The following is a 236,207-nucleotide window of genomic DNA, read 5'->3' on the forward strand; positions in this document are numbered from 1 at the left end:
TTCTGTTTAATTTAAACTGTAGCTAAATGTAAAAATTTAATGTCATCAACATATAATTACATGCGAACCAAAAAACATTTGAATAATTGATTAATTATAGTATGTTACATTACAGTAAAAGGAAATATGTATTTATTCTTCCTGTATTATCATTTCTTGTCCACCAAATTGCTTGACAAAAAAAATACTTATTTACCAACCGAGCGATTCTAACTGTAGTTTCCACATTGGTTACAATTGTGACTATGAATAAAACATGGTGTTCCTCAGCCAGACCTCGGGATAAAGAGAGTAGCCTACCTCTAGTTTGATGTGAGTGTGTTAGAGGTGTGGCTCCAGTGAATGGTTGGAGGAGGGTCGAGTTTCAGTCTCAGCGGTAGATCCATGAGCGAAGAAATCAGCGGCTGAATTGTATACAGTTAACCGGGATTGAGGGGAACCATGCTGGAATAAAAACATAAAAGCTCAATTACGATTCGCATCAGCTGGCAGTCTCTTCGGAAAGCTGTGTAATGGCTTTAAGCGCTTTAGTGGTAAGTTGCGTAGCCTATATAAACAATAAGTTAAAGGGGCAGTGGGATGACCAGGAGGTGCGATCGAGGAATCCGTATTGTTTGTAGAAGATGTAGGACTGACCACGTTTATCTGTTGAATGCTGTGTGCGTAAAGTCACCTGTTGCAAAACATCACTTTTTAATACAAGTAAATTATTCATTTTCGTTTTAACATAAGTGCTTTGGTACTAAAGGCGTCGCCTACTTGGATCCAGACTGTATATATGGGGTGTTTGTAGTGGTAGTAGAGGGTGGGTAGGTGGGTGGAAATGGGCTCAAATAAACAAGGTGGTGCTGGATTGTGCGTATGCGCGCTCACACATTCACTGCAAAGTAAAACTCGACATCTACAAGCATGTGTGAGGGAAGAATAAACGTTGGAAGTAGGGCGAACTGTGAAAAAATAGAGCACTGATAAAAGACTTATTTTTGTGTGGTGCTAACACACTCTTAACTGTAAATGAAACGTATCATAATTTTTATTGCGTTCATGTTAGGTCTTTGTCATGGACGTTGCTTTTAATTTGAACTGGAGATTCATATCAAGTGAGGTAGATCATCAGTAAAACGAGGACAGTGGAAGTGTACAGTAAACGTGACCACTATATGTAAAGTAAAACAATTTTATAGATAACAACGTTTTGTCAAATTAGGTCTTTGTTACTTTACTTAGCATATTCAGTTAAAGGGTCTTAAAACAGACCCTCATGAAAAATGAAATGGAGTTATCATTTTTGATACCGAAGCTTGATCACAGCTACTATGATGATGTCACGCAAATGAAAGCATCTACAGAATGAAAAATAAATTATATTTGATTGGCTACTGATATTTGAAACATTTGATCGTGAAATGTATTTATTCCACTTTGTAGAACTAATTCTGTAAAATGTTTCATTTTTCAGACTCGATACTTTAATCAGGAGTAGTGCATTCGTTAACAGTACTGGCTGATATTAATCCTTTTAATTTTGAGTGTTATCTGAAAAACGATAATATCCTCCTTAATTGTGTCGGCTAGACTTTTTGTTTTTGCTTCAGACCATGTGACCTTGGAGTGTAGTATAAGGGAGGATTGATAATGATTAACACTTGAGATAACAATTCTATTGAAAATAGTGATCAAAACATTTTTTTTTTCTACAAAAGATGATTTTAGTTACTGATTTATAACAAAGTAATAAACACTGAGGAAATCTTTCTTATATTTCCAATCAAAGACTGAAGACATACTAGTGTTTCTATAAAAAAAAAAAAAAAACGGGGGCAAACTGTAGTTCGTCTCTGGTTGGGTGAGTGAAGAGAGCACATGAAAGCAGTCCTTTATTGTTTACTTAAACTCTGCTCTGTTTAAAACTGCATCAGCCTTTTGGATAAAAGGCTATGAGGCCTAGACAATGAATACCTTGTATGTCCTATCACAGAACCGTTTGATGTTTATATTGTTTAGTAAAGATAGTGTGAGTTTTTCTTCTGTTTTGAGTCAGCAAATGAAAACCTCTCTCCATCTGGGTTATTACTTTGTCAGAGGAAGACTGTTCTTCTCACCATGTCACTCCTCAGGACAGGAAAAGATACTTTGCTTTTAACAGCAGTGTTGCTACTTGTGCCAGTGCGAGATTTTTGTTGTTTGTACTTGTAGATGACCTTCAGGATTTTCAGTAAAACTTATTGATTTAGGTGCCTTTATTGAACTTTTTGCCCTAGGGACTTGCCATTCAAATGGAAGTAGTAAAAGAAACCAGAACAATGTTGTACTTCCTTTTTCCAGTTAGTATAATAAAAGTGTTTCAGGGGAAATATGCTAGACAGCTTGTAAATTATATTGCATATATCAGAGATCTTTTTGAAGTGAAAGATAACAAGTTTGACCTCTGTATCTAGACGGCCTAGAACTTTACAATGCAATGCATCACATTTGTGGTGATAATGAATGAGAAGAGTCTGCTGAGAAAGATTTACTTTAGATTTGTTCACACTGCATAATGTTTAACTCTGTTAAAAAGAATTACATCACATTTTGAATTCATTGTAATCTTGTGTATAACCTACAAAATCCTCAGGTTGAGAGGTCATAATATTAATCACCATTTGATGTCATCATCTTTTGATATTATGCACTAAATCAGGTGATTTCAACATAAATGGAGGATTAATTGGCATGTCAACAACATTTTAGTAATTGGCAAAAATGAGATATTATTTAGGGGACGTTTTGGTGCATGTGATTGGATGGCTGTAGCTGTACTTCATGTAAGTGTGAGCAACATGTTTTATTTTTACCTCAGTCTTTAATCATTTAGAAGTGTCTGACTTCCAGTTCTGACTCTTGAGACTTAACAGGAGCACAGGACAGTTCTGTCTGCAGGCTGCATGTGTGTTTATGTACAACTTGTACTTATAGTTGAAACATCTATTCGTCATTTTGTCTATACTGTAGATGAATACATCTATATTTGCATTTGTTTTCATTCACTTTGACTGTTTAATTATCTAAATTGTATATTTGTTTTTTTATGGTTTGCTCACGACAAAATAGTCACCTGATCCATCTAACAGTTTATTTTATGTCAGTCTATTTGGAATTAGATTTGAATGCTGATCTAATTTTCTCCAAAAGGAAAGGAAAATAAATAAATAATACAAATATTACACATAAATAGAAATTGAGAACATGAGCGTCGTCAGTATGACATTTTGTAATTTTATGTGTGTGTTGTGTTTGAGGCTACAGAGATTACACAGCCTTCCTGTTTTCAGGACATACCACCCTTAAAAGCTGATCAGGCCAAAAGGGAGGAGTTGTTGCATTTCCAAATTCTGTTTGGATAATGTCATGCAGAAGAGGACATGAGATTCAGCCTCTTTCCCAGAAAAACACTGAAGCATGTGTTGTGGATGTAGAGATCAGTCTCTTATGATCTGAGAAACAGCCATTTATTTTCTTTTGCATCAGCTGTGAGTGTCTGTAACTCAAGGTTTCTGTGAAATTAAATTCTCGTATCATTCCTTCGAAGGGAAGCTGCATCATTCAGTGTGTTAGTTTCTGTCTGATCAAGTGACTGTGTTTCTCCCTCTGCAGATTCCAGGCCATCTAATTGGAGTTTGCTAAGCAGATAGTCCCTAAAAGGAGGAATGTGTGTGTTTGCCCACAAGCATCTGAGATCTCTTTACCTTTGACTTCTTTGAGGACATAACTGAAATATGGAAAGGTCTCAGTGACCTTAAGAATCCCAGTAAGAATCAATCGACAGGGTGTAAACATCGTATTTGAATACCAAAGATACTTCGAATATAACCATCTTCAACTGCAAAGCAGAAACCATGGCAACCAAATGTAAAGACCAATGGAAAGTGTCCATGGAAACCACAAACTCTGCCTGGCTCTTGTTTTGGACCATATGGATTTTTTTGGCTGGAGTCTTACAAGCAACTGTGGCGAGTGAAGATGATGTCACAGCACGCATCAGTTTCACATACAGTGAGTGAAAGAATCGAATACTCATTATTTTACAGATGCTTTTTTTTTTTTTTACTTTTCACAATTCACTTAGTAATATAATAGTCGCAAAAATATTAAATATTACAATTCAATATAAAATGTAATTTATTCCTGTGATGGTAAGGCTGAATTTCAGCAGCCGCTATACTTCAGTCCTCAGTGTCACATGATGCTTCAGAAATAAATATAAAAACATATTATGTGCCATTATGATCTCAAAAGCACTAGTGAGCACTGCACTCTGTAGAAGAAGCTCTGCTGGCCCAGATTCCCTGAGACTCCCACTCATCTGAAATAATTTAGCTCAATTTTAGGGCTACTTGAACTGCCATGATGTTTCTTATTCCCGAAAGACCCATTACGGGACCGTTCCAAATGTTTCATTCCCTCATCTTAGCCAAACACACAGGAGAGTTTAATCCTTGATTGTAAACATTTACAAGAGCTATTAGAACCATTTGCAAACCCTGGCTGGTGTGCTGTATCAAAGTAACAGCCATGCTCATTAATCATTTGAGCTTGAAAACGCAAATGTAATGGTTGTACTTAGAACAAAACGGCTTGTAAAGGGTTTTATACGAGTAAACACGGATGTTAGTGACCTCTGTGCCCTGCCAGGAAAATCTCTGGACATGCAAACCAACGTCATTTTCAATAGGTTGGTTTTTGTAGTTTTGAAGGTGCATTCCATGTGAGGAATGCAGTATAAATTTTGAATGTACTGTACAAATTTAGCCTGTAAGTTGAGTATATATGGGTGAAATCTAAAGCTTTGTCAGATAACAAGCTTTTTTTGTTCTTTTTATGAAGTGAATTTAAGCTGTGTATTTGAAGTAATATTTTTGCGTTGTGTGTGTTCAGATGCAGAAGGACGATCAGTGAGAGAGTTCTCTGTGGATGGCGTAAATAACTATTCAACCCTTCTGCTGAGCCCGGATGAAAACAAGGTTTACGTGGGAGCCAGGGAGAACATATTCTCTCTCAGCCTGGATAACATTAGCGGGACTTATCTGCAGAAAACTGTAGGTGCATGCGAGAATGTTTGTAGTAGTGTGTAGGAGTGCATTTTGATGTTACTCATCATTGTTTTGTATCTTCTGCAGCTCACATGGAGCACTCCTGAAAATAAGAGGAAAGAGTGTATTTTCAAGGGAAAGGACCCCCAGGTTTGTGGAGATTGTTAATGTAAATGTGAAACAATATATTAACAACAAACGAAAAAAGAATCTGTCTGTTATGTTGTTTCAGAGTGATTGTTTCAACTACATCAAGATTTTACTGCGTCTGAACAGCACACACCTGTATTGTTGTGGAACGTATGCCTTCAGTCCCATCTGTGCTTACATTGTGAGACCATTTTTTCTTCATGATGTTATGATGCTTTTTATTTTTAATCTAGTGTAATAATTAAGTTCTTAGAAGGTTAGTCGTCGTATTCATGTTGGCTTGTCATTTTGCAATGTAACTAAGTAAAAATAATAACATAAAGGTCAAATCAAAACAAATTATCCAATATTTTCAAGACTTTTTGACCTTTACGCACAGTCATGAAGGTCTGTCGAAATTTTTTTAATATAATTGATATTTTTATCCACCCCCCCCCCCTTATATTTTGGTTAGAAGATATTACTTTTATTTAGAATTTTTCATAAAATTTTATTAAGCTGTTTTTTTTTTCTAAATAAGAATAGCTACAAAGATTGACGATAAATAGATTGTCTAGATAAAATATGACAATCTACTTAATAATAAATTAATTAGATTTATTCAAGTCATTGTATATTTAAATAAAGACAAACAAAATACTATTATATCACTGACTCATTTGTGTAAATGTATCTGGTGTCATTTGTTCTAACTGTTCCTCCATGTTTTTTTCTGGAAATTCTGTAGAACATTTCAAGTTTCTCTCTGGAAAGAGATGAAGAGGGGGAACACGTTATGGAGGACGGACGTGGACGCTGTCCATTTAATCCAGAATACAGATCTACAGCTATTACAGTGGGTGAGTATACTCATGCTAAAACAATGCAATCATTTCGTTTGAACCTCATATATAAACATCATTAAGTTGGATGAAAATGGTGATTTTAGTGTTAATAAGCACTTGTATTTTTTGTTGTGTTACAGATGGGGAACTGTACACTGCTACTGTCAGTAACTTCCAGGGAAATGAACCCACCATATATAGGAGTCTAGGGTCTGGCACCCCTCTCAAAACGGAGAACTCTCTCAACTGGCTCCAGGGTAAATATATACAAACACACACACTTCCTCACAAGGGACTTCTTAGGAGATAAATATCTAAAAATAAATGCCCACATTAGTGATTACAGAACCCTGCTTTCTCACGCATGTTGAAAACAAATGATTGCTGACTGATGCTGTGGTTAAATAAACAGTTATACAATTTTGTTTTCTGGAATATGTTTTTTGAAAGTGTTTTTATTTCTCTGTGTGTGTGTGTGTGTGTGTGTGTTTGGTGCGGTTCGTTAGAACCAGCGTTTGTAGGTTCTGCTCATATAACAGGTTCAGACAGCGAGAGAAGTGATGATCAGATCTACTTTTTCTTCAGCGAAATGGGGAAAGAGTTCGACTTCTTTGATAACACCATAGTGTCCAGGATCGCACGTGTGTGTAAGGTAAGATGGATTGTTTAAGCAGTTCACACACTGTTGATAAAGTCAGCATAAACCTGAGAAAGAACACGTACTGACACGCACATGCACAAATGCCAATATCACCATCACCATGCACTTAGCATATTCTTATCTTCTAAAGATTCCTCAACTCATTCTGCTTTACCTCTAGAGGTCAACATAAAATCAAAATGATTTCTGGTGTTATTATGCAAAATTCATTTGTGCACATTATATTATAAAGCCTTAATAGTCTTTTATTAAAGTGTAAAGACTTGCTCTGGCTCTGAAATAACTTCTAAAAAAAAAAACTCTGTTTTTAGAAAACTGTGGCTCTAGCTCTGAAATAACTTCTAAAAACAAAAACTCTGTTTTTAGAAAACAGACAGACTTTAGGTGACAAGTAAACATTAATTTACATATAATACAGACATTGTAAGAATTCAAAGCTGGTTGGAACTCTTCTAACTTGTCCTTGTCACTATAGTTTCATGTTAACTTAAAAAGCTGATGAACAAGGTGAATCACAGGAGAATGTGAACTCTAAAAACCTCTCAAAACCATGGAAGTACCATGATAATACCATGTTTTACTATGTACTATGGTATTACAATATTATTCTTTGAGATGCCTTGGAGAATTATATAAATACTATGGTATGTAATTATAAGAATAGTTTAGTACTATGTTATGACTATCTGATATTGTACTATGGTAGCAACAAGGTTTTTTTGGTCCAGATGCTCTGAAACCAGGGCTGGAGTTATGATGCCCCCTAGCGGTCTTTCTGAGTATTTTGAATTATTGAGACTATGTTGGTTTGGTTTGAAAGTGTTTATCATTTGTTTGTGTGTGTATGACCTCAGGAGGATCAAGGTGGGGAGAGAGTCCTGCAGAAGAAATGGACCACATTTCTGAAAGCTCAACTCTTATGTTCGCTACCGGACGATGGCTTTCCTTTCAACATCATACAGGATGTGTATGTGCTGCCAGCCCAACGCAAGAAAAGCACACACCTCTATGCAGTCTTCACTTCTCAGTGGTGAGCAAAACATGTTAGAGTGGCAAAGGAAGATAAGCTTAAAGGGAGAGGATGTTATTAATTAATCATACTAGAAACTGAATGTAATATTGCTCATTTGTTGCTATATGTTTTGTAGGAGTAAAGGTCTGGCAGGCAGTTCAGCAGTGTGTGTGTTCAGCATGGATCAGGTAGAAAAAGCATTTAATGGCCGTTACAAAGAAGTGAACCGAGAGACACAGCAATGGTACACACACACTCACTCTGTACCTGAACCACGACCTGGAATGGTAAGATGACACAAACTCCTACATATACACTTTATCAGTTCTATGTAAGTGGAGGATCTTTGAGTTTCCATGAAGCTCTTTGTGAAGATCTTTTTTGTTCTTTCTGCAGTGTATTACTAATGCTTCAAGGCATCTGGGAATAGACTCATCCCTTGATATGCCAGATAAGGTACTAAACTTTGTGAAAGACCACTTCCTGATGGACAGTCCTGTCAAAAGTCAGCCTGTGCTCTTTACACACTCTGTGCACTACACACAAATTGCTGTGCACCACGTGCAAGGCCTCCATGAAGCTTACGATGTGATGTTCATTGGCACAGGTATGTGTTTTTTTTTTTGTTTGTTTGAGTGTCTGGGTTTCTGTGATTTCATTTTTTTTCTAAACGGCTGTTGGTGTTATGCTCTGTGATTTGTCAGATGATGGACGTTTGCAAAAGGCTGTGAATGTAGTCGGTAGGATGCACATCATTGAGGAGGTCCAACTGTTCCCAGAGCAACAACCTATACAAAACATAGAACTGGATTCAACTAAGGTGTGTGTGTGTTTATGCGGTAATGCTTTACAATTCAAAACACTTTATGCGCCTACAATTTTTGTTAGAATTGGCTAATGCATTAAATATCATGAACTAACAATGAACGGTACTTTTACAGCTTTTTAACTTTTTTGTGACATTGTAAGATGTCAGTTTCTATAATTTTAATGTTTCCTTGCTGAATAAAAGGATGAATTTCTTCTTTGAAAAATATTGTATTGACCCCAAACCTTTGAATGGTATATTTGAACAAACATTTACACATTTTACTTGCCTTTGTGCTCCACAATGCATTCATTTCACTCTCTTACTTTGAACCCTCTCTTTCAACAAACAGGGTTTGTTATTTGTGTCGTCAAACTCTGGTATTGTGCAACTGCCAGTAGCAAACTGCAGTTTCCATAACAACTGTGGTGAGTGTGTTTTGGCCAGAGACCCATACTGTGCCTGGACAGGCACACACTGTACTGACGTCACTCGTATCCCACCACAAGAGTAAGTCTTCTTTCCTTCCATTTTTTAGATCATCTTTTGAAGTAATCATTTTCTGTACAAATACCAATTTCTACTTTCTTTTGCATATTTCAGCCAATGGCAGCAGGATATCGAGAAGGCAGACACTTTAAAATGTAACAGCAAAATGTTGTACACTGAGAGCTCAGGTAATCCTTCAAATCCCATCATATACAAGCATCTATCATCCATCTGAATATCTCATAAAACCCATCTCTCTTCCTCTCTTTCTAGTGTTACCACGTTCCTTCCCAAGTTCCCAAGAATCTGATTGTGAGCTCATTATCATCCCAGCTAATACTCTTCGCCTGCTGCCCTGCAATCTTCGCTCAAACCATGCACAAAGGAAATGGTCATACAAGCCAGATGTCGGACACTTCCTGTTCCCAAGCCCGGATGGTGGGTTAGTTGTCAGCAGCCGTGCAGGCAGCGATGAGGTCTTCTCGTGTTGGTCAGAAGAACATGGCTTCAGGCAACTCTTGGCCAATTACTGTGTGAAGGCAGAGCCTTTATCCGAGACTACAATCAATACGGGGCAGATGGATGCACATCTTATAATCCAAAGCATATCGTCGGATGTCTTGTCCAGTGAATCAGAGCACTCCACTCAACTGCGCATAAAGACGTATGGGACAGAGCTGGCAGTAGTGTGTGTGCTGTTAGCTGTTTGTGTGCTTTCGTTCGGGCTGTCGGTAGTATATAGACACAGGGGCCGGATGAAGGAGGTACTGAGAGGAGGAGAGCAAACTGGAGGAGCCCAAAAGAGCACAGTCAGGCCGGGGGAGAGTTTACCCCTCAATGCTGGTGCGCTTCCAACCTCCCCATCTGACCACAAAAGCTACCAGACACTGGAGGATAACTGTGGTTACATAATCGCTCAATCAGAGTCGAGTATGCAGAACAACTCCAAGGAAGCACAGACACTTGCCCAAAAGCCACAGAATGGCTTTAAAGAGACTCATGTGGAAGTCAGTGACATTAGCCCTCGGCCACGAGTACGACTGGGCTCTGAGATCAGAGACTCTGTGGTGTAAAATACTGACGTTTCCCATGAATTTCGATTATTTACGCATAAACAATTTAACACTCTAATTTAACAAATTAAGGTACATTTAATGGGCAGCTTTCTTGAAGACTAAGCGTACTGAGCCCTGAGCACAAGAGAATAGATGGGACATGCTCAGTGTGTGTATTGCCAAATTGTAGTTGTTTAAGACAATGCCCTCCAATCTACTCCCACATCTCCTTCACTCTTTCATGTAAAACAGTAAAATATGATGCAGTTTGTGTTAATATGAGAGTGTGCTGATACATTAGAGATCAGAAACAGCAATCTAAGGAATGGTGGACCAGATGGATGAACAGGAGAGAGATGGGCAATGAGCCGTGTGTTGTATGACTGGTACTGGTGCTATTATCACTGCCAAGATGAAGAGTAATGATGCCTAACTAAAGGTGAGAAGACGGTTCTATATGTCTGTTTGTATTACTTTGCTATTTTTGGTGCAAAGTTTCAATGCATAAATGTTTAATGGGGTACTTTAAATTTAAGATTTGACTATGAAACCCATAGCCCACACTCTGCAGATTCTCATTATATCAGCATTGAACACCAGGCAGTTCAGGCCAGGTTGCTTGTTAGTGTTATAGAACATGGTTACTTTCTTAACATTTTAGAAATCTGCTTTTAATTTTATTTATTCCCTTTTTTTTTCCATTTTATCATTTAATTTCTTAGTCCTTTTTGGGAAGTAGTCTCTTGCTGTTTTCTATTCTGTTATTCAAATGTGTTAAGTGCCTGGTGTTAAATAATGGTATGATGTGTATTGAACTATTAAATGTGTAATTATGGAAAAAATAATATCTGCTTTTAGATCAAATGTAGCAAGCGTGTATGAGCATTAAGATACTTTGTTTCTTAATACCCTTGAATGTACATCTGAAGAGTTATATGGGAATGTAAAGCACAAAAACTTGAGATTCTGTTTTGCCTCATAGGTTGGTGGTTATTGTGTTTGGTACAGAATATAGATGGAATCTAAACAGGCAGAAACGAGGTAATGATACTACCATAATACAATATTATAATTCAATATGAATGGTATGCTTGGCATATGGAGAAGTGGTTAATACAGTGGGAAAAGGCTGAAAATGTCTGTAAATTTGCAATCTGTTTAAGGGTAAAAGAAAAAAATGTAGAAGAACATTGCAGGTTATGTTAATTTATGGGTAGACCAGACTTCCAACACACCCTCCTCTCACACAAACACACCCATGCACTAACATTGCTATTATAGACATCCGTTCCACTTGGAAAAGTCTTTTTAATCCACATTAACCATGACAGGTTTGATGTTGTTTAATCATGTGTTACATTCCATTGTGTTTTCAGCTTGTTTGTTTTGAATGGAAAATGTAAAGTAGATTGTGGACTTTTATACTTTGACACTGTTTTACATTGTACATTCACGCACTTTATTTTTTCTACCAGTATTTGTAAGCTGTAAATGAGGTAGGCCACTGTCAACATCCCGGTTTCATATTGTAGCCAAGGTTTGTACATTAATGAAGAGATGAAAAGAGGTCTGAAAGAGTGTCTCCACTGTCTTGACATGCAAAATAAAATTTTGCATAAACTCAAACTGTCTGAGTCTGGGTATGTAATTTCAGAAGCACAGTTGGGAAGAGTCAAAAATGTTTATGATGAATGATTTTTCTTCTTGAAATAAGATCAATACATTCATGACAATTATTACACGTAGAGGTCCAAAATATGACATAAAAAAAACAATTCAACATGGAAATAAACTTTTTTTCCTATTTCAACATTCAAAATAGTTGTGAATAGTAAAATTTATCATTAACTTTTTATAAAAAGTTAACAAATAAAATTTGTTTTCAAAAAAAAAATTTGCATTTTTTTTTTTTTTAATTTTACAAGAATTTATATGATTTCACAACCTGTGGAGTGGTTTTTACAGAGGTTTATAATATGTGACCCTAGACCACAAAACCAGTCTTAAGTGTAAATTTTTATATTTACTCCATTGATGTATGGTTTATTAGAATAGGACAATATTTGGCCGAGATACTATTTGAACTATTTGAAATCTGGAATCTGAGGGTGCAAAAAAATCTAAATCCTGAGAAAATCGACTTTTGTCTAAATTTGTCCTGATGAATTCTTAGCAATGCATATTACTAATCAAAAAATTAAGTTTTGATATATTTACAGTAGGAAATTTACAAAATATCTTCATGGAACATGATCTTTACTTAATATCCTAATGATTTTTGCCTTCTTTCTTGGCTATTGCTAAAAAATATACCCCAAGAGAGTTAAGACTGGTTTTGTGGTCCAGGGTCACATATGAAATATGTTTGTCTTAACATGAAAGGCAGTTAAGGAATATGTGTAAACATGTGGGTCATTTTGCTTTAACTCAATGCTTAGTGAAATATTCTGCTGTGATTGCATCTCTGACAGCTCTGCCAGATGGACGGTCCTCTGTGAAAGGCTCAATATCATCAGGTGGGAGTTGATATTCATTTGGCACCCGCTCCTTCCTTATAGTGGCTATGTTGTGGAGGATAACACAGGCACCTATCATCTGAGATGCCCGCTCTGGTGATACTCTTAGGTCACAAAGACAGTTGAACCGTGCCTTTAAAATGGCCAAAGTCATGTCTATCTTGAGCCTGGTTTGACTGAGGGCCATGTTAAAGTCATGTTGTGATTTTGTATCAGGGTCAGGATGGGGAGTCATTAAAAAACTTTGACAAGCGTAAGTTCTGTCTCCAACCAGCAGGCCATCAAACAGCCCTGTCAATGAACAGAAAAGAGAAAAGTGTCATAACGTCACAGTTCATTCAAGTGTTGTCCACAGTTCTCATTTTATCATACCTTCTTGAAAGCGCTGGCATAACAACGATTCCTCAAAAATCTTGGTGTCCAGCATAGAGCCAGGCCATCTGGCATCCAGATTTGTGATCATACACTGATGGTCACAAGTCATCTGTAATTAACACACAATAGGTGAGTCCCATGGGTTAGTGATACATTATCATGACAATATATGCATATTAGTCAAATGAAATATACCTACCTGAACGTTGAGGCTATGAGTAGCGTTTCTGTTGAGATAATCAGCCTCAATTTGTTTTGTTGGTGTAGAGATTGGAATGTGCGTGCAATCTATTGCTCCAATAACTCTAGGGAATCCTTTCAAAAGATCAAAACATATGTTTAACAACTTTTATCGATCATTTCTGATGACGTATTAGTGTATAAATCAATTTTTACCAGCTATTTTAGAGAAGCCCTCTTTTATGGTCACGGTGGGTAAATGTCCAGGGAACACAATGAAAGTGTTTATGTATCTCTGGAGTGCGATAACCACCCTACGAATAGTTCGGCAAACTGTGTTTTTGCTGAGCTTTTCGGCATCGCCCACCTCATATAGATATGTGCCACTTGCAAAGAAACGCAAAGCAATACAAATCATTTGAGGGACAGTGGTCGCGTGGCTTCGTCGCGTCGGGTTTTTAATATGGTGCTCAAGAAGCCGACATAGATATAATATTCCCTCCGCCGAAAACCTGTATCTCTCGTATAAGTGCTCATCAGAGAATGCCAGTGGGTTTTGTTTATCTCTTAAAACTCTTTCCCTGCGTAAAGCCCTTTGTATAATTTGGGCTCCGATGTCTACAGGATTCTCCAAGTACGGTGAAGCCATTTTGCTACTACCAGACATGCTATGAGAAAGGATTCTGTTACGTACTTTGCTCACAGCTGATTGGTCCATTTGTGGATTATGAACGATAGAGGGGTGTTGAACAGCTAGGGATGGGTGATACCTCTTATTTTATTTCGATACCGATATTTTCAAGCCCAGTATCGTTGACGTCGATACCGATATCTCTAAACTAAGCTGATCTTTAAAATTATTAAATAACGTAATCAGTAATTATACTAATTTAATATTAGCTTTTAAAGACAAGTTTTTTTTTTACATTTCATACACCTTTTTTGTTTTACACTGTCAGAAAAAAATGCTATATTATTGTATTTTAACCCTTTACCGGGTCAGTACCTCAAAGGTGCATATTTGTACCATACAAGTATGCATGCTTTAAGGGTAGATAAGTTACAAAGTTGCACCTTTGAGGGTACCAAGTAGCTTCGGGGGAACCTATTTCAGTGGTATCGATCATGCAATAAGTAGAAACATTTTTGATGTTTGCAGCATAACCACACATTCCTGCTTCTGTGACATAGATCATAACAAATATCACAACTTTTTTCTTCTTCTTTCATATCAGTAGTAGAATACAAATAAACAAATAAAGGTAAACTAGTAAAAATTTATTCACGATATACAACATGTGATGTCATTATAATAGCCTTTGTGTTCACCATTGCTTTTCAAATTGGCAAATATTTATTTACCGGACATATTATTAAAAAGTGCACTGAATGATTTGAATACTGCAAATCACACTGTAACTGCTTTAGCAATTATATGGTAAATAGGTTATAGTTTTTAGAAATCTGTCCTCAGACCACATCGGAACACTACAGCCTTTTCTGTATAAAAAAAAGCAAAGAAATCAAAGTAATAAAACAACGGTTAATGGTTAAAAACAGTGAATCATAATACACACACGTTATAGGGATAACCGTTTAATTGCTATGTGTGAATTAAAATGTACATTTTATTAAGAAGGGCACTTCATACAAAAATACAAGATTACAATGCCAGTCCAGACATTTTTGAGACTCCCATTTTTTGGGCTTGCTCCGATTATTTGAACATAAAAAACTCTCTCCTCCATAGCCGAAGACAAATCATTATGGATTGTATAGTTGATATGCCCTTTCAAGCACATTATGAAGTTTGGGTTGAAACATTAGAGAATCAAAGTCTTCACATCTACACAATGACAGATAGTCTCTCTTGACAAAAGAAAAAAAATCTGGATGCCATGTCGGTCAATGCCCCATTCACTGGTTATTTGCTTTTAGGGTCCCCCTTCTCATTGGCCTTTTTTTGCTTCTGCTGCATGATTTCAGCATCTCTGAAACACACAAAAAATTATATTCACATTCAGTGTGACACTTTGCAATTCAGTGTATCTGTTAGTTGTTATTATCGTTAGGTGTTGTACCTTTGCTTACGGGCAGATGCTGAGAGGCCATCCTCATTTCTCTTCCCTTTGGACTGATCAGTTTGCTTCTTAGCATTCTTCTGGCGGGCAAGTTCACGCTGATTTCCCCCTGCATGACGAGACACTCTTAATGGCATTTTCATACTTTACTGCCTTAAATTTTACAGATATTGCAGACAGGTTGGAACAAGAATGAACAACATGACACTTTAAAATAAATTTTAAATCTCCAGTCTGCAGCTGGCAAATCTATTCAGTACCAGGAAGTGTATTTTTAAAGTAAGGAATGTTGATACTGTACAGTTTAACATGTAAACATTAATCTGTGTACAGTATGATCAACACAGACATGTGTAGCAGTGAGGCGACGTGGCAATGAGGGCGCCAGAGAGCTTCCTAACAATAACAACATCCGCACAAAACACTGACAAAAACTGTCGACAGCATCACAAAATACACAAAATAATTCCTGATCTTCGAAAACATTTCGTCCACTCCTCCGAAAACAATTTCGCCCCGTGGAATTACTATTGAAGTTTACTAATGTCAAACGTCTGTCAACTTTACACACATAAAATAACTTTAACACAACATCTAGAAAACGTTTTCCGTACCGTAGTGTATATAATAAATAATTAATAAACACTAATGTCACCACAGGCCAGCATTAGCCTTATTTAGAGGGTTAATCCTGTGATTTCTTTTCGTGGACTCTAGACAGAATTAGCTAGCTTGCAGCTAGCTAGTTAGCCTTGTATCGTACCGCTGCTGTACTTGCCCTTTTCTAATAAAGTACTTTCATTAATAATAGTAGAAGCTGAGATCATGTCAAAAAAATGAATAAAAATCAAACTCACTAGTCATGATTGCTCTTTTGTTGTCGCCGGAGCGCAAAGCTCGACCAGGCGTTACCCCCTGTAACGATACTTATAATGGCTGGCCTCCTGGCAGACCCGAGTTTGTCCGAGTCGATTCGCAAGCTTTACGACAACACTGTATCGGAATACAGCAGCGCTTTTCCAAGGAAACGCACCTCGTGATCGTGTACGTCATAAAGAAATGCAGAATCTCTATGTGCAGAATGGAGAAATTATTTGAAAGAGATTATGGTGTCCACTAATAAGAAAGCTATAAAGACTGTTAGAATTCGCTCTGCATTTAAGGGTTATGTATAAGGAATCGTATACAATATAATGGCCCTCTTTTATATTTATTTATTTTTATATTATTTATATTTTTATTTATTATTTACACTGTTTTACTTTTGTTGTTGCCTTTTCAAACATGTCTGTTGGTATTTTGTATTTTGTTTTGTTCTGTATGTTCTTGTTTTCAGAAATAAAAAAACAGGTGTTTTTGTACATTGTTATATTTACTTTTTTATATGTGTAATGTAATGCTGCTAATGATCTAACAGTTAAAAAAAATATTTTACAAGATATTTTATATCATCCTCATTTCATTTATAAATATATTTTTGTATTCCAGCTTCATTTGAATATTTTTGTATTCTGAGAATATTCTTTTTAAATGCAAAACTGTACAATTCCCATTCCAAGCGTTATTGTGATCCTTCACAGTGGATAGCGAGCATGTGCCTGACCAGCAGATGACGCCAGTGCTATGGATGGCGGGCCTTTCTTTTTTGTGAAAAACACTTGTTACAGTTCTTTCAAAGCTTTTGAATTCACACAGCCTCAGTAACTAGACAATTTCAAGAAAAGATTGCTCTTTCGCACTCTGCCTCGTACTCCGACTGACGTTTTTTTGCTTTAGGTCTTTTATTTTGTAATGGATGTGACATAACTGGTGTGGTATTGTCGTCGCTTACTTCATAGCCATTGCTTATTTTGACACATGGCGGTATAAGTGAATTTCTGACGACCTGTATGAAGATCTGAAAATCTAGAGTGAACGTGCTAGTGTGAGATTTGACTGTTTTATTTTTCACAGATTTGATCATGTCTGGGTGGACAGCGCGCCAAGGGGATGTGGGTGATCTGAGCAGCAAGAGGAAAGATCAGCTCTTGGAGATACTGTCACGACAACAACAGTTACTGTCTAATAAGTAAGTGCTTTTTTATACTTTTCATTTAATTTGTTTTGTATATAATTCGTGATGTGTGTGTGTGTGTGTGTATATATATAGCTAAATTAGAATTTAAGATTTCTGACTGGATTTTATGCTGATTAAATTTTCTGGACCTTTCCAAACACTTTGGCGCCCTCCCTTCTTATTAGACTATTAAATAACATAGTTCAGTGCATCCTGCCAGTGTCACACAGTTGGGACAGTTTATAATTAAACTTAAAAAAAAAACCAATTATATGTAGAACAAATGAATGAATTTGATACTTTGTTTAATCAATAGTGTGCAACATGGACACTGTTATTTTCACGTTTATTACTATGAAGCTGCTTTAAAACATTCTGTTGTGCCGTGTAAATAAATATGATTAAATGTGATTTGTACTTTTTATGTTTTCTTCAGGAGATTTCTTCAGGGCCTTCCAGATAAGGGAAAGAAGATTGCTGACTTTGTGGAGAAAGTACACCTTGCACTGGGACATCTGGAGGAGGAGGAGAGAAAACAAGCAAATTTAATCTCTGTCCGGACAGAGTTTCAGGCTAAATATCAGCATGCCCTTGCCAAGCGAAGCACAGATAAGCATTTAGAATCCAATTTGGACATGGTCATCCCATCCCATGACAGAAACCAAGCCAATGTCAATATCGATGCGGCTAACATACAGGAAAATGGTGGTCTGTTGGGCCAAGAGGAGTCTTTGACATCCCAGCCTGAGCATGCTGAAACACTAGAAACAGCGGATGGGAATGCAGCAGCCTCACAGGTGAAAGACACAGAGCTTGTGGAGGTGTTTGGACGAGTAGCTCTTGATGAAAGTAACAATGACTCCTACCAAGACACCATAAAGGCTCTGTCTCCTAGTAAGCCCTTTCAGGGTAATCCGCAACAGAAGAAACCACATTACATAGAAGTTCTGGAGAAGACAGAGAAAAGTGTGAATACGAGGAAGCCCAGATTCAAACCAAACCAGTGAGTCGAACTATGCTGCCATTGCATAGCTTTGTGTTTTCTTTGAAATTAAGCTCAATTATAATACATTAAAGGGACCGTTCACTAAAAAAATGGTTTAATTCAAGGCTTGTGAAAAGATGAGATTCCCTCATATGATGAGCTTTAATTTAAGCTTTTATTTACATCTAAACAACAAGGTCTCCGTGGGTCCTTTAAAAAGTCTCAAATTTAGTTGCATTAAATTTAAGGCTATATAAAACTTGTCATAGACATCAATCCATCCTGCTTATATGGTGTTAATTTTATTTGTGCAGGTCTTAAAAAGTCTTAGATTAGATTTTTCATATCCTGCAGATACTCTGAAACATTGATTGATACTTGTGATAGAGCACATTATATACAGGTATGGGAAACATGGAAGTTCAAAAGTGCATGCATGATGCACAAGAACCAATTAGATTTGTTCTGCCTTTCATATGTGATTATTTATATTTCTTCACAGCTCTTAATTTTTCAAATTCAAAAATACAAATTCAATTGACCTTTTTTTTGATCTGGTAAGCTCTGGTTACCTGGACTGGGTCAGAAACCTTTCAGGAGTCGTTAATTTGTGTTTTGAAGATGAACCAAAGTTAGGTTTGGGATCAAAAGTCACAGTAAATACATTAAAATTAACTTTTGATAAAAGTGTCTGTGTTTTATTTAGGTTGGCTGTAAAATCCGAGTCTTCATCACCTAGTCAGGCCTCAGGCAGCACCACACCACTAACTGCAGAGGCCAGAAGACAACGAGACCGGAAACACCTGGATGACATCACTGCGGCCCAGCTTCCACCCCTGCACCACAGTCCTGCCCAGCTGCTGTCATTAGAGCAGTCGACTGCCCTTCTGCAAGAGCAGTCCAGAAAACACCTGGTAGGTTGAAGATGTCTTGCTGAAAGCTGAGATTTGAATGATCAAAGTGATAAATGACATTTCAAAGCATCTGAGGCCTCAAAAACGTTCTATCCCACAAAATCTATTTTGATATGTTGAGAGGAAGTAGTACTACTTGAATACACCCAGCAGAGAGTATAAAAACAAATGTGTGTGTGTGTTTCTGCCTTGTTCTGTATTCAAGAAGTAGTACGTTTGTTATTGTGTATACTGTTCATTTCAGGAGTTGCAGGCCAAACAAGCTGCACAGAAGCTGGCAGATGATCTGAGTTTTAAGATGGAGAGTTACAACCCAGAAGGAGGCCCACTGGCAGCCTACAGAGAGGTGCATGATGATGGGGCCCAGCTTTTTTCAGATGAGGACTGATCGTGGGGCCCTAGAGGGAGGGCACTGGCTTGTTGATATGTTTGGCCCCTTGCCCTGGACCAGCTCTAGGCCTAGAGCCCATGCTTCAGGACCCTGGAGAGAGGCTTTCAGCCCGAGGACAAGAGAAGGGCTCTTCATGAACTGCATGGACAATGTCTTAGATTCTGCCATTGAAGATAAATAACAGCAGGTTGAATCAAGTTAAGAGTAACTGTGTGAAAACCGACCGTTTTTGCATGTGAAAATGTCACTGTCCAACAGTAACAGATTATCTTGGCAAGCTACTGCCAAAAAACCTGATACCTCGGCAGGTCCACACCTGTTGTCTTGTATAGAATAATATAATTCAAAGCGCTTATCAGTCATAACTTTATGGGTGTGTTATTCTGAAGATGGTAATAGAATATTTTTGTATGACCTTGCTTAGTGTTTATTTAAAAAACCCTTTGAATTGACCTCTAAAGCTTGTGATTCGTTCTTTGAATCGGGTAACAGAAACCACAGTTTTATAAACTAAAGGTGGAAGCACTTAATGTTTTGTCACTTGAGTGCAACAGCCCGGCAAATGTCTGTCTCCCTCCCTTTTCACAGCATTGTTTTGATAAGCGCCCCACTGGTTTGATTGGAATGAGTCCGCTGTCGTTTGAAGGGAGGGATGTTGTTATCAGTGCAGAAATCTGTGACATGCCTCAGATGATTAATATATGTAATGTGAAATATCGAGGCTTGAAGGAATTAGACCAATTGGTGGAGTACATCTGGATTTTATTTAGATCATGTTACTGCATGAAGTGGCAATGCATTCTGGGATGGCAACAGATAGACAGACATGACATATGGTACATGCAATTTCCAAAGCCATGAGTGCTATAAAAATTCTTAAAATTCACTCTTTTAACCTCTCAGGGTGTAAACAACGTATTTTCTTTACATATTATTCAGGAATCTGTATGTTTAAATGGAGAAAAGGGAGCTTGAAGATGGAGGAAATCCAAATCTGCGCCGCTCTGCAGTTGATGACCTGTGATAACCTCTAGTAATTGCTTCTGCCCGTTGATGGGAACTGCTGCCTCAGAAAAAAGATCTTAACACATCTGGCAGGTTAGTGTTTAGACACAGTCTGTGACGAACTCCAGAGTGCCTTATCCAGACGTCTCGTGATAAAAATGTCAGACTTGTCCAGAAAGAATCTCCTCTCTATGTGGTATTAATTAAGTCTACCTTGCATACAGAGGAAAAAAGACTGTTATCAATTACACATTAGATTCCTGTGCTGATCTGATCCGCTCGTGAGTACATTGATGTGCTTGAGTTGGTTTCAAGCATGCGTCCCAACAGTGTCTATAAGTTGTTTTTCGCTGCAGTTTTTGCTTTCCACATGCCCCCACACCCATCGTCTCGGATCAATAAACGTCTGGTGGAGTCATCTGCAAGTGGTTTTCATCTACCACAAGTGTGAAATCATGCCCTCAGAGAATGGGCAAAATCTTTGAGCTGTGAAGAGGATGAAAGGAGACTGTTTTTGCCAAAGAAAACACATTTTAATGCAGCAGAGAATATAAACTAATTATGCGGTTTAGAATAAAATGGGAATAACGCATTTCTCTTGCTACTTTATCTTATTTTTAAGGCATTTTGATTCACCACTGCTTTGAGGCATAAATCTGTCTTTGTTTCTTCTCCCTAGCCTTTTCTCTGTCTACTCTAGATCTAATTTCACAGTATATCTGAGCTCTAATGAGACTCAGAGCAGGTCACATACCCTAATGCATAGCTTTTTGGCTCCAAGGCCCCCCTTTCTCAAAGACATTTGATCTAATCACATATGTAGCTCTTGTTCTTCTATTTTAATAAATCAAACATACTTTTTTAGTTTAATGTTGTATATCTTTATTTTTAATGTCTTTGGTTTAGAATATTTTAAGTCATGGATTGCTTTTAAAGGGATAGTTGACCCAAAAATGAAAATTCTGTCACAAATTACCCTCATGTCGTTCTAAACCTGTTAGACCTCAGATTTTTGATTGAATTCTGAGAGCTCTCTGACTCTGATTACATAACTGTCTATGGAAGGGTCAGAGAGCTCTCAGAACTCATCAAAAATATCTTAATTTGTGTTCTGAAGATGAACGGAGGTCTCACAGGTTTAGAACAACATATGAGGGTGCGGAATTAATGACAGAACTTACATTTTTGGTTGAAACTGTCCCTTTTAGTTTAAACTGAAAGTTTGTCGAGGACGTCCTGGTTGAGAACCGCTGCTCTAATGTTTTAATTTAGGTTACATTACATTCAACCATGTCATTGTGTAGTTCTGTGGTTCAAATCTGTCTGGTTTTGATAGAAATAACTATACAGAGCTTAGTTGTAAACGAATGAACTTCCCAAGAAGTCATCCTGTTTTTGCTGCTGGAGATAGGGTAATTAAGACAATGACAATGATTCTGTTTTTTAATCAATACATTTGCTTTCAAATCTTTGATTCGAGTGTGGTTCTGATACAGTGGTTGCTAATGCAGGAAGGAGAAGGTGTGTCAGTGTTCGAATGAGAAACCTCAATATTGACTGTTGGCTGTAGAGATGTCTAGATTAAATGGAAATGTTGTAAATGAGGGTGCTGTAGAAGAAACACTTCATATTATTCCTGATGTTTTCATTAGTGTGTTCCTATAATCAGGAAAGACATGACTACCCCACAAGTACATGGGAATATGACGGGAATATTTAAGGGCACAAAAAAGGAGTGAGAATGCTTATCTCTGCTCTCTTTCTTGCTTGAATTTACTAACAACCCTGACAAAAACATCCTGGATTTCAGTGATTACCGTATGGTCATACTTAATTTTTTTACATAGCACTCTAAGATCGTTATCGATTGAAGATTAAACACCATGATTCTGCTATCCTACCACGTTCAATAAGAATTGAATACAGCATACAGAGACAGCTTCCACTGTCATACATCCACTTATCTTAGTTTCTGGTTATTTAGACACCTTGTGTTCTGTGTGTCCTGTCATTAAAGGATTAAGCCAAAATAGTTTCCTTGAACAGACAGCAGATGGCAGCAGTGCTTCTGTGTTTCACATGCTGAACAAAACCCTCTATTTCAGTCATTTAGACTGAGAGGGTTCATATTTATTTATTTATTTATTTTTTGTCTGAAAAGCTTTTTAATGCAATTATTCTCAACCATCAGATATTTCTTATATTGGTATTTAGTGCAATTTACTGATGTGAGCTCACTGAGATGATTCAGCATCATTTTGTAGCCATTAGTGCCTTCAGCTTTTTGCCATTCATTTCACTAGCTAAAGCATCTTAAATGTGTAATGGATAATTTGATACACATGTATGCTGAAACTGTAGTTGGATGTTTAGCTCTAATCACTATATAATATCTGCCAGAGTTGGGTTTACACCTGCAGAAGATAATGTTTGTTCTCTAGACGATCCTCCAGAAATCTACTAGATCTTGGGGAAAATTGTATCATTTCAAATAATAGTCCACATGTGCTTAAACAAACTGTTGCTCTAAGAAGTTTGCATAACAATTATGTGATAGCTGGTCCAGCTCAAACGCACGGAGCAAGAGAGATGGGGAGATTAATAACCGCCAAAAAACTGCCAGCATTCTCCTCAGCCACTGTCTGGCCTGGCACGGCTGTAAAGCCTGTCAAAAACTCATCACGGTGAGGAAGCCGCCTCAGCAGGGATGCTTCGAGCTGCCAGGGCACGGTGGGGGAAGAAAATGGAGCCGCTTGCCCAGCAGCGTGTGATCATAATGAGGAGGAAAATTCCCATTCTTGTATCCAGATTAATGTAACAACAGTAATGTGCTTTTGTCCAACTTGATTTTCTTCCCCCGCCTGTATTACTCAAAGCCTGCGTTCCCTTTTCCATCCATCAGCAGTACTGCGAGCGTCGAGTTACTCGGTACAGTTTCTTCGGCGGTTTAATGCATCTCTTGGGTGGGATTTTGCATAGATGTACTTGCATATTGTGTGAGTTTCTGCTTCTTTAGCCAGCCGAGGAAAATCAGTTTGGGTTACCAGGCATCCGAGTACCAAGCAATGAGCCTCTCTATCTGTGTACATGTGTACATGAGGTCAGTCTCAAGCTGTCTGCCGATGAATGCGGTGTAATGCTGTTTTTAATTATTTCCATGCTATTCAAGTGAAATCATGCTTTCTCATTTCTGAATGCACCAATTGACAAGCACCAGGAGTGTGAATTAGCAGCTACTCGGGGAATACTGCCAGACTTTACAAATGGAGAGTGCTAACTTCATTTAAAGGGTCATGAAATACAATCGGCGACATGTCAAATATTGTCATTGCCTACTTTACAGTTTTGCAGGTGCGAAAGAGGCGAACCGTTGAGAGTGAAAACATACTTTGGACTTTACTAGATCTGGGTTGTGTCATTTTGTTCTAGATTTATTTATTTATTTCCCAATGGTCAGATTCTCTTATATTATACAACTTGTAATGATTTGCTCACCGGCCCTTTGGTCGTACAACAGAAGTAAAAAGCGTGCAGTAAAAACAAGGCATTTCTTCTCAGCCCAGCTCATAACAATTACAGGGCCTTGATATGGATCCATAGCCTTGTTTATGTGCTGTAATGTTGTCTGCCTGCCAAGACAACCTTGAGTGCTAGGAGCCCTGGTGTTTCTGATTGGAGCTACATGTTGACTTTGCTAGTCTGCAGCCTGGCTTTATAGACTACAATTTTGTGTGTGTGTGTGTGCGTGCGTCTGTTTGTGCACCTCCTAATTTGTTTATTTACATAAGCATTCTCCCCACAATCCCTCTGTCATGAAAACCGGAGCTTCATCTCCTCAAAATGCAAACATATTTTTCTAACGAGGAAGGAGATGCTGTCCAAGCCCATAATGATCTTAAGCTGTGGAAAACTATTAAAATGCAATAATTAGATTGAATTTGCTTTTAATTGACTTCTTCCACTGTGTTGTACTTCGTTTTAGTCAGTATCATAACCTTTGACCTCAAGTGGCCTGTTTCTACTATAACCACACTATAATATTTATCGGGCACTTTAACTGCATTTCAATTGGATGTTGGTCTTCCTGTGCTTTTCTGTTGTGTGCTAGTGTTAAACGAAACATAATTGAGCACAGGACCATGACAATTGTTAAAATGTATCACGAATTGGCAATCGCTCATAGCCTCGAGTTGGTAATGTTGTCTTTTACAGGTGTCACAGTTTAGAGTAATAAAAAGCAGAGCAAGAGACGGAAGAAACTTTCCTTATCCTCCTTTTTGCTTTACATTGAAAATGTATTTTACCCTTAGTTATTTTTTTGTACCTCTCATCAGATTTCACATGCAGCATGGGACCTCTTCACAGACAGATGGTGTCGCTCACATGAACGGTGCCCTGTTCAATGTCAAATTCGTTCTGTGTGGATCTTCGGGAGAGGTAGGGACCCTGTGAAAGTTACCAGTCATTTGACGTCCCCTGCTGATCTCATGTCTCATCATGCTTTGATAAGCATTGTGAATTTTAGAGGCAAGAAGAGAGATGACACACAAAGTGACTTGATCTGCGGGACTTAAAGGGTGGAGTTTTTTTTCTTTTTTCTTTAAGTAAGTCACCACAGACAGTTCTTGAAGTACCTGTAATGGCCAAACATAATCCTGGACATTCATTAGTTACAAGGCATTCTTTGAACATCAATAATGCTTTGTTCCCTCGAGAGCATCTTTTTCAAAAGTTCTCGCATGGTGCCCTACTCATATTTTGACAGGCTTGCGTGCAGTAAATTTCCGCAGATAGTCATTTCACAAAGATGATACAGTTCCCATTGATGTTATATTCATCATCTGCTTAAAATACTCCCTCTCTCATATTCTCTCCCCTTTTTTCCCTCATTACTTCCCGAAAATAATCACAAACATGTGATACCCAGACAGACATAAAAGCACCTCACATCTAAGGCTCTTCTCCGTGTCAGAACTGTCTTTGCTTGTCTTGTGCTTACAGCTCCAGCTTGTTCTCCCACTTAGTTTCCTCCTGGTTTCTTCAGTATAACCACGTCTAATTCCTTAAAGAAAACAAATAAAGAAGCATTTTAGAATAAATCGTTAGACTTGACAATAAGGTTCAGTTCACTAACCCTCATTCATTAGATATCGTGAACTTAAAATGCATAATATTTTTACACATTTAATAATCTAGGTTAAATTTCAGTATTAGTGCTACTGGAACATTGCAGTGTTTGTTTTATTTTGTGCATTGTAATGAATATTCATACATCTAGGCCTATATATTTGTGTGTTTGTATTACATTTATATATAACTAACTCTTTCTGGACTTTATTCTGCAGTAACGATGGCTGACTGTTCATCATTCCTTATAAATGAACAATTATCAATAATGTATTTATGAATCCACATTAACCTTGATTAATAAATGCTGTAAAAATAAATGAATGCTTCTGAATTTAACCCTACTGTAAATTGTTACTGAGAAATTATACTGCACACCATGGCATTTATTTTTACGTTATGACACAAATCTGTCATACATTTGACTTGTAATGACATTCTGCACAGTACAACATGATTTATCTCTCTCTTCTCATCTCTATAGCAAACCATATTGATTACAGAGACATACATTAGACCATTATTGGCTCAGCTTGAGCTCATGGAGCTGATGATGAAATACATTATAACGGTTAAACACTTCAGACTCTCAACAGGTCATCTGGTTTCCCACTCTCATAGAGCTCCTGCCCTCTTGCTTACCATGGTATTAACGTATACACAGAAACTTACATATAGGAAAAAGTGAATGATGGGGTTAGGACAATCTCTTAAAAGCTAAGCAGGAACTGGCCAAAGGAAGTAAGCAGCTGTGATTGAACTTGAGGTCCTATGTGACCATTAGTGCTGACACCTGCAACCCATTTGAGCTCAGTTTTGTGATTATAGAGACAATAAGGACCAAAGTTTATCCTGGGGAGTAGTTATGTTTAATATATTTGTTGAATTATGCATGCTGACCTCAGGAGGGCTATTCCAGCATTTTCATGCACAGATATGCTCTGATTGTAATTGATATACTGTTAATGTAATCCCTACTTCAATAAGTTAAAATAATTATATTTAAATTGATACATTTTCATTTCAATGCGATTGACATGCAGTTAAGTGTCTGAAAACATTACATTCACTTTGAACTTAAGTGTGTTTGTTTAAAGTATTTTATTTCCATCATAAAATTCTTTTTAAAGAACACAAAAGTGAAACTGCTTTTTCATAAGGGTAAAGTGTTTACATGACATTGAAAAACAAAATTACTTTAGTCTGACTAAAATCAAACTTTTCGAGGTCCAGGTAAACATGCTCGATGTGTTATACAAAGGGCTAAAATAAAGGCACAAATAGAAATGGAGAACCAGAGCAAACTATATATGCATTTAAAATAATAGCTCTGAGGTCCTGAGACAGGAAATGATGCCATTAGAAAGATCTCAGCAGAGCAAATCGGCATCTTAAACATCTGCACTCTACCCATACTCATCTGATGTATGGAACAGTTTAAGCCTTAAACACATCTTTACTTAATCACCGTTTGAGTCATTACTGGTATTTTTGGCTTTAATTGAAATGATCCATTCGGCTGTTGAGAGTGGCGGCGTGGCGGCTTGAGCACATTGAACCAAAGTGATGAAACCTTTGGATTAACTGTCCAGGCACATGGCTATGTCGACGGAGGAGTCATTTGTCCGCCCATTAAGCTAATGTGCTGTCCCTGTTCAGCCACATATCACTGAGGGTGCATAGGGGAGCTCTCGAAGGAGGTGGCTCTGCTGAATTGTGGCCAAGCTTATTCTTTTACCCTAACCTTGCTAGACCATATGAAAGAACATCTGAAGAGCTTCACGCCCGAACAAAATGCTTTGGCTTCTCACTGAGGCAACAAAGCAATTGTTTGGTCACCATAGCTTAAACGAGGCCCCCTGAAATGGCCTTTTCTCTTGGCTTGAGTTTCTCTCTACCTAACTTTGCCTTGTCTCTCTATCTCTCCCCAAATATTGTTACTCAACATGATTTTTAAATGCTCTGTGTCATTGTTAACTATAACCTCACCCCTCGCTCTCTCCTCCCTTGGGTGTGGTAGTGGATGCCATTTTGTAAACATAGGCATTGCTCAATATGATTATTCCTTGATATTTTCCATTGCATACACATACTGACTCCTGTGATATGATGTGTGAATAACTCAGCGCTGTCTGTCTATGTGTGCCTAGTGCTTTTGAGATTGGGGACAATGCACATACACAATATTGAATGGTCTTAACACCTTTCTCTCTCAGGATTGTGTATATATATATATATATATATATGCGTTGGTGAGGAGTGTGTGTCCAGTGCAGAGCTTTATTAAATAATAATCACCCACTATTAAAGCGACTCAGTCTGCCCAGAAAAACATCCTGCAGTGAGAGAAAGGCTTTCCTGAGCAACCATGGCCGGTACACCCAGCTCTGGGTCACAGAGGTCTGAGTGACATCAGCAGAACTAGACAACTCCGTGCCAAAAGCTGAGCACAACTTCTTCGCTGAATGAAGCACTTTAGAGAGAAAGTTAACTCTTGCTGGAATGGACTGATCGTTCTAATTTAGTCAAACAGTTATGTATGATATGTTAATTAGCTACTTTTTGGGAATTTTATTCTGATATTCTCTTTGTTATTTGGCAGTTTTATATTCTGCTGTTAGGCCTATCCACCTTTTTAGTAATACTAAATTACTTCGAGGAATAGTTAATACAAAAATAAGAGTTAGTGGGGTCTAAAATAACATCGTACCCCACTGAGTTGCTGGACAATCTTCTTGTAGGTTTGGAACATGAAGGTAAATTATGACAGACTTTTCATTTTGAGTGAACTATCCATTTAAAGTAACATTTAAAAAAGGACTAGAAGAAAGGATGATGAGTCATTATTCCTTTTGGAATAACTGAAGCACTTTATATCAAACCATGTGATACTCTCAGCGGCTCTTTCGATGTTTTAGGCATCTTTTCTGAATCATTGGACTAATAGATTTTAACCCTTGGAGCAAAATGGTTTTTTTTCTGTATCCTGCAAGGAAGAAAAAGACAGTTGTGTTAAGGTGACCGTATCATCAGTCATTATAAATGTTCCTAAACTTGAAGTGTGTTCTATAATCTTGTTTGTCAAGTGCACGTATACAACTTTTTCTTCATTGTCTCATCACAAAAGGAAAATTACCTTCACAAACCTCAAGTTAAACGCTCTTTTCCTCTCCTGCTGGCCCAATTTCACTGTTTTCTGCTCTTTTTCACCCTCTTCATAACCACAGCATTCCTCTTCTCTGGTAAAACAAGACTTGATTCACTTGTTTGCATATCAATAAATAGCTTCCATCTGCTTGGCTGCAAATACATCATTCCGAGATCATTTTCAGTGTGTTGCATAGTAGTTTTTTTTTCTGAATTTCTCAAGTTTTGTACATCATTGGCTCCTGTTTGTCACTATGAACAGTTGCTGAATGATGTAGTCTCTTAAAACAGTTTACACATATTAGAATAATTTCTGACGAATCATGTGACACTGAAGACTGAAGTATTGGCTGCTATTGTATTGGCTTTCAGAAACATTTTTTTTTTTTTAATCTTACCGACCCCAAACCTCAACATCTGAGTAACTAGAAAAATGTACTTTTAGACAAGAATAGTTAACGTAATTCAAAGCATAACACATTCTCATAATCAGTTGACACGCTTGTCATTTTGTCTTGAAAGTATGTAAATATCCTTTCTTTTAATTTTTTTTTTTCTGTTGTACTACGCTGCATTTCCATCAGATTGAGCAAATGAACCACGAGAGTTAGATTGACCAGAAAGTTATATATAATTTTTGTCTAGTCCAGACTAAGCTCCTCCAGAGCTCATGGTATGCTGTCCTCTAGTGCTCGGAGACCTTTGGTCCAAGTGCTCTTTTAGGTTAAGGCCTGACTGGGCACAACATGTCCTGGACTGAAATGGAGTGTTTGTCTTTTCTCCCCTTATCTCCCATCCTGCTGTCTATGTACTGCGGAGGCATTCATCACTGCAGGGCAGCAGTATTTACGAGCCTTCCCTCTCTTTATTAATCTCTCCCAGCTGCCCGAGCCTCGGCGGTACACGGCTCGCTCGCACTAAACACCTTCAGGGGCGACCAGCATCTCCAACATGTGGGCCGGAAACAGGCCTTTTAATCCAGCAAACCACAAATAAAGCCCATTAAAGAAAGGAAAGGTTTTTTTTTTTTTTTTTTTTTGCTGAAAGATAGATTTACATGGAGAATTTTTTTAATTGTTGTGTTTACTGCGCTCGTTTCAGAGCTTTTATAGTGAAAGGCGACTCCGTCTGTTGGATGAGACTGGGATGGTAAAGGCTGCTAACTAGCCCCTAATGATCAGTCAAAGCAGTTGGATGCCCTGTGGACTGAAATAACAGTTTTCTCATCTCTTTAAGCAGAGCTGTGTATAAGCTGCAGGCGCTTTCATGTGAATTAATCCTTTGTGGCTCTCTTTCAGCGTTTAGTGCGAATGGGCAGAATACCGAATGTTTTACTGAAGTCTGGAGATTCTTCTCATTTCTCTCTCCCTCCATGCACACACGCCCTCCTTCCAGTCTCCTGCTCTCATCGCATGGCAAGAGTCCCACACTCACAATCAGCTCAGACTCTTTGCTTGTTTTACTGAGCTCCCCCCACCTCCTCCTTCTTTCCTTTCCCTCTCTTCCTTCCTTTCCCAGAAATGACACTGTCAGATTTTGAAACATCTCTTTCTCCGTTGGCACTTGCTTTGAGTTTCCTCTGTGTCTATCTGTTTCTCTTTTGAGAGGACCACACAGAGGGATGACATGCGTGAGGTTCGTCCGTACTGGGTGGCCTGAAAGCCTGGAAAACACGGGGTGACAGGATCGGTCTTCAATCAGCACGAGAAGTAATGCGTGTGGACGGTGCAAAACCAGTCTCTTGGAGACCCTGGGAGGAAAAACGAAAACCTGGATAATTGCTGTGCAAAGTAGCAGATATGCTTTAGGTCTTTGGCAGTGTCCAAGCCTGAAGCTCCCCAAACACCCTGTCTGATGCACCTCAAATGCATTAGCCAAGAAAGGAAAGCAAAGAGACTTTATCCTTCACATTAGGCGCTGAAAGCCATTCTGAATTGTCAGACCCCATGTTGATTCAGTCTTATCTCGGGGGACAGGGAGACTATTCTCATTCAAATGAAGCCGTCTTCATCCCCTGGGAGGCTAGTCAGTGCACTAGCTGTTACTTTATAAACCTCGGTTCCTCCAGCACCCAAAACTTGTAAGTAGATGGTTGGTGCACAATGGCTATAGTACGGACACACAACAGCTGGAGGCTGGATGGATCGAGTGCAAAAAAAAGTAAAGTTTCATGCAAAGTAGGGCATACTGTTTTGCTTGGACTTGCTGTCCTTTGTGGAGCTGCCATTGAAAATACACTCAATTTCCTGGTTATTTAGACCTCAGTGTTTTGATTAAGAGATGTGATTCTCCTTTGTTCTACAGTTTCAGGCAATATGAGTGATACTTGGTTGATTATTCTGAGTATCAGTTTCACCTCATTGGCTTGATCAGAGTCTATTAGATCATATACAATTTAGTTTGTATTCCCTCAGTTGTGATTACTTCCTCGTGGAAGCCTGTTTCAGCAATGTTACATTTTTACAAGAATTAAGTTGATTTTTTTACTTTTTTTCTTAAATGTCAATTTTCTCTTTTGATACATTGACTGCAGGGTTGGGCAAAATGTTGAACTGATAAATTGGTTTCCTTTCAACTCATCGTGGGTTAGGATTTGAACTGCAGTAACCATGCCTCCTAGGAAGTTGAATCAGAATTTGAATTTGAGTTAAAGGAAGAGTAATTGAATGAATTAAGAGATATTAATTAGATAATGACATTCTGGGAAAAAATTAAGTGTTCTTCCACCCTGAGCCATAAAATGCATTAAAAATGAAGAAGTATATTTATATACTTTATATTTAAGTACAAATTTCTTTGTGACATTGGAAACAGAAACAAAAAATTCAAGGTTTTACGTTTCTTTAAACTTTTAGACGAGGCTTTGTCAAGCCATCATTCATATATATGTTCTTTACAAACCTTCCTTTTCTATGTAAAAATGTTGGTTCCGTTTCACCTATAAATAAAGGTCCTGAAAAAAATCATTTACTCACCCTCATGTTGGTCCAAGCTTTCTACTGCTAGCTAAACTTTCTACTGCAGTGCACAAAAGAAGGTGTTTTGATCCAAAATAACATGGAACCCCATTAACTATTATTGTACGGTCAATAAACACAGGCATTCTTCAAATAATCTTTTGTGTTCTGAAAGACCATGTCAAGGAGCATGTTTGTTTCTTCACCTAAGTTGCACAATTAGCACTGCCTTGTTAATTTAACAAAATGACTGAATTACACTAAGCCCTTCATGAGTTCTTATACACTTGGTAAATAAATGCTTTTAGGTTCTGCACACTCAAAGTTCTGTATGTTTAAGGGGCTTCAATTATAAGAAGCATCAGACCTCAGTGTTGGCAAAAGCAAGAGATCCGACTCTCAGTCACCAGTCTTTTCCATTAATGGATGAACAGCAAAGATGTTCTATCACTCACTGCTCTACATATCAGCACTTCAACGTTTGTTTTCCTGCTCTATCTCTGCTGTTGGCCCCCTTCTTCAAATGAAGATGCCCTATTGTAAACTTAGCTTTTGCCCTCATCCATTATCATCACATTGTCAGAGACGGGAAATCATGGGTAATGTTATTTTGGGGATGAAAGAATGAAAAACACTGTCAAATCCAATTTCCTCAGCTTTGTCATCCTGCAGCTGTACGTCGAGGCAAATGGTACAGACAGCACAGCTGTGAATCATAAGAGCTGAAAATATAAACTGTTTAGTAGTAGAATCCGATGCTCTTTCTGCCAGGATTGTGCCATAACATTCATATGAAATCATTTCAGCTCAAATCCCAAGGACGATCTGCTGGAAGAGGGGAGGTTTTAATACCACTGTCTTGCTTGCGTAAGTGTGATGGATGTGCGCTTGGCTGTTGAGACATGCAACAGGAGGTTTACATCCTGTGGTGTGTGTGGAACTTCTTCAAGCTTGAGCAAACCATCGCCAGGAGATACTGAGGAACCAAATGGAATTCAGGTCATTTCAGTTTAATGTTTGCAGGAATTTCATGTTGCAGAATACGCAAAAAAAGATTTTTACATTTTCCCCGCCAAACATTTTCCAGCATCATCACAGGAAGTCACCAAGCCACCTATCAGTGAGAGGAACTGGAGAAAGCTGCCAACAGTGAGCTCAGCCTCTCGGTTTGAACATGTATCACAAGATCAGTGATCAAGCTTATAGACAATAAGTCTGTTTATAAGCAGTTGAGCTACAGCCTTCATGTGACTGTCCGAGTGTACAATTTAATATTTGTTTTAAATGCCGCCTTTGTTTTTTAGCAAGCACTCAGTGCAGGTAACTTGACTGACATGTCTAAATGTTAGATGAAGCTATACTACAACTGCATTGTGTGAGTATTTCACAAAAACTGAACTGAACTGGTCGTTTTATTTTCTGGGAAGTAGTGGCCTAGTGGTTAGAGAGTTTGACTCCTAACCCTATAGGGTTGTGGGTTCGAGTCTCGGGCCGGCAATACCACAACTAAGGTGCCCTTGAGCAAGGCACTGAGCCCCCAACTGCTCCCGGGGCGCCACAGCATAAATGGCTGCCCACTGCTTCAAGTGTGTGTTCACAGTGTGTGTGTGTGCACAGTGTGTGTGTGTGCACTTTGGATGGCTTAAATTGCAGAGCACAAATTTTGAGTATGGGTCACCATACTTGGCTGTATGTCACTTTACTTAACTTTTTCACTTTAAAATGACCAAATATCATTTGTGCATGTAAACACACTTATTTTGGAGAACAATGGATGCTATAAACCAGGGTTCCTTAAATTTTGACCTGGAGGGCCAATGTGCTGCAGACTTTAGCTCCAACCCTGATCAAACTCATCTACCTGTGCTTTTCTAACGATCCTTCGTCGTCTTTTGTTTTTTAAACCTTGTCGAACAGGTTTAGATCAACATGAGTATAAGTAAAAATTGGCAGCATTTTAATTTTTATCTGAAATGTCCCCTTATAGATTTAAATGTGTTACAAATGGTTTTTACCAAGAGCAAGGTCTTGTCGGTTTTTAGTGATTTGTTCAGTGCTGTATTTTTTTTTGTTTCACACGTTCTCCTCACTATTTTAACAAGAAGGCTGAATTTATGGTGATCATCTTTGTGACAGGGTGTGGAAATGCTCAAAACAGCTACGGTTGCTATCGTGGGGGGACGGAAAGCACAATTATTGGGCTCTCAGGCAGCTGTGTGAGTTTTCTGCACTCCGCTGGGAGATCCCTTGGCCTGCCGAGCTCCAAACAAACACCACGTTTGTGTCCTTTGCAGGGTGAGTCATGGGGTTTGCTGGGATATGATCAGGAGGAGACGTGCAGGAAACAAGCTGATGCTTTCATGCCCCTGAATGCAAAATTACCAAAGCGCTATCCCTGCCATGTAGGGTGTCTTCAAAGAGTACACAACAGAAAGAAATGATTATACCATCTATGACTCAAAAAACAACATTTGTGTTCTCTTCTAGTAATACCTCCCTATTGTTTTTCATCACACAGCTGTAATATTTAAAGAGCACAGGTGTGAAGAGCTTTGTTTAGGATTTCATGGAGCCCAGCAGTTGACAGCTGGACTGCTCCTGTTCCCCACCCTGATACTTATGCTCAATTATCACAACTTCGTTTAATTGGCCCAATAAAACAATCCAGCTGCATAAACATGTTGCAGAGGGTGTGAGATTTAGAACAGGGATTTCTCCCTCGCCATGGATATACGGCCATCTGCAAGCGCAAATGAATCATTTCACACTGCGACGTGGTGGTTAAAGGTGGCTGAAGTAGAGCGTAGCTCCGCGGCACCTTGCTGGGACAACGTGTTGCTTTCTTATGCATCCATCACCGTGAACGACTCTCTTCCCAAATGGCTGCCACATAGACTTTGTGCTGCCCCATTTGGGGTGCTTTCATGGAGGGTTCTTCACATGTGGGGTGTGAGGCCGGGGGCTTAACGTTAAGGTGATATGGGGGAGGGTCTCTGACAGCCGTGATAGAGTAATTACATGAACTGCACTTTAAGATAATCTAACAAAGATCCTTGCATGAGATTACACTATTAACCTTAAATAGTAAAGTTTTGAGTTACGGCACAATCTGCTGTGACTTCTACAAGTACAACATACTCAGATCATGACAGATCTTGTTCATATACTTAAGTACCCTGTCTCTTGAGTGTTGTAATTGCAGAGTTTGGACATATTTTTCTGTTCTGCTCAATGTCCATCCACACTCAAGGCTTTGACACATGTAGTGGCTCTTTCCTTCATCCCAATAGACCAACTCACCAGCCATATAATCATAGATGATTAGTTTTAAAACTACCCAGAAAGCTTGTTTCCAAATTGGCCAGACTGGAAATGATTCTTCATATTACACATGTGACATGGGTCTCTCTGAGACTGAACTTCTCTGTAGTAGGAGTGTAAAAGCGTTATTTGAAATGAAAGTTTATATTATGTTTGAATATTAACTTTAAATGAATATGAATGTATACACTACAGTACAGAACTTTTGGGTAGGTAAGAAGTTGTAATGCATAAAAACTGGTATTGAGATATGGCATAACAATTTAACTGTTTTCTCATTTATCATTACAGTTTTATTGTAACTTGATCTATTTAATGCCTTGCCAAATGATGGAATGGTAGTTAGTGTGTGTGTGTGTGGGCATGTTTTTGTGACATATCAGGACACAACTCTGTATAATGACATGGGTATGACACAGGTATTACAAGGAGAGGGTGTCTTATGAGGACATAACCCATGTCCCCATTTTTCAAAATGCTTATAAACCATACAGAATGAGTTTTTTTGAGAAAGTAAAAATGCACAAAGTTTCCTGTTAGGGTTAGGGGTAGGGTTGGTGTAGGGCCATAGAATATACAGTTTGTACAGTATAAAAACCATTACACCAATGGGATGTCCTCATAAAATATGGAAACCCAAAATGGGTGTGTGTCCATATGGACCTATAGGATACACATATCGTCTGGACGGTTACACAAAGCCTTGGCAGGATAATTTAAGTCATGTTTTCAAACCAGACCTCCTAAATGTGATAATATTGTCCCTCAAGGACCAGCCAATCATTCAGCCTTAAAGTGAGAATGTGACAAAGAAAGACATGAATGATATGTTTTACTTGACTGATGATCTGATGCTGGGAGCGGACCCTTGGTATGGCAAGTTTATACAACACATAGAGTTGGCTGAGCATAATTCACTTTGAAATCATTTTCTTCATTCAGAGGGAAAAATAATTATTTACGACCCCGATGGTGATACAGGAATAGGTTCAAGCCCCTTTCCATCTGTGTCCAATCCCAGGCTAATGCTATCATCACCTGTTTCCATGTGGCTCAAGAACATCTGGACCACATCAAAACACACACACACAAGGTGCATTTTGTTGATTGTGTGTTTGTGCATGTATTGGCACATGCTTAAGCATTTGGCTCGCATTCGTACATTAAGTTAAAACAACAAATTAAATGATCAAAGAATGGAATGAAAAGTCCTGATTTCAAAAATCAATGCTTTCAATTTTGGAGATGCCAGACTCCTCGGGGAGCTTTGAGCTTGTGCATATTTATTGCATTGTTAAAAAATAAAAACAAACGATCATTCATCTGGCCGTATCTCTAGTGATCACATATCAGACACTTATGATCTAGTTTTAACATTGTGTTCCTAAAGTCTATGTGTATCAAATTCCAAGAATTTGTCTCCTAAAAATCCAGTTTGTTTCTCAAGTAAGATGCTGCTAATAATTAATGTAAAAAAATAAATAAATAAGCTTGTGAATCACTTGTCATTAATACATCTGTTTCCTGATTTTAACTGCACAAGGGGCAGGTGCCCTTATTGACAGTGAACTTTTATTTTTAAAATATGCCTTTGGGACAACAACACAGCTGCATCACATTTTTAACAGTGGTACATGGACTGCCCAGAGATGGGAAGTGCTCTGTTAGGAAACTTTTTCTCCCCAAAACAGACTGGAATCTCTTTATCCAGTTGTGTTCCTCCCATGCAGCAGCTGTGCAGCTGGTTCTAGCTGGGAACTGAGCGCAGTACGTCTGCGGTCAGGAGGGACCTCAGCCCCGGCCCTCCCATGTGCATGTAAGGAAGCTATAATGTCATGCAATTGGGGCCGTATTATTGTTGCATGAGGCTTGAGGAGTGATGTCAGAGGAAAGAGGAAACTAGCTAACTCCCAACTAAGGGAGCAGAGGTCCGACTGAAGCCCAACATACTTCAAGTGTTTTTCTTTTTCACTGCCCCTTCATTTTGTCTTGCTAATTAGTAATGCCACAATGAGAGTACAGGTTTAGAAATAGCAGATGCAGACTGAGGTACCTGCAGTGACGTTTGACTGAAAGAAAATAGAAACAATACATTTTGTGAAACTTTTATTCATGTATTCTGAAAATGTGTTATTGAAAGATGCATCACAACTCTACAGTTCAGATGCGGCATTAATATATTTTAGCTGGTGTCTTTTTTGTTTTTCGTTTTCAGTGCAAAATATATTTAAAAAAAACAACAATTTCTTCTGCTGTTAAGAATATAGAGATGTATAGCAGTTCTCATGAATCTGTATTTGGAAGTTTCTAATGTGAAATGTTTATATTGAAATCTCTTTGATTACATGCATTGTCAAATAAGAATTTTTTATTTAATAAAAAGTTTCAAAGTAAATAAAAGATATGTTTTACAAGAACATATTTCAGTTTTTCTCCTTAAAAATGTCCTGTAATAATATAATATAGTTTAATATAATTGAATTTAATAATTTAAAGAGTTATGAAGTAAAAAACTGAAATAGCATTTATTTTAAATATACTTCAATAATATCTCTCTCTCTCTCTCTCTCTCTCTCTCTCTCTATATATATATATATATATATATTTATTTATTTATTTATTTATTTTTTCGAATGTACATTAGTACTTTGACGGACCACTGACTTTGAGGACTTCTGAAACTCTCAAGGAGATTATTGTGGTCTTTTTATCAAGTGCGAGGTCCCCATTAGGTCTCTAGTTAACTTAATTGATATCTAGGAGAAACGATTGAGAAATTTAAGAGCTCTCATGTGGAATTTGTCTCTCCCGAGGGAATGAGACAAACTGAAGGAGATTTTGAAGCGGTCCAAACACACTACTGTGTGATTCTAACTGATCTCTGAGATATGGCAGAAGGGGAGGAAGTGTCTCCCTCTGGAGGAGGAGCTTGTAAAGGGTTCTGCAGTTCTCCAGTTCCCACCAGCTTAGCTTTCTCCGCTTATCTCTATGAAGACAAATGATCACATTCTGGTGTCTAATGTTGCAATCTCATTTTAGAACATCTGCATTTATAAATGTGCCATGCATTAGTTTTATCAACTTTTTGGCAAAGTGGAGAAAATCCATAGTTATTTAGAGAAGATTAACTGGATTGGAAATGTACGCCAGCGCCTATTTGAGAGATAATACACAAATGTTTCATTCATCCTATGGTTCAGTAGATGGGAAGGAAGGTTATATGGATCTATTTGACCATAAATCCTCTGAAAGAGCATAGGCTAATGATCACTGAATGATACTTATCAGACTCCATAAGTACTTCATCTAATAAATGTATGTCTCAGAGGAGAGATATTGTAATTCCGATCATGATGGATGCCGTCTCGCCATTTAAGCTTGGGCAGAGTCCAAGCTGGTTGAAATCTGGATCCCGAAAGAGAAGCGATCATTGTGATCATTCTCACATTTTGAATTCACTATGCACTACCAGAGTCATACAAATGAACTCACACATAAAGTCTGTAATAACGCCATTTATTGATTTATCATGTTTTTCTTAGTAAAAAGCAGCTATTTTACACTACTGTCATGTAGAAATATCGGCGTGAACTTGGTACACTGTAATCATATGAGACTCCAGAGGATTATAAATCCTATTCAATAGACTCCGAAGGAGGGAAGGGTCGATGACACCATTGTGCAACAACGTCAAATGGATTAAACAATCCTTGTAAGGCCTTTCGCCTGCAACCTTCCAACACTTTCCTGTGTTGATGGGTTCACACTTGAAAACATGCAACACTCTCTTTGAGGTGAAACAAACCACTTTTGTTCTTCGATTGTTGTCACATACTAACTCATTAGGAAATGGTTCAGACTAATTTCCATGCGATCCACAGGAAGGCGAACTATCACTCTAGTGGTCTTTCTTTGGTCTAGTTCAAAGCTCTGTGCTGTCCTTTTCTGCTCTTCCAGATCCAGACCAGTGTTGTGTAACGTAGCCAAGTCTTTTCATCATGCATGTTGGTCTGACTAAAGATATCAGCAGATTGGCTGGGCTGCTGGGAAAATCCTTTGTGACTGTTTCTTTGGGAATGCAACTTCTAAGGTAGTTGCACTACTGGGTGCTTCTTTTATCTGGCTCACGTTGCTCATATCTGAAGATCTCTTACCAAATAATTTCTGACTCAGCCTGTTCTCGCCCTGGTTGACATAAATCGCAATACTCAAAGTCATCTGAAAATGCAACAGCTGAAGCACCAACCCCACCCCCCGTCTTTTACTAATGATTCTTTTTTTCCTCAGTCATAATTTCTCAGTCATTATGCTGCGACAAGACCATTAGAAAATCACCTTCAAGAGAAGCCTTTGAGTAAAACATTTTAATGAAGAAATTACTCTATATCTTAACTTCTATATTCATAGTACATAATTCTTTCAACCTAACAATAAATGGGCATCAATAAGGAATCATTTGTCAAAAATACACACCAAAGATTTTTTTTATATTTTTTTCTTCTTTTTTTTTTGAGGTTTACATTGGTCAAGACATCGACAAAGTTACACATAGTAAAAACAACCGAACAATGAAATGAAAAATAAAAACACAAAGCAATTACACAAATTTTAGAATTAATACTCATTCAAAGAAAACATCTTTTTTTCTGAGATAGAGAGCTTCAGTGGTCTTAGTGAAAACGAAAATGCCTACTAGATTTCTACCCAGTGGAAAGGCAAGTTAATTATGAGGTTTGAGAATGGCACCCTTCAGACACAACAGACCTCCTCCTCACTTGCCGTGGGAGATCATCAGAGAGAGTGGTCGTGGTCTGTTAGTGTCTGCACGTTGCTGGTGCAGTGGTCAGAAGCGTAGCCCTCTTTCACCGGGACTCCGAGTGCTTTAGTATGGTTAGTGGAGCCGGCGAAAGGAGGCCACAGCTGGAATGGGTGGAGGCAGTTAATTGTGGTGTGGATGTGGAGCTGCTAGTGGACGTGGGATGGAGATGAAAGGTAGTTCATGACAACAGCCTACGAAGATGCAGGAGAAGAGGAGCTCCAATGCAGAAGTGATGGGTGGTTACTGTGTGTGGTGTTTTACCACTATAGACAACCAAAGGATAATGGCTAGTGGTTAACCTCAGAGGAAGACTTCCCGCTGCTAGGAACGTAAATAGTTGTGTTTTAGGATTTCTTCCCTGAAATCTTCATTGTAATGGTTTTCACCTCTGTATACTCTTTCATTCCGATCTCACCCCTGGAAAATGAAGAAGAACTGTGTCAGTGGAAACATAATCAAATGTATAGAAAACACAATTGTGATGTTATATTATTTATAAATGCACTTACAGTTCACGACCGTTGCCGGACATTTTGAATCCTCCAAAAGGACACTGGCAGCTCAGGGCATTATAGCAGTTGATCCTGCACAACAAAAAATACATTTCACAATATTACATTCAGTTCTGTGACATATTAGTGCGATTTCAGGTCTTATGGAAATCTTTCATTTTCACACAGAATTGCAGATCATGTGAATTCAAAATGTTCATTAACAGGTCAGGTTTTTTTTTTTTCTTACAGTAAAAAGATCTGATCATTTTTTAATGAATTAAGGTATTAAGTCTTGTTTTCTAAAAAAAATATCAGTTAATATCTGCCAATAGGTGAAAAAAATAAATGAAATGAAATTAAAGGTGAGAAAACATTGAATTTCACTAAAACTACTAGTCAAAAAGAAAAAAGACTCTGTATCTTATGGCATTGTGCATGACATGCATGTGACATATTTGGATATTTTAATACAAAAACAAGACAAAAATACTTTAGAAAATTATTTTTTATTTTTTTTGCAGTGCGCACGTTAAGATATGCATATAACAATGATATTAGGGGCCAAAACAAAACAAGTGGATGGCATTTGATCTGTTGATGTGATTTAACTCTTACCAGACAGTGCCGGCCTGCAGAGCTGCAGAGACACTCATGGCCTTGTTGATGTCTGTGGTGAAGACCGCTGCTGCCAGACCATATTCTGAGTTGTTGGCTCTCTCAATCACTTCTTCAATAGTTTTAAACTTCATAATCTGCTGAACTGGCCCAAATATCTAATTTATATATAAAATATATAATTTATTTATTGTAATACTTTGAACATTTAATATTCCAAGTTAGATTCAGGAGTCAGAGATCAATCAAACTTACCTCCTCCTTGGCAATGCGCATGTGGTCCTGTACATCAGAGAAGACTGTGGGCTCCACAAAGAAGCCTTTAGAAGGAGGAGCTTTGCCGCCACACTCCAGTTTAGCTCCCTCAGTGATGCCGCTCTGAATCAGCTCCAGTACACGACTCTGCTGCTCCACACTCACCTGACACAGTCAACACAGAGATGATCAGCTACTGAATCCTGTCTCTTTATTTTCTCTGACTACTGGAACAGGCACCAGACCTTAATAATAAAATGGGTAGATTATACAGATAATATGTCTTTTTTTGATTATTAATGTTTCATTGTACTGCATTTTTTTATTAAAATTTTTGTTTAATGATAAATGTTATGACATGAATTTTGAAATAATTTTGTAAGATTAAAAATATTATTTAGGTATATATATTTTTATATTATAGCATATCCGTTACATTACCGTGCAAAAGTTTGAGTCGGTAAGGTTTGCCTTAGAAAATGCAGTAAAAACAGTAATATGAAATATTATTACAATATATTATTACATTTTAAAATAAGTGTCTTCTATTTTAATATTATTAAACATTTTGTATTTATTAATGTGATGGCTAAGCTGAATGTTAAGCATCCATTTGCTGCTCAAAAAAACCTCTTGTATTTTCAGCGTTGAAAGCAGTTGCTCCTTAATATTTTTGTGATAAAAGTGATGCATTTTTTACATGATTCTGTGATGAATAGAAAGTTCAACAGAACATTTATTTTAAATAGAAGTCTTTTGTAACATTATATATACCTTTACTGTCTCTTTTGATCAGTTTATTGCTTCCTGGCTGAATAAAAGTACATATAAAAGTACACTCTAGTTTTTTAATTATTTTCTTTCTTTCTTTCTTTGCTGAACCCAAACTTCTGAACGGTGGTATAAGTATAAGTGCCCCTATTATGGATATTTGAAAATGACCTTTCAACACAGCTCTTAGTGAATGAAAACATCCTGCAAAGTTTTAAATCTGAAAGTGCACGTGTATAAAGTTACTGTCTCTCAAAAGAAAGAATCAACTGACGTCAACATGAAACAGTAGCATATTGCTTGCCCACTTGTTGGTCTTTTAGCGTTGGTCCGAATGAAAATGCAATTTCATTCTTTGTCACTAGGTGTCACTTTTAGAGCAGTAAAAATAGCAGTTTCCCTGGTAATGCTGTACACAAAGCAGCACTGTGCTCACAAATGCTGCTTTATCAAGCATTACAGGCATGATGACATGAAAATGAGACCAGTCGGACCAATCACCGCAAGACTGGCGTCACGCAAAGAAGGGGTTTGGAAAAATAAATAATTGAGCGAAAGGTTTGGGAGTCGTTGAGCAAGTAAGGTAAAAATAAATGCATATTATAAGAAAATGAAAATGTTTTTAAACCTTACATGCTTGACAACCTGTTGTTGGGGGTCTTCCAAAACCAAAATATTAAACTTTCTTTGCCTATAATAGGAACACTTTAATTATTTATGATATTTAAGCAATGAACAGGGTGTTACCTGAGGTCCCTGCTCAGTGGTTGGGTCAAAGGGATTTCCAACTGTCCTTATCTGTGCTCTCTCAACACTCCTTCGCACAAACTCCTCATAAATGGGCTCTTCTACAAAGATACGGGATCCAGCGGTGCAGCATTGACCACTATTGAAGAAAACACCCTGATGGGCCTGTTCGACTGCCAGCTCAACTGAGAAAGAGAGAAAACACAATATTAAACATCTGACAGCAATGCACTATTATTTAAATTAAACAAAGAACAGCCCAAACAACAGGTGATAAATGAGCAATGTAGCCCCTACATACCAATAAGTCAATTATTAATGGACTTGGAGCCATACTTTTCCAGTTAAACAGCTGTTACATATCTCTTTCCAGTTTTTTCTGGTGTGTCTGTGTTTATGCACGCATACATGTGAGTATGTGCATCTGTGTGGGATAAGGGACACCTGGGAAAAGGGTAACAGACTGTGGCATTTGAAGGGTTAATGGGAACCGGCAGATTTACGGCTGTGGTGTGATGCGTCTGGGCAGGGTCCATTCAGCTGATTTATGGGGGCCGTGCTCACGGCTGCTGAAAACGTTTAAAAGCTCTGACTTGTGCCTTGGTTTGGTGGGCTATTTAGATACAATAAGGGCCAAGGGTTTAGGAAGTGAGATAAGCTCATTTGAACGAATATGGGCCTCTTGGAAACATAAGACACTCCATTTTTTTGCCCAGCCACAGCTCTAAAAGATCCCCAAAGGTCTTTGATGTGAGAGTCTGTGGAGTAGCACCTGTGCACAAACTGTTGCAGCGGGGCCAGCCGTAAAACAGTGCCTGAATACTTACAATCAGCATCTGCAAAAATGATGTTGGGACTCTTTCCCCCGAGTTCTAGCGTAACTCTCTTCAGATTGCTCTTTCCTGCTGCTTCTTGGATCAGCTTGCCTACCTGTGGAGAGAGAAGAGTCGCTTTAATCACCAGGACGTCACAGAGGAGTCTTACTAAATCTCAAGATCAGTGGGTTGCTGTCATTAATAAATCCTGTCGCATGAGAAGCCCCCCTTCAACAAGGCTACCAGCACCATTATAAGGCCCACAAGATTGGGCTCACATCTTAAATATCTATTAATGCATACGGTGGCAGCCAAAGAGAATGGAATGTCCTACACGCAACAGTATCTGCTGGTTAATCGAAAACAGGAAGAACCGACCGCAGGTTTGTTTAGGATGCTCAACACTGTTTGGAGCTACAAAATAACAGTGAAACAAGACCTTTAAAATGCATTTATTGGCTTGGTTAGTGCATAAATGAAAGCGCATGTAGTAATTATTTGTCTGGTTTTAGTTACTCTGAGATTAAGGAGCACGTTTCTTTTTAACAGGAGTCTACCGTTTCATAATTCCACGTCGTATGCTGCTCTTCCTCGAATCTCTTCTCTTCCAACTGGATTTCACACTTCTTTTCACCTAAAGTTCCACATTAGCAGTGGACTAGCTCTCATCTTACATGCTGTTCAGGCCTGTGTTAGCACTGCAGACATCGCACAGCTGCTGTCCATGGCACTGCTTCACATCACAGAGAACAGTATGCTCACGTCAAACTATTCTCTTCCAACTGCACATGTGTGTGTGTGTGAGAGAGAGAGAGAGAAAGAGAAAACGTCTTACTCTTCACAGCCAATTCGGCGTTTTAGAGGCTGGTGAGCAGCACTCCTAACCATAAACCAACATTTGTACATTTTTCCTTTCCGCAAAACATACTTACTGACAGAGAATATTTTCTCTATCTGTTTTCCATCAGATAGCGGAAAAAGAAAGGAAGAGGGGAGAAGACAAAGGGAAAACAATCCTCCTCAGTTCCCTCTGACATGCTCGCTCAGTGGAAAAAATGCACGAACATAAACGCCTACCTCTCACAGATACTATATGCATATGGGTGTTGCTCTCAGTTTTGGGAAGCTACTTTAGTTTTTAAATATACACTACAGTGCAAAGGTTTGGGGGTCGTTAAAATTTTTTATGTATTTTTGAATGAAGAGTATTATAAATATTACTGTACTGTTACCAAGACTGCGCTTGTTTTAGCAAAAATACAGTTTAAAATAGTAAGATTATTAAAATTTTAAATAACTGGTTTCTATTTTTATATATTTTAAAATGCAATTTATTTTGTATGATGTCAAAGCTGAATTTCCAGCAGCCATTACTCCAGTCTTCAGTGTCACATGATCTTTCAGAAATCATTCTAAAATGCTGATTTGTGATAATTACCACAGTTTAAAACTGCTGTGCTGTTGAATACTATTATGGGAATTGATGAATAGAAGATCAAAGGAACATCCTTTATTTTAAATACAAATCTTTAATGACAGCCTTTAAATGCATTTACTGTCACTTTTGCTCAATTAAATGCATCCTTGCTGAAAAAAAGTATTGATATATTTTATATTTTAAAAGACTTGCTTACTGCTGACTATTTTTGAGCAGTAGTGTATAACTATCCAGTGATAGCCTATTATTCATACATCTGTTTTTGAATGAATGAATAAATGAATGAATATATTAACTTGAACTGATACATTAACATTAAATACAAATATAATATTCACTTATGTATATAAAAAAGGTTATAAAAAGTGAAAGTAAAACAAGAAAAAATCTTAAATTAAATAATAATAATAATACATGTATAAAATGTTTGTAACCATTTAAAATGTGTTTGAATGTGCTTTTTGATTTATGTAAGATAAAAAAGAAATCACATTGCACACTTGTCACAAAGGGGCTAGACTCCACAAATAGCAGAAATAGCACAAATAGCATTGTCATAATACACCAGAATGCCTAACTCCCTTGGAACCCCGCACCCCATCCCAGGCCTAGTCCTCCCTTATACACACGGCTGAAGTGACTCAGAGTCTGTGTATGTACACACATGCACAGCATGAGAGATCTGGGCTGCCTAATCTAGTCCAGAGTAGAGCTCAGCATCACCCACAGCAGCAGTGCTGACGTGAAGAGAAGAAATAAAGTAGTGAAGAGGAAGGGCGAGAGGGTGGGGTGTATAGTGATGAGTTTCCTGTGAAAGTCAGTCAGTGGAAGTGTGGGTGAAAACGGGTGGGTTGGGACCATTTTCAGAGTGACGCTATGATCATATGAGGATTTGTGTGGTCTGTTGATGTTTCTTTCTCAGTCACTGCATTCTTGTTTTATCAATGACATTTTGATTTCGGTAAGAGTTTGGAATATTTTTGAAAAAATTCCCTTATGCTCACCCAGGCTGCATTTATTTGATCCAGATTGCAGTAAAACACTAACATTGTGTGATATTACAATTCAAAATAAGTGTTTTACATGTTAAAATATTTTAAAATTGAATGTATTTCTTTGATGGCAAAGCTGAATTTTCAGCAGCCATAACTTTTAATATCTTCAGTGTCACATGATCCTCATTCTGATTTAGTGCTCAAAAATATTTCTTATTATTATCAATGTTGAAAACAGCTGTGCTGCTTAATATGCTTGTGGAAACAATGAATAGAAAGTTTAATATATATTAAATTTATTTGAAACAGAATTTAATGGCAACATTAACATAGGCCGATATAAAAATGTATTTGCTGTCAGTTAATTAATTTAATACATTCTTGCTAAATACAAGTTTTAATTAGTTTAAATGAATTTATTGACTCCAAACTTTTGAAAGGTAGTGCACATTCAAAGTTTAGTTACAGTTTAGTTTTTGCAAAGCCAGACCAACAGACAGACCCAGATAACGTAATAATGTGCATCATGTGATTTCTTTCAAAGAAGACGGGTAATTCCTGTATGTAATTCTTTAAATATTTACGTATTCTTGGACAGACAGATAAACTGTTGCTCCACTATGTAAAAATCTGCTGTAACTTGATTATAACTAGGCATTTAAACAAACTCACTTTTCCGGTCATCTAATGCTAATGCTAAGCTTTAGCTCTGTCTATTCTGAACATCAAAAAATACACTTCAATTAATAACAAAACACATGCTACAAGTGTAAGAACAGATCAAAACATACACTGAAAAAGTTTGATTTATGAGAGGCTGTAATTGAATTAGGGGCTTAAGGCTTCTTACCAGCGAGGCAAGTGTAGCTAGAGATAATCGCTGTTTAAAATACGCTGTCACAGCAGAATTATGTCGCTGTCAGTGAAGCCTGTTTTCAAACGGTAAATTCTCTGTGCCTAACATGGTGACGTTAACAGTACATATGAAGTGGGGGCATTGTGTCCAATCCTTGTTTCTGTGCCGTGCTTCTGACGGACCACCTGTGGATTAACATCTCGCTGCCATTTCCACCTAAAACCTGTTTATTAGAAATGATTTTGGAAAGCCAGGTGGTCCGGTTTGAGAGCATGTGTAGTATGAGACAGCAGACAGAAACCCTATAAACACAACTTCCTCAGGCTTCTCATTAGTAATGGGGTATAAATGCACTAACCCTTCACTGTCAGAAGAAAAAAAAATACCTATAGGGGTCCAGTAGCTAGTCACAAAGGGCAGTACTCTTAAAAGTACAAGTTTGTACCTTACCTACCCCTAAAAGGTGCATATTAGTACCTTAAATTAGTAATATGTACCCAAAAGGACCCAATATATACTTATCAAGTGGAATTGAAGAATGATGTAATTTAACAATATCAGACCAAAAAGCAGTTTGTTTAAAGAATTTAAAACATCTTGCCAAATCTCGGTCTTGTAAACACCTTTAAATAAAAGGTGCTCCGTTTTAACATGAAAATCTTCTGTACATTTTTTCTGTTCAGTCTGCTAAGGTCAGACAAGAGTAAACAAATCCATATCGCTATGATTACATGCTTTCTTAACTGCTATTTTCTCACTGCTGTCCCTTTTGTTGTGTTCTTCTTTTTATAATTTGGCCTTTAAGGTACTTCTCTGAATCTTTTAGGAGTAAATAAGGTACAAAGTTGTCCTTTTAAGGGTACTTTCCCAGTGACAAGCTGTAGTACCCTTAAAAGTAAAATATTTGCATATCCCAGTGGTTCCAAATGACTCTACAAGTTTGCACTTTGACACATGGACTAAAAAGTTACCTAAAAAGTTTCATGTGACACCCTGCAGTCTTGCGCACTTCACTGATGCCTGAATGAAGACCACAAGATTGCGAGTCCACATCAAAAGTGCCATTTGGGACAGGGCCTATGTCATACCATCGGAAAGGAGGATGAGCGAAGAGGGTGTGATTCTTCCATTTGTCCGATAGGAAAATTACCTCAGTCGATCCTGTGAACGCCACTTTGTCTATGCCCATGTGCGAAGCGATCGCGGCTCCTGCGGTTGGCCCATAGCCTGGCAAAATATTGACGACTCCCGGTGGAAACCCAGCCTGTGAAAACAGTACGAGAGGAAAAAGCTTTAGACGAGAGTTGAGCCAAGAACACCACAGGCTGTGGAGGGGGAATCCAGACCCACCCCGACCTCCCTGCAGGCCCTGTGGAAGAGAGAGGATGGACAGAACTTCAAAAGGAAGAGAAGAAAATAGGCCTCTTAATCCAAGAGAAAGGGAAAGGCAGAACAACAAAGGTCTGGGTGCAGTTGGGAACGAATGACGAAATAGCACTCATTTGCATGAATGTGTGTTGATGTTGCTTTTTTTATCACTTTGATCATTTTATGGCTGTATTATGAATGTAATGTGGTCATTCAAAACAATGTTGTAAAATCATGTTGCTGTACCTCTTTGATCAGAGCACCGATGTAGAGGCAGGTGAGAGGGGTCTGCTCAGCAGGTTTCAGGACAACAGTATTCCCGCAGCTCAGCGCTGGCCCCAATTTCCATGCTGTCATCACCAGGGGGAAGTTCCACTGTACAGATATAGGTCAGAAACTTACTGTGGGAGCTCGTTCAGATAACCTCATACCTCTGCTTCTTGAGAGCATAACTCCTTTACTAATGATTTCAAACTCTTGCAGATTCATTTACAAACTGAATGTTTCTAAAACAGAGTGATACAGTCTTCCAGTAATTTATGCCTGTTAGTCTCCTACAATCCTGAAATACCTGTTAGATAGACCGGATTACAGTGGAATATTTGCACTGTTGGAAAGAAGTAATTTATCGTGTCACGAGGTCTAGAGTAGTAAGCACTTCATTGTCACAAAAAAATTTTTTTTTGCTTCCTCGTTCCTATTTCTGTCCTTCAAGTGTACCTCCCACTCACCCATGCGTTTCTCTTTCATTATTTCTCAGTTCCTTTTTCTGCCTCACTGGCACTGGCCATGACCCCCTCCTGCCAGCCTGTTTGTAGCCAACCATACAGTGACTAATAAGAACCTCAAACACTTCCAGGAACCTGAACAATATATTTTAAAACTACAGCGTAATGGAAGGAGCTGCAGATATTTTTCTTTTGCAGTTTCATGGCGTACATCTGAGTGAAACGAATTACGGTGGGAACTTGGTTAAATCTACCACTCGTTGAATGGATGGATGCAGATCTGAATGTAAGCTTGCAGAGGTTTGTAAAAGGGGAAGGGTTTAAGCAGAATTGGAAAATTCTATCAAATGCCACCAAAAAGAAGTCTGTCGTTTCAACTGAAGATTGAGTTTATTTTTGAGATTAAAAAAATCACAAGGTCAAAATTTATATAGGCATGGATGAATCATTCACAATAAGATCAATACATGAATTTATTAAATAGCCTTATAATTTTAAGCCAACTTTAAATTAAACAGGACTTCCCCAAAAACTAAACCACCATACCCAAAGCTCAACAAGCCCGACATCCCTCACTAGGGGTTCAAATAGCTCCCTATAAGAACTGTGAATTTTTAAGCAAAATATACCATTAAGGAAAATCTAAAATTGGGCCAAAACACTCACAGGAACAATCTGTCCACAAACTCCAATGGGCTCATGTCTGGTTAGAGTGAAATATTCTCCATCTGTGTGATAGAAAAAAAAACAAGAGGGACCATAGTATTAGTCTACACAGGCTAAAATGGTGTCAAATACACTTTATACTTGTGCTTAGAAAATAAATCAAGACTGATACAATTAAATAAAAAGGTGAAAATAAATACATTACACAGAAAAGTTCACATTAGATGACTTTTCAAGCAAAAGAGCTTACGATAATATCACTGTCTACAGAAGACCATGTTTTTGTGTTATTCCTCGCTGTGGAAACATGCAGTTGGCGTAAAGCATCTGGACGAGAGGCATGCCAGTGATTCATCTCACTTGGTGGCCAGATAAGAGAAGGCCGAAAACACACATTCTGTTTGTTTGTGCTGTAATTCTATTATGGATGAGATTGGAAATGAAATAAAGCAAATCACTGTGAGTTCCCACTATGCAAGTTTGGTTTAGCAACACAACAAAGGCCCAGTGCTGAGCTCCAGCGCTGACAGGGGGATTTACAGTTCTTTCCCCCTCCATTCTTCATTTTTATTTCTCCCGCTGTGAAAATCGTATCATAACAGCATGCAGCGGCATGGGTGCTTGTTTGTGTAAGATGAGAGAGTGAATATGAGGGAGATATTATCAAATACAAGAATGACTGCTTTATGTGAAGGACAGTATAGGACAGCATAAGCGCAAATATTAGAGTGTGAGCCAACGTCTGAGAAATGATGACAGACAGTGTTGGAATGCACAATAATTACAGGGACGCCCGATGGCGGACACCTCTCTCGATTCCCTCTAACCCATGTGGCCCATGTGACGGGGGGCCCTGAATGGCGGCTCCACAGTCTTCCCTGCGCACACATACTTGCACACTAATGGCTGCACTGTGACATCAGAGCTGCAAGTCTACTGCTGTCCCGTAGTCTCCAGGCTCCCTGCTGCGTTCCTTTCAAACAACTAAATTAGCCAGAACAGACCCCCAGTGCCCCCCCGTGCCCCGTAGTGCCCCCCGGCCCCGTAGCTGTCACTGTGCTCCACCGATGGCAGCGCTCCACAGGAGGGCAGCCATTAGCACTCAGATTTATAACTGTTACGGGACCTCGTCTGTTTACCCTCAGTGCACCTTCATAACCCCACAACATCTCCTGAAGGCCTCAGAGAAAACACAGCTCTACCTCGGCTTAGAGCTGTGGTCTCTCTGCTCAAGGTCAGACTTCCAGAAATGTCTGGGATGGGCCTGCACCTAAAGGTCTGGTCTGCATTCACAGAATGACAGTTTCCAATCCAGTGCGCTCGTGTCTTCCATGCTCTACAAAACGTCTGTTTTGCATTGCTGTGTCACCATACAGTTTATATCAGTGGCATTATGTGACTTTGTATATATATAATGTACCATCCTCTATGTGTGAAATGTATTAACAAATATACACTTTATGATTCTGACATAAGTTTTTTATGCTCACTAAGATTACATTTATTTGATCAAAAATACAGTGCAAATAGGGAATTGAAATGAGCAAATTAAAATTAAAATAAGTTTTCTATGTTAAAATGTAATTTATTCCTTTCACAGCAAAGCTAAATTTTCAGCACCATTACTCTGTCTCCAGTGTCACAAGATCCTTCAGAAAACCATCTAATATGCTGATTTGGTGCTTAAGAATAATTTCTTATCATTACCAATGTTGAAAACAGTTGATAACAGTGATATATTTATTTTAATTATTCTTTGATAAATATAAAGTTTAAAAAACAACATCAAGTAGAAATCGTATGTAACATTATAAATATCTTTACTATACTTTTTTTAATCAATTTAATACTCTTTAATCAATAAAATCATTAATTTCTTTCAGAAAAATAAAAATTACTGACCACAAACTTTTTAATGATAGTGTACGTATACATATACGCACAATTACACGTAGAAAAAAGTATGTGTAAGGATTTATACAAAGGGTTTTATTTTATTATTTTATAGGAAATAAAAAAACTTTGTTTTTTAATAAAAATGTTATAATTGTTTAATATAAATGTTATAATAAAAAAAAAAAAATATATATATATATAGATAGATAGATAGATAGATAGATAGATAGATAGATAGATAGATAGATAGATAGATATTTCATAATTAAATAAAATTTTCAGAAATCTAAAATGAAACGTGAAATAATTACATTATTTATGTTTCCACTGCTGTCCTTACTCTGTTTATGAGTGTCTGTTCACTGTGAGGTGAAACTTTGCATCCAGGCTAACTTTAGTGGTTACTAAAATGCTAAAAAAAAATTATGTAATCTACATTAAAGACTCCAGACTTTTGTTTTGATATCCTTAGAGTGATGAGACCCCCGACCCCTTCAAACACCTCCATAATTTAAATGCTGTCTAATTCTACAGTGAGAGTTCATGACAGGATGAGCATCATCTTACCAATTGGAATCGTGGAACCGTGGATCTTATCTGCCCATCCAGCAAAATATCGAAAAGTTTTAATGGTTCCCTGGAGGTCCACAAAGAAGGAGGAGAGGAAAGGTTTCCCAGTGTCCAGAGACTCCAGGGTCTGGGAGGAGAGAAGGAAGATGAGAGTGTGGGCGTGTGATGAAAAATCCCTCATAGATATTAAACCTGACACCCCCCCATGATGCATTCATACTAAACATATGGAAAGCACACACTTCCATCTGCTCCCCAAGGAAACCTGATCCTCATATAGCCATCACCAGAGACCTGACTTTGTTATCTCTGTGTCAGCCAGCCATGATTCCTTATCGACGTGGGATTAGATTGATATAAAGAGTGATTGTAACCACATGGACATCGCATTTTTCTTTCAAAGCAATTTGCTCTGACACTTGTTCAGAGCTGGATGGTGAAAATCTTTTGTTTCAGTCCATTTAAGACCAAGTCTAAACTGTAGCATGAAAGATATTTTCTCAAAATGGCAACGGCAGAGAGCTGCATGCACAAAGACAAACATAGCACTTTTGTTTCTGAATCTGTCTCTTTAGACACATCTCTGTGAGTGTGAAGTAAAAGCAGATGTCCAGGGCAGAAGAACGCTGAAGATAAAAGCACATCAAGAAACGGAACAATACCTATCTTTAACATTTCCCTCTTAACCTAAGTGATCGTTAGCGCCCAAAGGTCATGTGTTTCAACTCAGCGTTGTCATCATCATGGGTTTCAGACATTTGCATGACAAATCAAAATTGTTAGAAAAACAACAACTCCTGTGGCTCCTGCCATGAAGCTTGAATAACCCTGAGGCAGACAGACAGGCCCACTCATTCAACACTTGCTTATTGTTGTGAGCGCCTTTGTCTGCTCAGATGGCTCTGTCCTGTTAAATCTGATTCTCACTCACCGAGAACTGGCATTGACTAGAATGAGACATGGTTTAAGTGTGGTCAGATGAACACTGGTTTGTGAGTGAAGGTGATAGTTATGAGAGAGTCAAGACCGATGTCAACAAGAGAGCGTTGGTCAGATATTTTACTTATAATTGAGCAGAAAAAAACAGCATATGCTGGTTAGGTACGTTTTGAAACATGGCTGCTGGTTTGAGCTGGTCCTTAACTGGTCGTGTGATGGTCCTAAGCAACTAGCTCCTGCTCAGGACCAGCTCATGACCATCTTAAACCAGCTTAACCAGCAGCCATGCTTCAAAAAAAAATTTCCCCCAAGTTCCCCCAAAATCATTTAAGTAGAAGTTTAGTTTTTGTGTTGGATGAAGTACTCACAGCCAGGTAGGCACTGTCTCTTTCCACCAGGTCAGCTAGCTTAAACAACAGCCTCCCACGTTCAGATGCATCCATCTTCCTCCATACTGATCCCAGAGAGGAGGCCGAACGCGCAGCCTGCACGGCTTTGTCCACATCAGCCTAACAGAAAGGCAAAGAGAGGGGAACGGACAGAGAGAGAAAGAGATAGAAACAAGAGGAGGAGAGAGACAGGAGAGCACTTAATGATATAACTTTATCCTGTAAACAGGTGTTTGTCCACCTCTGGGACAAATGAAATCCATTCATTCCGGAAGTCTCAATGACTTCCCCAGTTGCATGTTTAGGGGGTCCCTGTTTCCTGTTTCCACACTTTCTGCCTGATTTACAGAGAGGAACTACAGCCTCTAGCTTGCTTAACCACATTAGACTGAACTACAGCCCCCTCCCACCCTCCCTCTCTTTCAATTCTGGATGCTTATTCATGCTGAGTGAAGGCTGAAAGTGAGAAGCACAATAGCGGTGCTGGACGACTAAATGTAGTCCAGCTGAGCAATTGTGCCAAACCTGTTTCTGGCAATGGTTTGACCAATTACCAAATATACACTTTGCTGACAAACACACTAGCATGCTAAAAAAGCAGACACACACACACACCTTATCTGCTTCCTGGACATCACAGATCTTCTCCCCTGTAGCCGGGTTGTATGTGCTGAAGACCTTACCGCTCACAGAATCATGCCATTCGTTATTAATAAAAATCTACAGGGAAAGAAGAGAAATATACAGTTAAGTTTTCACAACAGTGGGGCCATTTTAAAAAATTATAATAATTACTTAAAATCAGTGGTAGACAGTAACAATGTCTTTTTTTAGTTTTGGTGCACACATCAAAAGTTTCTTGGAATAAACATTTAATGAAACAAATATGATAAAAATATGAAATATGAATAAAAAAATGACTAAACAGCGACTGAAATAAAAAATAAAATAAAGAACGCAAAATACAAAATTAAAACAATGATATCAATAATAATAAAACAACTTATATGTGTGTGTGTGTGTGTCTGTGTGTGTGTGTGTGTGTGGGGGGGGGGGGGGGGGGTGGCAGCTGTGGCCTAATGGTGAGAGAGTTGGACTTGTAACCCGAAGGTCACAGGCTTGACTCTCATTGCCGACAGGAGTTGTATGTAGGGGGAATGAATGAACAGTGCTCTCTTCCACCCTTAATACCCATGGATGAAGTGCCCTTGAGCAAGGCATTCAACCCCCAGTTGCTCCCTGGGTGCTGGAAAAAATAGCTTCCCACTGCTCCGAGGGTGTGTTCACTTCTCACTGCTGTGTGTGTGCACTTGGATGGGTTAAATGCAGAGGACCAATTCTGAGTATGGGTTACCATATCTGGCAAATGTCACAACGTTCACTTTATATACATACAGTACAGACCAAAAGTTTGGACACACCTTCTCATTCAAAGAGTTTTCTTTATTTTCATGACTATGAAAATTGTAGATTCACACTGAAGGCATCAAGGGCTATTTGACCAAGAAGGAGAGTGATGGGGTGCTGCGCCAGATGAGCTGGCCTCCACAGTCACCGGACCTGAACCCAATCAAGATGGTTTAGGGGTAAGCTGGACCGCAGACAGAAGGCAAAAGGACCAACAAGTGCTAAGCATCTCTCGAGGAACTCCTTCAAGACTGTTGGAAGACCATTTGAGGTGACTACCTCTTGAAGCTGATCAAGAGAATGCCAAGAGTGTGCAAAGCAGTAATCAAAGCAAAAGGTGGCTACTTTGAAGAACCTAGAATATGACATATTTTCAGTTGTTTCACACTTTATGTAATGTATATAATTCCATGTATAATTCCACATGTGTTAATTCATAGTTTTGATGCCTTCAGTGTAAATCTACAATTTTCATAGTCATGAAAATAAAGAAAACTCTTTGAATGAGAAGGTGTGTCCAAACTTTTGGTCTGTACTGTATATCAGTTTATATATTGAGATAGGATTTTTGAACAAATTATTCTTTTGAGCAATTTCTTTTATGCAGAATCTTACATAAATTGTACTGGTTGGAGCGAGACCCCAGAGTTCAAATCAATAAGCTCTACTCCTGTCTTCTTTTACTCAAGTAAATGATTTAGATACCTTTTCTATCCACCACTACTTAAAATTGCTGTAACAACACAAGACAACTGTTTGCATGAGAATGAAGCATTTTAATGCAGAATATGTCAAACACCATCCATAAAATGTGAACCTTTAGACCCTTGAGGAATTACTGTGAGTTAGTTAGTAACTTCATGATGATGCACAGAATTAAAAAAGACAGTCTTTCTCCCCCTGTGTGTTTCATGGTTGTGGTGTGAGAAGAATCTCTGGGAACCGTGTGCTATTGCAAAGCTGCCCAATATCACTCTCTTGGGAGTGATCCAGCAACCAGACAGAAAGAGGTGGGGGAAAGGAGAGATAAATCCCTATCAGACACACAAGACACACAAATGCGCCCACAGATAGAAGTGCATGGATACACACACAAATGCAGAAATAGACACAAAAATACATTTCACAACATCACTGCTCGTTTACGAGATCATAAAACATGGGCTGCACTCTGGCGCTGGTGATGCGTTAAAAGAAGTGGCCCGTAAAACAACGGCCTCAGATTCCAAAAGATGGATTTTTCAAGCTCGATAAAGTAGAAAAGAAAAATACATCTTTCTCTATGCACACAACAAGCACATAAGGCAAGTGAGATTTCAATATTCAGATGAAAACTTACGCAAACAGATGGCACCTAAAACCGATTTCAACACACCGGTGACAGATAAGGTGTTAAACCATCTGCTGGCAGTGAGCTCTACATTTACTCTTACATTAAACACATTTACTCTTCCTGTCATCTGCATAGAGGAAGACGTCTGGTTCAAAGTGAACCGGGGCCCTGGGCCTCCTCAAGCTCTCCAACATGTTTACTAATGTAAACTTACAGGCTTAAGTACAATTTAACTGGCTGTAAACCAAGAGGCGTGTTTACTTTAGAACAGGTATAAAATGCCAGTAGACTTGGAGGCGGTCCAGGCCCGTGCCTGTGTCTCCCCTAAAACTGGCATGAATAAATCACTCCTGGTCAGGCTAGGTATCAGTCTGTACCGTGCTGATTCCTCTCTGAAACATTTTCATCAGACTCCCTTCTCTCTCTCTCTCTCTCTCACTCTCTCGCTCGCTCCACACAGGCATCTTGCATTAAGGGGGCCACCTTTAATCTGAGTCTCATTTGGAGCACTTCATAGTGTCAGTGGCCTCGTCGAGCCGAGGGCCTGTTACAAAAACAGAAAGCCCCGTAGAGGAGCGAATTAGTTTAAAAATTTATAGAAGCCACTGTAGAGGAATGCCTTAAATCAGGGGCAGACTGTGACAGGCCAGTGGGCCGGGGAAGAATGCAGACGGTGGGTAGCTTTATGCTCTTCGTAACCCCACACTTACGGCACCCCGGAACGGAGGAGAGGGGAATGCTGGGTGAGCCGCGGACTGGGCCACCATCTAAATCATGACTAGAAAAAGGCGACCATTAGAGGCCATTTGGCCCAGTCTTCCCTGAGCTCTGGGGGCTCTCGGACTTTTGTCTCTTCCCATTGAGAATGTTGATAAAGAGCGACAGGCTGCTGCAGTAAATCAACTCTCAAGCTTTCTTTATACTTGGGCTTTGATTAAAGAAAAGGGATAAGAACGCAAGTGCAAAAGTGCAAAAAATCATATTGATCACCGCTTCTTTTCCGAAACCCTGCTGGAGGCTTCAACAGGGCTCTAAAGAACCTGAGTAATCGTACTTCATTACTACACTTAAGCATTATTTCAGGGGAATTGGTATTTTACTATTGAAACTGAATACTTTTAACACAATTACTTAGCAAAAAATACTTTTTACCTGTTAGAAATGTCATTTAAACACTTGAAGTAAAAAACAGGTAACAATGACTTAAATCTCCACATTTTAGTCCATTTTAGGAAATTAGCACACCAAAATAAGCTAAAGCTAAAATTATGCAACATTTTACATGCCAACACCTCCATTTCAGTGTAGACACAGTTATGGTCCATATCTGTCCTTGTAAAATCATAAAACCATTTCAATTATAGCATTGCTAAATAGGGACAAACCTGACTCAAGTGTAAGCATGTTCGACAAACCATGACAAAAAAGTCTATAAACAATTATATTCAGTTGTCAAACAGTAATAATATTTGTTGAATTAAAAGTTTAACAATTACTCTGAACTCTGTTCAGTGTGGCTAAGCTAAAAACATGGAGGAGTTTGTTGAGGCAGAGTGCCTGAAGTACTTTCAAACTTGAGTTGAGTATGAAAGCTAACCGCCAAGCCGTGACAACTAGATTTTGTTTACAACAGCAGGGGGCCAGAAAATGTATTATCTTGTAAACAAAACAGCCACTTGATGCCGTACACAAACAGAAAGAGAAGCGCTGCCAGTTCATCCTACGCTAACACATTGTACTACAGGCTGTTACGAAATCGGACAGAGTACGGAAAGGTTGAGATTTTACGCGCAGGCCACAGCACAAGACAGCTGCAAACATTTAGAATCACTCCATGTTTTTTGATTCAAGCTGTCAGTCTCACGGTGCTGACTGCGCTCGTCTGCAAAGCTAATTAGATGGTGAGATATGCAGTGCCTATCACAAACAGATTGTGAAAGAGGGTCCCACGGCGAACGATGACAGCATCACTAGGCTTATGCTCCTTATTGCTGAGATTTTTATCACCAGCATTACTTCACACAGGAAAGAGGGTTATCGGCCACAAAAGCAGGAGGTCGACTTTGTTCCTCAGGGAGTGCTAGAGCTAGAGAAGGGTCTTTTTGGGGGGTGACTCGAATGACTCTAGCAGTTGTAGAACACTGATCCGTTTCTCATCTGCCCTGGCGAGCTCTCTGGAGGCTTCGCACAACTGCAGGAGGAAGCGGAGCAGGAACGCGGATGGAGGATGCCAAAGCTCATACTACAGCCAGCAAAACATCTGTTTGGCCGCCAGCACCTTCTAATGGCTCAGACACATGAGGGATATTTAATGGCAAACATTTTTTTGGACATTGTAAAATGATTTCTTTTTTATATGTGCGCTTTATCTGTGCTTTCGTGGAACAGGCCAGGATTCCAGAGCCAGAGGGATCCTAACAGGGCACCTGCAGCACGGGGCTCGGTCTGCACAGGAAGTTTCATATCCTTTCCTGAGCAGCTCACTTTCACTCTGTATCTGGACACACTTCAAGATGTTGATAATTACTGATGCTACAGGAGAAGAGGGAGCTTAAGATTACATGTCATGTTCTCACTCTCTCTTTTCTGTAACATAATTCATTGCAATTACCACAAGTGAAACGTCGAACTGTGCAACAAATGTTAGTCTACAGAGCAGGTTGACAGGGACACCCCAACTGTCAATCTTAGTTAGCATTACATAGTAAAAGTGTAAAAATGTAAGTCTAAAGTGATAAAAACTTTTTAGGAACAATTTATTAACATTAGTTCATGAGTTAGATATGAACTAAGAATACACAATATTTTAGTATTTCAATATAATGATCAATAGCATATTTAGTATCAATTTAACATATTTATGTAGTATATGAATTACAATTATGAATTAACATATTATAGATTATTATAGATTAATAATCACGTTATCTAGATTTAAAAAATGTGTTAGGTAGTGATACATAAGTAACATTACCTGTTCAAGTGATAGCTCATCCAAAAATGTTGTCATAATTTTTCTAACTTAAGTCAGTTTTTCTTAAATTTCTCACAGAAGAAGCAAAGTCATGCAGGTTTGGAACAACATGAGGAAAAGTAATGAGTATGTGCACTTTTGGGTGTACTATCCCCTTAACAAATTAAACAACTGAAGATTTCTTTTTTTTTTACGGCGAAAAATGGAAATTATAATATACTTACTTGGTTAATATAATATAATATAATATAATATAATATAATATAATATAATATAATATAATATAATATAATATAATATAATATAATATAATATAATATAATATAATATAATATAATATAATATAATACTTGTTTAGCGTATCTGTGCTAAATTTTAATAAAGTAGCTGGAACAAACATGCTATTGTTAATAATACAAAGAAAAATCAAGCATTTTGTTCCTGAGGGAGAAAAACAGTGCAAAGGCCAAAGATAATCAGTGAGGAAGATGTGAAGAAAAGATCAAGAGTAAGAAAGGGGGGAAATTATAATCAAAGCAAAAGAGGGTGAGAGAAAGAGAGTCCTCACTGTGCCGCTTACAATAAATCAAGCTTCTCAGTGTATGCTCTACTTTGGCCGCTGTTTGATGTGAAGAAATGGTGGGTTTTGAAGTGAAAATCTCCAGAGGTATGGGACAGACTCTCGTAAGTCAGGGCCACTGACCCTAACAGTGAGACACGGCCATATATTACACCGTGCTGGACAGCTTCTAGAGCAGAACCCCCCCCCCCCCCCCCCCCCCCCCGACTCCATCTGTACTATCTCATGCAATGACGGATTGATGGGACCTACCTCATTCACTCAAGCTGTCTCCCAGATTAGTTTACAAAAGTCCTCACCTCAGCGCCATACTACTGTCCTGGCTGGGATATATATAAATATAAAGACAGGTCCAACAAATGGCTATCAAGTGTCTTTTTCTCCATGAAGCTCTCTCAGTATAGGGAAATGAACACATGCACCGACAAATTCGAAAATTCCATCATTTACTCACTCTTATTTTTGAAAAAAAAAAAATCAAGATATTTTGGACTGCATTAAATTTCATTGCATGGACATTTTTTTATAGTGACAACATTCTTCAAAGTATCTTCCACAGAAGAAATGGTTTGGAATGACATAAAGGTGAGTAAATGATGAGAGATTTTTCATTTTTGAGTGAATTATACCTTTTAAACCACATTCATTAGAAAACCCCTAAAATTCTATGCATAGATTATCTGTACATTTTTATTGAATATCACTGATAAATTCCACTGACTGCAAACCACATCTTATCCAAATGTGCAATTATCAGTTGCACGGCACAGGGGAAAGCGAGAGAGTAATCTCCTGTATCTTGTTTCCTATCTTCTTCCAGGTTTTAATCTCAAGAGTCTGCTTCACTTTTGTGTCCTAACTGAATGGAGTGAGCAAATCATCACTCTGCCTGCTGGAATCCAACACCTCTCTTTCAAAAAGACTCCTGGGCCCTAATCAATTACACTGATACACACCTATCAACATAACCTTTCCTTTCTTTTTCTCTCTCCCATCCGCAGAGAAAAAAAGAGGAGAAAACATCCATAACCAGCCATCACCGGAGACAAATTTATGGCTTCCTTAGTGCCATTAGTAGCCCCAGTGGGCCAGCAGACAGAGAAAGAGATAATGAGAACTCCTTCAGCAGACTAGATCTCCCGTGACCAGTCAAACACGCTCTTTATACACTGTGTGGAGTCAAGAGAAGATTCTGATAGACTGTAAAGTGTATTTAGCTCAGGAGTCTGCACCAAACAACAGGACTTTGAGAAATATGGGTGTGATAAGCGGAAGCTCGGTTGTAAATGTTCCATGGAACGGTAGATAAATTCCCTATCAGTGTTTTCAATCTGAAGTCTGTAACAAATGCAGGTGTAGTAACCGTCACATAATAGGCACAAATGTAATTGGTGGGGTAAAAAGTTTACTGGGGAGCACAAAGTTCACGTTATAGCAATTTTACTGTCATTTTACCGTACTAGAAACCATCCTAACTATTCAGGTTATTTAAATTTAGCATGTGAACAAATTAAAAACTAAATAAAAAAAACTGCAGCACTCATTATATCGATTGTTAATCTAATTTTAAATTAGTGCTGTCAAGCGATTAATCACATCCAAAATAAAAGTTTTTGTTTACATAATATATGTGTACTGTGTATATTTATTATGTATATATAAATACACACATACATGATATTTTTTCAAAATATTTACTTGTTTATATATATTTTAAAAAAATTATTAAAAAACGTATTTATAAAATACATTTATATATTTATATTCTTATATTTTATATTATATCTAAATACATTTGACGTATAAACAACATATTTTCTTAAATATATACATGAATGTGTTTGCATTTATGTATACATAATAAATATGCACAGTACACACATAAATTATTACAATGTCTCTTTTTTTGGATGCGATTAATCACGATTAATCATTTGACAGCACTACTTTAAATAAAAAAAGAATAATGAAACTTATAACTATAATATAATAGAAGCGTTATGCACCATAAATGTATTATTGGAATAAAAAAATTAAAAAATATAACTATGACTATGTCTAATAACCATACGCTCACATACAACAAACCATTCATTGCTGTAAAACATGTTTTGTAATGATTATTGTATTAACTAACTGAATTAGCTTTCATTGCTTGATATTAATTATTTTACTTTAAATGATTCAGTATTTACATAAGTGGTTGACTCTGATAGAGGAATAAAATGTTCAGTATGCCCAATAATTATATTTCCATAACTCAGCGTCTTTGGCATAAAGCGCTGCTCATTAACAGCACAGAAAACACAACTTAAGAAGTCTCCAAGGAGTTTCTCTAAAATGGCTTAACCTCAGACTTACACAAATAATAAAAAACGTGGCTCTACATTTGAAAGAATAGTATTGATTGGCCATATTTGGACTGTTACATCAGAGCCTGTGCTGCGCTGCACCAGGCACACAAAATCAAAAGTGAGAGGGAGGTGGGGATAAAGAGAAAGAGACCCAGAAAAAGAGGGAGATGGACAAGGGTGTGAAGGGAGTTCACAACACTAATGCCCAAACAGCAACCCACACACACCCATACAGTCAGCACACAAATTCCTAAGTATGAATCCTTCTCACACTCCCATGTGCTTCTGAGAGCAGATCTGCAATGAGAGCAGGAGATGCAGGGTGTGAAGTCATAGGTGTCTCCAGCTCTTGCTCAGGTTGAACTTCACTCTTTTTACCACGGTGATAATGGCCTGCGCTGCACTTTGACTTATCCTTTCACCTCACGGCAATAAAATAATTACCGTCAAAACTGGCATAATATAAGATGACCTTACCCACAAAAAAAGAGAGATTATATTTAATAATCATTTTATAGAGTGATTCAGCACTTCTTTGTCATTTTCAGAAAGATTAATATAAGATGCCTACATTAAAATGATGTAATAACTAATGCTGAAACCTCATTACATCGGAATAAGCCCAAAAGTATTAAAGTATCTAAAAATTAATGTGAAAGCCCAGACTTTGACAAGTTGGCATACTTCGCCTTCTTGTCATAGTAAGTTATACTTGTTATCAACCCTGCAATTTTAGTGGTGTACAAAGTTTCTGTTTTAAAGGCGTGTCCCTGAACACTTGCATTTAAAACAAGTGGCCATAAATTTCGTACACATGCTGCGGCTTGTAAATATTGCCATTGGGCTTAAGTAAAAGTTGATCACAATAATAAACAAGATCAAGATCACAATAATGAACATATGGCGTGTTTGTCTGTGTGTTTGTGTTTTTTTCCGTCCAGAACATAAAGACATTATGAATAATTTAGAAAGCCTACTAGGCTGAACTATAGACTGTAGCACAGAAGTAAAAGGAGAGATAGAGGCGGGTCTCTAACCCGCACCAAAAATCATGTAAAGTAGCATACAGTCGTAAATAATAACAACCTTTTGAAGGCAAAACTTCTAAATCGGTTTAATGAGATTATTAAAGCTCTATGGACTCTCATTTGTCACTATATCAAGATGGAGAAAACTTTCATGATCGATGCCCTTCTGTAGTATAGATAACGGGCAGCAGATCTGGACTTTCACACTCTTTCTATGGATACAAATAAAGTCAGTTGATTTGATTAGAATAGAATAGAGAATCGATATACTTAGGTTATTGCAAATAGCACATCATTACACTGCGCACCTAAAGAATAATCAATTTAGCCAAAACTTGCTATTTGTTAGCAAATGCATGTGCAGACAAGCTTCCTGATCTACTGTAGCCTACTTAAGAGCCGTGACAACTTAAGACTAAAACTGCTACATTCGGTTTAAATGCGTGAGTATGAGCCTGCTATCTATGCCATGGTTGCAACGCGTTGCGTTTCTTGATCAGTGATTTGTTTGCGCGCAGTCACTAGTCTACAAATCAAACGTGTCACCTAATCGAAGTATGCATTTCCCGTTTAGGCAGCTTTAGGATTCTCACAAGAAGTTGTAAAAAAGTCTCACGAACCTTAGTGTACTTGATTTCAGGGTTGGGTACCGGCGAGGGCACCAGATGAAGAGATGCCATGAGCGCAGCCGGGTCGTTCTTCACCTCTCCTGGCAGTTCAACTTTACTGGAGGTCATTGCGTCTCTTGAAGATGCCGGTTGGGTTTTTTTCTGCCGATTTGCGATTACTACTTTGGAATCCTTCCTGTGTTTATAACCAGGTGTCAGCCCTGGTCCATTTTTATTGGGCAGAGAATGGGGCCGTCCTCCTAATATAATTAAAATGGAGCATTTACATAAACTAGCCTACTCTCTCTCTCTCTCTTTCTGACCATACTGAGTGAGAGAGATACCACCCACTCTCAAGACAACGGTATGTAGGAGTATCAGGATTTATCAGGAAGAAATTCAACTGACAGGCAGTAGTAAACTGCACTGTAAAAATGTTTTGTCAGGTAACCTGAAAATGTGTTTCACGTAAATCTATATGATCAGTATCAAGTCAAAATAATATAGGCTACAATTTTATTGTTTAACACAGTAACACAACTGAATGTTAACACAGACCCTTTTTAAGGTAAAGAACTAGTTTAGAAAATAATTTAATAACATTTATTTCATATTGGCCGTATTAAACACACATTCCATGTGTTTCACAGGAAAAAAAAATATCCTGTTCAAAAATGTTTTCAAATATTTTTTCAGTAACTTTTTAAAAAAGTCGTTCAACATAATACATTTTCCATGCTCTAGCTTAAATGGTAGGTAGGCCTAGCTATGAAACGCCAGTCTGGTTGTCTAAAATTGTACAGTAGACCATTCAATCTTTTTTTTCAAACTAGGCTATAAATAGGCTATCGTGTATTTTGCATACAGCATGTTTGCTATCTGAAATTAACAATAAAAGTAGGCTACTAAATAAAAAAATAAAGGTTATAGCTAGGCTTTCTCTCCGTTGGGGTGCAAACTGTCACGTAAACGTTAGTTTTCTTTGGCAAACCCCGTTTGTCCACATTCTCATGTTATACTATATCTATCTCGTCAGAATGATATTCGTCAAATCTACATCAAGCGATCACATGTTATTTCCTCGTCGTCCCTCCTGCAGCGTCGACTCAGTTAGCATTTACCTCAGAATATCCAATAAACATTAAAGACCATCTAAAAGGGCTTTTAACACTCTCAAAAAGGTTGTGGTTTAAAGGATTAGCCAACACAGACATTCACACTTCCACTGTGTAACTGATGGATAAGGAAGCTCTTCGAAACACCGGATCGCAGCAAAAACATCTACGATTATGTCGCAGATAAATAAAACAAATAATCGCCTTCACACGTCCGAAGCGTTTATAGGCTACCATAACTTGAGTGTAGTTGGAAAAAATCACACTTTAAATAAATTTTTAATTGTAACCATATAATGTCTTGTCATAAAATGTTGTTCTGTTCACTCTGTGTCCAGCTATTAAATAAATAAACATGTCTGAATGAATGAATATTTGAATATTAAACAATTCCTTTGGAAAATAGGAACTTAGAAAAACTGATTTTAGTGATTTGTGTCTGTATGTGCTTTTCTGTATGATGGCCTACAAATGCAAGGCTTGCAATCCAAAAGGTTTTGTGTCATGCACACTTAAATTGACTATAGCTTAAACATTTTAATGAGCAGGCTGCGTGATAGCAGTTATCACGTGTGACGTGCTAGGGGCTGAGGGTTTGTTAAGATGATGAAGGGGATGGGGTGTTATAATTTGTTAGAACCCATTGGGGTGCTTTTTCTCCATCAGCACATCCCCGTCATTTCACAGCACTGACAGTGTCTGCCTCCGATCAAAGACGACACCCCAGAACAAGTGACAGTGATTAATGCAAACAAAACATACCGCTAGCATCCCATCGCTTCTTCTTTTCACAGACTGTGCCGACGGTCACGGGACGCCGCTGTCAAACTCCTTGGTTTTTACTTTGTCAAGTAGTTCCACCCGGTGGACAAATATACGTATTACAACTCTTAGTTGTGCTACAGTGTGTCCATGCTTCTCCGAATGAGAGCTAGAAAATAATACTCAGAAATCCCACTAACAAACAAGTAAGCTAAACATATAAAATATGATGCATTTATATTTAGAGAATAAATAAACCCAGACTTGCTTGTGTATTGTGCATGAGTTTTAAGCTAACATGTAGCCAAGTATACTGACTGATAGCATCCATTTTGGATATGATTTCATAAAAATCGCACATTAACAAATCAGTAAAAAGACTGTAGGCTAATTACTTTTATTCTGCAAAGCAACCTACCAATGAATACAGCCTATATCTTGCATTTTATTCACCGTTTATCTTTTTTATTTTTGAAAAGCGCCACAAAAACAACTTTAATTCATAGGCTAAAGGTCATATTATTGCACTTGATTTTTTTTTTTAAATTTTTGATTAGATCTCGATAAATATGTTTGGCGTTATGTATTGTATAGCCTAAGTGTATCTACAACTGCAGCAAGTCTTCTGTTGATAATCGTAATACTTAGCTAAGTTACGCTTCTTTAGCAATAAAGTTTATGTGAATTGAACTGAGTCTAATATTTCCAACGTCGCTTCTTAATGTTCGCAAACGTAACGATTTTCCACTGGTTGATGGGACTCTCGTCTTTGTCTCAGCGTGATAAGGATGGATGAAGGGAGAGCAAAGAGGAAGCACCATCCTGTCCTGTCAGTGTGTTTAATGACATCTGAGCAGCAGGAGGGGCGGGGAGGTTAAAGCCTTAGACACTTTACTCCAGCGAGATCAGCCTTCAACTGTCTGTCCGGACATCATCTCATCTCATCTCATCTCAGCTGTCGGGGGAAGTATGGAGCTCGAAAACTTTAGAAATCTGAGGGAGAGGTGCACCTTGAGGCGGGACATCATCAGAGAGTTTCTGGCGGAATTACTAGGGACATTCGTACTAATAGTAAGTCTTTTGCCTGTCAGGATTTAAGATCAAAGTAAACTGAGATTAAAAGTTTTGAGATTTCAATTCAGTCAAATATTGCACGTTTTGTGTCATTTTTTCCCAATTATTTAATTCTTGTCATATGGGTAGTGTTGAGTTTTATATTCTTTCATTTAAAAAAAAAAGCATTTAATATTTTATATTATTGTAATAATGGCTATATGTGTGACCTCATAATGATTTAGACTAAATACACTAGATGCAACACCCTCTAGTGATGTAAAGTGTCGTCTTATTTATGCGTCTTATCGATCAGTTCTAATGGCTATTTAATGGCACATGACTTTGATTTATGCTTTAAAGGGCTTTATCGCAGTAACTACAAGGTTTTAGTCTAATTAGTTTTAAGTGCCTGTTTTGTTGTTGTTGTTGTAATTGTCCTCCAAAATACCATTTCAATAATTCCAATCACAACATTTTTGCTATAGCTCTTGTGTAAACAAGTGAACACGCTGACACACATTCAAGCTAAGTTGACTGTAAAATAAAGAATTTGTCCTGTTCTCGGGAAAAAAGGCACTTTTCAAGAATGTCAATTGCTTCCACATGATTTATAAATCTTACACAATTAGACTAATATTACCGTTTAGTGAACTGTTTGTTTTTTATAAATGTTTAAATGTTAGGTTTGACAACTTTTACTACAATTATTAGTACCTGAAGTTGCGAGTAATATTGCAAATCTTCTTAGACTTAAATTAATTTCAATTAGATATTAAAAGATTAAATACACTTAGAATGTTTCTACAGTGTTTTTTACTGGTGTTAATTGCATGAAAAGATTCTGATTGAGCATGACAGATTTTGTTGCTTTGGGTTGCCGCCCTGACCATAATGGCCTGAGCATTTGAACAAACTGTCCTACTAATTAGTTTTGAATAAGTGCTCCACAACAAGAGTGCTTTTCTTATCAAATTTTTTTTTTACTAATTGTCTTCCTAAATTGCCTTCTCTCTGCCCATTTCCTGTTTGCAGCTCTTCGGATGTGGTTCAGTGGCCCAGACTATTCTTAGCAGAGAAAAACAAGGAGAAAATCTTACCATCCACTTTGGCTTTACTCTAGGGGTGATGCTGGCTGTGTACATGGCAGGAGGCGTGTCAGGTAACTGGTCTCACTGGCCAATAGAAAAGACTAAAATACACTTGTACTTATGTAACATGCACATTTGATGCATTTAAATAAATTTACCTGACTGTCAGTTAAATATAGTCTGCAATAGAAATAACACACAAATCTAAAAGGAACTTTTAAGATTCCAAAATGCATGAAAATGCATTTAATAAAGAAAAGGCATTAGTCTGGGACAGTTGAGTTCAAAGCATCTTCTCATTTCAAAGGTCATATTTAGCTGTCCATCAGGGCTGTTTTTCACTGTTGTTTGTGATCTTTCGTCATGTTTAACAAAACATGCAATGTTCAATCTACATGTGACACAAACCACCTACTCGCCATATGCAACACTACAATATCCATGATCGAATCAAAACTACATAAACAGCCCAATTAATTTATTCCTCTATTGTGGTTTATGTGTGTTTATTCTATCAAAAGCTAAATCTGGTCAAAGGAGTAAAAAGGCTAGTGAGGTAGAAAAAGTCTTTCATGCGGTAATAAGCCTTAGACAGCTGGATCAAATATACCCCATAACGAGTATTACAACTAGACCTTTGACCCTAAAGAGAGAGAGAGTGAAGGGTTGTTTTTGGTTCAGTGCAAATATTAGGATTAATGAACGACATAATAGAGGGGGAAGCCTTGTGCTTATTGTATTCAATGCATTTGGTTTTCTAATATTCAAAAATATACTGTAGTGATGGACAGGGGGAGAAGGAAATGATATGAAATGATAGGTCAATTACATGCTCTTAAATCTTAGAAAAGACTTAGTGTCAAGTGGAAGCGTGTGTTGGATTTGATAAACCAGACTGGACATGTATGTTTGGCCTTCATTAAGAGAATTCCTCAAGGATTATGGTGAGGTGAAGCTTTTATTACAATGTATTATAATAATGCAGAAGATTCCTGGAATTTGTTTAAAAGCTTATCAAGTTGCCCTGAAATAACACAGCGGGACATGAGACAGATATAAAACGGACAGTAAGGAGAAGCCTAATGGTTGTAGAAATGAACTCCGATATGTTTGAAAGCAACATACAATTAATTAAATATGGTTCTGCCGTTAAGTGTCTATATTAATTCCCCTCTACATTATGCTCTGACGGACAGCATCATGTAACACTACTGGAGGTGTCATAACATACCATGTCATGTTCTGTCATTGTATGTGGCATAGTCCACAATTTCCACAGTTTCAAAAATGAAAAATCTGTCATTAATTATTCACCCTCATGCTGTTCCCAACCCGTAAGACCTTTATTCATCTTCAGAACACAAACTAAGAGATTTTGGAAGAAATATGAGAGCTTTCTGACCCTGCATGGACAGCCACGCAACTGACACGTTCAATGCCCAGAAAGATAGTAAGGGCATCGTTAAAATAGTCCATGTGACATCAGTGGTCTACTATTATGATGTTAATTTCTTGAGCACAAAGAAAACAAAACTTATACCCTTATACCCTTAAAACTTTGACAGGCATTCCTGAGAGTGCAATGATGCATGCATGAAGACTGACATGGAAGAGAATAATTTATTTTTATCTATTTTTTTTTGCGCACAAATTGTATTCTTGTAGCTTCATAACATTACAGTTGAACCACTGATTTCATTTTTGGGTGAAGTATCCCTTAATGTCACCTCTGGGCACACCATTTTCAACTAAAAGCAGAAAACATTTGATGCATTTTGGCCATTTATGTATGCGAAAACAGCTGTGTAAACTATAAACTACAAATTTGTGTAGAAGCTGATGTTATGTATGTACATATTATGTGTCAATGTATAGGAATCCATATGTGCACATGTGCTTAAGCACATAGTGTTTCTTTATAAAGCAACATTGCCAGCTACTGGCCTGGCATGCATAATACAGTGCTTTTAGTCATTTTCACAGACCTGTGTGTACAGGGTTCACTTTGACAATGTTGTCATCTGTGTGTGACACTTTTTATAAACACAAAGTAAAAATTGTTGTCATGTAAACATCCCCTGAGTGCCTACAGAAAGGACCTCCAGATGTCTACAGGATGCCTTCTCCTGGCCCAGACGACTTACCGAGTTCTCATTAGGGTCACAGTAGTCAGCATCATAACTGTGAGGACACACTTCAGTTCACACAGGAACTGTGCTTTCAAAAATCAGCAAATAGTGAAGCTCTTAGTGCACAGTTTACCAGCACTCTCAAAGTGTGTTCATCCTTAAAAAACAATAATTATATAAAATAATAATACTGAAAGATGATGGTAATAAAAATACATTAATGTGTGTTATTTGTTTGTTTGCACTTTTATTTGTGTTAGCATATTAACATCACAACTGATCTTTTATTTAAAGGGTTAGTTCACCCAAAAATGAAAATTCTGTGATGAATTGTTCCCAGGTCCTGAATAGTAAGTAGTACTGAACGTAAATAGCACTCATTACGTTGATTCTGTTCTGGGGTACTCTCCAAAATGGCGGAAGACTGTAATTCGGGGAGAAGAACTGATGAATAAATTATGTTATTATTGTATTCTTTGCGCACAAAAAATAATTATTGTAGCTCCGTAAAATTATGGTTAAACCCTTGATGTCACATGGATTATTTTAATATTTGTCCTTGCTTTTTTTCTGGACCTGGGAACATTGCAGTTGCATTGCTGTTTATGGAGGGTCAGAGAGCTCTCATACTTGATCAAAAATACCTTAATTTGTGTTCTGAAGATGAACGAATGTCTTATGTGTTTGGGACAACATGAGGGTAAGTAATTAATGACAGAATTTTAATTTTTATTGGTGAACTAACCCTTTACTAATAGTAATAATTAATCATTGCACTTTTTCACATGTTTCCATTTTTTTAAATGATTGTTTTTATAACAATTGCACAATTGGAGGATGACATGCAGAAGAAGTAAAAAAAAATAATCATGAATAAAAGGGCAATGATTGTGGTGTTGCAGGTCAGGTTGTTCAGGGGAAATGTGTGGAGGAGCATGAGACCCTGTGGTTTATCATTCGGTAGTGGTTTTTAGACTTCAAGCACACAATTGTGCATGTGTTATTGTGGTGATGCATGCAACTGAATTATCAGAGGTCATGAGTATTAAGCTGCAGATCTGCTCCTCATGCTGCCAGGAGTTCACTCCTCTCTGTACAGTATGTCACAAGGGGAGACAGAGCCATGTACTGTATACAGTACATATATATGTATGTGATGTTAAATATAGCCAGAGCTCTGCAGTAAAAGTTGCCAAAAGTGTGCATTTGTGCATGAATAAGTTGGTTAGCCCAGCAGCACACATGACTTTGATAATCTTATATGATGTGATGATGACTACAGTATTGAACTAATGAGCTTTTCTGGAGCATATGTCCCAGGTGGAAGTCAGGTGCACTGGCCTGTTATTATTAAAGGGCTAGTTTATCCGAAAATGAAAATTCTCTATTCATTTACTTAACCTCAAGTTGTTCCAAAATTATATGAGCTTCTTTATTCTGTTGAGAAGATATTTTGAATAATGTTGGAAATGGTAGCCATTGACTTCCATAGTATTTTTATCCACATAATGAATATCAATGGCTACTGTTAACTGACTCTACACAAATACCTAATTGAAAATATACTTTCTTTTATAAAAAAAAAATAATAATTTTTATGAATGAACAAAATTCATCTTGGTTTTTAACAAAATGGACAAAAAATATTTTCCCTTAAGCGATCAGTTGTGTTTTAATGTGCAGTATTGTTATTATGCTTTTTAGATTCTCCAAAAGATGCAAACAACATGATTGGATTCCTGTTTAATCATGGGTCAAATTTTTTATTATTTAATCAGCTACCAAATGTTTGAGAAAACAGGTGGGACAGGAAAGGCCAGTGTTTTCCGTCAGAGACAGTTCTGCAGGCCTGAGTGCTCTTATGTCAAAGCTAAGGTACTCCTCTAAGCCATGCAGTGATGTCTGAGGATTTAGGCAGATTATGTCAGACCCAATTCCCATTGACTACCTCAACTAGTTTTTGCAGCCAGTGTTTATAAGGAACACTCTGGATTAAGAGCGGGAAAGTGAGAGTATACTTATACACCTATATAGCATTTAGAGAAAGCACAATTGTGAGTGTGAGATTTATGACACAGCGTGCTCTTTTGAATCTAATAGATGACAATCTATACTACAAAAAACCTCAGCATGCTTTTATGTAAACCTCAATCAATACAAAATCACCACACATTTGCTCTCATCAAAATGTTGCAGTCTCTCAACTGCTGCATCTCATTGCAGGTGGACATGTGAACCCAGCTGTTTCTCTGGCTATGGTTGTCTTGGGGAAACTCCCATTAAAGAAATTTCCTGTCTATGTGGCAGCCCAATTTCTAGGTGCCTTTGCAGGGTCTTGTGCTGTCTTCTGTCTGTACTATGGTAAGTTTTCAGAACACTTCTACACTTTGCTTCCTGTTAATTGATTTGTAAGGCAAACTTCTTATTAGTTTGTTAAAGGTATAGCTGTTTTAGCACTGGTCACACTGATTGGACTGAAAGAGCTCATTCTTATGAATAATGTGGTTTCTAATAAAGCTTAGAAATGAATGACGCAGATGCTTACTTTCCAGTCAGTCACAACTTCAGTCACATTTCATGACGTTGGTTCTGCTTTCCTTTTAAACCGGAAGAACAAAATGGCAAAACATATACATTTTCCCCTTAATAATAAATATAATAAGTGATATTGTTTTCAGTGCAACCTGTACATATCTGTTAACATGAAAAATAAAAAAAGTGTTTTAGGTTTTTCTGACCCTTGGCATGACATTAGGCATGCACACAAAATACACATGCACATCTCAAACAAAATATAAACATTTATGTCTGGTTTGGTTTGATCTTTGTTAGATTAAGATAAAAATAAAAGTAGACTGGTCAAGTTACTCCAAAAAAGGTATGTTACAGAGTAGCCTAGTTTTTCTAGATTGCAATAGTATAAAAAAAAAGAAGTTTTATTTTATGATTTTATTTTTTTAATTATTTTACAATTACACTAAACAGTCAATTACTACCTATGAATTATTTTCTAAAATCGTTCTCTAGTTGAAAAGCTGTTTCTCTTGTCCATAGGTGCCTTCGCGAATTTTGCTGATGGAAAACTAATTGTAGTTGGTGAAAACGCCACAGCAGGTGTCTTTGCCTCATATCCACGTGAAGATCTCTCATTGTTAAATGGATTCATTGATCAGGTGATTGAAACAGCCATTTGTTTTTTTTTAAAGATCAAATAATCTCACTAGTGATTATGCAACGAAATTAAACAGCACTCCAATGTTAATGCATGTGCTTCGTCTTATAAACTGTTGTATTTTAAGAAGGGAATTAAAAGGTGGGAACAAATACATATAAATCATAATCATATAAATCTCAGGTGGAGAACTTTGAAAGCCCATTTCCATCTCAAGAATAAAAATAACTAGTTAGTTATAATTATAACTAACAATAACATTCTCTCTCAATTTTATTTCTTACTACAAGCTTCCAAGAATATTTTGCTCATTAGTCTCTATTTACAGGTGATTGGCACAGGTGCCCTGGTCCTCTGTATTTTAGCCATTGTTGATAAGAAGAATATTGGGGCACCTAAAGGAATGGAGCCACTGGTTATTGGTCTGAGCATCCTGGCTATCGGAGTGTCCATGGCACTGAACTGTGGCTATCCCATCAACCCTGCCAGAGACTTGGGACCTCGGCTCTTCACTGCTATGGCAGGATGGGGACTAGAGGTGTTCAGGTACAGAAAACCCCCTATGCATTAACATATTCTTTTTATTATTGTTTGTTCAGATTCTCTGCCTCTTCCCTTCACTGTATCTTTGCTTATACTGTAACAGGAAATCTTTGGGTGCGTACAATAACACAATGCAGCTAGAACTGTTACTATGTATCAATGTGGCAAAAGAGTCAACCAGCATGTGAGAAACAGGCACACTGCCCACTAACGTACCTTTTAAATCTCCAAATAGATTCTAAGTGCAAAGGCCTATCATCATTCTTCTGACAGAGCAAATGAATTTTTTAATGCACTTGTGTGTCTCCCGCATATTAGAGCAATTTTAAAAATGTACGTGACTCGTGAGGCAGCCTGAATTCCTCTTTCATGAATATACACAACCAAAGACAGGATGCATTTTATTTGTATTCTTACTATAACTCTTTAACTATAAGTCTAATTTTCTCGGTCATTTTTAAAGAGAGATAAATTTAGTTTCTGCTCTTCAACAGCAAGAAGTGTCAGATTTTGTGCACAGTTCTACACCAAAAGGATCGAACGGCTGTGTTTACAATCACACATTTCAGCAGTGAAAACCCTTCAAAACACTGTAGCCTCTAATTTGAAAACCAATTAGGGGTTACCGGAGGCCAAATGGCTCTGGTGTTATCATTGGAACAAACATTATAAACAGTGAGCATGATAATTACTTAAGTTCAGTTCAGCAAAGCGTCTGCATGAGGTGGCAATGCATTTGTTTACAGTTACGTTTGCCAACCTGTTTGTAGAGAAGGTTCAAGGACAGAGAGCACTTGTATTCTCAGTAGCCTATAAAAGGATCAAGGGATTGAGGGATGGAAAGAGTGCTACAGTGCTGGAGCACTGGAGTGACACACTAAGCACAGATTACAGTAATGAAAGCATTAGTGTCTATACAGCTGGACATCAACACTGTTGACATCGTCCACCATTCTGACAGCTGAACAACTCAGGATACACTTGTAATGTCCTGAATTAGATTGAGAATGCCTTTCAATTCTAATTCAGCTCTAAGTTTGAATTGAGGGAGTAAAGAATGCAATTGTAATGGACAATTGATGTAGAAACAAAAATGAAATGAAATTCAAAGAAATGCATGCTTTCAATTAATATTTTGTCCCGAAAATGTTCAAATATAAATTCTTTAGATATTACTTAAGATATAAATTCTCAAAATGCGAAATTCCACCTAGAAAAATTGCATTTATTTAAATATATTTGGACAATATGTCTGAATGTCATTGAATGAAACTGAAAAATATAAAAAAGAGTGGCATCTGGATTTTTGTAAAGAATTAATAAATTGATCAAAAGTGACCGTAACACACATTTATAAAGTTACAAAATATTTATATTTCCAATCTGTGCTGCTGTTCTTCTGAACTTCTGAGATACTGAATATGGGATTTTCTTTAGTTGTCAGTTATAATCATCAAAATTTTAAAAAGACTACAATTTTGTCTCATTTTCTGTTTTGATGTTTAATGTTCATGTACCGCTCATGCTCACTAGAAAAGCAAAGTCCACTCAACGCGCCGGCAGGAAATTTCTATGTAGTAAACTTGTTTCTGTTTGCAATAGCGCCACTGTGTGTAACATGGTGTAGTACAGCTATACTGGGCAACGCATGTAAATGATGCTACCCTCTCATTAACTCATATATGTTTTGCTCACACGCTCTGATAATACTGAATAAAAATAATATGCTGATATTTCATACTAATTTATTTTCTGTCCAATTTTTGTGTCACTTTCATTAAAACACTTACAAAATAACTTTATATTATTTTAAATAATTAATTATTACAAAGCGTTTTTGGTTTCGGTTTTTAGCCAAGTGCATCCAGGTTTTGGCCCAGAATTTGCATCCCTAGTACATTGTGTGCTAGTTTTATCATCCAATAATCTTAGACTTTATATTTTAAGTGAAGGCTACTGTGAAGCAACGGAACATGAATGACACTTCCGTTTAGTGAGTTTATTAGTTAATTAATAATATCACAACACAATAAATGATTTCCATGCCTTAATTGTCCTTACTTTACTGATCTTCCACAAAAGTGCTGCTGCATAACTAAAGGAGTGTCCTGACCTGGAGTAGCACCCAAGCCTAGTGATGTGATATGTGTAGGCTCTGGATCGGTGTCCATCAATGTTCACTTTCAGAATCATAAGGTTGTTTCTGACATCCTTAACATCAAACCGACTTTATCACTGTGTAGATACTGATACACCTCTGAGCTTTTCAAATTGTTCATAGGCTTACCATCACAGGTTAAGTAACTGAATCTACAAAATAGCTAAAAATGCTACCGTACATGATACAAGGCCATCCTCCCAACCATCTACTGCGGAGGGTAAAGGTACTGTTATTTCACCCTTTTAAAGTCCTTTGAAGTTGTGTTCCCACATCGTTAGCAAGTTTGTATCACTAAATCTTGAATTAGTGATTGTCAGCTGTTGAATGAAAGAGTGTACGTGACACTTGACAACCGCTTGTTTACTTCGAACTGGAAGCTCACACTTTTGACGCAATGCCTCATGGGACATAGAAAACTTGTGGATAGGCCATCAGTTGAACAAACTAATATTAATTTCCACTGACAAGGGGCAAGACTGCTTTGTAATTACTGCTAGATTTCAGCACCTCTTTCTTTTTGCACCTCCCTTTCTTCATGTGTTCAATACTTTTTCCCTGTCATTCTACTTTATTACACAGAACTTAATTTCTGAACTTTGTATGTATGGATTACTTGGATTGTTACCATCATCTGGTAAAAATTTAATGTTAACAGCACCTTTAGAAATATATTTAATGAGAAAAATGGTGATGTGTTCAATACTTATTTTACCCGCTGTGTATGCACACTATTGTTGAAAACTTTGGGTCCATTTTATGTATGTACTACATATATACATAAACAAAACAACTTAAACGTGATTTGTTCTTGGCCAATTGGTTGTTGTAATCAACAGCAAATTTTATGAAACTTGTGTGACTGTGATGAATTTTCTTTGAATTTCAGTAAATTGTTCTTCCTGTCAAAAAAGTTTAAACTACTCACTATATGTGTGTGGCCAGTTCTAATATAATTGAAATTTTCCTTGAAAATACATTCAGAATTTTGCCCAGTCCTGATTTGATTCTCATCTGTGTCTTCAGTGCTGGAAATGGCTGGTGGTGGGTTCCAGTGGTCGGGCCGATGGTGGGCGGTGTGGCCGGGGCAGTGATCTACTTCCTGATGATTGAGCTGCATCACCCTGAGCTTGAGAAAAACCCTGAAGATGACAACAGCATCAAAGATAAATATGAATTGAACACCGTAAACTAGAAAGAGATGGAAAGAATGGTCTCTTTTCCTTCACCATAGACCTCAAACAATAAGCACTGGTATTTCTACACAATCTCCTGCTCTGTCTTTTCATCTAGATCTCTTTTCAGAGTCTTTTGCCAAGTCAGTTAATGAAAAACCAAGCAGCTATGAAAAACAGCAAGTGTTAACTCTATAGTAAAGTTCCTTGACAAATTTTAAGTTGGCTTGAAAAAGCCTAGCCAGAAAGTTTGCAAAAGTTTTAATAGCTTGAAATTTGAAGGTTTTTAGTTTGAAATGCTTAATTTTAGTTTTCATTTTAATTTAATTTTAAAGGTTAAAGTTTGAATTTTTTTGAAGGCAATACAGTCAATCAGAAGAACAGACAAAAAAAACAGATCAGTAGAGTACCTGGGGTGGCTTCTAGGGTGGTTGCTAGGATACTCAAGGTGGTTGCTAGGGTGTTCCTGTGGTACCTGGGGTAGTTGCTAAGGTATTGATTTGTGGTTGCTAGAGTAGGTGGGGTGGTTGCTACCTGTTGTTAGGCTACCTGGGTTGGTTGCTAAGGTGTAGCTATGCGGTTGCTAGGGTACTCAGAGTGGTTGCTAGGGGGTTGCTAGGCTACCTTGGGTGGTTGCTATGCAGTTGCTGTGGTACCCTGGGTGGTTATTAAGGTGTTGTTGGGCAGCTGCTAGGCTACCTGGGTTGGTTGCTGAGGTGTTGCTATAGAAACATTAATTCACCTCAACATATTCAGCCAAACCAGAAACAATTTTACCAAGCTCCACTTGTTCCAAACCTGTATGAGTTTCTTTCTTCTGTTGAGCACAAAAGGAGGTATTTTGAAGAATGTTGGTAACCAAACAGTTGACGGTAGCCATTGACTTCCATAATATTTTGATTGTTGACCAACATCCTTTAAAACATCTTCTTTTGTGCTCAACAGAAGAAAGAAACTCATGCGCAGGAAATGATGACAGAATTTCCTCATTCTGACTGCACTGATCTGATTTTTAGACTGTATGAACTATATTTTCAATCCCCTTACCCTAATCCTACCCCCACACAAAACTTTTTGCCTTTTTAGATTTTCAAAGAACTTCATTCTGTATGATTTATAAGCTGTTTATGTGTGCCCACAAGGTCAAGATGGTGTGGTAATTCTATACTTGTGGTGATTTGGTCCATATATTGTAGAGAACACCACAATACCCATAATGTAGGACCATATACAAACACAGGCACAACTCTCTGTCCTGTTTCCTGTTGTAAACAGTAAACATTCTCTTTCTTTCTTTCTTTCTTTCTTTCTTTCTTTCTTTCTTTCTTTCTTTCTTTCTTTCTACCTTTCTTTCTTTCTATTTATCTAAGGTGTTTCTAGTTGCTAGGGTACCCAGAGTGGTTGCTAGGGTGTTGCTATGTGGTTGCTAGGGTACTCAGGGTGTTCCAAGAATGTTGTTAGCATGATTCGCAAGTTACCATCATGTCTCTAGCATGATTAGCATGTTGGTAACATGATTAACAAGTTACTAGCATGTTGTTAGCATGTTTCTATGCAAATTCAGCTAAAACCAGTTGATTCAGTAAAAAAAACAAAAACGCTAAGACCAGCCTGACCTGCTTAAAAAAAGTGGCCAAGACCACTTTAAAACCATCATAAGAGAATCAGCTTAGGCTGGTTTCAGCTTAGGTTTCAGTAGGGAGTTGTTAAGCTTTCCTATAGCAATAGACAGCTGGTTTGATGGTCTGGTTTACAAAAACCATAAGCCTGATCAGTTAGAAAAGATATACAGTAGCAACCCAAGTCAGACCAGTTTGAAAGTCTGACCTGGGTTTGGTGGTTGTAGCTTTAAAAGTCTAGGAGGAGATATACTTTAAAATTTGGTCTCAGAAGGAGAAGAAGAAGTTTAAACAGGATTTCAGTAATTTGGCTTTTTCAAGCCAACTTAATTATCTATAATTCTAGCTTTTTCAAGTTCTTAAAGGAGTAGTTAACTTCCAGAACAAAAAATTACAGCTGATGTACTCACCTCCTTGTCATCCAAAATGTTCATGTCTTTCTTTCTTCGGTCATAAAGAAATTATGTTTTTTGAGCAAAACATTTCAGGATTTCTCTCCAAATAATGGACTTCTATGGTCCCCCGAGTTTGAACTTCTAAAATGCAGTTTAAAAGGGCTCTAAATTAACCTAGCCAAGGAAGAAGGGTCTTGGAGGATTTTGAAGTTGGAGGAGAAAATGAGATGGGAGTTTTTAGACCTACCCTAACTGTCTTGATCTGGGAAAAAAAATGAGTTCACCCCGAGCTAGACAAGATGAGCATTTGTGGTTAAAAGGTATATATATATATTTTTTTTAATAACCAATCATTTCACTAGATAAGTCCCTTCTTCCTTGGCTGGGATTGTTTAGAGCACTTTGAAGCTGCATTAAACTGCATTTTGGAAGTTCAAACTCGGGGGACCATAGAAGTCCATTATATGAAGAGAGATCCTGAAAAGTTTTGCTCAAAAAACATAATTTCTCTACGACTGAAGAAAGAAAGACATGAACATCTTCAGTGACAAGGGGGTGAGTACATTATCTGTAAATGTTGATCTGGAAGTGAACTATTCCTTTAACAAGTTTAACTTTTCAAAGATCACAATTCATTCTATCTATTTTATGTAAAGCATTCAGATTTTATGAGTATTTACCATAAACACCACTGCCAGTAAAAGATTACAGGTGCTAACAGATCCTCAATATAAACAACTCTGGAATGTACTACAGTATATAGATGATCATAGTTTTCAACTGGTTTCTCAAGTTTCCTTTTTTTGTTTCTTAAGATATAGTCAATGCAGGTTGTCTAGCCTCAGCCAGGGAGAGTTAAACCACTCCAGCATTGCCCCTATATTTTTCCTTCATTTCTTTGTTTAATTGTACTACTACTTCTTATCATGTTAACTCTGACAACCCTATAGCTTGTCATAAGCAGATGTTCTTCTCTCTAAAATGAAGGAAAAGGGTACTTTACTGTCCAATCTGTTTAATCAAAGATGAACAGGCCTCGTCTGTAAATGGTTACGTCAGCACAAATCAATACAACACATGATTAGATGATCTACTAACTGCATGCATAACTGCTGATAAGATAACTCGCATGAAGTAACGGGATGAAACATTGCAATGCATGCAAAAATGAATTTGCAATGAACTATCACATGAGAGCTTAAGAAGAAATAAATGTGTATTTATGCTACAATGTGTCAAAATGTTCAAGAAAATAATTGCATCACAACTTAGTATTGTGTATTTCATTACATTTCAGATTTGGCAAAACTTAATGTAATGTTTTGTTTTTAGGTATTTTGTAACTATTGTTTGTGAAATAAAATGGTTTATTATTTGTTTTTTTCCTATTTTTAAGAACGTTATTGTAGTAATTTATTTACTGTAACTTAAATGAACCAATAGCAGTTGTTTGTACAATTCAAAGAGATATTTCAATATTTTCAGGTTCAGATTTTTTTTACTTATTCTTATATAAATGAAACCTTTTGAGATTAAATTACTGCATTCAAAATGTTGAAGATAGTATTATCACTCTGCCAATGTAGACCTAATATAATAAAATAAACTTACTGTTATACATATCTCATGTCCATTTTCCTTTGAATGAGCAGAGCAGCCCCTATTATATCTGCATTCTACAGTACAGCATCACAGTCGGTTTAGTTCTGCCCTGAGATACACTACACATCTAATTTCCCTACTTAGATAATGGCAACGACCTTTGCAAACCTGTACACATATTCAATTTTTGAATTAACTTGCTTAGAGAAACATTAATTCACCTCAACATATTCAGACAAACCAGAAACAATTTTACCAAGCTCCACTTCTTCCAAACCTGTATGAGTTTCTTTCTTCTGCTGAGCACAAAAGGAGGTATTTTGAAGAATGTTGGTAACCAAACAGTTGACGGTAGCCATTGACTTCCATAATATTTTGATTGTTGACCAACATCCTTTAAAACATCTTCTTTTGTGCTCAACAGAAGAAAGAAACTCATGCGCAGGAAATGATGACAGAATTTCCTCGTTCTGACTGCACTGATCTGCACGACTATATCTGACCTGATTTAATCATTATCACTGTCTGACCATCAACATCAGCTCACCGAGTCCACTGAGTTTATGCATACATACTCCCTCCGTTTCTACTAACTAGACTGTAGTGTGTTCATCAGCCAACCCTTTTATGAAACACTGCAACATGCTGCATGGGTGAAATATATACAGTTGATCAGAATTTAGAAAATGATCAACAGCATTTTCTTTAAGAAGAATTAAGATTTACATTTGAATGTGGGAATCAGAAACATTTTTAATAAATTAAAAGAGACTAGAATTTAAATCTTTAATGACATCTATCAAGGATGAAATGACAAGAGCTTACACACACACACACACACACACACACACACACACACACACTGGTTTCCATGTTTCATGGATATATTCCATAGATGTAAAGATAGAAAAGACTATTTAGTGAATTAAACCATCATTTGACATCTCTGAATGACATATGGAGACATGGTATTTGAGTAGTAAGGTTATTAGTAATAAGTCAGCATGTACCTTTCTGAACTCTTTCTGACAACATTTTTTCACCAACCGTGGAAAAGATTCTTATGTAACACCATGCAGCTAATCAAGGCCATCATTTGGCTGCAAAATGACAAAAGGTTTCAAAGTTCACCCAGAGGATTGAACTGCCTGCACCCTCCCCTCACAAACATCCCCTCTGGGCCAGCTCCCTCCCCTCAGACAGTTTCAATAATTGTTCAGTAATCACCTGCCTTTTCGCTTGCCCGAAAAAAAGAGTCGGAGGAAATATTTGGATTATCTGTGTGGACTGGTGAAGTGGCCTGAACATGAAGACTCTAATTAAAATAGTGTCCTGCTGTCTGATCATCCTTCAACTGACCGATGGCAGGAAATTTTGGGGTAACAGAGCAGGTGAGGGTGAATTATGCTTAACTTTTGTCATCATATTCTCACCCCCATGTATTTGTTCCTTTATTTTACTTTTGCAGAACACAAAAGAATAAATCTATTTATTTATTTATTTAGTTTTTGCCCACTGTCAACGGGATGCAATGCTGTTTATGACCACACTGACTTGCATCGCATGGACAAAAACAGTTGAAACATTCTTCAGTATATCTTCTTTTTTGTTCTGCAGAAGAAAGCATACAGGGTTGGGACAACATGTGGATGAGTAAACGACCGAATATTTGGGTCATCTGTATGTTTAAAATTCTGAAAAAATCTTCTGAGCAACAATGAAACACATGCTTCTTTTCCCCTTATTCACTAAGGTATTGTTACATGCACTATATATGTTATGTGGTTCACAATTAAGCTTAGTGATTGCAGGTGAAAGAAAATTCTAAATGGAAAAAAACAAAAACACCAAAAAAGTATGTGTAGGTGAGCAGCAGGTGCTACTGATGTTCCTTAGTAAAGTAAAATATTAAGGAAGATATGGATGTGCATTAACAGTCAGCATTAATTAATCTAATTGAATCCCTCCTGATGTATATTGCAAAAACTTGTATTAAAATCCCTAAAATCACAGAGAAATAATATCTTAGACAGTGTTTGCAAATAAAAGTTGAAAATGCTGACAGAGAAATAAATATCTTAATTCACACACTGGCCTTGCTGAACATGTAAATTTTCACATGCAAAAACTACATCACAAAAAAATGAGGTTTATTATTATAATTTATCTCTTCAAAGGGAAATTTGTTTAGTATTAAGTCTAAATGATGCATTCAGATTTTTTGCATGCTTGTTTTTTTTTTAATTTCAAAGACTACTAACAACTAATTGCTATCCTGCAGAGATCGAGTCCTGTCAGAGACGAACAGAGAACTGTATGTCCCATTAAAATAAAAGTTGGCATAGGAAAACATTAAAACGGGTTCAAATAGTAGGAATGTTTTTACAGGACATGCAACAAAAAAGTGGTAAACCCTTGGGTACAATAGTTTTATGAAATATTTTATATTACATATGTTGATGCAACATAAATGTTTAATGCATATGAGAAATCAAACATATGTAATATCCTACTCTCCACATGCTCATTTAATGCAAGAGTGACGGGTAAACAATTTATATCAATATTCCAGGACTATTGTACAGCCTAAAAAAAACCCGAACTGTCTGTGAACCTCAGTTTATGTATTACCATACTAACAGACACTGAGGCTGGAGAGAAGAGGAAGATCCCCTACAAACCTAAATCAATCTTCAGGCTTTACACTGACAGCATAGATGATACATGCACAGTGGAGCTCTTCAAGCCTCACACTCTGGACACTTGTGGTTTCAATAGCAGCCATCCTCTGGCTATCATCATTCATGGCTGGTCGGTATGTTGAGTTCATTGATTTAATAGAAAAACAGATCAACAGTTCAAATGTAAAAAAGGTAATAAGCTTGGCATGGATTGCAAACAGCTAAGCAGAGTTATTTCTAATCTGAAAAAGGTGAAAGTGACTTACAAACCAAACTGGAGAGATGTGATTTATGCTGCAGCAGATGCATCAGAAAAAAATAAAAATAAAATAAAATTCTCCTTGCTGTGCTGCAGTTGGACGAAATCATGGACAACTGGATATCCAGGTTGGCATCAGCACTAAAAAGCTCAGAAGGACACATCAATGTAGTGATTGCAGATTGGCTGACTCTGGCACACCAACACTACCCTATAGCTGCTCAGAACACACGCATTGTGGGCCAGGACATTGCCCACCTGCTGAGGTGGCTAGAGGTGAGGGTTGGTTTGGGAAAACAAATCTCTTTACAGTTATGAATGCAGAATTTATTTCCCAAGGGAATAATAATACCATCCTTACATCTAACATTGAACTGACTGCGTGGAATGTTAAAAGATAGCAGATATTTTGTAAATTTCCTACCGTAAATATATCACAACTTCATTTTTCATTAGTAATATGCATTGCTAAGAACTTAATTTGGACAACTTTAAAATCGATTTTCTCAATATTTAGATTTTTTTTGCAACTTTAGATTCCAGATTTTCAAATAGTTGTATCTCAGCCAAATATTGTCCGATCCTAACAAACCATACATCAATAGAAAGCTGACCCTTATGACTGGTTTTGTGGTCCAGGGTCCTGACTTGATGCATAAGAAACATGTCTTCTTATTATCAGTGTTGTCAGAGCTAATAGCCTCATGTGCAGCATTCTGACATGTAGTGTCTTTTGTTTTTATAACATTATAAATGCCTGTACTATCATGTTTTGTCAAATTAATGCATACTTGTGGAATATGGCCATTAATCTTTGAGTGTCCCTAACAGGATTTCAAACAATTCCCTTTGGGAAAAGTACATTTGATAGGCTACAGCCTTGGAGCTCATATATCTGGGTTTGCTGGGAGTAACCTAGCTGTGTCTGGAAAAACCTTGGGAAGAATTACAGGTGAGACGGAATATCTCACTAAACAATGGTGTTAATATATAAATACGAGAAAGATTTTAAACTCAAAGATCTTAATTGTCAGCAAATATTTTAAACATGACAAAACCATACATTTAACCCTGCCTGATGCTAAATATTACTGTAAATATATATTACATTTAAGTTTGTTTTGTTCGTGCAGGTTTGGATCCTGCGGGTCCATTGTTTGAGGGAATGTCTCATACTGAAAGACTCTCACCCGATGATGCTAGCTTTGTGGATGCCATCCACACATTCACCCAAGAGCGCATGGGGCTCAGTGTGGGCATCAAACAGCCTGTTGCCCACTTTGACTTCTATCCCAATGGAGGATCATTTCAACCAGGGTGCCAGCTGCATGTGCAAAACATTTATGCACATTTAGTCCAGTATGGGATTATGGGTGAGTTGTTTGGATTGACGGATGACTGGACAAACAGAGAGAGGAAGGGACAGGTCCATCCTCACATCTTAACTGTCATATTAGGATGAGAATGAGATATATTCAAAACATCCCATTAATGACACTGTGAGAAGCGCTAACTAATAATGACAACTTTTCAGATGAAAGGCACAGACACATAAAAGCAGCTGTCATCCTGACAACTTAATTATTTCAAATTCCTGTTCTGTTCTGCTCTCCTACTGAGATATGCCTTCAGGCAATTAAAAATCCCTATGGGAAAAATCGATGCAGAAAGACAGACCAGAAATCCTTATTTTTAACAGCTACACACTGATGAGTCCATGACTCTGACGGCACACTGCAAGGAATGGGGAGATGAATGTAACTGTAAAAATTAATAGGGGAAAGATCTTTTTTTCCTCATCAGTATGAATTTTAATTTATTTATTTATATTTTTTTTCTTATGTTAACCCAGGCTGCACTTGATCAAAAATACTGTAAAAACAGAAATTAATTACTGAATTACTATAATTTGAATAACTCTTTTGTATTTCAATATATTTAAAATGTAATTTATTCCTGTGATGCAAAGTTGAATTTTCAGCAGCCATCACTCAGTCTAATATTCTGTATTGCTGCTCAGAAACATTTCTTCTTATTTATTATCAATAAAATGGTGGTACTGCTTAATATTTTTGTGGAAATCATGATGCATGTTTTTTTTTTGATGAACAAAATGTTCAAAAGAACAGAATTAGAAATAGACCTCTTTTGTAACATTATAAAAGTCTTTATTGTCACTTTTGATTAATTTTTATGTTTCTTTGCTGTATAAAAGTATTAATTTCTTTCAGAAAACCAAAATCTAACTGATCCAAAACATCTGAACCATAGTGTGTATATGGCATCACAAATTAGACTAGCATTAGCATCACTGCTAACTCCCCACAACACACCACAGTAAATCTAGACAGACAAATGTGATTAAAGGGATACTCTGTCCTGAAAATGAAAATTTTGTCATTAATCACTTACTGTACTCCCCTGTCGTTCCAAACCCATAAAAGCTTCGTTTTTTTAACGGGTTTGGAACGACATGGGGGTGAGTGATTAATGACAAAATGTTCTTTTCATAACGGAGTATCCCTTTAAGCTAAACAAGTGAACCCTGGATTATTTTGTTAGTTTTTTTTTTTGTTTATTAGTCTTACGTTGTGTCCATCTAACTTTAGGTATTGAGCAGACAGTGAAGTGTGCCCATGAGCGTGCTGTGCATCTCTTCATTGACTCACTGTTGAACAAAGACAAGCTGATTATGGCCTACAAGTGCAGTGACAACACGGCTTTCGATAAAGGCTACTGTCTGGACTGCCGAAAGAACCGCTGTAACACTTTGGGTTATGACATCAAGAAAGTCCACACCGGCACAAGCAAGAGGCTGTTTCTCAAAACCCGTTCACACATGCCCTACAAATGTGAGAGACAGCTATAACGACCTAAAAAAAGTGTAAAACGGTCAATTCCTACTGTTATGTAAAATGAGAGATTATTTCCCCTGTTAAACTTATCTCCCTAATACAAAATATTTTTAGAATGAAAAAAAAAAAAAAAAAAAAAAAAAAAAAATATATATATATATATATATATATATATAAATACAAATAAATATAAATATAAACCTTTCTAATCTGTTTTCCTTCCCCATTAGTGTTCCATTATCAGTTCAAGATCCAGTTCATCAGCCAAACTGATAAGATGGAGCCCACCCTCACAGTCTCTCTAGCTGGGACACTGGGAGAAAGTGAACATTTACCCATAACTCTGTAAGTATGCAATACACATTGATATCTGCAACAGCCGAATCTTAAGAAAACATGATCTTAGTAAAGTGTTATTGAGCATCACCTTAATGAGCTTTGCAATGACTCTCATATGGATACATTTGTGCTTTCTGCAATTTAAAAAGCTTTATGCATATGTTATGGTTAAACATCATGTACAAAGTAAGGTTCATAAGTTAAAGCTTAAATTAGTGTGACAGTAACAGAAGCTCTAGATATAACAGTAAGCCAAAGATTTTTAAATGAAAGACTACTTGATAACATTCGTGGATGAAGTACATCAATGTTTTATGTACTGGGCTCTAAAAGCTCAAAGTAACAAGCTCCGCTTCAAAAGGAAACCACTCAATTTAGTCATCGCTGCACACAGAGAGCTCTCATCAGAATAACTCATTTCGCATGAATGAATGAAATACATGTGTGCTGGGAACATGAAACAGAAACAGAGAGCAGGAAACTGCAGGGAAGCATGCAATGGACTAAAATAGCATCTCAAACAAAAGCATGGGCACACAATTACTCTCCATGATTGTTGTTGTCTATTATAGGAATCTAAAAACTGAATGAAGTAAACCTGAACAATCACTTTACTTAATTCCTCGTTCTCAGAGTTGAGGAGATTTCTGGTAACAAGACTTTTACATTCCTCATCACTCTGGATACTGACATCGGTGACCTGATGATACTGCGCTTCACCTGGGAGGGAAGCCCAGTATGGGCAAACATGTGGAGCACGGTTAAGGCCATGATACCTTGGGCCAAAAGCAGCCGAGGACCACAGCTCACAGTGGGGAAGATCACAGTGAAAGCAGGAGAGACCCAGAGGAAGTAAGTGTTAGAGGAGACAGAGAAGAGTTTGCCATCAATTGAAGGCAAAAAAAAGAAAAAAAGATGCTGACTAATGATTAAGAGACTGGATTTAGCGTATGATCTGTGGTGCATCAGTATAACACTTTTTAAAAAATGGACAAGATAAATAGATTAAAAAAGTAATGCAATACACCTAAAACAGGCATAATAATGTGTATGCAGACAAGACAATATCTGAACTACTGTTAAGCAGAGAAATACAGAATAAATAAATAATGTTTTAATTTTAAAGCCGACACGAATAAGCTTCTAACGTTCTCAAGCTTCCATTCATGTTTAGTTATTCTAGCGACCTCTAGTGGACATTGCTGGACACGCTGTTGTTTGGATAAGCTATTTTGAAACATATTAAAAAAGCATTACTACCTAGCTGACGCTCATAACATCTCTTTTCTCGTCAGAACTTCGTTTTGTCCACAGACAGATGAAGGCATGTGCATGCCGTCGCAGGAGAAGGTGTTCGTGCGCTGTGAAAAGAAGCGGAGGATGATGATGATGATGAAGCACGACTAAAACAAACTCACCTCACACGTCTGATCGTGTCTTCACAGCCTTTGGGACTAATGGGACCGGATTTCCTGTAATATATGCTTAATATTTCGAACGTTACATTTTTTATAAGAAATTAAAGAATGACCAAGTGTTCAAGGATTTTATTATTAAATACTGGTTTCGTATATTAATTTCACTGTAGGCTATGCCAAATCTTAGTAGAAGCCCTCGTTCCAGAATCTGATTGGCTAAAAGGCACGGGCTGCTCTCTTGATTGACCCTGTGTTTTAGTGTTGATACTGTACCTCTGTTCTAGATCAGTGGTTGATACCTGTTTTTACAGTCTGTGTGTTAACCGCACTGCAGGGGCAGGGGAGAAATTATGTAACAACTTTGTTGGTACCATGTTTAGCACTTGAACACTGTTAAGAGCTGCCATCTTTGCCTTTTTAATTCTGAAATAGAGTATGACTCTTATTAAGCTCCCAAAACTGACTAAATATCGTCTCAATACAGGTAATTTATTTTACAAATATGAGCTCATACCAAGTCATATTTCTATGGCACTTCATTAAAGATGCTTTCTTTTAATTAGCAGAAATCCTGAAATATATTTAGTCATAATATTTTTTTTTTTAAACTCAATGTTATTATTGCTCACTTAGAGGATAACGTATAGCCAGTCTATTCCTGGATAAAGTAAAAAGTAGACACAGATACATCACTTTCCTCTGTAAAATTGCAACTGAACTGAACTGGCAACAAATGATTATGTATTAAACACATTTGACATAACTACACAAAGGTTGACAACAAAATGTTGTTTATAAAAATGATTTGTGAAATGTTCAATTCAACTCAAATATAACCTGAATGGATGATTTCTATCATTGACATATACTGTGATGGCTTGTTGAATACTTCAGCGGCGCTCTTGAAATAAATTGTTATAATATGGAGTAAAGTAATAATAATAATAAAAAAAAACATACATCAGTATAAATTTGTAGAGCATACAGGCAATTGATACAATTTACACAACATGTATGGACATTTTACCAGACAGTGAAAGGAGCTTTTGATCAAGGCTATTTTATTAATGCATTTCAAGTACTTCAAAAAAAAAAAAAAAAAAGTATTTATTAAAAATGTTCAAAAGTGAGCGCAAAATAGAAGAGAGAGGAAATATAAAGCAATAAAGAAAAAGAAACTGTATGAAACGGAGCAGACATTAAAATCAAACAGTAGTATTAGACATTTTCTCCATCTTGTTTTTCATATTCTATCCACACACCATGCTTACATATCAGTGCACATTATTTATAAACTTAAATACAAGCGCAAAAAAACCAAAACAAAATTTAAACCCTAGGCCAAATCCCTTACAAATTCAACCAAACCCATTTACCACAGAATAACACAGAAATGATTAATTTGAAGCTAACTGGAGTCAGAACATTAAAGTCAAGCTCACTAAAAACCCATTTCCCATTAACATGTAGAGAGACATACACAAGTGAGATCTAAGGGAGGACTTCTAGAAATAAGCAAATCATCCATGTTTTAAATGCACATCCTGAAAGGATGCAAGTTTTTTTGAGAAGACATTGGACTCTGTCACACTACCAGGATCCCATTCAACAAACATAAACAGATGGTCTGTTGAAATACAAAAAAGCACAAAAGAAGACTTTAAAAAAGGACATTTGGGATGCATGAATCATTTGTAACCCTTTGCCTTTGAGACACACACACACAGAAGACAATCAAAACATATTTCGAAAGAATGGAAGGATTTCTTTAAAAAAAGGATGTTGGACTGCAGTGAGAGCAGTGTAGTTACTATGGGCTGGTTCAGATGCACTATATAGCAACACAAGGCATATATGTATTGATTATATAGGCTGCTAGTCTGGATGTTTTTTTTTTTGTTAGCTATTAAAAGAGGTAACGACTGAAATCTCTTAAGAAAGGTTGCTTTGTATAAATATTGATTGGTGTGTAAAACACTAAAGAATCTACAGATTGCTTTTATCATCACTCTCTCTCGATCCCATCCTTTCACTAATGCACACCACTGAGATTTACTCATTTGTGTAACTGTCCACACTTTCCTGTTTCCAACATCTTATTGCAAAATAAAAACCTGTTGTGTTGTGTATTGAAAAACCCAATATTTCCTGATGTTGTGCTTATCTTCTCAAGTCTGTCTCCTGCGGGGACCAGTGTTACCGGCTGCACATAAAGTAACAGTGACTCTCAGAATATCAGGAGTGACATTTTTTTGGGGACTTTTTTTTAACCATCATCCTTCTCATTAATTTCCTCTCTCACATGAAATGAAGAACTACAGCTATTTAGTGGTTATCAGCTGGGAAGGAAAAAATAAAACAAGTGCTCTGCACAAATGTGGCTTTCAGCAAAGTGAATATAGTAAAGGCCTTTCACCAATAGAAACTCTCTGTGCTGTTATTTCCTATTACATCCTGAGTGTCTGTTAAACATCCTTAATTATCATTATTAACAGAATAAAAAACATGACATGACTGAAAAAGATCTGATGGATTTTGAGATCTCTGTACAATTGCATGCTGGAGACAACGAGAAAGCTTCAGAAATAAAAGCTTTTTAATCCTTTTGCTTGCATTTTAAAAACATCTTATTAACATTGGAAAATGATTCTCTTTAAAGAGTTCTCTCAGCCATTATTGATCAGTTGATTGATGATTGATATCTATGTGACATCCCATCATGCATATGTCCACAGGATGGTGGCAATCCCCCCCAAAAAAAGGATAAAAAGGCAAAAAAGGGAAATAAAATGGCTTAATCACTTGAGAAAGAATGCGAAAAGCAGAAAAGAAAAAATAATAATTAATTCTGTCCTCTTCCTCTTGACTAGCTTCTGATTTTTTCTCTGAGCTATGCAACGAAAGCTTTGCTGGCTCCCAGAACAGTGGTTTCTTACTCTTTAAAACAGTTGTTTTCTTAAGTATAGTTCTTTGAAGTCCTTTTATTTGCCAGTTTCTTAGTTTGTAGATGGGACTCATTGATTGATACAGCTAAGTCTTTGGAGTGAAGTGTTTCCCACTGTAGGCACTAGGAAGAACCAAGGCAATGAGGAGGCTGTCTCAGCGTCGCATCTGGCCCATCTGATAGTTCTCTCTCTGCTGGCGATGGTGCTGCGGCTGGGTCTGTGCAGCGGGATTTCTTCTTCTCTTCAGTGTGCCTAAACAATAACACATACAGGTGTGATTAATCACTTGAGGTGCAGGGGTTAAACTAGGTTTTTGGAGTTAAGGCAATTCTTCAAATTCAGTGACATGACCTCGCAGAATATCGCCTCTACCAGAGTCCACTACTCTAATAAAAATTAAATGTGTTTTCCGGACTGGGGTAAAGAGGAAAATATTCTGCGCTTTAAAGAGTTCTTGATTACAGAAAAAAGCAGATGTTTTAGAGACTGTTTTAAGGTTGTACTCTGGACTAAAACTCTGGCTTAAGTGTAATGTATACTTCAGTTTTTACATGTATGCTTGGGTAAGCGTACTGTGGACACTGCATAAAAGTCAACAGCATAGTACAGTCCTTGTCCAAAAGATGGCATCTGCCTCTGCCCATTGTTTCACATTCATATTTTCCATTGTTCTTATGTACAGAACTGAATGCAGAAAAGTAAAGGGCGTTTGTAATATGATTAGGGTTATTTTTTAAAGTTATGTGTATTGTAATCTTGTTAAAATGGATTTCATAAAATTGGTATCAAAAAAAGTATAGATCAGGAACTACGTATTTGGCAGAGGTATAGTTCGGGAACTAAGTTAAGGTAAGTGTATTGGTATTGATAAACATTTTTTAATGATACACAACTCCAGCTTTAAAAAATACAATGATATTTTTTATCACTTACAATGTCTGGAGAAAAATGGCACAGATACTGGACAAGGATTAAGCTTTCCAGCATACGTTTTGAGCACCTGCGTTTGTGCATTTTATGAAATGGAGTATACTTTGAAAGAATATACATTTGCTGTGTGCATAAACTAAATATTCCCATCAAAATTTAAGTTTGGAGCAAGAGGAAGGAACATTGCTATTCTACAGAGCATTTGATTGGACAAAAATCAAGCCTGGCCTGTTTTTCTTGGAAAAGAAAGACTGAATTGCAAATGCATTTATCTGCTAGTGAATTATGTAACCGTTATGTGTAATAATTGTATACAGATGAGCAATACGTGAGCAATTCCTGGCTGTGGTTTGGTAGGGAAGTCTGAGCCACTTATGAGCAGGTGATGATTTAGACAGGCATCATTTAGGGTGCATTACCTGGCAGTGGTCTGGGTGGGGGTAATTTAGGGTTGCTGCTAGGTGTGTGCACACTGCAGATCTTGATGAACCCAGCCATTAGCATGATGAGAGCAATGCCCATCAGAAGAACCGCCCACCAATGCTCCTGAAACACAAATATTAATATGAGATGAGCACTGCAAGTGATAAATAATATTGCGGAGTGAAATATCACTTCTAATGATCTTTCAGAGCGATTAAAGCCACAAACAAATGCAGGGAACAAGTATTTAAGGATTACATAAATGACACACTTACCACTATCCACTCTGCAATGCTCGAGTAAAGCTCAGGGTTGAAAATGGCCTTCTTAAGCCTTGCCAGAGGGCCATCGGCATCCACCAGCCTACACTTCATGAAGACGTCACAGTATCCTTTGAAGTCATTACAAGGAGAGCCAGGCTGTAAAGTGATGACCTGTTTGTTAAAGTGTTCAGCCCATTTATCTGAGCTAGTGCTGCTGCAAGTGTTGGGCTGACCTATCAAGACAAAAGAAAGAATGGGATTGGTAAATATGTGTTATATTTCTTTGGAATTACTCTACATGTTTTATGACAATTAAAAAATGAGATTTGTTGGGGTCTGGACTCCATACTTGATAGATTTGTCAGTGTTACTCACTCTTCTTCATACAGCACACATGACACAGCTCTGTGTCGTCTTTCCCCTCCTCAGTGGCACAAGTGCAAACCTCTAGACCAAACTTCTGACAGATAGAGCCAGAGCAAACCTGAAAGAGAAAGAAATGACATTCTCAGACAAAATGTCCTCAGAACAAAGACAAATATTACACACACGTATGCACATATACAGTGAGAAATATTCAATGCTTGGAAGTCTTCATGTCTATGCATTTGGGCCAACATGAAAACATTTTTTCATGCCAACGTGAAAACAAATAAGGCAAATTTTATTACTGCTATTAAATGCAAAATCTGTTTATACTTTGACAAACTTCTTGACATTGGGGCTTTTTGTAGCATTGTCAATTGATGCAGCACCTACCCCATTAAGGCAGACTTGGGTATTTGAGTGGCAGGATGTAAAGTTTGCTTTAGGCGTTGAGGTGGGGCACTGGGCAGAGATTCCATTGCACATGCCCTGAAGAGCACACTCAGAATCTTCCCTGCATTTCACATCGCTGGACCTAAAGGTGCACTCTGACGTGCAGCATGGACCTTGACTGGGACTGCAAATGGAAAGTACAAAAAAAATTTACGCTTTATTGCACTTAATGAAATAAGTGTTAACATAACAAATTACTGCTGATGATACAGATTAAACGGACTGTTGAAGTTCTTCTTGCGCACCTGCATTTAACGCTTGGCCTCAGTTTACACTTCAGTTCATCTGATGCACTGGCATCATAGCAGCACTTGTCCTTGCATTGATCGCTATAGCCACAGTCACACTGTTCATTAGCCTCAACCAAACCATTACCACAGATGGGCTGTCCAGATTCTGGAAAAGAACAAGACCGTTAGAGAGAAAAAGGGAAAAAGTCTGCCATCTGATCAGGGCTGGTGGAATCAGTTTTTTGATGAAACAATTCTACAGAACGGCATCATGAGCTCATTACAGTGACAATCCTCCCAGAGCGATCTGAGGTTAAGTGCCCCACTCGAGGCCATCGACGTGATAGCTCATGTCTCGCTCCAGCCTAGAGCCTTAAACACTACTCCACACAAATCATGCCACATACAAAAATCTGTAAAAATAGTACTGTATTAATTTTCTGCGTTTTTTTTTTACAGGTGTTTTACCTGTAATTTTATACTTTATTTGTGTTTTAGAAACTCTCCATAATCTACTAGATGATATCCTGGCAGAAAATTACCAGTACATTTTTTTATTTTATTTTTTTATATAGAATTCTCGTAGGGGGTTAAAATCTCACCAACAAAGCATTGGAATCTCTTCTTTTCCAGCACTTGGCTGATGTTGCGAATGCTGCAGATGGAGAACTTGTTGTTGTTGAACTTGTCTCCTGATGTGGCTCTGGCATACATGATGTAGTTGCCTTTTTCTTTCTGGTCCTGAGTCTTAGACTCTCCCGGAGTGCAATCACTTCCTGAATCATGCTGGAAGACCGAGAAAGAAGATCGGTGCAATCAGTAACAAGTGTACAGACACATTTGAAATATTCACTATCCCAGCAGTTATTGCCCTGCAGCGTTTGCCTGAAGCTACGTAAGAAGTGTTTGAAACCCAGTCAGTACCAGAATGAACAAGAAAAACTTAGGTTGTTTTTGAAGGTGTTACTAGGGCCAGAAGGGGGTGCTCTCTCTTCAATTAATGCAAGTATTGCAATTTTTGCACCATTAAAAATGACAGGGTCCCTCTGTGTTTGTTGGTCCTAAGTTGGTTTAAGGAGCCTGGCCAAACTGATGTTCATCTGGTTTTCTAGCTGACCACCTGAACAGATCATACTAAGAGAGCAGATATCCCTATGAATCCGTGTAAAAACATATTGAGTGTGGGAAAAGTGCTTTATAAACTAAATTAACCAATTATAAGTATACTAAAAATATTCTCTTTGCAACTGAACTATACGTATTTGGCAGAAACAAGAAGCTAATTGGTCTTTAACTACAATAAAACTAAAAAACCCAACACAATTTTTCAGTGAGCCATTGACCAATTCTTAGAAATGTCTTTTTACCTGAAACGATTAACACTTGACTGAGAAAATGCGAGGTCAGGTTACTACAAAAGACGGTCTCTCAAGATCTCAAAGACAGTACTGTAATGCGTGCTTTATTCTTAGAGCTTTAGAGAGTAAAATGTATTTGTTCATAAAGGATTCATCTGAGGGGTGTTTCGATTGCTAATCTGTCAAGCATGCTGCACGTGACTTGAGAAGGACTCACCGGAGAGCCAAAGTTATGTCCGACCTCATGAGCGAAGGTGATGTGGGAGACTTTAGGGGGAACGTGTGAAGCATAGTTTTGCACGGTGATAATGCCAGTGTTCAGAGACTTCTTCTTCCCATCAGAGTACTGCTTATTCCTCTCACAGATTCCACCAGAGCTGCCTGAAATCAGAGAAGCACCAATTAAAGAAAATCTAAAATTACATAAATTCTCTATGGTATCATTATCCTCGTCATTCTTAAGTGGCGAAATCATAAAGGAATTAAAAGAGCTATAAAAGCACATTTGTATACATTCTTTTGCTCTACTCAAACATTTCTACAAGCATCCCTTAAACATTCAAGCGAATGCAATTAGTGTTAATGATTATTTTTATTTTATAATATATAACTATATAATTATAAAACTATACTTATCCAAATAGTATAAATACTTTGGCTCTTTCAAGCTGCTGTTTGTTTGATTGTTCCAACCATGCTGACACATCAACACTGGCTTAACCAATGATTCGAGTCAAGACCATCTCTTTGTCAAACATACAGAAGATGGGGACAAGGGAATATGTGCAAAATACTGTCTGGTGACGCTAGTTTAAACATGATTAATTACTCAACACTGACAACTGTAGAAATGAAGTGATCTCACTGTAGCTGTGGCTCAGACACCCACAAAATAAGCAATTACCACTGAATAAAAACCACCTGCGTTGTGTAGCAAAGAAACATGCCACTCTGCCATCAGAACACTAGTACCTGTAAAATGGTTGTGTGTTAGTGATGCACAGGTCGAGTTGGGGCGGGTCATTAAAAAAAAAAAAAAAAAAAAAATCTGTTTGATGTACTGTATGTTGTGTGCATTTCCCTATAGCCTATATTAAATATTTGGAATATGTATTTTCATATTTTATTAGGTTCTTTGAAAAGGTTACCATATGAAGGTCTAGGCAGCAACGTAACTTGCGTGATGTCCCTGATCCGCGGTCGTCTCATAACCCGCGGGATGGGGCGGGTAAAGAAATTTTTCTTTATTCGCGGGACAGGCCAAATATTTTCATAAAAGCGGGACCCGCTGGTTGGAAAAAAATATGACCCGCGCATCACTATTGTGTGTGATAATACTCCCAACACACCTTCTACTTAAATTAGACAAAAGAAAACTAATTAAGTGAACTGGCAAAACAACAATACTTCCGTTTTACAACTCACAAGCAAGGTGGGCTACACATCTCTAAGAATCTTTATTCCACCAGTTTAGAGTTTGAAATTTGTCACCTCAAGCTACTGTTTTGAATGACTACACTTGGAGGGAAAAAGCTTGAACTTTTGAATTCAGATCAATTCAGCCATTTTAATCAGTATTATCAGATATTATTACATCAGCACTATGAGCTTATAAGTTAAGTTTATCAGCATCAAATTGTAAGCATGTTTGAATAAAATTTCTGTTATGTTCCTTGCCTGATGATACAAAGACACTTGCATACACAAATAAACAAACGCGTAGGCTGATTAACTTGTTCACTCAGCTCAGTGGTTCACAAAGACAGCAATTGTTGCTGTCCCTAGTGACTAGCCGGAGCTGGACCAAAGCAGCAGACTTTAACAGTCCTAATTTACTTTTATTGATTGACAGGATGTTTGTGGGTATGTGTGTGTGTGTGTGTGTGTTTCCTCCTCAAGAACAGTGTTTAAGTCTCAGGACTGGTTTATCATAAATTTAGTAATGTGCCAGAAAGCTCTTTATTTTAAGCGCAAAGAAAAAAACTCCATCAAAGACTTAATTCTTACTGTTCGTTAAAATACAGACATTATTTACAGATTTTATTTTTTAAGTGACATTCAAAGGTCATTATGTAGATATGAGAATGATTATGCTCAAAAAATATTATAATTATAACTAATAACTTAAATATGCATAAAGCATCCAATTCCATCTGGTGCAAAAACACAATTGCCCTAATGAGGACTCAACTGCTTTACAATAGTTTTAGCATCTTAATAAGCCTTCAAGACACTGCATACATTAAACAAGACAGCATAAATGCTCATAAACTTGAGTTATTGTATAAAAATCTATACAAAAAAAAAAAATTTAAAAATAAATTAAGCAGAACTGTTTATGCAACAAGCTGTGTATCTGTGTGTTAGTGAATGTCTGAGCAGCAGGCAGAAAAATCAACTGAAATCCTCAAAGTGATATCACATTCTGAATACGCCAAAGAGGTGCACACCTCCCTAGCAACATGAATACATTAATAGAAACAATCATGCACTAATGAAAAGAATATCGCTTTTAAGGTGTGCATGTCTGTGTTAAAGGCAAATATGTGAAAACACTAAAAGGGTTTTTATCAAGTGGAGCTGAAAAGCAAGCTGTACTCAGCTTTACAGTCCTATTCTGTATGCAATGCTTGGATGCAGTGCTGTCCTTGTCTAACTTCTCTTTACCTTGAGACTAACACACTTTAGATAACTACTAAAAAGTACAGAAAAAACATCTCACAGAAAATGCAGAACAGTACATACAGAATAGTTTTGCAATTCGTCCCCTCAGTTTATAAACCGTACTCACAAATTCTTAAACCGTTCCCTTGGTTTAACAAATCGTGCCCACTGATTAAAAAACCGTACCTTTGGTTTTTTCAATCTGTTCCCACAAGTTCATAATCCATACGAACGTTTTTCGCAATCCCCAGTTCCCACGGGTTTGTAAACTCAATGTACTCAGTGTACAAACTTTGTGTACTCAGACTCATTTTAGAAGAATAAATCTTATTGCATATTGTATTAAGTGGAATACATTAAATTTTCTTATCTGCATGCTTAAAGTTATTCTCTATCAATTATGGCATGCACGAGGTGGAATAAAACAATTTAATAAGAATGATGTTGGTCTAAAATCTCGTGTTTATTTGTGATAATCTTACCATTTTATTATTATAAGAGCCCGACCAATATAACCTTTTGCTGATATTATTGGCCAATATGAGCCTGCTGCTGATATTAACTTTTTTTTTTTTTTTTTTACAGAACATATAACGCAGATAAAATGCTTGAAATGGTGTAATTACTTAGTTTGTCCAGCTCCACTGTTTGCTTCTGGTGACCTGAATGAAACGCTTTAAAGCTTAAGCAGCTGTGGCCTAATGGTTAGAGAGCCAGACTAGTTACCAGAAGGTCGCCAGTTTAAGTGTAAAAACCCCTCAGGCTCATATTTTTGGGTTTGATGCACCATTAAAACTGGCCAATCTATGAGACTGACACTTTTGTTCACGTGCCTGGAGCTGCTGAAGTTACATTAAAACATGACTTGGTGGCGCTCAAGCACAAAACAGTCTTGCCGAACACACTTGATACCTAACGACGAAGAGGAAGTAAGAAGACCAAGAAGATACATCGAGGTTGAATGTAGATCTGCTGGTCTCATTGGTGTCTGATCACAAAGGGTTTTAGGAATTGCAGATCAAATAAGATTTGATGTGTACCGGGTTATCTCCGTTTTTCATTAAGTGCCATCTAATGTCAGGGAGTGAATTTGCACGTTCACTCGGCTCTTCGCCAGAGAAAATCGCTTGGGTATGAACACAAGAGATGCATTGAAAATCGCGATAATCGTCCCGGTGTGTACGAAGCTTAAATAAAGACATTTCTTAGACTTCTTTTATGTTCATAAGAGGTTAAATATATTGAATTCAGAATTAAAATTATTTACATGCTTATTACTTTTAAACAAATATATTATTACTATTAATAATAATAATACTTTAATTATTTGGATTTCTAAATACAATTTGACATCTGATTCGCAGGTCTTCAGCCCTGCCTCGCCCCTTGACATGTATGCTGATTTTATTTCAGATTAGCAGACACTAATTTAGGTCACTAGCACACACAAAATACCTCTCAGGAGATAAAACTTGGGAGACTTTGTATGTGCATCTCTGATCATACCTGAAGGAGCACCGACCCAGGCCAGACCCAGGACTCCATCATCAAAGTCTCTATCTGTGAAGACATAGGCTAGGCAGTAGTCATCGTGATTCTGCTCGGAGTTGAGTTCTAGAAATTTCTCCACACCGATGTTGGGAAATCGAAAAGGGTTAGTTGGATTCCTGTCATCATCAGTAGTGTTGATCTGAAACAAAGACGTAAACAAGCTTCAGTTTAATACCAATGACAGTCTGCACTGACTTATTTTTTTCTTCTTCACCATCTCATGTAAGAGTGCTGTGTTAAAAGAGAGTGTCAAGCTTGTCTGTTTTTGTCCAAAACCTCTTTTAAAACACATTCTTTGTGAATGGATCCTTAAGCAGACAAAAAAAAAAAAAAACACTTGTAAAGCAGTAGTCTGGGACTAAAAAGTGAACTGTACATGTCTTCTAAAGAGCTGCAGAACATGGTCTGACATGCTTTTATTGACATCTGGTCAATACTGGGCAAGATCTGTAACCCCTCTGTATAACCGTAATAACATGAGCCAGTCAGTCAAGACGGACTTGTATTCTAGCCAGCAAATCATAGTGGATAGGAAGAAGAATATCCTGTGTATATACCAGACATATTTACATTAGCTACTACAAAAATACACTTAATCCATTTTTCACTTCCAACAGGGAATGACATATAATTAATAAGAAGACTGAAGAAAGACACACTCACCTTAATTCTCTTGACCATGAAGCTGATATTGCGAATGCCTTGAAAATCTGTGCTTTGATAGATGGAGTCAATGGCCTTTACATGACTGGAAATCTGCACAACCCAAAAGAACAAGCCTATAAACGTACAATATAAAAGGCTGCAGGCACTATATACCACTAAGTCACCTGTGCTTTAGGTGTACCTGTGCGATCACAGCCTCCCTGGTGCCGTAGTATTTGTAAAAGAAGTGATCTGTCTGGATGAAGAGCTGACAGGTATTTTTCTCAACCTGTGCTGCACGACGTTTCCTCAGGATCACTGGTCCATCAGCTATCTCTTCGTCAATGACGTGGTTCTTCTGCTGCAGAGAAAACAGCAAGACATCAAAAACCTATCTGAAGAGGCTAAGGATGAACACTTTATGTTTGAGCACAAAATAATTTATAATTATTTATAATAAAAGAATGCATTTGTCATCATTTGTAATATACATCTAAATTATATCAGATGAAGTACAGATCTGTTTAGGAAAGGTTTCAAATTGAAATCTGAACTTTAGAATCATGGGAAACAGGAAATGTTCCAGATCTCTCTGTGTGGTGGGGTTTCCATGATTGTTTGCATTGTGAGATCCGAATCGCGGTGCTAGTAGGTTATATCGGTGGGGTTCAGCTGAGTTGTGTGAAGGGGCTGACCTGGGTGGGCTCCTCCACTGAAGATGCCTGGTATTTCTTCATTCGTTCAAAAACAGTGTGATCGGCACAGCCTCCTTCTGCTCCGTATTTATGAGGATAATCTGGGTCAGAAAATCAAAAGTTTCTTGAAAACCAAAGTAACACAATGCTCTGTGTGCATTTTAAAATTATATACTGTTAACATGTGAAGTCTCTAATTAGGCGACCTGCTGTATTTTTGCAGCCTCTTAGTGATGAAACTGCAAATGGCACTATCATCACACACTACACCTAAAAGAAGAGTCCAGCTATTCCTGTTACTGTAATTGGAACGGCATAAAGTGTTACTGATACTAGGGTGCTCTGATTGATCAGCTAAAGATCATAATCGGCCGAAAATTGCTTTGGGATGACTGACCGGCTGTCTTTAAAAAGGCCAATCTTATAAAACTGATCTCAAGCTGATGACATGTCTGCCGTGAGAGGTTTGGCATGACATGCAGTGGCACAGTCTCGACGCACAGGTGAAATAAATATAATGCTGAAGTTAAGGTACAATTCATATTTCTTCTTTAAATAACTGATAAAGTAATTTGAACAAGTATCTGTGGAACATAATTTCACAAACAGTATGAGTGAATCGGTGTGCGCTCTCTTTCTCTCTCAAAATGCAAATGGCTGGAAATAATGTCAGGTTCCAGGATGATGCCAGGATAATGCATATTTTAGAGTGGCCTTTTATTGTGGCCAGCCTAAGGCACACCTTTGCAATAATCATGCTGTCTAATCAGCATCTAGATATGCCACACCTGTGAGGTGGATGGATGATCTCGGCAGAGGAGAAGTGCTCACTAACAGAGATTTAGACAGATTTGTGAACAATATTTGAGAGAAATAAACCTTTTGTGTACATAGAAAAAGTCTTAGATCTTTGAGTTCAGCTCATGAAAAATGGGGGCAAAAACAAAAGTGTTGTGTTTATAATTTTGTTCAGAGTACACACACACACACACACACACACACACAGTACAGACCAAAAGTTTGGCCACACCTTCTCATTCAAAGAGTTTTCTTTATTTTCATGACTATGAAAATTGTAGAGTCACACTGAAGGCATCAAGGGCTATTTGACCAAGAAGGAGAGTGATGGGGTGCTGCGCCAGATGACCTGGCCTCCACAATCACCGGACCTGAACCCAATCGAGATGGTTTAGGGGTAAGCTGGACCGCAGACAGAAGGCAAAAGGACCAACAAGTGCTAAGCATCTCTCGAGGAACTCCTTCAAGACTGTTGGAAGACCATTTGAGGTGACTACTGCTTTGCACACTCTTGGCATTCTCTTGATGAGCTTCAAGAGGTAATCAAAGCAAAAGGTGGCTACTTTGAAGAACCTAGAATATGACATATTTTCAGTTGTTTCACACTTTTTTTTTATGTATATAATTCCACATGTGTTAATTCATAGTTTTGATGCCTTCAATGTGAATTTACAATTTTCATAGTCATGAAAATAAAGAAAACTCTTTGAATGAGAAGGTGTGTCCAAACTTTTGGTCTGCACTGTCATTTATTTTTTAAATTTTTTTTTTTCATTTTTCACTAGCCACACCCAGGCCTGATTACTGCCAGACCTGTATAATCAATTTGTCTAACAGTTTCTATTTAAGTGATTTCTTGAAGCATGCTTAAAGAGCAAAACATCATGCCGTCATCTAAAGAAATACAAGAACAGATGAGAATCACAATAGTTGACATGTATCAGTCTGGAAAGGTTTATAAAGTCATTTCTAAGGCTTTGGGACAGCGAACCACGGTCAGAGCCATCATCCACAAATGCAGAAAACTTGGAACAGTGGTGAACCTTCCCAGGAGTGGCCGGCCTACCAAAATTACTCCAAAAGCACAACGATGACTCATCTGGGAGGTCATAAAAGAACCAAAACAACATCTAAAAGAACTGCAGGCCTCACTTGCCTCAATTAAGGTCAGTGTTCACTAGGGGAGGGAATCACTAAGGAAAATCACAATTTGATTATGATTCAGAGGGCTGCAATCAATGATAGAACGACTATCAATGCACCTTTTGTTTTAATACAGAATTTCTTTTTTTCACTGTCTGACAATTAAAGCAGAGTATTTGGTATGACCCATAGTGAATTCACTTCCAAGATTTTATTAATAAAACAATTTGGCAATTCAACAACAAGGTTTCGCAAAAAAGGGGGAGGGGCCAAAACGTTTTCACACCACATACACACACACACACACACACACACACACACACGTATGTGTGTAAATATTGCTATTTTTGGCAATATTTATGACAAAGTTCATTCTGGACTCTGCTTTTACTTCTTGCAATAACCACACATCAGCAGAAATGAAAATGAGAGTATAATCAAATGTCTTCTCTAGATATTGTATATTTTTAATGGAAAGTCTATATTGAAATCCTGCAAGCATCCATAATGAAAGAGTCTTTGCTCCCCTCCTGGAGGCAGGTTAGTCAACCGAAGTGATCTGCTATATGCAATCTAACTTTTAAGGGAGCAGTCATTCCAGAAAATGCAAGCCAGCAGTTGGAAGCCTCTGTGTACACATACACTGAGCTATCTAAACTCTCTGAATTAAAAAAAAAAAACAAAAAAAAACCAAACAAACAAACAAAAAAAGCTTTTTGCATGCTTTCATGTGCTTTTGATTCTAATAGAAATGAGGATGTCCCCAAAAAAGAGGTTTTGTCAGATTTCACTCACTTCTGTGTAGAATTTTGTCCTGAAAATATAGTTAATTGGGAACAGACAATTCAGTTTAGACAAACATTTAAATTTTTTAATGATTTAAGAAGTTTCCTTATTATTATTATTTTTTCTTCAAAAATTTATTTTATCATCTTTTAAGATTTCAAGCACTGTATCAAATAAATTATTGATGCAGATGTGACCAGTATGTTGAACACCTCTGGACTTAGCAAATCCAAATTCAGAGCCACTATTTCAGGCAAGTTATTTCAAGCTTCAAGAACCTTATAATTCTCACATCAAAATGTAAAATGCTGTCAAGTACAGCAAAAAAGTCACTGCCTTAAAATTTGGTACAGGTGTCATTCTTACAAATTTCAGCTTGTCTCTGACAGATGGCTTATGACCACCGAAGTATCTACCCAACTCCTGGATTAGAAAAGGACAGACTTTCAAGCAGTTGCATGTGAGCAGCTCTTACACACCAGTCTAATTACCCATGACAGGTTTAGGCTGATGGTTTCTCAGTCACAGGACAGCCAGGCACTGGCAGTGAGAGAAGAGAGCTGGTCTAATGAGACAGCAGAGCTCTGAAAGTCCACTCAGCGTCTTTGAGAACTCCACAGAGAACAGTAACCACACACAGACACTGAGGATCCAGCATTGGGTCCTCTCTTAATAATCTATACAATTCAGCATCATTTGCATGGCTTCCTGACATCACGATGATACTTCTGGTTGATTGGAACTGCTGCATTAGTCAGTCCATCACGACCAACCTCAGGACTGAAATTATGGGTGATAGCACACCCATAAACATCTCTCATGCTCTTGAGAGAACTTGTTTTCTTCAAGCAGGAACTGACAGTTGTGGAATAATGTTAGCATGTCCAGACAATGGGTCATCAAAATGTGCTCTGTCAGGTGAGGAGAAGAGAATACAGCCCCTTTCACACTGCACGTTGGTCCCGGAAAATTACCAAACACAGGATTGATTCTGGGATCGATGCCAGGTTGGAGACCTAGTAACATTGCCGGGTTCAGTCCCGGAAGGAACTCAGTGTGAAAAAAAGCCAGAACCGATGCCGTAAAGGGTGTGGCATAGTGATGATGCACATTATCATGCAATTCTTTTACCGGGTGTTTTGAATGCAGAGCAACATTCGCCACAAAAATTATGTGCAAACTGTAATGGAGCAGAGATCTGGTAGTTCCTCACTATCCGCGCTGAAGCTGAACTCCTTCACCAGCTTAAGTGAAAGTTAACGTACCTAGCATTTTCGACTCGTATATTACACGTCACATCCTGATGTCACGTGTCATTACGGGACCTTTACGGGTTGCGTGTGAATGCTCGCACAGATTCCGGAAAATCACTGGCACCGTGAATGAACCAAATCTAACGATCCGGGAACAATTGTCGGGACACATTACCCGTGTATTACCCGGAATCTCAGTGTGAAAGGGGCTTATGTTTGTGGCTGAACGTGTCTTGGTGGTAGTTAAGGAAAGACTCCATTTCTTCTCTGTGAGGATTTTATTGTCCCACACTGAATGCAGCCCCATTCAAATGCAAATCCATGTTGGGCAGAACAAGAGAGACATCTGTCTGGAGCAAATGAGTGTAAAAGGAAATGACAAGTGCCTCTAGGGAGAGAACCGAAAACTATCTTCTGAGATGAGAAAAGTCTCTGATTTGTCAAAGTAATCTAAAAGGAAGTATGGCGAGCTTTTAGCGAAAATCTCAGATTCGCTTTTTACTCTTGAGAAAAATGAACACCGTAAAATAGTGGATTGTTTCAGTGAAAATTATATGGTTGAGTAATAAACTGCAAAACAACAACACAAACAAAACTGACAAACAACTTCTCAGAAACGCAAGCTGTGGTTGTGAGAGGTTGTCCCAAGAGGGAAGTGTTGGGTTTCAGTATAAACAACCCATACTTTTATGACTGAGCTTATTAAAATATGCAATAATACCAGAAGAAATTTACAAAAAACATTATGGTCAACCTAAACTGGATGACTTCCGCAAGGTGCTGGTATTGGAACAACCCCTTGCAAGAAGGCATCATAGGAATGAGGGGGATTGTTAGAGGCAAATGCAAGATAATAAGAATTATGCCAGACCTAAACCTAACCCTAAAATCGTGGTTGAAAGGGATTTTTCCCAAGACCAAAATGATGTTGAACAGAAACATGTCCTGTTCAAATGCCAAGGAACATGTCTCTTGGCAAAATCACCTATAGGAAAACAAAGACTTCCTGAAAAAACTGGTAAAAACTAGTTATCATTAATCTGAATCAGTAAAGTAGATGTATTCACTGTAATGAATGCATGTTAATGAAATGATGAATTTCATGATTCTCAAAGGGATATATTTATGACTGCATAAGGTCTCAGTTTGCAGCAGCCTCCAGGAGTTTGACTAAAGCTCTACTGGAGCATTAATTATCTCAAGTGAGAATCAGAGATTAAGAACAGCAGCTCAATGAGAGAATACATAATTCTAGGCTTAATTCTAGAAGTTGACTGAAACCAAGACTAAATATGGTCAATTACATTATTCACAATTTTAGATTTTGTCATTTAAATGTTCAGTGAGGTCTTCCTAAAAGTGGAGAAACATACCCACAGGAAACATTGTGAGCCTGGCATGAGCCAGTTAGTGATCCAGAGTTCACTCCCCTCTCCAGCTGCCCTCCTTCTGACCTCTGTCCTTGTGCTTCAATAGACAACTTTCAGCCACAATTAACTCTTTCCCTTTCCTTGCCATTGATACAAGCTCACTGTCCCTATCTGACCTCATCCACACTGGCAGTGAACATACATTAGCTCTCTTTAAAGATGATAAATTCTTTAACATACTCTGCATGCACAAACCCAGCGTTTAAGTGGCATGTGTGTGTGAGCTAGAGTTATGGCGCTTTTCTACTGCGTGGTATGACTCTGTTCGGTACGGCATGGCTCAGTTTGGCACTGTTTGCACTTTTTCATTCTGCGTCACCTCATCAAGCTCTCGCTGATTCCGCTCCTCGGCTATCAACAAGAGGAACGTCTCCACTTCCACAAAAGACAACAATACTTTTCGGTTGTTAAAAATAGGTGCGGTCGTTCAAAATAGTTGCGTGATCAGCAGAGTTTACACGTCACGTTTTGGTAACTGTAAGGTTAACCAACTAAAAAAAGTACCAGGTACTGTATCCAGTGGAAAACCACCCAAAAGAGAACCGTACCAAGCCGTAACGTGCCGTACCATGCAGTGGAAAAGCGCCATTAGTTATCTCGTTCTTCCCACAGCTGATAGTGATACTGAACACTTCATCACTTCAGAGGAGTGGAGAAAAGACACTATTTTCTGTAAAAAAAAAACAAATATTTTTTAAAGTCTCTTACTCTCACCAAGGCTCCATTTATTTTAATCAAAAATACAGTAAACCAGTAATATTCAGAAATATGTAAATTCTTTTCTATTTTAATTCATTTTAAAATGTCATTTACTCTTGTGACAGCAAAGCTGAATTTTCAGCAGCCATTACTTCAGTCTTCAAGGTCACACGACCCTTTAGAAATCTTTCTAATATGATGATTTGGTGCTAAACAAATGTTTCTGCTTATCAATGCTGAAAACACTAGTAGAAACTGCGATACATCTTTGATGAATAGAAAGTTTGAAAGAATAGAATGTTTGAAAGAATATTTACTTGAAATGGAAATATTTTGTATACATTTCTTTACTGTCACTTTTGAACAATTTATTGCATCTTTGCACAACAAAAATTTTAATTCTACTAGCACACACTTCTGAACAGCAGTGTATATAAGATTTATATAAAGATGAAAGTGTACCAGTCCAGATACCAAGCTGCTGATCTTTGACAGACTGTCACTTCCTATCATTTCTTTTACTTGAGGATATTATAACAGTGATAACATACACTAGTATTTAAGAGGCTTTATCAGCCTGTTGAGCTGGAAAAGTGCACCACTATGTTTGATTGAGAGGGTGAGAGAGTTACAGTGCAAGATAGGGAGAGTAAGACCTCAAGCTTGTTTATAACCTGTGCCTAGTCTGCTAAATGGGAAAAGGTAAAGCGCTCTGCATTTTGCTGTGTCCTAGCTGCTTTATTTGTGTGATAATGTTTTGTATTACACTATTCCCTCAATTTCATGCTTATGATTCAAAACACCTTTCCAAAAGACTATAATGACCATCATAATGTGATGCAGTTCTAACAATAACAGCACTTTTCCATCCAAAAGCAATCAAAACATGCAATTCAAAACTAATTCCATAATCCAGCTAATATAAAAGCTCTCACCATACTTGGGGGAGTCTCAGAACATCAGATTGGAGACAGACTCACTCAGATGCTTTCATTTATCAGTCAAAAGGCGCAAGCTTGATATGGATCTGTACAGTCCGTAAAATGGATTATGCTTAAAGCAGTTTATTTACATTTTATAGCATTTAAAACTGACTTGAGCAACTGGCTATCTTAAAAAAATCTTTGATTTATAAGACTTGATTTATATATACACCACCATTCAAAAGTTTAATGGTCAGTTGTTTAAAAAATAAATAAATATTTTTAATCACCAAGGATGCATTAAACTGATGGACAGTAGGAATAGTGCAGTCAAAAGAATACATTTAATTAAAAAAAATAGTTTTAATTAAAAACAGTTATTTTATATTGAAATATTTCTTCACAATATTATCCGTTTTACTGTATTTTGATCAGTCAATGCAGCCTTGATGACCATTAGAGACTTCTTTCAAAAACATAAAAAAAGCCTTACTGACTCCAAACCTTTAAACGGCAAAGGTTAGGTACAAAACGAGTTATAAGTATATAACAGAAACTATATTAACACTATATACAGAAACATGGCCAGCAAGCTGGACACAGTAAAACATTAAATAAGAGATGATTAAGGATCTGTTGTAGGTCATTCCAATGCCAGTATTAGCTCACCGATGTCGTCCTCATGGTAGATGACTGAGTGGTAGGGCACATTCTGGTCTTTGAGGTATCTCTCTGAGGGCTCTACATAGTATGTGCCCTGATGGCTCTTAATGAAACCCTCAAATTTCCCATCCACGATAGAGCCATGGGTCAGAGTGCCCTTCTCGCCTGCAAGATAAAAACAAACCAAAGATTAAAGACCAGTAAAGGCAACTGTCAAGTCAGTCAGGGCACTGTCTCTCTATGCTGTAATACAGAAGGAATGTTGTGAAACATGACAGAAGGAGAATGTATAAAGAGAAGCTTCCTTTTTTTTATCCAGTCATTCATTTCCTATAACATAAAAAACATGCACACACACACACAACGCAACCAAGCTTGACCTTTAGAATGGTAATGAGCTCAGCAATCTGGCTACTGTCTCTGACAATCGAAGCAGACCTGTTCTCTATCTACAGATTTTACTTCATCACCACAACCGTACGCAGCTGGACATCAACATTTACACTCATTTAGGAAATGCTTTTAACCAACGTGAGTAGCAAATAAGTAGACAAAAAATTACTAGTCCTAAGGAGGCATTAATTGTCAGAAAAGTTGCAAAAATACCATCCAGAAACAAGAACTAAAGAGAGATAATAATAGAATAATTAAATCATTTTGTTACTGCATTAACCCATTAATGCCCACGTTTGTTACAGATGTAACTTCAATTATTTTTCAAACATAATATCGGTTTCTATTTCACAATATTTTTAGGTGTATTATTCAAGTAAAGATGCTATAAGCCATTTCACAATATATATCTATTAAAATAAAAAATGAGTTAAATTGTGTAGAGAATTTTAATACAAAAATATAAAATGAATAAATAATAAATTAAAGGTAAAACCTTAAAATACTATTTTTTAATGCATAAACAGTCAAATGCTCAGCAAAGACGTGATTTCATTTTTTTTAGAAGGTTTTGAGGGGCTGGTGAAATTATTTTACCATTGGGGAACAATGAAACTGAACTACATCAAAATTTGAAGTGCAGTACAGAAAAACAAAGGAGTGGAGCTTCCTAGTCCGTCAGTTCAATTTCAAAGCAGATTGCCAAGTTCCACATGTGCATGAACCATAAAATAAAGCACGGAACCAACAGAACAGACCAAGAAAAGGAACTGTTGTCAATAATAATGTAGACATCTTAAATGTAAAGTCATCATTTTAGCTCATTTGAAATTCTAGACCACTTTAGGAAAGAAAAATGAAAGAGACTCTTTTAATGTTTGGTGTTTGGATCTTACAAGCACCACTACAGCTTTAAAAGAAAACATACTGAAATAAAACAGTTCACTGGGATTTACCAGGAGCTCTCTGCTATCATGGTTAAAAGGCTAGGGGAAAGTTTGGGAATGTGTTTTGGCTGTTTCTCAGGCCCAGAGGAGGAATCTGCAATCCAGTTTGAAAGCTCTGAAAGATCTTGAACTTTTCATCCCGAAAACTGATAATAACAGAAAGGAGATTCACTTTCACGCCCTGTGTAACATTAAACTCCTGCTCTCTTCTCCATCCCCCCCTGACCTTCTCCTCTCATTCACGGAATGAAAGGACAGAAAATATAACTAAGTGAAGCATGAAGACATAAAACAAACAACAGCCAAGAGATAGATAGATGGAGATATATATATATATATATATATATATATATATATATATATATATATATATATATATTATATATTAGGCAACAATATACTTCTCAAACATTTAATTTCTTATGAAGTCAATGGTAATGCAATGGTAGCAATTCTCAGGTGGCTAATAAGAAATCCACTTCAGAGTTAAAAAAAAAAAAAAAACAGAGGGAGCAGAAAACAGAAATGCTAATGAAAGAACGGCTGTTAATGTCATCGCCATTCATTCCTCAGAGAATTTGCACCATCCCGGCCTACTTCAAACTCTTTTTTTGAATATAAGAGGTTACAAGATTAAGCACAGAGCGATGTTTATCCTTTAGAAAGTACAAAGAGTGCTAATGGATAACAAAGGGGGAGAGAGGGAGTGAGGGACAGTGTTTATAAATCAATACTTTCTATATTTATTTCCTAATTTTTTTGTGCATTGCTGTTAAAAAAAAGAAGCGAGAGTTTCATTATATTTACAGTACAGGAGTTTCATCTTCCATACTGCTTACAAAAAATCCTCAAGAAACAAAATGTCAATGAAAAATTGTCCATTTTCATTCTTAAACTGCCAATAAAAAGTTGACCCCACAACTTGTGAAATGCTCTTCTCCATCTGTGGTCTTAAAAAATAAGTGCTAGAATTATTTATTAGTATTAATCAGTCCCTCCAGGAATTAAACATTTTATTTTGTGATTTTTGCAATCAAAATGACTAATTTTGCTGTGGCTTTTCTCAAAATTAGCTGCATTTCTTATTGTTTTGCAGTGAAAATATACCACAGACAACATTCTTCTAAAACTGTTATGACTTTGACTTGGAGAACCACTGTAGGTCTTCAGACTAACGTTTGAGGACTTCATCTGCAGTACGTCTCTAAGATGTGTCCTGTCAGATGTCAAATAGACATTTATTAGAATGCATGTTAAACTGCTTCTGAGACCTTTACAAGAGTACACAGCAGATGATTCCCAGATCTTTAGCAGACGTCTTACAGATGTAATAAATATATATTACATCTGATAAAATGTACTTTTATTACTGTCATTCATAATATCTAAATATAATTTAATGAATACAAATTTTATAGGCTATATTAGGGAACGGAAATGGCCTTTAAGTACTTCTCTGCAGCCATCTACTAGTGGTCATTTAATATATATATTTTATTTTTAAATAAGGGTTTGCTTTCCTACATTATGAAACTTTTAGTTAAGGATGAACAAACATAGTCACATTAAAAATAACTTTCAAATTGGATAATATTGAAGCATTGAAGTGCTGGGAAAAGTTGTGTAAAGCATTTAAAATCACTCGAAAACATTAGATCATTTCTGCCACAATTTGTCCCTGTGGTTTATTGTTAAATCCATGCTGAGTGGTGGAGATTTTGTGTTTATTGAACAATGTTTTTCCTGGTTTCCACATCAGTGGCGTTTGTTCTGATATCTGTAGCTTTAACAGAATTCTTCGCTGAATTTGAATGCTTCTCACAAGATTTCAGAGATGTTGTTGATTCTGTGGGGAATTCGACTGATGAGAACGCAAGGCATTTCTTTGATAATGCGCATTGCGGTGACGTCACGGGACACTTCTAAGCCCAAATTATTCGGAACATTTGTGGCATTTACGCAAATTTGCGATCTTTTGGAAAATTGCAGAGTTTGAGTTTTCCAATAAATTCAGCGATCGCAAAATCGCGAAATCCTGGAGGGACTGATAAATTCATTCACAATCCTCAACCGTGTTCACTTTCTCAGGCCTGAAGTCCTCCACTCCCACATATGAACAGATCACATGAACGTAATTTCCTGACAATACCAGTTATTATGAAACATCCTGTGGTGAGCAGGAAATTACATGAATCCATTTGGAGCAATTCAGAGACTGAAAGGATGTGTCAGTACTAGGGTCAAGGGAGATGCTCAGAGTGAACAAGGATGCCCGATTAGACAAAGAGAAAAAGGAAAGTAGATTTCATCCTCCAGTAGGCAGTCTGACCATCATTTAAAGTACATGAATAATTGCTCAAATCTCACTAAAGTGTGTTTATCGCAAGCTGTACCAATCATCAATCAGGTTCAGTGCCTCATCGCACTACAAGGAACATAATGAGAATAAGGTAATGATACACTTGTTCTGATGGCCTTCACTAAAGTGAGGTCATGATGTCCATATCCAAAACTTCAAAAAAAAAAAAAAAAAAATTAAATAAATCTGTGCAGAGACTGGATTGAAATGATCAGTGACAAGAGTCAGTAGAAAGCTATACAATCTAAAATTAAAACCAGGCAATTATTTAAAATTTGTCCAAGGTAAATATTTTTGTTATTTAAAAGGAACACTCCACTTAAAAAAACAACAACAACAACAACAAAAAAAGGCAAATTTTCCAACTCCCCTAGAGTTAAACAGTTGAGTTTTACCGTTTTCAAATCCATTCAGCCAATCTCCGGGTCTGGCGGTAGCACTTTTAGCTTAGTTTAGCATAGATCATTGAATCGGATTAGACCGTTAGCATCTTGCTCAAAAATGACCAAAGAGTTTCTATATTTTTCTTATTTAAAACTTGACTCCTCTGTAGTTACATTGTGTACTAAGACTGACGGAAAATGAAAAGTTGCCATTTTTTATAGGCTGATATGTAGATCTGTAGATCAGCTGAATGAATTCAAAAACGGTCATAATGCCGTGTCTTTTGACAAAATTCTATACATTTAGAATTGTGTGAGAGGATTTAAGTGGAAGTTTGATCAGCAGGTTATGTAAGAAATAAATGAGGTGCACAGTGAACAGATCCATGTGGAAAATGTCATCATAGCAGGGTGTGTGTGTGTGTGTGTGTGTGTGTGTGTGTGTGTGTGTGTGTGTGTGTGTGTGTGTTTGTGGTTCAGCTCGATGTCAGGACACACCTTCACTTTACTGACATTTTCCTTCTTTTACAAACCCAACTAAAGACAGGATGGGCCTGACTCTACAGCCTCTATAACCTTAAAAAACTTTTTGATGTAAATAATTAAGTTCGCTTGAGGTGGTCTTTGAAAGAGTTAATGCGAATAATGGGAGACGGAAAATGCATATGCCAAATAAATTCCTCCATGCACATAAAAAAAAATCATGTGACTTTGCACGAAGGTATGGGATAACTTGACTAACCAGCAGACTAATCTTGTTGCACAGCATCTGAAAGGTTGTTATAGTCATTCTTAAATGCTTGATCAAATTCTGTCGTCAAAGTATTTCTGTATAATTTTAATCTTACACGATCCCAAACAGCAGGCATCCTCTTCCAAAAACAATATATGCATTTATAGTGTTTTGTCTGCAGTAAGTAATTTATTATATATGAAAAGAATTGTATTCAGTGTGTTCTCCTACATTTCTTAGTGATATTTTGTGCCAGTTTATCAGGCAAGTAATGATTTTGTTTTCTTTGACTCACTGGATGGAAATGGTGCTTATTTGCTTATTATAACGGTTTTATCCAATATTCCAATTTTTCACACAAGTTAAATTCTAAATTTTGGATGGAAACACCGCAAGTAATGTCTTTTTTTAATTATTTAATTATTTACATTTTTTAACACTTTTTGAGCATTTATATTAGAAGGCACTGAATGTCATTAACACCAATTTAATCAAATAAATGTTCAAACATAATATGGCAATAACATACTATAATACAAAAATACAAAGACACATTTCAAATTTAATAAATTGTTTCCTACACGGTTAAGAAATTAATACTTCTTTTCAGTATGCATTAATCTGAGTCAAAATAAAATCATTTGTAAGGTTACAAAGGACATCTCTATGATTGTATGTTTTATATATTAGTGGATGTTTAATTATGTAGGATAATAGCCACTGATTTTAGTCAGAATTCATAGTTATAGAATTTATATGTATAGCTTTTTTTTCTCTCTGACAGCAACAGACAAGCACCTGTATAACTTGAGAATCCTAAAATAACAATGACAATCCCTGATTAATTCATTATGTTGTTCTTTTGCCCCCAAAATTTGAGACATTTTCTGTGGATCAAATTAAAGGAAAACACCACCACAAAAGCAGTTTTCCCTCACTATATACTCTGTTTCTTAATAACTCTCTACTTTACATGATGTGTACAATCTTCTAAAACAGTGTACAAATACAATAGATGAAGGCACTGTTTCCGTGGTAACTCAGGAAGTGTGTTGAGGTGGATGCATGCCTTTATGTACAAGTGTGTGCATGTGCAAAGGGCTGGAAAGGTGCCATGCTCACCGTAAATTTCTCCAGTGTAAATGTGAGAGGTGTCATAGGGAATCTCTACTCCAGAAACTTCCACCTTCAGATCAGGAGCAAAGAGAGAGGTGTCCCTCTTCATCCGAAGGTTAAAATGCCTGATAGAACAAGAGAGAGAAAAAGAACAAGATTAATGGACTGTGAAGTTGCCTGTGAGTGTACACACAATGTGTCCCGCCAGAGGTGGGTACTACATCCACCAAAATACTACTAGTCTGAGCCAAGTCAGAATAAGAGTCATGATGCAGAGCATTACTGAAACTGAGATACAGGAGGAATAAGGGAAATCTGCCAAACAGCACTTCTCACTTCCAAAGCTATTTTTTTCCCTCATTTACCAGCATTTATTCAAATCATTTCTTCCCTTTAGATTTTTCAATTTCCCATCATCACATTAGGTCATTAGGATTTTCTAGAACACTAAGGACTGGTGAGTGACTCATAGTGATTCAAAATGATTCATCTGGGTTATTAACTTGACACACTTCTACATGGTGACGCTCTGACGTGTGGAAATTTATAAGTGAGCGTGTGCAGGATGTCTAGTTGAAGACATGGTGGATTAATGAGAAGGAAAAAAAAAACATTTTGTAAAAGAATGTTCACACCAAGAATGACAATCATATAGATAAAGATAACTGTATTAGCAGCTACACCAGAGCACAATGAAGTTTTATTTGAGAAGCATGCACTCGTTATAGTTATGATGTGGGGATTTCGCTACTCTGTAAAATATTCAAACTATTATTATAGCTTTTTAGTTATCTTTAGGAGTTATCATCCTTTGGTGTGCCTTAAATTTCCACCATCAAACCCAAAAGCAATCTGCAGATACAAATCTCTATGCTCAACATTTTTGGATGCATAGAATGGATTCAAAATGTACCTCGCTCCTCATAACAGCCAAAACAATCAAATCTGCCATAAGGCAAATGCTATAATACTTTTTTCATATACCGGTCATTTTCTGTTTAAAGGTTCTGTCTAACCTTTTATTACACAGATTGTTATACAATGACAGTAACCCATGAAGTTAAGAATCCGCTTTCTTTAACTTCTTATCGGGCGATGGCAATGATGATTAAAAAAAAGCCATATATCGACCATGGTGATACATCAGTTGCCCAATATTTTTTAGAATAAACACGCAAAGGGTGGGGCAATGTATATAGCATTACAAGTCTATTAATTCCCACAGAGCTTTTTGCAGAGTACTGTGTGTGCAGATTACATCAGTCATTTGTTTTGTTGACAGCAGAGAGAGAGAGAGATAAATGCCTTGCTCTGCTGAAATGGTCTTGACCACCCTGCATTCATGGATTCTCTCAGGATAAATGGGATCAGGCATCACCCATGGTCGTGCAGCTGAGCCTGTGTGTTTGTGTGTGTGTGCGAAGCACTTGTCTAATACATCAGAGGACTAAAGGAGCCAGACAATAGCTGTGGACAAGATGTGCCTCATCAGGGGAGATTTTAATCATGTTAGCTAGAGAAAAGACATTACCGTAATGTAAAAAAACAACACAATATTGACCTAAAAGAAAAAAAAAAGCTGAATTTTGTAAGAGGCTACGTCCCTGTAGTAAACACTCCTAGTGATGAGCATAGCAGCTTGGTGCTCCACCCAGAATTGGTTTGACCTTTGTGCAGGTAAGACTCAATGCTTACCTACGCTAGTTATGTCATGAGGAAACTGAGAACAACAGTGAGAGATAGAGAGGGTCATGAAAAAGTGTAGGAGGAAAAGAAGAGAGAGGAAACTAAAGGACAGAAAGTCCTGGAGGGAGAACAGGCAGGTGGAGGAGGTCAGGCTCTCTCACAACTCTCTAATTAAAACTACCCTTCACACACACACACACACACACACACCTAAATGAGTTTGTGTTTTTTATGCACAGGAAATTCTAATTATTACAGACAACCCCTAATCAAATTATAGCCAAGTAAACGTACATACATTTAGACTACACAGCCAAATAAGAAATGAATGAGATGAGATCTATATGAGAACTTACCATAGTCTATTGTTTTTTTGTATAGCTAGGTATAAATACTATATTCTCTATATTCATTATCAAACAAACTTGTTTAGCATGAGTATCATCATCAACTAATTGCCTATTTCAGAGAGATAGTTCACACATAAAAGAAAATGGTCATCAATTACTGACCCTCATGTTGTTGAAAACCAGTTTTAACCACTTTAATTGTCCTGCTTTCGCTTTTCAAGTGAAATAACACTGAACGATTGAGGCTTTCAAGTCTCAAAAATGGCACGAAAAGCAATTTCACAAAAGTAAACAAAAAATAATTTAGGACATGAAAGTGAATAATTCTTGTTTTAAGAGATTTTTGGAGCATACACTGATTCTATTTTGATTTAAACACGTATTAATATTGTGGCAGACTTTCACTTGGAAGTAAACAAAAGCATATAGTACAGATTCTCTAGTACAGAAGGACATTAGGAGTACCGACGAACAATTAATACGGTTTCACGAACCATGCTTTAACACACAAAAGACACGCATACCTCAGAGCAGGCACACACAGGCAACAATACCTGCCATTTATTGGAGACACAGTAGCAGAGATTCAAGGCATGAGCATATTGCATGTTCTTTCTTGTAAGATCCTGTGAAGTGATACGCTCAGACAAAAGGTAGTAGTTCAGGAAGTCTCAAAGTTTACACAACTTACAGAGGATGGCATTTTGCACAACAAGTTTAAATGAGATCACTTATGAGTCAAAAAAAAAAAGTCAGATGTTTATAAATTCAGCGATTCATATATTAAAGAATTAAACTTCAGAGGAGCTTGGTATAAACAAAATCAGACACTGATGATTTCATATTTCCACTGAAGCACATGACTCAGATTATGAACAGCACCCAACATCTTATTCAATCTTCGACGCAAACACACAAACCCCACCCAAAATCCCCATACACTAGTGCAGTCTACCCTTCACTCACCTCACCACATTAGTCATGGTAGAGACCACGGAGCACAACATTTTCCATAGTGCCCAGAAACGTTCTTTGCTCATGATTTCAAACCAAGGCAGGCCTTTAAAAAGTAAAAAAAAAAAAAACCTTGTGCTTTCAATATCCCAATCTCTGGTGCTTCTGCATGTGGAATAACAAAGAGTTAAAAATAAATCATCTCCATCTAGCTAAAATTGGACATTATTGTCCAAATGTTCTTAGGAGTTAGGGTAATTGTCTCACTCTCAACTTAGAATGGTTACCTGTTTTGGTTCCATTCATAAAACATGCAAGAGAATGCCATTTTAATACAAAGCATTCTACAAAGCATGAGAAAATAAAAGAAAACAACAATGTAAAAAGTACTCTCTGGTGCACAAACTTTCCATTTTCTTTTCCCAATTACACTTAGGCTCTTACAAGTGAATTTCATTACACTGATTTACATGGAATACTGAACTTAAATATAATCTAAAAGAGTTACATTAATAGATTGCATTTACAGTGATTCTTCTCGAAGAACAGTTTTACTAGTTTTAAGTTAATTATTAATAATTTCCTTATGAACATAATTTTCTCTATTTTAAAAACACTAAAAAGGATTGTTAATGGAACCATTAAGCCACATGAATCGTCAAGAGGAATCAGAACAGGAACCAGAATAATTCATTTCCTTTAAGGTTCCCATCTTCTGGGATACTGATTTTCCTGGTCAATCGTACCCTGGGACAAGATTAGAGAGCACCTCAGCAGCCGCTGTTTGCTTCTCATACAAATTAGCAGCATTTCCACTTATCATTACTGCAGAGGGCTATATTTATCCTCATGTGATGACAGGAAGGCAACATCTGGGAAAGCAGTGTGTTTGTAAGCCATTAAGTAGAAGCAATCACAAAAACCTGAACTCAGCAAATGCAAAGCACATGAAATCACAAACGCATTCACAAAGAGAACAGGATTCCTACTCTAGAAAAATAGTTGTGATAAGAGAAACTGAAGAGTGTTAAAGATGCAATTATTATGGGCAAAACTTCATTTCATTCTGCAGCCCTAATATACGAGCAGATGGCTGATTGTGATTTTAATGGGTCTCATCACCAACAGATCATTAGACTCAGATAGCAGCACTCGACCTGAAAGCCAGAAGAGATGGCCGTCTCATCAGCTGAGCACCAACAAGCCTTCATTAGCTCCACAGTAAATCACTGCATTTCACTTGCAGTTGTCAAGCTCCCAGCAAACTCCTTTGTTTGAACATCCTTAAAGCCAAAGGGAGGCATCTAGGTTCCCACTGTGATCTTTTGTCCCGTGATGGCGTCACTTTCACTGCTAAAAGGCAGTTCCAGGAATATCCCACCCGATCCCAGTCAGACCCAATTTAGTCCAAGCGGCATGTGCAATGTAAAACACTTTCAATTCCGTTTACTGTAATGCATCTGAAATTAATGACATGCACCAGCTCAGCCTCCTAATCGGAGTATAACTGGATTTCTGATGCTGGGTAATGACGTTTAAGACAAAAAAAGATGACGCCAAGAGCATAGACGGCAACTATGCAAGTCTATAAGGCCAGAGTGATGCAGCAACAGGATATTTACTGTGTGTATGATGCTCCTTTTGTTTACTACAGTGTGATAAAGGAACGCTTTACTAGAGTGCTCTATGACAGACGGGAGATGGGGGCGGGAAACAGCAGGGGAATGCTGAGTGTGAGTGAGTCTGTGAGAGGAAGAATGATCGGCACTGTGAATGAAACAGCCTTTAGAGAGCAAGCAACTGAAAGAGAGTGAGAAGAATAAAGAATAACCGTTGTTAAAGATGACTGTGAGAGATGGCAGCTGAATTAGGTCAGGACAGAGGAGGTAAGCGCTAATGAGAAGAACATCCCTATATTACACAACAGTCTGTCTCACTGACCTGATCTAGGTCTACCTGCCTCTACCTGAATGACACCCCTCAACAACAATAATAATAGAAATCAAAACAGAAAGTCTATTTTTTTAATGAATTGACATTATTATTAACAATAATACAAATATGAAATAAATAAAAAAGTAAAAAAAAAAAAAATTAATAATTGTATTACCACCATCGAATTAACCTAACACAAAATGTATAAAAAACAGTGCAGTGCAGCCAACTGACTCCATCTATAGTGGGATGAATGATCTTCAGAAAAATTGAGCAGGCAAAATGACCAAATGCACACTGCTAGGGAGATAAGTCGTCTCTGAGGGAGTTTGGATTGTTTCTCTAGGGACAGGGGCCGGCTGTGAATCACAGCAGAAATTAGGGCTCTGGAATCTCTGAGCTGGAATTTGCCTCAACTGCTTGCCTCTCCTCCTGTCCTTCTCTCCTCTTTAAAGCTACCTATTTTTACCACACTCCATTCTAAGGACTCATTACTGAGACACAGATTTGCCCATCTGGCTGCCGGAGGGCTTTACATACGGATACTTGTTCTACGAGTACACGAAAACCATGAAAATAGAGAATGAATCGTCAGATGCCAGAGAAGCCATTGATCCTGCAGTGCATAGCGTGCCCGAATCAACTTTCCTTGCCAGTTTGTCTGTGTTTAATGCTTTGTGCCACACAGAATCAATACAACAGAATTAATTGCTGACTGCACCACTGCAGGCAAGAGCAAAGCACTGGTGAGAAATCTGATTCCTAGAACTGAAATGTGATTAACTGGACACAATTCAACTCAATTAAAAAGATATGTTGTATAAAATATGAACTGATTCTGAAGTAGGGTTGTGATGGTGAGGAAATTTTCCCACTGGTTAATCGAGGTGTGACAACACCTGTAATACTGGTATCACCGTGGGGCGGGGGCGTTCCCTCTTGTCCTTGCTTTCCTTCACTTTTAAATAGCTTGTAAAAGTGTGTGCACATTTTACTTTAATAGCGGCAATTCGGCATAAAGCAATTGTTCGTTTGTAGTTTGTTTGAATTTTCCCTCTTTTCCTTGCTTTCCTTCACTTTTAAATAGCTTAAAAGCATACATTTACTTTCACTTTTGAATTAGTGACAGTTCGCCGTCAATTGCTTGAATGCAACAAAAAAATAAAAATAAAAATACACCGTCAAACTTACTTTAGCCTACATCTCAAACATAGAACTTATTAACAAAACTAATAAAAATACAACATGAAATAGGAAAGGCTATCCCTAATATAAAATAACAAATACATTGCATAGTTTAAATGGGTATACAAAACTGGAAATAGGCTAAATAAACATGCATAATATATAACCAAATAAATAAGAAACGTAGAACGTTTATTAGTGAAATTAATAATAAAGCTTGGAGGCGCGGCACACACCAATGTCAGATAAAATAAACTTTTTAAAAAAAATTTAAATAAAGTAAAAATCAGCAAACAATAATGGGGAACCGATTAAATAAGAAACAACGGTTTAAAAATAAACTTCCAAAATCACCTTAGATAACGGCAAAGTCAACAGCCTTTTCAAAATCCAAAGTATTGCCAAACAGGCGCTTTTACATTTCGTTTAGAAACTAAATCATAGTCTATAAAAAGTCAAAATGACGATGGGGGTTGGTGCCGCAGTGGGTAATTGACGTAATGGGTGTTGCACCGGTATAACTGTCAGCACCGTCTATCACGGCAAGCCTATTTCTGAAGTAGCTTCACAAAGAAAAACTGGCTAAAGATCCCCAGTGAGACAACTAAAGGCAAAATCCCCTGAAGATGTTTAGGTAAAAACAAGCCTAGTTCAAACTAACATTTTTAACTAACTATTATAAAATAATGGTAATGGCTGCTGAAAATTCAGCTTTGCTGTCACAGGAATAAATTACATTCTAAAACATATTTAAAAAGTTTTTCATCTTAATATTATTATTATTATTTTCTTTTCTTTTTTACAGTTTTTTTTTATTAAATGAATGCAGCCTTGGTAAGCATAATAAACTTTCACAAACAAAATAATGTATTTACTTGTCCATCTTCTAGTGCGCTTTGAAAAAGGGTATCAAGTCTTAATGAAAGTCCCGATTAAAACATTGTGTGCTTGTATTCGTCGTTTTAACTATCTTATTGGGGATTGTTCTCTAATTACCTCCTCTCCCTGCAGGAGTACACATAATCTCAATAAGGGTACCGTAAACTGTTGTAATGTACCACACAACGGTGTGGTCTTTCCATTATCAGATGCAGGCCGAAGCCAGTGTGATTAGAAGCTTTCCTGCAGAATGTCCTAGAGCAGCACCTCAGACTGAATTCAATTCAGAGCAACAGGACAAAAACACCAGGCACAATATGACCAACTGGAGGAAGAATTACTCTACAAAGAGAAGAGACCATGAGAGTGAGTGAGTGAGTGCAGAGCACAGCAGCAGAGATTCAGGTGCAGGAGCTGTTAACCGTTTGATGGATGGGAAAGCTTTATTAAAAGAACTTTTCAGTATAAAGCCTCATAAAAAACCCATCTGGTGATAAGTCAACATCATCTGTACGGCACATACTGCTACACAAAGGACATATTTGGACTGTACAGATCACTGACATAATGATCAATTGTGTTTGTGAGAGAGCAAGACAGACAGAGAGAGAATCTTTTGTGCTGCTTGCTCACTTCGCAGCATTTTTACTACAGACATGAACTTCACATTTTTACTTTTCTAAGTGACTGCACTTGTTGATAAAACTGGCAAATAAATCATATATGAATGTATATCTCTTAAAAAAGGGAGCTCCCTTAAAAAAAATAATAATTTCAACATCTGCATCCTTATTTTCAGTAGGAAGAACAGTACCACACAAACTCATTTGCTTTAAGAATTACTTTGAAAATGTCAATTTTTATAAACTAACACCTCCATCACAGAGAATGTACTGTACACAAAATACTTAAGGAAAACCTCTTCATTTCAATTCCATTTCCTCGTAACAAAAAAAATTCTATATTTATATCTTCTCGCAGTCTGCGGTCAGGAGACCAGATCCTTCCGTAACCTGCTGTGATCTCTCGGCACTTCCTTTGTTATTTCAGCCACCTGTGTGCTTTGTGAGTCCCTGTGATCAATACTAAGAAAGTACGGACAGCAGATGAAACCCCTCAAAAAATGTCTGAGTTTTTGTGTGGCATGACATCTAAAGAGCTCTGCAGGCCTTCTAAGAAAAACAAAACACAAACAACTTCCAAAAGCTGAAGATCACAGTCAGAAAAACAGTTTGTTGCTCTTTTGCTCTCTTTTGCTTCCAAAACCAAAGAAAGTTAACAATATGTTTCATAGCGTGTAACTGAGCATTACAGCGCTTAAGAAGAGGCTGAAACAGAATTATTAAAACCAATACAGACTTCTCTCAGAAAGATCTTATTTGGATCACATGCCCAACAATAATTTTTCAGGAATTTCAGGAGAATGTAAGGAAAGACTGTGTTCACCCTCAACATTTCCTAATCTCTCTGTTCTCTGAGCTCACATGAGGGTGTGAGGGGGAGATATGCATCACATGAAGACCATGTGACCCTGCCTTGCCCATTTTAGGCAGAAGAAATTGCATGTTTATCACACACACACACACACACACACACAATCATGACAACAAAAACGTGACACCACAGGTCTCCTGGTCTGCATTTGCTTAGCATAGTTATAAAAGGCTGATATCATTACCACTTCTGTGATTTTATTTGAATGGAAAAAGAAATGGAGTAATTGTAAAATGCCAAATAGAAGTTTTAATAGTTATTTTCAATATCTAATACAATCAAGCTGAATGCTTCTGTGCTCATTTGTACTGACAAAACAGGCTGTTTTTATTTGCCCTGTGAAACCGCAGTAGCTGATGAGACCTAGGTACACAAAAACATCACAATCAAAAATGTGCAAAGTTCAGGAGCACTGGCAGAGTTAGAGTTAAGATATATGCTGTTAGAATAAATCTGTGCCTTTTTAATGGTGGAGTGAAGAGTTCCAGCTGTGTTTGAATGGAATTGTGCATTCAGTTTCACAATGAAATTGGAATTTTGTCTTTCTTTCTTCCTGCTTATTAAAATTTTACATTGGCTATAATCCTTTATATTATTTTGTATGCAATCATGCAAATACTGATAAATCAATGATTAACAGAGCATCGATTACAGTTTAATATGGGAGCAAATTATCTTTAATGCTTTTAAATGACTGGACAATCCTTTTGCTTTAGGAGACAATTTTCATTTAAAATTTCATTAGACAAATGTAATTCCAAGTTGAACATCAGCTTATACTAGTACACACACGTGGTGTTAATTTAAAAAAAAAAGCTTATGAAACAAGGACAGATATTTTGTCTTTAAGTAGTGAGTTCCCACACATAAAACACCATATATGATATCTGTGGAAAAGCAGGTCTGGCTAAGATCCTGCAGTCAAATAAAACTGCATCTATCACTGAACTCTGGATAAACAAACAAGTTCATCCACAGTATTGAGGTGGGCATCTGAAGCCCAGCCTGCTAGCTCTGAGAGCTGGGGGCAGGAACCAAATGACAGAGGTAATTCTCTCGGACCTTCTCAGAGACTAACAAACCTCTTAGTAATTCTACCTACATGAACTCTGTACTGAGAGACAGAAAGAGGTACTGACAGAGAGTGGAAAAGATATGACATATTATCAACTGAAGAATCTGTCCTCTAAAAATACCTGCAGTGATTAAAGCAAGTCTATCAGTCTCCAGAAAGAACGTCTCTACAGCCTATGCTAAAAAAGCAATGAGTGACATGCTGGCAGAATGCAGCATCAGCGTTTAGGACAGACAGAAACATCACATCAGACCCTCAAATAAACCTCACACACAAAGACAATTATTTAATGTGCTAGTTCACCGTGTGCCTGCTGACTGGTATATTTATACAGCCGGTGGAGAGGAAGAAGAGGGAATTTTGTAGTGATCATGGCTGTGTGTAATCAATACAGTCAAGGCTAATACATACACTGAGGAGGTTAATAATCTCTTAACACCCTTGCTTTCTGCATAGTAAAGTCTAGTGATTCTGTTCAGAATTTGAGTGACCAGTGTCAATGTCGCAGAAAAACTAACAAAAAAAAACCTAATACCCACAATACCTAAAAAAAAAAAAAAAACTACAATAAATACATTTTAAAAAGCTACATACATTGTATAAATTATTCATTAACTGCATAGTTTTCACTGTGTAAATTCAATTTAAAGTTACAAAAATCAAGAGCTGTGTGTGTGTGTGTGTGTGTGTGTATACACTCTGATAAGCTATATTGCATCCCTATTACAAAGCAAACGACTTCGAATGCATTTGTGGAATTTGTATGTATTTAACAGTCAAAATAACCAGTTTATGAGACCAAAGCAGCAAAAAAAATGCAAATTACAGAAGGTTTCCCATAAGATCAAACTGAAGTGAGCTGAAAAGCTGAAAAACATTAATCAAAATGGCAAACTAACCTTTCTGTTACTGTGATGCTGATGTATACAGTTACTTCCATAGAGTTTAAAATCACAAACTCTCAGTTCAGCTTTGGTTATTTGGAGATTTTTTTTTTATTTTTAAATCAACTGAGCGATGACATAGCCAGCCTAAGCTTTTTGTCTTCCAAAGCCTTGCCAATACCTAAAGGCCTTGGGGAAGTTATGGGCAGCTGTCTTACTTCAGTATGCCATCATAAAAGTTACCAGTCCAAACCCTCATTCATGACTAACTGGGATCCGATATCCATTGTGCCTTTGAGCTATACACTTGAGTCTGGGTTACTCCAGAGGGACTGTGCCATAGATGATGTACTCCAAGTCACCTCGGACAGGAAAGTGACTGCTAATGTACGGTAATGTAATGCAAATGCACTGCTGGTTCTGACTATGACATCACTTCAACTCATGTGTGTGAGGGCAAGTGACACTGCAGGAACAGTATAGAGATTACCTCACTTTTCCAGCCAGAGAAATGTTAAAAGGCAGACTGTTCTGGCAAGAGATGTGCATATCAGTATTAGTCACAAGACTCACGCTGACTAGGCTCAAGTCATACGGTGAATGTGTGACTCCCCATGAATCTCCAGGATTGTTAAATATTCATTCACTCAAAAGCCTCTCTGCTTCTGCGGCTGTGGACTCACCTTGGAGAGATTAGCTCCAGGGCTCATTCTGTTCCACCTCTGGCATGATGCTCCACTGCGGCTTAAACCGCTAATCCCAATAGGCAAAACACACTAAATGTAACCCCCCCCCCCAACCCCAACCCCAACCCACACTTGCTGCACTGCACTCTTTCAAACTGCTTTCAGCCACAGGCAACGTTTTCAGGCACACCACCCCAAACACCAAGGCTTGTTTTATGCAAACTATCCAGCAGTTAAATACAACACACTGGCTCTTGGCAAAGAGGACTATTTGAGCCAGAGAGAATAGTACCTTCTGAACAAACTCTCCTGAGACAGACATTAAAAAAATAAAAAATAAATGTTGTGTTACACTGGAGTTCATATAGGGAATCTGTATACACAGGAAAGTAGAAGGTTGTGTATATCACGTGACCCTTGTATTTTGTAATTAATATTTTAGGGATCCACAATATATCTGTATCATACTGATGATTGGTATTGGTTGATAATGGGTATACACTACTGTTAAAAACTGTGGAATCACTAATTGTTAATGTTTTTGAAAGAAATCTCTTATCTTCATTAATCGATTTAAAATAATAAAAATCTAATTAATTGCAATTTCTAAAGTGATTCAATGCTTTCAAAATATATACACATTAAATTACTACCAGCAGGAATTAATGGAGACCATGAACAGTGTTCATGACTCACATCTCTTTTTCATGCACTCCACTGTTTAACCGCCTGTGACTAGGATTGCCAGGTTTTTGAAACAAAACCCACCCAATTGCTATTCAAAACTAGCCCAATCGTTTTTCGAGAGGGATTCCGGGTTGTAAAATACACATTTTTCACTGGTGTTGGTCCATTGTGTTTTTTGGAAACCAAAGTCACTGCACCCGTTTACCAAGAAATTTTGGAGCACTTCATGCTTCCTTCTGCTGACCAGCTTTTTGAAGATGCTGATTTCATTTTCCAGCAGGATTTGGCACCTACCCACGCTGCCAAAAGCACCAAAAGTTGGTTAAATGACCACGGTGTTGGTGTGCTTGACTGGCCAGCAAACACACCAGACCTGAAGCCCATAGAGAATCTTAGAATTTAGGGGAAGCATTTGAAATAATCCTGTGAATGCACTTAAAGAATGCAGAATCAAATCATTAATCAAATCGAATTTAATTGTGAATCGAATCATTCTGAATTTTCAAAAATCATTCTTGAATCGAATACCTATGTATCGTGAATCAAACCAAAGTATACTGGGTATACTTGGGTATACTCTTTGTCAACCCAAAGAGTCACAGCCCTAGTAAAAAGGTTTTCTATTTTAATATAGTTTTAAAATTGAATATATTCCTTTGTATAATTTATATATTCTTTCTATTATAAATAATAAAATAATTACATATATGTGTGTGTGTGTGTGTGTCCCTGAGAGAAAGAAACCTAATTTTAGAAGAAAATTTCAGATGGCACTTAAGAGGCTTTTGCATCTGAACTCTTCATATATAAACATTCAGATTATATTTGCTATCAAATACTACACACTTAAACTTAAAAACACTAAGAATTTAATAACCCTGGTAAATGTAATCTTATCAAAGCTCAAAATGAACAACCATCTTAATACTGTACATTAGTGTTGTGAAGCTTAAATTCATTGTAAGGTTTAAAAAATATATTTTGAAGGCTTTAATATATCAGCAATAGTGTCAGCCAGACTTTTAATACTGGTGCATCCCTAAAATAAATTTGCCAATTTAATTTCAGAAACAATAAAAGAGTAATACCCTAAAATGTTAATATGAAGGCAACTCATCTAAGGACATCTTATTTACATATCATGAAGTCGGTCTCCTCAGAAGCGAGGTTTATTAAATGCAAAAGATTCTCCACCCTTAGAAAATGAATCTTCTCAGTAACACATCTTCAAATTAATTATAAGTGTAATTTTCTTTCACTTTACGTTATCAGACATTCTCATGTAGTACTTACAGGCAAATGAATATATACAGCATCACTCAATGAGCACTTTAACCTTATTATATAATTAAATTCAGCATCCAAACATAAGGCTGATTCATGAATAATGGATTAAAAGAAAAACACTCCATCAAATGACAAATGGCCACTTCATATGCTGTGCCACCCTCAGAGATCCTGTTAGGCACCTTAACATCAACTTGACTCACACTTTGGCCTCCCAGAGCCCCTTTCACAATAGATGACCTTCATCATGTTTGAGTACAATGGCTTTAAAAGGGACCTTTGAAGTCCAAAGAGAGAAAAAGCGCTTTGAGCTCCTGCAAACAAGGACCCTTGTTTAAACCTGATATTAAAGGTGATGCATATGAGTTTAAGAAGAGTCTTTGCACCAAATATATGATTGTAGTCGCATGGATTTCTGCCTAGATCTATGGTTTATGGTTTATATGGTTTATATATGGTTATATATGGAATATGGTTTAAGTAATCGGATAGCACATTTGGACAGCTTTAACTTAGTGTCATCCACTTTTTCTAATGTCCACAATGACTATTTAATGTAGAATACATTGTGGCATACTCCCTCACTGATAACCACACTTCCTTTGTAATCTGCTGTCTTCCTTTAGTCTCACTTCATGTGAAGACAGAGAGAGAGTGAAAATAAAAGAACACTTGGGATGTTATTTTTAGGCTGCTTACACACATGCAGGCAGAAAGCAAGCAGACGGTTATGTGGACTTGTGTGTGTGTGTGTGTGTGTGTGTGTGTGTGTTTTGGTGTGGTCCTTTGTCACGACACAAAGGAATACACTAGTGCTTATGCACATGCGTGTTTGTACAGTTTGTACAGTATGGTAATCTGCACTTGAGCAGTCATTTTTAATATGTCCTCTTGACACACATGCATTCTTGAAAACAGATTTACAAAATCATCCAAACAAATGTTGCCTACTAACTCAAAAAAACAAGTGCTCAATGTGAGGAAGTGGTCAACTAGGTATCGGTCTCATCATAGGAAAGATTATGTCATTGGGCTTAGCAGGCTCAGGTCTTCCTGTCCTTTGGCTCTTGTTTTCATATAGCCGGCTCAGAAGTGAACACTACTGCCAACAAAAAGGAGGGTGAGATAAAAGAAGGAAAAATGGATTCGTGCAATGGCATCACAGTCTCTTGCATGGCCTAATAAAACAAGAATATTTGTTTGTATGCTTGTTATTTAATTCGGTTGTACGTTAATTATTTCACAAAATACTGAGACAGGCTTGTATGTGATTAATGAAGGCCTTGATGAATATTTATAATAAGCATTAAATTAATATAGTTAAACTAAAGCTTTGTTGAAAGGCATCTGTAAAAAGTTGCTAAAAAAGACAAATGCCTTAGTGTATAAAAACAAAGGAAAAATGTTTTCACAGTAATGCACTTACAATGGAAACTTCCATTGGGGCATGTTTAAAACGCAGCAAATAAATGTTACAATTAATGTGTTGCTGGTCATTTGCATAAAGTTCAGCTCTGCTCAACTTTGTTTCTTTGCCATGGGAATTTTTTGCTTGTGTCAACGAAAAGTGCCAACTCTTGTTGAAAATGAATAATATCCCGTCACTTTACTGCTGCAAATTGCTGTCAGTATGAGCAACCCTTTCGACTGTAAAAAACTATACAGATAAAGTTATTTTTCAAATGAATAATTCATGTAAGAATGTTAACAAAAATACAAGCTTTCCATTTCTGCTTTTAAACCTTACGATAAATATGCACCAAAGGCTTTCATGGGGAGAGGCTGTACATGTCTATCATTTTTATTCAAACCGAGTTATGAGTTGAAAGTATTTTCTGTGGTAATCGACATCATGCTACAGATGCTGCAGAGGTGAACCTGAACAGAGGTATCAAACCTGCAATGATTCTTTCATGAAGACCGGTGCAATTTCATCAGTTTCTCTCCTTCATCAGAGACTAAAAAATTAATCTTTATAAACTCCCTGTAGTGAAATAAAGACTACAAAACAGGTTTGTGTCTGATGAAATATGCAGATTAAATATAGAGGAAAATGCAGACTAAAAAGATGGCAGCTATATTAAAGTTACTACAATGAGAGCAATGAACTGTTAATTTACTACTGAGACAATGTCATAAAGCTGTCAGACAGTGTCTGCCATCAGATTGCAGCAAATCACATCCTGTGTAAATGTTGACTAGGCTTCTTACTACACTGCCTCAGGTGCAATTATATGGCACCAGTTGTACCATCCAAGAACAGAACGATGCTAAAGACATGCTCACAAACCAGAGAAACAGGAAGCATTCTGTCAGCGGGCTGTTTGCCACACCTCAAAGATCTAAGCCTGATCAGTTTGTTTCCGCATGGCCTGGAGCGTTGAATCACTGGGACTCTCATTCTGTATTGCACTGTGAAAAGTGTAACCTCAGGTAGAAAAATGCAGGGTCAATCCTAAAGAAAAAAACTCAATTTTTACAGAATGTAAGATCTGTGAAGTTCGTTTCCCCTCATTAATGCTCAGTAGTGTAGTGAATCACCAATAATCGAAAAAATATACTTTCAAACATACTGATAAACTAATGTTAAATATAAAAATACTGTATTTAAAACAGCTAGTTCATACATAGTCAGACGCAACTGTCATATCGCGCATTCGTATCTGCGCACGGAAGTTATCAGTCTAAATGTTCTGCAAAATCAGTCAACGGTGAAAATCAATAGTAGATTTCATTTAGAGTCCAGCAGTTTAACACTACTATTGGGCATAAACGAATACGTTAAATATAAAGTATTTAAAACAGGTAAGTTCATATATTTGGAGTAAGTTGAGTTGAACTGATGCATCAGTCATACAGCGCTCCGGACCGCGCGCCTCATGACGAGCTCGACGCACCGCAACAGAAACAAGAATGAGATGCGTTCTAACATAACTGTGGCATTAAACTCAGTTAGTGAGGGCTCGTTTAAAATATTACACATATAAAGGCCGTTCAGATTACTTGTTAAAGTTCAATGAAATACCTTTTACCTGCAGACCATGTACGTCTGTTTGTGGATGGAGACTTTGTAACGGCCGAAACTATGTATTTTGCATGCATCATATTATAGTGCGGAATGCATGAAAATAATAACTAGGCGGCAGATTGAATTTATTATCCATAGTGGTTCTCACGTACTCCTAAGTCATCACCACATAGTGCGTGTTATAAGTTAAGTGATCAGTCTTTAAGAGAAGGACTACGTGAGAACCACTATGGATGATAAATTCGCTCTGCCGCCTTGTTAATTATTTTGTCTTTACTTTATTTGTGACGCCAAGAAAGAGTTAATCTCTCATGTTTGAGAAGAGCGCGTTGCAGTGTAGCAGCCATTAAATGTGTGGGACACCAACTCCTCGTTTTCTATCGCTTTCATTTCATGGATTTATGAGTTATCCGAGTCAAAGCAGACAATTTCAGTGACTACAGGCTCTAATCCTCCTGCGCTCGCTGTGTGTGTATGTGTGTGTGTGTGTGTGTGTGTGTGTGTGTGTGAAATGCGGTGCTGAAGTGAAATAACTGGGCAGTTTGATTTATAATAAGCAGCCTAATAAAAATAAAAATAATAGTTATTATTATTATAATCTAATACATTAATAGGAAAATGAGCCTAATATCGTCTTGATTATCGACAGAGAAATCTGCTTATGTCGATATCTCTGACGATCGTCGATACACGATACTATCGCCTATCGGCACAACCCTAATGCTCAGAGGACAAGTATTAAACCAGAACAAGACACATCCAGTTTTCCAGGATCAACAGTTGAGCAGAAAAGGCGGCTTGGCTGACCTGCCATGAGCGTGGAAGTCCAGGTGCAGGAACTGGTCCTGGTGAGACAGAGCTCTCTTGGCCCTCTGGTGCTTGCTGTGCAAGACGTCTGCGTCGTAGGACAGGCCTTCGTAATGTCGAATATACTTGTTCAGGGGTTTCCCATACTGACCTACAGAATGAAAGGAGGAAGAGAGAAAGAGAAAGACAGACAGATGAAACTCAGGCACAGGTTGTGATCTGACTAGCTATTATTGAACTCAAGATTTGGTGCAGAAGGCTGACAGGCAAACTGTGGAGCCAGAGTGGGCATAAACCCCTGTGACTGTTGGAATTACACTTTGAGCTGCAACATGATGACTCATTATCCGTAAATTACAAGGCTTAGGCCTGTTTCACACATCCTGTATCTGCAGCATGTAAGCTTTAAAAACGAAAGAGTTTATGCTGCGTAATACATCTGAGGCTCTATGGGGGCTGTTTTAACCAGATGGGTGACTGGACACATGCCCAGGGCAGGACAAAAAAGGAAATAATGTCAAAAATAATTATCCAGCTACGCTTTGTGTATAATAATAAAAAATAAATAATAAATTTGTCAAACTACAACTCAACCAGCCGTATTTGTCCACCAATGTCACTGTCCAGCAAGAGTGGTTATGAATTTACTGCTGTCTTTGAGCTTCTTGTATTATTATAATTACTGTATAATTTTCCATCCGTTTTTGCATTTTAAGTAAAAATAATAATAATTACAAAAAATAAACTGCATTTGTGTGAAAAATGTATAAAAATATATATCATATAGTTTTTTAATAAAATAAATTAACAAAAAGGACAGCAAAATGGGCTAAACATATGCAGTATGAATACTGCGATATGATTCTGTAAATATGGGCATGCATATGAATATGTGTGGCTTATGTGTGAAGCTGGCCTTATACTGTCATAACATACATTATTAAGAGGCACAGAGAACATAGAGAAAGAAAAAAAAAACTAACTATACTGTCACACTTCTATTTTCCATTTCTATTGTGGGAATGTACAGTTTATGTTTTTTTTCCTCCCATCCTTCCTCAGACTCAAAAAGCTACTTCCTAGCACAGTAGTAGTTATGCTAAGAATAGCCTGACCTTAGCAGGGAGCATTTACTTCGTCACGACTCCATAGTATCTAATCCAACAACAGTTGTACACATGAATTACCCACAGCGAACCATACATTTCATCTCACGACCAGCTTTTCTAGTCCTTTTACTTTACAAGCCTGAAATCTTGATAGGATGATGACAGGTAGGCTATATAGTCTGCTTATTTTGGAAAAGGCAATGTAGTCTGACAGTGTATAAAAGAGTCTATAAGACAATATGACTAATAAGACACTCTGACCCCTGGGTGATTTCAGGAGGAAGAACTTTGACACTGGCTTTCCATCAGTCAACACAACCTACAGAGAACAAACCTTTCCTGTTTTGAATCCAACTCTACCTCTCCTGGGTTTCAACCATGTCTGCTATGACAATACACCTAAAGCACCAAAATGGTTTGAATAGAGTGGTTCCTTTTACTCTGAGAACACTACAGAATAATGGCTGTGCAAGAGGGCCATCAGCACTAACGGATCACGTCTGGACTCTGGAGAGAGACATAAAAACTGAATGTCACAGGGCAATTACTCCTGCAATCTAGTGTTCAAAAGTCAGCTCTGTAACGCCACATGTTCCATCAAGCAGCACCCCCCCGCCCCTTCAAATTTTTCTCAACTTTTCAAAAGCTTACCAGAGCACATTTAGAATACAGCAAGTTCACGAAAATGCTTTAACATTAATTATAATTAAGCTACTGGTTAAGAGGGTACTGCAACTAAAAATAAAAATCCTGGTATTGAGTACCAAGCCTCATTTGGTTCCAAACCCATTCAAGAGTTCCCCAGTTTTAAATGTGACCATGCTGTGACCAGTTTGATGTGAAGCTGTACTTTATACATTGCTGACAAATACTGACAATAGACAATGTGGCTACAACTTAAGAATAATACAGTGCATGAGTCTATGGAAAAAATGCTTTTTTGTCTGTTTTAGAGGTTGACATCTCATTGCCACTATTGCTTTGATTGTACAGAAAAAGAACACCTTTAACACCCTTCAGTGTTCTCCTTTTGTGTCCCACAAAGGGGTGGGCGATATGGGAAAAATATAATCTCACAATTTTTTATTTTTGTTTTTTTAAATATCACCATTTTTTCTAAATTCTTGTTGGTTTACGATAACGGTTCATGTTGGTTTTACTATTTTGCAAGTTGTCTGAGCATTACAGCCAAACTAATTTCCCTATTATAAAGACAAAGCCTTTCAAAGTATATAAAAAAAAATAAAAAAAAGATTGGCAGAAATTTAGGCCAAAGAGGGCAAAGATAAAAATCTTTGTTCTTATTTTTTAATAACAATGATAAAAGAATGACAAAGATACACATTACACATGAAACAAGCAGTGCTTTATTTTCAGGTACAATACATGGATTTCTCGGCGACGTCATCACTGCTTGCGCACGCAACCAAGAGGCAAAAGACCCGCGCTCTTCGTACCGGAGTAAATGGTTTAGGTGGTGGTGTTGTCGCTAGTCAAAATGCCAAGGAGTTGTTGCGTTGTCAATTGTACCAACCGAGGCAGTGCTGGGTGCATCACAGTATGTCCGGATTTTGATTCGTAAACAGTTGGACGTTTTACATAATGTTATATTAATAATATATTAATATGAAACACAAACAAACAGATCCAACTCTGAAATTGCAATTTATTATTGAGTCAACAAGAAATTACAAACAATGCGAAATCTACGTTAATTACAATGTTCTTTTACTGAACTCGGCATAACAGATAGCGGTTTTCTGCCTCCTGGATGCGCGCGCATCTGGTATTGTTTGTATACAAGAAACCCGTGTATAGGTGTATTTAGCAGGAGCATTCAAGAAATTGAATGAACCAATGTAAAAATAAAATACTATATGAACTGATTCCTAAAGCAACTGTATTAAATTTCTTCAGTCAAGAGCAGTGGGTGATTTTTCTCTTTGTGTTTTGTTGTTTTATTAACGTTAAATAGTTCACCAAAAAAATATTAATTCTGTCAGCTGTCTGTCAATTCTGTCATAGTGTTTTATTTTTATACCACCATTTACTCAAAAGTGGTTTTACACCTGAATGAGTTTCTTTCTTCTTCTGAACATAAATGATATTTTGAGGAATGTGGAAAACCAAACAGCTGCTGGTTCACAGTGATTTCCAGAGTATTTTTTGCTACTATCAAATTCAATGTGGACCAGCAACTGTTTGGTTACCCACATTATTCGAAATATCTTCTTTTGTGTTCAGCACAAGAAAGAAATTAATATGGGTTTGGGACAACATGACAGTGAGTAAATAATAACAGAAAAATAAAATTTTAGGGTGATCTATCCCTTGACAGCAATGACAGTAGTTCGCATGTTTAATAGGCCTACTGTACCTTTAAGACCTTCACGCATCTAATTAAGGCACATATATGTTTTTCTCTCAACTGTTTATTTTCATTTTAGACAATCAACTTGAGTCTACATGTAAACCTTGTGTGTTTTGACAGTATTAACGCAAAAAGTAACTTTCAAGTTCAATAATCATGCACTGTTTGACAGTCTCTTCCAGTTCCCAACAGTCAGCATAAGTGAGGAAAAAAAGGTGTTTATTACATTTGAAATCTGGATATTTATCTTACAAAAACATATGGATTCACTACAGAGGGCCTTTATTCACCCCCCGGAGCCATGTAAGGGGTGTTTTATTACAGATGTGCACACTTTATTTCACGTCTTCTGAACAGTTGACAACAAACACCCATTTACCCCATTGAAAGCCTTGGAAGAGCAAGGACAATTTTTTTTATAGAACTTTTATATATACAAAAAAAAATTCAAAATACCAAATTAATTCTTAGCAATGCATATTACTAATCAATAATTAAGCTTTGATATATTTACGGTAGGAAATTTGCTAAATATCTTCATGGAACATGATCTTTGCTTAATTTGATTTTTGGCATAAAAGAAAAAAAATAAAATAAATTTCACCCATACAATGTTTTTTGGGCTATTGCTAAAAATATACCCCAGCAACTTAAGACTGGTTTTGTGGTCCAGGGTCACATATCACTCAACCACTAACTTTAACGATAAAATACTACAAAATATCTGACCATCAAAGAAGAACAAAACACGCACATTTGCAACACTATCAAGACTTCACACTTCTCAATGGCTGAGACATTTTAGAAGCAGAAGAAATGAAATTCCCGCATGCAACTCTGCCATCCACCAAGTGTCATTTCAAGAGAAAAATCTGTGTCTTTCCTAAGAAACATAAAAAGTAAACAGCAGGGCACCTTTCTCAGCATACAGGTTCTGTTCATCTTCTGATGAATGCATTTTGACAGATGAATGAATTTTGACAAAAGCTGAGAAACACCTGACCTGATGGTTTGCAGCTAGCTGTTGCACAGCTTTAATCATAAAACACTTTTGCAAGATGACACTTTTCTCATCTTGACAGATGCTTAGGTTGTGAGATAAAACAGTAATAAAAGAGATCAAAAACAAGGCCAGAAACAAACTGCTCAATTGGCAGAGAGTGAGTGGGAGGAAGGTTGAAAAAGAGTGTGTGTGTGTGTGTGTGTGTGTGTTTGTGTGTGCGTGTCTTCTGTCTGGGAGTATCAGTGCAGACTGTTTGTCCACCTGTACAGCATTGATAAAATCCTCCTCTCATCTTGCTGTGGAGAGAGAGAGAGAGAAATCAGAAGCAATACTGCCTCAGAGGAGCAGAACGCTCCAACACTCATTCCAATTCCACACACATTAGTGCTCCACCTCCCCAACTCTCCTATCTACTTCACTCTCAAGACAAACTCTTTTTTTCTTCCCCCAGCGTTCCTCTCTCTTTAGCGCTTAACATTCAATGCAATGTGCAAACTGAAAAAAAGGTTCAATGAACTGCTTGATTACATGACTTCATGCCAGCAGTTACCTTCACAGTTTAGTAGGTTGTTACAGTTATGGTTAAGATTAGACCGTTCGCTTATGAAGATTAGATATTCTAGTGACTTCCTGACACTTTTAGAACTTGAATTTTGAGAGTAAATTTTATAGATAGTTCATATGCTATAGCATTAGCTATATTTTTCACACAAAAATCTCACTATATCAGAACACTGACAACAATTCAAACATCAGTACCAAAATTCTGTTAAAACTCTGAAGTCACTGAACTGGACTGACCTTCACACGGTTACATTGCTGAGCGTGTATCCTATTTAAATACTTTTCTTACCACAAACTAATCACGATTATTGAGTCACATGCCACAGTCTTATAACTAAATGCCATAGAGCTCCTTCAGAGCTTTATGGCTGGCTCAAGCACTTTAACAGCAGTTTTTCGGCCAAAGCGTCCTCCTAACCTCAAAAAATATGTGAAGTGCAGCATTCGTTTGCTGACAGATGAAACAAATCCTAAAAGAGACCCTTTACTTGGCAAAAACGAGTAATTTGCCCGCCCATCTTTAGCCCGGTTACCTGGAACTAGAGTCAGCCAGTGAACCATAGCTGAGAGGCATAAAGGTGTAATGACAGGGAAGTGATGTTTTATCAGAAGCAAATGGGACAATTTTGCTCTATTAGCTAAGGCCGAGAGCAGATTCAGTCCTCTACAGATCAGCATTTTCTGCTCCACTATTCAGTGGTGAAGCTGAATCTACAGCACCAGATCAAAAAAAGAATATTTTACACTACTTCAAATGGGTGAATGATTACTAGTACTATTATGTATTTCTCTTCCAGTGTCTTTGTGAATGAACACAACAAAATAAACAAGTACAAAACACATATGAAGATTAAAAAAAAAATGTGACAAGGGAACTGGGTAAAGCATTAAGTATGAAGTTTAGGTTGACGACACAAAATCTTAATTTAGATCCCTTCTACTGCAGTAGACAAATATGAGTTAAAGGTCTGTCCAGGATAGGCCCGTACAGACGTATTTATAGATGGCAATATATATAGTTCAGGGCTTTTCAGAATGCATAGACGCATAGAGAAAGGCATGACTCGGTGAAAGGAGGGTGGACACTGAGCTCTTTTGTTCTGGCACAAAAAAGGCTGCTTCATTTCTGCCTATAATTACCCCTCATGTGAGGAAAAAAGCTCCGGACTCCCACACAAGGATAACCGCAGAGCTGTCAGAAGAAACACATGACACCACTGGATGAGAAGAATGGAAGGCCTGAACACCACTGATGATGTTATTTGTTGAAAATAACAGTGAACAGCAAACTGAAAGTTATTTACATGTCTTTATATTCTATACAGTACTTGCAACAGCCTGTGATTACACATCTTTTATTGCAGCCACCTTCACATAACATTTATAATCAGTTGAACTCTGTTTTGTTAAACTGAGCTGCTCTCATCTGACCTCCAGATGGGAAAATGCTCAAAACTTTAGTTTGTTGTTCGACAAATAAGCTAATTTATTTTCAATCAAGGGTCATAATAGAAACACAACAATAGACTGAAAAAGATTGGTGTTGAAACAATTTTCAGTCAGATAGCAAGTACATTTCTCAAATAATTATAAAGAAATAGCAAGTAACTCACTGGATAAAGGAGAAATTTCAAAGAAGAACGACTGAAATAGTATTTTCTTGTAAAATGTAGTATAATCTTTGAAAAATCCATCAGGGAGTATTCAGAAAAAATGATCATCAATATCTCAGATTCAGCCTTGGACCACATTGTGAGGTCACCAAAACAGCATAGCACACATTGTTCAACAATTTGGGGTTGGTAAGAAGAAATACAATTTTGCAACAATTTAAAAACATTTATTGCCAATTCAATGTATTAAATTTCTTAATCACTTTGATTGTTACAAAAAAAAGTCTTACCTAGGGATGTTCATTTTAACCAGTTAACTGACCGTTAAGAGTTTTGACCAATTAATACAATCAGTTAAACGGTTTAAAAAGTCATTTATTTATTTATTTTCAGTAATTTATAAAAATATTTAAAAAGGTTCGCTGCATGGTTAAAATATGCTACACGTATACATTTTTTTTTTTTTCGAGATAGAGAGGGAACTAGGTCTAATATGGATGCAAAATGTTTACCAACATTATAATTAGCATTTTAAACATAGCTAGGCTATTTCAGTTCCCCTCACTCCACAACAAATCCTTACAATTAACAGTATTTAAGAACAAAAATAAAAAATAAATAAAGAAGTTATAGCAATATAAACAAGTCAAAAATTAATTTAGGCTAAAACGAAACTGAAACCAACATTGGCTCTCTCATTCGACACAAAAATCAAATGTTTCCCAAAGACTATAGAATACACTGTGTTTCCATATTCGCGATGTATTTAAATGCCAAATTATTATTTATTATGTAGCCTACTTCACTCGAGTTCCAATGCACATAAAACAAAATGTTTTGCATTACATCATGGCAGTACGGTGATAACACTTAACAGCACAGATTTTACTTCATATTTAAACTGAGCAGTGTGTTTTTTTCCATATGTTTGACTGACTGGATTTTATTATGATAATGAACAGGCTACATTGTCAAGCGTAGCAAAGCTTAACTGTATGCGCGTATGTGGCACCAGCGCAATCACTTGAATTTTTTCCTTCTAACAGTGGAAGCAACAAGGGCACAAAAATGAACTGAAACTGAGTTTTTCGTTAATTTTCTTAAGTAAGGTAAAAATATTTCTAGTATGTGACTAATATATATATATATATATATATATCCTAGCTTTATTATGTTTTTCTCTGCTTGCAGAAGTGCTACAGGTGTCTGATGTGATGCATGTGAATCCTCTGTTCTGCTGTTTGCTGCTTTTTGCGCATGTAAAATGAATCCCGGCCAAACAAAAGTTAGTATTTTTAAAGGGTCACAGACACTTATCAGTTCTAATTGAATTCAATTCTAATTTAAAATAATCTTGTTGGTTGACGGTTAATAATCGGTTAACGAGCGTCGGTTGTCGGTTAGCGAAATTAACATCCCTACCACCCACTTTTGGAACCACAGAAATGTCTATGTTCAAGTCCTAACTTTTTCCCACAAAATGTAAATCATGAACCTGTCCGTTCATATCACTAAGTCTTTCAACAGAAAATTAACTAAATAGACAAACATCGCAGCCAGTTTCGTCTCCAATGTTTGCACCTATAAAGAGGTCACTAAGAGCTGTGGGTTTTTGTTCAGAACACGATGATGCACAACAACTCTATTTCTCAGCTCAGCCAACACAATAATACACGAATAGTGAACTATTAAGAACAAGGTTGTCCACATTTCATAATGCCACCAACACTACTGACTGAACAAATTTAATAGGAGGAAACAAGATGAATGAAGTGTGAAACATTCCACTGAAAATCACAATCAGTATGTCACTTAAATCTTTGTATATCTCTACACACTGAAGTGTGAAGTTGAACTGGGTGGTACACAGTCAGAAAATTACAGGAAGTGGAAACAGCTTGGCTCATGATTTATCATGCCATGGCAGGGTTCACAGAGCATGTGTGAGGGGTCTGTGACCTTTAAACTCGCTTTCCTTTAGCCTATGCCAGAAGAGATTACAGACAGAGCTCTGTGGAGAAACCACACATAATGACAACTCAGACTTACAGTTAAGACTTTCAAAGGGTATGAAGTGACAAGACAGAAACTAATACCTGGGATTCAAAACAGAAAAGGAATTACAGGGTTTCTGGAATTGGATTGGTCTAGCTCAAGTAACATTTTAATAGTATCCTCCAAAACCCTCTATAAAATGAAAAAAGTTATATCAAAATGTTCTTCATAAAGGCCAACCCTGTATTTTGCCAAGTTAATCATAGCAATAAAGTTTGATTCAAACCCCTGGATAAACTACTGGTCAGACAAATCAGTTTTTGTCTTGGACCCAAGCTGTGGGCAGTTATTGGTGGGTGTTTAATAGCATAGAGACATTGTTTTTTTCTGATGGCAAGATCTGGACTACATGAGCTGGACTGAGCAACTGGTAAGATGTGCTCCACTTCATTTCTCTCAAACTGAGAAAAATACTCTTATTTTCAAGTAAGTGATCCTGGGAACTCGGCAGCCAAATATTCTCCACACTTTACAGAGAACTTAAGTGGACTGAAAGTGATACTGTGGCAAAAGGAAGTGGCAATTTGTCCCCGGAACTAGTGTTGTCAAAAGACCCGGTACTTCAGTACCAAGACGGTACTAAAATAATTAAAATATTATGGCACCAGGTTTTTTTTAAGTATCGGTGGTAACTTACTGAGCACCCAGTCAACGTGGTTCTTAATGCGCTATCCGGGAGTTGCGCAGATGTGCTCTCTTCTTAAAAGCACTGAGACGTGGCGACATCAAAAGGATGAAACCAGAGTATGTAAGCGGAGTGGAGCGGCAACAATTTCACCTCCGCACTCAGAGCATTTAATAATCACTCTGGGTTTACAATTTCCTGCTCCACTCCGTGCTCACTGATACCAGAAACACGGCTCCGCCTTCACAAAAAATTTCATTTGTGATGAAAATAGCAGTACATTTTCGTCAGTTATTTTATCTACAGATGAATGCAGATTTTTGCTTATTCAAAATCAGTTACAGCTGAAGTAGCATTGTAAGATTACATTTGTTTGAATGCATTATTGCGAAAGTGATTGTGTGTGAATGTGCTGTACCCATTTAAATCATGCCTTATTCTGAAAATAATCAGTAAAAAGAACAGACAAAATCCTTGAGAACTAGCATGTAACTTCCCGCTCGGCTATTGCCGTCATTATAACCTTCTGATTTGAGAGATCCAACTGTATCAAGCTATAGCTAAATATGTTTTACATGTAAATTCTTGCTAAATATGCACTTATATTACGGGCTGTTAACATGAATTGTGATGGAGCAGTGGTGGAGCGCTCTTGGAGTGAGTGAAAACCACGATGCTCCGACTTTTAAAAAAATCTGCTCCTCGCTCCGCTCATATACTCTCTTTAGATGAAACACACCAAACTACCAAAACACTTTAAAGACAGAAGCCTAGATCAAATGAAAGCATTCAAGCAGCTAAGTTTCATTCTGTTTCCCATACATTGATTTATTTGTAGTGGCCCGCCACAATATCAAAACCGATCGCCACAAATAGATTTTCCAAAAGGTTTTGACTTCGTTGAATAAACGTGAGCATTGCGTGTGTCAAAGTCGAAACCCAGTGTGAGTGTTTGTTTTTTTTAATCACTGTATTTCAAAAGGAAATCGTCTGTCTTTGAAAATTATGTATTTCATTTTTATTTCATCTTGCCTGTAATGCCTGAGCAACGATTGTGAGCGCTGGCTAAGCGCTTATTTGATTACAGCCGTTACCGGAGAAACCTCTCTTCCCCCGCTCTACAAGCACCTCCTGCTGGCAGAGAATGAATTTGCATATATGCCGACACAAATAGCGTGCAAGGCATTTTTTAATAATCGTGTTTTTGCTTTGGTACCAAAACTGGTACTGAGAACGGTATTTTCACTGGTATTGGTACCGAATACTGAAACTTTAGTACCATAACAACACTACCTTGAAAACAATTAAAAGGTCTATCGGCTAGAATTATGTTGGTTCCTTTCTCAAGTCAGATTTGTTTACTTATCCCTATCAGAAAATACAGGAACTGCCAAGCTTTGCAGTGGAGAGGGTAAACGCCTGACTGGGTGTTATCGTAATGACACAGGGCAGGCTGGGTAAAGAGAAGCTAACTGTCTGGAGAAGCTGTTTGGTAATGCTCAAAGTGGAATTGGTATGAGGAACAGTAATCTGATTATATATGTAGCACTATTTATAGACAGACAAATGCCAATCACCTTCTTAAACAACAAAACTGCTGTAAAGAGATATATTTAAGCTGGTACAATGTCTGCTGGACAACATTTATATCTTACACATTCAAAGTGCCATAACATTATGATCATTATTTTATGATCATGGAAACTAGGGTTGGGCTGACAGACGATGCTATCGTCCATCGCCGTTTGGTAATAAATATCACGATGTTAAGCCGGCACTGTAAACCCCCCCCCCCCCCTTTTGAATGCACGATCGCCTTTTAGTTTCACCTTCACTTTCGAGATATATAGATCAGTGGTTCTATAGTATGTTTTTTTTTGTGTGTGGAGACAGTGTATAAGGATTCGTTAGTAGTTTTACCTTATAATTCATGCTTTGGGGACAAATATTTTTGAATTTAACATCAGCAATATTATTTCAATACTTAGTATGTCTTAAATATGACAGTAGTAGTCGTCATAATGGCTGATGCCAATGCTCAAGGTAATGCCAATATCTAGTTACAATTAAATGTGATAGGATGCAAACTAAATTCTCTCATATACTGTATATTTTTATGGAATATCACATTAGCAAGAGTGCTGCTGTTTTGAAAATCAGCTCAACCATGATTTGGCCACAGGCACAAGACTGCACGAAATAAAATTTGTGCTGATATTGCGCAATCCATTTCATTTCCTGCTGGTTATGCACAGCTTTGAGGTCTGTAGTCTGCACAGCAATGAAACCAAACAGAATGGAATCAAAAGATAATCAAAAAAATCAAAAAAAAAATTTACATTCATTGCTGATCCTTTCAGGACCAAATGAAAACAAAACTACACAAATCAATTAAGAGGAAAAAGAAAGACATTGTTGAGAATATGACAAATAGGGTTGGGTATCGATTGGGTTTTTTACGATACCGGTGCCATTTCGATACTTTGAAAAGGGTAACGTGCCTGAAATTATATATGAAAAAAAGCCACAAAAACTATGGATAGCATTAAAGAACATTAACTTTCACACGCTCCTTGTGTTTCCCTTACTCGAAGGCTAAAAAATGTATTTCATGATCTGGGTCATTGTTTAATACAAAACCACACATACTGTTTCTACTGTATCCCTGTCAATCACTGTTCTGTGAATGACTGTATGGTCATTGTTTCTAAAGTAGCACAGTACAGTACGTTGCAAAAATCTTAGGCACATTAGTATTTTCACCCTAAAAAAGGGTTTTAAGCCAGTTATTTCTATCTTTTGCTATAGTGTGTCAGTAGGAAATATCAGTTTAAGTTTCCAAACGTTCATTTTGCCATTTATTTTAATAATCTAGTGAGATTCCTGCTTTGCAGGAAGGTTTCTTCAAGCACTTTGAGATACGACCACAGTTCATCTGGATTTAGTTTGTCTCAGTTTCATCCGTTTCTTCATGTAATCACAGACAGATTCGACCAGATCTCCAAGTGGAACACTGGCTCTTTTCAGACTGCTTGTGCATTCAAAAATCTCACGAGATTATTTTTTAAAATAAAGGCAAAATGAATGTTTGGAAATGTAAACTGATATTTTCTATTGACACACTACAGCAAAATATATAACTAACTGTACGAACACCATTGTTTGGGATGAAATACGAACGTGGCTAAGACTTTTGCACAGTAGTGTATGTATAAAATAATTATAATTAAATTAATTATAATTAAAGTATGTGTTCATATGTGTAAAGGGCTAGATTTTCACTGGAGAAAACCACCCCTGTGTGATGAGTGGTGAACGGAGTGAAAACTTTACAGTAAATGGGAAACCTATTGCTCCCCCGTTACCTTTTATAAACCGTATTTATGACAAAGAACTATCATTTCTTTTGGGAGTGTCATTTTGGGTTGTTATCTCAAAATTCAAAGTCTGAAACATAGTATCGACTTTCTGTGAAAACTTGAGCTTAGTAGACTGAATATGAGGTGATCTTCAGCCTGTGCATGTGTGTTAGATCCTCTTCTGCACAACACAGCTCATTACTGCTTTGATTCATAATTTGGAGGTAGTATAAAGCAGTTTTAGTGGTGATGTGAATACACTACATGATAACCACTTTGCTAATCATGAAACACACCTACAAGTCATGACAAAAATAACCAAAAACAACCTTATGATGGACAAATAATAATAACAACAACAACATTCAAATATAAAAACCCTTTTACCATCAAGCAACCCTACAAAAATATAGTACTAATAGCACTGGTCTGAGAGAGAAGGTTATCAGTCAACTCTGCTTTCAGTTATTTATTATTCATATCCAGCCTTTCGTAAAAATAGCACCAAAGTTAAACGTACAAAATGTTAAAATACACAGCCTTTTTCAAGATGCAACTTGCTCATTTTGCAGAAGTATGAGCAAGACAATATTTCAAATAAACATTACTTAAACTGTTTTTGTCTACTGGATATTTTGCCTAACAAAAAAAGAAAAAAAAAAATGAACATCTAATGTAAGCTGCATTTACCAGCATAAGACTATTTTCACTGGTGACTGATAATGCTAGACCATGGGCACCTCATACAAGAAGGTGTCTTTGTGGGAGGATCCATCTAGCAAGTTGAAGAAGCTGCTAACCACATGAAAACAACCAGAATCACATAACATTGCCATATGGCTTACAAAAACATTAGCATTCGAGCGTAGTTGACTTGCTTTTCAACTGGCTTGACGCACGGGGGAGTATTCAAGTTGCTCAATAACAAGCAATTTCATCACTGGATGGTGTAATCTTCATCAACTTCCCACAGTACACACAGGCACCATTAATCTACAACAGACGATGCTACAGTACGTATGGACACTGACCATATCTGTTACCTTCTCTTTTTATCCACTCTTTGAAAGAAAACTCAAAAGGCTGATGGAAAACAGCTCACTGATGTTGATGTTGCAGGCGCACAACAACATGTTTGAGCTTTATAGCCAAAGGGGATGTCAACAAAGCTCTTTATGTTTTCACAGCTGGTTAACAAAAGCAACAAAGAGCCACCTCAAAATGGATACTAAACATAAAAAGGAGTAATATGGCCCACATATTGAGAGATGAATTAAACTTGTTTATGATTCATCTAAGGGCATGTTTACATTTGGCAGGTTTTATTTAATTAAAATGAACTCTTTAGTGTGGTTCTGTTAGCGTGAACTGCCATTAGCTGGTAGAAATGGTCATACCAACATGTACACACATACAAAATGTACACCATAAAAGACATCCAATCAGGTTACTGTGTCATGATGCCTTTGGCATCATTAGGTTTAGTGTTAAAAATGACTGTGTGAACGCTAAGTGGACCAGGACTAAAAGTATCATTTACTTTTTCATTTTGAACAAGTTTCAAGTTTAATTAATTTATATGATTTACACTGACATTTCTTTATTTAGCTCCTCTCTACTCAAAATTAACTATAAAGTGTAAACAAACCCTAGATCAGCTAGAAATAAGCTTGAATTAAGTTTTCCTATTTTCTCTATGCATGAATAAAAAAGTAAATATTTCATGGGAGATTAAATATTTGCACAAAAAAGGGCAAATATCAAAGATTGAGAATGTGAGACATCTAGGAAATCAGTGACATCAAGGGCAGAAATGGTGGCAGATAGTGTATGTCTTAAGCCCAGGGACACAAGAAATAGATGAGCACCAAATACTCTGGAAAAAATAAAATCCCACTGCAACAAACTCAGTCGAGCCAAGACAGGTCCCTAAACAAAGCTGAACTGTCAAGAATGCTTACTAATAAAAGGAATGCACCGTATTTCATCCTGATGAATCAGTTCATTGCCCAATGGACTTTTTAGTGAGTACGAAAGTACTAATGCATACAAACAGATACAATTAAATTAAATACACTTGATTAAATTACACTTCTTCAAAATTAGCCATCTTCAGCAGCCCAAGTAAACTTGGCTGTGAAGTAGTAGCAGATATTTAAAATATGAGGAAATAAAAGGAAGACCGATAGTGATAAAGACTTCACTTCCTGTCTGACAGCAAGGAAGGAGGGCACAGTAGGTTTACTGCTTCAGAAGTGTACAATAATCTATTCAATTCAATTCCTTTAAGTGTATGCAGCAACTCTGTGTTTGACCACACAAAGCCATGATTATCCAAACTACAACAGTCAGTTATTTGTTGTAGTTGATTCATTGTTCAGTAATTTATGAAAACATGTACAAAAAAGTGAACTAGACTAGAAACAACACTCTTGTGTGGAAATAACAGGAAAGATGTATAGCGTCTTTCATTTCGCCCTTAAGGTTTTTTTTTCCCTAACACCAATTCTCACGAACATTGCGCACTCGTCAACGCACTCCTGAAATAAAACAACAATGCAAACAGGACAGAAATGTACCATTTAAATGAATTTATAATTGGTATTCACTCCTAATTACTTGATTCCTGAATCCACTCGTTAAGTTAGCTAGCCGGGCTGTCTTTGACAGCTAGCTAGGACATTTATTGTCATTCTCCCGAAATATCCCACTCAAAGTCATTATGAAAACTCCTCACCACACCGTCTAATTAATAATGCCGTTATGTGAATAAACCTCATATCCCACGTGTTTCAACAGTAAAAGTTGTGTATTTTAGTGTTTAGTTTTACTTCCGCACTCAGGTTCGGTCTCTGTTGTTCACCCCTCCCATACTAGCTCACTTCAGCTAAAGCACAATCCGATTAACCGTCACTTTTTCCAGAAATAAAGCAAACCCCACTTACCTTTGGTGTCGCTTAAGCAGTATAAAATCATCAAGAGTTTGAACAAAACCATATCGAGTAAATTCATCGCTCGCACATTGACACCGAGGCTGGTTCGGCTGGTAGTTTTGCGGTCTTAAAGGCGCAGTCGCCCTCGCTGTGTTGATGGCCGCTTTTGAAACACTGCTGAAGCTTCGAAACCTCTGAGAACCGTTTGTTTCGAATCAGTGGTTTGGAGCGCGTAACAAAATGCCAAAGTCACGTGATTTCAATTAACGAGGCTTCGTTATTTTAACGAAATATTTATTTAATTAAAAGGATGAGTTGTAGTCTCTTACTGGCCCTGTTTAAGCTCTCCATAAATCAAACAAAACAAGCCCTGCAAATTAATAATAATTATTTTAAAACCACACTATACATACACGTCATATTTAATGGTGTTTCATTATTTTGATTGCATTTAATATATTACACTTTCAAGAAAGCATTTGTATTGGGTTTGTAACAAGCCGTTTTTATTCATGTTTTTGCCTGAGTTTTGATGCATTAACAGTTTTGACCAGCAGGGGTCACAAGCGTGTGGCGCTTCGAAACAGTGAATCATTTTGCGAAGTAACTGGTTCAATTGATTCGAAGCTTTGAAAAGGTTCGCTTCTCCCATCACTGTGAATGTGTGTGTGTGTGACGGCTGCTGCTTTTTATATTTTATTTTTTATTGATTTCCAACATATTATATAAAGGTACTGACCAAATATAAACTGTGACAAAGAAAACGAAAATATACAATATATTTTAAATAATAATACAGGAAAAGAAATACAATAATAAACTAAACAGGTATGAGATCGTGGCGGCCATAGACGTAATATGATGTCTATGGTGGCGGCTGCTGCTGTGCCGCTTGTCTCTAACGGCCTGACGTCAGGCGCAGTGCGGAAAGCCACGCCCACTCGCTTTCACAACCACGGTTCTGAAAAGCATGGTGTTTCTTTTATGAGTCGTGTGTTGAACTTAATCGAATGAATTAAACTGGAAGACAGTAGGACAGCTATTTAAAAATATAATTAACATTGGTTGTCGTACATTGAGATCCTTTCTCATGCCAAGTACTTAATACTTAATCATTTTAGTTTGTATGTCAGTCGATCAGTAAATTGCCATTATAATTTATCTATGGATCTTCTCATTTAAGACAATACTGGTAATTTTATTTTCATGCCTTACACTGAATTTGAAAACCAAAAAAAAAAAAAGAAAAATCAACCTGCAATTTGTAATTTACTCAACCACCGCTAAATGAAATATGATCTCAATGCAGACATTTCATATACAACTTGTTTTTAGTTAATTGTAAATAGACCTTAACCGTAACAGAAATGTTCTTGCACTTTTAGAATAAAATTACGTCCTTTACAGATCGCTTTTATAAACGAAAAACTTCCCTAAATTGATGTTTTGTCACATTTAATTCACTTTAAAGTTGAGTTAAGAAGACGGTATCACGATTGACGGTATACAGGTGGAAAATAATAACCAACATTAGCCTAAGTCTATGTTGCCATCGTGTGGTGGATAGAAACATTACTATGGGTTTGTTGTGTGGCATACAGTACAAATCTTTCACACGTGATCACGATATATGTACTGAGGAGAAATTATAAATCCATGAAAGATTACATCAATCTGTCACGTGTATAAACTTTGCGTGACAGTTATCATGAACGAACTAAATCTATTTTTTTGTTTCTTTTAAATTTTTTGACAATATAGCCAACAAAAAGATAATACCGATTTAAACTAAGAAATAAAACAAATTAAAAACAAAAATTTAATTTGGCTAACATAAATAGTCTATTATCTTAAAGCTTCAAACAAAGCTACAGAGAGTTTAAGTTATGCAGAATTGAAGAAAACTATAAAGGGCTGTCACACAGTTTAAATAAGATATTTAAACAACACATATTACACTTTTGTTTCTTTTGAAATCTTAGATTTTGCAGTAATACAGAAACAAGTACACTAACTTATGACTAGTATAATATTCATTATGCTATTATTGGCAAAGTCAATGATTGTGTGACTTTCAGAATGTTACCAAAAAGATGTGACAAGCTCATTCTCCATTCACTTTATTTGCCACAGACTGTAATGTTCTGACATTTCTTTTGTGCTTCACATAAGAAAAAGTCATGCAGGTTTGGGGAAAAAAAAGAACAACAACAACAACAAAGCAAAAAAACAGCGACGAAACGATGGCATAATTCTCAGGTTTGGGTGAACTATCCCTTTACGTTGCTAGTAAAATGACACATAAGTTACAGTCAGCGGTTGTGTACAGCCGGACTCTGTGAATAAGAGTTATGAAGGGGTGACGTCACAGGTGGAGATGTCATGGCGTCGTCGGAGCTGAGACTGGAGCTTGCCATCTAGTTAAAGGTTGTCGTCGATGCGCTCAGCGAAATGGAGAAGAATGCAAACCCTCATCGAGACGCGGGAGGAAGTGTCCTGTGCACCGCTATCCCCGCAGAACCCGTGGATATCAAAACAGTGGGCGGAATGAAAGATGTCTGCGAGAAGAGAGAGACTTTGAGTACTTGTGCAAGTGCTAGCGGTGCTAATGCTACACCCTGCACACAGACATCAGATGCTACTGAGACAATAAGCAAGAGCGTTTTACCAGAGGCTCTGTCTGCAGCGGATCAGCTGAGCAACGGGATGGGACACGAACCGTCGTCGACCGCTGCGGGGAATAATGAAGGTGGCACCGCAAAGTTACTAAACAACCCCACGGGAGAGCAACCCGACATCAGTAACGTGAGCGCGGACGGTTTGGATGGAGGGATGCAAGAAGCGGCGAGGTTGGCCAAGTCTGCCTGTTTGAGTTCGGAAAAAGCAAAACCCGCGAGCTCGAATTCAAACGATCGCACCGTTTCCGAGGGTCCTGCGAGTGGGAGTGAGCCCAGCATCGCAGGGGAGTCCCGAAGCTTTGATTCACTGGAGTCTTTCTCTAACCTCAACTCCTGCCCGAGCTCAGACCTCATCAGCGAGGGACTGGAGGAAAAGGGACTGACTTTGGCGATTCAGAGTGAATACGGGGCTGAGGGAACAAAAATCCCCTGTCTTAAAGACAGGGTGGCCGGTCAGTCGTTGTACCACATCAAGTGGATAAAGTGGAAGGAGGAGAACACGCCTATCATCACACAGAACGAGAACGGCCCGTGTCCGCTGCTGGCTATTATGAATGTCCTGCTATTGTCATGGAAGGTAAATAAGATGAGAGTCTGCTCGTTTGACAGCTCACAATTACCACCCAAGTTATAGATGTGCAAAAGTTTTACAGAAAGATATGAACAGCACTTTTGAGTTAGCCTGTGTGATAAAAATGAGGTACACTCACAGGAGGCTGCAGTGTTGACTTCATATCATGCAGCTTACAAAGTTACTAATAATAGAAATTATAAAAAAAAAAAAAAAAAAAAATATATATATATATATTTACTTTATGTAGTAATGATAGGAGACAGTATCCTTGCGGTTACCGCAGTCAACAGAAGTCCAACTTCTGCTGATAGTTTTGCAACTTGCAATTTGCAACTTTTAGTAAAGAAACTTCATGCATGCATTTTTTTTAATAATTTCTCAAGATTCACACAGTTCTACAACTATGGTCCATAATTGGCTAAACAAACTGTAAAAATGTGGAGACGTAAAATGTGGATTATGACTGAAACACATCTTTTCCCTCTTATTTGACAATGTTTTCTGATAGTATCTGGGCAGTGAAAACTAGTGCGTTAATTGGGACTGACTTTAAATTATTTTTGGATTTTGTCTTCACCTTCAGATTTCTCATTTCTCTCTCTCTCTTACTCCATATTTTTAAATAACACCCCCTTTGCCATGTATTTTAGCCATACCAGTATTTTGGTTTGGTTCGAAACAGTTGATAACTCCTGGCTTTCAGCCCTGGACTCATTTGCATTATAAAGATGACATTTAATTATTGGCTTTGACAGTGAGTTGGCAGGCACACAATGAGCTATTTCAGTGCTCAGTCTTTCATCTTGAAATAAGAGGCACTATGTTGTTCAGCTGTGACTGCTTTAAAAGTCACTGGCATCTATGAAGATGATAGCCACGTTCAGGGCTTCAGGCTGGTGTAAAGATGTTTTGTTTTTTAGGATAAAAATCTCTTCCCATAGTGCATTTATGCTGATACAGCAGCCTATTTAAACACCACAACCCTTATGTGTGCATATTACACCACATCATTGTCAGAGGAAAAGAGGTCTCTTAAATGGCCATAGGTAATTTGTCATTTAAATTGGTTTTAAAATGATTTTTCTCTGGTTCTGGCTCAGGTCAAGCTGCCACCAATGATGGAGATAATAACAGCAGAGCAGCTGATGGAATATCTAGGTGAGAGTTTTATTTGCATTATAAATGTGGATGCTTTTCATGGCTTTGTTTATTTGACACCGTATCCATCCAGTGGAGGGCTCTGTAAAAATCAGAGTAGATTTTTCAGGTTTTATTTCATTTGAAGAGCTAATAAAGAAAGATGTAGAGATCTAAAGAAAGCACTGTGGGCTTGCTGACAGCACCATAATGGGAAAACTACGCTTGAGTGTTTCTGGCTACTTCTGCCTGCAGCTTCATGTCACTAATTGCTAGTTCATTCCCAAAAAGAAAATTTAAATTTATCTACCATGTGGCATCAAATTACAGCAAGAACCATGCAAAAGCTAGTCATGTCATCCTAATTATATGATTGTGTAGTGTAATTTCAACATACACTTTCTGATTAGACATCTTCTGCATGTACATCTTCAGAATGTGTTTGAGAAGAAGTCATTCTGTTAATCGAGTTAGACGATAAACAGTTAGATAAACAGCCTGGTAAACATTGGAGAACCTGAAAATGTGACATGTCTTTAGGATGCTGATGGACAGCACCAGATCAGGGAAATACCCAGGGGCTCGTCCTCTTGTAACGTCACAGAATCCAGATCCCTATTTCCACTGTGGCATGTTGACCTGCTACACTGAAGTGTTGCATTACTGCAGTTACTGCATGGTCCTCAGCTTCTCACATAACATTCACTTTTTAAATCAAGTTTAAAATGTTTTTAATAGTGTAAAAGCATCCGCCTACTGGTCCTAAATAAATACCATTGACGGAATGTGAAAGCAGCTTGTTAAAGGAAAAAAAATGTCATAGATGCTACGAAGAAAGTACACCAGCTGTTGAAGGCTATTATAAAAGTTAGTCACATAGCTTTGATTGGATTTGAATGTTGTGAAACTTTATGATGAGTGTTTTAACTGTAAGCAGTTTTATTTTCCCTCACACACTCCAGAAATGCCAAGTATGAGATGTATATAGATATCAGCTCTGGATGTGTTAATCAGAGGTTGATATATGTGCACTGATTTCTCTTTAACACTCCTTGGAATTCTTTATAAACGCATTTAGTCATTTAGCAGATGCTTTTATCCAAAGTGGGACACCACAGGCCATTTATAAAATGCAGTATCTTTACTGGATTCAGACTTTGTTTTGTTTGGAATCTTTCTAGAAAATACAGACTTTATGCACTTTGCTAGTTTGTGCCTTGGTCACCCTGAAAAAGTGCTGTGGTTGTGACCACAGAGGATGTGGTCTCCAAATGTCATTCCTCACATGGGTGTGGTCACTTTTTAATTTTTTTTTTATAACTTGACAAATTTTTGCACTCTAAGACATATTTTTCCCACTCAGGATGAGAGTATTTATCAAGCATGTGTGTTTGTGTAGCAGGTGGTTATATTATTCAACTTTTGTTAAAATTGTGGTTTGGAAAGCCTAATCATGTTATAATTTTTTTTATCGATTTATTAATTATATATAATGCAAATCATAATAATAATAATTAGAATTAATAGTAATAATTAATTATACAAAGTTTAATAATAATAATATAATTATGCAAAGTTAAATAATAATAATAATAATAATTATTATTATTATTATTATACATTCATTCGATAATGCATTGATTTTCTTTATTAAACCAGGTTAAAAAACTCGCTGAGATTAATATCTGTTTTACAAGAGTGAGCTGGAGAAGAGGGCAGCAACAAATAATGTAAAATATACCAAATTTGCATTTACAAGTCACAACAACAATTTACCGGGGGATAGATTACATTTACATTTACCTTCTAATTAGCACAGCCAATAACCTATAGCAGGGCAATTGCTCAAATCGAAACTACAGTTCGCACTGAAGTGCAGGAAGGGAGCAATGCAAATAACAGGCTCCTTCTTAGCCGATGGCAATTATTATAATTACCAGTACTGTATTTTTCGGACTATAAGTCGCAACTGAGTATAAGTTGCATCAGTCCAAAAATACGGCATGACGAGGAAAAAAACATATATAAGTCGCACTGGACTATAAGTCGCATTTATTTACACCCAAGAACCAAGAGAAAACATTACCGTCTACAGCCGCGAGAGGGCGCTATATGTCCTATATGTCCCTCTCGCGGCTGGAGACGGTAATGTTTTCTCTTGGTTCATTTGTCTTAGTTTATTTCTCTTGGTTCATGTCAAATTAATTTTGATAAATAAGTTGCACCTGACTATAAGTCGCAGGACCAGCCAAACTATGAAAAAAAGTGTGACTTATAGTCCGGAAAATACGGTAAGTGCAATTAAATATACAAACTAAAGTGAAAATACAAAGTAGAAATAGGTAGAAAACGAAATATTCCTTGCTTGCAGCAAGTAATAATTTAAACAAAAGATCTACAAACAAGTATTAAGCAAGACACTCACGTGCTGCCGTCCATCTCTTCTGTTGACTAATGTTTTTCCTCGAAGGAAAGAATAAAGAATAAAACAAAGAATCTTGAACTTATTTAAAGATGGAAGTATGGTCAGCATTAAATAATTTTGTAGATTATACATTTTTCCCCAGCTCTGTTTGGACCCAATGAACGTTCAGAACAAGTCATTTGACCAAAAATGATAGGATATATTGGTATTAGATGAGCTGAAAGACAAGTAGGAAAGGGATATTGTCGTCGTTATTGTTTTTGTTGCTGCTGCTCTACTATTATCAGATGCTCTTCCATTTTTAAATGAAATCGATTGAATCATTTTATATCCAGTACATCTGTAGAATATTTTATCATTATATTTAGTGGATATAAAATGATCTCATTTCAGCCCCATTTCAGACTAAACATGCAATAAAATGGGAGAGCATGATGTGTAATCTGATATAAGTGACGAGGGTACAGCAGCTTCAGGTGGGAAACACTAGCTCATGTGAGGTCAGTTTGGCCTGGAAAACCTGACTACGCTGAACATGCTTGAGGCCATTCAACACACCCCTTTCCCAGCTGTCTGCCTAAAGACCACTCTGAAGTATTCCTCTTATTGCTGAGCTGTTTGTGAGGACGTCCATCCATGTGATCTAAAGCATGCCTGACATATATGACACAGAAATCCCCTAGATACAAAGCGTGTCAGATGAAGAGTTTACATTTATTGTTGCTCGTTTGACCTTCTGAATGTTACTTCTGAGGTACTCCCATCATAGCTTTGAGCTGCATTTATTCAGCAGCGGATTTTCACATTTGCTCACTTATGCTCTATGAGGCATCCATGGTTAGCTACACAGACATTTGTAAATTGCTTTTCTCCTCCCTAGGTGCAGTAAGCTGTTTAACTCCATTAGACAGCGTCTTTCTCGCTGTCTCTCTGCTCTACTTTACAGCACTGTTAGTGTTTCATTTCCAGGCAAAGTCAGTGGCCCATGAACAAACTCTTGACAACTGCACAGTCTTTTCAGATTTGATCAAGACATGTATTTCAGTTACTGTTCATTTACTGTGGAATGCTGAGTATGTATCTAAGTAACCCAAGTAGTTCTTGATCAAAGTTTAAGTGTAAAATATTTTATTAGCATCAAAACAATTTGGCCAGAGCCGGATGACTGAATTGTGTTATTAAATGTTTTTGGTTTCCATGCAATTATTGTGAATGGAGACTGAGATTTTCCAGATTCTAAAAGTATGGACAGTCACCATAAAAGTGTCATAAAAGTTGGCATATTACTTGTGTGTTATATTCCAAGTCTTCTGATGTTAACTTTGTGGGACAGTCAGACCCAAATCAAAGTCATTATTCATTAAATGTCTTCTGTGAGTTACAGACTTGGAATATAGCATATGAATTCTCATTTTTCAGCTTAAAATCTCATCTTTGTGCCGGCTAATTGCATGAAAAACGTGCAACCAGTGCAATTCTTATTTTGTGTTCCACAGAAGGAATAAATTCATACTGGTTTGGAGCGACATGAATCGATCACGATGACAGGATCTTCATTTTTGTTTGAACTATTCCTTTACATTTTGATGCAATGAAGGGAATATGCAATAAAGATGTTTGTAAGCAGTGCGAGCAGTTACAGAATCCTTTTAATGGATTCTGATTAAAATGGGAGAGACAAAGGGATTGACTGAGGAAGAGATCAGCTGGAGAGGAGTGAGTTGGAACGGAGGGTTTTTGCTGAGCAGAAATAAGTGAAGGTGGCCCAAGTGAACCTGCCTGTGCTGGACTGCATTCTTAGCACCAATCCGAGGAAGCGGGAGTCTGAGGGAGTGGGCCGAAAATAAAACCGCCGAGCTTCACGCTTCTCTCGCACACATTCGTGCTTTGTCAGAGCAGAAACAGCTAGGCTTCCTCTGGAATTCTGAACTCGTTTGTTTTGAACTATGGCAGGTGCAACCACATAATTCTTTGTTGCAAAATTGTTAGTACAATGACAAGTCAATGGAAAGCTTTGAATAGTGACAGATATGTGGGAATCAATAGCAATAGACTGCTCTGTAATGGAGTTAGATATTTATTCTGATTTGGCCTTGATTTAAGGGTCAGTACTGCCGAGCAGTGCTCCTGTACCTAGAGCTGTATGTGTGTGCAGAATGTTAATGAGGCGGATGACAGCTGGTTCAGTATTAGAGAAAAACCCAGGGTCAGATATTCTCATGTTTGCCAGCACCCATCGACGACCCCTTCACTGATCTGTAGGAGAATTTGTTTGGACGGGACAACTAAAGGAGGATAATGGTAAACTTGCATAGAGGTCAAACAAAATATTGAATTGAATTCTGAAACTTGAGTTCTGTTTCTTGGGCTGCACGATTTGGGGACAAAATCTAAATCGTGAAAAAAAAACTGATTGTGATTTAAAATACAATTTAAAGAAGAAATTTAAGTTTGCTGTGTAGGTCTGCACAATTTGGCCAAAATTGTGTCTATAGCTGTAAAATAATAATAATCTTTTATTATTATTATTACAAAATCAAAATGTAATAAATACTAAATAACAAAATCAGAAGATGCCACTTGTCACTCTGAAACATACCCTACGTAGCTACACAATTGGCAATGGACAGCAGATCTAATTAAAATGGCATGTAACAGCACTAGTATGTTTGAAATCATAGTAGTCTGGTTTTTGTGAAGCCATAAGGTGCATCCAAAATTGCGTAATTAAGCGTAACTATTCTATGACATTTTGTAGTATAAATTGTATGAATGGTGTGTTCATTTTTCAATATTTCAAAAAGAAAAAGTGCACTTTAAATACCTGGTTGTTGGACACTTCATGCACTCAACTGTGGGGGGAGTGGCTATTAGACTCCAATCATGAATGACAAAATAACTTCATATAATTCATATACTACATGGTTGAGTAAGTGCATTGCTAACTTACGCAGCTAACAGTGAACTGGCATATACATCTTAAATTAGACCTAGTCATTAATTGGTCTCTGTTGGAATATTTGAGTCATTGTATATATATATATATATATATATATATATATATATATTTGGACAGAAAGATGAAGATGAAAACTTTTACAATCACACATGTAAACAAACGTTGTGAAAGGCTAGTTTAACTCTGCAGACCCTTCTACTAAAACAGGTAGGCTTCAGTCACTGTATTGACTGACAAAGCTTTAAATACAGAAAGACCAGGGTTGTAAATATCTACTGCTTTTGGTTTACTGGCATATATACTGTAGACAGTTTGTTAATTACAACAGGGTGAGGAAGAGACTGATGTCTCCTGTGAGCATGTGTTTTTCATAAGTGCACTGTCTCTCAAATGCTTTCCTTAACCCTCCCTTTCTTTTTCTTTCTTACATTTGCTCCTTCACAACAGGAGACTATATCCTTGAAGCCAAGCCAAAAGAGATCTCGGAGGCTCAGCGGCTGAACTACGAACAGGTAAAAGCAACAGCAGTTTTGCTCGTGACTCACAGAACACGAGTCTACTGAAGATAGCCAGTTTGTTTACATAGCTCGCTCTGTGAATGTGTGATGGTGGAGCGTTAAGAGCGAGAACTAGGAGACAAAGGTGAAGACTAAGGCTTTAACAGAGGAGAAAACATTAGCCAAGACACATGTAGACTCTCGGATAGACAGATATCTGTCTCACAATCTTGCATCTCTTTTTTAAAACATGCCTTTGTTCTTGTAGTGAGCATGGCTTGGTTCTCTGTCATTAAACAGCCAGTTATTGTTATTACCTCTGTGGCATTACAGTGCATTTTGGAAGCAAGCTGGGGTAGTCATGTAGATCAGCACCCATCCATCGCAACAGGAAATAAGGACAAGAAAGCATGGAATTGCCATTGAATTAAAGGAATTGTGAGAACTGGTCCATTCCAGTCTGGATCCAATTGTTTCTATAACAGCAGGAGTGAATATCATCATTGTGTTGTACTGAGAGTGAGTATGAGCCTCTCATAGAATTGTGTGCTCTACAGGGTTTGACATGTAAGGAGATAGGGTGAAAGAGACGCCCCATTTCTCCTCACACGGTGCACAGGGACCAATGGAGGGATTTTTGGCCTCTCTTTATTAGCTTGTAAAGAATGTTTATTACATAGCGGTTGGGTGCACCCCACAAAGCCTGTCCAGAACAAAACTGGGTACACATTTCACCCAAGTCTTTAAAAAGGTTTCATATCTTCCCAAGGATTTTTCCAACATCCATAAATCAAGATTACATTTAATGGAGATGCAAAATTAAGGTATGATGTCTTGTTTTCTGAGAAACTGAACAAAATTAAACAAGACCAGATATATGCCAGTTAGGAATGAAAACTTGTATTGAGTTTTCCCATTGGGTTGAGTTTTCTGAGCTTATTAGCAGATATTTGTTCGTCTTTCAATCATAAACTCACTTCATTTTGATCAATTTCACTGAAAACAAGACGACGACTTATCATTTTGCTTCTCAAGTAAATAATAAATAAATAAGTATTGATTTAAGGATCTTTAGACTTGGGTTAAACCAAAATCAAACTGAAATTGCAATTTGTATAGTATATTTTTTTTTTACTCCACAACATCAGTCAAGTGTTTGAACTGACCAACAATTTCTGATCTGATGTGGTTTCCTATCACAGAATGAGGCAGAGAATATATTCTTTTGAATTTGAAGTAAACATATAATAATCCATGTTTTCTGCAGTGTATAGATGTGTACAGGAGTTGTTTTTTTCCCCCACAGTGGATACACCGATGCTGTAACCACATCATTCTAGGGGGGAAAAAACACAAAGTTTGTTTATATATATATTATAATATTATTATTTATTTATTTATTTATTTTCAGCAAGGATGTATAAATGACACTAAAAACATTTGTAATATTACAAATGTTTTCTATTTCAAAAAATGCAGTTTTTTTAACATTTTATTTATGGTTTGTTATACTCCCCCAGTAAAATATATTACTAATAGTTTATTATATAGTTTATATAGTAAAATATTGCAGCAACATATTCATTTTGAAATACCTCACTTCCAAGCAGTTCAAAGTCAAGTCTATTTCTGTATGTGAGCTTGAGGATGAAGATAGAAGTGTTTCTGATTTTCCCCAATGTGTGTTCTTGTTTATTGGAGTAGGTGGAGGCTGACTGGATTCATGCTCTTTTCTTGCTCTTCCTTCTGTTCTGTATGAGATTTTGCTTTGTTATTGTATTTTGGTTTTTATAAGGTAACTTATCTTTGAGAGGTTTTTTTTTTATTGCCTAGACTGTTTTAGCTGAGCTTCATTCATGCGTGAATAATGCTGTTTCTCTACACTGTAGGTCAGCTGACTGTCTTTGGCCAGGCTTTGTGACAGTAAAGTTTTTTTTTTTTGGGCAGTAAGAGAGCGAAATAGGGGCACACACACTTCATGGGGCCTGTCTGCTCTCTGTGTTTTACCGTATTTTCCGGACTATAAGTCGCACTTTTTTTCATAGTTTGGCTGGTCCTGCGACTTATAGTCAGGTGCGACTTATTTATCAAAATTAGTTTGACATGAACCAAGAGAAATGAACCAAGAAAAATGAACCAATAGAAAACATTACCGTCTACTGCCGCAAGAGGGCACTCTATGCTGCTCAGTGCTCCTGTAGTCTACCACTGAAGACATAGAGCGCCCTCTTGCGGCTGTAGATGGTAATGTTTTCTCTTGGTTCTTGGTTCTAAATAAATGCGACTTATAGTCCAGTGCGACTTATATATGTTTTTTTCCTCATCATGACGTATTTTTGGACTGATGCGACTTATAGTCCGAAAAATACGGTAATCTTAGTGTGTTTAGCCTGTGCAATAACATCATTCAGGTTTGACTGTGTTTATCAGATGTTTTGATTGAAGCTTTTCTCAGTGTGTATGGCCGGACTGGAGTGAGTATAATAGAGCTGGAGAAAGCGGGTCAAGGCAGTGGAGTGGTTCAGAAACACTGGCAGGGGCACAGGGACAGAGCCGGGCCACACGCAGGCTGGATGTGGGTGGGGATAGAACCAGTGCCAGGGTCAATGTGGGTGGATGGGTCTTGGCCGATCTGTCAAACCTCTAATGCTCATGCGACCCTGGTGCCATTTCTACATACTCTCATCCACCCACTGGCCATCGGGTCAGCCTGTGCCACGTTGATTCATCCTGGCCCTTGTTCCAGGAGAGCAGGGACTCATGACTCAGCAGTTTTCTGAAGGTGTCTAGTGTTGTTCTGGAAACATCATACTTTGGTATCGAGCGGCGAGATGATGACCTGTGTCATTCTGATCAGAGTCAAGGTGAGATGAAGGCTGTGCTCACTCAGTGTCAGAATACAGCTTTCTTGTATTGAGTGCTAAATACAGTTAAGGTACGACAAAGACTGACAACTGTCTAGAACAGAAATGACCAACTGAGATTTGAAGCCACAACCAAATTTGTTCTCTAGATATGTTGTGTTAATGTGTTTTACACCACACATCTGAGAGGTTGAAAGTAGGATGGCAGTAATTGAAGACGAAAAAAAACGTCTTGATGTTTACTATTATCTATCACTAGCTATGTTTCCATCCAAAGATGCCAATTTAACTTATGCACAAAACTGGAATATCGCATAAAACATTTACGCATTAAAGTACCGTTTCCTTCCAACGAGTCAAAGAGAACAAATGCATCACTACCTGATAATCTGGCACTATACATCACTAAGAAAAGTAGGAGAAGCCACTGAATACAGTAATTTTCATATTTGATAAATTATTTGCACCTCAGAGCGAGCAGATGAAACACAATAAATGCAGCTTATATTTTCGGAGGAGGATGCCTGCTATGGAAGCATAGCTACTATTGTTATAGGCATTAATCAAGATTATCACTAGAAGAGGATTGACTTCAGTTATTTGATCTGATTCGATCCGTTCTCTATACAGGAAAATTTAAGAGTCAATTTGCTATTAAATGAAATTGTGGATCCCAAATACTGACTGTTTGAATGTAGCCAAATTGAAAATGAATCTGGGAGCTAGTAAAAGTCATCTGAAATCTTTAGCATATAAATTTTACAATATGAAAGTCTGTCTTATATCATGAACAAAGTAAAAAATAAAGGCTGATGTTTTGCAACAACTTAGCTATATTTACAATTTAGGATGGCCTTAACTGCCTTAATGCTTTTATAAAACAGTTACACTCAGAATAGTGTTATTGTTGCAGTAATAAATTCAAATTAAATGAAAACTGAAGATATAAAAAGCTCATTCAAAATACTGTTATAGTATATAAATAATAGTAAAATAACACAGAACGCTGTTTTGACCAATCAGCTTCCAGAACTGGAACTATCCATTTTAAACATTTAAATTAAACCCAGAACTCCAGATACAAGTGATTGGGGTTGAATTAAGAGAAAGTGCTAGGAAATCCCCTGTACCAATGGAAAATGGCCAGGGCAGAAAGTGGTTTATGAGATATAATGTTGTTGTTACATGGTCGAGTTGTGTTATAAGCTTTGAGCTCCCAACAACTGTTCACACACACTCATTTTGCGAACTGTGACCAATCAATGTAACAGATGGTCATACTGTGAGTCCTTAAAAGTGAGAGCCGGACAGATTATTATTATCATAGGGCCTGGAACGTAATATCAAATGCTGCACACATACACACGTATGTTCACACTCTATCTGTTTGTATGTGAGCCTGCAGCTGTGCTTTTTTTGAGAGTCAGTGGAGGGTCATTATAGTCAAACAGAAAGACAGGAAGTAAAGGAGGTGAACTCCGGTGTTTAGAGCTCTTCAGTCGCTGGTCTAGAGTTAGGAGATTTTTCCTGCTCAGAGCAGTAAGACAATTGGGTGTGACATTTTACAGAAATGTGTGCATGGGTTGTGTTGGAAAGATTGTTACAGTTTTCTTCTTTTTCTGTATTTCTTTGCTCTCTCTTTCTCTAGAATATGAGTGATGCTATGGCAGTGCTGCATAAACTGCAGACGGGTCTGGATGTAAACGTTAAGTTCACAGGGGTGCGGGTGTTCGAGTACACACCCGAATGCATCGTCTTTGACCTGCTGGATATCCCACTCTACCACGGATGGCTGGTTGACCCACAGGTCAGCATCCTGATACACATCCTTCTAGAAAAGCAAGCTCCACTGAAACATTAGGTGTCCCCGCATGATGTCATTTATGGGCTTTCATTTTTAAATATTACTCTACAGTAGTAACTTGCTCAGTTACACAAATACATGATATGTGTTGAGCACAGAGGTGGAAAGTAACGAATTACATTTACTCGCGTTACTGTAATTGAGTAGCTTTTTTGTGTACTAATACTTTTTAAAGTAATTTTTTTAATCTGTAATTTTACTTTTACTTAAGTATATTTTGTTTGAAGTATTGTACTTCGCTACATTTTAAAACACATTAATTACTGAGTAAAAAAAAAAAAAAAAAAAAAAAAAAAAATCGCTCCCTGGAAACTACGTCAGTAAATTATGGGGAGGGCAAACTGGCGCTAAAATCACAAGAAAGATGCAGACGGACAAAACAGGGGTTAGTGGTGCAGACACCGCTGAAAACGAAACCCCGTCATATTCTGAAGTTGAACTCGAAGGAAATGAAGTGAACCCCTGGCCATATGTATGCTCTATTATGCAGTGTAAGCTGTACTTGCCTAGGAAGACCTAACTAGCAGCTTATAAAATCTCGACAAGACATCAACCCTTCGCAAGAATGTAGAGGTAAGCTAAATAATTGCATCGTTACATTGGTGGTTAAAATGAAGCTTTGACATTTTAGCAAGAGGTTTTGCACAAATTAGCTAAAAAGACAGTGGTGAGGAGTGTGCTATTTTTGTTTGAATGATGTGCGCGCGCATTTATAGTGCGTTCTTTCACTGTGTGATTCAGTCTCCTAAAATGCATTTAGAATGATCACAAAATTGAAGATATAGGGGCAGAAAATCCACATATTTATATAATTTCATATATTAAATCAAAATCACACAAAGAATGCCATCGTTTCCTCCAAAAATCATCATGAATATATACATACATATATATATAACAGTTCAGTAAACAAGTTAATTAAGAGACTTGGGTTTTAGAAACCATATTGCCTTTTTAGCTCTATTTCTACAACAGAAAATAATTCCAAACACAGCCACCAAAGCACAGTTTTGCGTCTCTGAGCAACGTGACAGTGTTTCGTTCCTGAATGAATCAACCGTTTAAATGATTCGGTTCAATCGCAATGACTCACTTATTAACAGTGACTTGCTGACACATACTGGCCATTTTAATTTCACATTTAAAGTATCTTTAGATTTTTTTAAATAATTAATTTCTTATCATTTCAAATGAGTATTCAACATTTTATGTCTTGTATATCAAAACATTATTCATGCATTTGTAACTGCAGGTTAAATGCATTCTTGTCCTGCACTAAACAGTGTAATACATCTAAATGCCACTTCCAATGAATCTTCTTCATTTCCTCTGCATTAAAAGATGAGTTTGTTGATACTGATTTGCCTGGTAACAGCCCAAATGTTTTATTATTCTAAATAACTGATTCCTTTAATTAAAAACAACTAGTTTGAGATTAATAGACCTATCCCAGGGGTGTCAAACTCAGTTCCTGGAGGGCCGTAGCCCTGCAGAGTTTAGTTCTAACCCTGCTCCAGCACACATATCCTGTAGTTTTCAAATAAACCTAAATGATTAGATTAGCTGGATCAGGTGTGTTTAATTAGGGTTATATCTAAACTGTGCAGGACTGTGGCCCTCCAGGAACTGAGTTTGACACTCTTGGCCTGTCCCATTTTGACTCCCTCCCACTGTTAAAATGTAACTAAGTAATTTTTACTCTGAGTAAAGTTTAAATGAGCTACTTTTTACTTTTACTTGAGTAGATTTTTAGACTGGTACTTTTACTTGTACTTAAGTAAAATTTCATTAATGTAATGGTACTTTTACTTGAGTAGAATATTTTTGTACTCTTTCCACCTCTGGTTGAGCATAGTTTTTAATAAAATATAAAATGGGAAGAAATACATATTATATATTATTTATATTATTTTGGACTGATAAGTTGAATAGATATTACATAAATTAGCTTTAAAATTAAAATATAGTTGGTTTCAGTTCCACATCATTTAACATGTAAGCTCATTTAAGCTCATTACTTGGCTACAGTCTACAACACATCATTTAATTAAGTTTGCCAGTAATTGTTTTTTAGCGTCAGTGCCATTTCATTTTAAAACCAGTGCAGCTGTTAATAATGTGCTGTTTAAATTAAGTGAACTGATAAATTAACACATCATTAAATTGATGCCCTTCTAAAAAAAAATCACCTGTGTGTAACATTGACATTTATGCTAATATTTTGAGCAGCATATTGTCTTTCTTTTATTTTTTATCACGCTCTCTGTAGACGGCTGATATAGTTAAGGCAGTGGGGAACTGCAGCTACAACCAGTTGGTAGAGAAGATAATTAGCTGTAAGCAGTCAGACAACAGCGAGCTGGCCGGGGAAGGTGGGTATTCACTGTTTTCATCGGTCTTCTCCTCCTTTTCCTTTCACACATTCATGCAGAAGGCGTGTGCTGCTTATACGTAACGTAATTGCAGTGTTTCGAGTTCCCTCTTTGTCAGGCTTCTGTACATTTAGATGTATTAATGCACTGTACATATTAATCCACGCCTGACGTGTTTTCCCAATTGCATCATGCAAATAAACAACTATCAGTCATTTAAGCACCCTCCTCCTGTTTTTAGCTGCCTGAAACATTCTCTCCCTCCCTCACTGCGTTTGTGTCTAAATATATCTCCCTCGCCATTTTTTTTGCTCTTTCTGTAAGCGTCTTTTAGAATGCACTTTTTCAGTCTCTGTTTCTGTTTGTAGCAGTTTATGTTAGCCCGTCTCTGTCAGACTGTAATTATTGTGTCATAAAGTTTCAGACACCGTGTGTTTAAACGATTAGTTCACCTAAAACATTTTTTCTTCAGTTATTAACTCTTATGTTGTTGCAAACCTGTATTATGACTTGAATCATTCTGTCTGGAAAAATCTTAAGTTGCAGTGAATGGAGGCTGAGACTTTTAACACTTCGAAAAAAAGACACCATAAAAGTATCCTATAATTAGTCCATATGACTCATACCAAGTCTTCTGAAGTCATATGATAGCTTTGTGTGAAAGAGACTGAAATTCAAATCATTATTCGTTGATAAACACCACCTCCAGTGGACTGTCATCATCAATGAATCATTCAGAACAGTTCTGTGAACCGAATCAACTGATTCTTTGAAAAGATTCAACTCAAAGGATTGACTTGTTATGCACCAAGGAGAGCTAGGGCGGATATTAAGGTGTTAAATTCACATATTTGTGTCTGTATTGTATTGTGTATTTTAGAGACATCTCACACTGGCACGTTCTTTCCCAGGTTTTGTGGCAGAGCAGTTTCTATACAGCACAGCGACTCAGCTAACATACCACGGCCTGTGTGAACTCACCTCTACCGTACAAGAGGGAGAACTGTGTGTCTTCTTCAGGAACAATCACTTCAGCACCATGACCAAATTTAAGGTGTGTTGACATCTAAATGTATTTGAGATGTTGGATGCTGGAAGATGGCTCTGTGCTGCTGTGAATAAGTGCTCCAATAAGCAAAGGAAATTTGGTTCATTTGTCTTTAGAGGGATGCTGTATGTTAATGCCCCCCAGTGGCCAAAAACAGAACTTTAAAATGCTACTCAAAAGTATAGATATGGTACCTAAATTATTCTATTGCTAATTACCATGATTTTGCATATTGGAAAGGTCAAGGTCTTAAACAAACACATGCAAATAATCTAATATATAGTAAAATTATTATTAATTTTTTTTGTACTTGTTGAGTAAGGCTATTGCAGTCATTTTAGTCTTCATCCCATATAACACCACCACAAATTATACCATCTGAAAACACAATGCAATGTTTCAGAAACTGCTTAAGATATTATCATAAAACCTGCAAAGTTTACAACAAAGCAAATTGCACTCCACATGTGTTTCTATTTAGTTTTTGTAGTTTTTTTTTTAAATTCCAAACTTGCAAACTATTTTGCATTTTATTTTTTTGTAAACAGTCATATAACTGAATCTTAATGTGTTAATAATAACCCCTGAATTTTGATTGCTCATTCAGGGCTAAACGTTGGTGAATGTGAGAGCCAAAGAGAATTTGCATGGTTTTGCATGTTGACTCTCTGTGTATCCCTCAACTATCTTCTTATCAGGGAGTCTGTAAAGCCTCTGTCTGTTATCTGGAGGAAGTGGAGCTGTTCTGTAACAGCAGGACACACTTCACCCGCAGATAAAACTCTTGCATGATCCTCGTGTACACACTTCAGAACATGACACCACTGCTGCTCGGTCTGGGAGTGTTGAAAGATTGATGGACGAGAGCTGTGTGCTTGCTGCATGTTTTTATAAATGCTCTCTCTGTGCTCCTCAGGCCCAGCTGTACCTGCTGGTGACGGATCAGGGGTTTCTCACTGAGGAGAAGGTGGTTTGGGAAAGTCTGCATAATGTCGACGGAGATGGAAACTTCTGCGACTCAGAGTTCCATCTGAGGCCGCCCTCTGACCCGGAAACAGTGTACCGTGGTCAGCAAGACCAGATCGACCAGGTCAGCACTAGTAACTTCCCAGGAGTGCTCAGTGTCAGGCAGTCATAAACCCTGAATAGGGTAGTTGTTCCTCAGTGTGACGTCATCCATGATTAAAGCTCATGCAGTCGGATGGAGTTGTGACTAATTGATATTAATATGCACTATTCAAAAGTTTGAGATCAGTACGCTTTTTTTTTTTTATAAAGAATTAATTAATACTCTTATCAACACTTTAAATTGTTTAAAAGTGACAGTAAAGACTTTTACATTTAATTTTTTATCAAGTAAATGCAGAATTGGTCAAAATTATAATCTTACTGACCCCAAATTTTTTAATGACTGTGTAGACAACACTACGTATATAGACTGCAGCTAAAATAAATTGTCACTCATAGTTCAGAGTTCAGCTGTTTTCAGGAGTTTAAAATGCATTTGCTTACAATTCCTTAAAATGACATGGTTTACAAATAAATGATGTATTCGTGATCTGGGCCTTTCTCAGGTTCCTTAATTAAGAAAAGCCTGCATTTGAAATCACTTCTAAAAATTACTGTTTAAATATCCAATCCTCAAAGCCGTTAATTGTTCATATGCTTGTGGATAACAGGAACTTATTTAATTATTTTAGTTCATGATATCTTAATTGTGGTTTTACAGTAATCACTAAACCCCATTTTTAAGAAATATACTCTAACAAATCATTTCACAGAGTCACATTAGCCGCATTTCCACTGTCGGGCCAGTGCGAGCCAGGGCTTAAAAAGGGCCGGGCGGGGCTCATAGCCTCGGGCCAGTAGCACCGAGACCAGAATAGTGCAGAGTTTCCAAAGTGGAGCCTGAAGCTCCGCTGCGCATCACTAAAACCCGCCCTTTACACGCCTCTCAGAACAACGTCATGCAACCTCATCATTTCACCAACAAAGAGAAGTTATCAGAAAACTAAGAAATAAGTCACTGGAACATGCGCAATCACAAAACGAACATGATAAAAGCTGCCGTTTGTTTGCATGCTTTGTTATATATTCAAATTCAAAAGCATCGATGTTTTACTATAGAATAAGTGATACATTGATCATAATGATTTAATTTATCAATACTCAAAATTAATCACACATAAATACACTTATTTCTATTTTATTTATTTATTTTTAGCGCTTATGAAAATAACCTGCTTATTCAGTCGAGTCTGTTTCTGTTTATTTGTAGCCACAGTAGCCTATACGTCACATTTAGAATGAATGAGAATATCTCTATTTTTTATAAAAGCTCCCGAACAAAAACATTATATTTTTTTTATGATAGGCAACGTGAGCTAAACTCTTGAGACGAGGCTTGTGACAGACCATATAAGTTACTAAATAAATACACGATTGTAAAAGAGAATAAGAAGCTGACGTATGATTTCTTCAAGCGGTCATACCATGTTTTACCATGGTAATGTTAATGCCTAGCGTGCACAGACTTTTGCATCGCTTATAAATATTTCTGCCTTGTATGGTGATTATAATCCACATTGGATCAAGTTATTTCAAACACTCACTGCTGACTGAAAGTGAGTTTTGAGCTTGACTTATTTAAAAGTGTTTAATGCTAGTGTAATAGCTGTTATCTTTCTGAAATGATCCGCAGCGCAGACTCTCTATTTTTATAAAAGCTCCCGAACAAAAATCATTATTATATTTTGATGATATGCCACGTGGGGCTAAACTCAAGAAACGAGACGACAGATAAAATGTTACTTAATAAATACACAATTGTGATAGAGAATAAGAAGCTGACGTCTGATTTATCCAAGCGGTCATATTTACCATGTTTACTATTGTAACGTTAATGTTTAGCATGCATAGTCTTTTACATCGCTTTTAAATATTTCTGCCTTGTTTAGTGATTATAATCAACATCGGATCAAGTTATTTCAAACATTTGCTGCTAACTAAGAGTGAGTTTTGAGCTCAACTTATTTTAAAAAGTCTTTAATACCGGTGTTAAAGCTGTTATCTTTCTGAAATGATCCGCAGCGCTGAGCTCTCTAGACTCCGAGAAACTCCGCCTTTGTTCATAACCCCTCCTCTAGCCCCAGCTGGCCCACTTTGGCCCAAGGTTTTCGTTGGGCCAAAAAACCCTGGCCGTTGGCCCTGAGGAAGCCCCGGCGAGGCACGATCAAGCCCCGGAAGTGACCGTGGAAACGCGACTGGCCATGGCACGCACTAGCACGCCCGGTTTAAGCTCGACAGTGGAAACACGGCTAATGGCCAGCGGGCAATGGAGGCTGATCCTACAGTGAGCCGTAAATGTTGGCAGCCCATCTCTGTGAAAGTGCAGTTTATCTATATTGTCCTTTGTAGTGCACTGCTGTCCTGTAGCACTACTTCTGCTTCATTGCCCGCTGGAAAATCTCCTCAATTATTGATGTTAAAAGCTCCACAACCCTTCTTCCAGCTCTGTGTAACCCTCCCCCTGTGCCTTTGGGATGCTTAAATGCCTGATGACCGGACAAAAGTCTCTCACGTGACACAGATCCTTTGTGCCTCGGTCCCTTTTCTGCTCTTGTATTCAGTGTTTAATAATGAAGTGTCTGTATGAGTGAAGGGCTTTGAGATCATTGTACTCTGTGGGGTCAGTTAGCAAACTAAACGGTCAATTCATTGGGAAACTTTGAGGATATGCTTGATGTACTGATCTTTTATTCAGAAAGTATTGTAAGCTCCTTACTACTGTATGGATGTAAAGCTCTACAGAAAGAAATAGTTCTCCCACAAAGGAAAAAGATGTCATCTAGTCACACACATTATGTTCAAAAGCCGTGTGATTTATATTTTATGGAACTCAAAAGGAGTTATTTAGAGCGTTTAGGCTGCACTTTCTCATTCAGTATAGGAGAGAAGGCAGCTAGTCAGATAAATATAATACATAAAATATAGAATACATTAAATTAATTAAAAGTAATTTTCTTTTAAAGAAATGAATACTACTTATTCAGCAAGAATATATTAAATTGATTAAAGGTGACTGTAAAGTATAGCAATTAATAAAATATATATCAAGTTCCAAAAGGTAACATAAAAGAAGTACTAGTGTATATATTATTGTCTTCTACTGTAACTCTGCTAAATCCCTTTTAATGGGGAAACTGAGCAGTTGTTGACTATTTTAATTTCCTCCTTTGTATGTGTAGGACTACCTGATGGCGCTGTCCCTACAGCAGGAACAGCAGGCCTCAGACCTGGGTTGGGAACAGATCCCAGAAGGCATCAGTGATCTAGAGCTGGCCAAGAAGCTGCAGGAGGAGGAGGACCGCAGGGCGTCCCAGTTCTATCAGGAGCAGGAGCAGGAGCAGGCAGCGGCTGCAGCAGCTGCGCAGGCACAGGTGAGTTCATTATCTGCACACAACAATAAACACCTGACATTTACATTAAAGGCCAACATTTTCTTCAAAATATCAACATATACTACACTTTGATCAGTCTGACATAACATCACAGAAATGTCATGGTTCTCCAGATTTGATGGGCTATATATATATATATATATATATATATACACAGTACAGACCAAACGTTTGGAAACATTACTATTTTTAATGTTTTTGAAAGAAGTTTCTTCTGCTTATCAAGCCTGCATTTATTTGATCAAAAATACAGAAAAAAATGTAATGTGATATATTATTACAATTTAAAATAATTGTTTTTAAATGTATTATACTTTAAATTATCATTTATTTCTGTGATGCAAAGCTGAATTTTTAGGATCATTATCACATGATCCTTTAGAAATCATTCTAATATGATGATTCATTATCAAAGTTGGAAACAGTTCTGCTGCTTAATATTTTTTCAGAACATGTGATACTTTTTTAGGATACTTTGATGAATAAAAAGGAAAAAAAAAAAAAAGAAGCTATGTTTTTAAAATATAAATATTTTGTAATAACAATAATACACTACTGGTCAGTAATTTGGGGTCAGTAATTTTTTTTTCTTTCTTTCTTTTTTTTTTTTTTTTTTTTTTTTTTTTTTAAGTAAAATCAATACTTTTATTCAGCAAGGATGTGTTAAATTGATAAAAAGTGATAGTAAAGAAAATATATTATTAGAATATATATTAGAATTTTTTTTTTTTGAATAAATGCAGTTCTTTTTAACTTTTTATTCATCAAATATATTAGACAGCAGAACTGTTTCAACACTCATAATAAATCAGAATATTAGAATGATTTCTAAATGATCATGTGATAGACTGGATGTTACATATGACACTGAAGGCTGGAGTAATGATGCTGAAAATTCAGCTTTTTTTAAGTATATTCAAATAGAAAACTATTATTTTAAGTTGTAATAATATTTCATAATATTACTGTTTTTTCTGTATTTTTGATCAAATAAATGCAGGATTGATGAGCAGAAGAAACTTCTTTCAAAAACATTAAAAATAGTAATGTTTCCAAACTTTTGGTCTGTACTATATATATATATATTTATCTTTTCTCAAGTTTTTTTTAGTTGGAATCATGTGTACATATTCTGAAATCACAATTATAACAATAAAAATTTCCAAAAGATGGGCTAAAATCTGAAACTTAATTAGACATTTATTTCCCTGATTACGATTACATTAATTTTATAATTAAATTACAGAATACTGTTACATTTAACTAGTTACTCCCCAACACTGAGCATGGGTATATCAGTTACAGTAAGATTAATAACAAAGCATTTTGAAACAAAGGGGTGAATTTTCATTTAATGTGTGCTTCAAAGAGTTATAAGAGGTTAATTTGTTCCCCTCCTGTCAGGGACAACAACCAGTAGCGGGTGCCGACCAGGTGGATAGAGCAGCAGCCGCTGGAGCCTCAGCGGGGGGAGCCACGGCTTCTTCAAGCCCAGGCAAACAGCCCTCAACGGGGGAACGCAAACCCAAGAAAGAAGCCAAGGACAAAGACAAATGCATCTTGTTGTAACAGCAGTGGGCTCTGTGTGGAGTGTGAAAAGGGCAGCAGTTTAATTCCAGTGGCTCTGCAATGCATCTCCGGGATGGGGGTGGAGAAAGAATAGGCTACAGAGAGGACTTGCCATTTTCAAGCCACTTGTGCCTGACTTAAACCCTCGGAGTTCTGAAGATGCAGACAAGAAGAGAGGGGTGTCACTACAAGGACTATCACTACATCTTTCGTAGAGCTGGCCAAATGTTCTCAGCATGAAACCCACGGCAGTGCACTATATTGGTGTGGGGTCACCAGGGAGGGAGGGTTTTTGTAGTAAAACAAGGTAGTCTACACATAGCACTAGGCAAAAAAGTACCCCCTCCCTCAAAAACAACAACACCTAAACGACAAAAACCGATGAAAAAAAAAAAGCTGATGGCACCACTTTTTTCATTATACAAAGCATTTTCTTTTTTGTGTTGATTTCTGTTATTGCTGTTGTTTATAAGCTATTTTATACCAGTTTACCCGTATATGTGCATATTTAGATTTGTTGTATTGGTCAGTTTCTGTTGATTGACTGAAGGATATCTGAGATCTTTTAATGAAAGGCCGTTCATATGAGCAGGTAGCAAGCCAACAGGTCGCTTGGCGAAGGTGATGTCTCAGGACATGATGTAGGCCACCGTAGTTCTTTGCCTGGCAGTTTGATGCCAAATTTTGCATCGTTGATATTGTAGAAGTAACTTCCTTTTTAGAGAGTGAGCTCTTGATAAAACAAATGCATTCAAAAAGGGTTTTCTTTATTAGGTAGTTGAAAAACCAGTTGGTTATTTAGATGCGTATACAAAAGAATGATTTTTGCCAGTAGGACAATAACTGTTAATATCTGTGAGCAACTGACACTACCATTAATGTAAATAGCTTTTAAATGTCAAAATCAGTAGGTTATATAAAAATACATGTCCAAGTTTTTACTTCGCCCCATCCCTTTTACATATCAGCCAAAAGCCTGGTTCATATTTGCCTTATAAGATGAATATGAGTAGGATTATTGTCCATAGAATTAGGCATTGCTCAATGAACTAGAGTGGTGTTGCTCCAAAAACCGAATGCTTCTTGTAAAGAAATCTCATTTTGATCAAAATGGTTTTGCTTTCCTCCAGCTAGTGGTCAAACAATATCGGTTTTACAAAGGGCCGATGTGAGTACTGAAATAAGGAGAGCAGGTTGGCTGATTACTGATAAAAATAAGAGATTTAACACTTCTGTTAATCGGCCCAAAGATGATAGTCTGAAAATGGCTGAACATTGGCCAAAGCTAACCGATATATCGGTCTATCACTAGGCCTAGCTATAAATTTGACACTCTTTCATGTACATTGTACATACTCATTTACACTATATGGATGTAAGGTAGGGAAGGATTACACAGCCCATTCTGTTCCAGTGCTGCCTCCTGAGAGACAAGGTCTTTTCTATCCAAACATTCCAGCTATATGCCTTGAACTGAGCATTGTACTGAGCTTTACACTCAGAGAAGCGTTAACGTTGTTCTGCTCTCGCAATGCAAAAATGAACAACTCCTGCATGTAGAAGAGCCTCATGATAGTGTAGTCAATCGAACCAACAGTTTGATTGCTCTGTGGTTACATAGGAGCACAGTAGGGCTGGAGCTGTTCACTTGACGTTGATCCCCCAGTGGCGAATACTCTTTGTATATAAAAAGCCTTACAATATTTAAAGTATCTTTTATACTGACAAAAGCAGGTGAGAGACGAGACTGAGACAATCTGTAGACCTTACCATAGACAGAAAACCGCACAGGCCTTCACAGAAGGAACATATCCATGAGTGTCTTGCAAACAGTTTGACGTGTGTTAGCTTATTTGGTAACGGACATAGATTCAAACTATGTAAAATGTGAAACGTGAGGTTTTATTTGAAATAGTCCCCTTTGCTAAGGGCTTGTTTACACCAAAATTGTTGAAAAAGTTGCGACACTACTATAGAGTTTCATACAACTACTAGTGTGTTTCAGAGGGAATACAGTATATTTTTAGATATTAACTCCATGCATTTCATTGCGCCCCAAGCTCATTCACTGGTGATTTGATTAAATGACTGGATTTATTGACATTTTAGTTCATAGTTAGTATCTAGTTAGATTTTAATGTAGTCTACGTTATAGAAGCAATCTCCCTTTTCTCCAAAATATAAAACAGGAGAAAAAAAATTTAGTAAGCCAAGGTTACTATAAATATAGTCAATATAACAACATTATGCATTAATATTTTCAGAAAATTGAGTCGCTGCTGCAATCTCTTCAAACAGGTTCTTAGCGCCAGTTCGTTTGGAACTATTGCAAGCGATATGAACCACGTGACCGTGTGGCAGTGTTTTCATCGGCGTTACGTCAAATTCAATATGGCGTGTGATCTGACTAGGGTCCACACCAACAGACAATAACGCTTTTTATTACAAGCGCGAAGTAGTTGTGTATTAAACGCTCAAGATTTTTTACGTTTTAGACAATCTTCAGTTATAAAAAAAAAACTTCTGAAATTCAGTTTTTTTTCTCTGTGGAGTACGCAATGTCATAGAATTTGGAAAGCTTATTAAAACTGTAGTCCTTGAAATGAACAGCCCTATAAACTTTATAGTTGTAACTACTATTTCAACCCCAAATTGGGCTTCTAGGAGAAATCGTATTTTTTATTTTTTTTTCAAGTTGTTACCTGAGATTAATTGGTTGGCATACTAATAGTGTTTTGGCCAGAAAGTGCACAATAGCATATGTTAGTCTGTATTTGTCATGTTCGTATCATTCCCTAGAAGGTACACATCTAGGGTTACGGTTAGGTTAGACATTCACTATGGTTTTACACTACACAAACAAGATTTACATTCATATATCAGTTAGCCTCTTTCACCTCTTCAACTGGTGTCATGGTAGGAAGCACAAGCTAGTCACTATAGAGTTGGGAGAGAAATGTCTTAAAGGGTTTGTACTGGGGTTGGTGCAGTGAAATGGGAGTATATTAAATAAATCATCCGTTTTCATCAAACTTGGGAGAACAAACGTCTCATTGTGTAAACAGGCTGACACTTAGGTTCTAATTCAAACACTTCCTCAACTGTTACTCTTGCAGGTCAGGTTAAATCTGGACATTCCAAGGTGCTTTTGATCAGTGGCATGTCTGGTTAAGGACTATGTGCAACAGACTTCAGCACACACAATATGTACCCATTGTGCATTAGATTGTGTCATTTGTATTGATTGCCAATAACTTTATTCTTCTGTAATGTGCTTCAGCTTTAACCATTTGCTTATAAATTGACTTGTTAATTGCAGATGTGTAAATCATCACAAGGACATACATGTTAGTGGGATACATACTGAAATGTCATATTTATAGAAAGGGGGGGGGGGGGGGGTGGAGTTTGTGGGTGTGATCTCCATAAAGCAGAAAGCCCATATCAAAGAGTAAATAAATGAAAAATGGCTTCAAACTGTTTAATATATTTAGCTAAAGCTAATTTTGACCTCCAAATAATATCAGTAAATATAACAAGGCCTTGTCTGCTTAGTTGGCCGTTGGTGTGCAGCACCCATTAAAGCTCCATTATAGGTCCTAGACCATTTTAGTTCTTTATGCACTGTTAAATGCACTAGATGAGAAATATACCTCTTTTTCTACAAAATTTGGATCACTAGTTTGTTTGGTTACAGCTGAATCTGATTCATAACACTCAATAAATATCATTTTTTTGCAATAAGGCTTGTACTTATGGAGCTTAAAGAACTGAACATAACAAGGAACTTTCTGATGGTTCAGGTTCATCATAAATGCTGCCATTTACATGTTCTTCCTTGCCATTCCAAGATAGGAAATGTTTGCAAGACGTCTCTTGAATATAATTTGATGTTTTTATATCTTAGTGCCATCAAGCGAAATGGGAATGAAAGCAACTGATGTTGAGAGTTTTTGAGTGAGTTGATCCATGGTGACGGGGCATTACCATGGGTGATTTAAAACCAATGACCAGGGAGGGTAATTGTCTTCTGAATGCCACACATTACACATGGCACACGTGCTTTCTGCCAATGATGGGAACTGGAAAGTTTTCTCCTGGTGCATTTGTCTTGTCTTTGTTTTGATGCATGTTTAACAGCTGAATACAACATGTGCTTCAAAATCATTTTAAAAAACGGTCCCATTACTATTTCAATTTTATATCCTTTATACGTGTATATTTACACAAAACATTTTAACTTCGCAAAAAGACAAAAGACTACAAATAAAATCAGGATATTATAAGGGTCAACCTTCCATTGTGTGTAAGGTTCATTAAGGACCAAAAACATGTAGCCCAACAGTGTCAATAAGTAAATGGAAAACTTTTCTGTAACAAATGCCTTAGACAAGCGACAATACGTCTGATTAAAGGAAATCTGGTCTGTGAGATTCTTCTGATCTTCATTCAGTCTTCAATTTTGGATTTTCTAAAGTTTTTCTTCCACAGACTCAACTGTGGGCAGATACTGCGGCACAAATGGAAGCAAACTATACAGAGATGGTCATAATCTACATAATTTAATATCAAGTTGTAGAATCGTCAAAAAAAGCCACATACTGAAATGTTTTTACGGAATTACAGATGTGTCCAGTGCTACACGCAGTACTCTGCCCAAAGCATATGAGAGTATCTAAAACATGAAGTTAAAGTTAACTAAACAAACACTGGTTAAGAATTAAGCTGTACAGTCGCACCTATAGAATGCCAAGAGAACATATATGTGCACAAAGGTTGTTTACAGGTCACCAGAGAACAGTTCAGGAAACAAAAACCTACATTTTTATAAAGACAACAAAATCAACCAAATGTAATCTTTACAATAATCTAATGGCTGTAAGTTCAGCCAATTAAAAACATCAGAAAGTTCATCAGAAATTATATTTTTCCACTGCAGAGTCAGCTCCTAGAACCTTCCTTTGAAGGGCTTGAATCCTCCGCTGCCGCCGGCCATGGGAACATTAGTGATCTGCACAATTCTGTTCATACCAGAAGAGGAATGACTGCAGAAAGACACAAGCAGGCAAATCAATACATAGGCTAAGTCGACACGTGAAGGAAAGACTGAAGACTAAATGTCATTTCTTGTAAATATGAGAGACCATTTGCCACCACGAGTAAATAACTAGCAAATTAAAGCCTCATGCACACTGGGACGATAATCGCACGCACTTATCACCGACGTTTTTCGACACTTGTGTTCATACCCAAATGATTTTCTCTGGCGAAGAGCCGAGTGAACTTGCAAATTCACTCCCTGACATTAGATGGCACTTAATGAAAAACAGAAATACCCCGGTACACATCGAATCCCATTTGATCTGTGATTCCTAAAACCCTTTGTGTTCAGACATCAATGAGACCAGCAGATCTACATTCAACCTCGATGTATCTTCTTGGTCTTCTTACTTTCTCTTCGTCGTTAGGTATCAAGTGTGTTCGGCAAGACTGTTTTGTGCTTGAGCGCCAACAAATCATGTTTTAATGTAACTTCAGCAGCTCCAGGCACGTGAACAAAAGTGCCAATCTCATTGGCTGGCCAGTTTTAACGTGGTGCATCAAACCCAAAAAATTTGACTTTTATGCCTCCCATTTTACACGTCAGTGTGCACACTCAAATTGGCGCCCTTTATTTAGTCACGAGGTGTTAAATGTTGGCGATAATTGTGTGTGATATTCGTCCCAGTGTTAACAAGCCTTAACAAGGTGAAGTGAATGATAAAACTATTTGGTCTACAAATCAGTGTGCCTACGATTGGATATGACTGAGACACTGGAAACCTTGCACATTTCAAGTTAAAAAATAAGGTGGATAGAGCAGGTATTATCAAAAATGGAACAAAACAGATTGATATATACGTCCTGTTAAATTGAAAACATTTTCATTTTAGTAGAGGTTCTTACAAAATGTTTATTACTTCAGTCTATCAGTCTATACTTGAAAGTATTAATTTACAAAGTAATTATTCGAAAGGTTGTCAAATGTCTTATTCATGGTCACTTGGCATTTATGAATAAATCTCTTGTACATTATTCAGCGACAGACTTTTTTTAAACCGTCACTTGTCACCACCTCCTGGCATAACAAAATAATTGAATTGCATTTGTGATGATCATACTTTCAAAGGTTTAACGAAGTCCCTAGTCTTTAGTTTAGCGCTTGTGTCACACTGCAAGCATCAGCAGAGTGTGAGCAGCACACGTTTTGTCCCACACGTCTGCCCATGTTAATGAATGAGAGCGTTCACATCGGCAGTGTTGAGGCCAATCCACTCATTCATTAACCTGAGAGGTGACAAAAATATGCACTGCTCATGCTCCGCTGATTGTTGTGATGAGAAACAGCCGTACAGAAACAGACGTAGCTCTATCGTAAAATTGTGTGAAGAGTTTGAATCAGGATTGTGATCTCTAATGCATACTGTACATGCGTGATCAAAACAAACCTGGAGTGTGATGCCATCATGCCAGGTCGACTGTCCCCCATTCGGTGGTTATCTGTGAATCCTCCGCTTTGTGAGCCTGCTGCCCCATGCCAGTCTTTCCTAGGGCCCTGATCGCGTCCATGCCGCTCCACCACCACCTGTCTGCCACTGCTGAAGTGCTGTTGTGGAACGAGGGAGGTAATATATCATTAGGTTTGAAATCTCGCAACAAAAATAATGAGTCAGAGGCATGTTAGGTACTTTACCTGGTCTCCCATGACCACAGGTCTGCCACCATCTCGGCTGCTGAAGCTGGCTCTGCCACGGCTGGCTGTGGACACCCCCCTTATGGCAGGTCCGGGACCCTCTCTGCCTGGACGTTCTGGTCGCATCCGCACTGCCCTGTAATACAGTCAGCAGCAATCACTGGTTACCAGCAGTTCGAAAAGAGCCAAGCATGGTAGTGGTAGTGTTCTAGACACCACAATGAAATGAACAGGTCAAACACATAGGGCAACAGTTCTTGACAAAAAACTAAACAAAAACAAATTATAATGGCCAGTAGCAGGGCTGCACATTTAATCAAATGTGATTGTCCTGCACATCATAGTAAATTTGGTTCTGTGATAAGTAGTAAATCTCCGATCACATGCTTTCAGATGGAACAGCATTTACTACACAGAGCACTAAGCGATTTCTCAATTCCAAGAACACAAAGAATGGACTTGTGTTCTCATGGAGACTGAAGGGAAGAATGAACTCGGAAGGACGCGAGAACACAGAACGCACCCTTATGAGTATTGAGATGTGCTGCGTTCCTGCTTAACAGACCGCATAATCACAGCAGAATCAGCGTCCAATAAACCATAAATATAACATAAACAAACGTCATAACTTAAAACGTTTCAAACTATTATATATAATATTTACATACCGTATAATTGCATATTTTATTTTACAGCGTTATAGGTTTAATTATGACCATGTTAAGATTCATTTTAATATACCAATAAAAATACTTTCTCCGGGTTTTAACTTTTATTAAAATTAAGTAAAACAAAACGATAAATGTTTACTTTCAAGAGCCGTCAAGCATTTGCGAGAGTGGGTTTATAGCTTATACGCTTCTGTACACAGGACGCCCGCAGCGTCTTCGGGGATTTCAAATGGCTGTATTCTCAAGCTATGCAAAAAAATAAATAAATAAATAATTCACAGATGATATAATCCTACGATTATGAAATCTAAGAAATCATACGCGATAATGACAGCTGTAGCTTGACAGTGAACTACGGCTCTGTGTAGTAAATGCTGCTCCATCTGAAAGCACGTGAAAATACCACATTTAATAACATGTATTTACTCCAAACTCACTTCATAACGTCAGCCAGAATGGTTTATTTTCTTTAAAAATGGCATGCCTATTTTTTTTTTTTGTGAATGTCTCAATTGAGGTGCAGATAAAAATTTTTAAAAAATGTTGTTATATATTTTGGTTGCATTTGTGAGTTAAACATTTATATGATTGTTTAAAATAGATAAATAATATCAAAATATCGATCAATATACTCCTGTATCAAATCGAAACATAGAATTTTTTGAGGTATCAAAAAATATGGTTTGGCTAGGTATAAGAATTGATAATCGCATCGTATTGTGACGAACCATTCAATTGACACCCCTAGTTTTGAACAGGTACTAAACAAGAAACAAACCTCAAGCACAAACAGAAACTCATCTGTACCTGACATCTCCTTGTTTTGTATTCATTCCCCCATCAGTCTTCCAGCCAGCATGGCTGCTGTCTCTGGGGGTACGGGAGTGGGCAATGGCGGGGGGCGGTGCTCTGCCACCAGCTGGTCGATCAGGCATGGACCCCTGTCTGCGCTCATCACGGTCGCGGATTTCTCTGCGATCGCTGTCGCGCAGCTCTGCACGAGGTGGAGGTGGTGGTTCTGCTCTCCGCACGGTTTCAAAGTTTTTAGGATAGCGCTCAAACCCTGAACTTTCACGGCGAGGAGCAGGTCGACTCTTCTTTGATTCAGGTTCACCGTCAAAGCGATTCCGTCTGCAAAAAAAAAAGATGTCATTGCTTGCGGTTGATTTCACAAATTTTTACTTTCGCTAATTTGGAAATTTAGTAGGTTAGCACAACTTGTATTAAGTTCTCTCTAGTTCTCGTTTTAATAAAAGTGCCTGCTAAAAAGATAAAACAGAAGCTGAAAATCTGAAATCTTCAGCTGTGGCCTGGTCTCTTCTCCTACCTGTCCTATTGTGTTTGGGAATTGCATCCTTGTTCATGAATGCCTACCTATCAAAGTTGTTGGATTGCACAGCTGATGTCTGCTGGTATCGGTTCCGGTCTCTAGGGTTGAAATCATTGAAGCGGTTCTGTTGTCGATTGTTGTAATCTCCGCCTTGACCGATCCGTCCCTCTGGCTCAGTCTGGATCTTTTTACCACTATTCCAGTATGGGTCTTCCCTCCTGCACAGACAGAGAAGAAAAAAAAAACACTGACCATTTGATTCCTAGAGACCACTATACCATTTTTTAAAAATGAATATCCATCAGTATTTTTCACACACCTCTGGTCAACGTCACGTCCCCTTTTTAAGTTGTTTCGTTTCTCCTGCTCGTAACGCAACTGCTCCTGCTGCCGTCTCAGCTCCTCACGTTCACGAGCTAAACGCTCCGCTTCCTTGCGTCGCTCCTGCACACACAGCAGATTGATGTTAAGACAAAATTCCAGCTTTGAGTTTCCAGAGGCAGGTGTACCGTAGCTGTACCTGCTCTATACGAATCCGCTCCCGTTCCAGTCTCTCTCTCTCCATGCGCTCACGTTCAAGTTTCTGCCTTTCCACCTCCAGCCTTTGCCGCTCTCTCATTAGGTTCTCTCTTTCCTCTCGCTCACGCATAATACGGATGCGCTCCCTCTCCCGGCGCTCTTGCTCTGCTACCTCGCGCCGTCTGGACGTCACAACAAAACAGCATTACAAAATGCTGCTTAAGCACTTTGCCATTTTATTTGCGAATGGAAAGGAAGTCATCCCTACCTGCGCAGTTCCATAGCCCTGCGAATGTGTTCCATCCTGACCATGCGCTCACGCATCCTCTGTTCCTTCATCTTGTCAAACGGCAGGATGTCTTTGTTGCCACCTTTGTTAAGCATGGGACGGCCTTTCACCATCTGCAAGTATGTAAACTGGTCAAACAAAATACTAAGAGTGCATATGGCCTTACTAATTCAGATAATGTTTTCAGAGTTAACAAACCTCTGCAGGTGGTATGAACCCTCTGGGACGTCTGTTCATCATGTTGGGAGGACCAGGCTGTAGTGAAATAGACAATCGGATAATGTGGCCTTGATAAAAACCTCTTTATATGGTAAAACAGTACATACTGAGGATGTCTGTGGTACCTTCTCAAACCTCCCGCCCCTTCTGAAAGGAGGACGAAATTTATTGAAGTGTTGCTGTCCTTTAGCTTGGTTGATCACCATCATATTGCCTGGACTCTTTCCTGCAGATTGGAAAACATTAAACACATAGCTATACAGTTTTAAGTTTTTAAACTTCCTCAGTAGGTGAATCCCATCAAATCGTAACATACGTCCATGTTTCTTGTCATCTTTCTTTGCTGCGTCGGCTCCTGAATTGGAAGACGATGCATCAGATTTGTTGCTTTTGGAGTCCTGTTTTTTGATGTCTTTGCAGTCCTTCTCAGATGGTTTGTCTGATTTCTTCTCTTCCTTCTTAGATGAAACTGGCGTCCTATTGAAAATAAAGAAAGGAGGGAAAAAATATTAAATGAAAAATGCAATGAAATACTCCTCCCCTTTAAAAGAACAGAAAGAGATTTAAACAGGATTAACGCTTACTTGTTGGAAGTTTTTGCTCCAGTTGGAGTGCGCTTTTCTCCAGAAATTTTAGTGGAGCTTGCCTTCTCTTCTCCCTCCTTCTTTGAGAAGTCCTTTTTAAATGGGTCAGTTTTCACCTATGAGGACCACGAGATCAGAGATCAAGTTTGAAAGTACCAAGTATCAAGATTTCTTTTACATTTTTCACAAAAGCACACACTACTGATGAGGTTTGACTGTATTATGTAAAGCCCATAAAAAGTGCTTAAATATGTTGAAAATCCCAATGTTAAAGCACAATAGTTAAGCTCTTACCCTGTCCACAGATATCTGTTGTCCATGGAGTTCTGTGCGGTCCAGGTGAGAGATGCACCTGGCCACTTCTGCACTGGATGACATGGTGACTAATCCATAACACTTGGCTCCTGGGCTACGAGCATTGGTGACCACTTTGGCACTAAAAACCTATTTTAAAAACAAACATTTAAACATGCTGTCAACATCACAATCCTTAATCACAACAAACATGTTAATTTCAAGCTGGTGCCTAATTATCATACACAAAGAGCCTATACCTTTCCATATTTGCCAAAGAGGTTCTTGAGATCAGCTGCTTTGGTGTTGGACGACAGGCCGCTCACCCACAGATTGCGAGTAGAGCTGGTGCTGCTGCTGCCACATCCTGAAGACAAATAACAGGCTTTAGAAGACACTCTACTTTAAGATCAGAGCTAAATAGTTTTCTGAATATTGAAACTTCTATTTTTAGATTTATTTTTAGAATTGGATAATAATGGTGTTTTATCACTTAGGCCAGTTGTTGCATATAAACTTAAAAGTTAAGTGTAAAGTCCAAAATTTCAAAATGTTTACACATTTATGAAAGTCATACCTTTTTCATCTTTTGTAGTCTTTCCATCTCGGTCTTTTGAAGAGCTACAGTGTGAATATTATGAGAGCGACAAGAAGAGAGAAATACTTTAATGAGGACCAGAGCACGAGAGAAGACGACTGTGGGGCATCGAGGTACATTTCCAAACAAACAACAAACAAAAGGTTATACAAATGTTTGGTGCATTACAGAAAATGAAAAAGAACCAAAAAACAACAACAAAAGAATCCCAATAGGCAAGGCTTGCACTCGGACAAAACTCCAATAAGGCTTCTTTCTCTTGCTTTTCCACAGGAGCAAGGTGGGTCAGGTTTTCTGCCAATTTATTCCCTTGACCAATGACTCAATCTTCAGGAGGGTGTTCAACTTCAGAGAGAATCACTTCACTGGACTGACAAACCCCTCTGACATCACTGGAACTATTGCTCTTTTTTTTAACTCATAAGTAGGGACTGGAAAAGCAAGTGCTGGAAATGTGTGCGTAACAGATGTGTTTTCAGCTCCTCGTTTAACTCCAATTACCAAACTCGAAAAAATGGCAAACCAAACCAAAAGAGCAAACCAAAGGCAGGGATTAGGTACACTGAACAACTTGTTATGAAAAAAATCTTGCGGCTACCCACAATGCTGAGTTCTTAGTGAGCTGGAACTTGGTAGTAGTATCTTAAAGAACTGACATAGAAAGACAAACCTCTTTGCTTGACCTGTCGCCCCAGTTGAAGAGGGGCCTTTCTTCCCAGAATCCTTTTCCTTGTCTCCCGTGTCTCCTTTCTTCAAGGCCTCTTTGCTGTCCTTCTTGCCGGTGTCAGACATCAGCCCGTCATCTCTCTTACCATCCTTGTGGCCATCTATTGCTTCAGTCAGCGAGTCTGTCTCCTGCCTCATCTCAGCAGTGGCCTCAAGGTCTTCGCAGTCCTTGTCTGCCTCAGAATCTGGAAGTTTCACATGTTTACCTGTTTCCAGGAGATCGTCGCCATCTACATCCAGCGTGATGGCATCTTCGGCCTGGATGGTGACAGATATATTGTCATCCTCAACTTCTTTTATGGGTTCAAGAGCAGGTTCACTCTCCAAGGCCTCCATCGCTGAGACTTCAGACTCGGCTTCTCTCTCAGCCTCAATCTCGGCATCAGGATCGAGCTCAGGTTCTGCTTCTGCTTCCACCTCTGTCTCAGCCTCAAGATCAGGCTCCCCTCCTACCTCAGCCTCGGACTCTGCAAGGCCGTCTTCACAGGAGAAGGTTTTAGAATTGTCACGAGTAGCATCATCAGTATCAGTTACATCTGAGGGATTTAACAAGCATAAAACATGGCAAAAAAACACATTGTTTAACATTCAAATCTCTGTGCTACGTGACCTAGAAAGTACAACAAAGAGCAAGTTTAGTGTTAGTGGTCATCGTGGGCGAGGAAACCACAGGTACACATAAAAACACATTCCTTAGAGAACAACGATGAGGTTGAACAATCTTCTGACTACGATGAACATCACTATCTTGGTCCACATTTTGAAGGTTCCACAGCTGGATGAGACATTGACACACTTCTCTGCTTTACAGACATGCATTCAGTCCAAGTGAAAATGCAAATCTATTCCATAATGCAAGTCCTCCTGCCAGATATCACTCAGCTTCTTGTGGTCATGTCGAGAGTCTTCTTTCAGACACTTCCACTGACAGTCCATCTCGTTTTACAGCTGATGGAGGCATATCAAAAACAGGGTGCCAAATCTTCTCTGATCCATTTGAGAAATACACAGTACTCTGTCCAGTAACACGGCTAAAAATGGACGTCCACTGAGCTGCATCCAGTCTTGAATGAGTTCAAAGCACGAGCAATGACGCCGAGTTCCACTTAAGCCATGCCGGCTATGTTGCAGTCAGAAAGAAGTGTCAAGACTTTGGTGAACGAGGTTCATGTGTCATGTTCTGACCAGTCAACAAAGGTCTCCATTTCAGGAGGTAGTCCAGTCTCAACAGAAAGAAAGAGGTGGCCTGCTGAAGCTTGGGTGTTGTTCTGAATGGAGATCGAGTGGGTGAAAGGTCTCCTCTTGCTGATGAAATGTGGTGGCAGGGTAATGTGCTCTTGAACGAATTAGATGAGATTAGGATTATCACTGATGTTAACACAAATGGTGAAGGGTTATCTGTCCTTTGATGCAGCACGTGTTCCGGATGGGACGTTTTAATGTCTTTGATAGACCTGCTTTCAACGTGTCTGACTAGAACGCCCAAATTGAAAAACATCAAAAGAAAAAGCAAGCAAGAGAAGTCCAACCGCCTGAAACCTGAAAAACAAATGTTACATCTCCACCCCAATAAGTGACCAGACATACCTTTTTCAGATTCCTCTTCCTCAGTCTCCTGAAAATAAAACAACATTTCTAATTTTAATAAAAAATTGGAGGATCATTATTTATACTTAGAATATTGACTGACAATCATTTTATTGCCACTGAATGTATGATTTCTGATTTTTCTGATTTCTGAACACAGTCATGCTGCAATAGAAAAGGGACTTCCCCAAACTATTCCCGTAAAGTTTGTAGCATAACATTTTCCAAGATGTCTTGATATGCTGAAGCATTAAGCTTCACCACTCCAGAGTTCAGAGGAGGCATCTTTTACGCCACTCTACTTGATGCTTGGAATTGTAATTGCTGATGTGAGACTTGCAAGTAGCTGCTTGGCCATGGAAACCCATTCCATGAAGCTCCCACAACACAGTTTCTGTGCTGATATTATTGCCAGTGGAAGTTTGGAACTCAATGGAATCAGCAGAGCATTGACAACATTTGCTCATCATCATGCACCTCAGGACCCTGCTCTTTATGTGGTCTTCCACGTCATGGCTAGGTTACTTGCACTTTCCAATAATACCCCTTACAGTTCAACGTGGAATCCATCCAATCACAGTACCATGCTTGAATTCACTGAGCTGGTCAGAATGACACGTTTTTTGTTTTGTAAAAAAAAAAAAAAAAAATTAATTGCAGACTACATGGCTAGATGCTTGATTTTAAACATCTGTGGCAATGAGTCTGAAGTCCCTTTCACAATGCACATCAGACCCGGCAAATTGCCGGAACCTTGCCAGGTCGCCTTCTGTGTAAAAGCAAACACGTCCCGGGATTGATTCCGGCATTGAACCCGGGTCGGGGACCTAGTAACCTTGCCGGGTTCAAACCCGGGACGAGTGCTGTGTGAACAAAAGCCAGATCTAATGCCGTGTCGTAGTTATTGCACGTTATTGCGCGACTCTTTTTTCGTTTTCGTTTTACAATGCCAAAGAGGTCTAAAGTGTGGCTACACTTTATAAAAGTGGATGCCGAGTCAGCAAAGTGCAACATATGCGATAAGAGTATTGCAACCAAAGCCGGCAATACCACCAATTTAATGAAGCATTTGTTTGGATGAGTGTTTTGCCCTCCCTCAGTTTAGTTTGGTCTACTCCATTGCGTATCTTGAAACACGCCCCCTTTCACATAGTCTAAAAAACAGAAAGAGAGAGACAGATTTATCCGGTACAGCGAATTTCTCTAAGCAGCACGCCACTGTATACATTCACTTAAAACATAACCGATTGTGTTTACGAGAATACATGCAGAGACATTTATTTTGATATAATTGTGTGTGTATGTGTTCATTCAGAAGTTACGATACGCAAAAGATAAAATTCATTCTCTGTACGCGCATTGTCTGAAATGCTGCTCGCAATGCGCGCTTTCAATGAGTGAGCGCAAGCTACGAACACGCGCAAATTGTTTAAAACGCTTGAATCAGCAATATTTAGAAACAAGTGCAAACGATCAGCTATGATTCGTTTCACCCCTTCAAGCGAGTGAACAAAGCAAATCAAGTTAGAAATTTTACATTACTATTCACGATAGCCCATCGGACTGGACAACACGATAGCCCCGGGACGTGGGGCTAACGATTTTGCGAGCCCTGCACCTCAGATCTATCTGGTTTCCACACTGGTTTCGTTAAACAAAATAAATTATTATTTTGAAAGATTGACTCAAAAGAATCACCTTTTCACTAATCGGATCACGATCACGGATCAACTTGTATTACCGAGCCAAGGATTATCTATTATTGAAAATCCCGAATGAATAAAGACTTCAAGTTCATCTGTAAAGCACATAAAGCTATCGTTTGAGTTTATAAACTTCTATTTCATGCATTATTCGTATGGATCTGCTAACTGAATGCAAAGTGTGAGTTCTAGAAGAATGTTTGTGTCTTGATGAGCATGTATCGCTCACTAGGAGTCGCTAAATGAACAGCTGCTGGTCTGTTTTTATTTTTTTTCCAACGGAGGATCAGTTGCCCTATTGGTTAAAATCCCCAAACTGTTTACTTAAATATTAAATTAATAAATGACATCAAAACAGGGGCGTTTGCGTTATGATGTGGTGGGCTGCTGTGGGCCAGAAAGTCCAGGGCAACTTTTTGGTCCCAGTCCGCCCCTGAATGGCGCACCCCTAGCCAAAAAGCACAACTAGTTGTATTAATGATGTTATCCTGAGTGTGAAGTGTTATCAGAATTTGTTTTAATTAAGCCGAAAAATAAAAGTTTTGTGTTTAATGTATTTGTGTTGAAATGGATTTTAAAACATATGGTATCGAAAAAAGTATCGTTAGGAACCGGTATCAAAACTGAGGTATCGAAATTGGCACCGGATCGAAAGCTTTTGAACAATACCCAGCCCTATTACACGTCATGCCGTGATGTCACATGTCGTTACGGGACCTTTACGGGTTGTGTGTGAATGCACGCACATATTCCGGGTAATCACTGGCAGTGTGAAAGTGCAAAATCTAGCGACACGGGAACAATTGCCGGAACACTTTACCCGTGTATTTGCCGGAATTGCAGTGTGAAAGGGGCTTGATTGAAACACCTGGGCCTGTATTCACAAAACATTTTATCTTACCACTACGAGTTCTCCTAAATAGCAGTAAAAGTTAAGCTAAGACCTATTCACAGTCCCGCCGAGACAAACTTTTACCAAAGAATAGAGAGAAGTCTTAAGCCAAGAGTAAGGGCAGGGTTGACCTAGTTGCTATGGATGATATCAGCATTCTAACTAACTATGCACACAATGATTGGCTGATAGTCTCTGTCAGATATTTATTTATAGAAATATTGTAGAGCACAATATTACGTTGCTGTATTCAATAAAGTAAAAAAAAAAAAAAAGATTTTAAAATGTGTCACTAATTAAACAAGTTTATTTTCATCTTATCGTCAGCCTCTTACATGTGTGCTTCTAAGAAACAAGTTATGGATATACACAGCTTTTAATTAACGGAGTACAATAATCATGAAATCCTGCAGTGCCCGCTAGGTCCCCCTGCTCAAGAACAAGGGCGGTTCTAGACCACAGTAACTGAGGGGGCCAGACAGGAACCACTTGTTCTTTTAGGGGGCACAATTTTAAAATTCACCTTAACCTACTTTAAGTATTATTCATTTAGTCATTTTTCACCATTTCATGTATTACCGCAATTTGACAATTTGGTATTGTAGTGTCAGGGGCATCATGCACTCATTTTTGAAGGGGGCATGAGCCGGGCTCTCATTCTTGTCATATGACACACAGCAGCCACAATACCACTGTTTAACTGATGTAGGCTTATTTCCTTATTGAATTTTTTTAAAATAAAACTAGGGATGCACCGAATATTCGGCCACCGAAAATAGCCCAAAAGTGCATTTTCGGTTTTCGGCCGAAAGACTTTTATCACCGAAACAACACAGCCGAAATGTTGTGATGACACAAACAGAAACCGCGACCTGCACGTGCACCTTCATAGCACAGACCACGAGCTCCCCGCGATATTCACTTCACACCAGAGGGTCTTAATAGAGAACATTCTCTTTCTTCTTATTCCTTTATTCACAGCACTAAAGCGTCTCCTAACAAAGAGATTAAGACCGACCACGAAGTGAAAACAAAGAAAAGTACAGTCTTATAGAGTCTGTTAGCACACGTCTCACTGAGATCTTTTCGGATCCTCCGCACTTCATCGCGAATGTGCTTGATCCGCGTTATAAAGACCACTACTTGGATGCGGAAATAAGGACGCAGGAGACAGATCAGAGCGCAGAAAAAAAGACTCGTCTCTGCACCAGATGAGGGACATGCACCCTCGTTGTCTGATATGTTCAGTGAAATTCTGCATGAAAGTGCCTCAAATAATAATAATGCGTTGGCTATTTTTGTTCTTAGGCTACTATATATGTGACATATATATATATATATATATATTAGGGGTGTAACGGTATGTAAAAATCACGGTTCGGTACGTACCTCGGTTTTAAAGTCACGGTTCGGTTCATTTTCAGTACAGTAAGGGAAAGAAATGCAAACATTAAACTGCAGGTTGTTTATTACTATAAACTTTTTTTAACAATTTGTTTACACTTTAAATACTTTTTAATAAAATATATATAAAATAAAAAAAGAATAAGAAATAAAATAGGCTGCTGCAAAGTTCTCCACTAAATAAAATACTCTCAGTCTCAAACCAATATCATATAATAAAATATAATGAAAAATATAAATAAATAACTATGATTACAGTGCAGCATTACCAATCCCAGCTTGTAGGCCTGCTCATATTTAAAAATATATATATAACTTTTCAAAAGTGTAAAGTGCAGCATGAACAGTTTCAGTTTTGAGACCTGCTCAGATTTCGTTATTGCGTTGGACCGATCAGAATTAAGAGCAAAGGTCTGTTTAAATGCCGACGGGAGCTGCGTTTCAATTACAATCGTTTTTTTCCTAGCTGTAGTGATGTTCACACTCGCGTGATGCCATTTGAAAACCTTAGGACAGTGACACACTGGCATATTGCACCTATCAAACACACTCAATACTGTTGACGGTGTCCTTTATCAGTAGGCTTTATATTTATGCTCAACATGAAGTATAGATATTGTTGTAGTGAAGACAAGATCCTGGTCTGTCGGCGCCTCGGCGGTCTCCCTCTGTCACCTACAGTAGCAGCAGCGCGTCAGCGCCGCGTCAGGCACCATTCTGGTGTGTAAAGACACAGAAAACGCGAAGCAGGTGTCACGCAACTGACAAACAGCAGAAACGCCACGCCGTACCGAAAGCCCTGTACCGAAACGGTCCGGTACGAATACACGTACCGTTACACCCCTAATATATATATATATATATATATATATATATATATACACATACACACACACACACACACATATAGTACATGTACATACATAATTTCAGATTGTAGCCATATTTCTGCTAGATTCTCTGCTAGATTTCTGCTTTAATTTGATAAAAATGTTTATTTATGCCCTGGCCCTATTTAAATACACTCTCTCAAATATTTCTCAAATGTCAGGCAGATGACAAGCTCAACAGCTAGATGGTTATCTGTCTGAAGTCCCCATCCCCAGAAGTGATAACCCTCTTGCCTATACTGGAGAAGTAATGAACTTTCTAGTCCTACAGAGGAAAAAATTCAAATGCACTTCACCTAAATGCACTTTATTTTTATGAGACAACAGTTCATTTTAAAACCTTTCTGCAGGCCAGTAGGCCTGTACATTATTATTTAATATACACATGAGTGGGATAAATTTTTAGTTTGAATTTTATTTTATACTGTGCATTGTTGCAATGTGCTTAATAAATATTTGCATAATTTGTAATTATGTATTTTTTATAATTTATGTAATTGTAATTATCTTTGAAACTTTAATATTAATTTTTGCAATTGCAATGTCTTAATTTTAGTAAAGTTAATACACGGTCATAGCAATAAATGCAATGGTACTAATAATTGGCATAATTTCTTTCGGTGTTTCGGTTTTCGGCCTTGGTTTTCTCTTTTTCGGTTTCGGCCAAGAATTTTCATTTCGGTGCATCCCTAAATAAAACCATTTAAGAAAAATGTTATGGTTTCCACTACAAATACCATTACAAACCATCAACTTCTAACCATAAAAAATGGTTTTCTGCAGTGTGTTTCGGGACATATTTCATTAGGATTTATTGGTTTTAACAAGCCACCAATAGAAGTAAACCAATTACCAGTGGAGACTAATAGGGTCCATTAAAGTTTCCAGTAAAACCAATACAAATCCCATTATAACTAGCAAAACCATTACTAATTTTGTAATGGTCTCTATTGTTTTTTTTCAGCAGGTTTTTTATTCTATATATCCCCACAATATATCTTGAAATATCTCAATTCTCAAATATGTATAAGTAAAAGCATTTTACAGTTGATCGCCAGGAGCAGGGTTGGTTACCCCTGTGTTAGTTGATCTATAATGGGCGATGGGCAAAGTAGGAAGCCAGTAACCCTAGATTAGAACCAACCCTGCTTAAAAAGCCACATGCACCAGCAAGGGATGGTCTGAATACCTTTTTTTTTTTAATTCAAAGCTTCGGTAGTAATCAACACTGGATATTCAAACTTCAGAGGGAGGGGCTGAACATATTCTTCTCTCTAATAAAGGCTGGAATCTCGGTGTGTCTGTCTGCATTTATATTATGTTGAGAACCATTCATCCAATCGTCTTCACGCGTGGCGAGTGTGTTGCTGCGAACCCAAAGGAGTCTAGTGTTGCATTTTGGCGCAATATAGACACTCGACACGTTCAGAATTAATCAACTTGTAATAAACTACAGAACAGCTGCGCACCACACGTGGCCAGTGCTTATATGCTCAGAGAACGGACACTGCACTAGTGACACAAAACACAGGTCTGTTAAGTGCAAAACACGATGCAGTTGTTAACTGACGAGCTGCGCAAATCCAAGCTGATAATGAACGTGGATCTGTGCAGCTTGTAAGTTAACAACAGCTCCATGTAGTAACAGCTACTCTGTGTGAAATCACACACCTGATGGTATTTACCACTGATTAGATAACCAGCTTTACTGAAGAGATGTGCACTAATCATCGGCCATATATATATTGCACCCCTAGAGCTACGTTTAACCTGTTTTGTGAATATGGGCCAATTCAATTTAGAGGTATATCCCAATACTTTTGTCCTTATATAGTATTGTTTGCAACATTTCAAAGTTTTGGTCAGTATTGTTTATTAAAAAGCAGGTCAAATATCGAGTATGTTATATCTTTGACTTCTCATTACCAAGTCTCAGTTCATAATAAATTCAATAATTTTTTTAACATGTATGGTTGATTTTATATTAATTTATATTAATTGCCAATTATCTAAATTTACTACCACTTTCAATTTTGAATGAAATAGCTTGTTTAAGGATTTTAAGTAATGTACCACTATATCTTTCATGAATGGATCAAACATTCTATAATATTTTCATAAACATTCAAATATGAATATACTATTAGAATATATACTAGCATTTAACTCATTTATTAGTCCAGTTTAAATGAAACCAATATGTAGCAAAACACTTCCTCTCCCATACCTTAGAGAAGGATTCCTCTTCCATGATGGTGTCAGCATCCAGGTCGGTCTTCTTTCCTGGGGGTGTGTAATAAAGGTTTCCCATCAAATTTTGAAAAAGACACACATGGGGGAAGTAAAAGAGTTGGGTTCTGAGTGTGAAGGTCTACCTTTAGCTTTGCTGTGTTTTCTTGAGGGTGTTTCAGCTGATACGATGATCTCAATGTTGTCTGGATCTCCACCTTCATCTTCTATTGCCTTCACACAAGAACATATGACCATTCACATGATTATGGTAATCTCAATACTTGAAACAATGATTCAGACATTACTGTGCTTTGCATAAATGCTCTATGATAGTGCAACTGTTAAACACATGATGGCATGCAAAAGATTTGAGCATATAATAATATTTTTTTGTTTAGACAAATTTGGAATAACCTGCTTTAAACTAAAGTGAAACTAGACAGGTGATATGCTGTTTTGCATTCACCCAAGTCTTGTTTCTATCTAGTAACACGACTATTTATGTTTATTGTAACACTCAGCATTATTAGCTATATTTGATATTCAACTGTAACAGATTGCACATAAATATTGTAAATAAAGATGGTGAATTGGTTTGAAGTTGCGGCAACTGATCTGAGCGCGTTGTAGCCGCATTAGCTTGCAAAGAGAATTTAGCCGAAGGTAATTAACAAAACCTTACAGATTAAGTTTCTGAAACTGCTAGTATATATTTCATGTGAATTATGTCACACTTGGTATCCGACTACGGGATTACGTCTTTATTATTAAGGTCATTAAATGCATTAAAACATGTCGGAATGAAAACATATTTTAGGACGCAAACGTCTATGCTAAGTCCTTAGCCATCAAGCTAGCTCGCGATCATTTATCCACACGCCATCGCAATTCACGGTTTTAAAATAAAATTACCTGCTTCAATCTTGCAATTAGTGTATTTTTTACCCCAGTAACATCCAGATTTCTTCTTTTGAGTTCTGATTTGAGGTCTACCACACGTAAATCTGTAATCTTCTTAGTCTCCGCTGAAATGGCCCCCGACGCCATTTTACCAGTGTGTCCGAGGCTCTCCCTGTGGTGTGTGTGTGTGTGTGTGTGAGAGAGAGAGAGAGAGAGAGAGAGAAAGAGACACACACACACTCCACCACCCGAGCGTCAGAGGACGCTCAAATACACAGACACTCTGTTGACAATGTTGTTATTGATCGTAAAAATCTAAACACAAATACGCTGAACACACATTTGACTGCACATTTTTAAGATTTAAGATTTCCCGGTGTATGGAGTGTAGACTGATGTGGGGAAAAAAGTAATTTAAAGCAGTTTAACATTAGGCTGCAACATAAACATGAATACTTTCACAAGGCACTGCGTTTATATATATATATATATATATATATATATATATATATATATATATATATATATATATATATATATATATATATAAACAGTACAAATATCTATATAATAAGAATATAATATGTTCTTAAACCAAAATACATTTTGCTTGAGAAGGTTTTCCTGATAAAAGTTTATCAATGAAAGTAAGAAAAATAATCTAGTTTTTCCTTTGAATTAAGTTTTACTTATAATACCAAAAAAAAAAAAAAAAAATTGGTAGAGCATTGCGCTATTAAGCGCAGGGTTGGGGGTTCGATTCCCCGGAACACATGATAGGTAAAAATTGATAGCCTGACTATACTGTAAGTCGCTTTGGATAAAGGCGTCAGCTAAATGCATGAATTTCATTTTTAAATTTAGTCGACATACTGTTATCTACTTAAAAAAATATTTGAAGTTTATTTGTAAAAACTGATTTTTTTGTTGGTTAGTTGTATTTTTTAGCCTAATCAAAATAACCCAACTGCAGTTTGATCAAGATTAATTGGAATACACAATGTAAAAAAAAAAAAAGATTAAGTTAGCTGCAAATGAACTCTTCTCATATATATTATATAAACATATGTGTGCAAAAGTAAAAATATGAATTGCTGCACATTATAGCAAAATTTAATAATTGTTCTTTTATGTGGGGGAACTACCTATATTGATTTTAACTTCAAATCTAAATCTGATATTATTGATGAATTTCCATAATTATTGCATAAAAACAACCACAACACATTTTCTTGTCTACTACGAAAGGTAAACTTTTCAAAAACCAGGTTTATCAGATAAAATATGAATATAAAAAACTAATTTTTGACATTAGTGTCCATTTATCCCTGCTTGGAGCTGTGTAGTACACATATGCCGTAAAGAGAATAGCACACATTTGTGAAGTATACAAGACATTTGAAATGAGGTTATGACATTAGTGCCCAAAACCAATTTTACTGCTCTATTTTAGTTAAATAAATGAATAAATGGATATAATTACTACATTAACAATAGTGACCCTGGTAAATTCCTCTAAAGGGTGTCAAGTTCAAGGAGGCACAAGAATGGACACATAAAAGAGTTACCTAACTTTATTAATTTCATTATTTTAAAACTAATATCAATCCCATGGAACATCATCCCGGGGCCATTAAGTCTATGAATGCATGGACGCCTGCCATTAAGAACTGCATTCCAACACTCCATTCAAAATTACAGTTTTTCCTCAAAAGTCGGCAATCAGATTGGAAATACACAGCCTCAGCACACTCTCATTCTCACAGCACTCCTGTCTTTTGTCTCTCATGTGCAAGTATATGCAAGTTAGCTAGTTGAGACTAATATTAGTGTTAGGATTTCAAAGCAGCAAAAGAAAAAAACAAAAGAAAAGAAAAAAAGGGGGAAAACTGTTTGCTGCACAGATGCAGAACAAATGTGTTAATGACAATATCTGACAAGGAATAATAAGCTAACAAGAGTCACTTTCTAGGTTATTGAGAGAGATAAATGAAGAGGGCTAGGAGACCCTGATGAAACAATAAATATTCTGTTTCCCAGCTGTTTCTTCAGGCCTGTCTTCCTCACACGACCAAGTCGACGTGTGGAGCTTGTCTGAGGAATTACACTTTCTCAATTGCTCAGTCCAAAACTTCATTGTACTATAAAAACAACAATCAGAATACAGAGAGGTGACATTCATTTTCTCTTTGAAAATACATGAGGTGAAGTGCATTACATGTGACATCAGATTGAGGTGCCGAGAGGGGTCCGATGGAACACAACCGTGTGAACGTTCCAGGAGCCGAAGTGTGCAGTTGGTTCTCATCAGGGCTGGAGCTGAATTCATTTCAATTCCATCAGTTTAGGATCGAATGCATATAAATGTAAAATGAAACGGACAAGAAGCATTTCCATATGCTTTTCTAAACGAACTTCCCGGACTGAGTTAGCACTGGTAATGAGCCGAAGTGAAATGGAACGGGCTCCAGCCCAGGTTCCCGTGTTGAGAGTGAACTGGTGTGAGGGTGAACACTGGTACAGCAGCTGATCTCTTAACCATGATCTTGTTTCCTAATTAAGGAATGTCTTGATTCACTTAAAAAAAAATATCTATTTCAGATCACATTGTCTAGAACATAAAACTAATCAATATACTGATCAATAAATCGAGTCCTGCAATGTTTTAAAATGGAGGTTGACATTCTATTCCAGTAAAGCAAGGCATCAGGTATGTAAAAATGCTTCTTTACTAGAGCAGCAATCCTCGCCTGCAAGTTCTCGGGCCTTACGAGGCCCATTTCATTATATGTGCAAAGAAATGCATTGCAAGGAACCATGCAAAAATAAAATACAATGACACTTATGAAAACAAAAGCTACATAAACCCTTTATAAATACAATACAATTCAAAACCCTTAATGAAGATGTTATTTCGCGCTGTACTGGTACTACATGATAGCTGGCACGCTAGGCTCGGTGCTTTTTTTGTGTATTGTTGGTTTTCTTTTTTCCCATAGTTGCGCAGGTATTTCATGCCATCTTTGGTTGAATGCGTTACTGACAAAAATGAAAACGGTTAAATGTCCATCAAAAGGGCTGCAAGAAAAATAGCATCAACTCTCTGGAGATAACTGAGCCTCGATGTCCACTCTGCAGATGGGGCATTTCTTGTTGGTGAGGAGCCATTGGTCTACACACAGTTGATGAAAGAGGTGCATACATGGAAGGCGCCTGCAATAAAATCAAATAAAAATCAATTGCTATTCAACACAATGAAATAAGGCGTTTACCATTAGCTGAATGGTTAAAAACAAAATGACTAATGCAGAGTAATTCAGATGTTCCAGCAGAAGAGGGCAGCACAGAACATAAAGAGAAAGTATTCATGCCTGATGATGAGTGGCTAACAGATCAAATTATAACCCTGGAGAGTAGCACATAAAAAAATAATGACTACATACAATAAATATAATAAATTCTAAAGTACTGATTAAAAAAATGTAAGCGTTTACCTGACATCCTCCCCTTCTTCCAGTATAGACAGACAGATGGTGCACTTCTCCTCTGTGTCTTCCTCCGCACCTTCCTCTTCCTCTTGCTTCCCATGCAGCTTTCTCTGTGCACGAGAAAGAAGCGTAACAGCCATTATAAGTAGAATCACTGCACCTAAATTCGAATACACTGGCGAGCAACACATAATAGCTCTTCCTGTGTCTTCTTTCCCCCAAATACATAGTTGATATGAATGTTTTTAACATGGTATATTTTAGTAAGTAGTGCTGCGGTTGATGCTGGTGACACAAAATAACCACACAAGAACAGTATACATAGCATGTTACATAAAACATACAGCAACAGTCTATTTTTTTATAATGAACAGCGTGCTGATCATTTAAACAACACGTCAAGCAGCATCAAAACCTAAACTTCAGACATTGCACATTATATATTTTCAATTAAAAAGACACACACACATTGTCAGTGTGCTCCTCAACTAAATTGACTAGGCCACTGTTGACTATTCCTGCCCCCGTTAACATCTACACAATATGTGAGCTAAAACATGTTATCCCAAACTATTTGTTCACATTTTTTCTCACCGAGATTGAGGTTGAGTGCATATTTTTCCCAACAGATGCCCATGCTTCAGGTGCTAACTGTTCCTCAGTGTCTCTCTCCAGCACCTTCTGTATTAGGGCGGCAGGGTTTTAGATTACTGTTATTCAGGAACCTTTTGCTACATATCAGTGACATTTCAAATGTCTACACTATGCAGCTTTTGGCAATAAAAGGACTGGGTGAGGATGTATCTGATGACACAAAAGATCTGATTATTATGGCTCCTGGTTAAGTTTTTTTTTGTGTGTGTCTAACAGGAAGCCCCTATATATAATATCCTCAAGAGTCTTTCTGTAGACTGCTGGTCCATTTTACCCAAACAGGACTTTAATTTTGACCACCTCAGTAAAACACTGATGTTTGTAAGTGAACGTGTTATTACCTTTTTGTATTTGTGTGGATAGGTGCACCTCTCGATGGTAACCTGAGAAGCCCCTCGGTTCACAGTCCCAAGTCGCTCCTCTAAATGCAGCAGATCCTGTTAAAACACACAACTGGTTACAAGTGCTTATGAACGGGTTACATCATGACAAATTCTTGGTAAAAATAACAGAGCACCAGAAGGACTAACAATAACTAATCCCATTAATGGGAACGTCTGTGAGCAGCTGCTGGTCTGTGTATCTTTCTGAAGAATCCCACGGTTAGAAGTGATTTAAAGTTTTCTTTTTATTTTCAACAGGCTGTGTAGAGTGTATTGTTCTGTGGATCCATCACAATGTAATGCAGGCTGTTTAAAGAGGCTGTTATCGAATGGTGGGGGAGTTTAAAATGATACTGTAGACAATAACAAGTCAGCTTATGAGTGAGCGGAGCCAAAAATGGGCTTCGAGCTTTTCACATGCAAAGGGGGAAATTCTTCAAGTTTCAGCTCACGCACACACACAAAAAACGTTATTATCATCATTACCCTTTTAACAGCTTCTGGTGCGTCATTAGTAATACAAAATCAATTCATGAACTCCAAAAAAAATATTTCCATGCATTTTTCAGGAATTGTGTTTTGATCTTGTAAAGAAGCAAGTTTGGATCACTAATGATTTTGGTCCACAATCCAGTTCTTACCTCATATGTGCGGCCAAAGGTCATTCTGGAGGAGATGTAGCGAATATGCGGATATGTCACTTCAGGCATTGAGCCAGTGTGCTAAAGAAAACAGAGACATATAATTAGTGACGGCACCAAGCTTGAGAGGAACACAAAGAAATGAGAGTGGATCTATTTGATCAAACAATCTCATAATTTGGGACTTAATATTTATGAGGCAAAATTATTCACACGTATGTGCACACAAGTCATCCCATATGATTCAAATACATTAAATTCAAATTTCACACTTCAAATGTCTAATGAGCTTGCATTATAACCTGAAATGCATAATTCATGCACCTGAAATAACAGATGCTGCGGATACACGGCTCGAGGCCGCCGCCATTAATCTGTGCCATACCTGAGAGCAAATCAGGGCTTTTTTATTCATGCTAATGTATGCATATATTTCAGCTGAAGGAGAGAAGTAGCAACTCACCATCAGCTGGATAGGGAAATGGTGCAGTCTGGGTGGAGGGTGATAGTGAGGCAGATGCGGGTGCAGGTGTCCTGAAGGGTAAGGGGCTACAGTAACACCAGCCTCGATGCCCAGCTCCCTAAAACAGCAAGAAGACCCAAACCAGCATGTTAAACAACAGTTTGAAACACCAACATCATGACAAACAGAACCTGACATTATAGAGATATTCAGTCATGATGTCAATTTGAAGGCTAATTCACCACAAACTCCCTCAGGAATTGCTAATTGGTTTTTAAATTAGAGTTTTTTTATTATTATTATTAGGTATGTGGTGACATTAGATAATATGTACTCGGGCATATATAAATACGTTTAGAAGAACTAACATGTATGTTTCAATTCATGTACTTAAAGAAACAGTTCACACAAAAAATTAACATCTTATCATTATTTACTCGCCCTCATGTCAAAGATATTTTGAAGAATGCTGGTAATCACATAGTTGATGGTCCCTATTGAGATCCATAGTATTTCTTTACTCATTATGGAATTCAATGGGGACCAACAACTGTTCGGTTCTTTAAAATGTCTTCTTTTGTGTTCATCATAAGAAAGAAAATTGTACAGGTCTGGAATGACATGAGGATAAGTAAATGATGAAAAAAATTTTGGGTGAACTATTCCTTCAAGTCTTGTCAATCAACTTTAACAACACACCTTATTTTACTTTATTCTATAAATCCAAAACTGAAATTGTAAAAATCAACTGGAAATTCATAAGGGAACCCATGGCTTCCACGCTGGCAGTTGTCAAACCATCTACTATTTAATGTACTCTACCATGCGGTCCTCTGGTCAGCCTGCCGTGGATGCGATGACATAGTTTGAGGGACGTGAATGTGATGTCCGTGACCGTAGTTAGGGTGCATTCTATGGGGATGTGGCGGGGGTCTCTCATGTGCTCGCCTTAAGGAAAGAGGAATAAACATTAGAACAGGAAAAAAGACTATAACACGACATTGTTTGCAGGGGCATTAACATAATGAAATAGTTCATCTTAATACATAAAGCTAAGGCTTTGCCATCACAGGCATAGATTAGATATTAAAACATAGTAAAAAAGTTTTTCTTTTATTTCTGAACAAATGTAGTCTGGATGAGCATTAGAGACTTGTACACAAACATCATGAAACAGAGCTCCACAGCAACTCACGTCGGGTGCTGCATCATTCTGCGTCTCTGAACCTCCATTCTCTGCAGTATGTCATGCTGGTGGAGCCTCTGGACAGGGTTTGGGCCAAGTACGGGCAGGTGGTGTTGCAGCGCCTGGTGCTCAGGGGGAAGATGCTGCGGCAGAGGGGCACTGGAGCCTGGTAGATGGTGGGAAGGCAGGGAGGGTGGAGGAGCTGGGGGCACTGAGTGGCCTGGGCCGTGAGAAGGCAGTGGGGTGTGGAAGGGGAGGACGGGGTGTGGGATTACATAGTCACCTTGTGGAGGAGGCTGTTGAGAGGGAGGAGCATTGCTGTGGGAGTGAGGACAGGAAGAGGAGGACTGGTGGTGCAGGGGGCGCGGAAGAGGGCCGTCTGGAGAAGAAAAGCAGAAAAGTTCAGATAAATGACAGAAATGAATCCCCTTTCCTGTCCTTTTCTTTCTGAATGATTCAAAATGTTCAGACAAGTCGAAAAGTATATCAAAAACAACTAACTGTGTTTAATGGTAATTACTGGGAGGATGGAAAGAGTTTCAAGGAAACTCAGGATGGTTTGGATACTGCCCAGGTAAGTATGATTACCCTGGAGCAGATGAGTCGAACTGTTTGCTAAGGATTTGACAGACAGAAGGGAATGAAGAAAGTAAAGGGAAAACAAAGAAAAAGAATGGCCGCGAGATACAGGAGATAAATATAGCGAGAGAAAACGGGAGAATGTGCAAACAGGTGCTCCAGTGAGCTGTGAGTGGCAATTACTTCACTAAATTCAGGCCCACCGGGGAGCCCTGCCACGCTCATTTATATTCCACACAACACTATTGTGAGCAGAATCGGCAATTAAGTGGGACTGCTGGGCACATTACCTGCAGCACTTAACACATTAAACATCAGGTGTTTCATCTAATTACCATAAAGCACAGACGACAGCATCTCAGCATCTTCACATTCTCACTCGCACACAAAAAAACACAGGAATCATCTCACATCGATTTTATTTTACTGCCTTCTTTTTAGAATATCTAATAAATTTGGGATGTAACAGTTTGAATTCTCCAGGTCCAGGTTGAATCATTATTCTATGGTCTCTATTTGATTCGGAAAATACTTATTTTATATTAGTCAATTTGTAAATTGGTCTTTTACTTAACTTTTAAATCCATTAAGCCCAATGACTTAAAACAATGTGGCACACAGTCTTTTTTTTTTATTTTCTTTTTTTATAAATGTGAACATTTATATCTGAAATGTTCTGTTGTGACTTTCCAATTATATGAATAAAATATGTAATTATAAATTACATTTTTGTTTTCAGAGGCACTGTTATACATGACAGCAAAAACTACCAAACTGTTTTATTTTTTACTAGAAACATTTCACCCCTGAATTAGCATTAATTTTGGATTAACATGATTAAAATATTACGGTAAAGGTGCGTACAAGGGGGATGCATGTAGTGCCTGCAGGAAGAGAGCTGAGGAGGTTGAGGCTGAGGCTGGGCCACTATGGCTGAACTGAATGAGTCGGCCACAGTCTGCTGGCTGGGTCCAGGTGCAGCCTGGGAAATGTAAGCAGGAGGTCGGGAGGCGGAGCCTGGACAGCAGGGATCGAAGGCAGATGTGCCGTGGAACCCTGTGCTGCTGGATCCACTGCTACGCAGTGCACTGCTACTGAGATCCACTGGCAGAGTCTGCTGAGACAGAGAGAGAAGCAGGGAAAGAACCTGACATGAGATTTAAAATAAATTAAAAGAGGCTTTCGAGGCAGAGGAATTTGCCTCGATCATTTTTTGTAATCGAGTTACTCGAGGAATCGTTTTAGCCCTAAAATAAATATTGTTTTCAACAATCTGAGCAGTTCCAATAATATTCCAATAGTATTTTACTGGACTGCAATAGCTGCTTCTTCAGTGAAACTAAATCACTGTCTGAGATTAACTTATAAGAGAAACATTTTATAAGTGACTTTTAATGTGGTGGCACACCATAATAACTGGAAAATCATGCGTGTCATATATGGGAGGGCAAGAATGTGACTGTGGTAGTTGAAGAGGACCATTCAAGTTGAGCCCCATATTTAGCTTGATAAGCAGTCGTCAGTTTGTCTTGCAAGAATGCTATTTTATTCCTGCTGCTTCTCACAACTTTGAAAACCCTGAAATGACGTGCTACTGCTCTTCTGCTCCACCTATGACTGCAAGGAAGCTACTGTAATATCTTCACTGGACAGGGTTGTGGAAAAAGTTCGGAAGCTACAGAATGACTAACATCTCTAACAACACATAATATATGCAAAGTTAAGTCTGCAGCAGACAGGCACATATTCAGATCATGTGCAGTTGATTTGTTTGTAGTCTTGTTTTAGTCAACTGCCTGAACTGTTTATTACCTAGGTTTAGGGGTGTTCTCAATAATGAGCTGCATATCTCATCAAATAATATATTCCACATACTTCAAAAAAGGCACACATCAGGTCCATATTAAAAAAAAAAAAAGACACTAGACACTATAAATTATACGCATAACCAAAACTATTACATTCCTTTCAAAATGAGGGGGCGTTCACCCCAAATCCTTTACCACTTTGATGTATAAAACATGCCTGACATCACATCGCTTCACTCTACATCTCCTGTCTGCGCATTTCTGATGACTAGCTATTGGCACTTAATGCTCACTGCCCCATCATCAAAGGCAACAGACTTTTGCCAAACGCATTTCGCACAGAAACAACTTAGTTAAGCCCAGCACACACTAGGGCTGTCACTTTTTATTCGATATTCGAATATGCATTCAAACATGACGTGAAATATCTGTAATCGAACTATAAATAAAATATCAGTTTTTTAAAATGCCATGTGTAGCGCATTTTTTACAGTCTATGATTAGACCGTTTGTTTTTTATTTTATTCCTTGCCATCTTATCCAGTAGAGGGCACTCTAGACATATTGTAGCGTAGGCCATGACCAAATCAAGCAAATAATAGCTAGTAGCCACTAGCCAGACACGTCTTTGCACTCCGAATGTGTTCTCCACCGCGGGGAACATTGTAAATAAAAAGAGCCGCACTTAATCCAGATCAAGTTGATAGACTGGTGTTTCTTGCAAACAATATTAAGAAGTGAATTAGGCTAGGCTATATGCCTTACTCTTGTTGCTGTTTAAGTTGTCACGTTATTGTTTGTGCCTGTTCTGAATAGTTTTTTTTTTTTTTTTTTTTTCATTTAGCCTAATGTTGTGGGATATGCATAAATAGTGGCACTTCATATAAGTTGATATTCTAAGCTGATAACCTGCTGTTTCAAACATTAAGTAAAAAAAAATAATAATCCAGATAGTCCTGTTTATGACTCACTGTTAATACATTTGTGATTGAATCTCCATTAGGCTACTGTTTTTTTTTTTTTTTATATATGTATATGCGCGGGGGGGGCGGGCACGTAGATATTCGAATATATTCGAATACATTGCATGATATTCGATATCCGTTCGAATTGGATTTTTCTCAAAAGTGACAGCCCTCACACACACTGAGACAAAGGTCATGGCATACATGACCAAAAATGCACAACTTTTCGATACACACAAGCACATGCACATGCAAAACTTCTCTATGCTGGTAAATAATAGAATTCAGCAACCAAGACAATTAGTTCGGTGTGAATTATTCAACAACACCGAGAGGATGGCCTTAAACAAAATCCCTGGTGGAAAAGCTCAGCTCCGAAAAAAAAAAAAAAAAAAATCATAAAGGTGCTTTGTATTTTCCTTTTCATCATCAAAACATGAAGGGTGATTTAGTATTTCAAGAAAGCAGAATCTTAACTAATTCCAAACAAAAACATATGCTGCTAAACGCAAACCATGTGTGAAATGAAAAACAGATGGTGTTGTCAACAATACGGACATTATGATTCAAACAGTCAACGTATTATTTGGATTTTTCCCCTCAATTTATGTAGCAAAATAGTTCCCCCCCTCAATTTATGAAGCAAAAAGGGTTTAATTCATTCACACAATGAACAAAGAAGACAAGAAAATGGGTTTCAGTCAACCCCTACAGAAGCTTATAATATCCTCGCCTTTTCCAACACTGACAATACAAGGTTCTCAAGAAGCTGTTACGCAGTTATTAAGGTACCTGGTCATGGTACTGGTTACTGCTGTTCACCCCTCCACAGGGTGCAGGCATGGCAGTGGGCCTCTCCAGAGGGCAGCTGGACTCTGGGAAGGCTAAGGAAGAAGGGACCGGGGTGGTGTGGTGGTGATGGTGGAAGTGGTGAGAGTGACCATGGGAGTGCTGGGAGCCAGACTGCTGTGTCGTCCCAGCTTGCAAGCACCCTGAGTGGGTGTGCCCCATGGAGAGGTGCCCTGAAGATGGCCCGCTGCAAGGAGAGTGCTGGGGGCAACAAGAGGGTAACCTGGGCATCGCCACTCCTCCATTCTCACCAGACAAGCTTCTTCTGCTGCCATCTGATTGGGGGATAAAGACATACAATTAAAAACCAATACAAACATATCAATAATCAGTGTCAATTATTGGACCGCAGCATCTGGAGAGTTTACCTTCGGTGGCAGTGGTGATGGTGGTGCTGGGTCCTGGCACTCCACTATGGCTCTGAGCAGCCAGTGTGCTATCAGGGGCAGCCACTGAGCAGCTACTGGAGGGACCAGGACCCTCCTGTGGCGATTCTGAGGTGCAGGCATTATGGGAAGAGGAAGAAGAACTGACGGACTGTGAGTGTGTACTGTCAGAAGTGGTTGGGACGACTGAGAGATCTGAAGATGGATATATATAGATATATATAAGCATATGACACACAAAAACATAAATGGCAAATAAATAACAAACTTCTGATTAGCGATTGATATTATATTGGTTATTTGCCGATAAATAAAATGTATATTTTCATCGGTGTTGGTCAATACTAGTTTGTTTAAATATGCAGTCTCATTTTTCCCTTATATTAGCTTTGCCATCATTTAATGAAAACAATTTAATAATACTGTTAAGTAAGTAAATGTTTTTGAAAACATCTCATATGCTCACAGAGGCTGCATTCATTTAATCAAAAACATAGAAAGTCGAGAGTATATATTATAGAGTGTAATATATAGAAATATTATTTTCTTTTTCTATTTTATTATATTTTAAAATGTAATTTATTCCTGTGACTGCAAAGCTGAATTATCAGCAGCCATTACTCCTTCAATGTCACATGGTCCTAATATGATAAAATCATACTTCTAAACTGATGGGGTGCAAATCAGAAACATGACTTTTTTTCAAAGACTAAAATAGTTTATTCTGCTTAATATTTTTTGTAAAACCAGTGACATTTTTTTCAGGATTCTTTGACAAATGTATTTATCCTACATATATTTTATACATACTTATACAAATATTATACATATTTATCTTTAATGCACTTATTTGATGTTTTTTTGGAACATTTTTTTGTTGTTGTAACTATTATAACTAAGATATAACTATCTTTACTGTCATGTTTGATCATTGTAAGTGTAAGTATTAATTATCAAAAATTATTTAGGCAGTGAGTTTATTAAAAATAAATTAATAATGATAGAAAATACTGGCCCCACATTTTTTAGCTGTAATGTATTTTCATACTGTACATTATAATGTTTTGATACCTAAATTCACTTGTTGCATTTAAAATGTGTGTCTTATTGTAAATAAAGAAAATGATTCAGTATCAGCCAGAATTTTACCATCAGTGCATTCGCACTTTTAACTACTGCTCAGCTGCAGCAGACCGTAAGTACACCTTCAATAATAACTATCAGGATATTCATAATAAGGGTCTTAACTTGAAGGCATTTGTTGCAACTGGCAACAGATGGTTTCCCCCAGCTTTAGAACATCAGTGTGAGCATGCATGTGCGTTTTCACACTCACATACTTCATTCACGAAGTGGCCCATGAGGATATCTTACTCATTAACATTCCATTGCGAGTAATCCATCTGCTTTTTCCTTGCAAATTAATTTCTCACAACGTCAAAAGAAATGCAAATGCAATCATATCTCAGCCTGCTCTTTACCTCCCTACCAGCTACAGACCCCAAAGGCAAACAGAGACACTTTATGACAGTAAATCAAACAAAACTATGTAAATGAGTTTTCCTTTGACAAACCTCAAGATTCGGAAGCATATCACAGATTAATGAGATAACACTACACAGATTTTATTTCCTTATCCAGAATGGCAGTTTAATTGGTTCCTATACTAGTTCTCTCTGAATCTTTGGGGCCAAGCGGCTGATTGCATAACAGACAGACTTCATTATGTTGCCTGCAAATGAAATCAGAATTAAACTCAATTACACTCAATAAAAGGGATGCTTTTGGTGTCCCTCAGTCTATGGTTGTGAGAGAATGCTGTGCAGCTGCGAAGGCTATTTATGCTGCTGTGCATGCTGAAACGATATAGATTAATCATTATTAACGGGGCCTGAACACACAGTCGAGCTGCAATACACAGCGCTGAACAACACTAACCGAATCTTCCAGATTCATTCCTCCTCCCCCTCACACAGCGATACAGCTCAAAGACCGCTCACAGTGAAAGATGAGTAGATTAGATGTGACATCTAATATTTCCCAAACCCACACAGTGTTGAACTGGGTGATCTAATTCTCATTCCCTCCTTTATGTTCCAGACCGGAAGACCATCACTGCAGCACAGAGTCAGGGAGACGCTCATCAAATACTCATCAAACATTTCAAATAATGGCTGACACGCACAAAAAGAATCTCTCCTTCGATTTTAGGGCTCAGCAAAAGTGGACAGCAGATTGTTTTTACTTGTTTTGGTTGTGCAACACATTTATGTTGTTTTAAATGTTCTGGTTACAGCTAATGCATTTTGAGCATTTGAATTTTAGCATGAGAAGAGGTCATGACCGGACTATATTCAGAAAGCCTTTTCATGTTATGAAACGAGTGGATATTAAATTCCTGTCGAGTTCCTGTTTCTGTTGTTCCAAGTTCTTGCATTTTATTGTTTTATTAACATTAAAGGGTTAGTTCGCCCAAAAAATAATTAATTTACTCACTCTTAAGTTGTTGTTTTTTTTAAACTTAAATGAGTTTCTGTCTTTTGTTGAACATAAAAGTTAATTTGAAGAATGTGGGTAAACAAACATTTGCTGGTCCCCACTGAGTTCAAAGTCAATGTGGACCAGCTAACTATAGGTTACCCACATTCTTTGAAATATCATCTTTTGTGTTCAGCACAAGAAATAAATTAATACAGGCTTGGGACAACATTTGAGTGAGTAAATAATAACAGAATAAAAGTTTTAAGGTGAACTATAGCTTTAATGACAGTTGACAGCATGTTTAGTCTCATGTCACTTTAAAAGCTGCACGCATGTAATATACAGACATGCAAGATAACTTAGTCCAGTAACCAGGCGCTGTTTAACAGGCTTTTTAGTGCATGTGCTTCAGGTGTACGTGCTCAGAAAAATTGCACATCAAAACAGTATGCATATGAAATGTTTAACCGGTAAGGTTTTAAAGCACATGCAATTTACCGTAGTTTCCGGACTATAAGTCACACTTTTTTCATAGTTTGGCTGGTCCACACACGTGCGTGTGTGTGTGTGTGTGTGTGTGTGTGTTAACTCACTGGGACACACGCAACCACACACCTACAGACATATTTAGTTGAGCAAGCCAAAGGAAGGGAGCGAAAAGTAGGTCCATTTCGCCAGAAAAGGCAACTAAGTTACTTGCAAAATATGCTACACAGTATTAAAATAAAGGTCAGTAGCTATGCAAGTACAATGCTGTATCACTTGCGACACAAACATCCACAAGCAAATGAAAAGCGCTTCCCAAAGCTGATCTTTATTCCCGGGACATCTGTGCCATTGGAGAGGCTGTGTCTGCCGCGGGTTGTCCACAGGCTGCGCTCCAACATCACATCATGACATGTTACATTTTTTTAATTAAAATTTAATAAATAATCGCGGCCAAAAATATTATCGAGGTCTTTTTTTTTTTATCATGCAATTAATTGATCGACTATCGCGACAGGCCTATTAACTAGTAGCATTTAAAACAACTGATTTTGGTTTAATTATTTTTTTCTTTTGACATATTAGTATAGAATTTAGTATCTGTACATCCCTAAGTGTAAATGAAAAGCATAGGTTTCTTCACCGTCCTCGTCCACTGTGAGGTCCACGACCTCTCCAGCACTCTGTCTGAGTGGCTGGATGACGGTGGACAGGCGATGACGGCCACGTCCCTCCTGAGCTCGGCTCTGGGAACAGCTGGGTCCCCAGTGCATTCTGCCATGGCTTCCCACTGAGCGTGACCTGGACAAAACACACATGACATTCTACATTAACATAACTGTAAAACTATTTAAAAACAATGCCAAAACTCAATTAGCCAATGACCGGTCATGGTATGAATGACTGGTAAATATGGTCGATTGAGGACAGAGAAAATGTGCTACAGAAGCAGGCCAATGTTTGTGGTCTGGATTTTGTTGTTTCCAGTGAGCTGTAGCAGAGCATTAGAGCAGCAACTTTAGCAGCTACTTGAATGATCGGCTGGAACGTAGACATGAGAGCTAGAGCTCTTTACACAGACACACACATTATAAATCTATGAGAAGATATGGCACACTAGTGCCATGAGAGCATAGCACGCACATATTTCACACATGTACACAGAACTATTACTAGAGTAATACACAACACACAGAAAGAAAAAATTAAAACATGAAACAGATCACACAATCGACAGTTAAACAACAAGCTAAACCACCACCAAACATCACAACCTGACATGTGACCCAAGACCTTTTTAGTAGAATGCATCTGTAAAAACTTAATTTCAGGATAACAAACTCTGGAAAAAAGAAAGAAGTTGTGAACATGAGAGGTATTTTGTTTGAAAAAGAATCCAGAAGAGGGCCACTCCTCAAAGCTTGAGCTCCCTGGTGTAAACAGTGTGAAGGGAGGGGGAGGGGCTTGTGCATGGTGAAAAGGGAGGGGCTTGTGTGCAGGAGATCTCAAGTGTAACTCTGTCAATTTCTGATGTCATTAGCTTTCATTAGAGTCACACTACAGGTATTACAACTAATTAGTAAACCACTACGTGCATGATTCTACTCCAAACATTACTTCAACAGGTTTTTTGTTTCAGTGTTAGAACAGCTGCATTTTTCTCCTTGGTTTCATGTCAGTCATGCTCTCTTGTTCAGTCACTGTTACTTATTGGCATCCACACAGTCAGTGTTTGGAATTGAAACTGTATTTATTTACAGGTTTGACTCTCAAACAGTCCTAATTTTAGCTAGCAATGTTGATACCCATGTCAACCATGTGAATATCACCAGTAACCAAAGAGAAAATTAAAGACTGCAACATTGATAACACACACACACACACACACAAAACCCACTGTCAAATACACTCAAGATGGAAGTTCATATCAAATCTTTATTAAGTTACATTTATGCCTAAGGTAGATGCTTGGAACTGAACCGGTGAGAACCAATGATACTCTACTGTTTGAGCTTCAGAAAATTATCAAGCAATGGCAGCTTTAAATGTTTATTATTATTATTATTATTATTAAAAGAACATCCCATTTTGAGGGCACAAAATTGCTCAGCCCAAAGAGCAAAACTCAATCTAAAATATGTGGATTACACAAACTTGATTTCAGTCTCTGTGTGTTACCAGAACCACACATTAATTGTCACTATTAGTAATGTAGTATACAACACAATGTGAAAATTGTGATGTTTAGTAGTGTGTTTCTGAATGCTATAAACTCCTGGTATGAAGAGTTTATTTTCCTCAAGAGATTTTAAGCAACATGGCGGTTTTCCAAAATTCCAAATAAATTATTCTGGAATTCTATAATCACTCGTGGAATTCTAGCCCTCTGTGCGGATTTGATTCCATAGGAGGGGCACATTGGCCCCGGCTGCCGTAAAGCAGAGTGTGCCTGGGAATAGAATTGTTCTCCAGGCTGGGATTTAGCGGCCCCAGGCCCGTGTCTGGAGAACAGGGAAGCCCCCTGACTCCCAACCCAACACTGGTGAGCCCGTTAACCACAGATTGCATCATTAAAACATCAAAACAAAATGATTACCAACAGGCTTGGAAAGCTGAGGGATTCTCTGGAGACCAGGGGAGTGACTCCAGAACGTTCAGTTTCCTTGTGAACATGTCAGCGAGTGCATTTACATACACATCTTACACACGTTATGCTTGAAAAAAAATCAACAATATGTAGGATGTAGGTCATGTAAACAACTTAAACTGAGTTCTTTATATCAAGAAAAAAAAATTCACACAAATTTCTGCCCATTTCCCCAATTTAGTTCTGCTTTCAAACACTTTTTCCATTGTTCCATCAGATTCAATGTGTGTAAATCTACTGATGTTCTCACATACCTAGTCATCTCAACTACACATTTACACATTCAAATAACTGTGTACAACAAAATACTTAACTAGATTTGTTATTCTGTTGCTGATTTGAAAACATTTATGGGAGCAGATCTGATTGAATGATGTGCTCTCAGCATCAGTATTCAGAGTAAAAAGAACTGACTATTACAAAAAACATCCTAAGGCATCCTCCAGAACATTTGTACTCAAAGGACAAATAAACAAACAAGAAACAACTTATAAATTGTACGTCACTATAAACACTCGACACACAATTCCTTCTCATTTAATTTCCCCTCAGGATCAACAAAAGCGCAAATTGCATGCATTAAAAAAATCCATAAAAATAATACATAAATGGGGGAGGGGGAAGGGGAATTTATAATCTTAAAACTGAAACATACAGAAACAAACAATGACCATCGTAACACTGGAAGGACTCCAAGGAGCAGAACTCTTGAAATGAATATCTTAAAACGTCAAACATTTACCAAAGGAAAACCTCTTTAAATGGCGTAACTACTATAACAGAGCTGTGTTTCATACATAAAGCTTTACTACAGTGTTGTGTAAGATAAAACTAAATATAACAGACAAAAAAACTACATAAATAAAAACAAATCACTACTACTTCTACTAGGGTTGTGCTGATAGACCATAGCATTGTGTATCATTGATAGTCAGAGATATTGCCTGCAGCTGATGTTTTTGACTATAGCAAGACGATGAATATTATTATTATTATTATTATTATCAGGCTAGTAATACTATCTAGTTAATATTAGGGCTTATTTGTTCCATTATATTTCTTTACCACATTTTCACAGTGTTGTGTGTTATAACCAATCACCGATGATTATGTTGAGCTTATGAATGCATCAGAGGCATTCAGATGAGTCATCGCTGAAACAGCGGAGTTTGGTTGTTCAGTGCGTGCTGACTGAATTCTGACTCGCAAATTCTCTCATCATAAACAACAAAGTGCAGAAGTACTTGCAGTGTAAATATAATAGATTTATTTATCATACAATGTAAACTGCTTCACTGATTATAACGGGAGTGTTTAAAGCGCATAAACTCTCGCAATAGTAATGTAAATGTTCTTTGCTCGTTTTCTTTAGCTGCTTTTTGAATAACTGAGGAAATGTAAGCCTTATGATTAGTCACTTACAATGTCTCTATGAAATTGTTATCATGTTAGATTAAAATTTAGTCATATTAAAAACATTAGGCTGCTTTTAACCTTACACTGTAGTTGGTCAACTTTTCAGCAATGAAACCAAGTAAATAAATAAATAAATAAGCAGGATAATATTGTGTATTGGTGAACTTACAGGCTGACAATAGGACGATATGAAAATCGCCAAACACTAAACACTACATAATAAATATTACATGCAATAAACACTATGAAAGAAAACTCTACACTCAACAATCATGCCCAAAATACCCAAGACCCTAAGTTCTTGAGGAAGCTTTGAGAGTTTCGAATCAGACGTGAGTGCTGGGGAATACCTGAGGCTGTGTGTGACACTGCTCTTTGGCAGAATCACAGGCAAAGGCAGACAAATCACCTGAGACCTGCCGCTAATTACCCACAAGCAGGCCCGGGATTATTTTGTAAATTATACCAGCATGGCATTTTGAGTCTATGGTTGGGATGGGTTCTGTAAACACGTGAACTGATAGAGTGGTAACTGGGATAGAGAGGAGGTGGTATTATTTTGGAATTTGAGGAATTTTAGGTCTTTGTCAATGGTGCCCTGTTTGCAAACATATTATTGGGACTCTACTTCCTGTATGTCTCAGACAAGCTTGCAGTGGGCGGGATCAACACAAGCCATCGTAAAGGTCAGATGAGAGACCCTGTGCAGAATTTAAAAGGGAGTCTTGACATTTTTTCATTGGATTCCCTTTACTCAATACAACAGAACAGGAGTCCATGCAAAATATGTCAAATGCCTGTACGTGTGGGAAGACGTCTGCCGAGTTTTGCAAGCTTCTGCATTTAAAGCCAGTGTGCTGTTGTGAAATGGGGGAGGGGTGAAACGGAGTCGCATCAGAGGCTCACCAGCCAAGCAAGTGACCATATACAACAACCAGATAGCATCTTCCATTCCAGTGCCTCAGAAACACTTTCAGACAAGACAACATCATCATTTGAACAGATGAGGAGGAGTTTTCTAATAAAATCTATGATGCAAACATACAGATTTGTCTGTAACGCTGCCGTAAGCGGACGTCTGCCACAGCTGCTCCCTGCATGTGCATATTGTGGGTTCCATTAAATCCGACCCCCCTACTCTGAATTAATAGTCCATCTATCTATATAATTTCTTCATGCTTTCCCTCATCGGTCTCCATATGCGCTATAAACAAAGGATCTTTGAGTGGAAGAGCTTCATTGCTCATCCAGCTGACCTTAGACACCCAGAGCCTCTCCTCCAGCATTCTGCTGCAAGCCCAGGCACCTCAGGGAGATAGGAAAGATTAAATGAGACCACTCTCGCTACATAACACACATCCAGTTCCTGGAAATGCTTTCCATAGGCACGAGCTTAGACTAGAGGAAGGGAGGAGTGAAGAGAGGAAAGCAGAACAAGAGGGAGGCACATGGGTGAAAAAGAAAAAGAACAGGGGTAAAGAAAGAGAGAAAAATACTCAGCCTGTTGCCTTATGTTATGACAGTGTGAAGAGCTCTGAAGAAAGTCATGTTTCATAGCTGAGCCTTCTTCAAAATATGTTTCTAGAGATGGATCTGGACAGTCAACTAGTCATTGAACAATCGAAAATTTAATTTATAAGCTTGACTAGTTTATCTAGATTTTTAATGTATGAACATGTATCTGAAGATGCCTGGTGGATTCAGGGTCTATGAAATGCGTTTTATTTTATTTTTTCTCAAATTCATTTTTCTCCATTAATTTTCTGGATTCCATTAGAATGGTTTCAATACATTTATAACAATCAAAAAAATCTCTAATCAACTGATTTTATGTGATTTATTTTGTCTAAATAAAAATAATGAAGTAGTTAAAACTAAAATCCCTCATTTTAAATAGTAAAAATTCATGTAGCCTCATATTACACATTAATAAAATGTTAACGAATATAATGTAATGTAATAAATAACCAACAGGTAGCAGAAGAGCAGGAAAAGTGCCATACCAGTGTTGTTACTGAACAATATGGCCAGAAAAGCCACTTAGTTAGAAAAGCTTCAATGTTTTTAACATAATAGAATGTAAATAAACAACATTTTATAAACAGATTATGTATTTGATACTTTGCATTGCATTACATCTCAAAAAACAAGTGCCTCGTCAACTCTGTTTTTTTGAGAGCTAGCACTCAAATCACTACACAAACACACGCAAAGCATTCGGTAGAGACCTCTTTATCACTGTACCTGCCTTGCTAAGAGTGAATGCAAACTACACCTATTCACACTGCTCAATCGTGCACTCACAAAAGACCCCCACTTTCCTCTGACCTTGGCCACGTGATGTTTTCCTGAGCTGTAAAGCCTCTCCCTCCCCCTTCACTGAAGTCCTATCCAAACCACAGCCGACACACGGCTTGCAGATCAGCATTCAGTCACAAACACACAAGCCCACATTCCTGCACAGTATCTCTCATCCTAACTCTAGCCATCCACACTCTCATCCACACTAAAGCCATATAACGGCAGGACCACATGATTTCAGCTGCATTCCAGTGCTGTTGTTTGAAGAGGGATGATAGTCCTCATGACCTTTAGGAAAATAAATGAGGGAGCTGATCTTACTGGCGCAGAGAAAACAACGTGCAAGTGGAAGGAGGGAAAATCTAATTAAACACATACACACAAAAACCTATAGAACTGCTCACTATATAGCTGGCCAACCTCAGCACAGACAGCTAAATCAGTAGTCAAGACAGCCTTCCTCAAGCTTCTCTGACAGGATGTGCTTTCTACATCCAAACACAATCATGTGGCCGGCAGGCGGGGCATAGAAACGACACACAGCCCTCATCAGCTGTAAGGACAGAGGAAGAATTGGTGTACCTTGTCATGATTTTACCAGTAAAGAACATGAGTCTGACTCTGTTTTTGTATGTATATTCTCCCACTTTAGTTGCTTCTAATTTAAAACATAGAAGGAAAAGAGAAATATATTGGTAAAATTAATAGGAAAAAATACTTCTAGAACCAAGGCTGTTGAACAAATGGACAGGTACTGTTTCTCTCTATAGTATTATGTTATTCTGAACATATCCAGCAAGTGAACAGACTGGGCTGCACATCAGGGCCTGACAGACCCACCTGCTTTTCTGAGACCAGCACGTTGTGAACCTCTTCTAGAGAAGGTCACCATGCATTATAGTTTACAGCTGGCAACCATAAAATCACTTACTAATCTTTGTGTGCATGTTAAAATAAACATCCCTCCAGGCTTGACTGAGTGTGAAAACTTGTGTTTCACCTCACTCATGCTGTCACAAAGGTATAAAACATGCAAACATGCACCCATGAATAAACAGCCTGAGGAGTTACTCATCCAAGACTAACGTCTGAATGATTCAGGTCCTGAGAAAGACAACCACACCACGATCAACCTCCAATGCATGGCCTACGATGACGACAGTTTAGGATTCGAGGGGCTCAACTCAATGACTTTGCTGGCAGGCGTGTGGTGGCAGCCAGCACTATTTATGGCAGCAGTTAAAAAAAAGTAATAGAATAAAGCGATGATTCTCAGCTCGGGAGAACAATTAGGAGAACGCCTCAATAACAATTAGGAGAGAAGCGGGACAGCAAAACCAAATCAAGCAACGGGAAGAGGGGGCGTGGTTCGGACAAAACCATATCAGATGTGATTGAGTTTAGAGCTTCTATCAGATTTCAAAGGGGAAGACTGCTGAGAGCTCCATCTGACACAGTTTGGGGAAACCCAGGCAAAATACCAGAAGCTATAGCGTTTATTAAATGGATATGTGTGCAGCAAACTGAAAATCGAATCTACATAAAAAGTCTCTCCTCTTCTGTGAACGCAATGGAAATCTTTACAACACTGAAGCTGAGGCACTGAACTTCTTTTTGAAAGAATGTGCAAACATCCTGCAGGTCATAAGACCAAAAAAAAAAAAAAAAGAGAACCTTGTTTAATTTTGGTCCACAGAAAAACAAAAAGTGGGCATTCTCCATGATATTGGGCTAATCCTTAAAGAACACAATGGACCCTTTTCATATTTCTGGGTTTCTCAGAAGCTGAAGTCGTCATAGTTTGGTAAACTTCTTTTGCAACTGATCAAGTATTTTTTGCAATTCCATTTTCTCAAATAGAAAACGATTTACAGTTAGATATGATTTACAATACTGATGACCATTGAAACGTGTCATAACAGTGTGTGAAAATGGTCCATAACAGCTGGTAGCTCAGTGGAATGCCTTCAAAACAAAAGAGAATACCATCTTCATGTCTAAACCCAGGTGTGCCGAAACAGTTCCTTACTGGGGACTTCAGTGAGCCATAAACAGCCATGAACCTCGTACTACAGTTCAGACAAGTTTCATATAATGCCATGTAAAGATTTTTAAATCTGCTTCCCCAGAAGTTTAACAGCTGTCTTCTAAAAATATCACAACACTTGCTGAAATCCAGTTACAAGGAAATATTGATGAGAAATCTCACCTGAAGGCATCTCCAATGGTTACGATCTCCACTTCACTGTCCGTGGAGGTGACGTTGATCTCCTCACTGGCAGGCACTGCGAGTGCAGGAGTCGCTTCGATCACAACCACATCCTCATCCAGGACACCTGATTAAATACATGGAAATTAAGCACATTAATGCTAACATTCAACCAACAATGCACTGAAACATACTTGTATACAGCAAATACTCATGTTTCAGATCACAATTTTGGATACCCACACATGAAGAGACATAAACTGAGCCAACAGGAACTTTTTTACTTCTATGGTATATTTCTACTATTCATTTAAGTTGTGTTTCCAGAATAGGCTGAATGAATTCGTGACTTCAGGGTCTCTGTTATTTGCATGATACTAAGTTTCTCTTTTGCTTCACAGGTTCTTTTTAAAACAATAACACTGAATAAGATAGACTAGTTGGCACTCTGCCAACTAGAACAAAATAGTGAATTAATGAGGTGACTGTGGTGGGAGAAAATATTTAAAGCATTAAGGAGATTATTAGGAGAGAAAAGAAAAAGAACACCTGCAACAAGATCATAAAAATACAAATAAACTAAACTACTTTGTACAGTCAGTTAGGTTAGAAATGCAAATGCAAATGCTACATCTATAAATGATTCACAGTTGTTTAGCATAGAGTTGCTAACAACATCAGGTTTTTATTCTTACAATTACCAAACAGAATTGCAAAATTAAAAAATAGTGTATGAAAATATTAACAATAATACTTTAACATTTAAGTCATGATGGTGCTAAACCTCCAAGGTCCCTTATTTTGTAAGACTAATAATTAGATTTTTTTTTTTACATACATTACCATAAAAACAAAATATTCCCATGGCCCCACAACCCTATATAGGTCAAGCAGTTTGGAGAAAAAAAAATGGATGGATGTACAGTAAATTCCAATTTTTTTTTTTTTTTTTTTTTTATTTCATCTCGAGGCCCCTAATGGGCTCTGGCCCCAGGCTCAGAACCACTTGTTTAAATCACTTAAGGGCAGGTGGTTATTTCACTTTGCACAGGGCAGATAGCCCTGTATGTATGTTGTCCATTTACAGTCATTTTTTGGTCCAACCTCACCAAAATATCAAGCTTTATACTGGTACACAAAAATCATCATATTCCCAACACAGCATAAAGTCTGTATCTTACTGCTTGTGAATTTTGGCTAATCAGTGAATGGCTTCTCTAGTAAAATGTTTATTTTTAAAGTATATCCAACATACAAATATATTTGAATGTCCACCAGTATCCTTGCAAGTTTTATGATGGGAAGCACACATATGCACTACCATCAGAGACCAGTGGTCATCTGTACTTGCATAGTGTTATCTGTGCTTCCCAAGTCTTCATCCCACTCATTGATCTAGAGCAGAAGCAATATCAGCCTCAGTAGCTACAGCTGTTTAATTGATGGTGGTTTGGTGCAGCAGTGGAGCCAACCAATGCTTCAGGCAGGCATGCTTATGTGTGCGCCAGGGAAGCTAAATGTAGGTCAGTAAAAGATGTGCTTTGCAGTGTGCTGGGCTGGCACAAGCTTTTGTAGTACAATCACTCATCTCTCTTCTGATTGGCTCTGCTGGTTGACTTCTCATTCCTCCTTTAACTCGAGCTCTGCCTGGATTTGGTGTCAATTACAGTAATGCCATGACCCTCACACAGTTTTGAATAAAAGATAAAACAAGACTTAATTGATCTCCAATTCATGCTATCAGTCTTCCTGCCATAATTTAAAAAAATCTATTAATTTTTGCTTTTTCAACAGCAGTCAGGCTTAAAGTTTTGCTTCTCATCAAAGCACTAAGTAGCATATATACCAGTTTCATTCTACACTGAATACAATGTTAAAAACAACTCCAGCTCTGTAAGGTCATTGTGTCGTACTGTGTCAGGCATGTTTGTGCATCGAGGCAGAAGCTTGTGGCTCGGGAGATTCAACATCATTCTCTGGGGGTGTGTTGTTAAGGTCGGCCCTCCCACTGAGTGCTGCTGCTTAGCACCCCGCTCTTACCCCGTTCCCCATGCTGCCCACAAGAAATGATCACACTACCAAACATAGCTACAACTTACAGCAATAAACACAATCATATATTCTCAGTGCACAACCATTCAAAGTTACAATTCTGCAATCCTCTGTGAATGTACTATCATAAACAGGTTCTTTGTATATAAAAAAAATGCATCAGTTAATCAGATAATTAGACTATATGCCAAATAAATGAGAATGTCTTTTGGTTCGACATGCAGGTGTAATAAATGCAGAGTTATTTTAACCACTGGATATGCTTAACTTCTTTACAATAACATTCCCATACCATGTCCTGTATGTATTTGTTGATAATGTATCAAAAAATTAGTGGAGGACAAGTTGTTATAAACTGAGACATGCTTTATGCTAAGCACTTCACACTAACTCATAAGCACACAGTTTTTTGTTTTTTTTGTTTTTAAAAGGGAAAAACGCCATTATGCATTCTATGACTTGGAAGAAACTCTAAAACTCCCAGATATTTCATCTTAGCAAATTTACCTGCCTCTTTTGGCTGCTACCAGTATTTATTAAGTGTCTTTGAGTAGCAGACTACTCACATGTACACCTGTAAACATGCTGGTGTTGGGGAGTGGCAGGAAGAGAGCGAGAGACAGATATAGAACAGATGAAGCACTAGGCCACTAATTATGCATGGCAGGGCCTCCTCTGATGCATGTTTAGCTGCAGATATTGTATAAACACATTTTAGTGGTTTTATAGGCATGATGTGTGCATGTTCAATCAAGTGATTCAGATCACATTGAGAGGGGAATGTGTGCGGTTCAGATCATCTTTCTTGGTACAGTAGAAAGAGCAGTGGCAGAGAGCTGGTTAAGGACTTGCTGTTGCTCAACAGGAAACTCAAACGTTCTGCGGCATGTAACACACACAGGGTGGCTTGCTGATGCACTTTTCACATTTTATCCTCTGTAGCTATCATTCAAAAACAAAAATGATGGCCATAACAGAAGTTTAATTAAAATATGAACAGTAATGACCAATAAATAGCCCCAAAGATTCATGAGAACTATAAAACACAACTAGCCCTAGGAACAGAGCTCATTTGCATGCCTGAAATAAAATGGAAAAATAAGTACAGAATATTTGAAACTTTATTTACATGTTGTTTAAAGAATGCAGCTTGTTTCCCACACTGTGTTTAAATCTACAGTCGTGGCCAAAAGTTTTGAGAATTACATAAATATTGGAAATTGGAAAAGTTGCTGCTTAAGTTTCTATAATAGCAATTTGCATATACTCCAGAATGTTATGAAGAGTGATCAGATGAATTGCATAGCCCTTCTTTGCCATGAAAATTAACTTAATCCCAAAAAAACCTTTCCACTGTATTTCATTGCTGTCATTAAAGGACCTGCTGAGATCATTTCAGTAATCATCTTGTTAACTCAGGTGAGAATGTTGACGAGCACAAGGCTGGAGATCATTATGTCAGGCTGATTGGGTTAGAATGGCAGACTTGACATGTTAAAAGGAGGGTGATGCTTGAAATCATTGTTCTTCCATTGTTAACCATGGTGACCTGCAAAGAAACACGTGCAGCCATCATTGCGTTGCATAAAAATGGCTTCATAGGCAAGGATATTGTGGCTACTAAGATTGCACCTAAATCAACAATTTATAGGATCATCAAGAACTTCAAGGAAAGAGGATCAAATCTTGTAAAGAAGGCTTCAGGGCGTCCAGCAAGCTCAAGAAAGTCCAGCAAGCGCCAGGATCATCTCCTAAAGAGGATTCAGCTGCGGGATCGGAGTGCCACCAGTGCAGAGCTTGCTCAGGAATGGCAGCAGGCAGGTGTGAGCGCATCTGCACGCACAGTGAGGCCAAGACTTGAAGATGGCCTGGTGTCAAGAAGGGCAGCAAAGAAGCCACTTCTCTCCAAAAAAAACATCAGGGACAGATTGATCTTCTGCAGAAAGTATAGTGAATGGACTGCTGAGGACTGGGGCAAAGTCATATTCTCCGATGAAGCCCCTTTCCGATTGTTTGGGGCATCTGGAAAAAGGCTTGTCCGGAGAAGAAAAGGTGAGTGCTACCATCAGTCCTGTGTCATGCCAACAGTAAAGCATCCGGACACCATTCATGTGTGGGGTTGCTTCTCATCCAAGGGAGTGGGCTCACTCACAATTCTGCCCAAAAACACAGCCATGAATAAAGAATGGTACCAAAACACCCTCCAACAGCAACTTCTTCCAACAATCCAACAACAGTTTGGTGAAGAACAATGCATTTTCCAGCACGATGGAGCACCGTGCCATAAGGCAAAAGTGATAACTAAGTGGCTCGGGGACCAGAATGTTGAAATTTTGGGTCCATGGCCTGGAAACTCCCCAGATCTTAATCCCATTGAGAACTTGTGGTCAATCCTCAAGAGGCGGTTGGACAAACAAAAACCCACTAATTCTGACAAACTCCAAGAAGTGATTATGAAAGAATGGGTTGCTATCAGTCAGGATTTGGCCCAGAAGTTGATTGAGAGCATGCCCAGTCGAATTGCAGAGGTCCTGAAAAAGAAGGGCCAACCTTGCAAATACTGACTCTTTGCATAAATGTCATGTAATTGTCGATAAAAGCCTTTGAAACGTATGAAGTGCTTGTAATTATATTTCAGTACATCACAGAAACAACTGAAACAAAGATCTAAAAGCAGTTTAGCAGCAAACTTTTTGAAAACTAATATTTATGTAATTCTCAAAACTTTTGGCCACGACTGTACTTTGCCACACTGTCTTAAGAGGGACTGAAGGAATGAGACTTGTATAGATCCACAACATAAAACTCAACTTACATTTTTATGAGGGCTGAAAAAATACAATCAAGGACAACGGAAGTAGAATGCAAAAGTATGGCAGGAAATGGATCAGCTGACATGCTGTTAATGCTTTCAGAGAATGTTTGTAAAAAATAAGTGCTCAACTTAAGCCCTGAAACATCAACTTTCAGCAAAGAGAGTATGAAAATACACACTATTGTTCATAAGCATGCAGTCAGTCGTCTGTTTTAATGTTTTGTAAGAAATCTCTTATGCTGACCAAATCTGCATTTATTTGATCAAATATACAGTTACACACCACTACTGCAAACTATTATTACAAAATTGAAAAAAGTTTTCTACTTAAAATGTACTCCTGTGATGGAAAGCTGAACTTTTGGCAGTCATAACCCCAGGTCTCAGTGTCACATGATCCTTCAGTAATCATTCTAATTTGCTGATTTGGTGCTCAAGAAACACTTCTTACTACTTTCACAGTTAAATACAGTGTTGTGATATAGTTCTTCAAGATTCTTTGGTGAAAAGAAAGCTTAAAGCTTTTTTGTAACAACCTAAAAGTATTCTCTCCCAATAAAAAATATTACTTTCTTAAAAACAAATATTACACGCTGCAGGTGTCCCGAGTTCGGGACTTTTCCCAATCCCACCCCCACTCTCTCACACTACACTGTCCTATCTAAATAAAGGCAAAAATGGCAAAAAAAAAAAAAACGTCTTACTGACTTCAAACTTCTGATATATAATATTCAACAAATTATTATAAACTAGATGAGAAAGCCGGACCAGAAAGTTTGAAAAGATAAAAAAAAACTGAAAGTTTAAAAAGTTTTAGGTTTGATGGTTTTCAGTCTGAAATAGTTTGAAGTTTAAAGTAGTTTTGAAAGCTTAATGTTTGTTAATGTCAGAGACAGACAGATGATAGATAGATAGATAGATAGAAATTGTGAAGTAAATCTATCATCTGACTATTACAATAACAGATTTGACTATGCCTTTATTTGGCCTTCTGAAAGTAGATGCATATAGGAATCTTTAAAGGGGTCCTATTATGCTCTTTTACAAAGTCTTGATTTTGTTTTGGGGCTGTACTAGGTCTTTCGAAAAACACATTATTTTTCACATATTTTATATTATTACAATACCTCTTTCCCCAGTCTGGCATGAACAGCTTGAAGAGTTCCTGTATCAAATGAAGGACTGCGTTCTGAAATATGAAATGTGCTGTGATTGGTTAGCTGGACCAGTGTGTGCTATGATTGACAGCACTCGGCACCTGGTCTGGAAATGTCCTGACTTTTACCAAAGCTGCCTGCTACGAGCTTCAGTTTAAATATTGCATCAAAATCAAATCAATTTAAGCGTGATTTCAACCCAGATGATTGTTACCACTCGTCTGTCTTGGGAACACTAGCGCATCTCATTAGACGTATTTCCACTGTCGGGCCAGTGCGAGTCAGGGCTTAAAATGGGCCGGTCAGGGCTCATAGCTCCGGGCCAGTAGCACCGAGGCCAGAATAGCGCAGGGTTTCCACGGGCGCGAGAGAAAGAAAGAGAGAGAGAGAGAGAGAGAGAGAGAGAGAGAGAGAGAGAGAGAGATCGAGCGAGCCCCGGCCGCACTCTCACAGTCTTCAAACAACAAGAGCACCGAGCCTGCTTTTTCAGTCGAATCCGTTTCTGATTATTTGTAGCCACAGTAGCCGTCACATTTAGAATTAATGATAATCTCTCTATTTTTATAAAAGCTCCCGAACAAAAAAAAAAACATTACTATATTTTTATGATAGGCAACATGGAGCTAAACTCTCGAAACGAGACTTATAACAGATAATATACGTTACTAAATGAATACACGATTGTGATAGAGAAAAAGAAGCTGACGTCTGATTTCTTTAAGCGGTCATATTTACGGTGGTAATGTTATAAATATTTCTGCCTTGTATGATTATAATCCACATTGGATCAAATTATTTCAAACACACGCTGCCGACTGAAAGTGAGTTTTGAGCTCTTATTAAAAAAAGTTGTTAATGCTGGTGTTATAGCTGCTTTTTGGTATGATCCGCAGCGCTGACTCTCTATTTCTATAAAAGCACCCGAACAAAAAATCATTATAATATTTTGATGACATATTCTACGCGGAACTAAACTCTTGAGATGAGACTTATGACAAAATATGTTACTAAAATAAAACACAATTGTGATAGAGAATAAGAAGCTGACGTCTGATTTCTCCAAGTGGTTGCATTTACCATGTTTACTATGGTAATGTTAATGTTTATCGTGCATAGTCTTTTACATCACTTTTAAATATTTCTGCCTTGTATGGTGATCATAATCCACATTGGATCAAGTTATTTCAAACAATCGCTGCTGACTAAGAGTGAGTTTTGATATCAACTTATTTTAAAAGTCTTTAATACCGGTGTTAAAGCTGTTATCTTTCTGAAATGATCCACGGCACTGACGCTATCCAGACGCGGAGAAACTCCTCCTTTGTTCATAACCCCTCCTATAGCCCCAGCCGGCCCACTTTGGCCCAAGGCACGATCAAGCTCCGGAAGTGACAGTGGAAACGCGACTGGCACTGGCACGCACTAGCACGCCCGGTTTAAGCTCGACAGTGGAAACACGGCCATCGTCTTCTCTAGTGCAGCTCAACAAGGTCTCATCCCATTCATTGATCTTTGTGATATCACAAATCCCCGAAAATATGCACTGTAGTCCAAATGAGTCATTCGTTGTAGTTTCTGAAAAGTGATTTCTGTTAAATAAAATAACTCCTTTTGAATTGGACTTTGAGCTTTGTAACTTTGCAGATTATTTTCATGCTCAAACAGCAACATTACAGACTAACTAAAGTTGAAAAAGTGAACAAGCATAATAGCACCCCTTTAAGATTACTGACAACAGAACAGCAATGCATTTTATGGATGACCGTTTCGTGAAATAACAGTAAGTTCTTTTTGTCCTTCCCTCAACTTCCTTTAAAAAGCACTATGTAGTGAAGTTAGGTTAAAGGTAAATAATAAAAAGCGATTTACCTGAGGCCACAGCGGCAGTGCTGGCTTGGCTGCTACTGCTGCTAACATCTACATACAGCTCATCCTCTGCCTCAGTGGAGGAAGGGGAGGAGGAGTCAGAGGTCAGCTCCTCACTAGAGCTGCTGGTACTGTGCAGGAGGGCGTACTTCTTTCGTGCAAACACCTCTCGCTTCTTTCTCTGCAGCAGTAATCGCTCCTTCTGCTTTGGAGTCTGCTGAGCTCCACCTCCTGTCCCACCCTTCACAAAACGCTTCCTGTGCAATGACCTGTGTGAGTTAAGACATGGACGTTTCACATGATTGCTTTCTGGCTCAAGCCGTGCCCACTTGTGCGACCTGCTGGCACGAGTCCGGGCGACTAGCGGCCGCATGCCTACTGCTGTGCCAGGCCCTCCTCCTGCACTCCCAGTGGAGGCCGAACCAGAAACCTTGAGCTGCTGCTGTCTAACTGTCATTGGCCTACCGTCTTCCTCTGAGCTAAGAGTGTCCGAGTCACCAAACCGAAGGCTGGAGGAGGGCGAAGAGGCACAGTCACTCAAAGAGGACTCTGGGTTCCTCTCGTCTTCACTATGTGTCTCTAGCAGCATGGGCATGTGGTGGGGCGGAGTGAGGGCTCCCTCACTCACTGGTGCTTCCTTCAGAGAGCAATATGATGGCCCAGGCTGCTGGCTCTTGCGCTTTTTGCGTCCTGACAAGCCTCTTTCACAGTCTCTGCGACCTCCAGCATCCCGTGAAGGCCGGTGTCTGGTCTCGGGACATAGCGGAGAAGAGAAATCACTTCCTGCCTTGCCAATCACCTCCATCTCAGCGGGGAAGCTCTTAGTCGTCTCCATGGGTTCAGGGTTAGCCAGAGGCCCCTTCAGGGGCTCCTGCTTACGTCGTGCATCAGACGGAATCTCACTCTTCATTGCGACTAACCCACAACAAAGTGCCACTGAGGCTCAATACATGGAATCCTAGGGTTCCATTGGAGATCCAGCAATCCTACAACTGGAAAACAAAAAAATAGGCAGAGGATGAGAATACTGACCCTAAAATACCCAAACAAATTATATGAACAACAGACCAAGACAAAGTTACACAAACAGACCAACAAAGTAAAAAAAAAAACAGCTAAACAAAGAGGGGAAGAAGCATTTCTAATTTTTGTCAAAGTTCAAAACATTTGTGCTGCTTAATATTTTTATGGAAACCGTGACACTGTGTTTAAGTAGAAAGATTTATTTGATCACATTAATACAGTTGAGGTCAAAAGTATACATACACCTGCTAGAATCTGCAAAATGTTAATTATTTTACCAACATAAGAGGCATCATACACAATGCATGTTATTTTTTATTTTTTCACATAAAAGATGTTTACAAATAGTCCACAAGAGAAAATAATAGTTGAAATTTATAAAAATGAGCTCTTTACATACAGACTAAATAATATAGAATTTTAATTTCAAGCCAATTGTTATTGGTCATAGCATGATAATAATCTGTGGCTTATCGATATTGGTCCGAGATCTTTGTACATCCCTACAATGCGACAAGTCAAACAGAATGTGCGTATGGAAAACAAGCTTTCCCTTTGTTTCCAATGCAAAACCTAGGTCGGAATTGGTTGTGAAGATTGTTTTAGCAGGCATTTCTGGCCGAGCATGAGTCAGACAGCGTTGTTATCCAGGCAGCACTCGTTCACGCTGTAATAAAGGAAAGGAAACGGTGACTAAAGAAAGGTCATCTCTTGCACGGTGTAGACAGAAACGAGCAACTGCGCACGTTTCAGGAGCGGCTTAATACCTCCTGCAAAAGACTACAACATAAATCTAGCATGCACAGGATAATGGTGCTAGGGGTCATTATTTCCCACCCTCACCTAGTTTTCCATTATTCTTACGATAAACAGCAGAGGAAAAGAGCAACCCATATCTCTCACACAATGCGAGGCCTAATAGCAGACAGCTGTTTGTTGTTTTGCATAAAATGGTATTCAATACAGGTGTATACGAAAGGGCCCTCCATCTTGATCCTTATATAATGCAGTTATTTTGCTGAAGCAACCTAATTAAATCCCTCTTAAATTAGGTTCCCGCTTGCTTGCATAATGGGTATTTATCCATCACTGCCCGTAATGTTCACGATGATTACCAACGTCCACAAAGCCTCTTTCTCCTCTCATTATGAAAATCTAACAATTCAGCCATTTTATTCATTACCTCTTTTATGCTCATCTCACAACCATTTTTCCCTCTTTAATCAAAATCTCGCCATGTTTCTGATCACTCTTCCATTCACCAGAATCCCATTACGCTCCCACACTTCTTCAGCCTTCCCTAATTAACATCTCGAAACCAAGAGTGGCACCATGCCCCGAACGCCTTACGCTTCACAGCAGTCATGACAAGGCCCAGCGTTCCCTTACCTTTAAATTATGAAAGCACCCATCTGTTTCACAGGGCATAGTCTCTGCTTTTGAGTCATCTTCTCTATCTGGTGGCAAAGAGCCTAAAAGTTAGTTTCCTGTATACGGCAATCTAAGACGAAAGCATTCCAGCGATTCATATTCCCACAGTTTGAGTGTGCTTCAAGATAATACATTGACATAATATACCAATTAGAAACAAAACTCACAACGAAGGGACTGCCCTGTGAATTGTACCGTCTTGTACAATGAAAGGAATAGTTTAGAGAAATCTGTTTTTAACTCTGTATTGCATATATACACCAAGTGCTGGTACCATACATTTCTAGAATGCGCTACAGGCCTAAATATTGGAAATACACACAACAACTATTTAAAAAATTGGTATTGGCAAGAGTTTTTTCTTTAATGTTTTTGAAAAAAAATTCTTGGGGGAACTCACCAAGGCTGCATTCATCTGATCAGATTTTTTTTAGATTAGCTTTTTCATGATTATACAAAATGTTATATCCTAGTCTGTTCTTCTAATTTGTTTTGTTCTGTATGCGTTGTATTTTTATCTATTTGTGTTTTATCTAAAGTGCTTTAAGAAGCTGCTTTTAAGGTGCTATATAAAAATAAAGTTTATTAATTGTTATTATTAAAGTAAATTACAGTTGAAAATAACCATTCTCTGTTTTAATACATTTAAAATTATTTTTTTCCTGTGATGGCAAGCTGAATTGATTTTATTTATAATATCAGTGTTTAGAAGTTCTTTGCTATTTAAATGCTTATATTTCTGTGGAAACGGTTGTTTCAGGATTCTTTGATTAATAGAAATTTCAAAAGAACAGCACTTATTTGAAATAAAAATATTTTGGAACATTATAAATTTATTAAAAGTCACTTTTAAAACAATTTAATGCATCCTTACTGGATTAAAAAAAAAACTAGCATAAATATAAGCAAAAAATTACAACACCGGTGCTGAAAATCGGTTTACATCACTAAAAGCACTATAGGCTAACACTGGGTGCAATCTCTGTATAGAAAATAAATATACAAGTAATATAAATTCAAAAACTGTTGCTCTATTAGAGAGGTAAAAACCAAACAAAGACTAAAGAATAAAAACTGCACAAAATGTCTTCCTTCAAGGTAAACAATTTCAGGTTGCCAGTAACTGCAGTCTAAATGTTTCACTGTAACTATGGTAATACTGTTATTCTATCAAGACCACTAACTTTTATTATGACCCACTATATTGAGCAATATCCAGTTTCACAAAAGCAAACCAAAAGAAACCATCTAACAACCTTTTAATATAATCTCAAGAAACTCCAAATTTCCAAAAATGGGGAACATTTTGAGAAGCTTTTTTATACAGACAGAAGCCACATTTACACTCCTTCTGTAAATATCACCATTAAAGCAATGCACTCAGATAAAAGATGATGAGGAACTCAAGCAACACATGAAAACTGTGTAACTGGGTCTCTTTTGCATGACCACAATTATTTATTCTGTCTTTTTTAAGTGGCAAAATATATGATTCTTCATGCCATTTCATAGCATCATTTTCACTGTTCACTCCATCAAGAAATAAGAGGTCAAACTGTGTTTACCAACATCCCTGAGCTAGACTGCTCCCCCAGGCTCCTCTGAGGCTGATCCTGTCACCCTGTGATGTACCACTGTGCCACGCAACAAAGTGCACCACAGCACTTCCATATGAGGGGGTCCCAGAGGGGCCCATTGCAGCAGTGCCTCTTGACGCCAAGGTGGATACAGATTTCAGAAGATAGGGATTATGAGGGACTGTTTTAATTCCTTCCCCAAGGATTGCTGTGTATATCTATGTTGAGCAGCTCAGCCATAAGCAATAGCAGGACACACAGCCAGAACGTGGGAGAATAACTGTAAATATCACTTCAAACCCACCACACAAATTACAGTTCATGAAATATCAATGTGTTTTCAAAAAACGGCAACAATAGTTCAAGTTACATCTAAGAGTCCCAAAAGTTTTTTTTTTTTTGCATTAATTAACAATAGACTCATTTCATGTCATGTAGAAGGATCACTTCTGAACTGTGCAAAGAGATTTTTTTTTCATATTAAAAAATAAATAAAACATTAATACATTATCAAAATTCAGCTGAATCATTTTCTTAAATAGTATTCTTAACAAATTGTGTCAAATCTGACAGATAGTCTTTCCCCCAACGCTATTGAAGACCATGAGTCAAGCTCAGATATCAATACATTACTAAACCTAAAATCACAGTAATTGCTTCACCAGGCATGACGTCTTGTTATGTTGGAGAGCTGAAACACTTATTACTAATACATACAAATTAATCCTTAATAGAGGAAGATGACATTTTAAAGAGCCATTGAGACAAATGGCATAGTATTTTCATATCTTGATGAAATATGATGACAACAGCCACTGGGAGCAAAAGAAGTAACACTGCCTATTATTAGTAAGGGTTTATTTTTCCAAACAGATAATGGAAATTCAGTGAACAAAACACTGCGTAGTAGTTTGAGCCATGATGACATTAATAATCCAGTCGCTTTCATTTCAGATGTCGCTGATTTATGGGAGTCAGCACCACATATGTCACAATCCCAGAGGGGACACATTAAAAATGTTATTGGACATGCAAAAGCTGGTATCTGATCCAGCTGGCTGTTCAAGAAAGCAAGGCCAGCTGACCAATACGCTCTCAAAATGACCAAACGAAACCAGCTATTCCATTTCCAATCAAATAACAACATCTGCTTCGATAACAACCCCATAAAATCACAACACAAAGACTACGAGTGTTTGATAAACAACAGAAAAGGAAACGCACCGATGGCATGTTGATGTTGTCGTTCTCACTTTCTTCAACACATCCACCGACAGCGCTAGAGATTACAAAACATCCTAAAATAGACATCTGAGATACATTTAAGCGATGGTGACTGTTGATATTACGTTATCAGTAGCCCACTGGGCATCGATGTGCAGGGACAAACACATAAACACACTCTACTGAAACTGCTAGCGGCGGGCTATTAGCCTCTTCAGTTAGTCAAACAATAGCTTCAACCAACTGAAATTTAGCGTAAAAACAACTACAAAGAGCGTATCTTACCTCTATGCACATCAGGAAACTATCCCTCTTGGACTTAACCCCCTTTCCAGGGTACAATGTTCGTCGACAGAAGTGTAAAAATAAAAAAAAGTATTGGGGAAGCGAGTGAACGTCAGCGGAGGCTCGTGTTAAACTGACAGACACAAACCCGAGAGAGCAGAGAACAGAGGCCCAGCGCTTTAGCCTCCCCGCTAACTGACGGATATTTCGACGATTCCGCTTTAAATATATGAGGATACGCGCACGAGTCACAATATCACACACGGTAAACGTCACGGCGATCTAAACTGACGGAGAGGACATTTTATTTAACGGTCATATGTGGCCAGACTTCCTCCCCGTTTGCCTTAGAGTGCGAGTCCCCATTGCTGCCGATCCGCGGCGTCCATTAGAGCGCTGCTGTGTGTGTGTGTGTGTGTGTGTGAACAGCGCCGCCGTTGCTGCGTGCGAGCGAGCGAGCGAGCCACGGGAGGGAGTGTTTCGACATTTTACGACATTCTCGCATTCTTGGCGACTCTCGAGGAGCATAACATTAGCTAAATACGTGTTGAGATTTAGATCGTGAATAATCCATGAATGATCATAATCGCTGAACAATGACTCTTGTGAATCTAAATAGAGTTTAGCGCGGTTTGTGATTTTTCAGTGGTGTGCGTTACTCTGTGTTGTGGTGGTTGGTCGCCTCATGCTCTCTAGTGGCAGCGCTCGTGTAACTCTCACATGCTGTACACAAATACATCAACTGAAGCTGCTTGTTTGTATTTATGGGGTTGTCGTTATTTATACAGAAGAAAACATTAAATTTTCTTACAAACAACACTACACAGAATTACCCTTTCTGTTACAAGCAATGTTAATAATGTTTTTAATAGTGTTTTGGGTCAGGTGATGGGGATAGCGGTTTTTATTTATTATTTTTATTAAGGTGATGAAGCTATTAAACCCTGAGGATAGTTTGTATATATTTTTTCCCTAAATTAACTATTACTATTCTGTTTTTCAGTGTTTTCTATCTTTTGAACCCCCTCGCCAAAGATGTACTGTCCAGTTCTGCAAATTAGGCCAGTAGGTGGCGTTAATTATGGTAGGAGTGAATTATGCAGTGTGTGTTCTGAACGGTTCTGAACTAACATTTTGGAACGAGTTATGTACGTGTCTATCAGAAAGAATACAATTAAGAATGTATAACTACTTCTGGTACTATGATTTTTTTTTACAACACGTTATTAATTTATTAGTCTTGGTACATTTTCTGTACATGAATGCTAATTATTAGGTAAGAAATCTCTACTGTAAGTTTTTTAGGTACACTGAAATTGTGTCTATGATAGGCATTAAAGCTACTCTCATTGTTTAACCCCATAAAAATGTTTTTCTTTTGCCTTTATTTATTTATACTTGTTGGAATAATTTAATTCACAGCAGACTCAAGAAATAATGTTTAAGCATCATACACATTTTCATTCATGCTGTCAGCTGCTTAGTCTGGCTTTTTAGGTTCAACACATCACTGTTTGAAGACAGAAAAGCAGCCACTCACTTCAAAAGGCAGAGAGTGAACGAAAGTCAGAGTCAGAGCATGAAAATTAAAAAACAAGGTTGATTAATTCACTTAAAATATTTATTATTCAATTAATCACTTCAGCTGTACTTTCTCACTATATCCTTAACAGGCATGATTGCTGTTGACGCAGTGTTACATTTATTGTGTTTTATTATATTTGGTTCACAACCTTTGGACTCCAACACTATTCAAAGACCCCATGACTTTCCAGTTGTTTGTGATTTAATTATGAGAAAAAAAAGACAAAAAGCATCCCCCAACCACCCCCTTTATATTAATAATGTTGTGTATTATGTAAAATTGATCGTGCAAATGAAATGTTAAAATTCTCTCTTTATGATAAAGAGAGAATTTTAACATTTCATTTGCACGATCAACTTATAACAAGTTAAGAAACAAAAACACATCTTGAGAATCCAGAAGCATACACGGCACGATGCAACCCATTGGAATGCAGTCAGAATGCCCTTATAATCAAAGCAGTGAAAGAAAAAATAACCTTGTATTAGTTTTATGTTTTTATATTTATAGCACAAGCAATTTACATGTGTTTAGCAATGCGGTATTTCATTCTTTGAATTAATCTGTTTTTGTAATCGTGTTTAAACGAATCGTGTGAGCCAGTGATTCAGCGGTCCATTCACTTGGTTCAGCTTTTTGAACGAATCATTTGAGTTGAATGATTCAATAAATCATGTATTAAAACAGGTGTTACGACCTGTCTAGGGTAAGGCCGCAACATAAACTGAAATCAACAATCAAAGGTCCTTTATACATATATTTACAGAACCACAGAGTAAAAGCACAACTTCAGGGGTGAGCAAAGGCCAAAACAACAAACAAATACCAAGTCAGTTCCTAACAGAAAATAGCAAATTCCCTAACAAAATAAAAACTAAATAAAAATACAATATATGCTACCCTGACTCCCTATCTAATGAAAAACAGGAGAAAACAATATTTGCAAATGAAAAATTGCACTCATCCCCTACAGCTTCCAAATGTGAAAAATATTTATTTATCCATGACAGCAAAGGTGCCAGCACAAAAAAACGCATTCAGCTAAATATTGTTTAATTAGCAGTATTTAACTAAATCCCTCCATTTAAGGCCTTAGAAGGAAAATAAAGATAAAAAATAATAGTACATCTTTCATTAAATAAAAAAGTTTTTAGATAAATTTTGAAATGATTGTGTAAAATTAGCTCCGGGACAAGAGTAAATATATATTTACTAACAGTTTTACCCAATACAATATTTTAGAGTTTGACATAATTAGAAAACCGTAGAATTCACTCAAAATTACTTATTCAGTAGCAAACAATGGTTTCATATTCACATTGTTTAGTTTAAAAAAAATGTGTTCAGCCTTTCAAAACAAAAATCTTTTACCAACAGTGACTATCAACACAATCCTACCTATTTGACTGTTCAACTAATCATTATTTAGGATTCAGTCACACAATCTGTAAATAACCTTTAAATTTATTGTGTTTTACAGAGCTGCACGTGAAACCGGAGATAAAGGAAGATTGATAAGCGTCCTTTCGGTTTTCAACCAATCGAGGTCGAGTATTCCCTGACGCAGTGGCCAATCAGAGAGAGCGGAGCCGTATTTGAATCACCAGCAGGCCTTTGTACTGTACGGAATGTTATGAGTTGAGTTGGACAAGGAACACGAAGCGAAGCTAAACGGTCCATTAAAAAAAAAAAAGTTACATTTTTATTTAAGAACGAGTTCTGCGATAAGCGTATTCGCCATGGATATTCACGCGTTGGTGAGTATTTAATGCAGAAACATGTTTTTGATGTATCTGATGAGAGATTTGCAGTGCGTAGCGTCGAAACAATTTCACATTCGCTAGCTTACACTGCTAAAAATTGTTAAAATGGCTTCAAGGTAAATTCCTTTAGTTGAAAAATGTCCTTTTCCCGTACAGCGCAATGCAAACAACCCTGTTTTTATCGGTGGCAAAGGCGGGCCTGTGAACGGTGCAGGGAGGAGGCCCGTGTTTGGCGAACTGTCCAACTTCACCCACAAACCAGTTCAGACCAAGGTGCGTGCCTTTATGTAACCTTACCACGATACAACGTGTTCATTTTAACAGCATGTTACTCCACATTCCTCTTCCCTCTCTCGTCTTCAGAAGGTCCAACCTGTGGTACCTGTGATACGAGCCGGCCAGCCAGCTGTTGTACCAGTCAAACGTGCCCCGGTGCAGCGCGAAGTACCCCAGCCTGCCCCAGCGCTGCCCGCTGCTCGAGCTGATGTGAGCATGAAGGAAGAGGAACTGTGCCAAGCCTTTTCCAACACGCTCTTTCCAGTCGAGGACATCGATGAAGGGGATGCTGACATGCCTCAGCTGTGTCCTGAATATGTGAAGGACATCTATGCGTACCTGCGATGCCTTGAGGTACCTGACTCTTTTAAAAATGTAACGTCTTTATTTAACCTTCGTGCTTCCTCCAGCTGCTGTGTTCTTGTTCCAGGGTCAGCAGTCTGTTCGTCCCCGTTATATGCGTGGCTACGATATCAATGGAAGGATGCGCGCTCTCCTGGTAGACTGGCTCATTCAAGTGCACTCGAGATTTCAGCTCCTGCAGGAAACTTTGTACATGACTGTAGCTATCCTTGATCGCTTTCTCCAGGTACAAGTTATAACAAAAGCAGTGGAGCTTTAGATGACCTGAACTAACACTGGAAGAGATCAGTATTTTGGCTTTGATGCAATATTAAAATATAGTATCTGCTAGTATTAGAATGGAATTTTAAGTGTAGAGTTACTAGTTTCCTTGTTCATACAGTTGACTGGGTTCCTAAGCTGTATGTAAAGTGCTTTATGGGTGAGGTATTTGTATAGTCCTTGTTTGACTTCTTCACCTAAGTTTTTTTTTTTTTTTTTTTTTTTTTTTTTTTTCCAGTACAGAAAACATTGTGCGTTTGTTTTTATTTAAATTATAAAGGTTATTGCTGTCTACAATGAGTTTAAAAGCCATGCAGTGAATGAAGAGCTATCAAGCCAGCTTCTATTTTAGCATTGTGGTTTTGATAAAATGCTGGGTTTGGTGTCAATTTGTATGAGATCCAGCACCAAGCTACAATGCAAAAGTGGTTATTTGGCAACACTGCAATATACATGAGATATATATATATATAAAAAAAAATTTCTTTCCACTTCCCCTTTTTCTCTTTCAGGTCCAGCCTGTGACCCGTAAGAAGCTCCAGCTAGTAGGTGTTACTGCAATGCTGATTGCTTGTAAATACGAGGAGATGTATGTGCCGATGGTTGGGGACTTTGCCTACATTGCTGACGATGCCTTCACAAAAGCTCAGATCCGAGAGATGGAGATGCTGATTCTCAGTGAGCTCAACTTTGAGCTCGGACGTCCTCTGCCCCTGCACTTTCTGCGGAGGGCTTCAAAGGCTGGAAATGTAGGTTCAGGATTTATATTCCCTTATGTGGTTTGGTAGAGCTTCAGATGTTGAGTCATCCTTGCCTCCTTTTTTTTTTTTTTTTTTTTTTTTTTTTTTCCTTTTTTTTTTTTTTTTAATAAATCCTAAACGTCTGCTTTTAAGGCTGATGCTGAGAAGCATACACTTGCAAAATATTTCCTAGAACTGACACTACTTGACTACGACATGGTCCACTTTAACCCTTCGGAGACTGCAGCTGCTGCCCTGTGCCTTTCTCAACTTGTACTTGATGGCCAAAAATGGGTAACTGTCTTCTAATTTCAGAATTTTTTTTTAATCTGCTTATCAGTTTAATGATCCATCTTTTAATTCCTCCTGTTCCAGTCACCAACCCAGCAACACTACTCTTCCTATGATGAGGCCCACCTGAAGCCTATCATGCAGCAGATTGCCAAAAATGTGGTTATGGTCAATGAAGGGCTCTCAAAGCATGTGGTAAGCAGTTTCCTGCACTTGTGCATGGGGATTTGGTTCTACTGAATGCTCTGATGTTGTCCGTCTTTTGCAGACTGTGAGAAAGAAATACTCCAGCAGTAGGCTCATGAAGATTAGCCTTCTTCCCCAGCTGAAGTCGTCAATTGTGAAGGATTTGGCTGCTCCTCTGCTGTCCAGCTCTTGAGGGCTTTTATGTGGGAATGGACACTGAAACCTGCACTTTATTTTGTGTCAGCCATTTTGGGAGATGGACTGCTGCTTTTTAAACTGATGTACATAATCTGTATAAATAAACATTGTTCTACGTTTTATGAATATTATGCTTTTAATCTGAGGGTTTAAATTGTGTGGCGCTTTTTTTTTTTTTTGTAAATGGTTTTATGAACTTGCTGGGGCTATATTTTATATATTGCTTTACCTTGGTGGCCAAATTGAAGCTGGAATCAATTAAAATCCAAAGATTTAATACCATTTTCTGACTTGTGTTTTCATGTTGACACTGAACTTGACTGCTCTGACTTCCTGGATTATGTGTGCACGCTCTTAAATATAACCGCTTGTACTTGACTTTATACTTCTCCTAAAGTCTCTTCACCTGCTGTCAGTGTTGCACAATAATGCTTGTAATCAGTTTAATTTCCAAAGTGAAGGAGGGCAAGTTTTAAAGGCCTTGGGTGTTAAGGATCCTCAAATGCAAATGGTTTGGTTTCAAGAGCAACCATTCATTCCTATTTTGCTTTTTTTATTCTTGGTTTTCAGTTAATCCCTTCATTATTCAGTTTAATACATTCCATACTTTTATTTTTCCAAAGAGATTAGTGGAACTGTTTATTGAAACAAGATTTTTTTGGGATGTATAACACTACTTGTTGGGGTTGTGTTTGTCAGATGGAGTCTGAGCGTTGAAACATGCAACTAAGATTATTCAATAAACTGCTTTTATTACCACCACTTTGTTTCTTGCTCTTCACTGGCTTTGCCCAGTCAACTCTTTGGCTGAGAGATGGTTAATATGATTTTGCATACCAAAAGATAAGACCGGTTTTGGGTATTAGACAATTTTGATGACTAGTTGTTTTGTTACCATACAAAATGGCTATTTTCTGACAGGATCTGGCATCTGGGGCTAGATCTTAATTATCTGGCGTGGAGGCATGATCTAACGGTCTCATTCACTAATAATTCATAACTAATTAAAACATTAAAGGGATAGTTCACCCAAAAATGAAAATTCAGTTTTTAAGTACTCCCCTTCATAACGTTCCAAACCCATAAGACATTCATTCATCTCTGTAACACACATTGATATTTTTAATGGAATCTGAGAGCTTTTCTACGACAGTCAAGTAACAGAAGCGTAGTCAGGACAATATTTAAACAGTCCATGTGACATCAGTGGTTCATCCGTAATGTTATGAATCTACGAGAATACTTTTTTTGTGCAAAGGGAAAAAAAAAAACTCAGTTTTACTGTCTGCCGACTTTCAC

The 236,207-nt window shown here is 37.7% G+C and overlaps 12 protein-coding genes across 21 annotated transcripts; 6 read left to right on the forward strand and 6 right to left on the reverse strand.

Moving 5' to 3' along the window:
- The first annotated feature begins 403 nt into the window (after positions 1-403).
- sema4bb (sema domain, immunoglobulin domain (Ig), transmembrane domain (TM) and short cytoplasmic domain, (semaphorin) 4Bb) lies at positions 404-11,697 on the forward strand. The gene is made up of 15 exons (XM_059530046.1): positions 404-533; positions 3,637-4,035; positions 4,918-5,078; positions 5,160-5,222; positions 5,305-5,403; positions 5,950-6,061; positions 6,187-6,303; positions 6,553-6,698; positions 7,562-7,737; positions 7,856-8,006; positions 8,116-8,326; positions 8,424-8,539; positions 8,880-9,037; positions 9,131-9,204; positions 9,290-11,697. Exons 2-15 carry the CDS (start codon positions 3,879-3,881, stop codon positions 10,087-10,089), a joined length of 2,541 nt encoding a protein of 846 aa, XP_059386029.1. The 5' UTR covers positions 404-533; positions 3,637-3,878; the 3' UTR covers positions 10,090-11,697.
- A 666-nt stretch (positions 11,698-12,363) lies between these two features.
- harbi2 (harbinger transposase derived 2) lies at positions 12,364-13,830 on the reverse strand. Its single transcript, XM_059530052.1, has 4 exons — positions 13,359-13,830; positions 13,162-13,277; positions 12,960-13,071; positions 12,364-12,878 (listed from the first exon to the last, which is right to left on the reverse strand). The coding sequence occupies exons 1-4, from the start codon at positions 13,807-13,809 to the stop codon at positions 12,499-12,501; spliced, it is 1,059 nt and encodes a 352-aa protein (XP_059386035.1). The 5' UTR covers positions 13,810-13,830; the 3' UTR covers positions 12,364-12,498.
- An 892-nt stretch (positions 13,831-14,722) lies between these two features.
- Positions 14,723-16,234, reverse strand: serf2b (small EDRK-rich factor 2b). The gene is made up of 3 exons (XM_059530053.1): positions 16,081-16,234; positions 15,224-15,332; positions 14,723-15,133 (listed from the first exon to the last, which is right to left on the reverse strand). The coding sequence occupies exons 1-3, from the start codon at positions 16,085-16,087 to the stop codon at positions 15,067-15,069; spliced, it is 183 nt and encodes a 60-aa protein (XP_059386036.1). The 5' UTR covers positions 16,088-16,234; the 3' UTR covers positions 14,723-15,066.
- Positions 16,235-17,038: 804 nt separating this feature from the next.
- On the forward strand, positions 17,039-20,021 carry LOC132120207 (DNA-directed RNA polymerase II subunit GRINL1A-like). The gene is made up of 4 exons (XM_059530042.1): positions 17,039-17,291; positions 17,716-18,282; positions 18,971-19,178; positions 19,423-20,021. Exons 1-4 carry the CDS (start codon positions 17,185-17,187, stop codon positions 19,564-19,566), a joined length of 1,026 nt encoding a protein of 341 aa, XP_059386025.1. The 5' UTR covers positions 17,039-17,184; the 3' UTR covers positions 19,567-20,021.
- Positions 20,022-38,626: 18,605 nt separating this feature from the next.
- On the reverse strand, positions 38,627-64,064 carry LOC132120323 (retinal dehydrogenase 2-like). Its single transcript, XM_059530051.1, has 13 exons — positions 63,784-64,064; positions 54,103-54,207; positions 53,467-53,607; positions 52,157-52,286; positions 49,694-49,755; positions 48,546-48,674; positions 48,082-48,195; positions 43,655-43,757; positions 42,828-43,012; positions 41,310-41,474; positions 41,055-41,212; positions 40,455-40,529; positions 38,627-40,362 (listed from the first exon to the last, which is right to left on the reverse strand). The coding sequence occupies exons 1-13, from the start codon at positions 63,898-63,900 to the stop codon at positions 40,290-40,292; spliced, it is 1,557 nt and encodes a 518-aa protein (XP_059386034.1). The 5' UTR covers positions 63,901-64,064; the 3' UTR covers positions 38,627-40,289.
- Positions 64,065-66,448: 2,384 nt separating this feature from the next.
- aqp9b (aquaporin 9b) lies at positions 66,449-77,259 on the forward strand. The gene is made up of 6 exons (XM_059530045.1): positions 66,449-66,719; positions 67,737-67,863; positions 72,145-72,282; positions 72,976-73,094; positions 73,422-73,639; positions 76,821-77,259. The coding sequence occupies exons 1-6, from the start codon at positions 66,618-66,620 to the stop codon at positions 76,987-76,989; spliced, it is 873 nt and encodes a 290-aa protein (XP_059386028.1). The 5' UTR covers positions 66,449-66,617; the 3' UTR covers positions 76,990-77,259.
- A 4,546-nt stretch (positions 77,260-81,805) lies between these two features.
- On the forward strand, positions 81,806-88,418 carry lipca (lipase, hepatic a). The gene is made up of 9 exons (XM_059530044.1): positions 81,806-81,976; positions 83,228-83,400; positions 83,622-83,801; positions 84,357-84,477; positions 84,659-84,898; positions 86,135-86,377; positions 86,611-86,725; positions 87,353-87,571; positions 88,015-88,418. The coding sequence occupies exons 1-9, from the start codon at positions 81,892-81,894 to the stop codon at positions 88,124-88,126; spliced, it is 1,488 nt and encodes a 495-aa protein (XP_059386027.1). The 5' UTR covers positions 81,806-81,891; the 3' UTR covers positions 88,127-88,418.
- A 763-nt stretch (positions 88,419-89,181) lies between these two features.
- adam10a (ADAM metallopeptidase domain 10a) lies at positions 89,182-147,024 on the reverse strand. 2 transcript variants are annotated; one of them, XM_059530048.1, is made up of 16 exons: positions 146,868-147,024; positions 131,224-131,374; positions 114,293-114,411; positions 108,362-108,520; positions 100,661-100,761; positions 100,168-100,323; positions 99,984-100,076; positions 99,276-99,459; positions 95,323-95,486; positions 94,350-94,533; positions 93,763-93,913; positions 93,458-93,641; positions 93,074-93,182; positions 92,711-92,931; positions 92,432-92,558; positions 89,182-91,334 (listed from the first exon to the last, which is right to left on the reverse strand). In XM_059530048.1, exons 1-16 carry the CDS (start codon positions 146,932-146,934, stop codon positions 91,237-91,239), a joined length of 2,268 nt encoding a protein of 755 aa, XP_059386031.1. In that variant the 5' UTR covers positions 146,935-147,024; the 3' UTR covers positions 89,182-91,236. The 2 variants fall into 2 exon arrangements, with proteins under 2 accessions (XP_059386031.1, XP_059386030.1); XM_059530047.1 differs by having other exon boundaries at positions 100,168-100,326.
- Positions 147,025-149,224: 2,200 nt separating this feature from the next.
- mindy2 (MINDY lysine 48 deubiquitinase 2) lies at positions 149,225-173,285 on the forward strand. 2 transcript variants are annotated; one of them, XM_059530056.1, is made up of 9 exons: positions 149,225-150,110; positions 151,208-151,265; positions 157,076-157,140; positions 161,638-161,796; positions 164,123-164,225; positions 165,137-165,279; positions 166,190-166,363; positions 169,521-169,712; positions 171,138-173,285. In XM_059530056.1, the coding sequence occupies exons 1-9, from the start codon at positions 149,307-149,309 to the stop codon at positions 171,300-171,302; spliced, it is 1,863 nt and encodes a 620-aa protein (XP_059386039.1). In that variant the 5' UTR covers positions 149,225-149,306; the 3' UTR covers positions 171,303-173,285. The 2 variants fall into 2 exon arrangements, with proteins under 2 accessions (XP_059386039.1, XP_059386037.1); XM_059530054.1 differs by having other exon boundaries at positions 171,154-173,285.
- A 2,560-nt stretch (positions 173,286-175,845) lies between these two features.
- On the reverse strand, positions 175,846-193,041 carry sltm (SAFB-like, transcription modulator). 3 transcript variants are annotated; one of them, XM_059530073.1, is made up of 20 exons: positions 192,886-193,041; positions 192,117-192,204; positions 191,969-192,024; positions 184,853-184,880; positions 183,210-183,801; positions 182,519-182,562; positions 182,202-182,308; positions 181,942-182,091; positions 181,648-181,763; positions 181,380-181,540; positions 181,189-181,289; positions 181,043-181,099; positions 180,824-180,957; positions 180,557-180,737; positions 180,356-180,480; positions 180,081-180,254; positions 179,514-179,837; positions 178,036-178,171; positions 177,791-177,948; positions 175,846-176,347 (listed from the first exon to the last, which is right to left on the reverse strand). In XM_059530073.1, the coding sequence occupies exons 1-20, from the start codon at positions 193,018-193,020 to the stop codon at positions 176,251-176,253; spliced, it is 2,964 nt and encodes a 987-aa protein (XP_059386056.1). In that variant the 5' UTR covers positions 193,021-193,041; the 3' UTR covers positions 175,846-176,250. The 3 variants fall into 3 exon arrangements, with proteins under 3 accessions (XP_059386056.1, XP_059386054.1, XP_059386055.1); XM_059530071.1 differs by lacking the exons at positions 175,846-176,347; positions 177,791-177,948; positions 178,036-178,171 and having other exon boundaries at positions 179,489-179,837; positions 192,919-193,041; XM_059530072.1 differs by lacking the exons at positions 175,846-176,347; positions 177,791-177,948; positions 178,036-178,171 and having other exon boundaries at positions 179,489-179,837; positions 183,210-183,744.
- A 1,390-nt stretch (positions 193,042-194,431) lies between these two features.
- On the reverse strand, positions 194,432-229,683 carry rnf111 (ring finger protein 111). Of its 5 annotated transcripts, XM_059530058.1 has the most exons (16): positions 229,246-229,683; positions 228,961-229,015; positions 223,709-224,697; positions 215,816-215,942; positions 207,886-208,043; positions 204,258-204,470; positions 203,833-204,164; positions 201,132-201,384; positions 199,698-200,067; positions 199,325-199,450; positions 198,503-198,620; positions 198,040-198,120; positions 197,357-197,452; positions 196,956-197,042; positions 196,368-196,471; positions 194,432-196,086 (listed from the first exon to the last, which is right to left on the reverse strand). In XM_059530058.1, exons 3-16 carry the CDS (start codon positions 224,613-224,615, stop codon positions 195,969-195,971), a joined length of 3,090 nt encoding a protein of 1,029 aa, XP_059386041.1. In that variant the 5' UTR covers positions 224,616-224,697; positions 228,961-229,015; positions 229,246-229,683; the 3' UTR covers positions 194,432-195,968. The 5 variants fall into 5 exon arrangements, with proteins under 5 accessions (XP_059386041.1, XP_059386042.1, XP_059386040.1 ...); XM_059530059.1 differs by lacking the exon at positions 228,961-229,015 and having other exon boundaries at positions 201,132-201,381; XM_059530057.1 differs by lacking the exon at positions 228,961-229,015.
- Positions 229,684-232,424: 2,741 nt separating this feature from the next.
- ccnb2 (cyclin B2) lies at positions 232,425-235,188 on the forward strand. 2 transcript variants are annotated; one of them, XM_059530062.1, is made up of 8 exons: positions 232,425-232,587; positions 232,750-232,866; positions 232,957-233,223; positions 233,300-233,458; positions 234,006-234,242; positions 234,387-234,527; positions 234,609-234,719; positions 234,793-235,188. In XM_059530062.1, the coding sequence occupies exons 1-8, from the start codon at positions 232,570-232,572 to the stop codon at positions 234,901-234,903; spliced, it is 1,161 nt and encodes a 386-aa protein (XP_059386045.1). In that variant the 5' UTR covers positions 232,425-232,569; the 3' UTR covers positions 234,904-235,188. The 2 variants fall into 2 exon arrangements, with proteins under 2 accessions (XP_059386045.1, XP_059386046.1); XM_059530063.1 differs by having other exon boundaries at positions 232,960-233,223.
- Positions 235,189-236,207: the final 1,019 nt, after the last annotated feature.

This window comes from Carassius carassius, chromosome 3, assembly GCF_963082965.1.
Source record: "Carassius carassius chromosome 3, fCarCar2.1, whole genome shotgun sequence".
Classification (NCBI taxonomy): Eukaryota; Metazoa; Chordata; class Actinopteri; order Cypriniformes; family Cyprinidae; genus Carassius; species Carassius carassius.

Coding starts and splice junctions, on each gene's coding strand:
- sema4bb (XM_059530046.1), top strand. CDS start 3,879: ATGGCAACCAAATGTAAAGACCAATGGAAAGTGTCCATGGAAACCACA. Junction 5,079..5,159: donor GGACTTATCTGCAGAAAACT/GTAGGTGCATGC, acceptor TATCTTCTGCAG/CTCACATGGAGCACTCCTGA. Junction 6,304..6,552: donor CTCTCTCAACTGGCTCCAGG/GTAAATATATAC, acceptor GCGGTTCGTTAG/AACCAGCGTTTGTAGGTTCT.
- harbi2 (XM_059530052.1), bottom strand. CDS start 13,809: ATGTCTGGTAGTAGCAAAATGGCTTCACCGTACTTGGAGAATCCTGTA. Junction 13,278..13,358: donor GGGCTTCTCTAAAATAGCTG/GTAAAAATTGAT, acceptor ATCTTTTGAAAG/GATTCCCTAGAGTTATTGGA. Junction 12,879..12,959: donor ATGCCAGCGCTTTCAAGAAG/GTATGATAAAAT, acceptor GTTCATTGACAG/GGCTGTTTGATGGCCTGCTG.
- serf2b (XM_059530053.1), bottom strand. Junction 15,134..15,223: donor GCATCTGCCCGTAAGCAAAG/GTACAACACCTA, acceptor TGTGTGTTTCAG/AGATGCTGAAATCATGCAGC.
- LOC132120207 (XM_059530042.1), top strand. CDS start 17,185: ATGTCTGGGTGGACAGCGCGCCAAGGGGATGTGGGTGATCTGAGCAGC. Junction 17,292..17,715: donor CAACAGTTACTGTCTAATAA/GTAAGTGCTTTT, acceptor TGTTTTCTTCAG/GAGATTTCTTCAGGGCCTTC. Junction 18,283..18,970: donor CCCAGATTCAAACCAAACCA/GTGAGTCGAACT, acceptor TGTTTTATTTAG/GTTGGCTGTAAAATCCGAGT.
- LOC132120323 (XM_059530051.1), bottom strand. CDS start 63,900: ATGACCTCCAGTAAAGTTGAACTGCCAGGAGAGGTGAAGAACGACCCG. Junction 48,196..48,545: donor TCGGTGCTCTGATCAAAGAG/GTACAGCAACAT, acceptor CTGTTTTCACAG/GCTGGGTTTCCACCGGGAGT. Junction 41,475..42,827: donor CCACTGAGCAGGGACCTCAG/GTAACACCCTGT, acceptor TGACTGTGTCAG/GTGAGTGTGGAGCAGCAGAG.
- aqp9b (XM_059530045.1), top strand. CDS start 66,618: ATGGAGCTCGAAAACTTTAGAAATCTGAGGGAGAGGTGCACCTTGAGG. Junction 66,720..67,736: donor TAGGGACATTCGTACTAATA/GTAAGTCTTTTG, acceptor TCCTGTTTGCAG/CTCTTCGGATGTGGTTCAGT. Junction 73,095..73,421: donor TAAATGGATTCATTGATCAG/GTGATTGAAACA, acceptor CTCTATTTACAG/GTGATTGGCACAGGTGCCCT.
- lipca (XM_059530044.1), top strand. CDS start 81,892: ATGAAGACTCTAATTAAAATAGTGTCCTGCTGTCTGATCATCCTTCAA. Junction 81,977..83,227: donor ATTTTGGGGTAACAGAGCAG/GTGAGGGTGAAT, acceptor CCATACTAACAG/ACACTGAGGCTGGAGAGAAG. Junction 86,378..86,610: donor TTCACACATGCCCTACAAAT/GTGAGAGACAGC, acceptor CTTCCCCATTAG/TGTTCCATTATCAGTTCAAG.
- adam10a (XM_059530047.1), bottom strand. CDS start 146,934: ATGAATTTACTCGATATGGTTTTGTTCAAACTCTTGATGATTTTATAC. Junction 93,183..93,457: donor CCCAAGTCTGCCTTAATGGG/GTAGGTGCTGCA, acceptor TTTCTCTTTCAG/GTTTGCTCTGGCTCTATCTG. Junction 91,335..92,431: donor CCCACCCAGACCACTGCCAG/GTAATGCACCCT, acceptor GTTATTGTTTAG/GCACACTGAAGAGAAGAAGA.
- mindy2 (XM_059530054.1), top strand. CDS start 149,307: ATGGAGAAGAATGCAAACCCTCATCGAGACGCGGGAGGAAGTGTCCTG. Junction 157,141..161,637: donor AGCGGCTGAACTACGAACAG/GTAAAAGCAACA, acceptor CTCTTTCTCTAG/AATATGAGTGATGCTATGGC. Junction 161,797..164,122: donor GATGGCTGGTTGACCCACAG/GTCAGCATCCTG, acceptor CGCTCTCTGTAG/ACGGCTGATATAGTTAAGGC.
- sltm (XM_059530073.1), bottom strand. CDS start 193,020: ATGGCGTCGGGGGCCATTTCAGCGGAGACTAAGAAGATTACAGATTTA. Junction 192,205..192,885: donor TAATTGCAAGATTGAAGCAG/GTAATTTTATTT, acceptor TCTTGTGTGAAG/GCAATAGAAGATGAAGGTGG. Junction 177,949..178,035: donor CTGTGGTCATGGGAGACCAG/GTAAAGTACCTA, acceptor GTTCCACAACAG/CACTTCAGCAGTGGCAGACA.
- rnf111 (XM_059530057.1), bottom strand. CDS start 224,615: ATGAAGAGTGAGATTCCGTCTGATGCACGACGTAAGCAGGAGCCCCTG. Junction 204,165..204,257: donor CATCACCACTGCCACCGAAG/GTAAACTCTCCA, acceptor TCCCCCAATCAG/ATGGCAGCAGAAGAAGCTTG. Junction 198,121..198,502: donor ATTTCCCTATCCAGCTGATG/GTGAGTTGCTAC, acceptor TGTTTTCTTTAG/CACACTGGCTCAATGCCTGA.
- ccnb2 (XM_059530062.1), top strand. Junction 233,224..233,299: donor CGTACCTGCGATGCCTTGAG/GTACCTGACTCT, acceptor TTCTTGTTCCAG/GGTCAGCAGTCTGTTCGTCC. Junction 233,459..234,005: donor TCCTTGATCGCTTTCTCCAG/GTACAAGTTATA, acceptor TTTCTCTTTCAG/GTCCAGCCTGTGACCCGTAA.